This window comes from Motacilla alba, chromosome 5, assembly GCF_015832195.1.
Source record: "Motacilla alba alba isolate MOTALB_02 chromosome 5, Motacilla_alba_V1.0_pri, whole genome shotgun sequence".
NCBI lineage: Eukaryota > Metazoa > Chordata > Aves > Passeriformes > Motacillidae > Motacilla > Motacilla alba.
The window spans coordinates 5,945,479-6,233,836 of NC_052020.1; the positions used below are offsets into that span (position 1 = coordinate 5,945,479).

A 288,358-nucleotide genomic window follows, 5' to 3' on the forward strand; every position below is an offset into this window, starting at 1 on the left:
CTTTGATGGTCTAACAGTTTCTCCTCCTCAGGGATACCTCTTTTACCTTGTAAAAGAATCTTTGAAATGTTTGTATCAACGTATTTTCATATCCCTTGTCAGTTTTAGATGGTTCTTTTCAGTTTAGCTAAATGAATTTCACTTTTGACATATACTCTGAAGTGTAGTTCTACTCTATAAAAATGACACTATTGAGTCCTATATTTACTTTACTTCAGCAACTAAATGTCAAGTGTATTTACAGTTGAAAGTGTTGCTTGATAAATCCCATATCTGAAAACTCAGGCTAGATTGTAGTGCTGCATGGTTTTTGTTCTTTTTTTAGCCACTTTCACTGAGGCTGGAAAAGTTCTGCAAGGGAAATTATGCTGCTGGACTTGCAGAAGTACAGCTGACCAGATCTCATTGGATAACTGTTCTGGTGATGCCCAAGAAGGCAAATAAATCTATTTTCTTGCCCTTATCTGGGAAAACATAACATATAACATATAACATAACACAACATAACATAATGTAACATAACATAACATAACATAACATATATAACATAACAGGTGCTGAAGCTGCCTGGCCATAAATTTGCTGCTGCTGATGCTAGTGTTGCCTGGATTAAAGAATGAAACTAGTTACAATAATTAGTCACCTTTGCAGAAATTATATGTTCAAAGAAACATTTCTGAGCGTGCTGCATCTGCTAATAATTAAACCAAAATATTTTCCTTAGTGGTTATTATAATGTGTTGTAATAAGAGCAGATGCTTTTTAATGAACATACTGTGTTTTAAAGGGTTTGAAAACAAAGCCATGCAAGCATTATTGGTACTTGAGAGTTTTTTAAAAGGCTATGCTCATTGGGATTTTATAGCATACTTCCTACTGACATGGATGATTTTTGTTTGAGTGAGCTGCGCTGTTTGTGGTTTCCCAAATTTCACGTCATTTCTCATCAACAAAGGCTGATTTTTTAAGAATCTGCAACCCAAGCATTCCTGATCATTTATCTTCCTACGTTTTAAAAGTCTGTGTCATTATAGAGCAGCTGTTGTCTTGCTGGTGTCAATCTGAATTTTAGACAGGAACCTTTTTCAGAGGGTATGACATTTTAATGCCTTAGTCTTCATCTCTCGGATTATTTTGGTTCTTCGTACAATGAAATATTCCTTTAAAATCATTCACTTTGTCAGGGACAATCTATCTGTGAATGACTGGCTTTTAAAAAAAATGGCTCTTACCTAAGGAATAGCATATCTGAAACCTGGAAAGGTTTATCTGAAAGGAGGTAAACAAAGTTGCATGATGAAGTTTTAAATTAGTGTCTTAATCTAAGAAGCTGATCTTGCTGCTTTTCTGGCAAAAACTGTGTCCTGAGGCTGCCCCAAAAATGGATTTCATTGCATGGCTGATGAACATGCCAAAGTGGGATTTACCTATTTGATAAACTTTCTGATTTCAGTGCCCCTCAAGTCAGGCTGACTGTAGTGAGAGTGACCCTGGTGTCTCCAAAAATTTGATGTGTGTTTTTTCCACATATCTGGAAGTTGTGCTGAAAGGCTGAGTGTATCAGAAGGTGAATCTTGTAGATAAAAATCAGGCTGTTTAGGTGAAGGTCTGTTTTGACCAAATAACCAGAAATATGGGAATGTGTCTTAGGGTTTGGTGTTTTTTAATTTGCTTTGATTATTCAAGTAAAAAATTATAAATAGGTATTGATCTCAGTGTGATCCCTCGTGCAACTGGTTATTTGATATTTTCTATATTTATCCTTCTTGGGGTGCAAGGAGGAGATGGAAAGCATGTTCAGCAACTTGTGAAGCTCAATATAATTTCTGGTCCCATATCCCCTTACCAAAAATCTTTAGAAAACAATTTGTGGTCTGGCCAGGTAATAGAACAAGCTATTCAAACAGGGCAGCAGCTCTGACTGTGAACAATCCTGCGTGGATTTTAGGATTTAAGTGAAATGTTCACCCACAAATGGTGCTGGCTTGTTGTATATATTTATTTAAAAATATCTAGAGCGATGTAACACTAGATGCTGTGCAGGAAGACACCTACAGTGTTTGGCAGTGTATTCCCTAATTTCTGCTTCTGTATTCGTTGGCTTTTTTTTGTGTTGCATGTGGAAAATGGGCCTTTAAGGGAAGGGGGTTGGGATGGAAAATGTCACTCAGTGACACAGGAAATACCAAGTGGTAGCCAGACAGACATTAAATACTTAATTCTTGTCTTAGAAATTGTTAGATAAGATTTATACAACCTATAAAAAATGAGACTTTTTGTGTTAGGAGTGGATACTGTTTGCCACAGGACTGGAGGGATCACCAAGGTCACTGGTGAGAGGAGAGAGGGCTTTTCAGAACAGAGCATTCCCCTCAGTGGGTGAGGTTTCAGCTGCTTCTTTCCCACACAACTGCTACCCCATTTTAATTTTTTTTTTCCCACCATTCAGTCTTGACTGATTGATTTCAGCCAAACTGAGGAAGATGCTGCTGTTGAAAATATTCAGCAAAACCCTCACAGCAGCCGGTTTCCGTTGGACACTGATTCTCGTACTTGTAGGGGCTGAGTTCTGCCAGCACAGAAATGTGTCCTGAAAAGCCAGAATTTTGTGTAGCTTATGATCCTGGTCTTGACTTTTCTGGGTAGGAGTTGCTCTTCTTGCTTCTGTTGGCAGTTATGAATTAAGAATTAGCATGTTCCTACAGGTATGTAATAAAATATACAAGAAATGCTCTGCAGTGTGTCCAGTCAATGTTTTTGCAGAGGCTAGAGCCTTTGACATTTTGCAGCTTTGCGTGTCAGTTCATTAGAGATTAGAGCTCATTAGCACTTTTTTCACTTACTTAAAGCAGGAAGGGGCATGAAAATGGAAATGCAGAGCAGACTGTGGATTGTTGTCATAATTCTTTTATCTCTGGGAGCTCTTTCTCCCAGATTCAGTGCTGTTCACAGTAAAACAAAAGTGGTTTCTCTCCTGTATGAGCTGCACATTTCCTTCTGAATAAACATTTTGAAGATTTTATTTGACTAGCGTGTCTTTAGCACTTCAGCATCATCAGCTGCTTCTTTATTTACAATGTTTTTTGGCTACACTTCAGGTTTGAACTTGACCCCCATGTTTGGATATTCTGGTGTAAATGGAGACTTTCCACAACAGTAACTTTTTCTCTGTATTTAGCACTTGTAAATCTTAAAGATTTTTCTTTTAGAACAGACTGTGAACGACCACAGGACACCATTCTCCAGATGCTCTGTATTTGTTCCTATGCATTCCTGGTTGGAAGGAACCCTTGGTAAAGCTACTCTACACAATCACTGTGTGATTAATAAGATTTGAGTTTTGGATTCTCTGCTTCCTTTTGGATCGTCCATCCACACAAATCTTTCAGTCTGCTGTATGTGAGCAATCTGGTTTTTCTCTGAATTATTTGGAATATTTTAAAGTGCCTACTGGAAAACTTTGTTCCATTTCCAGGCAGTACTTACAAACCCAAAGGCTTTCCCTATGATTTCTCACTGAGGGAAAACATGGACACGAGGCTTCATTACAAAACGAATGTATTTTTAGTTAATCTAAACAGGATCAGATTTAGAAGCCAGAGAGTGGATGAATGAGGTTGCCCTATAACTGAAGCATGTGAAATTGATAAAATTAACTTTTTTTCTTTCATGCCTTTCTCCCTTTCTGATTTTGTCAGTGTTGCTGAAATACAGAGATTAAACTGTATGTCCTGTGTGAGGAGTTATCTGATTTTTCTGCAGGAATATTTTTAGGTAAATGTTGGTGTAACTTCAATGGGAAAGTTCCTCAGAAATCAGGCAAATAGAAGAAAACTTTTTTCCTCTCATTCTTAAAATTAAATCAGCTTTCAGCAGATACCAACCTTCTTTTTTTTTAAAGTCAATGTGCTCGATGTTGCTTTTTGTAAACTTACAGAACTGCTTATTAAGGTTAAGAAGGCAAATCCTGCTGTAATTTTAATTACTTCATATTGCAGCTCCTTCCCAGGAAACTTTACTGCAGTGAGTTGTGCTACATAGGATGTTAAACTACAGTTGGCACACAGGGAAATTATGCACATTACACCACCCATGGTTTTAATGCCACATAATAAATAACATTATGGGCCTCACAGAGTTTAGAAGGAGAGCAGCCAGTTGTTTTACAGCACCAAATCCTGATCCTGCTAAAACCACTGGGAGCCTCACTCGGGCTTGGTTCATTCCAAAATCTGAATTGTGGAATTTGGTAACTGTTCAACCACAGAACAATAGCAGAAGTATTTTCAGAATTAACAAAATATCAAACAAACCCCAAAACAATAAAATAATAACCCAACGCCAAATAAAACACCATCCCCGCCCGAAAAAAAATCACCCCCAAAAATCCTTCAGTCCTTCAAAGGCTTTTTAACAGATCAATGATCTTGTATTTAAGGCAGAAAAAGAGCTCCCCATCTTCTCCTGCAGGCAAGGTGGAGATAACTTCATATAGCTGAAATACAGGCTCACCTGGGAAGGTGAGGAAGAGGTGGCACAAAAATTCTTTCTGGCCCACACAGGTGAAGAACAAAGGCCCTGCCTTAACAAAAGCTTGAAATAAACACAAATTTCAACAAGTGAGCAGTTCTGCAGGTTAAAAAGAAGGGCAAACATTTCTTATTGGTAGCAAACATGGTTGCATGAATGTTGTAGCAAAATGATTGTTCCCAATGCAAATATTTCTTGCAAAAAAATCATTTAATATCTCATTTTCCCCTCTGATTTTATGCCTTTCTTATTATTTTACTCTTGGCAATTTGCAGTAGATTTAGCTGAGCTCTCCTGCTTCAGAAGCAGAGGTAGATTGGTATCAGTAGGCTGGCATCAGTTTGGAAAAGCTTCAAAAGCAAATGCTCAATTATTCTGAATTTGAATGTTCCCCGTGTGATTTGGAAAACTAATTACATCAAAGTTTGTAAGGGAAAAAAAAAATCTATTAAGAATTTGAAACTTAGCAGAAATTTTCCACCATGATGAACAACTAGAGTTATTTGGTGTTTTTAATGTAGAAATTAATAGTGACTGTGAAATTTTCTTCTAATTCAAGATCAATATGCAAAAGTGCAGCATCACATCTTGTGTTACGAATTTACCCAAACACAAAATATTTTACAAGGGTCCAAATGTTTAATGAAACTTTGTTTTTGTTGTTTTTTTTTTTACAGCTGGGAGAGCTCTGCAGAAATATTTGTACAGTTCCAAGGTTTCTAAGACTCCTCTAGTTTCTTAGGAAATTAAAGTCTTGAAGATTTCTAAACTTAAATTTCCAAGTTTTCTTTAGTCATTTTGGGCACTCTTGCGTAATGTTATATTACGGCATTTCTAGCAATTATAAACAAATGTAAAAATTAGAATTTTTGGAGGGCGGTGTTTTTTTATTTGTTTTCTAAATTTTACCAAACTTATCACACTTACTGCAGTTACGATACTTCTTGTGCTGTTGTGAGGTGAAAAAGAGTTACTGGTGTTGCTGTGGTTTTGCAAATTCTTTCTCTTTTAAGGCTGGAGTTTTCATAAACAGAAAATACTGGTTTCTGTGGAGTAAAAACTAGAAAGAATCTTTCAGTGAGAAGTAAATTGCAGCCCATTGTCAGAGACTGATGGTGAAATTTTTAAGGATGTGGGAAAAAACCAGTGAAGCCTGTATTAATTAATTTGGAGTAATTAATGATAATACAAGTTACGTTTGCTGGAGAATATGTAAACAGATTTTTGCTTTACAGTAATGTTAAATATAACTTGATGATAGTAATTTAATTTTCAGAAAGTCCAATAAAGATTAATTTTTGGTATTAAATTATTTCAGCAATTGTTTATAGTTTTGTTTATGGGCAAAAGCTTTTAAGTCTTTCACACACGGAATACAAGTGTGGAAATATATGATATTTATCCCTTTTAAACAGGGAAGAGGCTTTAGTTCTTCTTAATTACCATTTCCTAATTTTATGGTTCTCCCTTTGTTTTACTTGTCTTTGCTGATTATTCTATTTGTACAAAGATATTCTAAATTGAAGAAAAGTACAAAAATTTGGAGGCATTGTATCCATGGTGGTTATGAAAGTTTGACCAGGCAACATGAGCAAAATATGTCTGTTTTATATGTTTTATGTTTTAACATGAATTTTACTGTAGGTACTATTGCCCTTGTAGGTTGAATTATTCAGAACAGGTATGGAAGGTTCTACTGTTGGCTAAAAATGTGTGTTCACTGTCAATGAAGTTCTGAATATCTTTTCTATTTAGGTGAGTATACAAAGAGCAACACCAGGAAAAATGGGTGTTCATTTTTAAATGAATAATTTTGTCTCATGTAATTTCTGTTCCACATGAATAGCTGAATAACTTGGGTTGTTTGAGCTGAAGTGCTTCAGAAAATGGATGTGAAATGCAACTGTGGTCTGAGAAGATACATAAAAATTCAGAAGGGAAGAGAAGAAGGCAAGAACCAGTTTGGATCTGCAATACTTTTTCTGCATCATCTTATTTACAGCTGGCATCAGCCTCTCCAAAAAGGTAAATCCCCTGAGTGGAGGCTGTGATTAGTGATAAGCAAATGCCAGCAGGTGTTATGAACTCTATTATTAGCTGCTTCAACTCCTGAACCATTTCCCAGCCTTCTGAGGCTTCTATCAAGCTGACAGGTTGCCTGAAAATTAGGAAATTTAGGAGGTGCAGGGCTAAAGAGAAGAAAAGTCTTCCAACAATGGTAACAAGGATGTATATGAGCATTTGTGGAGCAGCCTTGGATAAAAACATTTTGGGAAGGGGCATTGAAATGCAATAAAAAATGGGCAGTTACCTTTCAGAAGCACTTTTTCAGTTTTTAACTACTGGAATAGAAAAATATCTGGAGGCTTCACAACACTTCCAGAAGTGCCAGGTTTTCTGTTCTTTTTAAAAGATCTTATTTCTGCCTCTTCTACATAAGAAAACACTGGAAATTGCATTTTTTTTTCCCTGTGGAAGACCTTTCTTTGAGAAGAATACACTTTAAAGTCATCATTTTTTGGTAGTTATATTTGGCTTTTTAGAAAGGAAAACTATGATTTTTCACTTGTGCTGGGTGTCCTTAGCATACCCTTCTATAATGACCTTTCTTTTGCAATTTCCCTTTCTAGGCTGCCTAACTTTCTGACCCTTTGTGTTTCTAGGCCAGACTGTTGTGTGGAAACTTTCATTACAGATGTTTTGGTCTCGAGTTGATGCTTCCTTCTTAAAGCACGACTGAATAAAGCAAGGGAGGGGCTCCACCATCATTTCTATCATCACATTTCAGTGCAACCTTAAGCTATGCTGGTCAAGTGCAACATTTTTTTAATGACCAAGTGACTTTAATTTGGGTTGGCTTTTATTATCATTGTTAATGTGAGAAGGCTGTGTGAATAAAGCTCTAAATTCCTCTAAAGCTGATTTAAAAAAAAATAATGAAGTCTCGCTTCTGTTTCACAGAAAATGTGTTGCTCAGAGTAAATTATCTGAATGAGCTCGTATTAACAAGATGAGAATCAAATCAGCTCATTTGCTAGGCATCTATAGGGAATAAACTAATTTTTGAGCTTTGAGGCCTTGTAGATTTTTTTTCATTACTTTTTATTTTTTGGTACACACTACTACTTTCAAGTTTCAGTCATAGCTGTCAGGATCAAAACAAAGTGAAAATCTTTAAGATTTTGCTCCGCTTTCAATTGGAAAGACCAAGAAGTCTCTTAGGTCCTGTTCTTTTCACAACCTAAGACCTTTTCTACAAAAAATTAGAAGGATCTGAAGTGGTGTGTATTGTGTTTCCATGACTAGAACATCCAGTCTAAATTCACCAATGAACAAAAAAATCATAAGTATCATGAAAACTGTCTCAGGTACCTTGTATTTCTTCCTGTGTGGCTCGAGGACAGCTGGCCAGTCCTGACATTTCCTGGTAAGACTTGCAGGGTTTTTCACCCCAGGTCATTCCTGTGATCTCTTCTGTCTGCAGATCAGAAATGTGGTAATGGATTAAAAGATCTTAAGAGCATGCTATGATTTTTCAAGGCCATTCATACCTCTTCTTCAGCAGTTAATCTTCTGACAATAGTCAAGCCAAGCAAGTAACATGGGCTTGGGTAGTACATGGATAGACATGGATTTGCAAGAATTCAAAATCCTGTAAATGGATTAAGTAACTGACTGCATCCCACTAAGGATTTAATTGTGGTACATCATTTTAGACATGTTCATATAATTGAACATTTTTACTAATCTTGCTCATACCACCTAAAATTTATCTAAAGTCTAAGTGTCTTTTTGAGGTGGAAGCCAAGAACTTCTTAGCAACAAGAAGAACTCACATAGTCTTGAGTGTGGAAAAGGAAAGGCTGGATTTGGAAGTGGGATGGAATGGGAGCAGGTGGGGAGCTGATGACCTGCATGGGGTTGGGGCACCTGTTCAGGGCCTCTGGTTTTACCAGCTATGCAAAACTGGTTTTACAAGTGATGGGTTTTACCCACTGGTGCTGCAGAGACAGTCTGGTTTGGTTCCGTTTCCTTCAGGAATTTCTCCTTCCTGTCTCTCTGATGGATAAATTAATGAAACTCAGGGACTGGTGCTAAAAAATTCTAAGGGCTACAAACCTTGCCCATCCATGGAGGAGAAACTCATCTCTCTTCACAATTATTGAATTCATTTTACTGTATGCAAAGTCCTTTGAGGTTTGGAAACACCACAGCATCATCAGGTGTTCAAATCTTACATTCCCAAAGGCAGAAAACCAGGATCTGAGTGTGTTTCTTCCCCTCTTATCATTATTCCTGCTTTTAATGAAGGAATGAGACTATTTTTGGGCTAAGAACAATTCATTGCTCAGATAAACATCAGCCTCAGAGGCTGTGAGATTTTAGAGGAGCAAGAACTGGGCCATAGCTCAGAGTAGTCCCAAGTTCTTTGTTACAAGGCAATGCAGAACTTTCTAACCCAGTGGACAGTTGCCACAGGGTTTATTTTGCTTTTCTAACCTATCACCTTTATTTAATTCTGCTTCACTGCAAATACTTTTGCCCAATGGGATTGTGTCTCACATGCACACACGTGCTTCTCTTACAACTTCTAAACTCTTAGCTTACTCTCTACAACCACACCCCTGCACTATAAACCCTTCACCATCTTATCAATGCAGTTTCTCACTTACTTAAGGCACATTCTTTCTTACAACTGTAGAAACATAAGCTCATGATTTTTCTGCTTAACGTCTGTGTCTTTTATTTTTACATCAACCCAAGCTTCTCCCAAGGCTGCGCAGGATTTCTATTTTTTTCTGATTCCTACACCCTCTTATTTTTTTATTTTTTTTTTAATTCCCTAACAAACGGCCTTTGTGAGCGGGTAGGTAGGAGCTGCGCCGCTGCAGGGGGGCAGTCTGTCTGTCTGTCCGTGTGTCTGCCTGTCCGGCAGATCCCGGCTGCTCCCGGCGCCTGGAATGACGCAGCGCTGGGAACGAGCAGCGCCGCCTGCTGGCCAGACCCCGCCACTGCGCTGCCCCCAATCCATGGCCAGCCGCTCCCGGTTTGTCAGCCGAGGGAAAACCAGCGGGAGCGGCCTCGCCTGCTAAACGTGCTCAATTAAGAAACGTTAATTAATGTTCCTTCCTTTTTATTGTCTCTTGGTTTGCTGCGGATTTAAAAGCTGGCCTTGCCCCCTGGCCGCCAATGTTGATGGTGGGCAGTTGCGGAGCTGCTGGGCGGTGTTTTGTGGTGCTGGGGGTGGAGAGAGAGGAAAATGCTGTCGTGTTGGGCGTAAATACATGTGAGGATGGCAGAAATCTGGCCCTCCAGATCCTCAAAGGTATTCCTGCACCTCATTAATGTATTAGAAATAGATAGCTTTGGGAATAGATAACTTTGGCCCTGTTGTGTGTGGACAGCCACAAACTGAATCTTGTTTAAACCCCCCCCCTCCCCCAAAATACCAAAAAAAAAGTTAACAAAGTGTCTCTTTGAAGAGTTTTACAGCTGCGCTATTTGTACAAGAGATTTACCAGAGAACAAAGTACTGTCATGAAAATTTGGGATTTTACACCAATGTTGGTAAAAATTTCCAGATCAAGCGCAGTGATAAGCACAAGGTTGATTTTCAGGGTAAGAATGATAAAAATCTCTTCTAGTATACAGGCAGAAGATGTTTTAATCTAAGAGGTGACTGGGAAAAAATCTGGCAATAATAGTTTTATGCCTTTCTGATGAATTACTTTGCACTTCTGTCATCTGTCATCTGACCTTATTCCTGTGTAAAAGAAGACACAAACCACTGTCTTCTACTTGAAGCAGGTGCTCAATTTATATAGCTCATAAAAAGAATAAATCATTTAAGTTTGATGGATATAAATAATAAAATTTTTGGAGATGTGGAAATTTTGATTAACTCTCCCAAATTAATTGTATTTAGTCATGAATTGTAATTCTGGTTGGTTTTTTTAATCCAGATAGTTTCACCTGCCCCTTAGAAATGTGTCAGAAGAATTAACTGATATTTAAAAACTGTCCAGATCTGGAGGCAAAGGATGAAAATGGCAATCAAACTGTTTGCAAACAAGACAAGGTTTAATATCTTCCAGGTTTAATCTTGGTATGATGAACTTATACAAATATCCCATTTCCAAATAGTGCACCTGAACTGGAATTCAGCTTTCCCTATTTTATGGGCAGATTTGTTGAAATGGTTCCCACTGAGCTGCTTATTATCTGACTTCCTGGGTACAATGTGCTAAGACATTAAAGAGGGGAAAATTCCAAGTGCAAGTGACTGCTTCCTGGTTGCTGCATCACTGAAATATTTTCAAGTGCAGCAGATTCCTTTCATTTTTGTGTAGCAGATAACTGTTTATCTCTGCTAAGCAGAATGCTGGAGCTTCTGGAGGCTCTCAGGTTCTGGCACAGGATTCTTTAGCCAGAAATAAAGACTTGCTTTGGAAGCATCGGAGCAACCTCAAGCATTGGTGGACTTCATTCCTATCTACAGATTTGGGGCTGGTAGAAGTATGCCCTCTTCACACCATAAGTGTTATCTTAAAATTTGAGAATCCTTTTCATGCTTTGTCAGGCCCTAGGTGATAAGAGAGAGATTAGAGAGACTTGGGGAGTCTATAGAGAGGAAATACTTGTTTTTTGTTTGGTTTTTTTTTTGGGGTTTTTTGTTTTTCTTTGTGGTGTTGGTTTTTTTTTTTTTTTTTTTTCTGTGGGGGGCTCATTCTAAATTTTAAAAAAGAAAAATACTAACACTGAAGTCTGAAATCAGGTGAAGGTCAGGTTGAATGAAGTCAGGTCAAATAATGGTAGATAAGACTATGGAGCTAAGGAAAAAAGCAGCAATAGGCTGTTATCCATGACCTGTCTAAATATCTTTGTGCTGCGATTGAAATAGAAATTTGCAAATATTCTGTTGGTTGTGTGTGTCTGTGCATGACTTGCTGGTATTGCCTAAATGTTGTTGTCTCCATGCTTTGATAATATTTTTCAATCCCAGCTCCTCAATTCACAATCACAATTTTCCTAGGTCAGTCTTATGAAGCTTGGCATTAGAATTTAGGACAGAATTTATTCCTGTCCTAAACGTCTGTGTCAGAATTTCTGGATTTTCAGTACTCCCTGGGGGATCTTTAATTATCCCTGAGGAAGCCGTAATGATGGAGATCATCTTCCCACTGTGGGACAAGGGTGTGGAACTCTGTTGGTGCTTCACAAACCTCCTGGAAACTTCAGGCACTTAGACTAATTGTTGTTAAAATACCTTTTCTGACATTCACCTAAAAATGCAGATTTCCTGCTGCATCCCACCCCACAGAATTAGCTAAGACTGCCTTGTGGTAATTGAGGTCTATCTGCTGAAACTTTCGTAGGGTCTGAGTGCTTTTTTTCATTAAAAGTTATTTTGGGGAGTTTGGTTTTGTTCAGTTGGCTTATAAATGCAATTAGAATTAGCATATATCCCTGAAGCTGTAATATTTCTTCAGGGAATTAAATTTTCAAGTCAATAGAAATGCTTTGATTGTGTTCAATATTTGCACATTTAAATCTGAGCTTGGCTTTTCATCTTGGGAATCTAAACAAAGCCCAGCATTTTTATGCTTTAGGAGCATTTGTGCTCTAGAGCTGTACTTGGTCTCTAGAATAAGTTATTTGCAAACCCAAATACTGGAAGTTGAAATCCAAACATTTTCCTTGGTTTTTTCTTTGCTCCTTATGCTTTCCTCTGAAAGTGCTAAATAGATTCAGACGTTTCTCAGGCTGCAGCCTAGTCTTTGTTGAAAGCTTTGGGGGATTTAACACACTTTTCAACAGACCAGCCTCCAGCTTTTGGTATGTAAATGAGCTGCTGCTTAGCTCTTGTGTTTTATAGTTTTGATATAACAATTAAGGAAAAATTACTTAATCAGCTCCTGAACAAATGCCCTTTCTAGGAACTGGGAAAGTCAGAGAAGTTAAATTCTAAGCCAGTAGGCAATTTGTGCTAAATCCTGAATCATAAAACCACTGAAGGAGTGTGGGTCCCTCCTTGTTCCTTGATCAAAGGAAGAATAGTCAAAAGTCAAATGTAATTAGAAGAGTAATTTGGTCCTTGTTATTTCAGGATTACTTTGACGAGCAAAATAGAGGTAATATGGTTGATAACATTAAATACTGAATTCTTTGAGTAATAAATCTCCCAAAATAACTTCCCTAAGAATTTTCTCAAAAAGTGACACAACATTTCAGTAGTCAATCCAGGACTGACCTGGATTTATTAAAATTTGTTTAAATACCTCACACCTATCTCCTTTATAGAGATATTCATGGGAAATGCAGTGGAGTTAGGAAGACTTGAGTGCTTTTTCTTGGATTGAACTAAACCCCTTGTTCTGCCATTTTCTGATTGATGCACTGTAAAACATAAATCCTGGATCACTAGAAGTGATTATCAGGTAGAAGATTTGCTATCCATAAGAAATTACATTATTCATGTGACAAAATTAATCATTGCTAGGTACTATGACAATACAGCAGTGAAGGTCACGGTGAAGATGCTTTTAACAGTTCAATCAGGAAAAATTTGTAGAGGTGCATGAGCTAAAGATATAATCTAACATAAAATTAAAATACATATGTTTTTACCTTTATTCCTTTCCTGACAGTTGGTCACGTGCTGTGGTTCAGTCTGGCAATAGATTTATCTGAAAAAAGAACCTGCAGAATTTAGGTTTTTTCCCAGTGCAGGATGCCACTTCTGCAGCTTGAGCCATGTGGTGCTCGGCTCTGTGAGCTGGGCTCTGCTTTTCTTAGGATCAAAGAATCCCAATCCACCATGTCAAAAACTCTGGGCAAGGGCTGCTCTTGGAGTGGAGTCAGGTTGCATTTATGCCTAAGTATTTCAGGCCAATGCATGACAGCAACAACAAAAAGCAAAGAGGATAAATGATGTATCAAAAAAATATAACTCAGTGGGACAAATTGATGAAACAGAGTCTTTTATAGAGAGAATGGTTCAATTATGTGTATGGCATCGTTGTATATATATATAACATTGTTAACTTTATTTCAAATACACAAGATGCTTCGAGTCTATCGGTTTTTTACTTTAAAAGTGGGGGGGTTTTGTGATGCTTGGTTGATACTTGGAGTCCCTGGTTCCCTGATCTTGGTTTCTATTTAATGTACCTATGCATGAAGCAGGGAGAGTACGTACTATGAGAAAAAACTGGAAATCAATGCAGCCTACTCAACATTACAGCATGGATTAATTTATTGGTCTGGGTTCCACTGGAACCCCAGAGGTTTATTATACCATTATCCAGTTACACTCCTGTGCTTCTGATTTTCAGGAGCAGTTTCTTTAAACACGAATCTTGCTCCTAAAAATTGCTGTGAAATTCTAGATTTGAGGAGCCGACACAGAACAGACAATGCCATTGCTTTCCTTGTCAGGCAAAGCACATAAAAATCTGGAATGAGCTCCGTGGAGCTCTGCACAATTACCAGTGCCACCGACTGTCTCTTGCACTAAGGCGACCTCTGAGTGAGAACATGAAATGAGGGTTTTAAAGAAAAAAGCTCATTATTGCTTCTGGTATAATTTTCATCAGCTCCAGTAGGAGTTAGAGCGGGTTTTGAAGCTGGAGTGAACTTGTCTAAAGACTCATCTGTGTTCTGAAAGTTGGATAACTTTGTTGCCTTCTCCTGGTTGTTCCTGCACTGCCTACCTGCAGCTGAAAGCACAAATGCAGGAATGCTGTGCAAGGAGTTACTGCTGTGGGTGGTGTGGCCCTGAACAGAAACTGGGATTGTTTAAAAGCAAATCTAATGGATTCTTTGGGTTTTGTGGTTTTTTTGGTTTTTTTTTTTGTTAAGGTCAGGATTAAATGTGTGAGACGGTGTTTATGTTTGGATTCAGATGTTTATTAGTTCTTATTTATATTATAGTCTTACAAACTATGAGTTTACAGTTCTTTGACAGACTAAGAATGGAGTTGTATCCCTCTTTTTACAAGGTTTTTTAAGGATAAACTGTCTAATTAAAAATGACACCTAAATTATTTTTATTTTTAACCTAACAACTAACTATTCATGGCCCACAATGTGGACTTTTTTTGTCTAATTACATAATACTACTTTAACTCATGAAGAAGGTAAAGAAGAAGGATTAGCTTCTGCCTTAAAACTTCTATCTTGTTTTATATATATTATCATATTCTAAAACTTTAAATTCTATGTTTTCCACTATGTGATATTACACCCTTCTATTCAATCTCCACACCCACAATCCCAGTTCTGTCATTCCATTTTGGAAGCCTTCTCCACGGCCTCAGGTCAAATGCAGTGTGCTCTTGGGGGTCAGTGCCTGTCAGCACAGAAAGTCCGAAATTCTCAGTAACCAGGGTTCCAGCACAAATCCACACTAATTTTACAGGCTCCAGAGTGAGATGAGCTAGAGAATTCTCTCCCTTGGCATCCCTCCATAATGTTGTGTATCTACTTATTACATTTTATATTCAGAATCTGAACGATCCAAACAATGCTCTTCTCCAGCATCTCCCTCTGAGCGCCGGCACCTGAAACACCAGGCTGCAAACACCACTGCACTGAGCACATTCCCGGGATGGGCAAATCAATGTGCAGGGGGTCCTCGTTCCCCCTTTCGTGAGAAACAGAGTCAGACCAAAGTGAAAACACCATGGTGACAATCTGCAATCTGTCAGCTGAGTCTTGTTTGCCTTTGAGTACAATGCTCACGCATGTGGCTCATGCTCGTGGTTGAAGTGAGTGATTATTGTCAAGGTATTTTTGATGAGTGGGAAAACATAAATTATGTTGTTCTTATAACATCACAAACCTACAAATTCTGACATTGAGAACAAACGTAATTAAAAATAACAATAGAAGTGCAAAAAAAAAAAAAAAGAATTATTACTGTTATAACACCTCATTTATTTGAAATTATGCCCACAGACTTTTGTGGAAATACTGACTTCTGAGGCGAATATATAATAAAATTGTCACAAAGTATTTCTAAACATTGTAAATTGGCTTCTTCCTCGTATCTCATCCTGTTGTTGAAAAAACTGAAACTCAAAGCCCGCCTAAGTGACACGTCATGCTTACACTGATATATTGGGAAAAAACTAATACTGTGTCCTGGGTAGGGGCTCAGGAACTCTAGGGTCTATCTTGGCAAAATTAATAACTTAGGCAATATGGAACACCTTCATCTGGAAAGACCAAAGATTAGATAGAAAGTTTGTTCTGGTTCCTGGAAATTAAAGCACTGCCTCAAACAAATCTTGTGTTTCTCATGCTAAGCACAAACTCCATCAGAGTGAGATAAAATCCCACTTTGCACATGACCTGGCTTGCCCCAGCACTGCTTTGAGCAGCAGAAATAAGTTTGGGGTTGCCCAAAAAGAGATCACAGACTGAAGCCTACTGTATCTTATTAAGAGATTCTCTGGAATGAGGTGAATTCTGGAACTGAAACACAATTTCTGAATGATGTTTTGTGATCCCTGTTTTTTCCTTGGTGTGTGTGTTTGTGTGTGTGACAAATAATCACATTTTATAAAGTGACTATTTGACCCAGTCACTGAAGGTCCAAAGCTCAGTGAAGGCTGGGGGAAGTTAGCATAAAGTTTGATCACTGCTCTAAATATTGTTACTTGCAGCAACTTCCAGCTTTGCCTGGAAATAAAATGATGGAGGATTTCTAGAAAAAAGGGAAAGGGACACAAAGCAAAATGCAGAGATCTGGCAAAAGTGTTTTTGTGGAGCACATCCTAATTCACAAAGGTGAACATATTCTTCCATTTCAAAACCGATTTGTATTACAGGAAAAAAAACCTGCTGGAGACCATTTTTAACCACATTCATGATCTTCTGTAAAACTGATGTGTATTAAAGATTCATAGGAGTTAAAAAAATACCAATACACCCCTCGACCAGCCCCTGTGGAATCCATCGAGTGATGCTGCTTTTAATTCCCCCTCCTCAGACTGGTTTGCTTTAATTATGATATATTCCTGCCCATGCACCACCCAGCTAGGAGGCTGTTGCCATATGCACTTAACAACACTAAACAGAAATATCTTCTGATGAAACTGAGATATTCCTGGTATCTAGTAACTGTGCAAAGCATGTGGCACACATATTCCAAGTGTCTTGGGAGGCAAGTGCCAGCCTTTTTGATTAGGAGCTTTCCTGCATGAATTCCTTCTGGAATTGCCCTGTTTTAAGAATCTGTAGCGATATTAAGGTTGTTTATTATTCTGTGTTGTTTCTCATAACTAGACATCTTTAAGCATCTGGTGGGTGGGTGGCATTGACTGAGGATTTTGAGACTGTCTGTAATTCTGGCACCAAAGTTACCCTGTGGATTTAGCACCGTTTTTGTACAGGAGTCTGAAGTGACAGAACCCATAAATAATGTACAAAGCTGTACATTACAACAGAAGGATACAAAGTTATGCCTCCTGTTAGTATTTTAAAAAGATGAGAAAGAGACTTCTGAAAAAGTGCAATTGTGAAATTAGAGATTGGCTCACAGATGCATGTGCATTTCTGCTTAGCTATGACCTAAGGTGCACCTACCAAAGGGTGTAATTTGATTTTTTTTTTAATTTTTTTTAAATCTGATGGTAGAAGGTAGATTTTTAAAAGAATAGGTAAGATCCCTCTTAATCTAACGGCAATATTCCCCTCTGGACTGGAGATGTTTCAGCTTTCTCTGGTTAATTAGGAACTGCTGATGAACTTGTCAGCCCATTTAAAAATACCTTGACAATTTCCTCTTGCAGGTGCCGTGCTCATCACGACTCTGACTTTGACTTACACTTTCCAAACCCTGCTGCCTCTGGCTGAAGTGGTGGACAGCTCTGGGCTCGAGTGTTTTCCAAGTCTCCTTAGCTAGGCGTGAAGGAGGACTGAGGAAATCCCACTTTTAGCAGAGCTATGCACGACACTTTTATTCTGTAGTTTGGTAGAAATCGTTTGATCGGTTTCTTGCACATACTTTTGGAATGAAAATATCTGATCCTTTCCAAAATTCTGTTGCCTCTCTGTTTCTACAACATTCGGTGTTGTTTTCTGCCTTCACTAAACATGCAGTGTGCACTTCAAGTTCTCTTTGCAACAAGACCAATGTTTTAAGAACTGACTTATATAATGGAGCATTTGCCTGCCATTACAACCCAAAATAGAGCTTTTTTTCATTCGGCAGAACATATGTTCTGGGGGAGGGACAATGGTGAAGACCTACAGAAATCTAAACATCTAAACAAGAAGTGAAACAAAGCAGCACAATTCATTAGTGGAAAACCACTTGAGGCACCAGTTAGTCTAATTCTCTACTGCTGCAGACAATTATAATCCCAGAGGAAGGTTTCCCTGGCAGCATTTCAGGGGAAAGCTTATATTTTCATTATGAGGGCATACTCTTGAAAAATATCTTTAATTGGGTCAGGACTGACTGAGGTTTCTTTAGCACAAGCTACAAGTGTCTTCTTCTTTTTATTTTTACTGTTGTCAATCTGTTTATTGTGATCTGTTACATAAAAATCAGAAGAAAGATGATCATATGCAAAGAGTGATGATTTGGACACTGGTCTGTTGCTCCACCATTTCTACTGAGCCACAGTCATTTTGTGACCTTTAATTTTCACCTTTTCTGAAAAAAATCCTTTTCTTTAGCTTTGGGAACAGTCAGTGAGAGATGTCTTGATAGCTCTTGTAGCTCAAAAATATGCAATTCTGCAACAGCTGAATTGTCAGAACCTCTTAAAAAGTGAAGATGGAATTTTTACTGGGCTTGCCTCACCACCTAAGCCTTATGCCTCCACAAACCCAGGCTCCTAAACACAGTTCCTTAAAATGTCCCCAGGTGTGTTTGGTTTGGTGTGGATTCACTGTCTTTGTGAAATGTTAGCCTGTTTTCAGGGAGGGTTTACCTTCCTTCCATTTCCAAGGAAGCCTTCTGACCGAGCACAGAAACCTATGAAAAAGCCTTGAAATCAGTCTTTCAGTAACAGGAATGGAATGAGATTCCTCATATTCATATGAAGATGGTTTGGCCATAATCTTGGAATCATTTCTTGTTGCTCCACATCCCAGAGTGGGATATACTCCAGCCACAGATCTGGCACTCTTTCTTCCTCGTTTTCAGATTATTGCATATTATTAATCTGTCCTTTCTCTGAAGGGCTCTGAGACCACAATGATCAAAAACATTATCACAAAGTAACTTGGACACAAATGCCTCTTCTTTTCTGAGAATCTTTTGCCTTCACACTTCTAATCACTGAAGCTGGATCATGTAAAAATCATGTCTTCCTTTATTTCATATCTGACTCACCCAAAACACCACCAGAAACACTCAGATACTGCAAATGAGTCCTGCAACTAAATATTCAGGGCTGCTATATTTTTTTATTTGTTTTACTCATATTGCCATTGGTTTCTCCAGTGTATACTCAATTTTGTTTAGCTTTGACAATCATTTTGTAGATTAATTATAAATATGGTTCATCAAGTTCTTGTTCTGTGCTTGCCAGCTGCACATGAGACTTTGAGAAGCACACAGTGATGAGGTGCTGCTTAAAAAACATATTTCCCCAACTTGTAAGGGTTTCTAGTTTTTTTCCAGAGTGATGCTTTTGAATTTTTAAATGGCTAATGTGCACCTCCAGAGGTACCACCCTTTATTATTTAGTGTGTTATTTGTGGTAAAATCAAAGTGTGACATTTATTTCAGTCTTTGAACAAAAATTGAAATGACGAAAGAAAAAAAACATTCAAACTGTTTCTAAATGCTGAATTTATTGATTTTCTTGGTAATTAAATGAATGCTTAGGCATTAATGACCAGCTACTGTAGTGTCCTTCACTTGCTCTAGTAAATGCTTTACGAAGGGAAAGTAAATTATGTTGTATATTTTCACAAAGTAGTTAAGACTTTGTGTGTGTAAGAGTGCATGATTTAGCATCTGTGTCTGGTTGCACAGAGAAAACACTGAAGACATGAGGTTGTAAAAAAATGCAACACAGCTAGGTTCTTAATTCTTTCAGGAGATCCTACTGATGACTTTGCAGCTTTAGGTGCCCAAGTCTTGTCCTGATACCTTTCATGACCATACTACTGGTGCTCTCCAAGTATCATCTGTAAATGGGCTTCAAAAAGCTGTAACTCTTTTAATATGTAATTTTAAAGGTATTTTTGAACCCTAGTTCACTTATGGCCACTAGCTCCAGGTACACAGGTGGGTGTTATTTACTCTTAGCTTACAGTTCCTTATTTTTGATTGTCTATTCCAGAGGAATTTCTAGATTTCTAGAGAAATCATGAAGTACTGGGTTTTCTCTGTTTCTGGAAAATCCTCCTCATATTAATCTTTTCCTCGGTGTGTTTCAACAGTTGTAATTCAAGCCTATTTTGTGTTTCCTATGAGCCCTCACACATTGCATAAATTAAATTGTGAGGACCTGCATGTGACCGTAAATTCTTGCAATCAGTAGAGCAAAGGAATACTCTAAGAATTTGCCACTCCAGGCAGCAGTTCTCAGTCTAATTTTCTCACAGAAAATCATTTATGAGTGACCCATTTTGTCTCCAGCTGTTCCTCATGTTGCAAGGTACTTTTCTCACAAACAGATTTTTCTAAATATTCCACAGTGATTTTTCAAAAATGTCCTGTTTCATCAAGTATAATTTAGATTTTTCCTGTGTGTGAGATAATCCTGCTTCAATAACTTGCTGTTCTTTTAGAGACATCTTCCCTGTTTCAGTGGGAGAGTTTGGAAGATGCAGGAATTTCATTGTACTTTCGATTAGGGTGGAACAGGGCCAGTCCGGGAAATCACAGGTCCTTTTTTTTTAATCTTTTCACTTCCCACCACGTATTAAGATGCCCAAATGAAGGCATTGAATTGCACAGTATGTGTGGCTCTGACCTTTCATCTGAAATTTGAGGGAAGTAGGACTGAGTGTCCAGGGAGAGCTCAGTCAGGCAGCATTTTGAATCCCGAAAAAGCTCTCCCTGCATTTTCAGGGTGTGGGATAGCTTTTGCTTCAGAGGCTGTGAACAGTCTCCCTGTATGTTGATTTGTCCTTTGATGAAATGTCCAGGTCAAGAAGATAGCTTATTTCATTATTTTTCTCTCAATTTCAGTAATCTCAGGCTTTGGCTTTTTAAAAAAGGAAGTGGTTTCCATAGTTACAAGTTTAAATCACCTTTGATGCCACTACCTTTGTGCACATATCTTACAAAAGTACCTCGCTATGTTTTTAGACAGCTTAAATTTTCAAATAATTTCTGAGGACAAGCTAAAATGTATTTCCTTTTCCAAATGTTTTCCAATTTTCAAAAACTCTTATCTAGAACTTGTAGTGAACAGACTGCATGTATTTTTTTCCTCATCAAACAGTGGAAAACAAAAATGTCCTTCTAGGCTGGGCTTTAGTCAGTGACAAACCAAGAGAGGTGCTTCTGTGCATGTTATTTTAAACCTTAACACTGCTAGATAATCTGTTAAAAGTTTTGTAGCCTGAGCAGTAACATGATTTGTGTCACTGACTGAAAGAACATGGAGATTTTCTTTTCACAAAATACTAAAAATTTCACTTTAGGACTTCTGGATTGCTGTCTCAAGTCATTCTTGTCCATCTTAATAATGGATCTAATGAGTGGACAAAAAAGTAGGAGATATTTGTGTATATATATATATATATATATATATGTATGTATATTTATGTACCTCTTAGAGAACTAACCAAACTTTTCTGTGCGAAAATCATTTTTTTTTCACACATTTTACTAACAAAATCATTGAACTGTCAAGGAAGGGAGAAGGATGCACCAACCCAACTGTGAATGTATTTCACCCCTGTGGTAATGTCATCGTTTGTCAACCTTAAAGGCAATTCAGGATTTTCAAGGTCTTCATTCAAATAATTTGGGCAGCTGCCATGTTATGAAGTTTATTTTAGCACAAATTTACTTGACTGGTAATTTTGGACAGGATTTCTGACAATTATAAGGACTTTGGAGGAGCAGTTTCTACAATAACTGTTTCAGGCCCATTTCCCTTAAGTTTGTTCTGACTAAAATAATAAAATGAGCAAATTGAACCTCTGCCATTTTTAGTCTGCAGTAATTTTAACGGCAGTAATTCTTTCTCTTTTTTTGTAATTTTAACTGCACTTGTTAATGTAATTTTGTAATTTTAACTGCAGTTATTAATTATTAATTGTTTAAAATTAACTATTAGTGATTAATTAGTTTAAATTACCTATTAGCAATAATTTTAATTATTTAAAATTATAATTAGCAATAAAGTTAGCAAAAATGTTAATTAATAAAAATTAATAATATTTTACATTATTATATATTATCTATAAAATATTATTATATTACATAATTACCAATTATTTATTATTGACCATTTTACTTGTACACTTATTGAATATGAAATATTTTGAATGCTGTTATTAATGTAATTTTAAAATTTTAACTGCAGTTGTGCTGAAGACATCTAGGTGAATCTGTGAATTGTTTTTTTGGTAGAGGGAAGTCTGTTTTATACTGGAAATTTTAAAAATACTGCAATGCACCAATGTCATACCATTTCTAATGGTTTGTTCTGCAGGTCTCTGTAAAAATGAATGAGGTATAAAATAATGAATAATATCATTACGATTATTGACTGCTAATGCTTTGCAAAGGTTATGCCACAATAGTCTCACACAAAACACCTTCCTTATCATTGTCAAATATATTTGATAAGAAATACATTTGTTCTGGTTTTGATCAAAAATGGCCCAAGAAAATTCATTCGGTTGGAAAACTTCTGCCCAATTTGAGCCCCATTGAAAGTGATAACACTGAGTGGAAGACAAGTTGTAGGTGAGGCTGGGTTTAAAATGGAACAGAATTTGTACTGGCAAAGACTATTTTTTCAGTGTGATATGAATTTTTTGTGAAGACACCTGAGCTTGGCTCAGTTAGAGCGTGGTGCTAGTAACACCATGGTCGAGGTTTTGATCCCTGTATGGACCAATCCCTTCAGATTTGGACTCAGTGATCCTTGTGGTTCCCTCCCAGTTCAAAATATTCTGTGATATATAGGTCCATGTGAATATATGCACACCTTTTTATCTTATTTTCTGTGATTTATAACCAGAATATACCGAATGCAATTACAACTGACTGTGTTTATGTAAATGATATGTACAATATTAGAATATGGTATGATCATTGTTTAAATATTTCTTTTCATGCATAATGAAGTTTCCATACAGCACAAGTTTTTGACAGCCAACAATGAACATTTGTTCATTTTTTAAAAGACATTTCCATTGAATCAGCTAAAAAAAAATATATTTTTGACTGCTGAGCTTGTTCTCAGTTCCACAATGCAATTTCTTCATATCCTTACATTTGAGAGTAAAGAACTGCTTATTTCTCATAGACCCTTTCATCATAACCTTCTTGAAGAGTTGTTTTACTCTAAGAAAACCTTGACTTTAACAAAAAAAAAAAAAAAAAGAAAAAAATTAAAAAGTTGGTTTTACTTGTTCTTAAGGGAGAATACAATGCTTATGAATTATATTAATTGACATTATTTGAGAGATTAGAAGTGAAATGAATCAGAATATTTTGATAGAGAGTTAGAAGGGAAATGAAACAACATTTTGAAGGATAAGAAGCAAATTAAGCATATTTTACTAACAGCAGAAACTCTTAGTTATCAGCATAAAAAGGAAAAGGTATTGGTATAAATCTTGGTTTTTTTGGACACTGGTATTTTACACTTGATTTTCTTATGTGACAGTGCAAAGTAATGGAAAAATCTGAATGACTGAAGGGGATTGATGAAATCTGGTGTTATGTGATACACTTTGGGCAGGGGGAGGCAGGACACTTGGTAGTTTGAGAAATCCATGCCCTGTCATTGCTTCTGAGATTTAATTTTAAAAAGGGGAAAAAAAACCCCAGATATGTTTTGTATATTGGATTGTTGGATTCCTGTTGGATTCCAGGCTTCTTTTGTACAGTGGGGTCAGAGCAGCATAAATAATTCTGTGTCCACAATTCCCCTTGATGATTCTCCTGGTTCATCCAGAACCATTCCAAGTGAATTCCTGTCAGTTTTCAGAACCAAAATCTGGATGGAGCCTGTCAGACTTCATCGTCTGCTCAGGCAAAAACGTGACCTGGGACACAGATGCTGGGAAAAAAAATATGGAAGTGATTTGCTGACAGCTTGCCAGTCCTGGCTGTGCTTGTGGTGGCTGGTGGGTTGTGTGTCAGGGAATGGGACAGGGAATGCACAGGGAATCCTCTCCCAGTGAACCTCCGGGGAGGTCCATCAAGGACACCACTCCCAGCTGCCATTCCCAAGCATTTCCCAGCAAAGTGCATCCCTGTCTCTCCCTGTTCGTATCATTAAGGGAAATTTGGGAAATACTTTCCAAAGTTGAGCTTGCAAACTAAACTGCAGCAGAATTTGGGACACCACGACCCAAGAGCTTGCTGGAGATGTTGTTTTATGGCATTCTCCAGGATTGCTCTCCCACACAAAGTTCCCTTTATTCTGCAGGCTATAAAATATCTCCCTTTCCCAATTCGTCACTGTCCTACTCTCTCCTTGGCACCTCCCTCCTTCATCCCCTTCAGCATCCTCTTTACTTCATAGGTACCAATTCCCTCTCTCCTCAGAGATCTTCTGATGAATGGGTGGCCAGCTGAACTCTGAGAAATGGTTGTGAACGTGCACTTTGCTTTGTAAAAGAACTCATTTTCCGACCCTGCAGAAGGGCTGCTGTGTTTGAAAGCTTGGAGATTTTTTTTTCACCCATACCAGCTGCTCTGGGAAAAGATATTTCCTCCTCCCACAAACCCTGTTCTGCATTACCAGCTTGCAATTTTAGCCTTGTATGCTGATGACAATTAAAACATGTCCACAGAACACACAGTGAAGTGCATTGTTGACATACCTTTGCCTATTTGATCTTCCATCTCTTTACCAAGCAAGAAATTATAACTTTTGAATGTGTAATAAATTTTTCCCCATGTATATGAGTATCCATATTTGAAATGGCTTCATGTATGTATATTTCACCCACTTGCTGTCAGATAGTTTAGATTCCTTTTCAAATTACAGACACAAAACTTCCTTTGATATAAAAACAATGAGGGGCTGCAAATCTTCAGAAGATTTCCCAAAGCTCCTTCAATATTTGAGATGGAAATCTGAGATTTAAGAAACTTTCTTGTAGAATTATTGGGGTTTTTTTTCCAAGATCCCTAACTACAGAATCTCTCTGCAGGGATTCCCTGGGCAGTCACTTTGTCTGAGCTCCTGGTGATCCACAGGAATATCTAGCAATACTTTGAATTTCACATAATTTGAATTTCACAAATAAACGGAAAGAAAACTTTCCAAAAAAACCTTCCATTGTGCAAAAGCTGCTTTGAAACCATGTTCTAATACTTGTAGAGCCTTAAGCATTGCAATCATAATAGATATTGTCTGTTCTAGGTGGTGTTTTTACCTGGAGATGTTCTGCTACCCTGTCTGACAAGGAACCGAGCTGCAGAGAGATGTGGTGACAGAATGAATTCTGGAATTCCAAGTCTCCTCTTAGTCCTGCACTCTCAGCTTGGCCATGCTCTCTCCTTGGTAGGACGTTGTGCCAGATGAACAGTTCCCCCTTCAGAATTCATTGCACTTCCAAATATTTAAATTTCCATCAGGCTGGAGGCAGAAGTAGCTGATTTAGATTCCCAGGGACAATGGGTCTTGTGAGGGAAGTGTCAGCAGTCCATAAACCACAGGAGTGCTGCACTTGGCAGCCTGAGGTTCAAATAAACCTGCCAGCTAATGATGAAAGAAGATGCAATGGTCTAGCATGGTACAGTAAATATTTCCTTTAAAAGGAATGGCTGCTGAATACAGCAGGAGAACACAGGCAAAATAAATTCCTATCACCTAGCAGGAGGTTGTTGTAAGGAGCTTGCTTTGGGAGACAATCCTGTTCTGCAAATATCAGCTTGAAGTACAGCCCCTGTTCCCAAATGTGTCAGCCAGTTCACTGATGGTATCACCTCATATTTAGGATTTATTCTTGTTTTTTTTCTGTCTTGATTTCATGGTCAGCACCAGAAATCCCAAAGAATTTTTCATCCTTCCCTTATCTGCTTGGCTGTGAGTTCATGTTGTTTTTACTTTCTAGGTTGGGTTTTTTTCTGTTTAGTTTTAGTTTTGAGGTTTTTTTGGAGTCTGAAGATGATGTCATTCTTGCTTTTGGATCTGTTGTGTTCGTGGGATGTGTTACTGTACATTTTCCTTCCATATTTGCAGTCTAATTAAGACCTGTTCTAACCAGAGTTGACTGAAGATTTAATTACTTTATCACTATCAAAATGCTTTTTTTAAAAGAGGATAGATTGATTGAATAAATAATGGGCATGTATAAAATTTGGTGAGTGTATTTTTATAAATTATTTGTCTAGATATAAACCATTTATTTTCTTAGACAGTGTAAGTTGATTTTTTTTTATGTTCTTCCTGGCAAAACATCCAGCCCGAAACTTGGTAAAAAAAGGTTTTCTTCTGTGTGCAAAGTTTCATTTATATTCTGACTTTGAGAGCTCAGCTACCGAAAAAAAATAGGAACTTTATCACATACCTCATGTCTTGGAGAAATACAAACAGGGGGTGAACAGGTGAAAGCAGCAGCCAATCTGCAGGTGCTGAGCAATTCAAGGAGGAAAATATGGTGATAAGAAAACACTGAACAGCTGCCTCTGAATGTTGAACATGCCAAAAAGCTGAATTCAGTCTGGTTATTGTTCATTAGTATTTTAGCCAGATACAGTCAAGTTAGAGGCTCTGAGGTCAAGGCAGATACAGAAGAACATGCAGTCATACAAAATCAGTGACAGGTGACTCAGTAAATTACCAAAATGATGAATTTTAGGTTGGTATTGAGGTTTTAAATTAACACAAATGCCTGCAGAATTGTTGTGTGGCTTAGTTGGAAGGAGCAGAGATGAAATTTAGGGGGAGGTTTTATGTTTTTTTTTTTTTCTGCCCTATCCATGGAAACTGGGAAATTCCTAAAGGCAGAGGCTGCTGAGGAAGAAAGCTGGGTGTAACTGGAGGGGATGTGACCTAGAAATGGCTGATGCTCCAGGTTTGCAGCAGTGAATTTTCTTAGGGGTAAGTGAAGCTCATACTGGGCTTGGAGGAACCACTTGTTTATTCTGCTCTTGGGAGTTTTCAGGGATTCCCAAGATAGATCTCGAGTAGCTGTGTGGGATACAGGCAGAGATTTTTTAAGAACATATTTACTTTCTGATATTGAAAGGAACCCTTAGTTAAATGTTCCAAGAAGCCTGGGTCTTTCCTTAGCAAACCTCCTCCCCAGAATAGATTCTGTGTGGAAGATGAGCTTCTGTCAACTTCTCATCTTGAAAAATCCATTCAAGAGCTGCCTTAGTTTAAATCACATTCTGCCTTCGTTATCCAGAGTGCTGGATAGACTTTTCTAGATTGTTTGCAGCCTCTGTGCTATCTCAAAACATGTGTTTTGTCCCACAGGTTTTCCAGTTTCATTGAGGTTTTGCCCCATTTAGGCCCAGGAGGAACCTGCACAGAGCTGCTCTCTCTGCCTCTGTTTCTCTCAGCCCTGCAGTGCCCCTCCAGTGATAAGCATGATGCTATTCTCACCGTGTCAGGGACACAATATTTCTATAAAATGCCCTGGAAATGAAACCTCTCTGCATTGTCAGTGTGAAAATATGCAGAAGGCATGCATGACTGAACAGGCAAATATAACGAGCTGCTGGGAAGTTTAATTTTGGAGATACATGGTATTGACTGACAGTGGTGTAAATGGCAAACAGACCTCTGCAAACATTTACTGTCATTACTTGTCACTGCTTGGATTCTTGAGAGAAAAGAAGTGGAGAACAGTGCTGCAGAGAAGTAAGAAATCATTTTAAGCGTCTCCCAAGCTCTTTACTTTGTCTAATAGGACAGCAGATATCTCTGGATCCCTTTCTAAGCGTGCTTCAGACAGCATGAACTGTGTGAGAAAAGCCTCATTCTTGCTGTAGGTAGAGGGGGGATTTTAATAGCAACAGGGTAATTATTCCATCTAAATCAATAGAGGGAGTTTCTGTCTTGTTTAAGAAAAACTGACTGTGACTGCTGGAGCAGTGGGAAAGGAGAGAGAGATGCAAATTAGACTAATAGCTAAATCTATAGGAAGACACAAAGGTCTGAAAATGAGATAAGCACCTTTGAAAGTGCAGTCCTCAGACGCCTTCTTGCCCTCCCAGTCACGGGAGGTTTTATTGCAGATTGTGTTGCAGTGTTGCTTCCCAGGCATCCAGAGCCTCCTCCTGCCTTCCCAGCCAGCCAGACTCTTCCTTTGCCTGAACAGCAGCATCCTCTGCCCTGGCACCTGTGAGCAAGGGAATATCTTGCTCATGAGGAAAAGTTAAAAGTCACTTTTGATCACTTTCCTCAGCTTACATCTCTTAATTTGGCAGAGGTATTCACAACGCACTTAGTGCAGACTTTTGATGGTAGGTGACCAGCTGAACCCCTGGAGAGCTTTTGATCCCAATACAATTCCCAATACAATTAATGTCTGAGGAGGAGAAGGAAAAGGCACCCTGGATCTGTCTCCAGAAAATCCATTCTAATTGACACAACACCCTCAATCTCCTTTCTTTCGTTTCAGCATCAGTTCAACTTTAGAAGTCCCCAATTTCTATGAGGGACTGAGATTTAAGTTTTCACAATGAGCAGCTTCCTGAGAGATGAGGATCTGAAGACTTGCAAACCAAGCAAGGAGCTGAAACCCATTTGTCTCTGACATTCTACAGGAATATTTTAATCATTAGCTCTCGTGGAAGAGTGGGTAACATTCCAGACATCTTCTGAAAGAGATGTATCCCCCTGCTATTATTAGTACTGTGTTTATTTATTTTAAAATACTAAAGCCCCTGGGGTCAGGGAGGTGAATCCTACAGCCCAGTTAAGTTATCAAGCACCTGATGGTTGTGGGATTTAGGGCACCAGCCACCCTGATGTGTTATTTTGGCTGGTTTTTTTGGCCTCTGCTCTGAGAGCTGGCTCTTTTAAGGGGTCTAATATTCATGTAATCAGTTTATATATTTACCTGAGGCACTGGTTCACTTTGAGGTCTACGGTCTCTAAAACCAGGCATTGTGTAGCCAAGAATTGCATTGCACGTTGTTGCTTTGCAGACAATTCCCAAGACTTCAAACAACTAACTTAAATCATAGAAGCAGAAAAAAAAAAAAAAACTATTAAATGCCCCCTATCATATCCTCCAGTCAATGCAGGGGTATTCTGCAGTAGTTAGAGCAGTCTTCTAAAATGCCACTAGAAAAAATGGGCTCCTTTTCTGGGGAAGCAAAAAGTGAGAAAGACTGCTGACACTGTGGAATAATTTTTGTTTGTTAGGAGAGCCCACTTTGAGGAGGCGAGGGCAGGGGGGAGAGAGAGTTTCCTGCAACCATTACAGCTCCATCAGATGCAATATTACCCCAGTAATGGTTGCTGTGCCTAATAGTCATGGACAGCAACTTTATTCATCCTAGAAAGTGCACAAAGGAAAGCAGTCTCCCAGATGCAAGCCTTCCTCTGTTAAATTTGCCATGGATGGTTGGGCTCATCAGTCTGCATGCATCTCTGACTGATACATCATGCTGGATGCTTTAGGCAAACACACACTAATTAGTAGAACAAATAGAAAACCCCGAGGATGCCCATGCTTAATGACATTGCCCATACTCTCCACTGTCTCTGCAACAAATTACTCATTTCATGGCTGTAGGCAGTGCAGGTTAATTTGTCTATATCAGTTGCTAAGTTGAAGTATTCACTTTTAGCAAGACACTGTGCTATGCCTTTCTAGGAAACTTTACAATGCTGTTGAACAAAAAAAAGCACCAGAAGTAACAGCCCAGGCCATTTCAGGAATTAAAAACTAAGAGACATAAAATCCACTGGCAGCTAAGGGTCAATAGATGCTGATGAATTAGTTACCATATAAGACCCCCAAAAATCTGAAAAGGACTAAAAACACTTTGAGGAGCGTTGAGTTAGAACACAACACTGGCTCAAAACAAAGGTGGATTGTGCAGAAGCCTGTGCAATTCCTGTCAGGAATGCTTTAGTCAGGTAATTGCTTTTCAATCAATCTCAGCAAAAGAAATGAGAAGTCAAATATCAAATGAATCAAATTCACAGGCATCTTTGACTGAGGGACCCGCATAAAGCAAAGCTTGTTCTCATGAATGAATGAGGTGAAGATCCTGGTCGAATGAGACCCAAGAGTTTATGACATTGCTGAACTGTAGTCACTTAATTACCCACATGAACATGGGTCTTTGGAAGCATGAAACTCAATATTCTGCATAACTGTGCCAACTCAAGGCTTCAGTAGCAAAAGCAGGCTGAATATTGTTGCCTTAAAGATGATGGATCGATTTGCCCTGGTGCTGGGAGGCAAGCAGTGGAGGGAGCAGACTGAATGGGACCTGGTGTGTTACACTGGAAAGTCAGGATTGCTCGTTCTCCTTCCTCCAGCAGGATGAGAGGAACAGAAAGAGCATCTTGTGCTGCAAAGACCTCTTCTCCTTCCCTAATCAAACTCTTTCCTCAGCAGTGGAAGTGCCTGCAGTCAGCCCCAGCCACTGTAGCAGGTGTCTAAGCAGGCATGTCCTCACTAATGGGATTTTACCACTCAGTTTGGGACCAGAGCTTGACTGCCACCCTTCACAGACGTGGAGGGACATTGCCAGGAGCTCTGTGTTTGCAGCAAAAGCTAAAACCTCACCCGACCAATCCTGATTTTGTTAACATAATCTTTAGTGAACCCAGAATTTGAGGCTGTGACAGTTTACGTTCCTTATAAGCGTGTAACAGACTGAAATATAAACAAGCTTACACAGCAGCAAAGCTCTTGGCAAGTAATCTCTCAGGAAATAAAGGTCCCGCGTCCCCACAGACACCTAAGCAAACACCTTTACTTGACACACAACGTGAGGTTGTTGCTAATGAACTTCCAAAGGTAAGTTTGGAGCCCAAAAATTTGCAAATCTGATGCTAACAAATGTCTTAGTGGGGTCCAGGAGGACTTCAAACTGCTTGCTGTTTCTCATGCTTCTTGGAAGTTGAGCATAAACGCAGTTGCACTCATCCATCTGCTACACTCCTATCCTGGAGAAAGGGGTTAGGAAGGGATTTGTGCCCTCTTGTGCATCTGTCATCCTGAAAGTACTCAGGTCCTGCTTGGAGACCTTTCCTGCTTTCTCCTCCACTGACAAAGCAGTGCAGGGAGAGAGAGAGAAGAAGTGCATCTTAGGATCAAACCCCTGGAGTTAGGGACCCCAGGGGTCTAGGTGCACTTTCTTTTTTCCCACCGTTGTAACCTTCTTTTGTGGATTTGGATAAGTCATTCAGCGTCGTTGCGCCTCAGTGTGCCTTGTGTAAAGGCAAAATAACGAGCCCCTCTTTCTGCTGCTTGCATCTGCCGGGATTTTCCCGAGTGTTGGAGCAGACCTCCCACGCTCCCCGAGGTGAGCAGCGCCCGCAGCTGCGGGGAGCGCTCCCACCCGCGCAGCCCGCGGCTCTGGGGAGCACAGCGACAGCCCGCCGGGGACACGGACCCCCTGTTTGTGGCACTGCCACCTCCCCGCAGCTCCCCGTGTCCCTCTCTCCCCTCCGAGGAGCTGCAGCCTCGGGTACCAGCAGGCTCCTCCACCAGGATGCTCCTGGCTGCTCAGGCGTGCGGCGGGCGAGGGCTGTCTGTCCGTCCGCGCTGTTGAGTTGGTGATGTTTATCATGTCTGCTGCTCCGCAGGAAGGCGGGAGGAGGGTGGAGGGGTGCGGGGGAATTCTTTGAGCCTTGTTATCCCTACAGCAACTATGGACTTTGGCAGGAACGCGGGTGATTGATTTCAGCTCCGTGGGCTCAGCCCGAGCGGCAGCAGCTCTGCGCTGGGCGCCTGGGAGACAGCAGCGTCCCCTGCCCCTCTTTCACCGAACCCTGCGAATTCCGCTCGCCTAAGCAAACACCGCCGAGCCGCTAATCACACGCTCTGAAACAAAACAGCACTTCACTTCGGCATCTGGGCAAGATCAGACTCCCCTCCCTCCCTCCCTGCTCCCCTCCCCTCTCCGCCGTCCCCTCCCTCTCTGCCCCCTCGCCGCTTTTCCCCTCCCTCTCGCCGGCAGCAGCCCAGCCGGTCCCTCCGAGCCGAGCCGAGCCGAGCCGAGCCGGCAGCCGGTTGGGGCTGCCCGGAGCGCCCATCCCGTGCTGCCGAGCCCTGCCCAGCCCCCCGTGCCCCCCGCGCCGCCGCCCCGACCCCCAAAAGTTGTGCGGAGCGCCGAGGATGGGAGCGCATCTGCAGCCGCTGGCCCTGCGGCTCCTGGCGCTGACTTTCCCCTTGGTGGCCAAGGGTTTTCCCGACGAAACCTTGGAGAAAGCCGCGAAATCCGAGGGATATTGCAGTCGGATCCTGCGAGCCCAAGGCACCAGGAGGGAAGGGTACAATGAATTCAGCCTCAGGGTGGAGGGCGATCCGGAATTTTACAAGCCTGGAAACAGTTACCGGGGTAAGTTGGACATCCTGCGCATCCCTTACTAGCGGTAATGGGGAGGATAAGTGGCGGTGGAGCTGTGGCGTGTCTCTGCCTGTCATCTCCGGATCCCTCTCGGCGTGTGCGTGTGTAACTGCGTGGGCTGAGGCAGGGTGATGCATCCCCACGCGTTACTTTATTGGGGATGCTTCCATGGCAAGCGAGAGGAGTTGGGTTTCAGTGGATCGCTTTACTCCCAAGCGCTCCTCATTAAGAGGAATTTCCTTTCCTTTACGAACCCTCTCTACGGGCTCAGCGCTCGTACGGGATAAGTTGCAGCGATGCAAAGCACGCTATTCCCCCCGTTTACCCGCTTCTCCGGGATTCCTTCCTATCCCTGTAAATATAACCCAGGGCACGGCAGAAGCTGTAACATTCAGCAGGAAGGAGAGGAAGCTCGGAGCTAAACGTCCCTGCCCTGAAATATGAATGTTAACATAATGAGTTAGCATATGGGCAAACATGATGCAGCACACTGCCAACTTCCCACATTTTCCACTTACGTTTATCCCACCCCATTTTTTATTTTTTTTTTTCTGGGCAAATGAACAGATGGTTCAAACAGGAAAGAGGCAGAGACAGTGCTAACGACCACTGTAAATAAGAGATGGAGGCACTCCTTCTTCCCCGAGCATTGTCACATACAGTCCTTGGAATGAACTTCCAAAGCACATTTGGGTGTATTTTTACTAATTAATAGGCAAAGACAGGTTTTGGTGACTTTTTCTGCCCCACTGTGTAATGCCTTCAGAAATAAACCTACTTGGAATGTACTGCTAATCTTGCAATTTAAAAACACTTTAAAGAGAACTTGGACATTTTTAGGTACCATAACTAACACAGTTTTAGGAAAAAAAGATATTGGGAGATTCTTCAAAGTGTTTCTTAGATCCAGGGTAAAGAGCAACGTTTTCCCATTGCATGACCATGGGAATCTCAGTATGTATAGGGATAAAAAGTGTGCATGTAGCATAATCATTCAAAGGCTGAGAAATGCATCTGCAGCAGTGGTTCACCTGTTTTGAGCACCAGGCTGTAACTTTGCATGCTACCGATTTGATTTTTTTTCCCCAAAACTGTTTTATTTTAACACGATGTGAGGAAATGCACATTACCCACAAGCTGGGTAGCTGTTCCAGACGTTAGGATTAGTACCTCGAGTCTAGAAGATTTCATGTGGTACGTCAGCTTGGTACATCTACTAAGCAGGATAAAGATGTGCCAAGTTTTTTGATAGTGACAAGAGCGAACGTTCTTTAAAACTTTTGGAATTCACTTCTGTGACAGCGTTACTGGACATTTTCAGTCACCTACCAAAGAAGTTTCTATTGCATAGAAATGTAGGAAGAAAACTCCCAGATGAATTAGCAGAACTAATTTTCTGAAGATATTAGGTCTTGGCATTAGGAACTCAATTAATAAAATCACATTAGGCTATTATAGCTGCTTGGAAGTGAGAAAATTACAGCTGATAGTAAAAAGTTAAAATGTAGAACAGAATATGTGCCTGCATTTCTGATCCTTAGGACTGAAATATTCAGGTGGCACGTTGGGGTGTGTAGATTGTTCTTTAAGGACACATTCCTGAATGCTTGGAAGAACACAAATAAATGTTGCTGTAACATAGCAGTAGTTAAAACTGACAATATACAGAAAGTTTTGGGAGAAAGCCATTTCCACAGTCCAACTGGAACTTTATTACTCTTTTATGCAAAGGATGGAAAACCCAACTAATGATTAAAAAAAAAAAAAAGAGATATTATGACAGCTCCGTGGGGTCTTGTTTGCTTGTATTTATTTATCTGCAAATTACTCTATATGCAACATGGCAGAAGACTTGCACAACCTCCCTAGCACTGAAGCCAGACATTCCTGTTTCCATGGCCCCTGCCTGAATTGATGCATCTGGATCCCTAGTGGGCTCTTGGAATAAACTGGTGTTTTCAAGGTGGATAACACAGGAATTATCTGTAGGGTATAGGGTATATTCAAAAGCCTCGGTGTAGGGACATCCATTTATCTTCGTGCCATGAGTCGATGTGACACTTCAGACTCTCAAGGAGGAAACATCTCAGCACTCTTGCAGGGTGGGAATCGGGACAGCACCGTTCACAGCCTGTTTGGGGGAGTTTTTATGGCTCCCCTGCAGTTATTCACCTTTAGATCAATCAGAATCTATTTGGCCTGAGGGGGAAACCCTGGGGGGAATCTCTGTGCAAGGAGCTGTGAAGCCTTGGTTTGCCACCCCTGGAGCTGTGATAGAAAACAGCGGCCCTGGGCAGGGAATAACTTCTCTTGGGTGGGTATTCACCTCCTCTGTCTGGCAGCAGTGAATAAAGGCACGTTCTCCTGCCAGACAATTGGAAATGTCTCCCTGTAGGACCAGGTTTGTGGGCACACCATCCTAGGGGTCAGGGTCCTTCCTCCCTGCTGGGTACCTGCGACCTGGATGGAGCTGCTCTGGCTTCCACGGAAGGTCAGAGTTCTCACTGCCTTCAGAGGCACGAAAGAGCCTGAAGTTTGCATGGTGATGCAGGGTAATGATCCTTGAAAATAATCAGCCCTGGCTTTATTGATTGTAGAGTTAGATTAATGATTGCATGAGATTTCCGTGAAAAAATGAGGTAAGTTTCGTGCCATTGAATTGTAAATAAACTCGCTTCTGCGGAAAGACAGTAGTATGCCCTTTTCACATGCTAACATGCAGTAGCCCTACTTTCTGCTATGATATATGAAGTTATTATTCTAAAGAAGGAAAGGAGTACTAGACTAGTTGTAACCCTTACATACACCTTTTGTGTGCATGCTGTTTCTGGTTTTAATGGAATTTCCACTTGTAGGTCAGTTCACCTTCTCAGTTTTTGAGGAAGGGATCATTTAAGATGTTGTGCTCCATTGCATTGCTTTGGGGACTTCTAAACAATGTTAAGTCTCTTTCTTTCCATTTCTTTCTCCCCCCCCTCCATGTGCAAGCACTTTGCAAGCAAGCACTCACTCTGTAACTACATTAGCCATTCCCACCTTTCACAAAACGCGGGTGAAATTTGGAACGTGTGTTCGTTGGTACTTGTGCAATGTACAACACAGGATGTGCAGTTGTGTGGGATGAGAATAATCAGATTTCCTGACTGAAACCGAAGGAGCAACCGCTTTGATCCCCCCACCTTCAGCTTGGGACACTGGGGAAAGAGGAGCATGTTGAAGGCGTGCGCCAAAGCGCAACTTGTCAAGTAATTAGAGATTTGCCAGAGGGATGGAAGCAGACAAAAGTAACTGCTGATTTGAATCTTCCCTTCAAAGCGGAATCCTTAACGCTGAGGCTTGCGCTGGGATTTAACCGGTCCTTGCAGGAAGTTGCTATCGCTCAGTGAGAGTTAATTAGCGTGAAGGCGGTGCGAGCGGGACGCAGCTGTTGTTCAACGCGGCCGAGTTGAGCCCAAGAACTCTCGGCTCTTATGCAACAAAGAGCCGCTCCCTGGTGAAAAACAGATGTGCTCTGACAGCTTCCCAGTGCTGCCCGTGCAGGGCGAGCTTCTGCCGGGCCGGAACACCCAGTGCAGAGGCAGAGACCCCGGGAGCAGCTCTGGATTTGGGACGAGCCCCGGGGCTGCGGTGCCGCCTGAGCGCACGGGCGGTTCCGAGCACCGACAGAGCCTTCCCAGCTCAGCTGCTCCCCGGCGTTCTGGCCTAGCTCTGGGCTACCAAAGCACACATCCCTGACGGTGTAAACCCCAAAGCACAGACCCTAAATGCCCACGAGCCTGCTGTGCTCGGGCGGCTCCCGGTGCCCGCCCGGGGCAGCCGCGCAGGGACGGACCGGGCTGAGCCCCGGCGCTGCGCTTGGTTTGCTCGGCTCTGGGGCTGCATTCGGGCTGCGCTTGGTTTGCTCGGCTCTGGGGCTGCATTCGGGCTGCGCTTGGTTTGTTTGGCTTTAGACTGGATGAGTTCCCGAGCCCAGCTGCCGAGGGAGCAGCGCAGGCTGGGGAGGGCGGCATCCCTCCCGTCGAGGGGAGCGCGGATCCATTCGGGGTCAAAATGACTGCAAACCGCAGCGGGGGCACTGCTAACCCCAGGCATTCAAAAACTGTGAGTCAGGCTTTGGAACTGCCTTCCTTTCCGATGTTTCTGTAGCGTTTCAGGTCCTCTCTGCTTCATAGGTAGGTGTTTGGAATTTTGAAAACTGACTGTGACTCTGTGAGGAAAATGAAAACTTGTTGAGTCAACTCGCAGCTGGATTCTCGGCTTGCTTGCACACATATTGAAGTATTTCTGGTGTAACCTTTAGCTCACGGTGATTCAGAGTCTTTAATTGCACATGATATGGAAAAATTTGTTGCATGTAAAAGGCCTTTATGGCAGTTAATTTCCAAGAATCGCTGCTCAAGCAGGAGTAATGTGTTCATCTCTGGTGAGTTCAGCAGTGTGCTGTTCTCAGTTACTGCGACTGAGAGGCTGCCTGTGGGCTTTCATTTAGCCAAAGCTGCAGAAGTTTGCAAAACTGGACTAATCATGCTAATTATTGGGCAGAAAATGAATTAATTAATTGGAGCAATACTTTGTAAAGTAAGCAGAAATTTTAATGGCATTGCGCTGCTATCCCATTTTGGAATATACTATGTGAAATTTTCTTTCTCCCCCAAAATCATGACATTTAAGCTCATCGTAAGGCTCCATGGAATGAAAAGTGTGTTGAAAATCTTGACAATTGGGAGACTTCCTAATGTGCCCATCGCTACCCCAGATTTGTACAGGTGTTTGCAGGTTTATAGGTCAAAGAAGTGGCACTTACACAAAAGTTTGAAAATTGATTTCAATCTCTCCAATCCTTTCTTTTTTCCACGTATAGTCAGAAAAGTTAGGTATTTGTACAAGCACTGTGAGTTTTAGGCCCAAATACAGCTGAATAGTGCTATATATTTTCAATTAGCCTCTTTTATATTTTCCTGCTACTGAATTTCTAGATCAAAGAGCTCTCCATATGTTCCAAATGAACTCTGGGGCATATTTTGAAATCCATATCTTTTAAGGGCAATCTGTAATTTTTAGCAGTGTGATTCAACCCCTTGCAGCCTATTTGTGTGAGAGGGAGTCTCTTGTGGGTACTCTTCTATGGAGCAGCCTTGGTAGTCTTAATTTGCTCTGAAAACTGTGGGTGGTCCTCAGTTTTTATTGTGCTTGTCAGGCTTGGAGAGTATGACAATAAAGTACTACGAGTGACTCTGCAATTTATGCTTAAAGTAAAAGCTACTTAAAACATTAAGAGTTCAATTCTAGAATAACTTTTTCCCACTAAAATTTCCCCCTGTTTCAGGAAAGGATAGCTATAAGTTGTTGAAGAGAGTTTGGTAATTTCAAAAGCCCTGCCTCAAAATTCTGCCTCGTTGTCTCTTTCTGATGGTGCTCAAAAGAGCCTCAGCTGCTGACCCTGAGATTATCTCAGTTGGTTAGAGCCTGGTGCTAAAAATGTGGCTCCAATCCCTGTAGGGGCCATTCACTTCAGAGCTGGATTTGAAGATCCTTGTGGGTGCCTTCCAACCCAGAATACCCTGTAATTCTGTGAACTCAGGTGTTGCTTGGGTGCTGCTGTTAGTGAACAGACAGGTCACACAAAGCTATCTTGCACTGGCATCAAATCAGGGATTTAATCCTGCTGCTGAGCATGGTGAAATCAGATTAGTCAGCATTACATTAGCTGTGATCTGCTGGTGGATCCTGTGCTGCCTTCCTGGTCAGGACAGGTGTGTGAAGGAGGGTGTTTGCTGCTGTGTGGGATTGGTTTGGCAATCAGAGCTGGCAGCACAACCTTTGGGGGTCAGCTTCAGCCTGGAGTTTAATGTTGTGTCCTGCTTTGCCCTGAGGATGAAGCAGAGGAAGGGTATTTTGGGATTCCCCCATTTCCAGAAGCTGGAGTGCTGTGTTGAGTGTAGCAGAGCTGGAGCAGGCAATGTGGTCAACCTGGCATTACAGAGACACCTTCTGTGCACTAAAGTACTTTGTCTGTGTTCAGAACTGGACAAAAAACAAATTCAAACGTTTAGGGATGCTCCTTTACATCTAACACCCCCTCACCCCTCCAAAACAAGCAAAAAAATACCTTCACAAAGAAAAAACCCAAAGTAGAAAACTGCTTGCGCATGTGTCCCCATCGCCAAAACAACCCTCCTGTAGATCTGAGCAGATTATCAATCTGGTTTAAAAAAAAAAAAAAAAAAGTGGGGGGAAAAGAGAAAAAAAGCTGAGTTATTTCATGCCAGTGTTTCTCAGTTGATGTGGAAACTTGGACTGAACACTTTGAATTCTGGCTGGCTTGGCTCCCTGTTGTCAGTGCTCTAACTTTGGTTATTGCCAGCTCAGAACAGACACCTTTCAAGCTGTGAAACGACATGCAGGTGGCTGATTTCACGGCTAATGGTTTGTTTTTGTTGTTTCCCTGTTCATCACACCCCAGTGACGCTGTCTGCTGCCACTCCCGCCTACTTCCGAGGGTTCACCTTGATCGCCCTCAAGGAAGGGAAAGAAGGAGACAAAGAAGAAGACCATGCAGGATCTTTCCAGGTGAGAGAACTTTCCCCGACCTACACCCCCTGGAGTCTTCTTTGCTGTTTGCCTGGCTCAAAGGGTGATTTTATAGGCACAGCAGAGTGCAGACTGTGTTTTGGTAAGCATAAATGTTTGCGGGTGTTGACGTGAGGACAGCATATCATGTTTTATGTTCCATGTGTGTTCAAGGAGTCAAGGCTTCTGTACCTGGACTGTAGCTTGCCTTCCCTCATTCCTGCAGCTGAAAATGAGCCTCAGTTATTTGAACTGCAGCCTAGGACACCTGAACCTTTTATCCAAAGTGAATACCAAAATTGGTCTATTCATATTTTGCCTTTTGTGTTTCTCTGCCTTGAGTTTTTTGTCCACCGAGATGTAGAACAGGACTCTGAGAAGTGTTTACCATGGCTGTAATGACTGTTTTATCATTCATAAATTAGATTCTGCTGTTTTATTTATGCTCAGTAGTACTTTACTTAATGAACACATTCAGTGGGATGAAATGTTTGTTATTAAAAGGATTAGAATCCAGAAGGATGATTCACAAACTGGTATTTTCAGCTACTCCATGCAGGGAATTCTGGAAACTGAGAGTATATGTAATGTTTATGAAAGAAGGTAGAATTATCTAAGTAGGTTTGATTCTCACATGAGGTATTGTTTGCTGTTTGACTTTCCAGGCTTATAAATATTGTTGAATTGTATTGATTGCAATTTGCAGTATGAGTAATAATATAGTAATAAAGTAATAATAAAGTAACTTTAATAGTGGTTTTTAGGGGAAGACTTCACTTGCCTTGGGTTTCAAGGGAAATACTCAAATTTCAGTTTTGGTGATCTGCAAGGAGCCAGAAATTAACATATTTTCCTATATTTCTTCTATATTTTTGTATGTAGCAAATACGATGTGCAAACTCAAGAAGTAATTGCCCAATTTTCTTGCTGAGTTTGCTTAGAGGCCTCTGTCTGGTTTTTGTACATTTTGTAAGAAAATCTAGAATAAGTGAGAACTTCTTTGAGGTTGGAATAACTCCATCTTCCTTAAAGGGAAACAAATTCCTATTTGGGAGAAATCTTTGTTAAGAAGTAGAAATGTTTCATCTATTTTAAAAGAAGCTTGTCACCATTAATTTCTGCATTTCAGTTGTTAGTATCTCTGTGGCTGTTGCTATTGGGAAAAATTTGGCTTGAGTTTTGTCTTTATTTCTAATTCACAGCGAGAAACTCAGTAAGCCTTGCTGAAGTACCAGAGGCATTTTGAAGTTAGCAGAGTGGGGAGCAAATGGAAATTCTATATAGATGGATTAAAAAAAATATTCCCAATGGATCTCAGTTGAGGGAAGATGATTTAATTAAGTGCATTGTATGGGTTGCAATCTGAACTCAGTGTTCTATGGGCAGGTGGGAGTCTCAAAGGTTATCCATAACTAAATCTGTATGTCTGTGGTTTAAACAGTTCTCACCACGCTCATCCCACGTTAGCACAACGCCCTGAAGTTTATTCAGATGGTGTCTGCCTGTTCTGCCTCTGTGGATACAGATGTAAGATCCTCATTTAAGAATTCGAAGAATGCTTGCACTGGTAAATACAGACGCCCCTTGTACCATGGCTGGGTGGTGGCAACCAGGAGAAAAAAGATGTTTGTTTCAAGTGTTTGCACTGTGTTTTTATTAGAAAGTGAAGATGCCAGGGGTGGCTGAACAGCTGTGCAGGGTAAGAACAAGCTGTGTGTGCACAGCAGCGTGGATGCCACTCGCAGCTCTGTTTTCCCTGTGTTCAGGTGGAGCATGTGTCATTCAACAACTCGCACAGTGCAGCAGAACTCGGGGGAAATTCCTTAACAGTGGCATGAGACTGAATGCTGCATTTGGACTGCACCTCTGCCTCCGTGAGGAGACACATCCACTGCTCAGAGCCTGGTGAAAAGAAAGCACTGCTTGAAGCAAGTGCTTCATTGGTGTGGGATTCACCCTCTCTGAACAGAGAGAGACAATTCTCTCTCTTGGCTTTTTTTTTCCTGGAGAAGCAGAGAAAAGAATGATCAAAACAATTCTCATCTCATTTGCTGCTCCTGTGTTTGTGCACACAGGGAATGCGTTGTGGAAGATTGTTTACCTGAAGGGGCTTGGCAGTTGGATTCTGGTTTGGGTGTTTTGTTTTCTTGACCAATCTCTGCAAGCTGTGTCCTGACGGTCGTTCAGGAGACAGCCACGAGAATTTGTTCAGTTGAGTTCTTGTTCAGTTTCAGTTTTGATGTAGTGTAATCTAGTATAGAATAATACAGCATAACAAAGTAATTAATTAGCCTTCTGATATCATGGAGTCCTGCTCATCATTCTTCCCACCCATTGGGCAAAATTATGCTGATACACTGGCATCAGAAAACTTCCTAGTATAACCAAAGAATGGGATGAAATGGGAGCTGACCAAATAAGACTTTCCTTCCGTGACTTAGAGCCCGTCAAACACTCGATTTACATGCCTCACGCTGTGACTTGCGAGTTACAGCAGGTTTCCTGGAGAACACCTGGCTGCACTCGCTCAGTCCCAAGCCCCTGGTGTCAGACTGACCAGCAGGGCAGTGCCTCGGAGCTCTGTAAAGGAGCATGTGGTGGTAAAGAAGGGCTATCATGGAGTTTTTACATGGATGTGGCACAGCTAGGAGGGGAAAGCACTGTTCTCAGGGTCGCAGTCCAGCTGGAGCAGGGGGCAATGCTGCCGCCCATTTGTGAGCAGCTGCTGTAAGCTCCTCATGGCTCATTTGCTCCCGTGTCACTCTGCAGGTCACCAGGTACAGTCAGTCTTCATTAATCATCAAGCTGCAGGGTTGTGATCCTAAAAATAGCACAGCTGTTAAAATTCTTGGTATTTTTTTCTGTACACTTTCTGGTTACCCCTATACTTGAGACCTTTTACAGAAGTGTGGTGTGGACTCCACCATCCTAAATCTGTTCTCCTCTGAGACAACTGAGACTTTAAAATCTGATTTTACTGTTTGTTTATCAATGCAGTCAAACTTCCTTGTTTTTTTTTTGTCCTTGTAGTGCACACAAGACACAATCCAGCCTTAAAATAAATCACTTGGTCTCCCAGAAACACATGTTAAATAGCTAAATTAAATATGGCTAGGGAATCCAAGATGCCAAATTCAGCCATAGAAATTTCGGGATCTAGAATAGGGCTCTTCCTTTTGCCAGGAGTAATTGTACAGCTCAGTGAGGCCCTCTGAAAGCTTTGGGTATCTGTCCCATCGGCCTCTTTACACAAGCCATTCCCAGCTCTTGTCATGCGGACTGCTGATCCTTCTCTTTTGTAATGTTTAGCAACAGTCGGCAAATCGTTTGGAAGGCAAATTAAACCCCAGGGCAGCAATCACCACTGGCTGACTGCAGAAGAGCGTCTGTATGGGCCATTTGAATCAACATATGCATGCCATGTAATAGATTCGGTCTGATAAATAATGTACAATATTAGAAATGTAGCGCTGAACCTCATCTCATCTATCTTCCTTGTTCTCTGAGGAAGGAGAAATATTCCAAGGAAATCTTTGGTGGATGTTTTGTCAAGCTGTTCTGAAGTGTTCAACAAGAACAAATTCATCTCTCAAAGTTTGAACACTTCATATGTAATAGAAAATTTAAGGAGAACTTTGCAGATCTTTTGCTAACATCCAAACTGAGTCTTCACTAATAGTGGTTAAATTGCTCTCTTATGAAATTGTCTTCCTAAATTAAGTATTTTCTTGATACATCATGAGGAAGGTAGTCTGAAGTTTCCTTTATTCCCCCCTCCAATTCCAAACACACTCTACCTGTTCATTATTCAAATATTCATATTTTCATTGTAGGCCGTCTCCTTCCAGCTTTGCTTTTTGTGCAGTCAAGTTGAGATTCCAGTCTCACGTTCCTCAGAATTGAACACAGGAGTCGATCTGGACTCTCAGAATAAAATCAGAGTATTTGGATACAGTAATCCCTGGAGTGGCACAGCTTTGGAGTCCCTGGTGTTCCGGAAGGATTTTCTCAGTCTGTGGTTTTTTTTTTTTTTTTTTTTTTTTTTAATGTAGAGCTTCATCCAATTTATCAAGGCAGTAATGAACTGCAATCCTGTCCTTCAAGATGCCATTCATTCCTCCAAAAGAGGGTACTAGTTGTGAACATACCTGATAATTAAATTTAATTTAATTTAACACTAAATAAAAAAAAAACATAGGAAATATTTTTAGAATTAAAATATTAATCATAGATATTAATGAAATAGTGTATGCATACAAAATGTATCTATATATAAATATATAATATAATATATAAAAATGGTGTGCAAACATGATCTGTTTCTCTCATCTACAGTGATAAGCTGAATCACAAAGACTCAAAATTAAGCACTTCCTTGTGCTACTTTGGCATAATCACTTGTTAGATTTGTATCCCATACCTGCGTTTTGGTGATAGTTTAGTGTTAAATGCCTTCATCATAGTAGTTCTCCTGGAGGTGCCGTTTTGCCTGCTTTTTGCTCTAGAGTGAACCAGGACAATTCTTGGTTTAGGCGGCTGAATTTAACGACCCAGCTGTGCAAAAGCCACGTGAGAAAGTGAGCAGGCACGGCGGCAGACAGAATGAAGGTTTCATTAAAGGTGTGGCATTTATGGAAGCTTGAGGCTGTCCTGAGGAAGAAAACATTTAGGGGAAATTGGAGTAGACAGCTAAGTAAGGTGAGCAAGTACTCCTTTATCTTTGGTCCCTGCACCAATAGCCCAGACATGTCCTTTGGTTTTGGTCACCCCAGTCTTCTGATGCTGTTTAGCTGACTGATGTGCTCAGCAAGGCATTTAGGTATGAAAAGGTATTTTTACAACCTCGTACAAAAGCAGCTCCTCTAATGCTCTGTTTCCAGCATTTTATAGGAATCTTACATCTTCTTGATACAGTGCATTTTGAAAGAAGCACTCTTAAAAGGCTTTTAGCCATCTCAAATGATTTATTCTTGTATTTATAAGCAAAGGTTGCTTTATGGTTTTTAAAAGAATTAATGACTGCAATTATTTTTTAAGCCTTTAATAGTAAAAAATCAGGTATAGTTGGGTCATCTTGATGTTCTTTTGGGCTTGTAGGTTTGGGTATTTTAAGCTTGTATCCCAATATAAGCTCATCAGGCTAATTTGTTAATAGCTCACTCTGAGGTGCATGAATTGATGTAGTTTTCCTTAACAAGTGCCCAGAACTTCCAAGTATTTTGCTCATGTTTGCATTCTCTACAGTCCCTGTCCCATCATCTCATCACTGAGACAGAGTCTGTCATCTTGCTGCTTAAAAGCATGTGGAGGTAATGATCCAAAGCTATAATTACAGGAGTATTTTGAATAGAATATGCCAGGTATAGGATTTGTAGACTAAGCGGGTAGACGTGACTTCTGAGTCTGTAAAATTCAAATCTCTTGTTCTTTTGCGTTTACAAGAGTATTCCCAAATTTTCTTTCTATAAGAATCACTGAAAATGTTCTTCTAGGCATAAGCCCCCTGCACGTTATGATGGAAAACCAAACTCCAGTTCACCTTTCTAGTAGGGTGGAATTGTTTAACCTTGATGAACACTTTCACACATTTTTTCCAGAACTCCAGATTCCATATCTTGATATTCAGGGATTAAAAATGAGCTTAAAAATAAAAATCCCTAAAAACGTATCTGCCACTGCCAGTTTTAGCACTGACTGGAAAATGTGAACACTTTGAGTGAGATTAAATATAAATATCTCTGGTACACTGGAAAAACATCAACCTGAACCACTTAGAGGCAAGATTTTGGTTAAGAAATTGCCTCAGGAGGTAGTTATGCCTTGCTTTAGAGCAGTAAAAGGTGATGCAAGAGAGTGATGAGCACCAGGAGCTTGCAGAACAGAAGCAGCTTTGAAGGTCATTATTTGCTACTGATGAGGCTGGAGAAAAACCAAACTGGATTCCAACTGTGCAGTTTTTTGCTTCCTTCCTTTACATTTTTATTCAAGTTTTAGCTTGTGCTATGAACGAGACAATAACATCTTTACATGGTAATGTTTTTCAGGTTTTGCATGGCCCAGCTCTGGTTTGTTACACCTTGGGCCTTCCCCCAGTTGATTGTGTCCAGACCTGCTGTGTCTTTCAGAATAAATGATTCAAACCATAAAATTTCACAGCCAAAATCAGAAAACACAAGAAATTTCTGAATACTGTTTTGTTATGTATTTTATTACAGTGGATCTTTGAACTACTAACACAGGTACGAAGAGGAAATAAATATTAAATTGTACTTGCAGTGTAACTTAGTTCACTGCTGAACAAAAATGGGATTCAGTCTCTTAGACTGGGCTCATTCTTCTGATGTCAACTTGCTTAGCTTTGTTAGAGTGTCTTTTCTGAGGGTTTTCTTGCTACATCCCTATCACCACTTTAAAAACCAACTTTTTTAGTTAATTTGGCTTTAGTTTATCTTCTGACTTTTTTTTTTCTTTGCCCTTTCCTTATCTTCCTGCTTGGCTGTGGGAAAAAACATCTAACTTCTGGCCACATAATATTTAGTCCTCTTTAATCTAATCTAATTTTCCCGCTTTTCTTTATTTTTTCAGTTTTTTTTTTTTTTTGTCTGCTGGGGAAATGCTTTTTCTTGAGAATGACTTCAAATGATGATTGTGTCTCAGTAAGAGCTTATGTTTTCTGGAAAGGGTTATGCCTAAACAAATATTTAATTTGTGATGATTCAAGTTATGTTTTGGATAAATACCAGCCAAAACACAAACGAAAGAAACCCTCTAAAAACAGTAAAACCAAAAACAGGAAGCATGCTTTTTGAGATTGGTTAGCTAAAACTCCAGGCTCCTCTTCAGATCCAAAGTTTATCAGAGCTGGATTATCTCAAGTGTAACTTCTGCCCTTTTTTGCACGTTGCCAATGCAGCAGAGCCAGACTACGCCATGGTAAAATATCAGAATTGCCTAATTAAATCCCCTGTTCAAGAAAAATATCTATTAGTTTATTCTGTTTGTTGGATTAGCATTAAACTGCAAGCCTTCCTGGCTCTAAGAGGCTTCTAAAGAGACTCGTTAAAGAATTGTTTCCTAGAATTTGGCACTGACACTTAACAAATCAATCCTCAAGAGAGGAAATTACACTGGAAGCACTGTTCCCTTCTGCCTTGGAGAGTCCAATCTGATCCTCAGACACATCAGTGTTCAGAGTTCCATTCTGGGCCTCTGGGGGTTTGGGATTATTTGGTGCCTGAAGAAGGTTCTCTGTTCAGGTCTTGCTTCCAGTCTAGAGGCCAGTTTCTCATTTACAATTGTCTCACCCTGAGACAAAGTCTGGATCCTTCTAACTCTGTTGTGTCAATCAGTAAGAGCTGTGTGTTCTTCCCCGGGCAGTGTTTAAGTGTACATATCTGTCTCAGTGACTCTAAGGGGATTTACTTCAAATATCCATTTATTTCCAGCCCAGGTAAACTGCCTAACTCATTGTTATTCCCCTCTCAGATAATCTCTCTTCAGATGGTGCCACCTGGGCCATGTGAAATTTTAGTAAAGACATTTAACCCCTCCGGCAACAGTCAGGTGCTTTACAGGTGCCATATGGCAGCTGTCATGAGTTATAACTGCAGATGTATGAAGGCTCCAGGTTCACTGGAACATCTATTCAGCAGCTCTTCCTTCATTTATAATGTTTCCATTATGCTTTCCCTCCTAGATTTCCCTTTTTGTCACCCGTAATTCACCAGCTTCATCTAAGGCAGTCGTCAATTACTCTTTGTTTCTCTGCTGAGAGAGATCAGCACGCTTTTCTCTCAGCTCCTATCCCCTCCTGAAATGCCCCAAGAATTACCTCTGATGTAGTTTGCCTTTCTGCTGAAACCTTCAGCACGTCAGTTCCAATCAATGGGACCTTAGAGCAAGTGTTTGTTCTTGGCGCTTCCATTTTGCATCGGGTTGGAAAGCATTTACCAGGCGTTCCCTGCTGACTGCACTGTCTGGGCTACCACTGCCTGTTACCCTCACCCTGATAACATGGATCTGGACACCCCCAGGATGACACAGGGCTCTAAAAGGAAGGGTTATTCTGGGAAAATGGCTTTATTCCTACACTTGTCTCCAAGTAAGCACTGTCAGCTTCCAGCCTGCAATGACAGGCTATGGGCATATGGAATTATGCATGTGCCTCAGAGTCTTTTCTCATGGTGTGCTTTCTTTTCCCATCAAGTAAATTGGGACAGTGGGGAGAGAGGGGAGGAGGGTGAATGAAAGTGATGATAAAGGCTGAGGCTCAGCTTGACAGTTTCTCCAGGTTAAATGGACTATAAGAAAATCCTGTTGTCAGACATCTGAAGGTACACAGATGCCAGTAGAAAGTCTCCCAATTAAATTTAAATTGTGGTCCTTCTTTTATTCTTTTCTTTTTGTGTGTGTGTCTGTGTGTGGTTTGTTTTGGTTTATTTTCTATTTTTTTTTTCTCCCCTCCACTGTGTTGAGAGGTTTTGGTGACTTTCAAGCAGAATGGCTGTTTTAAATTCAGGAGTTTACCTACCTGACTCATTTAGGAATGGCTGCTGTAGGCATAATCCATCCTCCAGGCTTCATGGTTAGTTCTCACTGCAGCTCACTGCTGAATTAATTGCTGCTAGACTAAAAGTACTGCTCACTATGCCTGTTGTCTTGAGAACAGCTTCCTGAGTTCAGAAGGCACTTTTGCATTATTCAAGTGACAATTTTAGCTTCCATTATTCTAGACTGCGCATGTAGCCTGCTCAGACCTAGCTGTGGACTGCCCTGAGAGTCCACCTTCTCAACTCTTCCCTTTCTAATGATGGTAGTGACCTCTCGGTGTTTGCCAAGGATGTTGTTTCAGCTTCCACTGCTGCCCTGAACAGTTGTAATTGATTCTTGTCTTTGCTGTGATGGCTCTCTCTCATGACCTAACAACCCGGGCTCGTTACTCATCTGATCACTGAGTATTTATTTATCCTGCCTCAGAATGATACAAGACCTGCCAGGAAACGAGCATGTCCTTGGATTCTGGCGCATTTAACATGTTTGCCTTTTGGTGCTTTGTCTTCACATACCTTCGGAGATGGTTTTGGTCGTTTCACTTCGTGCTGTGATGAATGGAAATCTGTAATGGTGTCCTCAGAATGATGTGCCGGGGCTCACACAACTGAGAAATATGCCCTCTCCTCCTCATCTCATCAGATGTTTTGCTTCAGTGCTGGTCTTTACTCAAGAGACTTTGCAGACGTGTTTCTCTTCAGGATGCTTTGTTTTTCTTTGGTTTGTTTTCTCACAAAACTGTGCAGTGAAGCTTGGATGTAGCTTTAAGGTTTTTTTCCCCCTGACGAGGTTGAGGCTATTTGGAGTCCCAGACCAGAAAATCCACATAATGTTGCTCTTTCTTTCACACTTTTGCAGAACTTGTCTCATCTAGCACAATGCTGGACCGCTTCAAGGTGAAGGGACCTTGTCCATCTCTGAAGTCTGGGATTGTAAGGATAACTCCAGCTGAAAGTGCTGACATGAAAGGTTCTCTTTGGACATACAGACCAAATTCAGTCATCAGGATTTCTCCTGGTCTCTTATCTCTCATCCTGATTTCCTTCAATCCACCTCAACCAACCTCTGCTACATTATCACCTGAATGAGGTGCCCTTCCCTTAGAGTAGTTCAGGAAGCATTTGGACAATGCTCTTGGGCACAGGTGGGGCTCTTGGGGATGGTCCTGTGCAGAGCCAGGGGCTGGACTCAGTGATCCTTGTGGATTCCTTCCATGCCAGCACATTCTGTGATTCTGTGACCTTTCCTCTGGTCGCTGGCACTGATCCCTCGCTCTGAGGGAGTTTCCTGGCCATGGCCATTGCTGCTCTAAGAGTAATGCTTTCATGGATGCTTTCTCACCTGGGAAGGGAAGAATTTGGTTCTGACAGCCCTGCTGCCTGTGCAGGACTGACATCTTAATCAGCTGATGAAGCCAGGAGATGTGGCTTTCACCTCAAGCAGGAGATAAAATTGGCTCTACTTCCCCCTTTGCTCCTTTTGCTCTGACATCCCTCAACACAAGGCTTGCCTTCTAAGCTGGTTGGGGCAGGTGCTTTCCTCAATCTCTCATTTTTGTGTCCCTAGCAGGGAATCAGCCATGACCAGAAGTGGCCTCACCACAGACCCTTCTGAGCCAGGCTGTGTCTCAAGCCATGGTCTGGATGTTTCCATTCCAGACACCATCAGGACTGACTTACAGGAGCTTGGCTTACTAATCAGGCTCTAAATATTCAAGGATTCGTTTGGAAATAATGTACCCCTTGCCACTGTAGTTATGTAGTTCTGCTTTCTGAAATGATTCTTGACTCCTTCTCCAAGTAGTTGTGCCTCTGGAAGGACCTGTTACTGGGAGTTGCCCAAAGTGGAAATCTACATTTGAACAATCACTGAAAAGGGACAAGAAAACTCTCTTGTGAGTAATTGTGCTCCTCAGAAGAGGGTTGAATTTTTTTTACTTATTTATCTCCAACCATGCCCCTTCTGCTCTGTTTTGTCTCCTTTTTCACTAGTTGTGAGAAAAACTGAAAGTCATGTATTCAGCTTCACTTTTCCAATGGTTGCATAAGAGGCAGGATGTGAATGTACACAACGTGTTGTGCAAAACCAGAATTTTCTGGATTAAGTACTTTTGGTTTCAATAGCTATAGACAAGTGACTATGTAATGAATACTCATATAGGCAAGATATTTACAAAAGCCGTAATTATTTGGAATCTGTTGAACTTTTGGCACAAAAAATAATTATTTCACCAAACAAATTCTCAAGCAATATTTGCCAGAAGATACTTTGTATTTTTTATGCATGGTTACTTTTGATTCTTAAAACACCATTGAAATTAATTTTCGGATGAGAACAAATCAAGAATAACCAAGAAATTCCCGATCCAGTCGCACAAAAGCTGATGTTTGGCTCTTGAGAATGCCTTTCATAGTAGTCAGTAATTAGAAAGGGAAATTCCCTGCTGGTGTAGAGCTACCATTTTGTTCCCCGTTCCCTGCATTGTTGCTGGGGGTAGGGTTATTATGCAATCCCTCCCAAGCTCATCCTACCAGACTGCTCACTAATTTGTAGGCTGTAGGTGTAAATTGAAAAGCCTTCATCCTGCTTCTGTTTACTTCACAGATTGAACTGGGCTCCAATTATTCTCATCTATGTGAATTGAGGCACTGTTGCTGCTCTTGCCTGTTTTTTTTTTTCCTCCTTGTGGGTGGGCACAGTTCATTTGAACCTGCTTTTCTTTCCCAAAGAAACATTTAAAAGAATGAGTATGTAAGAGGTAGCTTTGGTACTTGGTGTTCTATAACTTTAATGATTACATATCTTGATACAGTCAGTAGTGTAGTAGTGGTTCCTTAGGGCATTGCCAGTGTTTATTTGTCATTTGTCAGGCACATATCAGGGTTTTGTTCTCCTGCAACCCATTTTTCCTTCTTTTTTTTTTTTTCTTTTTTTTTTTTTTTCTTTTATTTATTTTTCTTTTTTCCTCTTAATTTCAGCTGGATGAATAAAGTTGACTCTGCTTGTATGGGAGACTTAATTACACCTGTTATTGCTCTCTGTAGCCTGTTTGTCACAAACTTATTTTAGCTAACAGACTGCTTTTAAATAGGAAGAAGACAGAGGAGAGAGGGGACATAAATAGCAAACAAATAATGAAAATGGAAAAATACTTTTCACTACAATCTCTCTTGAGCAATAGGTGCTTTCCTAGGAAAATGAACTCCCTATTTTATAGCATTACATGAGGAATGCCTTGTGGAAGCTTCAGGGAGGTATTTTAAATGGTTGCTAAGGCAGCAGTTTGCCTCCTATTGCTGTCCTTTGGCTCTGGCCTCTCTTTACATGGTACTGTGGGAATCCCACATGTAGGAGTAAATGAAAAACCTCCAGTCAGTAAATCACCCCCCCTCACTAATCCTTCTTGTTAAGCAAATCTGCCCACACATTGTGATAAATCCCAGATTAAGATAATCATAAATGTTTTCTGTATTAGCTGCAGTGGGGTTTCTGACTGTGCAAAGTTTCTTGGCTTCCTTTAGAATCTTTCAGTAACCCAGTTTTGTTGTCCATAAGGATTCTTCAAAGTCCTTGCATGCATTAGAATTGAGTTATGATATATTTAGACGCTGGCCTTATGTAATGGCCTTAGCTTCAATACCATGTGTCCAAACAATAATTTCCTGGACATTGTGTAAGATTTCCCCAAAAGATGAAAAAGACCCATATGGTAGCTTCTCAAAACTCTCTATTTGTCTATTTTTTTTTCCTTTCAGTCCATCTGATGTTCCTCTGATAGCGTTACTTGCAAAATGAATTAAACCCACGTTCTGAACAGCCAGCTTTGTGTGTGGTGCAGATGTTATTCAAGTGGCAGCTTTCACAGGAAGAACATTGTGTGCATGGCAGTGTGTTCTTAGGCTTCTCAACCCATTTGCCCCCTCTCTGCTGACTATGAGAGAGATTTGGGATTTCCTCTTGGGAGGAGCAAACCTGATAAAACCTGTGGAAAAGCTGCTCCTGGATTTTCACCAGTTTTGGTCATGTTTTTACATCTATACACATCACGTCCTCTAAAAACTTGGGATATGCCTGAGCCTAATAAGCTAAACTTATATAAACATGGAAAGGAGTACTGCGGGATTAAAAAAGGCATGAACAAAAAAGGCAGGATAAAATGCTAAGCTCATTAAGATACTTCAAAAATTCTCTTGAATTTTGGGAAATCCTAGCTAAATGTTTTCCCAGGTAAATTTACTTAGTCTTGTCCTAATGATTCTCCCTTGTCAGTGCTCCACATTTGTACATTTATGGATATAATACAGCTCTCAAATGTTATTTTATATTGTCTTTCTGATTAGGGCTCCAAAGTTTTTTACGTGAACTAACTTCCATGAATATTTTTTTTCCTGGAATGTGAATTTATGATATCTATTTTGCAGAAGATTGACTATTGAAGGAACTTGCTCAAGATTACATATCACACTTGAGCCATGACTAAGTGTCAGGGGTTCTGCTCTTCACACGCAGTGTTCACCAATGTTTCAATAATCATCCATCTCCTTGCATATAAATATTGTCCATGCATTAAATAACAAATGTTTGTTAAATGTGTAACCTTCCAATCATGAATGTGAAATATAATATAGAGATTTTAAAATAGGGGAGCACAGTTAAATTTTATATATTTGGTAGGAACCGTAAAAACAATTCCAGGAATAATAGCTGTTGTCCTGGTATGTATCAAAAAGATAAGCAAATCTTTCCTGCTACAGGGTTAAAATACTCTCTTAGCACTCTCAGCAGGCTTAGTCACTTAAACAAATAAATGTGTTTGGAGTCATACTATGTTTTAGTTCTTCCTGTTGTTTGGCACAGAATCAGAAACAGCAACGTTTACATGTATTTTGGATCACTAACCTGGATGGTGTAGTGCCTACTGTGCTCTGTATAGCACAGAAGTGTTGGGGTTTTTTGGTTTTGGTTTTTTTTTTTGTTTGTTTGTTTGCTTGTTTTTTGTTTTGGTTTTTTGTTGTTTTTTTGTTTAAATGAAAATAAGAAATAATAAGGATCTCATCTATTAAATATGATTCCTCGCCTTTAATACTTCTCTAATTAGTTCATGTTCCAGAGATTGCCTATCAACCCTATCAAGGGTTGATATCTCCTGCAAATTAATTTTTCTTTTAGATGTGGTTGAGTTTCTGACCATCACAGGAGCTGTTTTTCCCTTTTTGAACCAGGTTTTGTTTTTATTCTTTTTGCTCAAGTTGTTTTACAGTTGCATTCCTTATAGAATTATTTTCTCAAGTACCTGTGCAAAATGTCCATGATTAGTCTCCAAAAGGTGGAAAAGCACAGAAAAAGAACAGATCCAGGGTGCTGACTTTGAGCTTTATACAGCTTTTCATAGAAATTTATTGAGAATAATATTGAAACTATCAAATGCCTCTGAACAAACACTGGTGTGATTGATCATCCCCAACATCTGAGACAGATTTCCTGCATCACCAAAATTCAGCTTTAGGAGTGAGAGATGGCTTGAGACTCCTCATGAGTTAGAGCTGACCTGCAGGGCAATATTCAGTTTCTGCAATGAAAACATGAGTTATTTCTTGCTCTTCCATGCTCACGTGCTGCAGATGCTTAATAGATGGGTTAGATTGTTCCTGCCCCTTATGGTGAAATTCACAGATAAAAACTTTCACCGTTACACACTTCACATCCTCACGTGGGAGTCAAGAACAAAAGGACAGCTGTTTATATCCCTACACACCAACACTTCATCTCTTTGAGAAGGTGGTTTTGTCAGGACTCATATTTGGTGCTGCACTGTGTAAGTGTTTTGGAGAAAAGCACAGTGAGAAAATGAAGTCATCTGGCTGAAAGAAGCTTTGTTCCAGGTTGGAGAAACTACTGTAGCTGATCAAGTGCAGGAAAAAAAGGCAAGGAACTGCAAAGATACAATTTGGAATGCATATTAAAAAAAATTATTGTGTCTGCAGGGATCCCCGTGGCAGGGAGGAATGATGAATCTGACTCCATGTTCTCAGAAGGCTAATTTATTATTTTAAGATACTATATTATATTGAAGAATATTATACTAAACTATACTAAAGAATACAAAAAGGATACTTACAGAAGGCTTAAAAGATAATAATGAAAACTTGTGACTCTTTCCAGTCTGAACACAGCCTGGCACTGATTGGCCAGAGAGTCAAAACAATTCAGATGAAACCAATGAAACAATCACCTGTTGGAGAAACAATCTCCAAACACAATCCACACATGAGCACAACACAGGAGAAGCAAATGAGATAAGAATTGTTTTCCTTTCTCTGAGGTTTCTCAGCTTCCCAGGAGAAAAATCCTCTGCTAAGGGATTTTTCTGAAAATGTGAATGACACAAAAAATGAGAGCAGAAATTCATTGAATGCCTACTTCAGAAAATCGTGGAGCAGTGAAGGTTGGAAGGGACCTTGAAAGAGCATCTGATCCAACCATTCATGTGAAAAGGAGTCTGGATTAAGTTATTTTGACCCTTGTCCAGCCACTTCTTGAAAACTTCCAGAGATGGAGATTCTACTTTCTTGTGGAGGCTGTTCAAATGATTGATTATTCTCATTGTGAAATTTTTTCTTTAATAGAATCATAGAACGTGCTGAGTTGCAAGGGACCCCCAAAAGGAAATTTATTTACCACCCTCTCGGTCTGTAATTGCATATATAGAATTTCTACTCATCCTAATGAAATTTCAAATAGAACAACTTTATAATTTGGAAAAACATAATCATCAGAATTAAATCCCTTTGAGATTGAGATAAATTTATGGTTTTTTCTATTTTTTTTTTTTTTTGCCATATGTATGGTAAGATGAGGGTACAATTTTTTAATTGGGAAGTCTATCCACAGCCACAAAACTGACACATATAAAGAAAGCTGTTATTTCAAAACAAAATGTGCCAAAGCAGCTGGAGCTGAAAACTTAGCCTAATGCTTTTATATAAGGTTCCTCTGAAGCTTCAGTAATCAGCTGTCCCTTATGCAGCCTGTCTTGGAAATTCATTTAGAACATGTAAAAAATGTCAGAAGCAGATTTAACAAAATCACTGCCTTTTATTATTTGGTTAAAAAAAAATTGTTTTATGCCAAGGTCTTGACAAAATTCATGGCCCATGTGTAATACAGAAATACCAGTAAGAGAACATTTCATTCAGTGTATGGCCCTGAGATTAGCTCAGTTATTACAGTGTTGACCTGTGTAGAAGTAGAATTTGAGACACTGCCATTTCATTTTACAGCTCTATTTTTAGAATAGTTCAATTTGCAGAGGGATTAAGAATTTTATTAGAAACCTTTACCAAATTTCTTTGTTGTTCTACTTTTTTTCAGAATCCATTTTTGCATGATTATTTCCTCCAGAAATGGGGGAAATAATACATCACGGGGAAATGCATTGCTGTATTCAAGACAATAGAAAATCTCTTTGGAAAAAAACCACAGAAAGCCCCAAAATCAAACAAAACCACTGACACACAACCCCATACACAGACTCATGCAACCACTGAAGATTTTAGTTACTTTTCTATTGCTGGTGTCACTGTTAGGTTCCCATAATGAACTTTTGGTGCAAGACACTGCTCCAAAAAGTGTCTAAACCACGTTTTAATGTCAGCTTTTCTTTTAGTCTCAGCACTTAACTGACTTGGACTTCAGTCAGCATTTGAGGAGGGCTTACCAAACTCTTGAAAAAAAATCTGTTCTACCCACAAGAGTCTCGTTTTTGCCAAGCTGTGGCTTTACTGTTGTCTGAATGCAGTGTGTCTTTCTGCATCAGAATCCTCTCATTCTGGAAGGGAGAACGCAGAACTCTTTGATTTCTTATATACTCTTGGTCTGCAAGTTTAATTTGCTGGAAGGGTGCTCAAGGTAACATGAAATTTGGCTTTTTAAAGCAGCAGGTAGGGGAATTGATGGTGAATTGGGGATATAATCTGTGGTGCCCTCTAAGGAAGGGAGGAATTGGAGAAGCCGTGCATTAAATTTACCAGCATATCAAAAGTAGGAGGAGCCAGAGCCTGGATTATTATCTCTTGGCTCTGTCTGATGTTCAGGCACACATTCACATGCACACAAAAAGCGTGGTGGCTTTACAATTGCTCACAGCTCCTGTCAGTGCTGCTAGAAGCCTCTCCTGACTTCCTGCAGCTCTTCTACACCAGCAGCATTCCTGACCCGGCAGTGGGTGCGAACTGTTCAGCAGAAGATTTGAGAGCTTTTTTAAGGAGGCAAATGCCTTCTTAAGTTTATCTGCACGGAGCCTGTAGTTCCAGATCACCGGAATTTCTGCTGTAAACGTGGTTTTAGCAGTGGATTAAGTCTCTCAGAAGTAGATTATGTTCTGTACGCAGTCATCCAAAGGCTGCGGGAATTTGTGTGGCATGGGCTTGAGCTGGGTTGGGATGTATATTTTGGCACTGAGACACTCAGGAGGAACATGAATAGCACATGTGCCAGAGCTGCTGATGCTTTAAAGCTCCAACACTGAGCAGGACAATAATGCTATTAAAATATGTATTTTCTCTAATCCTTAAATCCCTTCTTAAGCCAGGAGGTCCAAGTGAGGTAGCTATTCTTGGCACTACAGTCATAGTGCTGAGTAGTGTAATATTTTCTAAAATGAAGGTTAGATGAAAAGCCTGAACAAGCTAAGAGACTGAGAAATGCTGATCCAGTAAAATGTGCAGACTCACATTTTACTATGTATTTGAAATGACCTTCATCAATTCTGGCGTTCCTGAGAGCAGAAGAGTCAATTCCTTTGTACTTTGCTGCCTGTTGTTACACTGTGCTGCAGAGAAGTGTCATCTCTACAATAATCCTGTTATTGATTATATTAGTAAAGAAGCCCCCTCTACCCTTAAGCCCATGTTGCACTTTTTACTCCACAAAGTCACAATTAGAAAAAGCTCCTTTGGCTGGTAATTAATGCTCTGACAAATGGTAAAGAGGGAATGGTTGGGGAGGAAAGCAGTTCCTTATCATCCCTCTGCAGGGAAGGGAGCACCTGACACACAGAAAGGTGCCTCCAGTGCTCGAGCTATATTTGTTGTTTGACCAGCCACTCTAAAATTTCTTCCTTATCAGATCTTTTATGTGCCTCCTTAAATTTAATATTCCTTTTTCTTTGATCGACTGGTGTTGCAACTGTGTTCTTATCTGGGATTTTGTTCCTGAAATAAAAATGGCAGTTCCTGAGTTTTAAATTGAATTGACAGCAAGCCTGGATTTCCTTGCCACAGAAATGTAAATGAGAAATGCCAGTGTGAGCAGAAGATAAGGTCCATGTCTTCTTCTGTGTGAGTCCACAGCAAATATTGCTCTGGCACCCACATTACTCATGCATTGCTCATTATGAGGCTAGAGATGTTGGTGACATTACAACCATACAAGATAATCTTATCAAAAGATAAGAGTGTAATTAATTTCAAATGGCAGAGACACCTCATCAGTATCATTTAACACCAACTTTATGAAACTACTGTACTGCAGTAATTAGTCACTAACGACTCTCACCAGCCCATGTGGTTTGTTCTGATAGGAAGGTCACGTTTCCTTGACTGCCCTTAGCCAAGCTTTCAACTTGATAATAAGAATAGTGGATTTAGGATTGGATCATGCCTTCTCTCAAGCATTGTTGCATTATGAACATGAGAGCATCTTTTTTTTTTTTTTAAATATAAATTTCTTAACTGTTTGAGGGCTTGAAGCTTATTTTCAGGGTGAACAGAAGTTCTGGACCACTGAATTTAAAATATGTTATTGACTGGCCTTGAATGGTGACTGGAAGTCCTTATTTTAGTAAGCATGAAATATTAGTATGAATATAATTAGTGAGTATGAAATATTTATTAGTCACAGTGGAGGCACGTTCCTTCAAGCATTCATAAATGGCATTTTTGTGCAAAAAATTCTGTGCATTGACACGTGGGCCCAGGCAGATAACGACAGTCACTGCAGAAATTGAGTGAAATCCTGGTACTGGTATGAAAAGTTTCACATTGTTTTGATGAATTAGGAATGTGCTGACAAGGTTTTAATTTGCATTTAGCAAAAATTAAAATGCTGAGTTTTGCTCACAGCAATTAGGAAGTCCTTCAGCTTTCCACACACTTGTCCATAAACATCATTCTTCTTTATCCTGGATTCAGTTGTGCCAGAGACTGAGCACTCTGCATCACACTTCTTAATGGCCTTAAACTGCATGCTTAGCATAAGACCTGGAAGTTGATTTAGGTCCATACTTATAAATCTTTGGTTTGTGCTGAGATTGAAAGAATCTGAATGAATTTGTCACCATGTGGATTTGGAAAATGTGTTTGAAACATGCTTTATGCATTGCTAGAGTTTGGTTTAAATGCATGTGCCCTGGTTTAAGACAACACAGAAGGCCAGGTCTGGGGAGGAAGCTCAGAGCCCTGTTTTGTCCCTTTTCAAACAAGGGTGATCAGAAATAAATGTAAAAAGGAGCTCTGTAATTTGTTTTTTGATTGAACATTTTAAAAAGTTCTGTGTTAGCACTCCTAGAACTGATGCAATTGCAGTCCTGGACTAGCAAGCCAGTGCTAGAAGGAATTCTTAATATTTTGGGGAAACATTGTGCTCTCTTGTCTCCCCAGAAATAAACACCCAAATATTAACCTTTTTAATGGATTATATCGATTTTCACAATTTTTTGGGGGATGGGAAAACTTTTCATCCAGATATAATTTCCAGGTTGAAGGAGACATCCAGCACGAACTGGAAAAGGATTTATACCTGGATGGGGAGGAGAAGGTTCAGGTGTCTGAGCCATTAGAACACAGATTGCACCAGAGAGGTCTGTATCCTAAAAGATGCTTCTCCACACAGCACCAGTCTCCTTCAGGACAAATTTCACCCAGCCTCTTTTGTTGCATCCCTCTGCTTTGTAAAACCAGTAAAACACTTCACTAGACCAGCAGGGACTTGGCTGGCTCTGTAACTTGGGGGGAAAGTCATCAAAATAAACAGAGCAGAGAGGTAAAGACACATCAGTGCTCTCCATTAGCTGGGTGCCAAGCCAGTGTTTCCCCTTGGTTCAGGACCTGTGTGGGGTAGAACAGCTCAGAAAAGAGGCTGGCTGAAGGCTACTCACTGTGTAAAACCTTTCACTGGCAGTGAACAGCCTAATTCAGAACGGATTTGTGAATCTGCACCTTCCATCTCACAAGCAGAGTCTTCACTGCTGGTCCCAGAGCACACTCCAATAGAATGCCTCAGCTTTTTGCAGGATAAACAAGTGAAATAACTAAATAAGTTTTGTCCTCTGATCCCACTCACTCTGCAGCCAAATGAAGATATAAACAAATTCTTCACAAACTAGGGGTCTTTTTTTTTTTTTACTATTTAAATTTCCTTTTAAATCTATCATGCCACAATCCCTGGAAACGCTGAAAAAGTGCTCTGGTGTAGAAGAAGTAGTCCTCAAACTGCAGCAGCTCTGCCAGATTTGTTTTTGTTCTGCTTCCTGGGTTCTGTGAGCATCAATGCACCGAGCTGGGAGATCTTTGATAGAATTTGGCTGTTCTTTCCACGAAAGCAAGACAAAGGCTTGGTACACAGGGGGCCACTCCAACTTTATGTCTTCCATGGATTTCCCTGGCTTAAATTCTAGTTGACTCTCTAAGCTACTTTTCCATTTAATTTGAGCAATTGGCGCATCGCAGAGGAGGCTGAAGGTCTGGAAGCTCAGATTTAATCTCTTCCCAAAGAGCTCCTGTTTATGAGGCCTGAGAACAACTCGAGGTGTGACAAGCTGTTCAGGATAATAAGTAAGTCATCACAGAGCATTTAATATGTTGGTTTGAAACAGGAGCTCACTGTCTGTATCCCTGCTCCACAGGCTACTCTGGAGTGGTTTGGGAAGGGTTGCTCAGCAATCCAAGTCACGTCTCACTTCCAGTCGAGGGCTTGTGTGCACATCGCCTTGCTTTATATCACTTTCTTTCATGAGGCTGCAAAAGCATTTTGTTCTTTAAACAACTTCCCAAAGCTTTTTTTATCTGTCTAGAAAATCAGATTAGAAGGCTCTCTTTAATGTGAGGTGGCTGATTGAGTTACATATATCTGGATATAGTGGTGGGAAATACATTTAGGAATTAACACCAGTTTTCTCACTTTCCAGAAAAATGTGTGTATTGTGGACTTGAGTGAAACATCCTAACTGTACGGAATGAACAAGAAATATACAAAATCCTTAAACTTTTACTTCTTTCAAGTGATTTTTATCTAAAAATTGTTGATTTCTATAAAGTATCCCCTTCAGCAAGCAATGTTTCTCCCAGGCTAAAGCACTTGAGACATCATCTATCAAAAGCTACTTTTTACCAGATTCAAGTAGTGGCTATATTTTGCCAAATAAATAATGTTCACACTGAAATAGTTTGACAGCGGAACACTGAGCATAAATAATGTCTCTGTAGAAGTGTTCCACACAGAGAAGATCCACACATGGATCTTTGTTGAGGTTTTTGTGGTTATACTCTCATCTGAAATGACTCTGTTAGTTTTGTCGTCTTGGAAGGACTGTTGGCACTCTGATCTCTCCATTACATGGAAGACAGAAATAAGAAATCTGTGAGAGCCCTAAGTGGCTGTGCTCAATTTTTTTTTTTTTAAATTTTTCAATACTGGATTTGATTCTCTATAGCTGCTGACTTGGGTTGGCCAGAGGACTGCTCTGACTAATGCTGACTCTGTTCCCAGGGGGCTGCTGAGGGTCATCACTGCACAGCCTTCACTGGTGTCCCCATCATCCTCAGTGGTTATGAATCTGTTTTAAGGCTGCAGTGGGACAGCTCTGCTTCTAAATCTTGGAACAGAGTTTTGGTAGTAAAATGTCTTAATTTTCGTTTTACAATCATAAAATTTACTGTTTTTTCATCTGCTATTTTATGCTTCCTAATTTAAACTATGCTTAGACCACAAAACCCCCTCTCATTTCATAGAAAAGCAAATCCATTTCTTTAGCTACTGCCTGAATATAATGAAAAAAACCTGTAACCCACAAATGAATGTGTTTGAATTGGTCAGCACAGAGTCTGACCTCAGTAAATTTACTCTAGATTTAGGCTTAACTTGATTAAATTGTTCATCAAAGTGGGCCAAAAGTCCCATTTCTTTGAACTAAAATTTTCAATCTTTCCCAGAATCCATACACATAATTTCAAATACTCTAAACCTGCTGTGCAGAGTGGACACCAGGCAGTGGGAACGAAGTTAAGCCATTTGTCATGCAAGGCTCAGAGTGACTCGTTGCTTTTGTTCCAAACGTCACACGGAGTTCCTTTGCACAATTTCCCGGGGCTGGTGCCCCAGTGCTGTGAGTAATTTGTATGCTCTGATGCTCCTGCCAGGGTACTCTCTTTGGCAAGAGCCAGCTGGGGCACTTTGGGTCTTTGTGTGCCAAGGTGTGAAAAGCAAGTTCAGTGCTCAAAATAATTCCCAGTTTCTGGCGAGCGTTGTTGGAGAGCACTGGATGTGCTGAGAAGCTAGAATATTTGAAGGGATTTCAAAAGATGGTAGAATTTGTAAAGATTTTTGTCCTTCCCCTGCTGGAAATTAGTGTTTGCAAATTGCTTTTTAAATGTGAAATGAAAGAATTTTCCTTAGTCGAAATAATTGCTTAACGAAAATTACTGATAGAACCCGATGTGATTTATAGCTATGAGAACAATGACAGCTTTCTGTGCCTGGTATAGTTTCTCTGTTAGAGATGATAAAAATAATGTTATCTGGGAAAAGCTGGGTTATCTACCAGCCCCTCTCCCCAGTAATGCAGTCTGATAAAATCAATTTACCAAGCTGTTTCCACAGAGATGTTAGTGGTGTAGTCAAGGAGGAAACTCCATGGGAAACAAAGATGAAATTTGGACCTTCACCCCCCTCTTAGTGACTACTTAGATGAAAACTGCCTCAACTCACAACAGTCTGTGCTCATTCATCTCTTGAGTTTTACTGACAGCATCAACTTAATTGGCCATTTTAACTTTACAAGCGTAAGTCTTCAGTGCAAACTTTATAATTCAGCACGTTAGAACTTTAAGTCAACTAAGAGTGGTTCTGAAGCAAGAAAAATATACAGTATGACATTTTACATTTACTAAATCCTGTCAAGCTGCTGTCACCTGTTACTGGCAATACACATAATCTTTTTACTCCTTTCATACATATTAAAGAAAGAAGAAATGGCTATTTTTTTAAGTTTCCCATAGCCAGGCTTGGGCAGAAGAAGCTGTTTGGTGTGAAAGCTGGTGGTGTGTAGTGCTGCATCTTTACTGCCCTTCAGGCTCCTGTCACCCTCAGCTACTTTATTTCTCATTTTGTTTGAGTTACACCTTGAAACAGACCCTGCAGCAGCCCTGCAGACCCTGCCTGCCCTGCTGGAATAAAACACCTCAGGTCTGTTTGGACTGCAGAGCAAAACACAGCAGATTCTTGATAGCAAAAATATTTTTCCTCAGGTAATGATTAGAGAACTAAATTTGATTTCTAATTGCAACTTTGTGCGAGATCTGCGTAAAGTTTGTGCTAGAAGTTATCAAAACGCAGTAATAATCTACAGGTGTATTTTAGCATTGACTTCCTGCAATAAATCTGCACTTTTCTCAGTGCTTCAGAGTAACCCTAACCCTAACCCTTATCAAATCCTAGCCCTAAGCCTTATCAGACAGCCTCAGCCTTGTGATGCATTGCTGAGGGTGGCCAGAGAGCCCAGCAGTGCTCAGTGGTTCCGTACAACCTTGAACCATAGTCTGCACCAAGACTGGCTACTGACACTGCCTCAAACGTCCTAGTTCTGATTCTTCTGATTCTGAGCACAGACTCTGAGACAAGTGCTGTGTCCTTTAGTCAGAGAATGTGGTTATGTGAAGCACATCTTTGAGGTAGGGTTTTTAAACTGACTTTGTACATCATTAATTTTACATTCTGTATAATAAGCTCTGTTCTAGATTAATCCCTAAAGGCCAAATATTATTGCTGTTACATAGACCCAATGTTCTTTTTTGTAATTGGAAAGTTTCCTCAAGGAGAAGACAGTTTTGCAACATTCATATTAGCTCTTCCAAAGAAGAAATCTGCCCACAAAGATGCTTATCTTGTGAACTTTTAGCTGTGTCCTTTTTTTTTTTTCTTCTTTCCTGTAACTCTATTGTTCCAGTGGAATGCAGCTGTTTCAGTGAGTGGAAAGTGATGATGTGTCCACAGAACAAGGAATGGTGCTGAAGGTCCTAGCCAGTGGTTCCAGCTAAGGAAGTGGATACAAGCCAGTAGAGGGTTTATGTAACTTCATCTCTTTTGTACTCAGCACTAATCCCTTCCTTTGTGATGTATGGTATTTAGAAATTTTTAAACTTTTTTTTTTTTTTTTCAACACTGATATAAATTTAAGGATAGAGAGTATAACTGCCTGGTTTATTTGACTAACAGTTTACAGAAACCAGAAACAGCAAGCTTTGTCAGTCAGCATGAAATGTTCCAATTCTGGGAAAACCAACTGTTCCTTTTTCTTTTAACAACTAAGCAGTTATCCACTCCTGCTTTTCAGGAACACCCAAAACTTGTCCTCAACCTCATCAGTTTTTGGGGCAAAAATAATAAGCAAAGAATGCCTGGAGCTGGTAAATTTTCCCTTTAATATCCTTGCTTTCATGTTTGTAGATTTACCCAAGTTCAGCCAAATTCTACCTGTTGTGACACTCATTTGAATCCCAGTTAACTCCAAAGATCTTCTTGGGGATTTATGCTAGTTTTCCTGCAGGAATAAATTGGACCAATAACACCACAATCATAATGGGGGAAAAAAAAACCCCAAACCCCCACCAAAACACACACACAAAAAAACCCCAAAAAACAAAACAAAACAAAACAAAACAAAAAACAAAACCAACCAAAAAACCCAACCAGAAACCAACTCCAAACAAACAAAAAAAAAAAAACCACCACACCAAAACACAACTAGAATATTAAAATCTAATGTCATTGGATTAGTGGATTCAAAAGGATAAGTCACATAAGGATCCCTCCCTCTGAGGGTTCAGATTCTTTGGCCAAGTGTCTATTTTTTTGGGTTTAGGATTTTTGTCCAACATGTGGGTAATTTGCTGGCCCGTTCTTGAAAATGTAAGGCTTCCCATTACAGATAACCTGGGGTTTAGAAGCTATAATTCTGCAAATGCTACATTTTAATCTGCGTTCCTTTTCCCTGCCAAATCTTTCCTTCATGCCTATGTGGTCTGACTTGATTCCAGAAAAAAAATCAGGATTGTATTACATGTCTCTTTTTTCCCCCAAAGTTGGCCAGGATACTATTGCTTTTCTCCTACATGGGAGTGTAATAATATCATCCACCACCCTAAAATATCATGTAATTTGTAATTCTGGAGTATAAATCAGGATTCCCTTCTTATCACTCCTAAGAAACTTTTTATAAGTAATTGAACCTCCATGGATTCAGAAAGAACCCCCTCCCCCCCATCTTTTTAACAAATAGATTTGAGTTGGTTTATCTGAAATCCTAGAATTTGAAGCATTCTTGTGTTTTTATACATGGTAAAATGACTTTCTTGAATCATCTCAAATCAACTGGCATTTGAGCCTTTCCAACTAATTTAGGAGTTCTGTACTGCATTCTGTCAGCATTTAGGAGCCTTTACTGAGAAAGCTTCTGTCCAATTTTTCTTCAAAGGAATGCTTTCTGGAAGACCTTATGATTTTATGCTCAGTGTTTTCCAGTAGACACTCATTGCAAAAGCCTTCTGCTTTGATGGCTAGTGATGCAGGAAATTGTGATGTAGCCTTGGGGCTCAGCCACTTCCTGTTCTTCCAGGATCATGTACTAAAATCCAAAAGAACTTTCAAATTAATTTATAGAAATACTTGAGAAAACTCTTTACTTGCTAATTTGAAGGAATTAGAATGGAGTAGAAGTGCAAAAGCCATTTCTGTGTTCATTTGCTACAGCTGGAACAAGGATGTGCTTCAATGTAATGGCTATCTAAAATCCAAACACATATTTCAGCTTCTGCTTTTGCAGGCAAGTCATAAATTTGGCTTGTAATAACTACTCACAACTCCTTCCTTTGGTTGTTGGATTTGGTTTTGGGGTTCCTTGTGATTCCATTCACTGTTGGGGAAAAAGCAGGATGGATTCAACTGGAATAAGAATTTATTTAACATGCAAATGCACGTGGGTAGGTCTGCAGTGATGACTGCTGGAGGAATGACCTTTAGGTCTTGTTGAGTGAAAATAGTGAGTGAAAATAGTGGTTTTATACTTGGAGAGCACCAGTTCATTTCAGCTGGGCTTCTCAAGAAACATTCATTGGTGGAAGGTGTGCCAGGAAAGAGCTCAACCAGGTTGGGGACGAGTTGCATTGGTCATTGTGGAATAGCTTGTATCTGATCAATCCTATTCATACTTATGTGCAATTACATAATCTTGTCCTGAATTTAACATATTCTTAAAGTTTTTATCCAAGACTTTGCATCTGGCAAGGGACCCAGTGTAATTTGTACAGTAATTTGTAATATTTCCATTTTTTAGAAAAGCTGTCCTTGTAGAGAACATCCTGATGACCTCCTAAGAGCCTTTTCAATGGGAATTACCATGCTTTTGTATAACGTGCAATAGTGTTTCACTGTGTATGAGATGGTATGAAATCACTCATTCTTCTCTCAGAGCTGCCACCAAAATTGGGTTTTGATTGCGAATGGATTGCTGTGAGATAGGGATAAAAGGTCAATTGATATGGTCCTGGAATAATTGAGACAACCTTTCTGAGAGATGAGTAGGCAGTTTTATTTCTTTATTTCACTGATGCAGGAGTAAGGCAGATGGAATAAGTACAGTTGGTGGCCGAAACTGAATTGTTGGTCAGGGAATTCTTGGTGCTCAACTTAGACTCATTAAATTGTATCCAGCAGAAGTAGAAACTCTGCAGTCAGCTTAAGCCTCCACTGGATCCCACACTTCCCACTGCTTCCTGTTAATTAAAACCCAGCAAATGTGCACATTGTGTTTGCTTACACAGATTCTACAAAGCGTTAAAAAACTTGAGCCATATTAATGGCTTCAAATTTAAAACTCATTAGCCACTGCCCTATTGACCAGCTAAAGAGAGTTTCTCAGCACTCCTCTGGGCCAGCACCACTTCATTCTGCCATGGAAATACAGAAATGTTTGTTGGCTTGGCTAAAAATGTTTGGGAATGGTGGCGGTATCCTTGGGTGAGATAACGAGGATGCCTGCTCACTAAAGCAGATCTGGCCCAATTAAAGATATTGCCTCTTTTTTTAGAATGCAAAGGAGGTTTGGTTTTTTGTTTTTGGTCAAAACACTTGTTTAATCTCATGTTTGCTGCCAGAAGATTTGATTCTTTTTTATAGTTTAGTTGGTAAAAGTGTATGTTTGTGTGTGTGTGTGTGTTATTAGAACCAGGATTCTGAAAAAGCCCCTTCAGAGCTGAATCTTGCCATAAATTGATAAATACAGCTTTTTTTTTCTCAAAACGGTAAGGTTTGTAATTCATTGCCTGAATGCTGACCCAGTGTTGTGTGAATTGTGGCTTCATCAAATGAAACAGGACCACTGAGCATTTTGAAGAGAAATTTTGCAATATCAGAGCATTGCCTGTTTCTACATAAAACTTTACAGTTTCCGATGAAATGTCTTTGAGATCTGATGAACAGAAGGCTTAAAGTACAATCCATGAAACACATATGCAGTGAGAAAGCTATTTTGACATGACTCTTTTGAGTAAAATCCTTGGAACACCAGTTCCAAATCTGCCTCTCTGGCTTTTGACTTGTACCATTTAGACTTTCCTGTTAACCATCAATCAAGCAAAAAAGCAAAAAATAGCTGCAGTTTGGACTAAATAATGGAATCCCAATCATCTGAAATGATGAATATTTTATTATTTTCAGTTCATTAATATTTACAGGCACCTCCAGTAATCAAGATCCACAAAAAAAAAAAAAAAAAAAAAGGTTATTTGCAGCTATGCTCTGAAAGGCCTGAATTCTCTTTACCCAGAACTGACTTATTCTTCTGTCTTTATTTTGCGAGCTTTTGGTCTTCAGTTCAGTCTGCATGCTCTACATAAATTCACTGAAGTAGTGCTGAGCTGAGCAGAGAGAATTATAAATATTCCACTCGAAGAAAGCACCAACTGACAAAACACACATGGAAGGTGTTGGCCATGCAGGTCCTTATCTTTTTCCTGTTCCTCTGCTTACATTTCCCTAGATCATAGATGAAGAAGAAACCCAGTTCATGAGCAATTGTCCCGTTGCTGTGACTGAGAGCACACCCAGAAGGAGGACACGCATCCAGGTGTTTTGGACAGCTCCTCCCACTGGGACAGGCTGTGTCATCCTGAAGTAAGTATTTTAAGGCATATTAAAGTAAAATTCAGTTAATAAGTGGAATATTTATTGGAAACAATGGAGTTCTTAATCCTTTTTTTCTCTTTGGACATGTTTTACTAAGTTTAGCTCTACTTGCAGAGTGAAACTTTAGCAATTTAAAGCCTCAGTATTCAAAAGGAAGTCCAAGGCTTCAATAACCATTGAGTCAACAACCTTAATTGAACTTGTTAGCCTTTAGTTTCACATAAAAAAACCTAAAAGTTCTTAATTTTTAAGATCAAAACTGCATTTCTCTGGTGGGTAAAAAACATGCTCTTTGTTGAGATGAATAATAAAAATGTTCTGCAAAGTCATGATTGTCTAAATGGACCTTTATCAGAAAAACAGGTCTATTTGTTTAGAGGTGAATGCTTTCATTTTAGGCCTAGTGATAATTTACTGATATTTTACTGTTATTACGCACTCTCATGTGGAATCATGGTTTTCAAGCAGTAAATAAAGATAACTCTATGTATGTTCACTTTGATTTAGGGTCGCTTGTTAGTCTGCAGAGCTAGAGTGCCAGAGAAATGCTGTCCTGTCTCTTAAGACTTTGTTTGCTGTATTTAATTGGACATATTGGTCAAATATTCATGGGCAATTGGGATTTCTTTGCTTGTTTTGAATCCATGTCTGAGAGAAGCCTTAAAAATTGCTAAGGTGTGTCCTACAGAAGTATTTCAAAGAGGCTTTTCATAGCGACTTTTAGGCTTTTAAGGAAATGCTGTCACAAAGATTGGGCTGAAGACAGTTCAGACCAATTCAGGAAAACGTTTTATTGGAATTACAGTTGATTTCTGGACAGGCTGTGAAACTGCCACCAGCAAAAATGGTCTGGGCCTGCTTTCCTTTCACCCTGTGCTTCACTGCTCCTCCTGCTGATGGGCACGAGACAGACACTGCCCTCTTCCCCATCTCTGAGGGCTGTCTAGTCTCAGCTCTGGCTGTGGAACAGTCTCAGATCTTTGGCAGTGTGCTTTTACTTGCTGCTTCTTGGTTTCAGTATGATAATTTAAAGAATCCCTTGGTTTAGTGTACTAAAGCAGCTCAAGAATACACTTACAGTCTTTTCTTCAGCTTGGTACAGACAAATGTACATTAGGCTGAAACAAAACTGGAAATAAGTTTGGTGTGTTTATAGATGGAATTTTTTGAGTGTTCCTTTGGCAATTCAGAGGATTCCTTGAGTGTTGCTGAGCTTTTTTTCAGTAAAGCTCCTTGGTCTCCCCCCCAGGACTGACCCCCTCTTAGCTGTATAACCAATATTGCTTAGGCCTCTTGCTATTTAAGTGAATTAATAATAAGGTGATGATGCTTTATATGGCTTTTTAAAGAGACAAGAATTTAAAAAAATCTGTATTTTTCTCACTGAAACTTAAGAAAACTGTGGCTGAAGTCAGTTCAGGTCTTGGCAGAGAAGGAATGCAGTAAAGTACCACCAACTGCAGGATCTTGAGAAGTGTTTCTTCTCTCTCCTCGCTGCTAGTCAGGCCATGCTGGATGTTCAACACTGATTTTTTTCTGTGAAGTACTTGAATTCTTGCAGAAAAGTCAAGAGAGGCTACAAAATGTAACAGTCAGAGCTGCAGTTCTGATGTTCTGCACATGAAAGAATGAAATTGCCGCTGCCTCAAAGAGTGTGCAGAGGGAACCAGTGGCTTGCAACTCTCTCAGGCTGCTGGATGTGCAACAGTGAAAACTGAAACTCTCAAGTGCCAATGAAGAGCTGGATTAGCTGACTGGTACCAGCTCCCTTAACCCATTTGGGAAAACAAAAGAGCAGCTTGGAAATGCAGATTCTGGGAAAAGGAAAAATTTTGGTGTTTATGACCACCCATTTACAGTGTGCTGTGGGTGTCTTTGGTGTGTGTGTGTGCTGCTGAAAAGTGGTAGGAAGTTGTTAAGTGCCTTTCAGGAAAAATTAAATGAGAAATAGGAGTTTCCTCCCAATGAATGCTTTGTTGCAGGACTGTTTAAAGAAAGAACGATCATTCTTGAGAGTTGCTGATGCCAGAGATGAACCTCAAAATGTGGCATTTGTTTGTGCTGCAGTGCAGCCCTCCATGGGCCCATGCATAACAATCACTCCTGGCATTAAAAACATTTATATGTTCTCTTTTGCAAGTAAAGATTTGGTGGCATCTGAGTTAGAGTTTGTAGTCAGCCTCCTTCACAAACCTTCTTTATGGTCTGCTCCCGTAGAATAGAATGGAAATTTTGGAAATTATTTGGAAATACCTATTGGAACATCAGCATTTGAAAGAATTATTTCATGATTATTCTAGATGATAAAAGAAAAAATCTAAAAGAAAATATTGTTTTGAAGAGTTAAGTCCAAACCCATAATGGAAAAATTCTGAAACCTTGAACTTTAAGGGAAAAAAACCCTCTGTATTTTTCTTTCTTCTGTATGTGACGGGGGTGAAAATATTTTTTTTAATTGTCAATACATATCTGTTTCAATCCTTGCAGACGACGATATCTTTGTTTTAGAATTTCCAAAATAGAATGGCATTCTGGAACCTGTTCTGGATCATGAGGATTTACTTTTTCCCTCGCCCTGCTCAGCTGACTTCAATATATTGAAAAGTAAACCATAGTCAGAAGTTTAACATAAATGATCCATAAAAAAATTATTACAGTTTAGGTGCCAAATAATGCAATTTTTTTTTTTAAATTTTTTTTTTTAATTTTTTTTTTTTTTTTTTTTTTTTTTTTTTTTGGTAGTGGTATAACTAAGTAGAGTCTCCCAGGAAGCTGTTCCTGAACTAGTAGTGAGGTTTGGGAGCAGCTGTTTTTCTGCAGCTTGTGGAGTCTGGTGGCTTTGGTGGAAAGACTTGATCAGATTTGGGTGGTACCTTCCCCGCCCTTTCTAGGCATGGAGCATGAGATCAGTGTGGCTGTGACAAGCAAAAAATGACACAGAAAAATGGGAACCTGTAGCTGTAGGGTTCAGTAAGGGATCCTAAATCATTTGACATGTGCATGCCTGTGTGTAATGCTAAATTTCTGGGTGACTGCAAAATTCAAAGTTTAGGAGTAAAAAACATATTTGAATTTGACTTATTTTCACTTTGTCACTTGCTCTCTAAAACATCTTTCTCTCTGTGAAGACTTAGAATTGTGAGGAGAAAAAAAGAAGAAAATGGATTAACATTTGATATTGTGCAGTAATTGTTTACTTGGGAATAATTAATGCATTTTCTTCATTCCCAACAAGGGATGACAGTGAAATACCCTAAAGGTTTGAATCCTTCTGGACTCTACTGAAACCGCCAGCACTAAATGTGCTTTTGGGATGCAAAAAATAGCTGAGGCTCCATTTATCCACACACTTAAGGCCTGTGCTTGAGTCTCACTGAAGATAAAAGACTTACTTTACACACTGCTTGGGAGAACCTCAAGCTCTCTTTCCTGTTTTCCTATTTGGACCTTCCAAGCTGTCATGCTGTGCACAGCCTACTTGTTTCCATGTTCACAGTGGAACCTCTTTCTCTCCCTATTTTCTTTCCCTTGTTTCTTGTGATTGAGTGCACACCAACATGTCACACGTCAAAATGGGAGGGCCGGGTCATTCCTTCTTCTTCTGATAAAAGTTGCTGGTTTAAACTTCACTTACTAGGTTTCTGAGCTCTTCAGAATGCATTTGCTTTCTAGGATCTTTGAAAACCTACTGTTAAAACTTTCTTGAGAAAAATTTATGGTTTTTTTTTTTTTTGCAACGTGCAATTATACAGAAAAAAATTACATAAACAATAGAGCAGTGGCAGAGCCTTGTAGTGTTTGTATCATCACATGGAAGTAGAGAAATTTTCAGGGTTTTGAACCCTGTCTTGGTCAGTCTGTTTTAATATGTTGTTGAAGTGAATGAAAACTGTTTTAAGAAACACCTTTTTTTTTCCTTCATATAAACTTTCGTGCTTGGTTTGGCATATTCTAGTTTTCATCAAAAGTAGAACAGTACACCTGCATTTTTTTTTTAATCTGACAGCTAATATTCAGAGGCTGTGCTTAATTCTGTAAAAAAACCTCTAAGTAATGGAAATTTATCTTGTTAAACAAGGAAAGTCTAAAGTATGGATTTCAAATAGTGATTCGTCCCATTGACCAATAAAAGGACAATAAAAGTTCATTGAAAGCTTCTTAGCAGTGATGGAAAATCACCTCTTTTAGGTTGCTTTGAGCCCTAGATTCAGCTGCTTTGTTGTATTCCTCAAGACAGGGTCTCAGCTGAGTGTGGTACTGAGCAGGTAGGTAAAGGTCTGAGCCAGGCAATCCGTGGGAAATACAGAACAAACATTTTTCTGCAAGTCCTTTAGAATTCTGTGCTAGGACACAAGAGTGAGGAAAATTTGGTCAAGTTCTTAGCTTGTCACATATTAAAATTTCATGGTAGGGAGGATGTTGTTAATATCCAAACTGAGTAAATCTGTCAGCTGGTGTAGATCTCATGAGGAGTCAAGTACTGTGAGATGGTAATTACCTTCTCCTCCTTTAGCATTTGCCACTGAGGCTGAGATTAATAGTTAAATGCAGTACATGATGGCCATGTGCAGATAAGTTATATTCAATTTACCATTTAGAGAAGAAACCACAGTTTGCAACTGGCTCTCGAACTAATTGGGTTCTCAGACAGCTCGTGTGACTTGTATGGCAAATGCAGCAAAAGCTCCTGCAGACAAGTTATTTATTTCTGCCATACATATGCTGAAACAACCAACAAATTAAAACCTGCTATCTGTAAATACTGTTTATTACCATTAGCACTTGCAGAAATGCACTGGGTTCACTGTGGGGTCTCTGCTGTTTGTTTCGGGGAATGTGTTCGGAGCCATCTCAAGGGAAATGGTTCACAGTTCTTGAGGAAAAGTGTGGAGCTTCTTGTTTTCCTGAATATGTAATTATCGTCATGATTTTAATTACACTGGCTCTTGTTTACATGTAATGAGAGAGCAGAGGAATTTTAAAGAATTGCAGCCTCCTAAATAAAAAGTATGGCATATTTAGTGTATATCAAGCAAAATCCTGTAGATAGTTGTGCTGCTGGAGCAAAGCTGTCATACCCTGGAGGACAAATTCAGTTCCAATCCCTGGGTCTGGGCCTTGGATATAATATAACACTCAGTTTCCAACCTCCTTGTGGGTTCTGACCATCCTCTTCCTCAAGCTTCAAAGCTCTGAGGGTGAAGGAACTCCAGTTTTTGAGCATTTACCTTTTGATTTCTTGTAACTTCAAGCATTCTGTTCATTCAGGTCACTTGGCCTGTCACTCCGAGTAAACACTGTGCTGAAATGTGTTGTAGGAGAGACTAAAAAAAGAACCAAATGTCATAAAACCTCTGGAGTTCATAACTGCACCTTCATCCTGAAAGTGCCTTGGTGTGCAGCCAAATCTCTTCTCTGCACTCAAAACTCAGGATGAGATCCCTGGGCCAGAGCAGAGCATGAGGCACCTGGATAACAAGGCTCAAAATTCACAAGAACAGCTTTGTGGTGTGTAAATTAATACGTGATCAAATCATTAACCCTGTGTTAAGAGGAGTGTTTATGAGGAAGGCCAAACTGAGGTATTCAGAATAAAAATCTATTTCAGAATTAATCTCTCTTACTGAAAGTGTTGTTACTATGATTCCCACAAACCCAATATTGCATAAATTTGCCTCCAACAGAAAGAAGTTCCAGTTGCCAGACTGCTTTACATGGGTGGAAGCTGCAGTGCTTCTGAAACTGTTGCCAGACATACAAAAACATCTGATAGATGATCACAGAGCTGAATTTGAAAAACAATAAAGAACAAAGAATTATGTGCAGTTACAGCTGAAAAAGTTTTTGCAAATCCTAAATCCCTCATCAGTACCAATGAACTGGCACAGGGAGGAGAAGTTGGGCATGGTTAGAATTTATTCAGGTTACTTGACTAAGGTGATGAAATTCTCTGTTGGAATCCAAAATGCAAGGAACTCTCAGAACTTTGAGCCTGTAAGCCAAAGCTTAGAATTAAACACAGGATTTGATCTGAGACCTTGGAAAAGGCTCCCAAACTGAGGTGCTAGAAGCAAGAATGCAGATTTATAGCTTAAAGCAGAGACAAGCTTTACTTTTCCTTTACTTAAGCTAAGTAAAGAAAAGTTTAGAGTTTTAGAGTTTAAGATACAGAAAAATAAAATTTTAAAGTTTTTTCACCTTTTAAAAAAAGGTAAACAAGGAGTTTAGAATGCAGCACTGTAGGTTTGTGTGTCTTAACATGATTGGCTAAGAAAGCTTACACTGCAGTATGGGTCCATAAGATGAAATATCTAAGGATTGGGTCAAAACCATAAATAATCCTTGTTGGCAGTGTTTTATTGGTTAATAAATCCTTAAAAGGTCTTGTAGCTGAGGGTCTTGTGACCTTCTGAGCCACGCAGTGAAGATGTGAGCTGAGCTCACCCTTCCTCCCTATGCAGAAGAAAATAAACTGCAGCATCAAAAACAACTCAGAGGTCCCATCTCTTAACTCATTCAAAATTCATTCAAAAATCCCCATAGTTCTCTAAGTAGATTCTTTTGTTTTAATCACTAAAACATTTCTTTGTTCCTTTTTGGTAGGGCCTACCCCAATACACTGGATTTTTCTTGATTTGTTGGGATACTTCTTTGAAGCAGATGAGTACAACTGGCACACAGTTGACGAGCTATGAGAAATTCACTATAAAACTGTGCCTCTAAATTTTCCAAATGTAAAAACTAGCAATCCTGAAACCTAGAAACCAAAACTAGCAACGCTGCTTGTTTGAATCGGGTATTAAATTTGTTATTCTGTCTTTTCCATTCATCCTCCCAGATTGTGCAGACACTTTATGTCAACAGTTTTACCTGTTTATTTGAGTGCTAACAGTGGAGCAATTGAGCACAGCTGTAAAGCATTTACTGACAGCTTGCCATTATGAGTAAATATAACAGCCAAGGAAAAAGAGAGACCAAGCTGCCCTCCTTGCCTAGAAAGAGCTCTCTTTATGGAACAACAAAAGTTTTCATGTTATTTATAACTTTATTCTTTTTCCTTGAGTCTTCTGCATGCAGAAAAATTTTTATAATTTCTGTACTACTATTTTTAAAAAAATCCAACTCTTTATCTTCCAGCTAACTACCACATGACAGCATCTTCTGGACTTAATTTTTGATCGAGATAGTAGCAGTATAGCCTCATATTTCATAGCTTAAATAGAACATTTTATATAGACCTTTTAGGTATTTCTGCACAATTAAGATAGCAAACTAAGATATCTCTGTGCATCCTAACAGTCCAGAGAACAAATGCAACCTTTGATAAATAGAAAATGTGCCATTTTCCATATGAGATCCTTTGGGTGTGCCTTCATTTTTCCCCATTCTTCACTTTTAGGACATGTAACAGAAATGTGCCCAGCTTTAAATGACCACGGGTTGGGAATGAAGAGATTTGGGTCCATTGCTGTCCTTCAGCACTGGGTTATTATGCACTGCTCAGTCAATTTTTCATTTTTTTTCTGTTTTCTGAAGAGCAGCTAGTGGCCAGTGATTATTTATAAACTACTGCAGGGTAGAAAAGCTTGTATTGCTATCTTGGTTCCTTTAAAATAAATTAAATATTGTCTTCATCCAGCAGTTTTATTTTTAAACAAATAGGACAAAAGTTTAAACTTTTAAATGAAACTAACTTGGAAACCTATATTTTATTTCATAGATGAAACACCTACAGATAGTTTGTGTTAGGAAGAAAGAGAAGAAAACTGCATTTTTAGATGGCTTCTAATTTATACCAGCTCTACTATTAGGTGTAAAAAGGCATCTTTTATCTCAATATATATGATAGCAGCCCCCTGGATCTACTGACACATCTACATCTAAAACCAAAAGCCATTTCACTTTCATTTTCTCCCAAGTTTAATATTGTCCCTTTAGCTTCACAGTGGGAGCATGTGAATTCGGAAAGTGTTAAAAATGGATTTTCTTATAATTTTGTGTTCTTCAAGATAATCTATTTTATGGTGCAGTAATTAAAGTAATCCTATAAAATCTAGTTAGGTTCATTCCTATGGTGTTTTGTTTGTAGAGATGTGGTGTTGCAAAAAAGCTTAATGGTTATGTTACTCAAGGATGGGTTTATTCCTTGAGGAGAGCAAAACAACTGAAAAACAATGAGAAAAGCAGAGTAAGGAGAAGGGTGGTGGTCTTTCTCTAGCAGCAGAGGGAATGTAGTTATGGCTTTATTATGGAAGATAATGTTTTAAAACTTTTTTACACTCTACCTTGAAAATGCCTACAATAATTTCATATTTAAAAAAAAAAAATCAGTGTTATGGCACAATTTGTGGTGAACTGAAGGCACGTGCAGTTACTTTCATTGTTCCATACAATTTTTGTCTTTTCACGAATGTCTTTTTGTAAAACAAGCTGTTTTGTAAGCAAGAAAAATATTGCATTGATGTGCAGTGGAGTAGGAATTCAGGCACTGGAAAAGTTCAACATGCCTTATCACAAGGCAGTGATATCAGTCTCATCTTTGATCATCACTGTGCTTTCTCCAGACTTCATGGGGAAATACTTCAATTAAAAAAAAAAAATAAGGTTAACAGTGGACACAAACACAGAACCAGTCAGAATTCACCTGTGCCCTAATTTGGCATTTTACAAAACCATGCAGGACATTTAAAATTTCCATTTTTATTTCCTAACCATTATCCACTCCGAGTTCCTTGCTCCTTCCAGGTTCTCAACACTGTTCTAAGGGCACTTGGGTGTTTAAACTGTGCACTTCAAAAAGTCATGTGAAGTGGAAAATGAGGTGCAGTGCTTTTCTAATGTTCCTGCTTTCTGATCCCAAACCTGAAGATAAATAAGGAAGCTATAAAAAGTGATGTCAGAAGGGGCTTTAATGAACTACCCAAGCCTTTTCTGTCTGACTTTACTGGGTGACTGTAGAGTGTACTGTGATCAAGCTTCCCCTGCACCTGTGTATTTACAGATCCAAACAGATACAGGAAAAATCAAGAAAATGTTTCTTCAATACTTTTTCTTATTGACAGAATTTGCATCAGAGAAAGGTAAATCCTCAAGTAATTATTAATTCTATTTACATATCCTGGAGGAAAATGCAAAAAAGGATTTAAGACATGTCAGGAGGGACGTTCTGTGAAGTATCTTACACTGAAATCTGATTTTCTCTAACTTTTTGCTCCCTGCAAGTGGGGAAATAAAACAGTAAGCTGTGATTTCTTTCTGGCTCAGTCTCGAGGAGAGTCTGCATTTTCATAAATTCGAAATAGTGGGATGGAGGAAAAAAATCAGCTCTGTAATTTGCTTGTTGTTTGCTGTTTGTAATGAAAATCATTGTTAATTTAGGAGCCCGACAGCTGTAGGACATTTGCCATTCGGCAGCAGCTGTCAGTAGCACTCTGGTTTATTTTGCAAACAGATGTTTAATTTGACTTCAAGGCCATTGTCATTTTCTGAAGGGAAACAAAGAGAGAAAAGGAATAGAAATAATAATGGTAGTCATAATTTGATTTCCTTTCAAAACATACAGAGTGTCACTATTGATGGCATCAGAAGCATTGTAATTTTTTATTTTTTTTTTTTTACTGAATGTTTGAAATCAGTTTTTTATAACTGCCTGAAGTTGTGCATGATAATTCTTGTTAAGGAATTGATTTGTCTTGTGTCAGGAACTGAAGGCTTTATTTTAATGTAATGTGATACATTTTTAAAATATGCATTTTATTCATGAATCAAAATGTCATACCGTTTCTGCAGGTCACAGATAAAGAGATTTTGGTCTCTCTGTTGAAACCAGCACTCCAGTGGGCTCAAATATGTTTTGCTTACTCTGTAGTATGGTGTTCTCATTGCACATCAGCGAGTGTGAAGGGCAGATTGAGTACAGCAATGATGAAAGGAGGTAATTAAAAAGATAAGCAGTGTAATTTTAAGTTTTGGTAACAAATGATTTTATCCAGTCTGTGCACAGTGATTGAGGCTTTAACTAAACCTGCTGTTATAACATTTTGGCAAGATCCTCCATTATTCAAAATGTCTATTGACCCAGATAAAAGAATGTAGATGAGCAGTGAATGTTCTCAATCCTACAGCACACTGGCAGATCCTAGACATTACAAAGTCTAAGTTGTTCATAAATGTGGCAGCAATGGTCACTTGCTTCTTCATGATACAGTCAGTATTTCAAGATTGTATTCTGTGAGGCTGTGTGGGTGATCCTGCAGTTAAATGTAAGCTGCACTGCATGTATGGGATGAATTTCCATCAGAAAAACTTTTCTAGCAGGCTGATGTAAGAATCTGGTGAGGTGTCTGCATGCCTGCAGGAATCTAGAGCAGCTCTGCAGAGCACATTTTGCAGTTACAATTTCTAGCACAGCTCTGTTCCAGCATGAAAGGCAAATGCATGGTTTAACAAGGTGCTGGATTCTGGCCATCCTTCCTTGGGGTGAACAGTCCTTCAAGTCTCGTGTGAGTTTACAGTTGTTAGCTGGAGAGTCCCTATGAGCTCAGTAAGGGTCTCAGAACCTGAACACTGTATTTATCTTGATTCTTTGCTTCATGTAAAGCACCACAAAATCAATTCTGATTTGTTCCTTTAAAGGAGCAGCTATTTGTATTATTGCAGCTCTTGAGAAATTCTGAAAGGCAGAAAAACCACCCAGAAAAGGAATTTTTCTTTGCATGAACTGGCTGTGGAATTGATTGTTTTTGTCTTTCTCATTACCTGGGTTGACAATTTTAGGGCTGTTGTGAAAGGATTGAAACACTAAATTCAGCCAATAATTGGGTGGGCCATTCCTTTCTTTTCCTTTCAGTAATTAGGTGCCCACTTTTTCCATCTTTCCTACATCATTAGACATGCATTAAGTGTCTTTGCTCTCTGAACAGCAGCAGCCTGAACGCTTTTTCCCTGCTCTCCCCAAGAAATGGATTTGTTGCTCCATCAGTTCACTGCTCCAGCAGAATGTAGTTTGAAGCCTTGCAATGCACCAGAAAGCACATTTGATTTTTTTTTTAATGGTTTCTGGGTTTCATTTGCTGCAGAAAGGTCTGGGTTACAGGCCTGTGTCTGGGGAGGGACTGAGCTCTTCTCGTTAGAGGGATAATGAGCTTGATGCTCCCTCACTGCTGTGTGTGGAGCCCCGTGATAACCTTAATAGGAACCACCTCATTGAAGTTTTACAGATTACCTGTCATACTGTTTCTTGCCATAGATTTCTCTGAAAATGGAATATATACTAGTTTTGTGCACAGAGAAATAAATTTGTGCTCTCTTACGATGCAACTGCCTGGCAAGGGTGGCTGAAGTAGATGTTTGATGACACAAGAAGCTCATACAAAAAATATGTTCCACATGCAAAGGTGTTGAGGCACCACCATCTCATGATTGCTCATAAAGATGTTGTCTTGCTCATCAGGTTTAATTTAGACATCAAAATATTAACGAAAGCCATTTATCTAATTTCTCTGAATTAACCGTGGCCAAAAAGTTGTCTTCAATATGGCAAAGAAACACAAATAGTTATCATTCTTCCTGCTTTTATAATAGTAATCTGTATTTCTGCCACACAATTCTACTCACAAAATGCTAAATATGTTCAGGCAAGTAAGTAAAATGAAGCTAAACTGAAGAGGAGGCAAATTTGTCAGGTTCTTGGATAGGTGTGGTGTGCATTGCCTTTTTCAGTAAGTGCCTTGGCTCAGTGAGAATGAAGTTCTAAGTGCTGTCCTTATAATTTTCTGGTTTTCCAGTGGCCATTCATGCCTCATAAGAAATTCAGGCTGCAATTCCCTTCTGATTAAGTGAAAGTGAAGTTGGTAATTGATTTCAGGAGAAGGTCAGTCAGGTGTCACTGGAGTGTCCCCTAACAGAAGCACAAGACTGTGGGACACATCTGGGTTTTCTAAACATCCTCTACATTAGTATATCTGTAAATTTTATGGTTTTAGTTTTCAAAGCATGCAGGTTTTTTTCTGTCTCATTTTCAGTTTGACTGTTTTGTGGCAACAAATGACTCCCCACTATAATAAACAAAATCACCTTATATTTTTGTCTAGGAGATTAGGAAATTTGTTTTCCTTGTTGTTCAGTTTCAAAGCCTAGACCAACATTTGGAAATGTTTTGATGGCACTGCTTGGTTGTCAGTCTCAAACCCATGATGGATTCACCTGTTTCCCATACAGGTGCCTGAAGGAGCATCCTGGCTTTTCTCCATAAATTCTGAACAAAGAAATCCCTATTTCCTCCTGTATCTCTAATCACACTTGGTGTATCTCAATTATCCACATTAAAACATCTCCCTCTTGGAGTTTCTAATGAAGTTAAGAATCTCATTACCTGCACTTTTGTTCCGTAAAATGTGGTAGGGATGAATTCCAGTACCTTGTCTATGCCTGCTTCTCAATATAGAGGGTGATTTATCATTCTAATCCCTGTCATTACTGCTTGCTACTGTTCACAATGCTCCTTTAATAGTCTTATTCATGTGCTCTCCCTGTCCCTGTGGTTGAGGGAGATACAGACCCTGGATCTTTTGCTTAATCCCTGCTCCTCTAAGCACAGTTGTAATCACTTCCTCTATGAAATGCTGACCTTTATCCGGATCAACGAGACTTCAGGAACCCCACTGAGGCTAAAAGCCCCTTGAGCCTGCAGGGTTTGTTTCCTCCCCCTGCTGCTGCATGTTGTTGTGCAGAAAATGCATAAAATCACCGTGAAAAGGAACCACAATCTTCCGAGGAGTTTCATTACTCCAGAGTGATTTGGGGGGTAATATTTATAATTTCAGTACAATTGCACCCACAGTCTGACAATGCACTGCTGCAGAAAGGAGATATGCCTGGGCTTGGTTCTCACCCTTCCTACGCATGTCTTGGACAATTTTTGATCCATTTCCTAATGTTTCTCTACCCTTCAACACTGCTGTTTCCTCATCCCTGAGAGCATTTTTCTGATTTTCATGTGTTTAGCAATTCCTCTTTCTCCATCATTTGCTTGCTCTGCTGTAGCCAAAGTGCAATCGGTGCCACTGGTGTTGGCAGCTAACGAGACGTGAGAAGGTTGTATGATTTTGGCATTTTTAGGGCTGAAGTGGGAAGATCAAAGACCCTGATGTACAAGTTCCCCGCCACTGCATTCTCCAAAAACCTGTGTACCAGTGTTTGGCAACAATTTTTGCTGCAAATGCCTACTGCAAGGAATTTTGGCAAGGAGAACATTTGTGTGAGCTCGAGGCAGTGCTCTAACACTGTTCTTAGCCACGAGCAGGTGTTAAACAATGGAGAAGCTTGCTGAAAACAACCCCAATAACGTAGAAGAATTTAATGGATTCATTTGATCTGTGTTTCATAATTACGTGTTTCATAAGCAGGGTGGTCTTTCAGCTATTTCTTGAATACAATTTGAACTTGCCTTCTTCCCAATACAGTGCCCCTTCAGAATGAGGGAAGTGGAGGAGTTACCAATAACAACTCTGTTATTGGTCCTTTTTTTTCTTTCATTTCCCTGCACTCCTGTCTTTCAGCACGAACAGCCAGCATCTCCTGGCATTATGTGGCTGAATGTTCAGTGGGCTGAGCAGTCCCAGCTGTCAGAGAGAGCTCCCAGAGCAGCCCAGGTAGAGGAGATTCAGTTGTTTCAGGTATTAATTCCTGACAGATGAGATCTGTGTCTGGGCTGCACTAAAGAACTGACAAGTCTCTTCTGAAGGCTCCAGCTCCACTCAATCTCAAGTACTAAAGACATCGCATCAAAAACTTCCTCAGGGAAATACATTCAGAACAGTAAGGTCTCTCTTAAGAAGCAGTATTAAGTAAGCATTTTAATATTAAATTATCTTTGTTTCAGTGGGTGTTAATTAATTGTGGAGTTCACCTTCAGGCTCCTGTCAATTCAAATGAAGAGAAGATTTTTTTTTTCAGATTTGAAAACATCAAATATTTTATTCCAATCTACATTCCTGCTGCTGACTATCCACTAATCAGTATTTGATGAATGGGTGGGCTTTGTTAGGATATTGCTTTTGACAAATAATTTTTTTTCTGTGCAAGCAAATAATTTACTCATTTAAACATAATTTCAGTATATTGCTAGTTGACAGCTTTAAAAAAATAGTAGGAGAGTGACAGCTGTTATTTTTCGTTTTATCTTCAAATTCTTTTACTTCAAATTAAAAAAAAAATATTTTTTTCTAAAGTTTTAGATTTTTTTTCTGGCTTCATTAACTGGGCACTCATGGTCATGCTTAAATTTTGCTTTTGGGGTTTTTTAAAATATATTAAAGAAGTGGTGTTCTTTTTTACTGCCCCAACCTGGAGTGGGAGAAGGTGATTCAAGTGGGGAGGAGAATGTGAGTGGATTATGATTATAAAGATTGAAAGCAATGTTGCAAAAGAGAAAAGATGCTTTTGCTCTGTCTCAGCTGACCACGTGGGCTGTGCAACCACGGCAAAATTGTTATTATTATTATTGTTATTCTTAAAAGAGGATAAGCAGTGACCTCAAGTCAGGTAGGGAACTTGGGGACAGGTGAAGGAACATATGTGAGGGTTTCAGATGTGACCTTTGCCTCTGTGGTTTGATTTCTTTCCCACCCTGCCATATCAGGTAAAACAGGCTGGCAAAAGGGGCATGGTCTGAACACCCAAAGAAATGAAGTATTTAAGTTCCCTGTGCAAGTGGGTGTTAAACAGGTTCCAGAGGCCTTAGGCAGAAATATATTGCAGCTTGATAAGTGGTTTTTTATTTAGCTTTATTTTTCATTTTGTTTTTAGGGTTTGTTAGTTAGCACACAGCTTTTCATTGGTTAGCTGAGTTTTCAGGTAATAGGACTTTGGGTTTACTAGCTTGAAAAAAACCCTGTAGTCCCACCTTGGTAGGTTGTTTCCATCCACTCTACAAAACCACTACTTGGAATAACAAGCTAAATCCATCCTGCAAACACTCAGTCCTATCCAATCTGCTGTAATTACATCCTACAATGCTTAGCTCTGAAATTCATAGAGATTGCTGCAAAAAGTGGAGACTATCAAAATCCCTGGTGAAGATATAGCCCATGAACAGCAACAGGCTTTAAGTGATGTTGCTTTTTTGATTAAGTTTCTTTTGGTTTTGTTTTGTTTTGTTTTTATTTTTTTTTTCTTTTGCAAGTAACAGGTGTAGCGTTCCTGTCAGAAATTATCGTGTCAGGACGACTTCTTACCCTGAGGATTTTCGTTTGATATTTATGTCCTGTGGCCATCCAAGCAAAGAACAGAGAGATTTTCTGAGGGAAAATACAAGACAGCAGCATGTACAGATGTGGTTTACCCCCAGAGCTTTTTGCTGTGTTATATAATATTGAATATGATGGCCAAATTAGTCCTGAAGTCAGCCAGCTCCCGTGTGGGTGTGGGGCGGCGGCCCTGAGTGTGACATGAAGCCACCAAAAGGATTTGGGAGCAAGAGGACCTTTGTAAGAAAAGCTTTAGAGCCCTTTGCTCTTGCTGTGATGCTTCTCTGAGTTGTATTTTCTGGCAGTACACATGAAATGTTGAAAAAAATAAAACCGAAGAAGGATACTCTGGTGTGTATTTATGTAGGGAAGTTTTTAGAAGTGATCATGTTTGATTGTTTTGCATGGCACTAATCTAGTGGAGAAAAGATCCTCATCCTGTGCAGGGATGTAAATGTGGAGTTATGGAAACACTGGTGAAATTCATGTTAATTTGACTGTGCTTTATCCAGCATCAAATATCAAGTCTTGTTGGTTTGTTTAAACTGTGTTAACGACACACTTAAAAACAAATTAATGAACAAACCCCACAAAAACGACAACAGAAATTGCATCTTTTGTTTTAGCTTCTAAGTTATGCATTAAATAAGAAACATTTTGCTGCAAATTTTTAGAATGCCTTGTCAGTGATGGCAGCTGACAGATTCTGGTGTAGATGGAGCCTGTGTTGGCTAAGCCAGCACACTTTCCTAATTGAAAATTGTTTTGAAGAATAATGTGGTTGTCAAACATACTGCCAGTGTAAAAATTGCTGGACATCTATTAGCTACAGGGTTGTACAGGCTTTAAGAGGAATTTGAATTTTTTTTTAATAAAGGTCTCCTAAATATTAGAAAAAGAACTAAATATTTTTGGCAAACTTCTGGGAGTTGGTGCTTTCCCTGACCTTGTAAGTGCTTGTCAGAAAAGCAAGGCTGGCTTTTTTTTTTAAGACATAGATGGAAATAAAATGAGAACATCCTAAATAATGCATTAGAATGACAAACCCAATAGCATCAACAAAATTACAGTAGATGTAAATTCATGGTTTTCACATCACTTTCTAGTGTTCAAGTAAATGGTATATTTAGAAATTCTTTCTCTCCAAAATTAACCAACAAATCTAAAAAGGAAAACAAACTTAACATCCTCTTAATTGTTCTTAGTAGCTTTCTGGATGAGAAACAACTTATCATGCTCTAATTAAATCAGTGAGGCATGGAATAATTAAAGAAAATAATTTTGATAGCTAGAAGAGTAGGGCAAGGTTAACTCATAGGTAATATAGAGGAGGAAAAGTGTCTTATCTGTAACTCAGTAGATTATTATTATTTCTCAACATCCAAGTAAAACTTGGAGTATCCTCACCAGCTCTGACAAAACCTTTTTATTCAAATGTAACTCTAATATTGTACTTAATGGTTTTGATGTAAGCTTAAAAAATGTCATGGGAACAATTCTTACAAATCCCCTTCCTTACTTCTTTTGTCACATCACTACACCCACAGAGGTAATTTAAAATAAGAGTATTTCTTTTCATGCTAGGAGTTGAAAAAGGGAGTGAGGAAAACAATCTAAAGCTGTTTCTATGGGGAAAAAAAAGAAAAAAGAAAAAAGAAAGAAAAACCCCAAAGTGACTCCTCTGTTTCTGGTATGAACTGGAGCACTCCCAAGGCTGGCCTGAATTTTTATGGTTTATGACATTTCCTGTTTCTTAACATCCCAAATGCAATGTCTGTGTCTTTGGCAGAGCTTTTCCCAGCAGGATGGTAGGAGCTGGGCTGCAGAGGGAATTTCTTATCCCATGGAAGTCTTTCAAGGCAGTTTTTTCCCACTGCCCTCTCATGGGGTCTGACCAAACCAAGCCAGGACAGGGACATTCCTAAGTGGCATTGCCAAAGCAAGCATTACAGAAGTAACCAGATATTCTTTCCTTTTCATGTGAGAACTAAAACGCAGAAATAATGACACTTTTTGGACAGTTCATTTGGTTGGTTTTCTTTAGTGAAGCAGGTGCTGTCAGGTGTGGAAATGCCTGTACCTGACAGTTTTGCTCCTTAGTTTGGTGATGGAAAAGCTTTAGCACAAATTCAGAAGCCTTGCCTTGAAGAAAATGGGAAACAAACAAGGTTTTTTGAGTAAAATTTATTTCCTTTTGCCTTTATCCATCATTTTCTGATATTCAGAGAGAAAAAAGCCAACAAGAAGTTGAAGATCCACTTATATATATTAATATGGGAGGGAAAGCAGTTGGATTGCTCCTTTCCCATGAAGTTCAGACAGCACTGGACATTTGAAGTGATGGGAAGGATTTATGTAAATTGAACAGAGGAATACCTTGTGTAAATTCTTAAAAGCTTTTTTGCCTCTCTAGAGGCAATTCCATTTTTAGCTGTTTTTTTTGTAAACCTCGAAGCCAAACGAAAGAATCCTTAGTCCAAAGATCAGAACATTTATGAAATAATAAAAATTATGTTAAAAAAAAAAGAGGAACAAAAGGAGCTATAAAATCTAGCAAATACACTGAGCAGATGTTTTGGTCTATGTTCAGTCTAGAAGCTGATTATTAAAACAGTTAATATTTTAAAATTATTTATGATTATTTGTAGAGTTCTGTGCCTGCTTTTGAAATTTATACAGCCCTATAATGTGCCCATCCTGGTGCATTTGGAATCAGTGCAAAACCTCCCATTTAAATTGTTGGTTCACCATATAGTTTCGAATACAGCTGAAGAGACAATGGTTTAGAAAGCTATGAAGCTTTTGTTATTAGAAAAGGAACTGTTCCCTTGACATTTTACAGTGACAAGCTAACTGCAGCAAAAAGAATAATACAAGTACACTTCAGGCTTCAAACAACCTTTCTCTATTTTCTTTTCTTTTTTTTTTTTTGTCTGAAATAACTGCTTCTAAAATACCCATAATACCTTTGTTACCTGCAGAATGGAGATCTTTCTCAAACAGCTGATTTTGTATTTGTGGGGAGTAAGATAATAAAATAATTTAGATTGGAAGGGGCTTCTGGGAGTCATTTAGTCCATTCTCCTGCGTGAAGTAGGTGTTGAACATCAGTTTGCTTGTTCCCTCAGGAGGATGCCAAGGCATGGATCTGATCAAGTTTTGAATATTTCCAGAGGTGGATGTTGCACAAACTGTCTAGGCAGCCCATTCCAGGGTTAAATCTCTTTGATTATCCTGATAGTGTGAGAGGTTTCCCTTGTATCTGCACAGCATTTCTTGTGCCCCCACTTTCTGTCTCCTTGCAGGGAGTCTTTAAATTTGGCTTTGGCTTTCAGTTTGAAGGCTGGGAACGTTAAGGAGCATGCCACTGTCACAGGGTGGCCATTGGGCTCTTACTCTTCCTAGCAGTAGCTCTGGTAGCTGTGTTTGTTTCATTTTTTTCTCCCCATTTATTTCTTCTTAGAAACCCTGAAAAAGGCTGCTTCAGAAAGGATTAAAGAGTTTTTTGCACCCTTTTCAGGTTGATGTAGCTTTAAGAGGTTTGCAACACCCGGTTTTTCTCCCGGGTGCTTTGTAAGGTGGAAAGAAGGATTCCTTCCTCTCCTACGCTGGCCTTGCATCTTGGCAAAGAAAGCACAGCAAAAATGCCTCTTATTTTTGATAATTTATGGGTGGGACGTTGTCAAAGGAGGGTTACATGACTGCAGCAACACTTCTAAGCACACACAGTCTCACTTTTCTTCTCACTTTTTCATTCCTCGCCTGTAATGAGTGAGGAGTAGTTCTAGAAAGATTAAGATAATTATTTGACTAATACTGAAGGAAGACAAGAAATTGGCCCTTGCTGTTTAGAGTGTTAAATACAAGTGATGGTACAAAATGTTGCTGGAAGAATGTGTACTTGTGCTGGTAAACAAGGCAGAGTGCCAGCTCCCAAAGCGTGCTGTCCTCAGGAGGCTCTCTGTCCACACATTGGCTTTGAATTTAACCAAAATCTGTTTTTCTTATGGAAAGAAGATAAAGCTTACACGTGAATTAAATTGATGTAGTTAAAAATGGTCAAAGAAGGTCGGTAAAGTTTATTTGGCACTAAATATATCCAGCCCCCTCAACTGAGGAACTGAGGCACCGAGGCTTAGCAATTTACATTTGGTTTGAACTATAAGCCTCAATAAAATACTCCAGATTTAATTAATTTTAAAGCAGCTTGTCTTTTGGAACCTGTGTCTTGCTTTCAAAGACTTCACCTTATGCCAGCTTTTTTCCTAACTTCTGTTTTTCATGATATTTGCACTGAGTTGCTGTCATATATCAGAAGTACTTATCTCTTTAGAATGCCATGTAATTTCCTATGAGCAGCTGCTCACTATAGCTGTGCTATTTTTTGACTGAAATTGAATACAACTTCAGTATTTTAATATAAGATTTGATTGAAATATCGGATGCTCAGTTGTCTGTCATGCATTTCAAGGGCAGAGGTCCTCACTATATGCCTATGGCCACTGCTTTAGAGGTAAATATATTTCAGGTTTCTGTAAAATGTGATGAAATTAAAATGCAAGTTGAAATAAAAATATCTGTAATCCCATGTTGTATTGTCAGTACAGGGAAGTATAACCATGTCTTAGCAGTCATTTATCACTAATTTTCTTTTTTCTTTGAGAAATAAACATATTTCAAACATTTTTTCCCTCCCCTTTGCAGAGCCAGTATTGTGCAGAAGCGCATAATTTATTTTCAAGATGAGGGCTCTCTCACCAAAAGAATTTGTGAGCAAGGTAAGATAAAGTAAAATGTCTCTTTGACCTTCTCATTGTGTTTTGCATTTTTCCTTAACACATTGTCTCAAACTAGAATTTGGACAGATTCATCCAGGTTCAGATTTGGCATCTTCCATTCAGTTATGTTCTTCCCTATCACATACACTCCAACTCATAAAATCTACCTTGCCTCCCCCTGAAGTGCTGCTTGCAATTTTTTACCTGCTCTTTGTGTGGTACCCATTGGTTTCCAGGGCACTCTGTTATTGAATCCTGGGATATTTCATCCTTTCCTAAACCTAAAGGTTGCACTTGTTTATTGCATCCCTCTGGAGAATTCATTTACTTTGTCTGTTCAGAAATTTCAAGCCCATTGCGTTTTGAGATCAGCTGAGGTTTGTCCTTATCAGATAGAAACCAGAAACAAACCCCTTTTGAATCTGAAGATAACTGAAATATTTATAGCCTTATGATTGAAAACTGTGGATTTAAATCATTCCATCCACTTATAAATGTGGTACAGATATTCCAGGCTTGTCCTTTAGTCTAACAATAAAACTAAATTAAAAAAAAACCCAAAAACAAACCCATGTTAAACTCAGATTCATTTCCTGGAGTATTTATTATGGCAGCTTCACTGTCCTCACTGGTTTGGAGTTGTAGCCATTTTCAATGGGTGCTTTGATGCCTTTTCAGACTCAGCCTCGGAAGGTGTGACAGACAAACCAATTTTAGACTGTTGTGCCTGTGGTACTGCCAAGTACAGGCTGACTTTTTATGGAAACTGGTCGGAAAAAACACATCCCAAAGATTTTCCACGTGAGTATCACTCTTTTGCTCGTACCACACAGGGGCCCTGAGGAGGGTTGGAGCAGGTTGTGTGACACAGCATCCCTTATTTACAGCTCAGCAGAGTAAATTGTGGCATCTATGGAATCCAGCTGGCACTCAGCATTGAAAATCAATGGATCTTTCTGCACTGTACATTACCAGCACATTCTATTGATTTGCCTGACATTTTGAGCTAAGATGTGTGTGAGGCTGTATTTGCAAGATGTCTTTGTGGGGAGAAAGGTTCCTTCTTTTTTTTTCTGGTTGAAAGCTTAGAATGGCTTATAATGTAGAGGTAGGAAAGGAGATTTTAAGACAAAGTCCACAAAGGACAGGCAACACACTAATATTTTGATGTTTCAGCCATGCCAATCTACCTAGTTTGTTTTACTTCAAAGTATTTTGAATTATTTCAGTTATTTGTATTTGTATATATATATATAGTATATAGTATATAGTATATAGTATATAGTATATAGTATATAGTATATAGTATATAGTATATAGTATTTGGTGAGTTTCTGAATCTTGCTGCCCAAGGATATTAATTGTATATATAGATCTAAGAATACTCTCTCTTCTTTTTCTTTGTTGGTTGAATAGCCAGATAAAAAACACCTTCTGAACTTGGCCTCTCTGAGTTTTTAAGTGTATGAACTACAGAAACAGTATTTTTGTTGCAAGTTTGCTTTCTGCAGTTACCCAAGTATCTGTAAAAAGCTGAAGTTACAAAATTGTGTATTATACATTTAGTCTTTCATTACTGACTCCACAGTCTGTGGGAAAAAAAGGCCAGGAAAGTATTTAAGAATATGAGTCATATTTACTGGTCTTTAAACTCTGTTATGTTTTCTGTGGCTGATCTTTATTATAGAGGCTTTTTTTTATGTGGACTGAAAAAAAATATTATTATTGCCACAGCATCAGAGTATCCTCATATAACTCAAATATGGTTTGTATCAGCTCAAATTTTAACAGCCTAAGCGATGTTGCTTGTGTTGAGTTTGAAGCACAGCATTGTTCAAATCCTATTGGTCAGCATAATCCGGGGGAGATAAAATAAGCAAAGCCAATAATTGCAGGAATGCTCTTTTAGGCTACTGGATGATTTAAATATCTGCTGAGTGTGAACTTTATGTGCACTATTTGCATGGATTCAGCTGGTGGTTAGAAATAGGCCATGAGAAAAGGACTGAAAGCTAGGAAGTTACTGTGGAATTTTTCTTTTTCTTTTTCTTTTTCTTTTTCTTTTTCTTTTTCTTTTTCTTTTTCTTTTTCTTTTTCTTTTTCTTTTTCTTTTTCTTTTTCTTTTTCTTTTTCTTTTTCTTTTTCTTTTTCTTTTCTTTTTCTTTTTTTTTCTTTTTCTTCTCCTCCTTCTCCTCCTTCTCCTTCTCCTTCTCCTTCTCCTTCTCCTTCTCCTTCTCCTTCTCCTTCTCCTTCTCCTTCTCCTTCTCCTTCTCCTTCTTTCTTCTTCTCCTTCTCCTTTCTTCTCCTTCTCCTTTCTTCTCCTTCTCCTTTTTTTCTTTTTCCTTTTCCTTTTCCTTTTCCTTTTCCTTTTCCTTTTCCTTTTCCTTTTCCTTTTCCTTTTCCTTTTCCTTTCCCTTTCCCTTTTCTTTTTTTTTTTCTTCCAAGTTGGTGAACTCACGAAAGGTATGGCTACACAATGGAAAATAAGCAAGTTGCAATGGCTTGCCTGGTGTCTCTCCCCAGTTACAAAATGGTGAATTAAATCAATATTTTACTTAAACTGGAAAAGCAAAAAAACCCAAAAAACATTTGGTATTTACACGATTAATCACAGCCATAACAGCTAATGAGATTTTGCATTGAAATTTCTGAAAGTTGAGGGAAAGATCCCATCCAAATATAGTGATGTTCAAAAAGTAAACCTGTTCTTAAAAATATTGAGCTTGTGCAGTAATTACATGAAAAATAAAATGGTATTCATTGTGGACTGTGGCAAATCACTAATTGTTTGCAAGCCAGCACATAAAAAATTTTGCTCTATTCTTGTACCACCAGTAAAGTTGGAATAGAAAGCAGATAATAAACTTTGTATTTTGCATCTTTTCTTTATCTTCCAATTCGCTTTAAAAAGCCCTAAAGAGCATGCACTTTGTGCAAAGCATTTATTTTCTCTGGGTATCACCCATTTTTGACAACAGAAATCCATATCCTCATCATCATGATACGGGTATGAGCACATCTATGAGATGTGTCCCAGGGTAAATCCTCATGTTGTGATGGCACCTTGATTTTCCTGCAAAAACATACACATATGAGCGTATTGAGAAATTGAGAAGCTGCTCAAAACTGGGAGAATGAAGTGAAATAACAGCACTGGAAAGCTGTCAGTGTTCTGCTTGCTGTCTTAAGACCTGGAGAGTGTCATGGGATGCAAAACAGCTCTGGCCTCATGCTGCTCAGATTGTCACGCAGAGGAGTTTTTTGATGGTGAGAGGAAAAAGCTTAGGAAATACCAAGTTTTCTCTTTGTTCTCACAAGAAATGGGTGGTTCGAGGTGAGGAGTGAAACATTTGCAGACGTAGCAGAGTTTGGTGAAAAGTTTTGTGTGGGTTTGGTAGGACTTTGAGCAGCTCATTGGGCAGGTGGGTGGGCCAGGAGCTTTCTCTGCAGAGTCAGTGTCTTTGGGAAGGGCTGCTGGGTGGAACAGGCTGTGCCATGATTGCACAAGCATCAGATGTTCCTGTCCTGGCCCTGGGAGGGAGAGAAGCTTTGGAGCACAGGGAACAATCCCTTCTCCTTTTGACTAAAGACTTCCAGGGGCTCAGGCTCCTCTCGGTGGTGACACATTTTTGTTCTGTGGGGACTGTTCTCTTTCAAAAGGCTTCGGTGTCACTGGCTGTGATGCCTTAAGGAGCTGGAACAGAAGCTAGATGGAATTAAGGGGAATAAAGTGGATATTTATTGCAGTGCCTTCAAAGGCCACACCCTGGCAGTCCCGGAGCCACAGCCGTGGCTCTGCCTGGATGCCTCCAAGATGGAAGCAAAAGAGGGCTTGGTCATAAGATCTCAATTTTTTATAAGTTTTAGTCCATTTGCATGTTGGAGCTAATTGTCCAACCACATCTCCAGCCCATGCACTCCCATCCTGCTTGTTTTTCTCTCTCCAGCCCACGCTGTTTGTGCTCTTGGGCTGAGATTTGGATCATTTGTCCTTGGTGCCCAGCTGGAGCAGGAATTGTTTTGTCTCCCTGCTCTGTGCAGAGAGCTCACCATCCCCTCATATGGAGCCCAGACCCACACACTAAAGCAGCACAGAATGTGAAAAATATAAAAAGCTGAAACCTGAGGCATCAGCTGTGTTTCAGGGTGAGCTGCTGGTGCCTTGTGGGACAGCCAGATCAGTGTGCCAGGAGGAGAGGATGGAGTTCCCATCCCTGGGGCTGAGGGACAGAATCTCCCTGGGCTTTGGCAGGTGCCACTGTAGATTCTAGGAACAATTGCTAGATCTCACATCAAGAAACCAGCTCCTGACATTGCAGTGCCTTCAGCAGTGGAGGAGGGAAGGTTTAGTTTTGTTTTTTTCCACACATATTACTGATTCATTTTAGTTGATTCTGAAAACATCAGGACTGCTACATTCAGAGCTCTGTAAGTGTGTTTTGGTCCAAGTTTAGGACTAGGGAAGCTATGAAGGCTGTGTTTGCTGCTCTGCTAGGCCATCTCCCTCATCTATCTATTCTGCTTCCTACATTTTTCTATCTTTTTTCCCCAGCTGTTGGTGTTCATTTTTTATTTCTAATCTATTTTCTACTCTCCCATGATTAGGTTCCTGCATCTGACTTTATACAATTCTCTGCACTGTCCTTTTCAATTTCATTGTTCCACCTCTCACATCTTAAATTTGCATTCCTTTTATTTACTTCATTATTCATTTTTCATTCGTTTATTCAGTTTGCAGCTGTTTTTACTGCTGCTCTCTACCTTTTGCATTGCGAAGAAAAACGATAAATATTGTCTCACTCCATCATTCTGACTCCCTCATCTCCTACAGTCTTTGCCTTGTTACCAGACTGTCTGCTTATGTTAGCAGTTCATATTCTCACCCTTTTCCTTTAAGCCCATATATCTGCAGAAGGTTACTTAACACTTAGGTGAATTCATTTTTATTTCCAGGACTGTGGGACTTCTGTGACTCCTTATTTCTGCTCGATTCTCTTTTCACTTCCATCACACTTCCCTAACATCTTTATACTTTTTTTTCCTTTTCTTTTTTTTTTTTTCTTTTTTTTTTGTTCAAGACAAGAAACAAGAATGGGAATCCTTTTCCTTAGCTCTACAGCTCTTATATTATGAGAAATCTGAGCAAGAAAACTCAGTGAACATAGAAGTGAATACAGAAAAATTCACTTCACTGCCTTCAGTAAGGAAAAAACTTGCTTTTAAAACTGAGGGTGACCACTGAAGTCTTCCCTTGCAAGTTTCCTTCTCAAAAATATTTGACGTAGAAACTTAAAATTAAAGGTTGTTTAAACTTCCTGAAGTGAGATCTTTGGTGAGAAAAAACCATTCTAAGCCTGTTTGTTTTGAGGGGCTGCTTTAAGCTCGATTTCTGCCAGTCCCTGCCCTGTTCTCACTACCCTGAAGATGTGTGTTGGTGTGGTGAGAAGTGGCAGCATGCAAAAGCCTCAGGAGTCGGGGCTTCAAAGCTTTATTAGAAGTCAGGAACTATTGTTTGAGGCTGTCTCGAGGGTGGTTTGATTGATTTTGTTTTGGTTTTGCCCCTGAAAAGGACGCACCAACCACTGGTCTGCCATCATTGGTAGCTCCCACTCCAAGAACTACATCCTGTGGGAGTATGGAGGATATGCCAGCGAAGGGGTCAAGCAAGTTGCAGAGCTGGGGTCCCCAGTGAAGATGGAAGAAGAAATTCGACAGCAGGTAGGTGCATTTTGGTGCCTACTTTGAAAAAAAGGGTCCTCCCTTGGCCTGTGAACAATTTGTCATTGGCAATGCCTGGGGATGTAATTTTGCTGAACGAGTCTCAGTTCAGTGGAGAAGGAGTTCTGTGTGTCTTTCTTGATTCATTCTTACCCTGGCTAGAGTTTTTGTCCAGGAAAGGACAAGTAAGCTGGAGCACTCTGAACTTAGAAAATCTGTGTGCCATGTAAAGCAGAAATCAGAGGTGGCAAAGTGAAAATCACCTTTTTCAGGCTTAATTGTGAAGACACTTTTTTGAAAGAAAACTTTGGAGACAGCAAGCAATACCCCTGCCTTTAAATAGTGAATGATTATTTATCATTTTGATTCACTTTGCAGAGTGCTGCATTTTGCTTCTTGATGAATCACCTCATTTTGTGTTATACAAATATCTAAAGTGCTGTGTTTCCCTGCTCATCATTATTTATGTGGCACAAGCATTCTTTCCTTAATAATCCCTTTAACAAAGAAAATAATCTCTTCCTTAATGTTGAACACGTGCATAAAAGCCGCTGTACTTTTCTTCATTTTTTCCTACATTTGTGTGGACCTTTCCTGTATTTGACACTTCTGAGGATGAAGTCAGCAAAATTAAAAGCAGAGTTCAGGATGATGTTGTGGATTAATCATTCTCCCTGTTGGTAACTGCTGCATGTTAAAAACACAGTATTTGAGACCTCCAGGGTAGGTTGTTTACAGGGTTACACTGAGAGATACAAAAAAAAAAAATCAATTATATTTATATAAACAGCATAAAACAACCTCAAACACTGTTTTGAAAAAAACTTATATAGCAAAAGGCTTTGTGTGCTAAATTTAATTTGCTTTCTTGTGATTCTTAAGCGTATATAATCATGGTACAAGAACATCTGGTACATTTGACAAGAAACTCCTAAAGCCAAGAAAAATAAAATAAAACCAGCTTATAACTTAATATATAAAAGGGATAGAAAAGGAATATGAAGGGGAAAAAACAATCTCAATGTGGGGTGAAATGTGATCATGGATGCATTGCTTTTTTAAACCATAATAAACCTTGGTATACCTGGAAATAGAAAGTAGGGCTTGATCCTATGAAGAAAAGTGGCTGGATTTTATCCCAGCAATATAATATAAACCCAGATGGATTAAATTGTAGCAGAGTGTTATATATACCACATGTAACTTATCATTTTTGCTGCTTACTTGGGAAATCAATATTTTCTTGTAGTAGGCCCACGTGGAATAAAGAAAATCAGCAGTTTTGTATTGAGGAAGATGATTTCTGTTGCAGTCTTGGTGAATATTTTGTAAACAGGGGTTTGGCACATCTGATTTGGGACTGTACAAAGATTGGGTCTTCTCCTGAAGCAGCAGGAGCAAGAGGAGGGTGTTGGGTGAGCAGCAAGCAGAGGAGCACTGGGCAAAGGTCAGGCTGAGGACTGGGAAAATGGCAGAGAATTTGAAGGGAATATGGGAAAAAAAAATGAAAATCATGCCTCTGCTTTCCAAATCTGGCTTCTTTGTCATTATGTGCCATATATTTGCAATGAGGGGATGTGTTTCTACACTGGGTTTAAATCAGAGGAGATTGTGACTTGTAGAGTGCATCAAATAGATCAATGGCTACAACTTCAGGGGCTGCTGAGATTGAACGTGGAATTAGTGAACATCACAGGTAATTCCAGCATGGGGATGTCAGATTAGGCCAGCCCTGGTTCTCCTGGGTCAGTTTATCCAAGTAATCAGCTCTACCTGGATCTTACCTAGAACAGTGCAGCCATGTCATCATGTGCCATAACATTTTTGTTGAGTTTATTTGAGTTTTTTTTGCTTTTTAACATGTGCTTAAGCTGCACTAAAATTTTTGAGAGATTTTGAGGTAAAATTCTGCAACCAAAACAGCAGAGCAATGCTAGGAGCTAATTTGCTGACATTTAAGTCAGGCTGGTATTTTTCTCCTTTTAATTGCACTTTGTCCCTTGCAATATCCCCACCTGCCTTGAATTTGATAGTGTTGTTTCCTTCCCCTCATGCTGCAATCTACCTCAGGATCTCTCTCCTTCTCCATTTCTTATTTCTCCTTTCTTTCCACTCTCTGCTGTCCTAGCAGCCTTGTGTTGATGGGAGGATGCAATTCATTAAAACCACTCTCCAAGCAGCTTTGGTGCTTTTGATAACACAGGAAAGGCAATTTTTGTTTAATTCCTGTGCCTGGACTCAGAGCTCACTCACTGCAGTTGGTGCACTTCTTCCAGGGCCACACTTGGATTTGGGAATTTGCTGTGTGTCTGCTGGGTTTTGTAGGCAGTTTCTTAGGTGAGCACATAGACACTTTGTGAGAATCAGAAAAACAGAAACTTCCACAAACACAAAAATATTTGATCTGCAGCATCAGAAGATGCTTAAATTGATGTAAAAACACAATACACAGACACTAAGCAGAAAAATCATAAATGTTTCTATAGTTGTAAGTAACAAAGTGCCTTAAGTAAGATAAGAATATGCCTTAAGAATATGCCTTAAGAAACTGTTTTAGGTAAGATAGTAAAGAGTTTATAATGTAGGGGTGTGGCTGTATAGAATAAGCTAAGAGTTTAGAAATTATAATAAAAGCATATATATAGATGTGAGACAGAAACCCATAAGATAAAAGTAGCCACAGTACAGCAGAAGTAAAGGTAATAAGTTAGAAAAGCAAAATAAACCCTGTGACAGCTATTAGTTTAAAAAGTTTATATATTGTCTTGTAACAAAGAAAATGTAACTACTCTTAAACTATGACCAATAGCTTACTCCTTTAAAATCTGACAACCTCTAAAAGTAATGTTATCTAAACAAAAAATCATTCTTAACCCAAAAATAGACTCATCCCTTCATTTCTAACAACAGCAATGATAATATTTAGGTAACCTGTCACTGACATTACCCGAGGTTTTGTTAAAGGAAAAAAATCTAATTATTTTTGGGTTTCATTAACAAAAATTTACAGTGTATAAAACAAAGAAACTAAAAAAAGTCTTTCTTTCAAGGAGCTTTGTTAAGAAGTGTCTGTATAATTATGTGTCATTAAATGGAAGATCCTCAAGCACAAACATTTTGCATTCTGTATTTACCAGCTTCAGACAGGAAAATCTAATGACCCCATTCTTTTGTGCAAGAATACAGCACTGCCTTACAAAACAGGTCATAAAATGATAACTATTCAGCTGAAATACTGAAATTACTTTTAAAATAATCCATCAATCAGGATGAATCCAATGACAAATTTACTTTAATTTTTACTCTTCTTTCTTCTTTTAATTAAAAAAATCCAAATCAGGACTATTTTGTAAAGATAAATGTTTGTATGGATTCATAGCAATTACATTTTTTTTTCTAATAGAAATTTGTTGCTGTTTCAGATTTGACCTCCAATTCACACACACAGTTTGAATTATCCTGTGTCTAAAACTTTTCAAGCATCTTCCTGGAAAACAGACCTTGCTGTTGTGGAAGGTCTGGAGGCACACTCAGTTTTCATCTGAGGATGCTGAAGACAATCTAAAAAGTCATCCCAAACGCAGGATGCTGCCTCCTCTGCAGCTTTTCCTCCTGCCTGGCACCTTGGGCTGCTCTGCTTTGTAGAGAGCCCGTGTGGGGTTTTTGCATGGATGGTCCCGGGCGCTGTGAACTTGCTCTGCAGTTTGTCTGTCTGGGAGCACTTCAAGGAACTAATCAGCCTCTTTGGTAAACTGTTCCTGGCAGCCTGGAAGGAAAGCCAGGGCACATCAGAGTTTAATAAAACAATCTGTCGAGTGGTTGATGTGTACAATGGGATAGCTCAAGCGTTGGACTTCAGGGGTTATAAATGAATAAACAAAGGCTGGAGGAGGAGTAATGCGAGGGGGAGAACGTGCACTGACCTCACAGCCCTCTGAGATATAGTCACACTTCCACTGTGCTTTGAGAAATTCTGGTTTCTCCCAAACCCTTTATTTGATAAACCGGCTCGTAGGAAATGGATGCAGAATTTGAAAGGGAAATTCTGCATTCAAATTGGGATTGCTCTGTTTTAAACACATGAACAAACAAACAAACAGGGTGATTACAGCATGAATCAGAAGGAGTAAAGTGTAATTCCAAATCTCATGTCCTAGGCTGATGAAAAAAACCACTAAAATAAAAACATTGTTTTAAACACCTCACCTTAAGGGAAATAATTTGGTTTTGCCTAATTATTTCTGAAAAAAATATTCAGTCATTTTGCCACCAATTCTTTTTTAAACCAAGATAAGTAATATTCTGCAGCTTGCATCTTTCTCTAGAAAATGCAGTGTGCACTCTTTGCTCCCTGAGGAGCCACAGGTGACATTCTTGCAGGTTTGGCTTAATGCCCTCTGAAATGTCAGTCAGTGGGATGACTTTTTAGATTGTCTTCAGCATCCTCAGATGAAAGCTGAGTGTGCCTCCAGACCTTCCACAACAGCAAGGTCTGTTTTCCAGGAAGATGCTTGAAAAGTTTTAGACACAGGATAATTCAAATTGTGTGTGTGAATTGGAGGTGAAACCTGAAACAGCAAAAAATTTGTATAGGAAAAAAAAAAGTAATTGCTATGAATCCATACAAACATTTATCTTTACAAATCAGTCCTGATTTGGATTTTTTTAATTAAAAGAAGAAAGAAGAGTAAAAATTAAAGTAAATTTGTCATTGGATTCATCCTGATTGATTGATTATTTTAAAATTAATTTCAGTATTTCAGCTGAATAGTTATCATTTTATGACGTGTTTTGTAAGGCAGTGCTGTATTCTTGCACAGAAGAATGGGGTCATTAGATTTTCCTGTCTGAAGCTGGTAAATCACCTGAATTACAAAGAGGAACCTGCTGGATATTGATCACTTTTTTATTATAGCACTGGGCAAATTATTGTGTTTACTGAAACAAGCTCAAAAGTTTGCTTTGTGAATCATCTGTTATTGTGTGCTTAGGGAGGTTAAACTCTGCCAGCCTGGGAGGTTCAACTCAGGTGATTTGTGCTTGACAGAAGAGCTGAAAATTCTCTCTGAACTCTTCACCTCAGGGACCCTGACAATCCCTGGGAATTGCACTGGGAAAACTGATTTTTGTTGAGATAGTTCAGTCTGTGTTTTGTTTAAAGGAACTAAAAAATTAGTGACAACATGGGTGGCTTGGCCTTCCTTGGAGGAGGACACTGAGAGAAGTGAAGGGAATTAGATTATTTTTCCATGAGCTAAGGTTGATATTCCTGCTGCTGTTTTTACTCAGGGGAACCAGAAGGAATTGGCCACCTGGGATGCTTCACCTTTGCCTGAGCAAAGCTTCAGTGAATGGCATCAGCATCCCCACAGAGCCCCTTTCTCCTCAGTCCTCAGGGAGGGCGTTTTTGTTCCCATCCAGGTTTCAGAGAGCTCTCCCTGTTGAAAAGACAGGAAAATGATCGTGGCCATAAAGGCTGCTGTGAAAAGCACGGCTGCTGCTCTTCCAGAAGCCCTTCAGGTTTCTGTGTAAAGCCCACAGAACTTGTCAGTGCTTTTGGACTTGGTGTAGCAGTGAAGTAGCAGGACTCTGTCCCAGCATGCTTTCCACTTTAGTTACAGCCTGACAGCATGGTTTTAATGGGGTATTTATTCTAATTCTGGACAGATCAAGCTGCTCGGTCGTAAATTGGCTTCCAGGCTTCTGTTTGCTCAGTCAGACTCCTCTGCACTCTGTGCATACACCTCTGCTGTGAATTATGGTCCTGTTCAATGCCTTTTGAAAAGGCTAGATGGTAGATTTATCATGCTTTCCTTTTGGAAGATGTACCTTATATAATGATTCAAAATCTCTGGCATTTTGGTAATTAGAAATTTTGAAACCCTTGTATGCTGTGCTAAATTTCATAAAGTATTTCTGCCAGAAAGAAATAGTTGTCTACTTATGTCATAAAGAGAAGCTTTATGTGCCAATAAATAACTCATACAGCAGGGCTCAGAACACCTCTTCCAGGGGGGCTTCCATCTTTTAATAAACTTCTGTTGGAAACTGTAATTAGAATGATGCAGTTGGTGTTGTTTCCTTTAAAAAAAAAAGAAAAAAAAACAAACAAAAAACGTTCATCCCAGCTCCATTCTTTTTTAGTATCTCATGATAATAAAGATGCACTTCCCAGATAAGAAATGAGCTGATGCTGCATTCTGTGCCACAAAACACCTTTTGCTAGTCTAAAAACCATTGGAGATAATGACTCTTTCACAAAATTAGGTTCTGACAAACCATTTTTACGTGGTGTATTATTTTCTGGGCCAAAACATGAAAGATTCAACCAGCTCAGCCAATAAAAAGTTAATAGAAAAATTTGACTCCTCTGAATATTGTGCTGTGGATAAACTCTCAGTGATTAGGGCACAGTCCTTGTGCCACAGTTGCTCCATGTGTGGTTCTTCTGTCTGTAGGGTTGTGAGAGCTGGCAGATGTTGAACATATTTTGTACAAACTGTCTTTTTTATTATTGTGGTCCTCTCCCTGGTTTGGAACACCAGGCAGAATATAATTTCGAACTTTTATTTAGCCTTTGGTCAAAACTTTAGCAAAATAGTGGCTTAGTCAATAATGCCTTTTTTTCATCATTTCTTCCTGCCTTCCCTCATCCCTTGTCAGCTGAAGGCTTTCTTTCTGATAATAAACAGGGACAGATAATATTTGGAAAACTAAACCTTTTTTTTTTTTGCTTTAATTTTCTATGCTTTTAACAACCATTGCTATTTGATTAATCAATAAGGCACCTTGATTTTTAAAACCCCACCTTGTGAGCTCTCATCTTGCTTAATGAATTCCAGAGGTTTCACACCTCCAACTTTTATGGGAGTCTTTGAGGTTTTGCCCTCTGAATAATTACCCAGTAATTGACATTGAATGATTTGCATAACCAAACAATGAGTTATGGTGTTAAGTGAGATCAACATTTAATTTCTCCTTCATTTTTACCTCAATTTGCCTTGCTGCTTATTTTCCTCCAATCATCACGGACCCTCCATTTCTGATGAAACAGGGAGAAAAACACCTTTTCAGTAAAATCCACCAGTCAGGTTCTCTTTGAATAAAAGACCTTCAAACATTTTTTTTTCAGAAGACAGACCCTTCAAGAATAACAAAGTAGGCTTTACTCAAAGACCCATCTTCTCAGTGATTTCTGACACTAAATTGTGTAGAAATGGGGCTTATCAAAATTCCTGCCCTGTTTCCAATCTCTGTAGTAGCTTAGAGGCCCACCAAAGCTTGTGAAGATTTTCTCTGGCTCTTTGGTATCTGTCTGGGTTGCAGCAAAGCAATGCCAAGTGAGGAAACACTTGCTCCTGACAGATCCATCCCTTTGGGTGGCATGCAATAATTTCAGTTCTCCAGCACACAGACGTAGAAGTCACAAGAAAATGTCACCTGTTTGGGAAAATATGACTGGATTGCTGGACATCATTTGCTAATTTTAGCATTTGAAAATATCTTGCCTTTTCATTTCTTGCAGTTAGATCTTATCATGCTGTTCTGCTGCCACAAAATTATTACCTGTAGCAGATTCATCCAGCGGAAAGATGCGATGAAATTACTTTCAAATTATTTTCCTCCAGTCTATCACTGTATTATTTTTAAAACATGATAATTTCAGATGATTCTTCATTGCTGCTGATACTGAGGGACAAACTCCACCTGACAGCAGAAGTTCAGCACTCCAAAGCCAGACTTTATTTAGGGAAATTAGCTGTGTTAGCTGCAACTATTCTGGTTTGGAATAGCAGCTCTAAATCCTGACATTTGTGCGACTCTGAGGCACCCAGGGGCTGTCTTGCAGCAGCACAAGCAGAATGTTAAGTAACACAAGCTGGAGAAGAGGCAACACCAATAAAATTGAGTTGTTTGCCAGGCATGCAGAGCAGATGGTTGGGCTCCTCCTTCTGTGGGAGACCCTGCCCAGACTCCTGTGGACTTCAGCAAAGTCTGCTTTTAAAGGGTCAGAGTAGCACTAAAAATTGAATTAGGGACAAGTCGATTTCTGTGTGAGTGCTTTCCTCTGCAGTGGCTGGAGCTGTAATTAAAATGCAGGGGCTGAGGAGCTGGTGGCATTCAGCTGCCTCTTAAGGAGATGCTGCAAAGGCTAAACAAGGGTCTGAACCCTCATTAGCAGCATTTGTCAGGAACCACAGGATCTTCCTTGTTTTCTCTCTTGTTGCATGGTAAATATTGTTCAAAGGAACAGCATGCAATAACAGCTGAGGCTGAAGGGTCCTACAGCTCATTTGCCTTGCAAATGCTTAATTATTCAGACAAATTTTCAGCATAAACAAAAACTAAGGAAATAACCCACAATGCAAAGACTGTCATTCTGGGATTAACTTTTTTGGGGGGGTTCTTTGCTTAGGAACCTCATTTCAGAACTCTCACTCTTTATCAAATGCTTATTTCCACCTAAAATTCAGCAGAACACTTAGAAAAATACCATGTATAAACATCATCCATATGAACATTTCTTAGCCTGTGTCCTTTTCTATGACAGCTCTTCTCAGAGTACTAGATCCCAGAGACTGATTTTAAATTTATTTATTGCATTTCGTGTTCAGAGAGCAGAAATGTTTAGGTATTATGTTACAGCTGTATTAATATGTAATGGATCAACTGGATCAAGACACAGAAGAGGAAGGATATTCATAAGTATTTAAATGAAGTTTAAACTTTGTTTTCCTCGATTGCTTTTCTAGCCTGAATCCAAAAGGACTCTAATGTGTTGTAGTTTCTGTCAGTCAAAACCAGAAGCAAGAGTATTTATTTTTAGTAGAGGGGGAGGTTAATGTTGTTGACTAGTCTTTAGCTCAGGAAAGAATGACCTGCTTGCAGATAGAGTGTTTCTTTGAAGTTCACCAGTCAAATATGGGTGGAAAATAACATATGCATGAATTTAGGGACTGGAATACCTACTGCAACCTGAAACAGCTTCAAGAGTTAACACAGGGCTGGGATGAAAACGTCTGATTTTGTAATTAACTGCTGGTTCCAAATTCTCTAGATTCCTTTTAAGATGATGTTTCTGAATTCTCCCTCGGCTCTCTCCTTGAAACTCATCTCAGCTTATTATATTCTTGCTTCAGCCAGTGATAACTTCCAATAAATGCCCTCACTTATGGCATGGGGTGTATCCTGCTGCTCCAGGAACATTCTGTGGAAAAAAATAAAAATGTGGAAGTTTAAGGGCGATATTAGGCTGTAGCACAACAAGGAAGTTGATTCTCTGCCTGGACAAACACCTGAAATGTTTATTTTCTTTCTGAGTGAGAAGAGGCCACCACTTTATCTGGAGTTGTCCCAGGGGTGTTTAAACACCTTAGACCTCACCAATACAGGAAGTCATCAAGATTAGACAAATCAGTTTATACCTCTTGACACGGTTTCTTCTATAAAATACTCCTCAGTCTTAGGAAAGGACAAAAAATTTAGCTAAGAGACTGCATCAATTAGTCTATATACAGAAATGGAATGCATCTTAAAATTGCTGTCTGTGCTATATTCCCCTGTGAGCTGGCAATAGTAATTTAGATGTTGAGGATGATTCTCTCCTTTTATAACTGAATCTTTTAATACTTTCATTACTTTTAGTGCATTCAATGCTTTAAAAATATCTTTTTTTAAGAACAAGTATCAACAGAGAGAACAGATTTTTTTTTTAAATTCCATTTTTGAATTTTGTTGAAATATGGAAAGAAGAAAGAGTTCATGAAGCATTTTTAAATTTTAGGCTTAAAGAACATTTGGGCTCCACAATTAATGATGTTATTTTAATTCACAAGCCTGATCAATTATTGGTGTTATTTGCAGGTTTGGGGGTTGTTTATTGAGTATCTGACAGATGCACCTGTAAAGCAAGCAAGAGTTCAGAAAGAGGGAGTGCATTTGTGCTTTAGGATGGTTTAAATTGATCGATGGGAGATGGGATTTCAGTGCTCTTGTTTGGGTATATATTCCTCCATTAGCTGAAAGTGGAGGAATAGGGGAAGAGAATGGATGATTTCTTGAAGATTTAGATTTCAGCATACCTTAATCAGAACTGCCAATTTTCTGTGAGGGTGAGAGGAATGAAGACAGGAAGAATGGGCAGTCATGGGTTTGGAGAAGGTGGAGGACAAACTCTTGTACTCCTAATCCAATTTGAGTCACATCCACAGACTCTTTGCAGTGGAATGTTTCTTGTTCCTTACATCTATGCTTCAGAACATGAAAACACAACATTTTAGTATTCTTCCAAAACAATTAATTCAGTTTAAATACTCAGCTGTATCATTGCTGTTATTCCACACTCACAGCTTTAGTTTCTCACAGCACTTTTCAGAACATGTGGATTTTTTTGCTCTTGTTCCTTTTGTGTGCTGTGCTTTCTGCTGAAAACTTCACAATGTGATTTGTGCTTTTTAAACAAAAACCAAGGAAGAAATAGGTCTTTGTCATCATCAGCTAACAGCAATATACACAAAGGGGAATGTGTGTGCACACAAATGTGTATAATTTACAAAGACCTACATGGCCATTTAATACACATAGTTTAATGTTTAGGCATGAGGAAACTGTTTATAATAATTTTTTTATCCATGTATACAACACCAAAAGTCTGTAGCTAGATGTAAAAAATGTAACCAGATCCACTATCTAAAATCTGCTTGAGCACCACTAGCTTCTCCACTTTTATCAATCTCTTGTCATTCATCAATATACAGCCATGAAGAGTTTGCTTTCTCAAACCCAAGATGCACACATCTCCCCAGTCTTTAGATTAAGAAAGGCATCCAGGAATTAAAAAAAATATTTGCCATTGAGGTTTATTGCTTTATCTCCATTTTTCTTTGGCTTATAAAAATCCAAAATGCTGCAATGAAATAAAAGCTCTGGTTTATTTAAGCTATATGACAAGACTTTGTGCTGAAATACTCAGGAAACAGCTTGTGTTGATGGAAAAGTGAAAAGTGATTTTTTTTTTTTAATGTATGGGAATTTGAATCCCCCACACAGATCTTCTTAGATCTGTAGTATGGCGGCTTTTTCATTTTGCAAATGGAAATGCAATTTTTCTACATCCCATATAAATTCGCTTTAATAATCACTCCCTAAAATTAAGGTTTGCTATGTTATTAGTCAAATAAAAAGGTTTCAATTGAGTTCTATAGGCGAATAACTATACCCATGGTAGACAACTATTCATAAGATTAAAAAACTTGTCAGTAAATTATCTGTCAGCTGCCACTTTTGATACTTCCTGTTTCTTTTTCTCTCTCCATAAAATGTTGGGCAGAATTAGTGCACATCACATCCATGTCAATGATATTCCTGTTTCTTAATTCAGCTGGGAGCCTCACGGGTGATTTATTGAGATCACTGGGGCTTCTGTAGACAAATTGTGAGTAGGAGAAAGATGGGGAGAGACTCTTTACAAGGACATTTAGTGACAGGACAAGGGGGAATGATGTCAAACTGAAAGTGAGTAGGTTTGGATTTGATCTTAGGAAAAAATTTCTGTTGTGAGGGTGGTGAGGCCCTGGCACAGGTTGCCCAGAGAAGCTGTGGCTGCTCCGTGTCCATCCCTGGAAGTGTCCAAGACCAGTGGTGTCCAAGGTTGGATGAGGCTCTGAGCTTGCCTGGTCTAGTAGAGGGTGTCCCTGCCTGCTGGAACCCTGGTTTCTGAGAATTTCAGACTTTCTGTGCTGACAGGAACTGACCCCCACGAGCACACTGCATTTGACCTGAGGCCGTGGAGAAGGCTTCCAAAATGGAGTGACAGAGCTGGGATTGTGGGTGTGGAGATTGAATAGAAGGGTGTAATATCACAGGGTGGAAAACTTAGAGTTTAAGAGTTTAGAATATAGTATTATATATAAAGCAACACGGAGGTTTTAGGGTGGAGGCTGGTCCTTCTGCTTCACCTTCTTCTCCATGGGTTTGGGTGGTTTTGTGTAATTGGATAAAAAGTCCACACTACGGGCACAGGTGGTTGGTTATTGGGTTAAAACTAAAAATAATTTAGGTGTCATTTCTTAATTGGACAGTTCATCCTTAAAAGGCCTTGTAGAGAGAGAGATGGGGCTCCATTTTTAATTTTTTAGAAGAACTAACAAACATCTGAGTCCGAACAAGAAATTCCATCTCACACATTTAATCCTGACCCTGGAGAAAAAAAGAAGATAAAACTTGACACCTGCCCATGGGAATGAGATGATTTTTACCATTCCTTCTGAGTGACATCATTCTATGGAGATTACAATCCAGAGTTCTCTGTCCTGAGAGCTCCTGGAGAGGCATCTTTCCCTGCTAGTGTCAGTGCTCTCTAGATTCAGTTGAGAGGCTCCTCATCACTTTAATCACTTGAATCAGTTCTTCACATTTTCACAGCAGGCTCTGGGATTTTACTTGGAAAGTTCTGTAATTTTTTTTCCTTGGAGCTGGTGTGTGGGTTTGGGATGTACAGATCTTTCGGGTTGGGTCAAATCATGTCCCCTGACAGGACAGAGGTCTAAACCAAAATTACTGAAGAAGCTAAAACCTTCTTATGTAAAATTCATGTCATCATTTCAGGGTGAAATTCCAGGGGAGACAAGTACCCACCTCTGTATGGGATGGTGTGTTTTCAGTTAAGCAGGATCAGAGTTTATTTATCTTTTTTTACCTGGGTTTTTTTTTTTTTTTTTTTTTTTTTTTTTTTTTGACCAAAAGTCAGTGTCTGATTGTTTTGTGGAATAGTGTTTATACTTTTGCAGTACCTTCAGGAGAAATGCCACTCTGTCTCAGCCCTTTTGCAACAGTGCTAAGGAAAGTAGATGGAAAAGTTCATTTTCAGTGAGCAAAATAAGGAGAAAGCCTGCAGTGTTCCATAGATACAAGCTGTTTTAAGTGCTTCTCTTTTCAAAAGTTAATTATGTGATTGCTGCATTACTTAAGAGCTGAGAAGAACATATCTGTAATGAGCAGAATCTGAGTAGATTTTTAATGCATCTCTTTCAGCTCTCCCTGTGGCTAGGAGTGCTTATTGAGATGTTCATTTACAATAGATTACTGGTACTTTTTTAAAGTACTTTCCCACTCTCCATAATTGATGTATTAGTACATCCCCTAAGCATATTTTCCTGCTCATCTTTACTCCATTAAGATTAAACAGAATGGTCATTAGATCATAAAGCAATAAAATATTCACTTTGCTACTCACTGCAAAAAAGCTGTCAAATATAAAGATTGACTTTGCCTTCAGGTACATTTTTAATGGTCCCTTAAATGTAGCCCTGAACCACTGTAACACACAGTAACAGATGAAGAAGAACTTTCTTCATCAGGGGAATGTTTATCTTAATTAGGTGTCAGGCCCAGAATTTTTTGCTCAGCCCATGCTCTTCTCTGTGAGAGATTTTTATCCATGGTTATGTGAATTCATGACACACTTGCAATGCAGGTTAAAATTAAGGAGACAATTTTGCCTTTATTGCTTGCTATAGACTTCTTAATAGGTTTTAATTAAAATGTCAAAGATCATATATATATATATATCTTATTCAAATAGCAGTGGAGAATATGAGTATGCAAAAATATGAAATAACCTAATTTTCAGTGTGCAAGCATAATTTGCATTTGCAAAAGAGGTGTTCAATCATGAAACAAACCCCAAATTTTATGTTTAGAAATTTATGCTTGCAGAATGGTGTGTGTTTCCCTTACTCACTGTAGTTCCTCATTACTTTTCTCCAACACTCTCTTCTTATAAAGGAGAAAAAGAGAATGTTATAAATGGTAAAAGCAATTTTCAAAGGGCATCTAGGAAGGCATAGGATACTTCTATTTTTGTAATTGAGTGCTAACAGGTGAAAAATACATGAAGTACATGCAGCAGCATAACTGCAAAGCTGTTCTTGTCAGTAAGGGTCATATTTACTGCTCACCAAGCTAGATACAATTTATAAAAGAAGTATGGTATTAGTGACTGAGTAATTGTTATCAGGAGAAATTGCAGCCAGATTTACTTTATTGATTAACTCTTTATTAATATTGTTGTGGCTCCAAAGTCACAGGGTTCCCATACATTCTGAAAAGTATCAATATCCAGTGGTTTTGATTGTTACTGAGTGTGAGATCTCTCAGTCAGTGCTGGTTCTGGGCCACTTTTTTGCCTGCCCTGAGATTACTGAAGTAATTAACAATTTGATAGCACTCAGCATTATAATGAAAAGCTTTGGGATATTTTAGCTGGTGTTTATTGGTTTTTTTTTTAAATGATGGTGCTAATGTCTGTAATACTTGAGGTCTTCCAAGGGAAAAGCCCTTTTCCCCAGAGGTCTGGTGTGCTGTAAAGGCATTCTGTGATTTTATTTTGTTGGAGATTGTCTTGGGAGTGGGATCATGAAATTTGATGTTTGATCCTTGAAGTAAGGAGGGCTGCCAGCAGGATGGCTGCCTTGGACTTGTGAAGGACAGACCTTGGCTTGTTTAGGAGACTGCTTAAAAGAGTCCTTTTGGAGGAATTCCTGAAGGGCAAAGGAGCCCAGGAAGGCTAGATATTCTTCAAGGAGGAAATCTCAAAAGGCACAAGAGCAGGCCATCCCCTGTGCTGAAAGATGAGCTGGTGGGGAGCACCAGCCCGGCTGAGCAGAGAACTTTGGCTGCAACTCAGGAAAAAGAGGAGAGCTTGAGCCTTTTGGAAGAAAGGGCAGGCAGTTTGGGAGGATTACAAGGACGCTGTGAGGCACTGCAGGGCTAATTAACCTTTAAGATAACGATTCTTTGCCATCAAATCAACCACTTCCTTCTATCGATGCTGCGGTTTTATAACTGCAGATCCCTTTTTGAGTGTTCCCAGATCTCCAGGGCTGGAGATCCAGCCACCCACAGTGGCAGCTCAGTGTTCTGAGCCCTGATCTCAGCCCTGCTGCCTCTCCCAGCCCGGGGTGACAGTGCTCTTCTCTCCCTGACTCGCTGTTTTGACACATCTCTCTGAAGCTTGCCCTGCCTTGTGACTGGAAGCACAGCCCCTCTGCTGCTTGTGGCAAATGTTATTTCTCCCTTTCAGCAGTTTTCCTTGGGTGAAAGCACATCCCTGGCTCATTATGTAAAGCAGATAATTAACTGATTACCTGTGCTGCACTTAGCAGTGTGATTGGATGTGTGTCACTCTTGTCAGTGGTGTGCAATGATCTTCAGAGGAGGGCAGCTTGCCTGAAGATGCTCTCCCAGTGTCACCATCAGTATCCTAGAGGCCCTGCTTGCTGTCTGCTGCATTCCTTGTGTTGGTCCCGCTGTCTTTTTATGGCATTGGACAACTTTTTATGGCATTTTATGGCTTCTTTTTATGGCTCTGGGCAACTGCAGCTGCCTGATCTAAGCCCATCTCTGGGCTGCAGTCCCCTCCTGCCAAAGGCTCTGACAGAATTGCAGTAAGTGCCTTGATCACCTCACTGGAACTCCCCTGGAGGCAAGGGCTGGAGTTATATTCACAATAAATAATCAAGATATTTTGATCCTTTGACACTTATTGCCATTTTCAGCAATGGCACTGCAGTTTCTTATGTTTTTGCTGTGCAAACTAGAGGAAATGAGTTCTTTACCTGCTCAGTCCTACCTTTACTTTCCATCTCCTCTCTCTTTCTAATCCTCCTCTATTTGCACTCAAAGCATTTTAGTAAACATACACGAACTTCTTCTGAAATTGTATTCCAGGGTTCCCTCAAAGAGCACCTCCGATTCAACCTCTCCCTAGGGGTGGCCCATTATTTGGCCAATTAATTTTTACTTAACTGCAGAACTTCCCAGAGTTTGAAAGGTATATATCCTTTTCTTTAAATAAATGTTCAAAGCAGTGAAAGAATTCAGTCGCAAGCCGTTCATTCATCCATAACATTACATGAGCAAAATTTTCACCCTGTTTGTTTTTTTCTCAGTGGAAGGTGTAATAAACTAGCTTGCAAGTCCCTCATCAGTTTTTATTTTTGGCTTTTTGTCTTTACAACATCTGTTCCAGAAACAGCAGGCTTTGTTTCTGTTCCAGTTTGTTTTGGCAAGTGTATACTGAAAAAAAAAGATACTGTTAAATTTACAAGTAAATTGTATGAACTCCTATATACTTCTAATAGGTTTTGACCGTCCAGATGGCAACTAAAACCTTTAACTTTTCCCATGTGCAACTAAAACCTCTAAATTTTCCCATGTGCAACTAAAACCTCTAACTTTTCCCAAAAGAAGCAAAAATAACAACACAAACACCAGCCCCCTCCAACAAATAAAGCAGCAAAAATATCTTGTCATTTAAAGGAAATAATAGATTTTTTTGATCCTGTAACATTTAATTTTTAGTAGCAGAAGAGGTTGGGTCTTGTCCACCTAACAGAGCCCTGCCTTTGTGCCTGAAGCATCTGCAGCCAAACTTCCACCTAAGAACAAAATCTCTGGTGTATGGGGGACTGAGAGGAGCAATAAACTCCCAAAAGCTCGATGGTTACAGCTGAAGACCTTTTTGTTTATCTAACCTGCTGCTGGCATGGAATAAGCTGAATTCTGGTGGATATTTTGAGCTGGACAGCAGTCCTGATGGCTACCTGCTTAGATTGGCTCACTGCTTTTCCATTGGACCTCATGTAGACCCAAGTTATTTCAAGGGATTAAGAACAAAGATCTTAAAATATAGAAGAATAAAGGGATCTCCAGTTTGGAGCTAGGCAATAGTCTCAGACTTTACTGAGTCACCACTATGCTTGACATTGTTTTTTTTCCTTGGGATAGTCACTTTTCTCCTCTGAATTTTATCTATTATTTGGAAAGAAAAAAGATTTTTTTCTTCCCCTTCTTATTGTGTTGGGAGAATAAATTAAAATATATTCATTTAGTGCATGTTGGTGAAGCATATCAAAATGCAGGTGGAGGGGCTGGTTTATAATTTTTTATACATTTTGTTTAACTGATGACATAATTCCTGGATGGCATCTTTAAAACAAGAATTCTTTTCCCACAGAGATATCCAGTAATATTTTCTATTCACACAGGGTTCATCTAATGGTTTCAGAGCATGTTAAGACATTTAAGAAAATAAATTTCCTAATACTCAGGCAACTTGTTTTTTATTGGTGTAGAGTGGTTAAGTGCCGTGCATATGTTATAATTCAGAGAGTAAAATGGAAATTGAACTTTGGGCCAATTTAGGGACAAATAAATTGGTAAAGATTTTCCTGGTTGCTGTGCAGAAATAGTTCATTACCTCCATCAATAAGTATTTTTCACGTTGATATCTCTCCACAGTGTGTTATCTCTAAGACTGAATTGTGAAAGGGGAGCTTTGTGTGCCAGTTTTAAGTAAAAACTAAGTCAAAGGGTCTTTTCTTTGTCCACTGCCTTTGAATTGTGATTTTGACTGGTCGTGACTTTTGGGGTTGCTTGAGGCTAAACTCCAATTATGAGGTGAAAGAGCAAGTTTGATTTGCATGGGGGGCTGCTGCTCAGGAGTCAGTGAGAATACTGACTAGTTAACCAGGATGGGCAATGTAGAATATATTTCCTTTTTTTTTTTTTTTTTTTTTTTTTTTGTCTGAGGACACAGGAAGTTGTGCTGACTTTTGTCTGAGGCAGAAAGCAGTCGGGATTCCTTGGCTCTGGCCATGCCACTGCTCCCCTCCACGCTGGGCTCCGCAGTTTGTCCTCTGTGACTTCCCCGCGGGGGAGGCAGGACAGGGATCTCCTGTGGCAGCCAGTGGTGTCTGTGCTTCTGCAAAGTCTTGCAGGGCATTGCAAAGTGATTTTCATCCTCAGGAAAGGAAATGTGGGCAGCTCCTCTTGATACCCCACGCAGGTGTGAAAGAGAGATGGATCACTCCAGTATTTTTAACACCAAAGGAAAACCGCTCCATTGCCATTTGAGGAGGAAAAGGAGATTTAGTTCTGATAATTAAAATCCTACTAAAAAGTTTGCTCATCTGCAAATGTGAATGAAAAGATTTTCACCTGTCCTTTCCCTGATAGCTCGCACTTGATGATGCTGCCTTCGTTTCTCCCAGTTTGTGAGGCATGAGGAAATAAGGTGGGTTCCAAGAAGAAGGATAATTCTATTTTCTTCACAGTGTGTGAGGAGAGAAAGGCTGCCATGTGTTGATGAGATCATCACTTTAATAGCAGCCATTTATCTCTGAATGATCTCTGGAGGTAAACACAACGATCACTTTTAAAGTTAAAAGCATAATTCAGCCTGGTTATTTTCCTAATCCTGTTTTTATTGAGGTGGGTTGGTTCACCTGATCTATCTCAATGGTGATGAATGCAGAATATTTTTTTGAAGAATACCTTTTATATTTGTTTCACCTTGATTTCGGATTCAAGAGCAAATTTTAAAAAAGCAAAAAAACCCAAAAATCAAACCAACAAAACCATACAACTCCCCGTCTTTTGAAGTAAAAAGCTGATTGGGCCAAGTGGAAATACACAGGAAAAGGAAAAGCATTCTTCTTTATGCTGCACTTGGGAGGTGCCAAACTGGCAAAAAGTTGTTTTGCAAATGACAAAAAAAAAAAAAATCCTAAATTCTCCTCAGGAACAACTGAAGTCAGTTTGGATTCTAGAAATAATGCTGCTTTATACTCAGAGTAAACTGGTTGCTAAGGAATAGGTAGATTGAGCCTTTTCACATTAAAGCAAGGACTCGTACCTGGGGGGGATTTTCATCAGAAGCTGGCTGCAGATGAAGTTAGTTTAGAGAGGAAATTATTTGAAAAACACTTATCCTCAAAACAAGAATACAGTGGTCTTGCAAGAACTTAATCCAGTCTGATGTAAGCCCTGATAATAAACTTTCCTGCAGCTGTTTTGGTTGCTGGTAGAGGGGAACCACCAGGTTTGCATGCATACCTTCCATTTTGTATTTGTGTTTAATACTCCAGCTTTTTTATCCCATTCCAATGAGATTTTGTACTTTCCTGTAGAGCAAGAAGCCCACCTTGCTTCTTTCTTTTCCAAGTAAGGAATCAAGCTGTTGTTCCCTTTCTTTTCCTTTTTTTCTGAATCTCTGTTTACACAGAGCAAGATCATAAAATGAGAATTGTGGTGTGTTGCTGTGAGTTTTGTGGATCTTGGTCTTTGGGTGTTGATTCACACTCACAATTTCATCCACAGAATTAAACCAGGATCTTCTCAGTATTAAATCAAAGAGTTTCTCTCTTCAGATGTATTTATAAATAAATAACTTTTTTAAAGGGAATTTGTCCCATAAAGAAGACACTTTCACAGTCATGTAGGACAATTTCTTGTCCTAAATTCAGGTAAAATTTCCAGAATGTCCATCAAAACATTCACCTGGTGAAAATTTGGGTTTTCTTATACACATTTTTGGCAAAATTTCACCTGTAAATTTTTCAAATAAGATGAAGTGTTTATCATTAAACTTTTAGTGAATTGATCATATTATTTCCATAATTTTTTATTCCCTGAAATACTCCTTCTTAAAAAACAGCTCTAGAGTTTGAGCTGTTAAAGTTTTCTCCTCCAAAATAAAAATACTGTTTAAAAATCAAGAAATCCCCCAACCTGGTACATAATTGTCTACTTATCATAGGCTTTTCCTTTAAGTTTTCACATTTACTTGACTTGAATTACGGACTTTAATAATGGTCAAGATGCAAGTATAGACATTAAAAAAAAAAGGGATACTTTAAATTGAGGAGAAATGTATTGATTTAATTAAATTCCTGTCATATGCCCTCGGAAGAAATGTCAAATTAAAGCCAGCTATATTGGTTAGATATTTCAGATGTGACACAAATGAAGGCTTTATTAATTCCTAGGTTCCTAATTGTTTTGTTTGCATCACAGCACACCATGGCTCTTGGATATGGTTCTGCTCTTGCCCCCCCTGTAATTACTTAGGACTTGGGAGAGAGAAACCCAAGCCTGTCTCATTAATTGCTTGGTTTCTTTTAATAGTCATACATTACCTGCAGGATTTATTGGTTGGCCACTGCTTCTGCTGTTTCCTGCAGCCTCAGTTCAAAATGTCTTTTTTTTCTTATGGTAAATCTTGAGGGTCAGGAAATGCTCTTATCTTAGGTAGATATGAAGAATTGGGCACAGATAAAGGGGTTCATTGAAAGGGTGTATGTGAAATCTTTGGTTCTTTTACTCACTCATCCTAAGATATTTACAAGACTTCATACTGGTAAAATAGACTGCTTTTTTCTGGTTTTCTGGTGTGGTTTTTTTTTTCCTTTCCCTGTTTTAAATTATTTCTTTATTTTTTATTTCCCTAGTTTTGCTGTTGTATTGTACTTTATATGTATGGTTCTGAAAGGAGCATCTGAAAATGCACCATCACTCGTGCCATCACAGAATTAGTGACTTCAAACAAACCCACACACTTCAAATTAATATTTTATTATTAAATATTTTATTTTAATGATTAATGCTTCTAACAGATTCCGTTTTTTTTCCCTAAATCTATTTTTTTTTGTTTTTGCTAAACTGTTTTTTTTCCTTGTTGTGATGGGAGTAGAAAATCTATTTCATGCATTGAAATGACCAACACAAAGAATATGAATGAAAAATGTCACACCCACCCTATACAAAGAACACTGAGAATCCAAAGATTTTATGTGGGGTTGAAGAGGAGCCAAAACAAAACAATTTGGCTTCTGGAACAAAATTTATGTTGAGGAAGATGAGGTCCCTGTGAGAGATGATGGAAGGCAGTTAAGGGCAAGTCTGGTCCTGCTAAAGCAGTAAACTGCTAGATTTGTGTCACATTAATTAGAATTATACTGGAAAACAACAGATTTCCCAACTTTGTAGAGGGAATTCAATTGGAGTCTTGATAGGCAGGATCCCCCCCAAACAAATATCCTGAATCACACTCACACATCTGCCCTTGCCAACAGTGCTGCTGCTCCAAAATCAGCATTTCTCTCTTACCTTGAAAACCATTCTTTATGCAAAGCACACATTCTTTCCAAACAGCAGTGGGAAGCCTGGGGGAAAACAGAATGAAAAGAGTCTTGGTTAGTCAAGCAATTTTGGTTTTGTCTTGGGTTTTTTTTTTCTTTTTGTTTTTTTTTGTTTTTTTTTTTTTTTGTTTGTTTGTTTGTTTGGGTTTTTTTGGGGTTTTTTTGACACAATTTTAGATTGATATCTCTGCAAATGTCAATATATTTTCATTTGAATCTCCCATGAGAGCATTTCAGCCCTGACAATTTTAAGACAATAAAATTTAAAAAGAGCTGCATATATTGGAAGAAATTTATTTTTTAAATTTCTTGGCTTGTGAGAATTTTATTGTGCTTAGCTGCAACTGTGGCGCAGGAAAGTTTTCTCTATCTTTTCCTCATCATCATCGAGTTTTTTTAGCTTCTGTGTTGACCTTGCACTTGTGCCACTCTTGCCACCCTCAATCAAACTAATAGGCGAGGCCAGCGCAGAGCCCTGTTTTTTCTTGGCATGAAAGGAAAATGAGGGGAGCAGTTCTGTAGATCCCCCCTTGGTTTTGTGCTGCTCACACAGCTCTGACCACTGCAGGATCTCAGCGTGTGGAGCTGCAAGCACAGCGCATCAGCCTGCTCCTGCACCTGTATCCTCTCCCGTCACAGACAGAAAAGGGTTTTACTTTTCCGTGGCAAAGTTGTCACTGCATATATGCCTCCCTGCTAGCACTGATTCTGACCCTCAGAACCTTTGGCTTCCTGTGAAATTAGGCTTTTGTTAAAATGTTAATAACTTTTGAGTGGCTTGGTGCCGCTGGTCGCGGCTTTCAAATGCAAAATTGTGTCAATAAGGTGGAAATAAATTTAATAGGCCTAATGGTGCCTGTAGAATAAAGCAGGTTGTCTGTGACCTCCTCATTAAGGTGTTTGCTGACAATGCAGACTAACAGCAGTAGGACATTAATACTACTGTGTGAGGAATTACTTTATTTTAAAAGACTTCAGCAAATTTTCATGCCTTTATCCGTCCCCATTCTGTCTGGCTGCTAGAACCTGTCAGTACTTCAAATACCTTATCTTCCTCCTTGACAGGGCATTTCTAAACATACATAAATCTGTGGACCTAATTGCTGTTGAATATTTTTTTCAGACATGTTTCCCAGGAAACAGTCTGAACCATAAAAACGCTGAACCATAAAAGTGCCACCACTGTGAAGTTAAGGTATTTCTGCCATCTATACCTTCACTCTTTCCTTTAGATTTTGCTATACCCATCTTCTTTTTGAAACAATTAGCATTTTGAATGTAAAACTAGTGAGCAGTTAGACTGAAGTTTAATCACCTGTTTCTTCTGAGTCAGCTCTGGCTTTATCTCAAATCAGAGCGTGCCTTGATGCAGCAATGGAACTTCATTGTTTGTGCAGAAATGTTGTGTTTTGCATTATTCATGTGCAACACAACTTTTTTTTCCACCCCTAAAATAGTTAAATAAATGTAATTGGAAGGTCCTGTAGTGCTTTGGGTGTGCCAGGACTGTGTGTGGCTGAGTTTGAAAGGTGTGAGCCTGGTTTAAAGCACAAAAGGGGCCACAGTGGTTTTCCAGATGGGACCTCTTGGTGCACATTAGCTTTTGCACTGGTCTTGTGTTGGAGTGGTGGGAAATGCACTTAATGCAACCATTTGCCAGAGAGAACTGCAGAATTGACTGAGAATGAGCAACTTCCAGGGAGTGATACTCTCGTCATGTCACACAAGCTGTATCAACAGATGATGGTAACTGAAGCAAGACTGAAAGAGTCTAAGGTGAACCTTAATATTTATGAATTTTGTCAAAAGTGAAAAAAGCCTCAATTACAAGAAAAACCTAGAAGAGGATAATAAACCTTTGAGTTATACATAGCTCCTCCTGATTTAACAAAATCCACTAAGTGAGTTTAAAAAAAAAAGAGCTCTAACAATGTGCTACATGATAGTACTTGAAATTCATATATTATAGACTGAGCAGGAGTGTGGTCAGTGTTATTCAGGGAACTCCCTGTTGCCTTTTATTTTCCTCAAGAGCTGCTTCTTTTATTCCAAAAGGAGTTCTCAGGTGCTTTACAAAATCAGTTTTTTCTGCTGTTACAGCCAGAATTAGTGTTATTGTCTGGTTTTGTATCACTGATTCTTCATTTCGGCAAATCACTGCACAACTGTTAACATTGACTGTAAGGTGAAATGTGAGGGTTCATTTAAAAACATAAATATTAAAATAAAATTTTTAAAAAGTATACAAATATATATTTTTATGTATAACGAAGTTGCTTTTTCTTCAGAAATCTTTACACTTTTAAAATTCTTAAAATATTTCTTCAGAGTAATTCACAGGGAAACAATGAGAAGTCCTTGGTCATGGAACTTCATTGTGCCATGTAATTTAGGGGTACAACACCTTTATCCCTTTATTATCTTCAGCCATTGTAGGTTTTTCTGGTTTTATCTGATCATAAAGAATGGAAAATTGTTAATGGTTTGGAATAGAACTGCTTGGAATAAATAGAATTTTCTTTATGGTTATCGAATGCCTTAACTCTATTTTCATAATTTTACTATCTTCCAAACCTATGTATTGCTTTGTATATTTGTATTGTTGTTCTTAATACAGTCCTAATATAATACACAATTTTAACCAGAAAAAAAAGAAAAAGGAAGAAACAAATCATTCCATGTCATGAAAATAATTTTAAAATCAATTTGTAAGAACAGGGGAAAATGAGGTTTAGAAGAACTAGAAACTTCCTCTTTCTGTGAGTGGTCATTTTTAGATTACACATTCATATTTCCAGTTATTGGGCTACAAATAAAAGAAGTGGATTTTTCTTTTAAATAAAGAAAATTTTAAAAGTCACCCAACTCCTTGAGATTTTGAGTAAGACCTTGAAGGCTGTAATAGCTTCCATATAACTGCAAGATTTTCAGCTGCCTATTACCTCCCATCTGTCCATATTTTACACCCTTCTTTACTCTTTAAACAAGTCTCTAAACCCAAGACTAATCCCTGCATTCTTCACAGGGTATTTTAGGGTAAAATATGACTAGGAAACAGCTTGCCTCCTGCTGGCTCCAATATTTTATATATATATATATATATATATATATATATATATATATATATATATATATTTCAGTGCACTGTGGCCCCTTCCTTAAGCTGTTGAATTTTAAATTCCCCACAGCATGTACTGTGTTCTGCACCTATCAATTACAGAGGCCAGGCCGGGGCAGCACAAATGAGACCTCAGCTTCTCAAAGGACTCGAATGCTTGTTTTTCTTTGTCACACTTCTTTAGCATGGATCTTGAACTGTAACACTGTGGTTAAAATATCTGAAAACCCTCGATGTTCATTTTTAGATTGGTTTCCTAAGAAACTGCAGTTTTTGTGATGGTGCTGTTCATCTGTCAGCTGCAAATCTGAAAACTACTGAGCAAACCTGAACAAAGGGTAGAAAGTGAAAACAAATTTGTGTTAGATGGAGATAGTTAGGGAAGATTGTCAGGAGTTTAGAGGAGGAAGATGCTGATGAATTGCCTTCCTCTGAGAGAAGGGCACGACCCAGGGAGATGCTCCCTTTCAGGCTCTCTACTTCGTGAAGCCAGCTTGGAGCTTGCCTTCTTGCTGTAGTCACGTTCAGCCGCTTGTTATGTTAATATTTCCTATCAGAACAATACAGAACACTTCCCTGAAGTGTCAGTGAGGGATTCCTGCTTTGTCCCCCTCATACTTCTAAGTGGAGCTCGAGCCATTAGAACATCTTCCACCGCTCTCAATTTTCTGAATAAATAAAGGCAGAATCTCATTTTGAACTTTGCTGGAAGGCAGAAGCAGCTGCTGCCCTTGCAGTCAGAGATCTGTCAGCTCAGGATGAATCCCCATCACTGAATTGGTTTGGAAAGAGGGACTGAGATAAAATAAACCCATCTCCCAGCCAAACCAAAGGGCTCTCTATTCAGGTAGTAAAACTCAAATCTTTGAAAGAGAAAATGCTTTTGTTGGTTTCTGTCCTTGTGCTGAAGGTTGGACCTGGCTCAGATGATCTCAGCCATGTCATGAAATGGGTATTGTCAGGTTTATGCCAGAGAGCCTGCTAATATGACATGTGGATTCCTCAACTGCCTCAAAACCAATAAAGCAGATTAGTGACTCTCTGGCTTCATTAATCCTCCACGCATCACCAACAAAAGTTTTCCCATTTTCCTTGCATATTCTGAAGAATTATGGAACGTGGCTGTTTATCTCCAAAAATGCAGAATGGCAAAATTCTAGACCCCAAATCTTAATGTCATAGCTCAGCTTTTATTATGTGTCTTGTGCTTCAGATAACAACTTTAAATTTCTTTAGTCAGCATGTTTGGGTCATCTTATAATTCACAGATATTCCAGTAATATTTCTCAAGATTTAAGTCTCCCCAGTGACTGGATTGTGGCTGTCCTCTAAATGGTTGAGTTTAGGGATCAAGGTTTCAGGGAGTGCAAAAATATAACTGTAGTGAGCTCCTGATTTAAACCAGTCCATGATTTGCTTTGGTGTTAAATCTAAAATGTTGCTGCTCATTAGAATAAGCCTGTTCATTTCTTCATTAAAATCTCATTTTCTCAGCTCTTTAAATTTGCCTCTTTTGGTCATTAATGTAGAATCTCAGGTTTGCAGCTGTTTTCTATTCTATATGCTGAGTATACCTAAAATTATGTCACTTTTGGTGTTGAGTCTTTTCCTCTTCACTTATGATTAAACGAACAAACAAATAGCTTGCCCTGCCATCCTTATTGCCAACATTCAAATCAGAGATTCTTGGAAAATGTATGAGAAATATTTACTTTCCTAGCATCTTCACGTTGGACAAGCTTTAAAATTTTGGTTTTAAGTGGTCATTTCATAACCTAATCATGCCCTAGAGAGCCCCTGACACTTTCAAACACCAGGTTTCCCTGTGCAGCATTTAATATTCATGAGGTCTCTACCAATCCTATTTATTTTCCCATTCTCTCTTTTAATAAATATTATTTTCTCCTTCATTATTTTACCCACTCCAGTATTCATAGGATTAGTAACTATCCCGTTACTGGTTTTATCTATTGTATTTTATATTAATTGCCCCATTTTGTTCTATATCACACTGAAACTTTATTTCTTTATGAAATAATTGACAAGAGTTCTATTGCTCTCTTCATAATTCTTCTTTTGGAGTGCATCCCATGGTGTACACATATGTGTGTGTATATACATATATATATATATATATGACAATAATATGATGTTTAATTTTATCTAAGACCATAAATACAGGCTGTCCTATCTACCAGAACAAAGTTGGTTTTTCTCTGGGTGCTTTACTGAAGGAGGGAGTCATTCTTTTCCCTAGAAGAGACAGCAGAGACTTGGTCTAGTAGGATTATTGACTACCTGTAAATGCAGCTTTTATGCACATTTATGCCTTTCCAAAACACTTATTTAGCACTGGCACTTTTTATATTCTAGATAGAACTTTTTTGTTGTTGTTTGGACGCCTGATAGGATTAACCCAAGTGCCAAAAATTACTTGTTTTTCTGTAAGGGTGCTGTGGACTGCCAGGCTGATGCTCAGTGCATTGAGCATTCACAGTTTTACTCAGGGTTCCTGCAAAACCCACTTATGGCAATAAATATTCACAGCCTGCCTTGCTTTCTGAGTCACTTCCAAGCAGGTCTGAGCAGGAAATCTAAAAACACAAAGATAATCTGGCACCCTGGAGGAGGGAAAGAGAACATGGGGCAGCAGTGCTTAGAAACCCAAGTTTGCCTTCTCTACTTTATTTTGTGGCCAAAAAATTAAGTACCCTGGTTTGGTTTCCCTTCTCTAAGGTGGTGACTGTAGAAATCATGCAGATTAATTAATTGAAGACCTTAATGCAGTCATAAATGACATTATTGCAGCCACACGTGGCAAGAAATAATCAAAAAGCTGCAATGTGATAAGTTTGAAATAGTGGGAATCCTTGTAGCATTTCTTTTTTTTTTGTTTTGCCTTTTTAAAAAAATATAGCCTGATTTTTTTTTCATATAGATCTTGTTTTCTTACTTTATCTAGAATCATTTAGGTTGGAAAAAGCTGTAATGTTGAATCCAACCTTTTGGTCCCTTATTTCTTCATTTGTCATGAATCAACCTGGTCAACCAAATAATTGTGAAAAAGGCAGTGAAAACTGTTTTAGGCTTAAATTATATTTTTTAAGAGTATCAGTACATAGAAATCACCAAATCAATAAAATGTAAAGATTTAATTGCAATAAACTGGAAGAAAAAAGCTGCTAATAATTCTGGTATTGGGATGCTTGTTACATGCTGAGGAATCCACTGATCAGTAAAAAAACTGTGGAAAATATCCTTAATTAAATATTAGAAAACAGTAAAGTTGGATGCTACTGGTAGATGAGGCTTTCTGGTAAAAGAATTAATATATTACAATATAATTAGGAAAAACTTGAATATGCCAAATATTTGGTGTGGTAATTCATAAGAACTTAAACCCATTGGATTAATTAGTATTAGTTACATTTTTACAATGCAGGGAATTAACTGTGCTTTTACTACCAAATAATAAACATGGAATCAATGAAATTTTACAATATCTGTCAGGGCATGCTCTAGGGAAACAAGAAATTGTTTTCTTTTTGGAATAAAAGGGAGGGAATTCTGATAAAATTTTACAAGCCTAAGACAAACCCTGCATCTAATCTACTGAAAAACTGAATTTCTAATAGCAAAGCTGCTCAGTTCAGTAGGCTAGATAAGCTGTAAGGATGGTGTTTTATTATTTTAGCCCTAGTGATGCTTTATTTTAGCTCTGAAACAAAAGTAAAAGGAACACATTCTCATTATTCTCCAACTTGTCTGCAATATTTTTACATATCATGAGGAAAAGGGAAAAGGAAAATCTGTTGAAAATAAAAGAGGAAAATCTGGCAGGAGCAGATCTGACAGTTTAGACCATTTCATCTTGTCATGCAATTACAATGTTTAAATTATTAAAAGCACATTAAAACAAATTTACACATTTACTATAATGCATCAGGGACAATGATCCCAAGAACAAAACATTTAGTGTTATGGTTTTATTCAAAGACTTACTAATCTTTTAATTTTAATAAAGGTACAGTTTCTTGTTTTTAATATTGAAAACCAGCCCAGTGACCGAAGGGTCTGTTGGTAACCAGGTGAAAAGTCCATTTTCAGATCACAGCAAGGAGAGTCCTATGCGTTGCCAACAGCTTCCTTTCAGTGAATGATAGCCCTGATCTGTGGATTTTTTGGGGTTTTTTTATTGTTAGGGTTGGGATTAAATGTGTGAGGAAGCATTTTTTGTTTGGATTTAGATATTTATAAGTTGTTATTTATATTATAGTTGTATAAGTTGTGAGTTTTCTAGTATTTGATTAATAAATTATGAAACAGTTTTGTAATTTTTATTAGGTTTTTTAAAGATAAATTGATTAAGAAATTATTTAAAAATTATTTTTATTTAAAACTTAACAACTAATTGTTTTTGTTTTGTTATGTGGATTTTAAAAATTAATTATATCATATTATTTAAATTTATGAAGAACGTGAAGAAAGATCAGTTATTGTTTTAAAATTTTTATTTTGTTTTTTAAATATGTTATTATATTTTTAAAATTTTAAACTTTACAGTTTTTATTATGTGACATATTTTTATATATTTTTATATATTTTAATATATTACAATAGAAATATTATAATATATTATACATAAATATATTATATATAATATTTTAATTTAAATTATATATTTATAATTTTAGTTTTCTTATTTAATTTTGGAAGTTTTTTTAAATGGTTTTAGGTTAAATGCAGTGTTCTCTTGGGGGTCAGTGCCTGTCAGCACAGAAAGTCTGAAATTCTCAGCAACCAGGGTTCCAACACTACTCCTTGGGGTAAAGTGGATTTCTCTTTAGCCTGAGTGCAGGAAGCTTATTTGGAGAGCTTTATCCCATCAGAGGTATCTCAGCTGAGCTGTTTTTCTCCTGTATCCTATTGTTGTGTACGAGCACCAAGGAAGCCTCTCCAAATTTTTGTGAAGGAAATGGCAGCAGTGGCATAAAGCAGCTCCAATGTTCCTGAGGCATCCTGACAGAACAAAGAAATGTTAACCCTGCATGCTAATGGATATCTGGCAGCCCTAGAGGCCACCTGGGGGACCCCCTGACCAATTCAGGGAGATTCCCGCACCTCTCCCTTGGTCTGTTCTCATCTCAGTCAGCCCTGCCTGCCAAAATCTTAGCAATTAATTTTAGTTCTTATTCATTTAATCCTCCTATCTGCTCCTGAGCAGATCACCTCTCTTCCTGCAGCAGCTCAGCCAGGATATTGTGCTAATCCTCACTCTGGGGAGCAGATCCAGCATGATCATCCTGAGGAGGATTACTTCAGAAGGAACAAAAGGAAAGAGGACAAATGGGACCAAAATGGCACAGAGCAGCAACTGCTTGGGTGCACATAACCCCCTGGCTCCCACTGTGCCCCTACCAGGGTGGGGTAGCTCAGCAGAGTTAATTTTTAAGCAGAGGAGGCTGATTCCCAAGGGCTCTGGGCAGAGCTGTGAGTGCTGGCTCATCCTGCCCTGCAGCACCACACAGCCCACAGCTGCTGTCCCTCCCCACCATTTCCTCACTTATTAGCCATGAAGAGAGACAGGGAGACTGTGAGGTGGGCAAAAGGATCCAAATTTATTGTATTTGTGGGATGCCCCGATGAAGGAAGGAATGATGAATCTGACTCCATGTTCCCAGAAGGCTAATTTGTTATTTTATCATACCATATTATATTATAGAATACTAAACTAAACTATACTAAAGAGTATAAAAAGGATACTTACACAATGCTAAAAAGATAATAATGAAAACAGCTGGGCACTGATTGCCCAAAGAGTGAAAACACTCACCCCAGAAACCAATGAAACAATCTCCAAACACATTCCACACGAGCAAAACACAGGAGAAGCAAATGAGATAATTATTGTTTCCCTTTTCTCTGAGGCTCCTCAGCTTCCCAGGAGAAAAATCTTGGGCGAAAGGATTTTTCAGAGAATGTGAATGCCACACACATTTATTGTGGAATACCTATACTTTTTTAGGAAGACTAGTAATGTTTTACTACAGTGATTGGGTTAATCATCACATCAGCAAACTTATGCATTATACAGCATTTCTTGCTTGCAGAAGTTGATGTCATTTTCTCTTCTCTGATTGAATCTTCTCGCCATCTTAATTTAATCCTCAAAGTTCTGTTTGCTTTTGCCAAGGCATCCTGTTATCAAATCTCTTATGCTAACCAGCTCCAAAGTCCATCATCTCTCTTGTGTCCCAATATCTCCCCCCTTCTTTTTTCAACCAAAAAAACCCTCCTTTAATGGCCTTATTAATTAATCTCTGCACACATTGAAGCAAGCAAGGTATCATGATTAATACAATTATTATCAAAAATCATCACATACATACCCATCTTAAAAAGAATCTTTTGGCGAAAAACTCCAACCACTAAAGGCTCAGGCTCGATCTTTATAATCTGAAAACATTCCTGACTGCAGCTGCAGGGGGAGCATTACTGGATTTAGAGAGATTGCCAGAAGTGTAATTGCACCAAAAGGTTTGATTCTTATATACAGGGTGACAGGGAGAAACATCCCAAGCTTTAGACTGATTTCTTCCCGTGTATTTAAAATTAACACAAAAATCCAATTTCACAGAACCCAGGACTCTAATTTTTGGGGTTCCAAGGGTGTTTCAGGAAGGTAAGGGGTCAAACTTGATTTGATTTGATTTGCTTTCAAAATTTCTAGTGTAAATATTAGTGTAAAGTTCTGGAGGAGCTGTACTCAACAAGCAATTTTTCCTGGTGGTTGGTCTCTAAAACCAGCTCTGATAGGGACTCTCCAAATTTCCTGCTTCCTGCCCAACATAAAAAAAAATTACTTGTGACTTTTTTTTTTTTTTTGAGGCTATTTTAGGAGAACTCTGCATGTGGCATGCAGCAGCTCTCATCAGGAATGGAGGAGTATGAGGATGAGTAGGTGGGGTTTCATCTGCACCTAGAGGAGTTAAAAACCATATACAGTAAAACATGCCACCTTAAGATCCTGTGTAGAGTGGCCATAGAGGACATTGCCTATTGCTGCCTGTGTCCCTAAATAAAAATATAAAGCAAAATCTTGTTTCATCCTCGTGTGAGGAAACAATCTTGCAGTTTTATTCCGTCACGATGAATTTCTGCTCAAGCCCACATCTTGATGTTTTACAAGGCAGCATGATAAAGCACGAAAATCTGATGTTTCTGTGTGGCAGGTTCTTTGAGGTCTGCTTGTTTCAGAAGACAGGGCTACAACCTGTGCCAGGTTGTAGATGGCACTAAGAGACTTCATTGAGCCAGACTGCAAAGTTCTACCAGAGACCCACTGGAGTTTTCTGTGAGTGTGGTTTTGTGAGTGGATCTGCCCACCTGAGACCCTTGCTCGGTAGCTGCAGCTGGGGATAACCAAAAAAAGTTTCACTTTCACGTGAGCTATGAAAATACCTTCTTTCTCATTCTTTTCAAACAGTTCAATCTACACAGAGCAGCCCTGCGCAGCTGTTATGTGAGCAAACCATGCAAAACATTAAAATCAAACAGCACATCTTCATAAAGAGACAAAGTCTGCTGATGACATCTAATCCACCAGACATGATTAGTGAGCACAAACACCCAGATCTGAAACTCTTCAAAAGGGCTGCATGCTGCTGCAGCTCTGTCCAAATCCATCCTGTTTGCACTGCTGTGTGGGTTTTAGCTCGAGCTGCAGAGGCAGAGTGTTTTACAGTCACAGAGGTTAATGCAGATTTTCTTGATGACTCTTCATGTTTTGTCACATTTTCTCATGCTGCTCCCAAGAAGACAATGCATCTTCATTCCTGTGACAGGGCAGGTGCCAGCTGAATGGGAATAGAGCTTGTGCTTATCTGTTGATAGCTCGGTGGGAATAGAGCATTTGTGAAATTCTTCTTGGCTGTCAGAGGAGCGGAGGCATTTTCCTCCTCTCCTCTCAATTCACTTTTTAATCTCAATAGCTTATTGGAATGACAGGGTATCAAAACGTCTGGAAAGCTAAAACCATACATCAAGCACCTGTGTATTGCAGAGGTCTGACAGTGCCAACAGAATAGATGGATCTTATATAATCTCTGTCTCCTGGAAAGAATAAAAGGAAAATTTTATAGGCTTGACCTGTGATCTCACAGAAATAGTCTGAGTTTTGTCTGGGTGGCTTGGCAGAATTGGGTGCACTGAATACTGTTCCACTTGGTATTTAATAAGCAGAAATGCCCCATGTAGAGGAGTAGTTGTGAAGATTCAGTTAAACACAAAGGAAATCTTCAGACCCATGGTCCCATTTCTTAGAGCTGCGTTCCATTCCAGTTGCTGATCTTGTTTCAGGAATTTGAGTTTCATTACCACACTGCCTCTGACATGTCGATAAGCTGGGCATCTGAAAGAATCAAGATAACTTCCCTCACCTCTTTGTTTTCACTGAGACTCAGGAGAGCTCCCCTTGTCTCCTATTTTCTCTTTTCAACTGAAGTGAATTATTTGCTGCTTCTTTAACTCCATCCACCAGCTCCAAACCTCCAGTCGACACAACAGAGTGTAATATATGTGCAGCCCACTGAATTCCTGGGATGCTGCCCAGAAGTCCCCTCAGAGAAGGAAAACAGTTGGGAAAATGGATCCCAGCATCCATAGACTCAAAGGAACTTATTGTCTCTGCTGCCTGCCTCTTCTCTACCACTTTCTGGAGTGAATGCAATGACAGAAGGAATCCTGAGCTTGCACTCCGGGGATGAGAGATGGGGTGGGATTTTAGGAGGACCGAGTTGTTCAAGCAGGTCTTTATCTCACACAGCACAGCTTCTCCTAGTGGGGAGCCACCAGCTCAGGGTGAAAATCCTTTCAGTCTTGATTCAGTGTCAGGGTAGCTGGGAATCCAGAGCTGCAGGTGGTAAGAACAGATCACCCAAGTAAAAGCATCCTAGGAGAAGTGAGTGCTGAAAATGTGTATCAGATCTGTGTGTGTGTGTGGAAATTTGCAGGAGTAACACGCCTGTCTATCAAAGATCCTCGTGGTGTGGAACTGAAGCAGAAGCATATGTAATGTGCCTGTGAACAAGGAGGTTTGGGGAACTGCTGAATTATGCATTCTCTGGTTAAATTGCTACTTAGTGCTGGAGCTTGGCTTATGGAAGATGCAAATATGCAGCATCTATGTAAACTTTGCCATGGAGGAAGAATGATGTAATGTGCAGGGCGTGTTGGAAATCATTATTTCCTCGCGCGGTGTAAAAATTAAACTGAGTCAGTTTATCAAAATAGATTTTTCTACTTACTGCTGAGAGTGCTTGTTGCTAACTTTGTTGTAGTGCCATATTTAGGAAATAAGATCATGAGTGGGTTGAGCAAAATTATGCTATAAGGAGTCTACTGTGTAGAGTACCAGCCTCTAATAGATGGGAAAAGCTATTAGTAAAAAATGTTTCTTAATTACTTCACCACAGAGCATAAAAGCATTATTTTTGAAAGAATAAGCCTGGGAGAATTTTTCTGTCTGATCTTTTGCCCTGGGGATGTTTTGTGCAGCCTGGCTCTGTTTCTTATCTGACTGCTGTTCACCACCTACTCTGGGGGTACAGCACCAGTTCTGGTAAGCTGCCCTCAGTAGCTATGATTTTCTCAAGTTATGTTTTTCTCTACCAGCATTGCTGCTGAAATAATATTTGGAAAGTCAGGAACAAATTAAGGGCGTGTAATGAAATCAAAAGTAACAATTTCTCCTCACAGACAATTAAAATATCGTAAATAAAATCATGTGAGGATTTACTTAGGCTGGAAAACACTGGCACCTCATCATAATCTGTTTGTTTGCTCCAGTTGCCACAAGCGTTCAAAGACTGGTATTAATTAAAGTACTTTTAAATGAGATATTACTACTGAGTTTAGTAGTAATAGGCTTATTTTTCTGCATTGCTGTTCCATTCATCTTATATTTGCCTTGCCTTTTACAAGCTAATTTGACGTATATTACTCCTTTATTATATTTAACTCCTTCAATGATTTGCAGAGCAGTGTAAACAATTTATGCTCATTGTGTGTGTGCTGCCTTAAAGTATGGTACACAAACCTATTAGGAAGATGGAAGCAGAGTATCCTTTATAGGAATATATCAAGTCATAATGGGGTTCCTTGAGATCTCAGAATTCACTTTGCAGCATTGTTTATTGAAGAAAAAAAAAAAAAAAAAAAGAAGAAGTTTTCTTCAGAAGGTGCCATATTGAGAAATACAGGCTTATCTTTTGTCCCACCAAATTCATAAATGATCTGTCCTGGGCTTGAGGAGTCCCTGAGCTCCCAGTTCAGCTGAGCTCTTTCCTAATGCTAAAAAAATGCTGTTCTTGACTACTCCATGCCTCTGAAAGAACAATGAGAAATGAGGAAGAGAACGGGAGAGGCTTTAAATGTCCTCTTCTGCAGAGCCACATGCTGATTTACTAATATTTTAAATAGCTGTTCTCCTAACCAGCTATTGTTTTCAAGTACTTCTCATTCTTGTTGTGCACTCTCAGTTATTTGGTCTTTGTTTTCACTGTGCAGAGGGGAGGTTGGAGGGAGGTTCTGCTTGTGGAGCCTGGAGCTATCTCAATAAATGAATTTAACAGTGCCAGTATGAATTGAGCTTGTTGTAAGCAGGCAGTGGTCTCAGAGCCAGGGATGAATTTCTGTGGTTTCTAAACAAGCAAAGGCAGTTCCAACAAACAGAGCACCGTGGCTCCCCCAGGGAGGCAGGCTGCAGTGGCTGCAGGATTTTCTTACAGCACAGGAGAAACTTCTCTGACCATATGAGCACACCGCACAGACGAGAAGCAAAAAAGCCTCTCCTTTGCTTGGAATTTATGGCTTCCTAATTACAGACGAGGAGACACTGTGATTTACTGCTTTCTTACTTCATGGCACACTAACTTGTGATTGTATAATGGTTGGATGGTGAACTCCAAGCTCTCGGCAACAATTGTGGTGGAACAGCTGAACTAACCTGTACTGTGAAGTATCAAAACCATAGTGTCTTACTGATATTTTTTTCCCATTAATGGAAAGATTTAAAGAAGCAGGAGAAGATTTGTAATAATATTTTACATCTTTTCAATTCAGAGGTACCCTCCTTTGTAACAGGCATTTCCTACAACTGTGTATTTTTAGAGTTAGAGAAAATAGCCTTTGATGGTATAAAAGAAAGCATTTTTTACACTTAATTAATGTTATTCAGGGACAAATTTCTGTCCCTACCATCTTAAAGGGAATAATACAGAATTTCCTGGGAAGTTATGTTCGTGGTTTGAAAAAGATCTACTTGTATTTAAGGATCAGGATCTCATGTGTCTGGCAGACTTTCTGATTCACATCTTCAGTGTCACATTTGGAGTTAAGGGAGGAAACATCTATCTCTAATGAGCAAACCAAAGGTGTTTTAGGAAGGTTTTGAAAGGATTTTGAAATTAAAAAAGAATTGTGGTAGACAAGAGACTGAGTTAAAGCAGTACTACATCCTCAAGTCCTTTACAACAAATTTTAAAGGAAAAAAATGTATGTTGGTTTGTTTTTTTTTCCAGTGGTTTATGATTATGACTGTCATTTTGGAGGATTTTTTTTTTCCCCAGAGACTTATGAAACACAATCTATAGAGACACTATGTCAAAATAGGAGTCTAAAATTTTGGCTTTACCTGTGAAAAATTAAATACCTGGTAACAAAACTGGATGAAAAGCTGAGTAGGTCATATAGCAGACACACATCTTTTATTAGCAAATAAATGTTTAAAGGTTTATCTAGAAAGATGCATTCTCATGGTGTTCTAGACCTCCAGTTTTGAAAAATGGTACCAAGACCAAAATATTACTTGAGGCTTATTCAGACTATTGGTATCATCACTTCATGTCATCATGTGCCAAAAATGGCAGCAATAGTAGAGTTTACTAAGAATTGTGTTAGTATGTGAGATAAAGTAAAGTATTTCTCATTTTCTGGAGTAGCACTGCAGTGCTGACAGCAAGGAGAAGTAATAAAAAGTAATTCATTGCACAAATGACACTCTAAACACAGCCAGTAGAACTTCAGATGAAAAACTGAACTTGTTTTTAAATATATTTTAAAAAATCTTATCATAACTGCCCATAGAAAAGTTATATTGGCTCACCTGGCCCTTACTGTTTTCTAGTAAAACCTTAACTTTCTGGTCACTCTTGACTCAATAGTTCCTCTCTCAAGTGCTCTTTTTTTTCTTGACATAAAATCTTCAAAAGAAAAAATCAACTTCACCAATCTCCTTTTCTTCCCCTTCTTAATTTTGTTCAGTATTCCTTGAGCCTTACCTTATGGATTCAATGTTAGTGACAAATTAAAGAATGAAGAGAAAAACTGTGGAATAGCCAGTGTCTTCACAGAGTCAGGGTTGTTTCCTTTAACATTTATTAAGATTTGCATAATCCTGCATTGTCTAGAATCTGTATTACACATAATTTTCTTAAAATAAGCAATGGGATGATTGCTCCATACACAGATAGACCTAAATGAAATACCTACATTTATTTTGATTCCGGAACCTGAGAATACACTTGTGTTGTTCAGTTAAAAATTCTGGTTTTAGCTTTCAATTTGCATAGAAGTGTTTCCAGAGCTGGCAGAGCCTGCCTGTGCTACGTATCTTTCTTGTACTCTCTGTTTTATGTGCCTACTGAGATCCTGCACTGCAATTACTGCCATATGGGAAAGAAAGTTTAATTTTACAGTGGAAATCCAGCACTGGGTAATCACATCGCCTGTCTAGGAGCAGATATGCACTACGAGTAAAATCATCCTATTAGATCTATCAAGCAAATCTCAGATAAGTAGCAGAGGCTGTGATTTTCCTGAGATTATCTCCAGAAACACTGATGTTATCCCTGAAATTCTCTCATGTGGATATGTTGTTTGGAATTCACAATCCTTTACTGGCTTGCCACCAAGGAATTGGAAGAGAAAGGGGGAGGGGAGTATGGTGGGCATTTGAGACCTTCTTGTCTATCCAATCTATTAACTTTCAACTCTTCTATTCCGAAACTGGGTGAAACAGGGGTCAGGTCTGGTGCCAAATGGGAGGTGGCCAGTTTCAGGCTTGGTTCTTGGTTTGGAGAAGGAACCTGGTTCTGGTTTGGTTCTTGGTTTGGAGAAGGAACCTCCAAACCTTGGTTTGGAGAAGGAACCAGCCCTGCCCTGGCTGCCAGGGCCTGGGAGAACACAAGCCACTGTGTCCCTGAGTCCTGCTGGCTCCCAGGGCATGGTTCTCAGGTGACAGGATGTGATACACACACTCAGGTAACAGGATGTGCAGGACATGCAGGAAATGCTCCGTGCAGGGTTCGGCATTGCAGCCGGTGACAGGTACAGCCCAACAGCCATGTGCTTCTTGCCTTATCACAGGAAAAGGTGCCCACGTGCCTGAGGTTACTCACAGGGGTGCCCAGCAGCACAGGAGGGAGATGTTGGTGGAACAGTGCTGTAACTGGTGCTGCGTGGATTGCAGGAGTGCCTGTCAGCCAGGAAGGGCTACAGAGCCCCTCTTCTGCAGAGCTGAGGAGCTGCATGAGGCTGACCCAGAGCAGAGGCTGGACAGAGCTAAAGAATAAAGCAGGGAATTATTTAATTTATTCAAAGGATCTCCTCCATGCATCCACCTTGGGCAGCACAAGAGCCCAGCCAGGGCTGCACCCAAGATGAACCCAAATGGCCCCAAAATGCACGAGCACTCACGGGGTCTCTCCCTTGGATCAGTTCTGCTCCATTTGCACCTTGCAGTTCATTGTCCAGTTCCAGCTTTAGCCCAGGCACTCCCATCCTGCTTGTTTTTCTCTCTCCAGCCCACGCTGTTTGTGCTCTTGGGCCTGAAGCTTGTAACAGTTGTCCTTGGTCTCAAGCTGGAAAAGAATTGTTTTGTCTGCCTACCCTGTGCAGAGAACTTACTGGCACGTGATATGAAGCTCAGAGCTGCACACCTAGGCAGCAGAGAATCTGAAAAATATGAAAGCTAACATTTAGGGCATCACTTGTCCATGGGAGTTTCCTCTCTGACATTCCTTCACACCCACTGTCTGCTCTCCCCACGGGGCTGAGGGGAAGCCAGCTCCCACAGCTGAAAGCAGAGGGAGCATCTCCAGAGCCACCCCAGCCCTTGAGGCTCGTGGGAAAACGTGTGCCAGTGATACAAGGAGACCAGCTATTGAACAGATACCAGCATCTTAAAGCAATCCCTCTTAGCCAAGCTCCTGCCCAGGGGAGGCAGTCATTCACAGAGCTTTAAAACAGTCCTTTTTCTTATATAATTGTATATCTAGCCTTAAACTTTCTGATATAATTGCAAGAAGCATTGTGTGTCTTTCCTTTTGCTGAGGTTTTATACTCATGGGCAAGGAGCAGGTCTTACACATGTAATGACTTAAAATTATTTCTTTTTCTTTTAGAAGTGTTTAATTATTTGCCTGACATTATGACCATTGATGTTGCCAGATAGAGGACACCAAAAGAGGCTTGAGGTCCTCTGCAGCCATCAGCTTTGCTTTACCACAGGCAAAACGGGAGAGCAAATCTCTGCACTGGAGAGCAGCTCCGAGCAGGAGTTCTTTGGGCAGTGAAGAATTTCACTGAACTTTTCACTCCAAAGCCACGAGCCCCAAACTTCTGTCGAGCCAGGAGTGATCTTATCCTGGAGGAGTTTTCCAAACAGCTGCCTTTTGGCCAAATTGGCAGCCTCTCTGCAGGGCTGGGGCTGCAGACAGCACTGTGGGGGGATGTCTTGCAGGGCAGCTCAGCATCAGCCTATGGTTTTAAGGACATTCATGGTGGCTGTGATGTGGAAGACATTTCATGTAGCTTGAAAAACAAGCTTTAAATGTTCTTAGTGCAACTCGGAAAAGTAGTTTTGTGTCCGTTTCATGTATTTATTCAAACCTGCAGAGGGGTAAAGGTAAGGGTGAGAGAGGTCTATTTAAGACTCTCAGACACCTAAAGGACATAATCAAGGCTGGATAATGTTGGGGTTTTTGCATTATTGGAGAAAATAAATGATTTTTTTTCCTAGTTTTGAAAAGATGTATGGTACCACCATAATACAGGCTCCTGCACAGGATTCATTCATATTTGAAAGGGGCAAGGACATACTGAGGAAATACACAGTTAGAATGTTTTTCTCTCATTGTGAGAAAGTACAAGACAGATTATGGAAAACAGAGGGGAATAGCTTTTCTGTGAGGAAAGCTCTTAAGGTTTTAAATGATCTTGTGTCATCTGAGAAGAAAATAAAATATTGCAGCTTGGTTCTTAGAGCTTCTCATCTTCCTTTTCTTTAATTTTCTGCTTCATGTAGGTATATAGGCACTCAACACACACAAAGACAGCTATATAAACATTGAATACTGCAATTTGAATGAATCTTATTACTTAACAGGACAGATGCCAAAAAAGCTCACCAACTTTCCTCAGTTAAAGTTGTGCAATTTCCAATAGACAAAGATGGCACAGAAAAGGTTTTTATCACCAGAAAATAATAGAAAAATCTAGAATGTGCTACTATTGTGCAAATATTCGGGTTTTTTAAAATAAAATATCTAACTTGCCAACCCTAAGCTACCTACCAGCAGCTAATTTCCACACAAATGAAAATCAGTTCTCTTCATTCCTATCCTCAGAGTATGTTTCCCCTGCTTATGATTGAATCTTCTGGATCAGTGTTTACATATTGCAGCCCAGTTCTTTTGGAAATCATTAAAAACTGTTAAAACCTGTAAATATGTTGAATTGCAGACATAGAAAGTTGAGTGGGAGAGCTGCAAAGTACTTGCTGAATAAAGACAGTATTTCAGTGATATTTTCATGGAAAATCAGACAGTTTTATGCCATTTCTGATTATGACACCTCCTGTTTCTAAATTATTTTGAGCTTAGTTTTTTCCCATTTAAAATTTGATTTTGTGAATGGCACTGGGGCTATGAGCATCTTGGGACAAAGTGCTGCAGGCTGGAGCTGCTTCTACATTGAGATGAAGAGGTCTTTCCTGTCCTTTTGTGGAGGAGGATCCTGGGATCCGCTGCAGGATTGCCCAGGTTTATTCTGCTGGGTGCATGGGCTGGACTGGGAGGAAGCACTGACATCAAAATTGTCAGATTGAGAGTCGAGCTGGGTGACACCTGCTATGCTGAGGGGCCATTCCTCTACAGACCCAAGGGTATCCAAGCCTCCTACATTTAGAATTGTAACATACAGGAAATTAAAAACTTTGGTGCCAAAGGTACAACGCTGCCAGGGATCATACATTTCAAAAATACTTGTGTTCGTGCTGTACTCAAGTTTTCCCTGTTGCTTGTTTCGAAAGTATCTGGGTTTTTTTGGTTTTGGTTTTGTTTTTCTGGGGTATTTTTGTTTGGGTTTTTTTTTTTCCATACTGCATTGGGTAATGCTCTGTGTAAATAACAATGGTAAAGTGTGGTCTTTAAAGTTTTAGGACTCATTTTCCTGCACTGTTTTTGCTCTTTATTACAGTTCAGCTCTAGAGATTTATGCTATAGACTAAAAAGCCCTACAGGAGGCTGAATCATGCATGAACTTTATACAACTTTCTGTTTGAACCTGATAGTTTTTTTCATCTTTCTCATCAGAATGATCAGTGTTTTACTGAAGTGCTGGCAGGCAGGGAGCAGAAATTGTGCCGACTGATGCTAACATTTCAACAACAGCGGGAGGGGAAAAAAAAAAGACAATAAAAGAAAGAATAGCTGGAGAGTACACTGTTTTTTCTAGAATTATGTCTTTTCTCAGAGTGCTCAGTTCTTGAGCTGAGGCTGCTTGCAGTCATTTCTTAATGTGTGAACACAGCCAGGCTTGAGACTGTTTTAGGCTTCAGCTTCCAACTGCTCCATTTATCTCCAGCCTGACAAGGTAGCATGGTAACCATTGTATTGAGCCACAAGAGGAGAAGTCATGAGATAAATTGTGGCTTTTCCCTCAGTTCTTTATTCTTGTTTTTCTGTAACCATGTAGAGCAGGCACTGTAACGTGTTTGATGGAGTTTGTTGTTCCCAGAGCATGGGGATGATGAAGCGATGTTGGTTACAGTTCGTTGTGACAAATATTTATATTAGTGCAGCTCTATCATTTGTCCCTGCACCTCATAAAAAGCAGTAATACAAATATTAATATGAAGTTCATGACTTGCAGACCAATGGTTTAGCCCAAGGAGGGCTATGCAGAGGCTGAGGATTTGACTGGTGATGCCGATTCCCTCACCAAACTAAGAATATAATCCCTGTGTGCCTTTCCCCTTGATAAAAACCTCTCTGCTTTTGTTTCCTTTATTTGCCATGCAGTCTGTTACGTCCTGAGCATGTTCAAAGTTACATATTTTGAAAAAAGATCTCTCAAAAAAAGCCCAACCTGCTTAAAAAAAAAAGAAAGTGTTAGCTGGTGGTATTTGACAAAGATAATTCCTGCCTTGTCTGTTACAACAATATATCTTCATAAGTGGTCCTGAGTCATAGTGCAGCATTTCTCAGGCATTGAATTTCTGGTCTCCAGATAGATGAAGTTATTATTTTTGGTTTGCTCTTGCCCTGATGTATAATTCTGTGCTACTCCAAGTAAATCTGACCCATTCATATTTAACTGGTGCAGACTAGAGCCTGAATTTGTTATGGATAATGGACTGACTTCTATAATCAACTTTTTTTTTTTATATATACATTGAGTGGTGTGTAATGATATGTGAATGTGGGCATAAACCTTACAGTTAGGAAATCAGGATATAAACAATGCTTGCTTTACCTGCCTGATCCTAAATAAAGTTAAACAAACTTTTTTTCCTGCTATGTGCAAATTTGTTCAAATGTCCTGTTCGCTGTGGCTCCAGCGGGGATATTTTTATTTGTTCTTGCCATTAGTTATTCCTTTCAAAATTTAAAATATTAAAATCCATCAAAATTTTGCATTCTAAATTGAGATTTCCATCAACTTTGTAATTAGAAGCTAACCAAGTACTTACGTAATAAGCAAATAGCACCTGTCAAATCAGTGTGTACTTTACAAAAAAAAAAAAAAAAGGAGTATTCTTTATTCCTCATTGACTTATGCCAAGGGAGGTATCTTTAAATATTTGATCATTTATAGGAACATTCAGGAAATCTCTGTCTTCTGGAGCAGCTGCCTGATACCAAGAACAACATCAGAGCCAGATTTACAGTGTCAGATTTTATCTAAAGCTATTTAGAATTCACCACTTATTCCCACTGATGTTTCAACAGGTTTAGTTTGAAAAGATTGGGTTGTTAACATCTAAAATTTTTTCATGCTCTACCTGAAAGGTTTTTCTTACAAAATCATTTTGAGAAGACATGTTTGGGCTCTAACGTTTTCTTTCAACAAGAACTAAATAAACCACTGGCAGAATGGAAGTGAAAAGCCAGGATGACACATTTGGATAAATAATGAAATGCAGTTCTCAGAGAGCTAAAGTGAACCAGAATGAAATCTGAATGAAAGACAAAAGAATGGCTGCCCATGGAAGCATTAACTGAGGTGAATGAAAGGTACAGCATACTAAGGGGACTCATTAGGAGTTTTACAAACAAGGAAAGTGCATGGGGAAAAAAAAAGGTAAATTAATGTTTTTGTAAGAGACATCTGAATATTACTAGACAGTTGAGCTGAAATGGATCCAAGTTTCTTCACTGGTTTTCACTGCAGGCAGGATAAAGACAGTGTATTCTTGGCAAGCATTTTATGTGGAACTTTATTATGGTAGGTATTCTGTCCTGGAGGTTAGACTGACTGATATGTCTAAATGACAATAAGTCATTGTCTCTGAATTATAACTGAGAAAGGTTATGAATGGAGTCACAGGGATGCTAAAAATGGGTATGAGGTGTCATTGTCAGTGGTCTTTCTGGAAGAAAAACACTGAAAGGGTCAGATTTATACACAATGTAAGACTTTGTTTATTTGTTAGTTTTCTTTTTGTTAATTTGATAAATTAATCAGCTAATTCATAATATACCAGAAAGCCCACAAGCAATGTTAGAAATAAGTCACTGGGTTTAGCAAACATTGCATCCCTCTGGTGGAAATGTTGAATTCATTGCCATGATCCTTTCTAGATCCTGTTTGTCTTGGTTTGAAAAGACAAGTGTCTGCTAAGGAAGGCAGGAGCCTTCCCTGAAATGGAAAATGTAAACCCCCTCCCTCTGAATTCTAATAATTTTGAAATTAGGGCTCTCAGGCAAAGATCTGGGAATAGGAATAACAGTTCTTTACTGGGAAAATTAAAAATACAAATGCAATAGTACAAAAATAGAAAACAAACCACTGACAGAGTCAGCAGAGGAGCTGACCCGCTGTGGGTCAGGGTGGTGGCAGCAGTGCCATTCCATGGTGGCTCAGCCCTCCTGCAGTGCCAGCTGTGGTTCTGCTGGAGCAGGGATCCTGGACAAGGGGGGAGTTTTCCTCTGAAGCTCCAGGGCTGCTGGAGATGGGCCTGTTCTTCCTCTGGGAATGCAGTGGGGAAGAAAGCTGCTCCTCTGGGAATGCAGTGGGGAAGAAAGCTGCTCCTCTGGGAATGCAGGGCAGAAGAAAGCTGCTCCTCTGGGAATGCAGTGGGAAAAGGCTGCTGTGGTGTTGCCAGGCTCAGATTGTATCCAGGTAGGAATGCTTGGCTCCTCCCCTGGGGAGAGCACCTCCCATGGGATGATGGAATTTTCTCAGCCATGCAGGGACACTCACTGTCCATGGACAGCAGAGATCTCCTGGAGGGAGGATTGGCTGTGGGAGAGATAAAGAAAAAACTGCCCCATGAACAGCAGAGAGCAGCCCCAGCTCTGACAGATGGGGACAGAACACACACCCCCATTTCCAACCTAAGACACTGCTCTAAAAATTGTTCCCAAACCTGTGATGAATGTTAATTTTATATACAAATTTGGCCCAAGTAACCAGTTTAGAGAAAAGAAGCATACTGAGATTTGAACCCTAGCTGCCTGGGCTTATGAAGAAAAATTGTGTGATAGAGGCTGCATAATTATCCTCCCTGGGTTTGTTATATGTTTTTGTGAAGGACCTGGCTCTCATCACACAGGGCTGGATATATTGGAGTGTCTGTTTCAGTGATCTTGGCAGTAATTACTCAGAGACACTGCAAGACCTCCTTGCCATTAGCTCTGGTGGTAATTGGTGACAAGTCAAATGACTGAAATTTCCCTGCTTTTTTGGGATCAGCAGGAAGCTGCTGGAACATAGGCAGTCTCTCCATTTTTTTTTTCTTCTGAAGCCATATCTAACACAAAAGAGCTGCTTATCTGTGCACACTTACTGTCTTTTTTTCTCTTGCTACTTTTCAGCTTTATGGCTTATGTCCATCTTTTCCATGAGACTCTGACAATTTTCAACTTCATTTTGAATATCTTTATTCAAATGCAGATTTTGTCTTTGTAGCCAGGACCAAGTGGAAGGCATCTTTGAAGAAATGCTAATAAGAGTGCTGTGGTAATGCACTGCTTCTTAGGCATACCTTCCTTCTTAAGAACATTTCTTTGAAATCTAAACTAAAAAAAAAAAAATTAATAAACCATTTTGCTCTTATCAACTCTGCTTTAATGTGCTCAGAATAAGATGCCTGCATAAACCAGCAAATTGATAGGTGATAGTGAGCTACTCCTTTACTGTGCTGAATGTGGGTGGGTCTGCTTTAGTGCAGTCCAGAAGGGGATTTTGAAGGAAACAACTTTATGTTCCTTTTCTTCTTCTTTATAATTTAGCTGATTAGCATCCTGCACTTCCTGAAGTGGCACACCAGCCCTGAGCACAGGATAAACAGTGCTAAAACCTGGTTTATCATCTGCTTAGTAGAGGTGCAGGATACTGCACCAAAGGAATTACTTGGCTGGGAATGCTATCAGGGTGGCTTGAAATCCAATACATGGAAATTTCTTTTTTTCAGGAAAAGGAAAAGAGAATGCAAAACCTATAAATGACACTATTGGGTGGAATTGGAGAGAACCTAAAAAATTGCAGATCCTGAAAGATTCTGTCTCTTACAAGATGGAGAGGAAACTTTCTTCAGTGAGAAAAGATCAGCTGAAAAGAAAAATGTCCCACACAAGTCTGCTCATGAGTTTCTGTGATTTGCTGCATTTGCCAAGTTGCACGAGCATACTCAATTGCAAGACAGCTTTAAGGTTACAGAAAATCCCTAATAACTTTATTATTCTCTCTTAAAAGCAGGTAAAGTCCTTTTAACTGCATTTGGTATCATTTTTCATGAGGATCCACTAGAGTTAAATTAATGTATAGCTCAGTCATCCTAAATCATTTCTGTCTGATGTTCAAGCCTTTGATAGCATACTTGGAGTTTGAATTGAATTCTGGAGAGACACTGAGAATGTTAATTAGATTCTCTTTGTGCTCTAAGAGGGAGGAAAAGCAGCAGTGATAATTTTTAACGTTTCAGTTGAGCAGTGTTTGCAGTGCACATCCCTCTTTCTTACAATATTACGTGGAATTAGAGGTAGAAATTTCTAGAATTGGCATGTTCACTGTGCTAGCTGAATTTGCTAAAGGTGTATGTGGCCTTTGGATAATATGCATCGAGTACAGAGTAGCTTTTTTGAACTAAATTTTAAAAATATATTAGCCTGAGTAGTGTCTTACTTAATATATCTGTGTGCTACACCACTGTTTTATACCTCTGAAACTGCACAGGAATTTGACTGAGACAAAAGCACTGAACACATCAGCTAAACAGGGGGAAAATATTTATGTTAGCTGATCCCTGTTTGCACAGCCACGACACTTTCTCCCAAACCAGTTTATACAAATGGGGCAACAGCAGCATCAGCAAGGATGAGGAGGGGAGGAAGAGGGATTCATCCATCTTTCCCATGGGCACTGGAGCCTGAGGGCAGGGCTGAGTGCCAGGAGGGGTCCCCAAAGTGCCCTGGGATTGGCACTGCTGGGATTGGCACTGCTGGGATTGGCATTCTTGGAATTGGTGCTCCTGGGATTGGCACTGCTGGGATTGGCATTCTTGGAATTGGTGCTCCTGGGATTGGCATTCCTGGGATTGGCACTGCTGGGATTGGCACTGCTGAGACTGGCATTCTTGGAATTGGTGCTCCTGGGATTGGCATTCCTGGGATTGGCACTGCTGGGATTGGCACTGCTGAGACTGGCATTCTTGGAATTGGTGCTCCTGGGATTGGCATTCCTGGGATTGGCATTCCTGGGATTGGCACTGCTGGGATTGGCACTGCTGAGACTGGCATTCTTGGAATTGGTGCTCCTGGGATTGGCATTCCTGGGATTGGCACTGCTGGGATTGGCACTGCTGAGATTGGCATTCTTGGAATTGGTGCTCCTGGGATTGGCACTGCTGGGATTGGCACTGCTGGGATTGGTAGCAGCACTGGGTGCATCAGCAGATGTCCTTGGGGAGATGAGGACAAATTCTTCCTTCTGCAAAGATGGCTGTGGCTGAGATGAAAGCCAGAGAGTTAAGACCCTCCTGTATCTTCCTGCTTATGCTCCCAGTTCTGGAAATTCAACAGATCAAATTAAAACAAACCATAGATCATAGTTGGATGGCTTGTTTGATAAATAGAGTTTTACACCTTAGCTAAAAGAGGTTACAAAATAGGTTTATATACATTAGTTGTCATTGTAATAGTGTTGGTAATAGTACCTTGTGTACTTCACTGTACACAACAAAAAATGAACAAAGCCATCAAACAAGGTTTTTCTGTCCAAGAGAGAGGGGCAAATGTGAGAAATGGATTTATAGAGAGTTTTCATGGCCTGACAGAAGGTTCACACAGTGTGTGCATCTGTATGCAAACTTTGAGGTAAGAAATGCTGACTTAAAAATGCCATGGAATAGGACAGATATTGTTGAGAGAGAAGTGGAGCTAGAAACAAGTTTCAAAGGATGGCCTTGCAAATAAGACTAGATATTTTGGAGAAACAGAACTTTGAAAGATGCATTTTAGATGATTGGCTTTAAGGCATCTACAGCATGGCGTGGCAAAATGCTGATAGGCCAACACTTACAGTGTATTGTAATTAGGAAATAATTTGCTTCTGATTGTGATGGTGTGAATTAACATTTGTATTGTCTCACCCTTCTCAAGAGACTGAAAATGGAATAAAAGTTTTTAAAATGTCTCTCAGTTGCCCCATCTCTGGGTCAGAAAAAGGTATAGTGTGACATCTTCCTTCTGCAAACGCTGCTGTGGCTGAGATAAAAGTCAGAGAGTAAAGACCTTCCTGCATCTTCCTGCTCATGCTCCCAGTTCTGCTGCCAAGAGGAGAAATGAGGTAGAACAAAACAAATTCCCTCATTACTGATACAAAGAAAAATGAAATACAGCCTGTGAAAGGAGCAGGAGTGGCATTTATTGCCATGCATGCGAACAAGCTCAATTGGCAGTGGTTGGCAACACGCTGAGGTATCAGAAAAGCACAAAAGAAGTGCAGGGAGAAAGCAGAGAGCAAGTTGTAACCTCTGGAACCTGCCCACACTGGCAGTGCTGGGAGCTGGGGGCAGGAGGTGAGCCTGGGCTCTCTGCAGAGCTGCCTTCCCCTTGCACCCCAAGAGAAGGAGTCCAGGCACTCGCCACCAACAGAGACATTATGGATCTGCAAGAAAAAAGGGATCTGACAGCTGTGAGAAGAACTGGCAGCAGGAATACTTGGAAAAAAAATTAAGCCCTAGATGAAAAAGAATTGAGGTCAAAATAGGAACAGATGTGCACTAAAAATAGAAGGACAAGAAAAAGAGAGATGCAAAGGTCCTTGCACATAGACAGATATTTACCAGGAGGGAGAGACATCTTATTAAAGGAGAGATGGAAAAGCAGTGGTAATACAAAGGGGAAAAAATGCAGCACAAATTAAGACGCCTCTTCTTTTAATTTAAGTTGTTCTTATTTAGCTCTAACTAAGTCACCCCTTGAATCCTCAGCCTGCATTATTACTCAGAAAAGCAATGAACCTTATGTAAGGGGCACCAGTCTAGATGCTGCTGCTCACCTCTGCAAACTTGAGATAATGACATGAAGGGAATTAATAGAGTTAAAGTACAGCCTACATTTAGTTCTAATTAGACAAAAGATAGCAGCCAAATTGCCACTAAAATGTAGATGGAGAATTCAAACAAGTCTTGAAAACTGTGGCAATATATAACTTCTGGGTTTAGTACAATTCCCTGAAATCTTCCTACCTCTCCGTTTTGCTGTTTGTTCCCAATAATTTCATATAGTCTGGGGAACCAGACCTCAGGCACAGCTGCATTTGAGCCCCCAGCAGGATGACAGTTTTCATGTGGCACTTCTGGGAGTAGGAAGTTGTTTCTGGAAAAGGGACAGGGAATGGAAGTGAAGTTTCCTTCCAAGAGCAGCAGAAAGAAAGAACCATAACCAACCCTGTCAAACTCCCTCAGCCTTTCCCTCCCACAAACACAAAAACGTGTAGCAGGGAAAGGATCTATTCCAGACATTTCCCTTTGGCTTCCCAAGTGGAGTAAGTGCGCTCACCAGTCTGGTTGTGGAACTGCCCAGTATTCCTGTGCAGTAACCAGTCACTATCAAGCAATATTTATCTTGGCATTTGCAATGAATTCCTCAAAAACTGCCCTGTGATTCCTAGATATCTAATGTTCTTTTTTCACTCAAGTTGTTTTTTAAAAGAGACCAAATCTGAGTTACAGCCCCAGGAGCATTCCTGCAGTGGGACACGAGGGCAGCCCACTGACCTTGGGAATATTGTTGTTGCTTACTGAGGAAGAGCAGTTTGAAATGATGCTTTGCATATAAGCTTTTCATAGATAAATATTCTCTAATAGCAGGAAGAACAAGTCTTTTTTTCCTCCGTCTTAATGATCATTAATGAACAAAGATTTCATTTTCTTGTTCTTGTCAGTATCATTATTTTTTTATGCCATGCTCGATTTTCTAAGAGCCAGGTGACAGTAGTCTTACATGATTTTTTTATACTTTCTTTCCATTAAATTCTCATGTTTACAGCAGACTTTCTCCTGTTCTTCCCTCTAGCAGTTTTGTTATTATTCTGCCTTTAAATTCCTTCAAGTGATTTTCAGTAAGCTGGTTGTATGGTCTTTCATCAGGTACAAAGAGAACCCTTGGCAGATTCTCTGCAAGTAAAAATAACATTTTGCTTTTTATGGCAGTGCTCTAAAAACAATACAGTACATTTGTCCCATTTAAAAAAATTATTTTAGTAATTATCTCACCCAAATTGCTGGTCTAGATATACACTCTTCACTTTACATGGGAAGGTTTTCCTTATTAATTTCTCTTTATTTGTGGCAATTTATTAGCAGCCAATCCACAAGCAGTCTTATCCATTTCATGGACCTCATTTCAAGGAGTGGGGGTAGACCACAGAAAAGGCTATTTATGACTGATCTCTGTCCTCCTGCCTGAATTTCTAATCCCTTTTTTACTTGTCTCTGAGCTCACATGTCGTTTTCCCTGTATTAATGATTCCACAGCATCTTTTGGCTGCTGTTGAGTTGTTTATATGGAAAAATATGTGTGGGTGTAATTATAGGCACTCCTGAAAAGCAGCTAGGGTAAGAATTTGGGTTCTTGGGGGTTTTTTATTTCCTGTAAGAGGCCAAACCTGTCCATGAACAATTCATTGATCACAGAGAGGAAAGGCAGGAGATAACTTATAAATTTGAGGCTGTGATAGAGGGAAGGTAAAGACAATTAGCTTCCAGAAAAAGGCAAGATGTAAGAAGTACAGCCTTGGTGCTTCCCACTTCTGCTTTGCAAGGCAGTGTGAAAGAGGACAAACAAATATAAGGTGAGGTTTTGGGCAGAGGAGGGTGTGATGAAGCTGGTAAGGAGAGGCAGAAAGCAGAGCCTGGCTTCCCTTCTGCAGGTTTTGACATAGAAAAAAGGTAAAAATAGTGCCAAGGAGGAAAGAGAAAACTTGGATAAGGTTTTAGTAATAGCTGAACAGATGCCTTTGCTAAGGAGTTGTCCAAAAGGATGTTAAACATAGGTAAGAAAAACTCAAAAGTAAATAACCCTGGTAGAGCACTCGTGTGCAGGGGAGGGATGGAGGGGACCAAGAAATGATTCCTAGGTGTCAAAAGGATGCTGAGGGCCATTGCAGAGCATGGAAATAAGGATGTAACTATTTGTACATGCACTAAAAATCCTGTATTTGCCCTTTGATCAAATATCCAAAGGTAACGAGATAAAGCACACAGCCGCAGATTGTCCCTGAGTTGAAGGCTACATTATGGTCACATTACTAATTCACAGAAGTGACTGTTTGCCAATATTTCACTGACAAAACTTTCCATGATCATATTTGTGGCTTATTAGTCCAGGATTTTTTAATTTAGTTAGAGGGAAGTCATTGACTTGAGACTCTCTCTGCCTCTGTTCCCTCACCAATTCTATCCTAAATAAACAAACTTTTGAAAGAGTTGCTGGGTGAGAGAACAGTTTTAAAAACTGAGTAAAGATGTCAAAAGTTCTTCTTTAAGCTTGTAACTTCACAGTTAGGTATGTTAAGTGAAACATAAAGCCTGTGATGGAGTCGAGTTTTTGATATTTAATTTGCCCCCAGTGCAGCCCAAGTTTCTCAGCCCCTTCTGGGAGCCACCTTTGGATGGGGGCATTTTTGAGCTGGGGGAATTTTCTGCTTGGTGCCTACTCCCAATTGCAGGGGGAACAGCAACCTTTATTTAATTTATTGCACATTTTCAGTGTAGCTCTGGGGTGGACTGAAGAGGAAGTGTGATCCTACTTCCAGAAAAGTAGAGCACTGGATTGCATTTTGCAGCAAACACCACATGCCTCAGGGCTGGGTAAACAGCCTGGCACTCAGGTGACCTCCTCCTCAAGGCAGAAACAAAAGCTATTGATTGGGGACAAACATCTGCTGAGTTGGCTTAACTCTCTTCTGCTGCCTGAGTTTTGGGTCCTAAATTCTGTGATGGAAATGACCCAATGCTGGGCCAGCCTCTGTGCACAGCCCAAACTGCCTCAGGGAGGGATTGCGTCTAGAATTATTTACAGTCATGTTTTTGTTCACTTGGGCTAAAATTAATATTTTCAGTATACCTAGCCAGTGTAGTTCTTCACATGAAGAGTGTGTGTGCTGACCTGTTCCTTAAAAAAAACCCCATTTCAGCCTTTGGAGAAAAGTCACTGCTGAAGATTCCTTGTGCAAGTCTTAATCATATATTTTGGAAGTGGATTCATCCTGCATGCGCTCTGAAAGCAGCCTCTGCAGAGCTCTCCGTGCTTCATTTGCAGGGAGTGTCAGGAGAACATTTCAATGGATTTCAGTGGAAATTTTCAATGGATTTCAGGAACATCTGAAATGTGAGGAAAGGGAGTTTAAAACTGGCATGCCATACGTATGACCCAAAGCTTCTATGACAGCTGTGAGCAGAGAATGTCTAGGTGAGAAAACTCATCTTAAAAGGGAGTTTATTTATAGAGAAGCATCAGAGATTCATAATTCACACAATATATATATTGCTATAACAGTTTTCACAGACATGTTTGTAGTTTTCAGTCTTTTGATTTTGCCATCCACCCACTGTGCAAGTTTTCATTAAAAAATTATTTTAAAATTTAATTGTGTTCTGAAATATGGTTGGAGTTCTGGACTCATCCTCAATTCTTGATTTCTGTGTTAATATGAGTTAACTGTAGAAAAAAAGCCTTTCCTTTCCATTTCCCTACCTGCAATTTGCATGCAGTCTCACATGTCTTTAATGTCTGTACTTCCCTGCACTAAATAAAACTGTCCTTGACACTGAGCAATCTGATTTTTTCCTAGATTATGGCCCTGATTTCCCTGAGCTATAGTCCTTGTTAGTTTGGCTAACTTGATATCTGAGAAGAAATTTGTGAATGTTTCTGTTAATAAGAAGCAGACAGGCACAAGTTTGCTCAGATCTTTAACTGAGGGAAGAGGAATTATGAGAAAGATGCATTCTTAATTCTTCAATCAGAAGATTGGACTCTGGTCTCCCCAGGGAAGCAGACTCACTGAGTGAAGCTGTCGGATGTTTACAGCTCAGCTTTTGAGAGCAGAGGCATATACAATTGAAATTATGTTCCAGGGGGATCTGTCAAAGTGTTTTTGGCATATGGAATAACATTCACTTAGTGAACAGTTTGGAACCACTGTATCTTTCATCCCATTAAACATCCAGATGTTCCACACGTTTATGTTCTTATTGGCAAGGCAGAGAAACACCATTGCCACTGCAGAATAAGGCATGGAAATGGCAATGAGGCAGATATTTGCTGCCTGTGTGCTGGTTATTTGCTGCCTGTTTGGGGTGAGATGGCAATGCAAATGTTTGCAAGGGAGGTACACTTTTTGTAAAATTTTTTAAATTTTCTATATTAAATTCTCATAATGATCTGGCTTGCCATAAAATTTTATTTCCATATAGGAAATATAATGGTGTGTGTAAAGCAGACAGAAATGATACAAAGTGCTACATGTGACTCCTAATTAAATGACAACTCTGTTATTAGGGTGATGGATATCACCCTGAAATAAGCCAGCAAATGCCACTGATAGGCCTGGATCCAAATGGAATTCAGCCAAGGCAGCAGTGCTGGGAAATGGTGCATCATCAGCTGGGAGATGATGGCTATTTGAGAAACGAGCTTTGCATCCTCAAATTCCTAACTCATCTCCACAGCTTTACAACTAATGCTCGGGGCAGCCTTCCAGAGGAGATGCCAATGTTTAAAAATTCTGGTGTACACTATTCTCTGCCTTGTGAAAGTCATCCTGCTTCTGGAAAGTGAAGACAGAAAAACTGAATTGCATAAGGAAAGCATAAAATCCCCAGCTCAGCTGGCCATCCTCTGAGAATGGTGTTAGTGGGCAGAGGAACAGTGAGAATCAAACTTTAGGACTGGAAGGTCTCCATCTGTCACCTGCAAAAGAATTATAATTAATAATGATGCAATATGATATAATACATAATAACATTATAATGCAGTATAGTATGAGGTAATAGCTGCTGAATGTATTTTATATTTAGGTCTAGAAATGTCAGTAACTTGGATCTGTAGAGTGAACAGTTTCTGGAGTCAGAATTCTGTCTCTGGTTTTTCCAAAGCTCAGTGGAGCACAAGGCTTAGAGGGTTTTGGCACACAGATGGCAACAGAAGGTTTGATGCAAGGGAGTTTTAAATACAGGGAATAAATACAGCTGAAGTCATCTAACAGTGAAGGAGTTAGGAGGCCCTAATTCCATATCTGTTGTTCTTATCTCACCTGAAGAATCCCTTCACTGCACAGTTCCTACCATAACAAATGACTTGATATTCGATATCCTAACAGAGTTTGCAACCTGAAAGTAGCAAAGCTGTTTTCCTGTTTAATATCTGCTATCACAGCCCATAAAATCTTCCAAACCCTCAATTTTGAACAAAAATAATCATGCCCTAAATGCTTCAAGCCCTAATAAAACTGCCTCATCAGAGATATTCTCAATTTAATAGCCTTCCTGGTAGAAATTTGCACCTAAATTCAGAGCTGAATTTCTCCCCCAACAGCTTTCAAACCCTGGACATTCTTAGGGCTTTTATTTTTATTTTTTTTTTCCCCAGATTGGATAATCCATGTTTTTGGACTTTCTTTCATGTCCCACTATCTGCACCATGCAGAAATGTTAAACCAACTGCTCCCAGCTCCAAGGAGACTGTTCCATTTGCCAGGATGTACAAAGCACTGGGATTCCCATCAGCCTCCTGCTCCTCCCATGGAATTGTGTGGGAGCCTGAGGGTGCCTCCAGAGGCTTTGTCCTCGGGCACCTGCTTGGAACAGGCATGCCGGTGCTTTTATAGAGACAAGAATAGCTCTGCCAGGAAGATTTCCAGGGGGTTGTGTCCTGGCACTGCCCCAAATGTGCCCAAACACACTCCTTGTATGAAGGAGGATGCTGCTGCCATCCTGTCTCTGTTGGTGGTAAGAACCTGCAATTTCCAGTTTCTCCTCCAGTCCAGTTTTCAGGATCTTTCTTGGCCCAGAGGGAACATCTCTCTGGGGCCAGGGCTGGCCAGGCCAAGAGCAGGCAGGTGGAGGAGTCTGTTCCTGCAGGGCAGGGACTCGTTCAGGGCTTGGCACAAATCCCTGCCAGACAGGAAAGCAGCTCTGTGCTGCTGCTGCTGCTGCTGGATCCCAGCCACTCCTGGGATGCTGCAGGAAGGTCGAGGAAGGAGCCAGGATGTTGCTGGGACAGCAGCTGGCCACGGTCATTCTGGATGCTTGACAGCTGGAAATAGCCCAGAGTAGCTCCTCCTCCTCCTTTAATTTTCTGGTCAAAGCTATTTAGCACACTTGTATTTGATTGGACTTTCTTAGAGGATTAGGACAATCAGACCAGTATATCCGATATTACCAATTTAAGAAGATGATTGTTAGTTGAAGAAATAAATTAGTTTTCTAAGGGAAGTTCTTTCTCAAAGGAAAATGTCAATGTCAATCCCTGTAGTCCTCATGCATTTAGAAATAACAATACTATTGGGAAAACAGTGTTTTCCCCTTGTTGCTGCTGAGCAGATGTAGTATAGAAATCTGACTAATATTTTAGTTTGTATTAGTTGGATAAAACCGAGCACTAAGAAAAAGAGCAAACTTTCTAGTCCTTACTAATTAAACTTCATCACCAAGAAGTGATGAAAATTCACCCAGTGAACTTTTTCTGCCTGAAAAATAAGGGCAATGCATCCTGTCAGAACTGAGCTCCAAAATGATCTCAGCTTAAAACAGTCTGGCAAGGAAAAGTATTTCAGGTGCTGCTTTTCTGTCATGCCAGTGATTACATGGGGCAGCAGTCTTGTTTTAAACTTTGAATCACCTAAGTGAAAGTGCAAGACTTCTAAAAATTTATGTATGCAGGACTTGTGTGTAACTAGAAAACAGAAAATAATATAAGAAATAGTTTTTACATTTTTCAGATACAATGTTGGGCACTGATGGATTAGAAGTAGCACAAAATGAAAGCTACTCATTTTGCTCTATGCTAGAATATTTTTTACCAAATTTCTGCAGAAGGGTTTTAGTGTAGCCAGTAATGCCAGGAATTCAGAAATTCTAACTTAATGTAACTCAGATATTTTGTGCTCCAGTGGCTCCTGGAACAGCAGGGAGATTTTTATAAATACGTGGTGGGGCAGATATTGTACTGATATCTGCCCAGTGAAAACGGATTCCCCATTTGGCTCCTCACCTCTGCCTGAGATAATCACAGGAAAAGTGAGTGGTAGTGAAATGCCATCAAGTCTGGTGCTGCCACACTCTGGGGATCTTCATCTCCTGCTGCATTTTTTAACTCTGTAAACTCAGAACAAAATCAGGAGTGCGCTGTCTACGACAGTTTGGAAATAGTCTGTATTTCCCTGTTGCTCTCGTGCTCAATAAGGAAATATGGCAGTGGTCTGTGGCAAATGCTGTTGTCAGAATGGTGATGTGATACAGCCTGTTTGGTTGTGCTTAAGTGCTGATAAATAAACATATCCTCTCTATTCCCTCTGCTTTCCCACCCCTGCTATGAGTTCAGGATTCAGGGCACTCACGTGTCCAGCTTTATATATTATTTGTCTAAAAAGTTTGGCATAAAGCTACACAAAACTGAGTGCAGAAAACCAACTCACAAAAGTGAGTGCAAAAACTAAGACTCCTCTGAGTCTTAATCTTATTTTTCTTGTCTTTTCTGGACACCTACAAAACATGAACACCTCTGAGATGGTCTTGCTGCAGGTCAGCTTTTCATTCCTCCTCTCCTTCCATTCCTTCCATTCACCTCCTCTTTTTTCCCCTCTCTTTTGAAAAGATGGGAGAAGTAAAAGCCCCTTTGGAGAGTTTAAAATACTTGGGGTGATAAAACTGAAAAGAATTGAATCTTTCTTAGTCCTTGAGTAAGTGGAGAAAAAAGCAAAAGCAACTCCTGTTCCACAATTTTGCCTTGTCACTGGCAGGGCATCTCTCCAAACCTCTAACAGAGGACTTCATGTCAGAGAAAACTTTGGGGATTGGAAAGATGGGCACTGCAGACTGGGACATGTGGATTTTGGGCTGATTGTCATCTCTTCATTGCTTCCAAGTTGCTTTCAAAAGGATTCTTGTTTAGAAGTTGTCTTAAAGCAAATTTATGAAGGTAGTAAAAAGCCATACTTATGAAGATTTATTACTTGAACATGTTTCAAATAAATTTGGGTCGAATGCCAGTCTCATTGATAGCTCTTTACAACATATAAATAAAATTTGGGATTTTTTTGGCTTAAGAGCTGACATGCTGTAGTGGTTTTGGTTTGTTAATTTGAGATTTTTTGGTTAATGTATTAATGAGTGTGGTGGTTTTAGTGTTGGCTGATTACTAGTGTACTTCTTAGAATGTATTAATTTGTTTTTTGTGAGGTAGGATTAGAAGAATGGTAAAGTAGGTTTAAAACTTCAAAAGGGTATAAAGAAAAATGTATTAATATTAATTAAAAGAAAGAGTAATAAGAATTAGGATAAAATTTTTGGATACTTTTAAATAACTTGTTTTATTGATAATGTAAAGAAATAAAACTTAAAATTTTAGGTAGTTTACTATTTTAAGATAGGGCTTTTTTAGTTTATTTAGGGAGAGAAGTTTTTTTGTTAATTTTACAGAGACTTTTTATAAGAAAATAGTTTTTTGCAGCTTTTAAAATTTTATGCACAATAGTTGTTTGAGGAAATTTGGGGAAATTGGGGAAATTTTGAGTTAATATCTTGCCAGGGGCCTGCAGATGGTTACTTGATTTTGGCTGGGCTTAATAGTTCGTGGCAGGAACTGTGGCTGGGGGTGGGTTGATGGCCTCTCCCCTGTCTTGCCTGTTGGTTGTGGGTGAATTTTAATGGTGGTAGAATTTTGGCTGTGGTTGTGTTCGGGGGTCCCAGGCCACGAGCAGAGAGATGAGAATCTTGACTCCATGTTCCAGAAGGCTGATTTATTAGATTATGATCTGATATTATATTATATTAAAAATGCTATACTAAAACTATACTAAAAGCAAAGAATTCATCAGAAGGCCAGAAAGGAATAGAATGGAATGATAACAAAAGCTGGTGACTGCTCAGAGCCTCGACACAGCTGGACCAATGATGGGTCATCAAGTAGAAGCACCTCCCATGGACCGATCACAGATGCACCTGCTGCATTCCACAGCAGCAGATAGTCACTGTTTTTCTTTTCCTCTGAGGCTCCTCAGCTTCTCAGGAGAAAAACTCCTGGCAAAGGGATTTTCATAAAATATCAGGGTGACATTTTGGCTGAGTTGGTCTGGTTTTGCTTTGGCTTTGTGGCCAACCCATCTCTTTTTGTCCAGTAGCCAAGGGCGGGGGTGGCCCAGCGGGTGCCTTAGGAAGGAGGGCTTGGGCTTGTGGCAGGGGCCACCTGGCTGGGCTTTTGGTACTTTTTTGTTGGTTGGAAAAGAAAGAGGGAGTTTTTGGGTTTTTTTGGTCTTTAACGTGTGTTTTTCACAGAGGTGTGTATAGCTTTTTAGGGGTTGGAAGTTGGAAGTTTTGCATTATTTCTGTGAATGCCTCCTGTGCAAAACTACCACACGTGCTTTGATTAGTAAGTAGTGAGGGGGTTATGTTGGGGCTTGACAGCTTGGCCTGCAAGCAAAGCTGAGTTAATAGAAGAAATAACAATTGATGATTTTCAAGTGTATCCATAGCAAGGAAGAAGACAAGGCTGTCAGCATGGAAACAGATTAGAAAAGATACATGAAAATCTTTGTAAGCTAGGCTACGTGCATAAATAGATGTGTGTACATGCCTTATTAAATTTCTGTAAAACTTTTGCCAATTATATTGACGCTGTTTGCTTTGCACCAATGAATATAATAAGTTATTGTGATGTAGTTAGTGACTTAAGATCACGCTTTGTTAAGAGTATATAAGCTAAAGAACATGCAGAATAAAAAACATTTTTCTTCTTAAACCCTGATCACATGTGTGTATGTCACGTCCGACCTAGCAGTGACAGTGGGTCACCTCCTTACCTCCACCTTAACTCCATAAATAGTTATGACTCAAACCTGACTACCTTGACACATACACCTTCCCCTTCTTATTGCTTTTGTGTGCCAATGTGAGCACCAAGTCTTGCAGTTCCATCTTTCTGCCCTGATATTGCCACCGTCAATATTCTGCTTGATCCCCTGATCCTCACATTCTTAATGAGCCAATAATATTCTTGCTTAAATGAAATAGTTGCTTAAAATGCTCGTAAAAATGAGTTTGTGATAAGATCTCAAACAAAGAATCTGGGCTTTGAGGAGAAGGGATGTATTGCAACCTGCTCCCAGGGCCACACTCTCGAAAAACTGAATAAAACTTTCAGGACTAGGTCACAAGTTGAAAAGTTCAGCAGTGCTGGCAAAAAAAGTAAATCCTATTTTTGTTTCTGTCAGTGACAACCAGGGAATGTGTTTGGCCTTTTAAATAGATTTAAGGTTCTTGTGTCACAGAAATAGCATTTGATGAGACAAGGACAGAAATAAAGAAGATAAGGTCAAGAAGGATTGTACTTTATTCTTTCAAAGTGAAGTAATTTAATTGTTTTAATTTACAAAAAGATGCAAGCAATAGTTTGTTCATTTAGATAATGAAATTAAAACTCCTAATGAAAATCTTGAATGTATTTGCTGAGCATGTTTAATATTTTCCTAGCAGAAATGACAGGAATTTCCAAATGTCTCTTTAAATGTATTTTTGATAGGTCTATTTTCCCTAGTTCATGTAGTATTTTACTGTTAACTCTTTCCTTTTTATTTTTCCCTTTTGTGTAACTCTTTAGATGGTGGGTGCAGAGATATGCTGAAAAAGCTACTATACCCCACCACACGGGATCTTAATTAAAGGAAAAAAATCTTGTTCTCTTTGCAAACTTTTAGGATATCTTCCTAAAAGAAGGAAGAGTTTTTAATGCTCTTTGCTATGAACTTAAAACCGTCAGAAAAGCTCTTTTTCCTTTCAAATGCATTGGAAAAAGGCAAAGCATAACCCCCACCCCACCTTTAAAAAGCTTTTATCAAGCTTTTTATTTTCAACTCTTCTCCATTTTGTAAGCTATTAGGTGGTGCATTTAGCTCTGAATTGTGACTAGCCTTGGCCTAAACCTTTGAATTTCCTCTTGTAAATCACACTGCCATTAAATAACAAAACCTAATAAAACTGTGTCTTCACTCTTAGAACAATAAAAAAATACTTGACAATATTGAGGGCCCCCAAAAGCTGACAGCAATCAAGATTTCTCTTCATTAACAACATTTGTCTGCATTAATGACTGATGCTATAAAAATCGTTCCTTGGAAAACAGGAAAGAAGTAGCCCAAATGAGCAATTAGAAGGCCAATAAAAAAGTATGTTTCCTTCATATCTTTATGGGCTCATTTTCAGGCCATTAGGCTGCAGATACACTTATTTGGCTGGTGAACATTTCATGTTAAAATTCTGAACTTGACGAGCTATTTATTAAACTCATTCTTTCTAACTGGCAGTATAATTATGCAAGGGATTATTGTATTTTAATTTATTTTTCTGGAATGATTAGCTTGTGATGCTATAAAACTCATTTATGAGAATGACTGATATTTATAATGTTTTAATTAAATTTGGATTGGGAAGCAAATGGGAAAATTTACATTCAACGTATACGGTTGTGTCAGACATGTTTGACAGCACTTGTATTTTTATTAGCTTAGAATAATTAGTTGGGGTATTTATGTACTAATATTACCTAATTAACTCAGCAGCAAGGTAATTAATTTAGTTTGTAGCTGTCCAAGAAAAAAAACAGTGTTGTGGTATAGCAAGATGCTTTAATTTCACTATATTCCTCTTGGTTAAAAGATTCTTCAAATAGGTATTGTTTCTTAGAAGGATTCAGATAATATATCTGTTTTATTGGAGAGGGCAATTTTTTGCATTTTACTCGTGATAAAACAAGGTCCAATGTAAATCATGCAGAGAGAGAGCAGAGGAATTGGATGCTCTTCCTTTTCAAAGGAGCTGCTAGGTAAGGTGTGCTCCATCCATCAGCATCAATTGCAGTTATTCCATTGCTTTTAAATTCCAAATGCTTTTTTTTGTTTGTTTTTAATCCCTTATTGCAACATCGCAACATCAGGCAATAACATATTGGGTAAGAATGTTGGGCACTGAGCAGATATTTAACAAAACAACAACAAAAACAATCAACACAATGACTCCCCAAACTATGTCTGGATTTTCCCATTAATTCCTTTTCTATAGACTTGGCCTGTCTCCCCCTGAATGGTTTAATGTGTTTTGTGGAGTCCTGTGACAGTAACCACATGTTTAAAAGTCAGTCAGGTGTCAAACCTGGTCTTTCTGTCAGTTTAGAACCTGAGCACCAAAGCTTTATGTCCTTTAATTCTTGGAAGAGGTGATTTCCATCCAGTGGCTGAAGTTAAGGGCTGGTCTGTGGATGCCATGAGCCTTGCAGGATGGTGGTTTGGAGTGGGGGTTCTCCCGCTTCATTTGTTTCTGTTTAAAGAGTATTAGTTTATTTTCCTCTGCTAAAAAAAAAAAGTGAATAAATGTGAATATTCATGTTAGATCACTTCCTAAGAGTTCTGTGCACTAAGATTAGTCGAGTAGTAGCAGTGCGTAAGAGATTTTTGCATCAAATAGGATGCAAAAAAAGGAAAGGTTGGGAAAAGCAGCACACCCAAACGCCTAAAGGACTTAAATCAATAGCTGCCACTGAACTCTGAGAAGTGGTTCTGTGAAAAGGATATGGGCATCTCTGGCTCCCAAGGACATCTGGTCACTTTGGGGGAGGGAAGAAATACCCACTCAAATGGTTTAGTGACTTTACAGGCCAAAAGGTCAGGCCAGAAAGCTGCAGACTGCCCAATTACACCTAAGCTGCTCCTTACAGACCTCTACAAAGCTTTAAAAGACTATTTCTTCTGTCTTTTGTAGCGCCAGCTTTGGTAGCCGTGTCATTGGGAAAGTTGTTGTCCTACAGGAGCTCTCAGCTCCACACTTCTAATCACTCACATAACCTCTCTTTACCTTTCCTCACAGATGTTTTATTTTTATTTACCCCGGTGAATGATCCACAGCAGAGGCAGTCTGGCTCTCTGCAGCTGCTTTAAACACCATCCTGTGAGCAAATGGCGCGCTAATGCTGATCTCTGGTAGTTTATCATTATCAGAAAACGTTGTCGTGCCTTTTTATTTGTAGCCAGCCAGTTCCAAATGATACATACATCACACTAACTCATGCACCACCACGGCTCAGTGCCTAATTAAAAAACTGATGACTTCAATTCATCAGTGTTTCTGCCAGTCCCTGAAATACCCTCTTGCTTCGGTCATTACTTCACCTAGGACCTCCTCCGTTGATTCATAAGCCTGCTGCTAATCTAGAGACCTGCAAGTGAGAAAGTTACATTTCTGATTTATTTAGAGGTGGAGAGGTTGTTTCAGAATGGCAGGGTCAATAATTAGGCTTTTCTTACTTGAGCTGTTGGCGTCTTGTTTGTTTTTGTGGGGTTTTGGTGGGGTTTTTTTACATACCAGATTTGAGAATTAGCTGCAATCTGAAGTATTTTCACTGTTAAGGTGTAAAAAACTGAAACCAATTAATTCCACAACATTTCTGCAAAGGAGTTTGATAAATCTAATCTCCTTAATCTTTCATTTAGAGTGTCTTTTTTATCTTATCTGAATATTTTTGCATTTTTAAAAAATTTCTCTCCCTCACACTTCCTTTCACTTTTTAATTTTTTTTTATGCTAGTACTAGCATATGTCCACATAACAAATACTGTAATTTCCCTTTTCCTGCTTCTTATTTACCAGGTTTTACACAAAAGTCTGAATTAGTAGTCTTCATGGGTCATCTTAGTTAATAAGTTGCAGTTTCCTAAGCAATTTCCAGAATTATTTTTCTGGGGTCCTATTCTTTGGATTGTATATTCTACATGCTTTGTTCCTAAAATCCAGGTATTATATTTCAAAATATATATAAAATATACAGTTATTATTATATATAACATATAACATATATTATATATAACATATACCGTTATTAACTATTATATATAGTTATAGATATTTAGACAGAAATATATATATTATAAAATATATATTATATTATATATATAAATATATAAAATATATTTATAAACCTCTGCAGAGAATGAATCAAACTAAACAAGTGATCCTTGCAGTACAGCTGATCTGCCCCTGAGTTTCTGCAGCACACTGCCAAATTTTGCATCATACGAAAATTTTAATCAAAATTTCCATATATTTTTTCCAAAATTGCCTCTGTGGTTATACACAGCTGTGTGCTGAGGCTTCATTCTTAGCTGGGAACTGGGAAAGGAGGGAATCTGCAGATCAGAGCATGTTATCTGTGTCAGCAAATTATAATCTTCCCTAGTATTGAGTTTGAGAACACAAATTTTTTATGTATTAATTTTAATAATATCCTGATCAAAGACACCATGTATTATTTATAATCTTCTAAAATGCAAGTGTCTCTTGGACCAATTTTTAAGGGATTTCCATATTCTCTTGTTACTAGGGAAATACCATTACCCCTACTTTATTACATAAAAATATTATGTTTATTACATATTAATATAGGGGTAATAAATATTTCAGTAATGTAGTGCATGTTTTGCACTGCCACTGAATTAGAGATTGTAGGATCCTCAATAAGTGGCAGATCCAGGCATGGGCTGAGTCTCAAAACCTTTCTATTTTTCCATGCACACATTTCAGGAAGTCTTCCTCAGTGAGGTCACTGATTGTTCAGGAAGAACAATGCACCTTAGAAATAAATTCTCCAGCACCAGAAAGGCTAGAAATAAGAATGATGGGGAGTAATAACAGAAATTGTACGGAAGTAAAATGTAGAATTCCAAATATTTTATTGACCTCTGGTAAATCCAACACCAGTTTCATTTCAATCAGTTTTCTGGCCCATTGGAGCTGTAGTTCATTAAGTGTCATTAATACTCTCCCACTGATATTTTTTATACAAGATCAAGCATACATTAAATTGAATTCATAATTAACGAAGACAATATTTAGATATCCACGTTCTAAACAGTCCTTCTATCTCCTTGTAGCCTTTAAAAATGCTTTCCTTCAGTGTCCCATCCCCAGTGTGCACCTGGCTGTGCCGCGGAGCGCCGTTCCAAATACCAGAAGCAGAGCAGCGTCCTTCCCAGGGCTGCAGCAGAGCCCGGGACCCCGGGCTGGAGCAGCCTGATGGGTTTTTCCTCCCTCTTGTTGTGGTGGCAATGGGCTGGGGGCAGCAGCAGCGGGGGCTGCAGTTTTACATAGCAGTGGTTGACACCTCTTTTAAATGCTTCCAGTAGCACCAGCACACCAACACAGTGACTAAGAGTGCCTGACAATTTCAGTTTTGCTGCACTTACGGCTTTGACAGGCCTTGACTTTCTGCCAGTTCAGTTGGAAACAGGTTTTATATCCCTTTTGCCCCACTGGCTTTCCAGATTCTCTCTTTTTTTTCCCCTAAGCGCACGTTTCTTTCTCTCACAACTCTTGATTTCTCTGGAGTAGTGGCCACGATCCCCCCTTCCCCACAACTTGTGGCCACCTGTGCTGTCTCTGCAGTTAAATCATTAGGATATAGTCTAAGAAACCAGGAGAGAGAGACATAATTACAACATTAAATGATCTTTTGCCTCGGTATTTTTTTTCAATAAAAACATCTGACTTGAACTTTACATGCAATTGTTTGGTACTTGTAAATATTAAGAGTGAAGTCAGCCCGTCCATTGACAGCCTCCAGCGTGACCCTGTCCCCCTCTGTGGTGCCATGAATGTGGTATTTCTGTGTTCCTTCAGCCTCTTTGGATGACAGAGGAACTCCCAGAGATGAACAGTCGGGATTTATCCTTTTCCTGATTCCAGGCAAGGCGTAGGTATAAAACAGGCAAAACTCTCTGAAGTTATTTGCTGAGGAAAACCACATTTTATCAAGAAAATAAAGGGCAAGGTGAGGACCAAGGCTGAATTTCTCACTAATTCATCATATCTCCTTTTCAAGTTTAAGCCCATGGGTGTCTGTAAATATTTCTAATTGTTACTGGGAGGAAATAAGTTTACTGAAGTAGGTCAGAGCACTTGAGCTCCTGGGTCCCAGCTCAAATGGGCAGCTAGCAGGAATTGTAGCCCTTCACAAGCTGCACTAAAAGGACTTGCTGATGTCACTTATTTTTAAATAGTCGAGTATGCACAATTCAAATCTCATTATCTCTTCTGTTCTGCTTTCTGGGACTACAAAAGCTCCCCTGGCACTGGGGGTTGAGTTATTGCTCTGCTCTGAATGGTGCTGCCAGGTCTGGGCTGGTGATGGACTGGGTGTTAGAGAAATGATGCCACCTTTTCATGTTCTCCAGCTTGTTGATGGCTTTTTTATCTCTTTATTGTTGTCTTACAGTCACCCACTGGCAGAATTTTTGTGAGAAATATAGATGTGTTATTTCCCCGGGTAAATTGATAGCTCATGGTTATTTGGGGTTTTTTTTTGTGAGTTGTTTTTTGTGTGGTTTTTTTTTTTGTATATGTAGGGGGTTTTGTTTGGTTGGTTTTTTAGGTTGTTGATTTTTTTTTTTTTGTCCACATGCATCAATTCTTCATTGTTAAGGAGCAATTAAATATTCAAGATAGGATAGTAGGAAAAATACCAAAGGAACTAACATAAGCACCCCCTCCCCACAGATTGCACCAATTTCTGAGGTTTCATGGCTTCTTTCAAATCAACAGAATGATCTTGACTTGTGTCAGAGGCACAGTTCTCAATATGGATATTTTCTAGAGGAAGGTTTTGAAGGGAGAGCAGAATCCACAAAGGCTGATCACAGCATGGGGGGTCAGTAGCTAAAACTCATTTTCCTTTGACAAACAAATACCTTCTCAGGTCTTCTGCAATGAAGGAGTGAGAGAACAGAGAATACCTGAGGGAGCACTGTGGAATCTATAGAAAGAATGGCTGCTTATTGGGGGAAAAACTGTTTTAGAGCAAAAATGTCTGAACTATTGGTACTCCATAATCATTATGTTGTGCAATAGCCTACAAACTGCCATCTGGCACAGAAAATGATGAATACAAATGAGATGTTCATAGTGAGGAAATTTATTAGCATCACTCTGGTGAAATGGCTGGATTTGGCTCCCCATTTGCTATGGTTTTTTAAAATTATCTGCTTTCTAGCAGCAGTGATAGAAGGACATGTAAACAAACTAATAGGAGTTTTAGGGGGATTTTTGTAATATTTGTAATTTGTAATTTCTCAGAAGAAATCTGCTGGGAGTGCCAAGATAATTTGGGCAACACACTCAAAGCAGCTGTCTAGATTCTCTTTTAGGATTTCCCGTCCCTGAGGGACACCCACACCAATTCTGTGCTCAGTCCCTCGCTACTGTCATCAGATTTTCCTCCCCACAGGACATTCTCCAAAGGATGGATGCAGGATGAGAATTTCTTTGGATAGGCACAAGAGAGACTCAAACAACATCTCACTACATGGAGATTTGCAATCTAAGTCAGCCTTTAATCATATATTGACTTGAACATCTCCACTCTATTAATAAACATTTAAACCTCCAGGACAGTCTGGCCTTCAAACACATCAAAACTGAGCATGAATTTCACATATTTATATACATTTTTCCTCTGGCGTTGCAGTTATGCCCCAGTTTGGAAGGTGCTTTTTCATGTTGCCCTGGATCAGTACAGAATTGTGCTTTACAGCTCTTTGATTTTGAAATCTCAGGCTTTTCTGAGAGATATACATTGGATAGTAGTTCACATTAAAGTTCAACCAGAGTTTTATGGGGAGCAATAACAGAAATTGTATTGAAGTAGAATGAAGAATTCCAAATATTTTATTGACCTGAGCTCTGGTAAATTCAATGCCAGTTTCATTTCAATGAGTTTTCTGGCCTATGGGAGCTGTAGTTCATTAAGCATGATTAATAGTCTTCTACTGATAATTTTTATACAAGACCAAACATATATTAAATTGAAATAAAAATTAATAATTAACTGCACTAAAATGTCAGCCCAAAAACCTCTGACTAAAAACCAAAGCCTGTATCTTTTGTTGTTGAATTTATATGAACAGAAACAGCTGTACTGGGGTACCTACAATATATGTCTTAGTCTCAAAATTACAAATTTTTATATAATTTAGTTTAGTTTGCTAGAAATATTTGATCTTTTGGGGTTTTTTTCAGTGTAAATAAATTCAGGTAAAAGCAAGCTGACACTGGCCATTCTTGGATCTTCTGGAACTCATTCCAGTAAGAACCACTGCAGTTTTGAAGCTGTTGAAAAACCACAAATTTTTCTGTGCAAACCTCTGCCTGTGTCTGGAGCAATAGTTAATTCTGAGTAAAGATAAATAAAGAAAGAGTTACACTTGAGTGATTTTTCCAGCTGCTTTTTGTATTTGGGTAGTCTGAGGACCAGAGGAACAAAGCTCCTTCACAGCTCTTCAACATGTTGAAAATATTCTCAAACTGCACACCAAATTCAACCAGATTGTTGCTGAAGGTTCCTCCATGCATTGTTCCTGAGATCAAATGAAGGTCTCTTTGTAATGGCAGAGAAGAACAAAGATGCCTAGTTGTAACTGTACTGTAAATAATAATAATAATAATAGTAATAATAATAATAGTAATAATAATAATAATAATAATAATAATAATAATAGTAGTAGTAGTAGTCCTTCTGGTAGTAGTAATAGTAATAATAATAATAATAATAAACACTTGTGCATCCATTCTGCCTATCCATGTGGTGTGGCAGTAAGGCATTCAGAAACACTCGAGTTAAAAAAAAAAATACCAGAAGAATTATTTTCAGTCACATACAAGGCAAAATGTTGTCTTCAATAGAATGGAAATAGATTTTTTGATGGAAATGTTTTGCATGCTAAGTGGAATCTTAGAGGAGGCTGACAGAAACATATTCTAGTTAACATTTGATAATAACTGTAAATGAAATATTTAATTATGAGCATAAGACAACAGCTATGTCTGTAACCTTTTTGCAGCTGGGTTGATATCACTTTTCCTGTCCTTGACAAGAAAATTAATTGTGTGAATTTAAAGCTGTTGAGTGTCCTTTGTTTTTTTCAGCAGCACTAGTTTAAATTCAACAGTTGAATACAACTGGATGAGATTTGCTGCAATTCCAAGCAATGCTTTCCATTATTCCTTCCTGTGTCACAAAATTAAGGTTTTAGTTTAAGGTTTTAGAATATAGTTATATATATAAAGCAAGATGGAGATTTTAGGGTGGAGACTGGTCCTTCTTCTTCACCTTCTTCTCCATGGGTTTGGGTGGTTTTGTGTAATTGGATAAAAAAGTCCACACTGCAGGACACGAGGCATAGGTTATTGGGTTAAAAGTGAAAATAATTTAGGTGTCATTTCTTAATTGGACAGTTTAGCCTTAAAAGGCCTTATAGATATGGGGCCATTTTGTAGCTTGCTCATGAAATGCTGCAGAACTCAGGGTTTGGAAGTCTGTGATATAGATAAGAATTAATAAACATCTGAGCCTGAACACGAAATCTTGTCTTGAGCACTTTCCATCCTGACCTTGGCAGATGCAGAAAAGAAGCCAAGAGCTGGCGCATGGGGTTGTTTCTCCCAGGGTACAGGACATTGTAATTCCATTTTTTGCACTTTACAAAGCCCATTTCTCCAGCCTGTGCTTCCCGCCCACGTTCTGTCCCTACCCTATCCTCCCCAGCAGGGATGGGCCAGCCACTCCAGTGCCTCTCAGGATTGTATTCTCCAAGCACCTAATATTCTTTTTCCAAGCATGTAATATTCTTAGAGTACAAAAGATTTCTAAAGGATGGAAAAGAATTACTCTTACCCTTTAGAATTTGGTTGTGGTGGGAGAAAAGCATCTAAAGGCCTTTATGAATGCTGCTGCAGTTTGAACAAGGTAATGTCCTGATGGCAGCCCTGTAGCTCAGTTTCAGAATTAACTGTCAGCTACATCTTCCTTCACTAAAATGTCATTGTTTTGGTCTTGACTGCCTTACATTTCATAAGTGTTCGTACCTCAAAACCCAAAAGCTGTTAAAAATATGATTATTTCCACAGAGGTGAAAGACTTTGATTTCCTTGTTGAAGATTTTTTTTTAAATTACGTTTTTTAATTGTTCCCCTTTCACCTCACACTCTCCAGAGCATCAGCAAGAGGCTATTCTGGTTTTATTGCTCATTCCACAAAGAAAGACATTTAAAGCAAACATGGTTGCAGTTTATAAAGGTCATCTTTATTTCCCAGGAAGAGAGGGGCTGTTCACACATGAGAACAGGTTACATTTATGGGAGAACTACCTGAAAAAGACTTGTGTCCTCCTCTGGTACAAGAAACCAAGATAGTTTTGGGGTTTTTGGATGTGCATTACAGGTGTATTCAGTGGCTGATTTGAGGATGTGTCCTCACATTAAAAGTTTTTCACCCGTGCTGCGTGGTGAAGCTTTGTGCTCTCCTTGTGTGTCATTTATGTGAGGTAAGAAATGATCCAGCTGCTCCCTGCAGCTGGAATTTACTCAATTGATCAGTACAATTGGAAAAAAAATAAAAAAAAAATAAAGAGGACCATCAAAATCCCCAAGGCCCAATTACTCCATCTATCCAGTGTCTCTGAGGTGAACTAATGGAAGCTGTTAGTGACAAAGAGCTGAGAAATCAGCAATAACTCCAGGCAAAAACTATCAAACCTGGTCACTCCTTGAGGTTCCTAACGGAGCTCTGGCATCCTCAGAGTGGAAAGATCCTTGTGGGGGCTTAGGAGAGTGTAGCAGCCCCCAGATTTCAGCAAATAACATAATTTCACCTGCAGAACGGAACAAAGGGAAAACCTCTCACACCAGCCAGCCTTTCTGCAACAGCTGGAAAATTTTTGCCATTACTTTGATTGATAAATATTTTTCAGAGTGCTGTCTGTGAGTGGTGGCTCGGTCCATATGGATGCACAGCATCTTCCTGCAGCTTTTTTATTGCTGGAAAGCAGCCTTAGTTCATTGGGGTGCTCCTGGAATGCTGTAACAAACAGTAAGGGATTGTAAGAGAGCAGTCTAATATAATGTAACAACAAAATAAACACTATAAAAATCAACATTACAGTTAAGTGACTGCTGAATTTAAACCCAGCAATAACTGAAATCTAGGGTCATGGCAATTCTGAGGAAAAATGCTCTTAAATAAGCAATGACTAAAAATGACCTTTAAAAATCCCTATAAAACCTAATTTGGGTTGAATACAATTCAAATCAACCTCAAAACCTTCCTACTCTTTCAGTGTTTGGTTACAGTTTTGAGTGTGCAGGCAAACAACATTCCACACAGAAAGAAGAGTAAATGGGGTAATAAAAGGACTTTGGGGATGTTTGCAGTCTTTCAGTCTTAGACCTACCAGGGCTCAGTGTCCCTGAGCTGTGTTATGGTCAGAGGAATCATGTAAAGTCACAGGAGCTGCCAACAAGTCAGATATTTTCTAACTCAGCATATGGCTGATGGTTTATTTTTTCCACTCCTTTGGTTTTTTTATTATGTTTGTTTTTCTACTGGTTTTTTTTTTAATTGGGAGGTTTATTTCGTTTTTATGCATGGCTCATCACTAATGCATTTTAATCTTTGCTGCATCAACTGGGAAAAATAGAATATGAAAAGCTATGTAAATCTGTTTATAAACATGTTCCTGAGCACAGCTCTTTGCCAAGGGGGAAGCATCCAACATGTTTGAATTGACAGCCCAGTTTTGTGGGAACCCAGGACTCCCCTCTGGGTGCCTTGGATGGCCAGAGCCACTGGCAGGGAGCTCTGAGACCCTGGCATGCAGCCAAAGACACACGTGGGGTTTTGATCTTAGCCCATGGAGCAAATTACCAACTCTGTATGAAGAATTACAAGCCACACAAGTTTAGATAGCATAGTAGAAGTAATCATGAAGTGAAAGGAAGGATTTCTGAGTGCTGTACAGGGGGGTTTTGAGCCTTGTACGCAGGGGTCCAAGTTTTGTACATGGGGGTCAGGGATTCTAAGATGGAGGGATTTGGGTGTGCCCTGTCCTCCTTCTTTCTCCTTCCTAGCCTCCATGTCTTTGGTGATGTTGGCACTCACAGATTGGTCTAGAGTAGAAAGTCACCATTCAATATAGATAGTAGGCATTGGGGAAAAGGTATAAACATGTAATATGTAATGTGTGATATAAAAGATGGCACCAGCCCCCTGGGAGGGCGGTGTGCCTTTGTCTGACCTGCTGAACGGGCCACAGCAGCTCAGGAGAAGAATCTTTAAGATAAACAACAATAAACAACCTTGAGAGCGGACAACAGAAGACTACTGAGTCTTTCTTTGAAGGCATGGGTTGGAGCAGAGACTTTTCCATCTTTTGGGGTCACCCCAATCCGGGGGTGAAACCCCACATCTGGCGTCCCTGGGTGGGCAGGAGACCCGACACAGTTTGAGCACACACATCTCACTTGTGGAGATCTCTGTGTGTGAACAGCACTTTTGCCATTCATCCTCAGTCTCCACTGCATCGATTTTCATCATTATAGATTGGGATACACATGCGTGGTGGGTGCAGTGAGCTGAGCAGGGAAGGTGTGCTCAGAAGCACAGCAATAATCAATGTTCATTTTCACGAGCCAGGTACAACCTAATCAGTCAGAGAGCACAACAAAGAGGAGGTTGTGTTCTGTTACTCAGGGAATGACCACCTAGAAAAAAAAAAAAAAAGAATCTTCAGTGGATTTTAAAAAGGTTGGAATAAAGAAGAATCAAGTTGAAGAGTTCAGCTTTTTTTTTTTCTCAGACTAAAAGAGTTGAAAGCTTTCTACCTCTCTTCAGAGAGCAGAATTATTTGGAGTCAAATGAGGGAACTGAATATTTAAAAATTGTCAACAAAACACATCGTTGAACATGCACACATTTGTTAGGATCTATGAATGTAACTCATTTCCTATTCAACATTCAACCTGTTTTTTTTTTCTTTTGAGGCAATTTTGCATTTAAATGTGATAAATCAGGATGTCTGGGCCGACAGGGTAAAGCAGTTTTATTTGTTCGCAGCAGAGGGATGCAGTACAAAATTTTCCAGTGTGAAAGTTGTGAGATACTGTTGTTGGTAAGATTTTTACTCATAGGAAATCTGTGCTCCCAACTGCACAGTTCACACATCTTTTTTATTTAGCTAGCTCATCCTCTAAGGGACAGATTTTCAGGTAGATTTCCATATGCTTACATATAACCTGACCATACAAATAACATTATTTACACGTGTATAAACTCCCCATTACTGCAAAAATATCAAGAAAATTGCCTCTGTGGGGTTAAGTACTGAAAGTATTATTTCTCATCAGCAGAAGTCAAGAGCAATTTTTTATTTTTACAAGTAGGGGTTATTCAAAAACCCCAGTCAGAAATGAGCTTGGCACCACTTGGATATGGATATATGAAATTTGGCTTAGGACATATGAAATTTGGCTTGGTTGTCAGAGTGCACTCTTCATGCAAGGCAGAGCCACATGCTTCTCAAAAACCCCACAGAGCTTCCAAAGCAAGGCCACTCTCACACCTTCTCCTTGGGCACCATTCTAATTGTGTGTCTCCACACTGTTTAGAGGCACAAACAGACAGAAATGGAGCTTGCTTTTCAGTCATGCATAATACAGACAATCATCCTGCCTCCCACAGCTCTTTTGCATGCTATTTAAATGAGACTATTGCCTACTTTTTAGTCAATTTTAAGCCAAAATATCTAGTGGCCTAATAACAGCTGTTTCTCTTTAAAATGCACTTAGAAATCCTGTTTAGGGTGCTAATTTGCTTAAGGATGGAGCCAAACTACATTTTCTGTTTAATAAGAGCTCTTTTTGCATTTTAATCTCCTCATCAACAGTAATAAGCTATGGATATATAGAGGCAGGGTAGTGTTTTTAAAGAGGGGGCATTCCTAAGTACTTTTTTTTTTGCATGATTTTGTGAAATGTGTGAAGCATTTTAAGATGCTCCTCCAGCATCTCAAGCATTTTAGCTCACCCAGTCAAAAAAAGCCTGACTCACTGCGACATCCATGGGCCATTGGAACAGTGACTGAACTCAGAGTGGCCTAAAGTAAACAGGCAGCCCAAGACAGCCACATCAATGTCCAGCAGCACAATATTTGTATTTCCAATGAACTGGAATATTCATTCCACTTCTGTGGGGCTGTTCTGTGGTGGGGCTTTTTTGTTTGCGTGTTTGTTTTCCAAAAATGTGAGACAGTAATGGCTGTCTTCAACTCCTGGAAAATTGGCCAGGGAAATGGAAGAGCCCCAAATTCAGGTGAGGCTCCCAGTGTTGCAAGAAGCCCAGGATTCCCCAGGCTGCTCATCTGGGCAGCTGCCTGTGGTGGTTTTATATGGGAGGTATTTATAGAAATGATGTAAAGGTTTTCATTATTAGAAAGTTGTGTATGTTTTTGTGAAAAAATATATGATAAAGATGAAAAATTCTGAAAAGTTCTTTTAAATCTAAAAATTAAATTTTTAAATCTAGAAAATTTTATTCTAGTTCTTATTACTCTTACTTAGTATAATAAATTTTTCTCTATACCCTTTTAAAATTTTAAACCTACCTGACCTTTCTCCTAATCCTATATCACAACAAAAAATATATAAATATATTGTAATAAGTACACCAACAATTTTCCAGCACTAAACCCACCACGCTCATTGATACATCAACCAAAAATCTCAAATTAACAAACCAAAACCACTACAGTGCCACAGCCAGCAGGCAGCTTGGAGAGCCAGAGGATCGACCTCATTTCAACTCCATGGCAGGGAGCCAAACAATCCTAAAAGTCATGGTTGCAGTGAGGAGCTGAGTCCCTGCTAGGACCATATGCAGTGTGCTTCTGGGCTCGTCGGGACTTTAAGCAGCAGCCCTGAGCAAATTAAATGAGATCCCAGATTCCCAAGCAGCTTTCTGGATGGGAAACAGAGTGAATTTCCAGCAGAAATCTGCCCGAGTTTGGAAGGAATTCATCAAAACAAATATGTATTTCTACAGTCTCTTTTGATTTCAGCAAATTAGCATTGTTTCACTGGAACATTGTAATTCTATTAACCCTTGATTTACCCAGTGTCTTGGACATTTTTCCAAATTTCCTGTTCTGCCCTGACCCCCACTTCACAAGGAATAACAGGCTGCGCTACGAAAGGATAATTTAACACATTGCCTGAACATGGCTTGATGTACTGCCCTAATCCAAATGGGCTCTTCTTCTCTCTCCTCTCTTTCTGCTCCTGTCTCCCTCAGAGTTCATGGTTCTGGGACAGGAACTCGTCACTCCTGACAGCAGCACATGGTTGTGGCTTAGATGACGCGGCAAAAAACTCACCCTTTCTGCCAGTCCCAGCCTCTGGTGTTAAACAGCACAAGGTCTGCTTTGATGGGCTAGCCTGGCTGCAAATCCCTCTGTCCACACAGGGAACTGCTGACCAGTGGCTGAGGAATGTGGTGGGGGAATAAGGCACGTAGAGAAGCTTCCTCTGCAGGAGCAGTGGTTTGGGCACACCGTGGGCTGCCTGCAGTGACCTGAGATGACTCCAAACCCACAGGAGTTTAACCAGGGACTTAGTCAGGGACTGAAGATGACCAAAGCCAGGTTCTGTGCAATGAAACACATGCTGTTAGTGTCTCTCCTGCTGTTTGGTGGTCGCAGCCTCATGCACGAATCCCCAAACTGGCTTTAAAGCTGGTTGCCTCTGGCAGCAGAGATGTGCACAAACTAATTTATCCTGCAGAAAGAAACCATCACCTGCCCCTCAGCTTAATTCCTGTTGGACAATCGACAGGGACAAAGCAAGAGAATTAGGAAGGAACTGTGTTGCCATACCTACAAGGCCATTAATTCCTAAATGGTTTCACATATAGAAACCTTTCATTTCCGCTATACCAAGCATTATTGATTTTTGCTGTTGCAGCAGTGCCTTAAAGACATGACCAGGGTCTCTAGGTATAGATGTGTTATATTTTTATAGGCATGCAAGACAGAGATAATCCATGCCCTAGGCAGCTATCAAGTGAAAAAGCAACAGGATGTTAAAAATAAATGGGGAGACAAGGGGAGTAATGAAACAGGTAAACCTGCACATGAAACCAGCAGACAAGAATAATACTGAAGCAGGAAGATGAAGTTGCTATTTCTCTCATACCACATGTGAAATTAATTAATGTTAGTCACTGCATTATTATGGGATAAAGCAGTGATTTTAGTGCTTAGGGTGTGAATACTTCAGTAACAAAAGACCCATTTGTTCTTACATCAGGTGTACAACAGGTCGCTGTAGACCAAATACCATCTTGTTAATGTACCCATGCTGGAGTGTTTTCATCATGTTTTGGGATGTTAATTAGCTCAGGCAAGGTAGCAGGGATAGCATTTTTAATGCTATTGGAAGTATCTAAAACAAAAAAGAAGGAAGTCACATTTTATTCTGCACTGCAGCACACTCAAAACTGAAAAGCCTGCTAATAGGAATGAGGCTCCACAGATAAAGGCAGTGGAATTTATCAGGGTTAATGCCAGCTGACAATATTGTTTTGATAACCACTCCATGTGGCATGTTTATACAAGCCTCCCAGGTCAGATCCACTCCTCCTGGAAATCCCTGTTCCAGTTGCTTTTGTTCAGCAGCAGAGAGAGATCTGCACCCTTTAAACTTCTGTTCTCACTCTGCCTTAGAGCACTGGCACATTGATTTTCATTTTTGGATCTCGTTTATTCAATTAGTGTAGTTGCATATGAATATTTCTTCTTTGTCTTCTTTGTCTTGTAAGAATATTTCTTCTTTTTCCTGGAATTTTGTCACAACTCAGTCACTTGGGAGCCCTGGGGGTGTCTGAGCCTGAGCTCCCTCACAGCACAACCTGAGAAGGGTCAAGGCAATCAGAGAGCTGGATCAGTGCTGGCATCCTCCTGCCTTGGAGTGCCATCCCATAAAAATGCTACCAAGAGTGATAAGAACCCATTTCTAAGGCTCAGTTATCAGTCTTGTGCCTTTTGTGAGTATATCTTTGCACCTCTGTTCCATGCACAGACTATCTGGATTTAGGATATGCAGAAACTAGACCAGGACTTGCAGATCTGAACTGTGGATACACAAGCTGTATCTTTATATTTTAGAGTAGAAAATCTTGATGTTCCCTGATTCAATGTGTTCATTGAATAGATATCTCTTTTTTTATTATTTCTTTAAAAATCATACCTACACCTTCTTCTGTCTCACTTGATATAAAGAGTTGTATTCCAGTTTTCATGCCTGCTGTTTTCCATGCTCCCATAGCAAAAGAAGGAATTTCTTATAAATGTTCAGTTTGCAAAAAAAAATCAACAAAACAAAACAAAACCTTGCTATAATAAATAAAGAATGGCAAATACTTGAATGAAGACATGTATACAGTTCTTATGTGAAGTATAGTAGAAAGGAAGCCAACCATTTTCTATTCATTATTGTTTGAAATACCATCATGTCTGTGTAAACAGAGCCCCATTTATACAAACAATTCAATAAAAGCACTCACATATGCTGTAATTCCTGATAAAATTACGTGTTTATGCTACACAGCAGATTGGCTGAATGCATGTTGGAAATTACAGCACTTTAACTGCAGGTTAAAATGTGTTATTGAAAAGTTTATTTTATGTTTTATAGATGAAATAGCCGAATTATATCAGTAGTACTAACTTTTAAATACTATTAATGGCTAGTGCTCTGTTATTTCATTAAACAGAGATCTGGTTCTTCTAAAATCATCTCTCAAGCTGTTAGGATGGTTATTTTCTTCTCAAGGCAATGTGTTAGAAGTACTATATTGCACATTATTCTGCACAAGAGCAGCTGTAACTCAAGAGTCACTTCTCCATTCCCCAGACAAAGAGAACTTTATGACAAGAACTTTGCCTCACAGATATGTGAGTATAATGAATAAATGACAAGTTCTTACCAGATAACAATATTATATTCTTTATTGTGCTTGGGCCCTCACTTACAAAAGAGCCAAGAAATGTCAAGCACTTAGATAAATAAGCTCTTACTGAATTTTAGTTCTCTGGAATCCTGCACACATTGATGAGAGCAAGTCCTTTACCTCCACGAGATAAAATACAGCTCACCCCTGAGGCAGAGGTTTCAGAAGCAATGTGTGGATGAGAAGATAAGCTTGCAGAAGGTGTTAACCAGTTCCATTCTAATTGATCAGCTGCCATTGCTGGGAGGAGATTGTCCTACAGACCCCCAGCCATCAGCTGCCTGCTGAGCCAGATGGAAACCGGTGGGGTGAATTCAGTAGGGGGTTATTTCAGGTGTTTTGTTTAACAAAATGACTCCTGAAGTTATAATGTATTCCAGAAGAAATTGTGCTCCAAAGATGAAAAAGCAATCGATTATTTTCACTGAAGTTATTTTAAGAAAAGCTATCTCCCACTAAAATGGAAAATCCCACCTTCCAGCATTGCAAGCTAATAACGATCTTGGACTTCCTTCAATCTCACCATATTAATGGCAGCAATAGCTTGTGGTGATTTTAAAAACTGGGTTTTCCAAGGCCAAATTACTTGTAGGGCATTTCAGTTTCACAGCCTGGAAAAACACAAATACTGCAGCAGGTTCTACAAAGTTTTTGGAAAAACACAATAAAAACTGGAGGCTCACCAAAGATGGGCCTCTTGCTTCCCAAGAGAACAGAGGTGCATCCATAGGCCTTATGTTAAAATATAAGCAAATGTAAATTTTTAAGTGAATATAGCAGTGATTCCTGTTAGATGTGTCTTCTGTGACTTTGTTTGTCTTCTGTGAGGTCTGGAAGTTAGACTAATAGTTGACAGCACATCCCACTGCAACTGGCTCTCCAGTTGGGAGGCTGGAGACTACTGTGCCTTTTTCCCAATCTCTTTCTTGAATGGTCCTTTTTTGACTCACAGAAATCCATAGCAATATATTTCCCAGGCATCACTTTGAACTAAATGGATCCACTATTTCTCTCCCTTTTAAAATTTTCTGAGACAGATGTCAGCAATAACCTCAGTACTTCTCTGAATTTTTCCTTTTTCTTCTCTTCCTCTCTAAATGAATCAAGGTGAAATAATTTTTGCAGCTGTTCAGAACATCCAGATGTGGGCTAATAAAATAGGATGTGATCTTCAAGAATCTGCCATAGCTCTTAACCTTCTGGTTACAAATCTCTTTCCATTTCATACACCTACCTAGATGGTTCTTTGATCTTGAAATACCATGGGTGACCATGATGTGGAACATGACCATCAAAAAGCACAAAAGTTGCAAACACTTGTGAGCTGCTTAACACATCCAGTTTATTTTGTTGGGCTTGGAGCCCAAAATGCTCCAGGAACTTTTCAAACACAGAGATGGATCCTGCCTTTGACTTTGTGACATTACTAGCAAAAAAAATCCATGGTGTTTTGTTGATGTGTTTGTCTCACTTAATACAATCCCTCATTATGGTATTCATCATAAATCCACGTGACTGAAATTCGGTATTCACTGCAATACACACAAAGCTCCTTTTTCACCTTCAATGTGTAGTTCTGGCATAAAAATCTGTGAACATGCCCATGAAAACTTGCTGAATGTCCTTTTATTTCCCCCCCCTTGCATGTTAATGGATTGGAATGAGAAATCATGATGTTTGAATTTATTTTTTTAATGATTATGCTTCTGATAATTAATTCATAAGTCATTTCTAGGCCCTAGAGGCTCCTGTGACACATCAGAGCTAATGTTGTTGTTAAGATAATGGAATTAAGTGGAATGTAGGTGGTAGAGATTCTGAAATGCTGGCACTGTGCTTTCATGAAGCCTTCTGTGGGCTGCAGAGTGATGGAGGCCCTAAATATCTCTTCCCTTGTTTGCCTAAGTAAGCAAACAGATGCAAACCCAAAACATGCAGAGTTGGAATTCTGTAAGATTGAATTCTTTACAAACTCCCTGCTCAAGACTAGGGATCACAGCAAGAACAAATGCTTGACTTCTTGTCCTTAATAACGAAAGTTAGATTCTGTCCTCAGAAATGCAGATAAATATTTAAGTCTGAAAGGAAGGGTTTGACCCAAAACAGAGCGGAGTGGATAGTTAGCATTTATCTGAGGCTTGCTTCTCACTGTCAGTCCATGGCTGGAGAATGGAAGTGGTCAGGAAACTCTGCTAGCCAGATCCTTGCTGCTCTGAGCATGGCTACGGGGGAGCATCTCCACAAGAGTGAGGAGATGTCCCAGCTCCAGCTGCAGTCACACCTGGCTGATGGGTACATGCAGACACTGGTGGGAAATGGTTTTTTTGGGTGGCCTCTCAGGGGTCACCACTGTCTTGGTTTGAAAAGACAGGTGTCTGCTAAGGAAGGCAGGAGCCTCCCTTGAAGTGGAGAATGTAAACCCCCTCCCTCTGAATTTTTATGATTTTGAAATTAAAATGCTTTCAGGCAAAGATATGGGAATAGGAATAACAGTTCTTTCATAGGAAAACTAAAAAAATATACAAATGCAATAGTACAAACAAAAACAAACTACTGACAGAGTCAGAACAGGCCCTGTCACCCTGTGGGTCAGGGTGGTGGCAGCAGTGCCATTCCATGGTGGCTCAGCCCTCCTGCAGTGCCAGCTGTGGCTCTGCTGCAGCAGGGATCCTGGACAAGGCTGGAGTTTTCCTCTGAAGCTCCAGGGCTGCTGGAGATGGGCCTGCTTTTCCTCTGGGAATGCAGTGGGGAAGAAAGCTGCTCCTCTAGGAATGCAGTGGGGAAGAAAGCTGCTCCTCTGGGAATGCAGTGGGCAAAGGCTGCTGTGGTGTTGCCAGGGTCAGATTGTATCCAGGTAGGAATGCTTGGCTCCTCCCCTGGGCAGAGCATCTCCTCATGGGATGATGGAATTTTCTCAGCCATGCAGGGACACTCAGTGGCCATGGACAGCAGAGATCTCCTGGAGGGAGGATTGGCTGTGGGAGAGATAAAGCAAACTGCCCAATGAACAGCAGAGAACTGCCCCAGCTCTGACAGATGGGGACAGAACACACACCCCCATTTCCAACCTAAGACAACCACTTTGGGTTCTTCCTGGCCTTTCCTTCAGAGTCCAGCAGTGTAGGATCACAAAGGTTGAAAACTGCTCCTTGGAAAATGGTTTTGACAGATCCTAGCACATTTTTCCACAGTCAAACACATTTCTAGTGCTGAATCAACAAGGCTCAGATTCAAAGTCATGTCAAGTCCCTCATGGCAGCTATTTTTTTGTTGTTTGCTCATTAGCCTAAAATTCCCTTCCCTTTGTCACCTCCTCTCCATTCTTTTGAAGATGAATGCTGGGAGGAACAGAAAAAGACTTTCAGAGTGACACACTTTAGTTGGAAAAAAATAGAAAAAAATTTCAGCCCACTATGAAGTTGCCCTTGCACTGCACTGGGTTTTTTTGGCAGACACACAGAATCAGAAGAAACAGTGGCCACAAATTTTATTTGGCTACTTTTCAATTCTGCACGTTCAATTAAAAAAGAAAAACGTACAAAAAATGTACAATGCCTTGTTGTCTGTTCAGCCAGGTTAACAGTGGCCAGTAGCACAGAAACTGAAAGCAATTACCTAACCTGGAACTGGTGGACAGTTTTATCATTTGTGGTCATAAAGTTTCTATGTTATGAAAGTGCATCAAATGTTTCATAGAATTGCATAAATATTTTTAATATCTGATGCTTTATGTATGTGTGAAAGAAACAATATACAGTGCATTCCCATGATATTTTTTCATGAAGTATTTCCTAAAATCACTTCAACAGAACATGGATAAACCTGAACTTTCCACATTCCATATTCTTGCTTTCCCCTTCCATTGCCTAGAGTGCATTTTTGCAGTGGATTGTGATGTTTTTGTTTTTACTGATTATAACCTCTCCCTGGAGAAATACCAGTTTACCTGTATGCTCAATATTTCCCCAGATGCAGCATAAATGTTCTCCTGCAGACAAATTGCATACATGTATCAGAGGCCAAAAAAGGACCTTCTCCTAAGATCCAATCCCTAGTCTTTAATTTAGGTGAGCATTTGATTCAGGACTTGTCTTTGCAGCTGAAATAAAAAACCCAGTAAAGCAGTCTCTCAGGCTTTTGGAAAAGAGACAGAAATAATCTTATCTTTGCACAGTCCCTGCTGGTCTTTTTAGCAAGAATCTCCCAAGAATGCTCAGCTAGGACCCACTTCAAGGAAAAGATGCCCTTTATCATCACACTGAAATGCAAAACATTTGGGAAGTGTGCTGATATTTTCATCAAGAATGTTATTGTAGGAAATTCTTTCGTTAAGGAATTGTGAATTAGCTTGTTTTCCCTGCTCAGATGCTGAAGTTTCATTTATTTGAGCACTGCCTTTAAAGCAGCTATTAGGAAAACAATAGGACCACTCATCTAAAATAAAATAATTTAAAAGTAAATCACTGCTGACACCAAAGTGTATTTAAAAGCAGCTGCAGTCAATAAGATGGTTGGATTTTAGTTCACAAAAATGAAAGGCATGCACCCACATGGGAACAATAATGCTGGGTGATTTATTGTAGAAGGCTTGTGCGGAACAAAGCAGCACAAATGTGGACCTGAAAGTAGAGAAAGAAACTGTAAATGTTTAAGGTTTTTTGTAATTTCTTGTGGAGCCATAGGAAGCAGTGCTTAAGAGAAGTCTTTGAGAAGGATTGATACAATTGGGACTGGTCAGGAAGAGAGAGGCATTCAGAGCAATTTAGAGATCCCTGCCCCTAGAAAATGTACAAAGAACTACACATGAAACAGGTGGAAAGTAAAAAATCCTAATTACTTCAGAAGTCTGATGATATCTTATAAAGTGTTAAATTCAGATTCACCTGGTCATGCTTATAGCATGTAGCTCCTTCTTCAAAAGGAGTCAGAACTTTTGTATAATCCAATTATTTCAGAACGAAACTAACATTATTCATGAACAATATCTGGCTTTTCAAATGTTCTTGCCTGTTGTACAGAGCAATTCTGACTCAGAAAATGAATAATTGATAAGGTGTAAGCCTGGGAGCAATTGGTATCTTTTCAGATCTTTGAGAAGGAGATTTGCTTTCATTTCTAAAATGAGCAGAACATTTTGGAGAAATTGAAGCTGGGTGGTTCAGAGCATTAAACCTTGGCTCAGTAGAAGTGGGTTTTGTTCCCAGAGTTTTCACAAAATGTTTGTCTGATGGGAGGAAAGTCTACAGGAAGAGATAGTGCTTAAAATTTCAGGTAGTTCTAAAGTTTGAACAATGACTGTGTTTAATTAATTAATCAGCTGCTGGTGAGGGAGAAAGACCATGTGAGACAGCAGGAACTGTTCAAAACAGAGAGTACTGGATCTAAGGGCCCAGACTTTGAAGATATTTTGTAGATTTTCCTGGCCATCAGAGTAGGTCTTACTGGAGATTGGATTTTTTTTCCCCTTGGCTGTAGGATTTCTTTATAGATCATATTCTGTCTTCTCTTTTATTTCATTTACTGAGTTCATGTGAAATGTTGTGTCCTCTGTTTGGATTTTATAGCAGCAAACAGCACTGGAGGAAGTCTACTGGAGTGCAGAAAACTTTGTTTTGACGTTAGGACTGTCAAGACAGAATGGAGTGGCAAAAGGTCACTTGTTTTCTGACTGGGGTGCAGATGGGTGAGGGTGAATTAATAGTTGGAAAGAATTTTTTTTTGAAGGCTAATCTATTTTTTTTTCAAGCATAGATTATAATGCAATGAAGCAAGAACAGGATGAGAGATAGCAGGTGTCCAACTCTTTGGATGGTATTGGGGGAAAGGAATTGTTTAAAATTTTTGTGTCCCTTCCTTAGGCAAGTGTCCTGGTTTATAAGCCAGTTCTAGCCAGGTGCATATCAAAGGAAATCCATTTCTTCTTCAAAGCTGTGCCTGCTCAGGGTCTGCTTCACAGTGTGCCTTTTAGCTTGATTTTGCATGGATTTTGGCTTTGTGAAAAGTGTGGTTTGAGCCATAATTTACCCATAGTTGTTTGTTAGTTTAAACAAAATTAATGTAATTAATGGGTTTCTCAGACAGCTCAATTGTGCTCGCTGGATTAATCAATGTTTTAACCACAAATTCAGATTGATTGTGGGTGGTGCCATGTTTGCATGTAGCTGCTTTGGTTTTCAGAAAGTGGAGCAACAAGCCATTTAGTGTAGGAGAGAAAGTTTGGTGTCCCTGCCTTTACCTGTGGGTTGATTACCTGTGTCACTTCTTTTTACATCAGAACAGGGACAGTGTCATGGTCGGGCTTGTTCTGGCAAGGCCTGTGGTGTCATCATGGTGCTGAGGTCAGGGCTGTGGCTTTGGCAGTCAGACAGACAAACATTTGTCAGGGTGCATGGAAAAAACACCTCCTGAGCTGCAGTTGGTGTATTTGTTCTGCCAACTTTTCTGTAGTTTGTGTTCACGATGGTGCAAACAGGAGAGCTCCAGAACTCTGTCATTTAAAAGCATTTTAATATTTTTTGAGGCAAGGTGCCATGAAAATACAAAGTGCTATTAATTGGCTCATAAGACTTGAGAGAATGAGGCAGTAATTACATATTTAATACACTCCCAATTACTGTGGTGCAGCCACTCAGCAATTCTCTTCTGAGAGAACATTTCCATCACTTCGTTTCAGTGTGCAACTGCAGTGTCAGGAGAAGGCAGGAAGGGACAGCCCTGTGAATTTTGGGTGCTTTTGCATTGGAAACATGAATGCAGAAAACATTCATCCTGATTAGCCACAGGGTGAGGTGTTCTTAAAGCCACTCCAGTGGAGAGAGTCCAAGCACTGCCTTGGTAATAAGATGTGGCATTTACCAGGCTTTGCTGCTGCAATTATTAACCCCTTTGGAAGCTTGCCCTTCAATAAGGCGGCTGTTCTAATCTCTTTAGAGATTAATTAAAAGAAAACAACCTGATCTTATTTCAAGGGATAGCAAAAGATTTTAATAAAGTGGCCAAACACCTGGAATTAGGACTTCAGTGGAGAGAAGTTTGGCCTGGTGCTTTTTTTGGTACAAATAAAACAGTGAATGATGGTGGTGTTCAGTGTTCTTCTGGAAATCCTTCACACGAGCCTGGTATGAGAGAGGATGTGAGGGAGAGAAAGTAAAAGATGAAGGAAAATAAATGTCTGTACATGGTATCCCTGATTTAAGAGAACTGAGCTCAGTTCTAGCACTGGACAATCCTGATCACAGAGTTACTAGAAAAGACCTAAAGGAACAAAAATGAGATGATCACAACAGGACTATAGACCTATGTACTTTACTGTGGGAATGAGAACTACCAAGGTTTATTAAACAGGTAATTACTGTGGCTTTTTTGGGACTGAATGAGCCATGCAATATTTCAAATGCCTGTTTCGTGGCATAAAAATGCATTGTGTCATTTCATGATAACATGGTTAACAGCTAAACTCCGAAAATTTAAACCTAATTTCAGAGCATCATCTTTAGAAATAAGCAAATGAACAGGTCAGTGTACAGCAGATTTCAAAACAACCACGTGAAAGAACAAAGGGTGCTCCTCACAATAAGCATTTTTAGCTGAGGTAACAGCCTTGGGACGTGTCCCTACCAGTCTTTGGTATCTTACAGCTAAAACTGAAACACTTATGTTTATCCTGGCCTCACAGCAGTGACTGTTTCTCATTAATTTCTCAGAGTTAACATTGTGAGTACAGTGCAACATGGCAAATACCTGCTTTTAGAGTGCAAGCCCCTGTTTGTCTTTAACCAAGAACTATTCTAATAATAAAATAACCACATGAATGCTGTACTCAGCACAGGCTTTTCCAGAGCACTTCAGAGATGTACCTTAAGACAAAAACCTTTCTTCATGTCTGGCTTACAACAGAGACATCATTCATTTCTATCTGGTTACTACAGGGTGACATGCAGCATTGTGGCTCCAGGGTTTAACTCCTAGTTTTCTCTTCTGTTTTGGCATTTCTAAATAAGCAAATAGGAACCCAAACTGTACTTTCTACAGTGGAATTAATAGTTCTTCCCTAGTATGTTAATTATATTGAGTGCAGATGTCACTCTAGTAGCATCTCCTACAGTATTTAATGCTAAATTACGTAACTCCTCTTTTAATATTAATTCTATTCAGTGGCAAATGGAAAGTGTGGTCATATTAACTGATGTAAAGATACTTGGAGCTCTTTAAGCAACAGGTAGTGAGATATCCTTCATCTCACTTCCTACACTGCTCTGGAGGAACAGTTAGTGCTAAATAGCTTTCAAAAACAAGCAAACAAACCAACTAACACCCCAAACCCAAACAAATCCACAACAAAATGCCATTTCCCTGCTGTTTAACTGCTGGAAAGCAAGGGTGAACCCCCCCCAGATGGATGACAACATTACCCATGCTCAGACCACTGAAATTTCTAAGTAGGAAGGAAATTTTCAGGGCCAGTCTTAGTTTCTGGATTTGCCCCTGTTGTTGTGGATGGGGAGATGCACTTCTTGCAAGAGGGCAGCAACAATATTAACAAGGTTCAATGATAAATTGCTCCAGTGGTTTAACAAAGTCCACCTGAGTATTTACTGCACCAGGATGGGGTCAGACAAAACTGTCAGGGAGAGGCTCCCACTGAGCCACAGGCTCCAGGAAAGACCCCCTTGCAAATCCTTGCTGGAAAACAGGACAGGAGAGTTCCTTGTCAGAGAAAAACAAAAGCCCTAAAAGCCAGTGCAGGTTGGGCAGTGCAGTCTCCTCCGTCTGTCTGTCCTCACTTGCAGGGGTGCAGAAGCAAAGCTGAGGCAGAATTAAAGTTCCCCAGCAGAATCAGGGCTGTCAGACTGAAGCTGCTCTCTGTGGAGGAATGCAGAGACAGTCCTTGGAGCCACACAGGGCAGACAGAGCTGCTTTGCAAGGGCAAAGGAGCTGCAAGAGAAGGAGGTGGTAAAGGCAGCCCCTGACAGGAAAAATGGCAACGTCTCCACTCCTTGGAGATGTCCCTGGCATTCCCCTTAAAACCCTGCTCTCCTGAGTCCTGGCAGAAATGTAGATGACTTTGTCCCAAATCCCAGCCCCAGGTGTTTTGGTCATTAAACCCTGAAGCAGGTAAATGTCAAAGCCTGAACCGTGAGGCTGTGCTGTGCCAGAGGAAGGGCTCACGGGCAGTGCCCTGTCACAGCACTGCTGGACATCTTGGGGGCTGGCAAGGGATGGAAAGGTGATTTCCCTAAAGGAATATTCCTTTCCAGACAACAGAAAATATGGATCTTTGATTCCTTAACTTGCTAAAAACCTGTATTTATTCTGGGCTTTCTGGTTTGGTTTGGTTTTTTTGTTTTTTGTTTTTTTTTTTTTTTTTTAAGGAATGGTAAAGGGTAGCTTAGGCACGTTATCTGTACTGCAGGGAAATTAAGCTGTTGCGATTGCCTCTGTACAACAGCTAAAGCACATTTAGAAAATTTTATTGTACATCCTGAATGGAATAAAACCCCTACATTGATTTGTCGAAGTGCTATCAAGGTTCAGGAAAGCTCACCTCCTGAGCTAATTTGCTGGTCTTATTTAAAACCCCTTGCTATTAGCCAAATAATTATTTCTCCTCTGCTCAAGCTCCTACATTTGGCTAATGTGTGAGCAAAGCATCAGGAAGAATAATTGTGACACCTGGAGTCTCAGTGCCAGCATTTAGCAGATGACAGAATTGTTCTGTGCCCCCGTTCCCTGGGCTGCTTCTCGGAGCAGACCCAGCCTTCTCCTGAGCTCTCCTGCTGATATTTAACCAGTTGAATTTCACTTATTCCTAGCATGCCCAAGAGCCGGTCTCAAGGCTTTCATCCCTGACTGTTTTGAAACTGTTTCAAGGAGCCTGAGCAAAATAAAATGCTGCAGTTACCTGGATATGAATCTGATGAGTGAACCTAGTGATTTAAACCAGTTCTATCTCTATCTCCAGTGAATGCAGGTTTTGTCTTGCCACTCAGTTGCATACAGCTGCTTTATTGCACGCAGAACCTGTTGGATTGGTGTCAAGGGCCTTTCCCCCCCCCATTTCTCTTCTGATGTCCAATCTTTTGAGAGTTTAAAATAGCAGTAGCTTTACAGCACTTAGGTTTAAAGGCTAGGTTAGCCTAAAGGATTGATGGAATCGGGAAAGTTAAGACAGGAGGAGGTCAAAAGGGTGTGTGTTGGATAAACCTATTAAGCAGAGGGTGGGAGTTGTACCACTTAAGGTCAGCTCCAAAATCTAGTTTGATCCTCTTTAAAAAGTAGGCATTTTGAACTGTAGTAAAAAGATTTTCCCTTGGGTGTGGCAAAGTAATTTAGGGTCCCAGAATGTTTCTGTAGTGTCAGAGACAGCAAAGCATTCGATGTAGAACGAAGCAAAGTGTGCAGTAGAAAATCAACATGCAATCAAGAGCTGGATTCCTGAGGGAGACTCTTTTCTAAGGAATCTGCTCAGGCAGAGAAAATGAGAGCTGAGATCCTCAGAGCATACCTAGGGCTCATTAACACACACTGCTAAGCTTTATACTGTGCAAAACATGAATTATTGCTTTATTGGGAGCACCCCAGATTATGTAACTGCACCTTCATGGAAATAAACCAGCACATCTGATTTTCAATGTTGCCACTAGCAACAGCTCTCTTATCAATTTCAGCCCACATTCACCTCCTGAAACCTCCACCCCAGTGAAAGCAAACCCTGTGGGACAGTAATGCAGGAGTTGTTAATGCAAAGTGAGCCCGTGCTTTTGAGATACAAACCCAGATCCACAATGAACATACTTCTTTTTGCATCCCATCCTGGTAATTTTTTTTAAAAGTCAGGAGTTATAATTCCTGCAACACCCTCAGAAAGCTTATTTAAAACCCTCAATGTCAGCTGGCAGCTGTGCAAGCACCACCCTGAAATGGTGAAGCTTTGACACATATTTCCATATTTTCTGCAAAATATGGACAATACCCACAACTGGGGGAAATTCTCAGCCTGATTATCTGACAGAGAGGTTTTTCTTTGTTAAAGTGAATACAAAATCGCCGAGTTCAGGAAAGCTTTCCTGTACAGCACAGCAGTTCAGCTGGGACTGTCAGAGGTGCTGGGTTATTTGCTGTCCTGAAGCAGGGATGTTTTCAGGCAGTAACAGTTCAGAAATGGAATTAAATGCTCAGCTTTCCTTCTGTTTTCATTAAGTTTCACCCCAGCAGTATTTCTTTATCTATCTCAAGCCCAAAATTGTGTTTTTAGTAATTGACTCTTTATAATTAAAAGCCTGCAAATTCCCCCAGACTTTTATAATTGGTGAGCTGAAAAGCTCAGATTTTGTATTCCCTGAAATGGCATTACCTATTTCTCAAAGCAAATAAACAAGGCTTTTAAATTAAAGAAACAGCTGTTTGTACAGGGAAATACTGAATTTGTAGGTACTGTCATCAAAAAATTAATTCCATTCAGGCATGTTTATATATCTTATAATATGTGTGGTGTTCTCAACTGCCACAAAGTTGCTGTCACAAACATAGAGAAGTCAAAGTAAAATGGGCAAACACAATCCTGGTATAATTCCACTGGCTGAAATGCATTTTTGCTCTTGCTTATGACAATTCCAAACTTGTGTTACTGGCTTTAAGTATAATCTACCTGAATCTAAGTCAGTCATAGATTTAAACAGAATTTAGTCGCTATCAGATGATAAAAAAAAGTCTTTGTCTTTAATTATGGGTATTTTTCCCTCTCAAATGATGCAATTTGTGACTAAGAGCTTAACCTTTTCAAAAATGCTCTTTTTAAGAACTGGAAAAAACTACTAGTTGTACATACTTTCCTAGAAACGTCTCTTCATGTTGAACTGCATCTCAGCTCTGCTTTTTATCACAGAAATATTTTGTTATCACACAAAAGACACCCACTTCCTTTTTCTTTTGAAGTTTTTACAAATTTCAGAAATGAGCCTACACCAGTGTCCCTTTTCATTAAAATACATCTGCAAAACTGAGGTAGGAAAGTTTTCTACTGATTTTATCAACAGGAGAAAACATGCCATACTTTGAGTATTTTGCCATGGAAGTCCTTAATTTGTTAGGCATTAATTAAGCAGGTATTTTGCATTAGATAATACTTTAAAAGCAAGATTGGGTTTTTAATCTTTTCTATGATTTCTCTGTGTTTGCACACAGTGGAGGTGGAATAGGGACAATTTATACCAATCATAGAAGACTGATCAGATTTTTAAGAGCACCCAACAATCCCTCCAAAGCACTACATCATTCTAATTTTTATAGCTTTTGGCTCCCCATAGAATTGTGCAATTCACTTTTTCGTGCTCCCTTTATCTCTTTCTCCTTTAATAACAAATTATTTTTGAGGGGAAGGATGATCCTGCAGGGGAAGATGCTATCTTAGAACTCAGATATGTAGGTTTGTTTCCAGAAGACATTCAATTCATCATCTGGGGACTGAAGATAATGTTGCTTTTTCTGCTTTTTGAGAGTCTTGTGAAAATGAATCCACTGTGGATAGAAAGGCATTCAGATAGTGTGAGGAGTGTTGTGGAAGGAATTAAATGTTCTCTGTTCTAAAACAATGGAATGAATGCCAAGCAGCAGCAGTATGAAATGAGTGAAATTGAGCTCTGGCCCCAACCAGGTGTTTTCCATTCCCACAGTTCATTGGCTCTGACTCTGATTCTGATGTCAGATAACACATTAATTTGTTTAGCTGAACCAAATCATATCACTATTGCAAAGTGCTAAGTGATCTGCACACTGATAGCTTCTAACATTATTTGGCAGACCTAGAATAAAAATAGTAATAAAACTTACAAAAATAGCATGGAATAGATGCTATTCCATCTTGGTTACCAAAAAGTAGCAGGAGCACATGGAATAACTTACAGGGCTTTTTAGATCCTACCAGTCTCTCTTTCACTCCAAAGGTATTCAGATCATACTTAAAACTTTTGCTGAAAGCTTTCTTTATTTTTTAAATGGATTTTACCCTTCAAAAGTGTTGTTTTAAGTCCCCTTGGCTGGGAAAGACTTCAAACCAAGTTCTATCTTTAATGCTGCCTTTTTGAGCAATGTCCCAATTTCTGTTCTTGAAGTGAGGAAATGTTTTTAATCTTTTGTAGGTGCACAGTAAAACGTTTTAACTTAGCAGTAGTTTTATACCACAGGGTCTTCTGTGTTGCCATTTAATTACTTTTTTCTGCATAAGCATTCATTCATACATTGCAGGAACAAATGGATGGAAAGCAAAGGATTAATTTCTTACCAACTTCAGAGTAACAGTAAGGCTGTCAGTATCAGAATGACATTATCAACCTTTTAAAATCATGCCATTAGGACTTTTTGGAGAGCAGTGCTTTCATAGGGGACAGCTGTTGAGTCAAACACTCAGCCCCAGCTTGAACACCAGTGTAGAAAGTGGATGGAGGAAAGGAGAGTTGCTTGCAATTTTTTGCGTGTTTTAATTTAGGCCACAATCCAAATTAAATTGAAGTCAACCTCGAAACCACTTTGGCTCCACTGGACTTCTTGACCAAGTTTGAAGCCTGGAGAGAAGGAGCCATTCTACTTCAAATGGAAGCTGGAGTCCTATAATTGTGCTTATAACTGAAATTGCAGAAGCAGCTTTGGGAGAAATACCAAGTTTTGTCAGGGATTGTGTCCAAGCACACTTGAGGGATTTTCATCAGCTCCAAGCAGGAGCATTGGTGCCCTGCCCTTTAACTTCTGACAGGGAAACATTTTGACACTCCATCATTTTGCAAACAATCTCATTTTCTCTGCCAAAATGTAAGAGTTTCATTACTTTGAATAATTTCTTCCAAGATAAATACAAAATTGATGACAACTTGCAACATACCGTGGTGAAAAAAATCCCAGTTCTCTTTTCCATATTTTGGTGGACATTTGAGACTTTGTTTACTTAAATTATTTTAATTAAAGCAAAACTTTGGGATATGAAGAGTAAAATGGGTACAGATGTAGGACAGCAAGCATTTAGAAATTTTCATAAAATTATATTTTTATTATATTAAAAAATATGGTGTTTTTTGCCTCTGCTGTAAAGTCTGTGCAGTTGGTATTTCAAGGCAGTTGGGTTGCATCAGCTGGTTATTTGTTACTAATTTGTGGGTTTCTCTTCAGGCATTTTATATCCTCTCAGCTTCTACCATCTGCCAATAATTATAGCTGAAGAGACTGGCCAGCAAATTCAAGCGCAGCATCTTGTCCATAGATTGCTCTCCATCCATGGATCGTTCACAGGGCTGTGAATTCCTGGATAACATCAGTTTCCCTGGACTGCTTAAATCTATCATGTTTGTCCTCAAAAATGTGGGGGTCAGTGGAGGGTCTGGAGCAGAGGAAGGTCTCTGCTTTTGGAGGAGCTCCCCAGCCTGGGGGATCCCTGCAGGAGTTTGGGGAGGTGCAGGACAGTGGCCACACGTGGGGCAGGTGGGGCTGGCATCCCCAGGCCTGGCAGCCAGACCTCACCAGAAACGTTGGGAATGCGCATGACAGAGACACCTGCACAATTAGAATATCAGTCTGGAATTGTGTCAAGTTATATCTTAATCCCGTGTAATTTTCAAGGAGCTCTAGGTATGAAAAATGTGTATTTTCATTCCAGGCTCAACAGAATACCAGGCTATTTTTAAATTTTTTTTAAAATTTATTTTTATTTTTATTTGTTTTTATTCAGGTGTCTCTGAACTCAGTGTTTGCATCTGAATTTTCACCTCCCTTAAAATTTCAGGCTTGTCTGAATGCACCATGCACTGCCCCTTATTTCCTTCCCTCTGCACTCACTACTGAGCTGTTAGTCATTGCTCGTCTGCTCTTGGTGTTAATTTTTAATTCGAGCAGCACGTGTTGAAATGCTTTCAGACCGTGATTTTGATACCAGTGACATAATTACTGCCTGCTATTAGATAAGCAGTGCATGACTTTAATAGATGTAACCATCTATGCTCATGACAGGCTTTTGTTGGCATGTAAAATGCAGAGATAATAATTTTGAATGCAAATATCATTGCAAAGGCAAGGAAAGGAAGATGTGCCTGGCTGGAAAGTTTTAGGATATTGAAACAAGGAAAATTAAAAATTAAGGAAGATTTTGTTGTCAGAGACAGACAATGTCTTTTAACTTCAAACCTTTCACTTAATTCATTTCATCAGTTACTTTTCAAACCACTTTGAGTGCAAAACTGTCTCTCTACTTCTGAAAGTGTGGAGGTGAGAAGAAGGCTGCCCTAGATGAACCTGGATGTGCTGAATCTCTCCTGCATGGAGGGTGTTGGGCTTGTGCTGCTCACCCAGGCTGTGCCTGCCCCAGAGGATCTGCCTGCTGTTTGATTGCTCCCTGCCAGAACAAAATTCTCTTTTTTTCTACCTGTACCAGCAGTGTGGGAGCTTGGTAAAATATCTTTATACTTACTTGCCTCTGTAGAGTTGGATTTTCAGCTGCCATAGCTCGGGACGCTTCATGTAGGATTTTTCCAGGAATCTGCATTTATAAAAGTGATTTCCAAAAATTGGCTTTTCAGGCTTAAGGGAGAGGTCATGTCACATTTATATTCCTGAGGCTGAAAGCCTCCTGTGCCACAGAGAGGGCCCATCATCTCTGCAATGCCCTTGCTTTGGTGAAGAGAGGGACTCAGGAAATATTGGGAGTGGTAGAGACAACCAGTGGAACCTGTTTTTCTTTGAGCTGGGGTGTGGATGGACTAGGGCTAGTCTGGGGTGTCAGAACTGTTGTTATCAAGCAAGAAATGGCACTGTTATCACTAAACTGAAGGGTCAGCTCTGCTGGAAGTGCCAATTACTGGTAATACTTGAAGTGGGTTTCTTGGTCTAATTGGGAAATATTTTTAAAAGACAGTAGAAATCATGGGAGTGAACTGTGAACTTTGTGTCCCTCCAGGTGAATTACTGGTGTGGATTCCTAAGGGAGATGGGGAAAATGCTTCTGAAGAAGTGTGATAGATGTCTTTGGGGCATCTGAGCCTTGTTAATGCTCTCCTGCCTTTGTCCTGAGTTTATTGTAGCAATACAAAGTTAAAAAGTGCTGATGCAAGGATTACAGCAGACCTCAGGAAATAATCTTTGTACAGTGCTTAGTGGGCTTCCACAGATGGCTGCTACATTTCACCCTGTGATTTTCACATGCATGAATGGGGAGCAAAGAGAATGTGCTACCAGTGCAGTGCATCCACCATGGAGCCTTTCCATCCTTCCATACATCCCTCCACACATCAGGATAATAAATAACACATCACACATGCTCACAGTGTGTTGAGGTTGCCCAGGGCAGAAGCCTCCAGTTTTTATCTGTAGATCTGTCTTGTGATCAGAGCAATTTTTCTGTCCTTGCTTTGTATCAAGCTTGGGAATTCCTGGTGGAAGCTTTCCCTCAGCTCATGGTGCCAAACCACTGCTGCTGGTGTTTAAAGCTCATAGTCACAGTTTGATCTCGTGCCCTGCACTTTTTTTTTTCTGCTGTAAAACATATTGCTCTCCTTTAAAAGTGTCCTTTGTCTCTTTTCACAGAGTGATGAGGTTCTAACAGTCATCAAGGCCAAGGCACAGTGGCCAGCCTGGCAACCTCTGAATGTGTAAGTAAGTAGGGAATTGTCTGTCTCAAGAGCTTTGTGTTGACTAAAGAAATAACCTAAAATTTGTTGATAGATGAGTTTTTCGACTTTTTTTTTTTTTCTTGTGGTGGTATGTGTTTGATTGGTTTGTTGTTTTGTTGGGTTTTCCCCCCCCCCCCCCACATCTGCTTATCTCTTTTCTTCCTCTTTAGCAGCTCTCCCTTTTTTACATGCTTTGTCTGGCTAGCTGTGGCAGCAGGACTGTCCCATGGAGTTTGTGTCTCCCACACATAAACAGTGATGTTTATTCAACGCTTTCTCAAATATGTTACACTGTTCTGCCTGTAGTATTAGCATTTTTTGGCATCCTGTCTCACACTCTGTGCAAGGCACTGTTACAGCAAACCCTGATGCACCAACAGAGAACTCTCAAAGGACTAATTTTTCAAAATTCCAATCTGAAACACTCCATGATGGCAGTGCATCCACCACGGAGCCTTTCCATCCTTCCCTGCATCCTTGCATGCATCAGGATAATAAATAACACATCATACATGCTCTCAGGGTGTGCTAGGTTGCCCAGAGCAGCAGCCTTCAGTTTTTATCTGTACATCTGTCATGTATTAAGAGGAAATTTTCTGTCCTTGCTTTGTATCAAGCACCAACAAAAAACCTCTCAAAGGACTAATTTTTCAAAATGCCAGTCTGAAACACCCTGTACTGGCCTCCTGATCCTGGTAGTGCTGTAACATAACCATGGCTGTTTCACCAAATGAGGCAGGAATTTCCTTCCCAGGATCCTGGCTCTGGGCTCTCCAGCACTCAGCAGAAAAGAGGAGAAAACTCCTCTTTCAGGATGCTCTTGAGTTTCCTGGTGGCCTTTCAGGGGAGGTGTCAGAGCAGGGCTGGTGGTTCTTGGATAATTTATCTACACTTGGTCCAAAGTTCATGCTCATTATCCAAGCCCAAATGAGTGAGACCTACAAGAAGTGACTAAAGGTGTGGACACAGTAAAAGGGATCTGAGCTGACAGTCAATTAAATCCTTGGAGGAGCAGGGCAATTACTGCAAGACTGTAGAGAAAAATAGTCTTGTTTTCTGTTTCCTGGGAGCAGTAAGTGAAGCACTGTGTCTGATTTTGTCACCTGTATTTCAGAAAGCATGGGAAAACTTGAAGGTTAATTAAAAAAAAAAGCAAAAAGCGACAAAAACAAACCTGCAAAAGAGTTCAGTTTTCAGAAGACATCCCCTACCCTAAAGGGGCTTAGAAACTCTTAAGCAGCTTAGGACTTAAGCCATTCACTTTATCCTTTTCCCCTCTGCAAAAAAAGGAAAAAAAAAAAAAAAAAAAGAAAAGAAAAAGAGGTTAGGAGGTGAGCTCAGCTTAAATAGTGAAAAGATTTCTGATAGCTGATCCCTCTTTAATCTAGAAAGAACCACAACCCAACAAACAAATGAAAAAAGAAAGCCAACACCAAAGTATCAAAGTATGAAATCCCTCCTAGCATGAAACCCAAGGAAATTCATGACAAGGAAATGGTGTGGGAAAAGATTTTACCACTGTGGCCAGCCTTGAGAGCAGCTTACCTGAGCATAAGATGGATTTTCCATCACTGGAATATATTTGAACCCTGAGGCAGGGTTGTAGGCTCTGCACAGGAGCTGCAGGTTAGGCTTTTTTGGCCTGTGTAATGCAAGAGGTCCCAGTAATGGCATTCCTGATTTATGGTCTTATCCTGGAAGTCCAGGATTTGGATTTGGCAGTGTTGGCCATGGAGCAGCTGTGAATAGCACTTTTTTCCTTGCTGCCTCCTTTCCATTCCCTCCAAATTGAGACTTTAAAATGGAAACTTTTCCATTGTTCTGCTCTGGTGAGTTCTCGATCTCAAAAAAAGCCATTTATTTTTTTCCCTCCAACTTCAGTCCTAAAGCAACACCTCTGTCTGATGTTTCTGTTGCCAAAGTGAACAATTCCACCTGGAGCTGGCTGCTGTGGCTGCCTGGCAGGCTTTGGCATAGAGCAGGTTTGTATTTTGTTCACAGAAAGATGGAGAGAGGACCTCCAAAGTCTCAGTACACCAACTTGAATATATAACATCACAAAAAATAATGCCAATTAAAGTGTGTTGCTCCAATCATTATTCCTAATTTTGTACAGCCCCAAGAAAATTCACCAAAATCTGAGTGTGAACAACTTCAGGAGCTTTCTTAGGCAGATTCTTTCACAGAGATGCCTGTGAATTTTTTTGCAACACCCTCAACATGTTTTTCCAGCCAATTCTTACCTTTTCTCTTTGGCAGTTCTCACCTTTCAGTAACATCAAAAAGAATAAATCTTGGTATTTTTGCTTTCAAATGCTCTGCAGGGGTTCCCCTAACCCTTCACTTTACAGGTTTGATTTTTGGATTTTTAAACAATATTTTTTATCGTATTTTGACACGGTGTTCTGCTTTTTGATTCCGCTTACAAATATGACCTAAGCTTCACAAAGAGACAACATTCTCAATATCCTTTAACTGTGTTTAATTTCACATTTTCTATAATGGCTTGTCCTTCTTGGAATTTAGAGCTAGAGGGTAATGACTCTTCAGGATAAACATTTTTTCTGTTATTATAGCTGCACAACCATCTTACTAATCAAGAATCGACTAAAAGTCATGAATATTTTGGTTTTTTTGTGTAGTCCTTGGTTATGTATGTAATGGGTAATAGGGTGTGATAGTAGTGCCAAAGTGGCATTACAATGTGCCACGATAAGCACAGCATAAAACTCCTCCTGAATGTGCTGCACAGCAATTATAAAATGCACAATAGTATTTTTTTATGGAGGTCTGTAGTGTCAAAAGTTGCAAAATTCAGCCTGCTCTCACTTCAAAGTTTCCCTCATGATCCCATGTCATCTCCCAGAGTGATACAATCTGGAAAAAACATCCTGCTAAACTTCACTGTCTGTTTTTTGTGGATCCTCTCCTGAATGTGCCTGCTCTTTGTCACTGTTTTCCATTTTTAGTTTTCTTCCTATCACCCCTCTTCATTATCCTTAATTCAGTTTCCTGATTCAGGGCACCAGCGTGCAGAAATCTCTCCTGAGTTTTCCCATATAGGAGACAGCTTTGGGTGATATCTGTGAACCAGTTTTATGGTTCCCTGAGTGAAAGAGCATCCCTGGTAGCATGAGGAGGATGAGTGCCAGACCGAGTAATAAAACATTTTTGCTGTTGCTTACATTTGAATCACCAAGTCATGTGTCTGGAATTCTGACTTTAAAGTACTTCCTTGAGCACACTGGTATCAGTCTCCAGCATGCTGTCAAATCAAAGTAATTTTTCTTATCTTTCTTGTATAAACAAGTGCACAGCCCATTGCTCCCCTTCCCCACGGCCGTGTTTCAGGCAGAGTCAAAATGTTATTTTCATACCCAGCTGCAAATCGTTGGCCTTTGGCAGTATGGAGGATAAAATACATCAAAACCAGATAGTGCCACTGGTATCCAAATCTACATATCTGGCACCTGTGAAATAAACAAGCCATGTCAGAAAAATGTGGGATAAAGAAGGCAAGACTTCTTGAATTAACTTGCAAAGTTAATATGCATCAAATTCACCAGGAGTGAGTATCTTTTAAAATTTTGCCTTGAATTCCCTTTCCCAAAATATATGCCATCCTATTTTTTGTTTTCTTTTTTTTTCTTTTTTTTGGCTGTACTTGTTATTCCTTTATTCCTTTTATTTTAAATCTGGACATCACCATTGAGACACAAAAGGAGAAGTATTTGAATTGTAATTCTTGGCTCTAACCACTCTTTTTGTATTCCCTGTAAACCAGGGGAGCACGTAGCCCTGTGCAACACTGTGGAATCTGAAATTCCATGTACAGCCTACCACTGATAAATACAAACACGGATGCCATACAGGATGGAAATTATTCTCCAGTGTGTAAATTTAAAGTTTAGTAGGTCAACCTATAGAGAACATATTTCAATGCAAAAATTCAAGGTATTTTATCTTGGTAAACTCCATGGTGAGAGTACCTGACATATAAAGGGTTTAGCTGTTATGAAGTGTACTCAAGAATTTTCTTACTTCTCTCCCACTTTATTTTATTTTCTTTGATGCAAAACCTCTTTTTCTTTCCAACCTTTTATTGCCTCAGTCCATTCTCAGTTTCAACCAATGTACCTTGAAGTGAAAGGCGTTTTTCCTTACTTTCATTCTGAACTATCTGAAGTTTAGAAAACTCTCCTTGCCCTCCTTATTGTCCCTCCTGTTTCCATTTCCCCTCTCCCTGCTGTTTGTGTGAGCAGTCATGGTCCTGTGGTTTTCCAGTGCCTCGGGGCTGTGCCCAGATCTCTTTTCCTCACCCATTTAAGGAGCTCTTTTCCATTTATTTCAAAATCACCTGAGAACTCTCCAGAAAGCACTTGTGAAACCTAGCAGAAAAGGAGGCCTAGTCCTATATAATTCCAGTGGATAGAAGTATTTATATATTATTTATAGATTTATGTGTTTATATATTTATGTATCATATATATACATCTATTTCTATATTTTTATATTTAAGTATTTATATATTTATAAGTTGGTACAGTAACCTCATCACCTCCTAAAATGATCCCATCCACCTCTTCCCATTTCACGTTTTGCATACCTCTGATGTCTTTTCTCTGGCTAAAAGATGTTGTTTTTCCTGGCTGGCATGGAGGATATCAGGAAATGGGACAGCATATTCCAAAGTATGGGCTTTCAGCATTGTTGTAGGTAATGTGACTTGAACTGTTCCAGAAATCAAAGAGTAATCTATAGAAAGTTGATGGGAAAAAGAAAAACTGCTCTGAACCAAAATAAGTTTGAGTTGACAGATCATGCAAGGTAGAGGGAAAAATGCTGACATACTCAGCTGCATTTTCCTTCCTTTATTCTTGAATAAAAGGTCTTTCAATCTTCCAGAGTTCTTCTGTCACCATTTGACAAAAAATGCTCGGTGTAGGCTTTGATCCTGCACTGGATTTTCTCTGATCAATAAATTTCCATTACAGCATTTGGCAATTGGAAGCCAAGCCACAGATGTGTATGTCTGGGCTTTCTGCATTGGTTTGCTTCTTACTTTACTTTTATTTTAAAACAAATAAATAAATAAATAAATAATTTTTTTAAAAAAAATTTATTTTAAAACTTTTTTAATTGAAATCTTTAGGTTTTGCTGGGGTTTTTCCTTACTTGACTATAATTTGCTGCTGGTCCTGTGCCCATAATTTTTTTTGTCCCTAAAGCAGCCTCCACATTGAGATCACTGAATGATGAGATGTTGTTAGATGTTGTTAGACAGAGAATGTCCCAGGTCAGAGTTGGAGCTTTCCTCTGAAATGAAATAAAATTACTCCTTCTCCTCATCTTATTCTTCCTTGTTAAAAAGCTCCATTTATTTTCCTATAAACTAGTAATTCAATTCCTGATGTGTTCACATAGTAAAACAGCTATTAGCAACATTACCATATGCATAAAAAATACAACCAAAATCCCCATTCAGTTCCTGGAGAACAGAAATGTCTTGCTCCATTTCCACCTTCTTTTTTCTTCTAAACTCCTTTGCAGTACTTAAAACAGAGTGCATGAAATAGGTAAATTTGAAAAGAAAACACTGAGATTTGTCTCCTTTTTTTGACTGTTATTTACTGAATTCAACTTAATAACCATGAAGTTGCTGTTCAACCAAAGATGCACTTTTAAAGTAAATTATAATTTACTTACATCTAGTTGAAATTGATTTTCTTAGTACTTGCTTCATTTTTCTCCACTGAAAACAGGAGAAAATTACATCATTTACATTAAATTCAAAATAATGGTGTAGTTCTTTGAATCAAAGTTTCAAGTAGACGTTTCTTTTTGTGCTGTCCTGAAAAGTATGTGATTTGAGGAATCTTTTTAAGATTTTCAGAAAATCTGATGGAATTAATCTTATTTTTCAGGATTTAGGTAGTTGATCTGTTTATCTGTCTGTCTGCAGAATTAGAGAAATCAATTTCCAATTCATCCATGTGAATTATTTATTTCTCTCAAAGTTGCATATGTGGATAAAATATAAATGACAACAAAAACTGGCATTTTTCTTTTAATAAGACCTATATTAAAAAATATTTGTAGGCTGAAATCAAAATCAGTATCTTGTTTTTCTACCTACATTGGGAGTGATTTGTTTTGGAGAGATTAATGTGGACACTCTTGGAGGAAAAAGAAACAGATGTACAGAGTGGATTTGTGACCTTGATCAGTGATTTTACTGGAGGAAAAAAGATTTCTCTATCTCCCTGTTTAATTGTTGCCTCAGATTTTGGTAAAAGCAAGCTGCTTATTCCCTTGTATCATGTTTTAATTTTGAGACAGTCCACTGCAGTTATTTATTACAAATGCCCAGGTTCAAATAATTAAGCAGTTTATGCCAGTTACATTTTTTAAGGCATGTCAGATAGTGCTGATATGTGCTGAAATGTACCTTAAATGCCCTTCCCACACGGCTGCCTTCACTTTCTGCAGGGAATGCTGCACTTTTTGTAGGGCCAGAAGGTGTTTGTTCAGAGCTTTTACCATAAACAAAGATCACACAACTGCCAAATTACTCCCAGCACATCATACAACAATTAATATCTGTAAACATTCCTCCACTTTCTCAACTGCATCCACTCCACCCCCCAACTCCCAAACTAATTCCCCAAAACCTCCCTCACCTTCTGCCATAACCCAAAATCAGTTGGCTTCTGATTGTGATGAATTATACCATCTGCAATTGAGTGAATTATAACATCTGTATTGTCTCACCCTTCGCATGAGACTGAAAATGGAATAAAAGTTTTTTAAAAGCCTCTCAGTCAGCCCATCTCTGGCTCAGAAAAGGGCATAATCCCACAGTGGTGATTTTTTTGGGGTTTTTAGGGAATCCACACATTCCAGAGAGGGCCCATTTGGTGGTGTCTGCAGGACATGGACCCACCCAGGGATGCTCCTGTCCCATTCCCTGCCTCGGTGTGGACACCCCAAACCCAAACAGAAATCCTCCCTCAGTTTTCCCCTGCAGCCAGAGGTTTGCTGTGCTTCCCTCAGAATCCCAGGGGCAGGGCTGAGTGCTGGTCTCTGTGAAATTTTAATCAGCATTGAGAGGGGAAGATTCAAATCAAGGCACCTTTCAGCTTGGATAACAGAGAGGCTTTAGATGAAAAATAATGAAATATCCTGACTGGAGACATGGCAATTCCTATTAGTTAATTCTGGGAATTTGTCTTCCTAGAACATCTTATTGAGGGTTGAGAGACCTATTCACAAGCACCACACCAAATTCCTCAGGGCTTGCAAACTAAAATTCATTGGAAAATTTCTACCAGTTCCTACCCATCCACTTAAAATATTTGGAATTTGGCCTTTATTTATTTTAAAATACTGTGAAGTCACAAAAGTTTAGTTTTGCACTAGGGGAGTAAATTCTGAGGTTGGTTGCTCGTTTTCAGTTGATGTAACCCTTGTGCTGTCCCACTAAGAGTGATGAAATTCCTTCCTGGCTTGACATGCAAAAAATAAAGCTGCACATAAATAAAGGTGATATTGGTATCAGAATGTAATTTATAAAAAATGTACAATAGTAATGAGTAAATTATTCAGTTCCTCAATTAATCAGGTCCTCAGACTACCCAACTGAGATTTAAAAAGCAACAAAACCCCACATTTGAACATGCACTCTTGTGTTCGGGTTTAAATGGCATTCAGAAAGGCAAAATACAGGTGAACTGCAATTAACCAGCTGTAATGAGCATTGTCTAAATTGTCTAAATAATTATATTTGTTGTTGTCTCCAAAGGGATGAGAAAAGCTCATATCAAAGTCCTTTAATCATCTCTGTGCTGGATGTCATTAATATTTGGTTATACAAATTGATTGTAAACATTGTTCCACCTAATGAGTCGAAAAATAAATCACGTGTGGATAAATTTTTCTTGTGTGACTAAGAGTCAACAGAGGCTTATGTAAAAATAGGAAGATTATTCTTTATTGCTGCTTCTTATATTCCTTATAATGATTTTTTTTCCATGCTACTTGTTAGACATTTTCTCCTAGGTGAATACTGCTCTAATCTGGTTTCCACTTCCTCTGTAATTTTAAAATAGTAAAGCTGGTGCATTTTCCTGCCTTCCAAGTTTTTATATCCTTCCATCGCTGCATTTAAGCCATGGAACACCTTATGTGTGCCTGTGGTTGAATTTTCTTTAAGTTTTTTAATGGAAAAACATGAGTGTTAACTCTTGTTATAAAGTTAGCAGCATCACTCCCTAAAGTGGACAGCATGAACAGCTCAAAATAATAATTGATTTAAAACTAAAATATAGTAGAGTGCCAAGGTAGAATCCAACTATTGCCTGAAGTGAACTTTGATGAACTTTTAGGGATTCTTGGGGGCAAAAATATCTTATGTTCTTAATTGCAGTTAATAGCTTGCAGCAGCAAAAGGTCTCTGACCACCCTTGGAAAGTCAGCTAAAAACCCCAGACCAATGATTGGCATTAGAGCAGCATCATCACTGTGTCTGGGCTGCTCTGAATTCACAAGAGCATCCTTGCTATCAACAGCAGCTGCATCCAGGGAAGCAAAACTTCCAGCAGAGGAATAATGACATTTGCACAAGCCCATCTCGTTGATAACAAGCCATCACGAACAACGAAAAATAAAAGGAAATAAAACTGCTGGCAGCCAAGGCATGAAGAATTGAAACCAGGAATAGGCTGATGAATTGTCTGAGCTGCAAATTCAGTCTCTGAGGCTCGCCATTGTAATGAGTGAAATGTGGTTATATTTGACACCTCATTGGATTTATGTTATCCTAAAAGAAAATACTTTTTTTTTTTCTCCTGAAGAGTTATGATGTGCTTTTGTCTTGACAGATGAGTTGATTTAGATTTTGAGATGCTTGAAAGTATTTTTTAAATTCCCTAAGTGGCTCTCCCCAGCTCCAGCTATGCTGTTATAAGAATAATATGCATGGGCCCTATTTTCCCTTCAACAGGCACCCTGGGAATATTATAAAAACATTTTGTGTAAGGTATGTCTTGTCTAAACTGAAACCCCTGCATGGTAACTATGCAGATTGAAATCTTCATGCCAAGCTGGAGGAAAACACAATGTTTTACTTGTGTTTAGAATGTTCCAATAGCTGTTCATTGATTGAGGCTTTGTGTTGCTGTCCTTCTGAAAAATGACTTGACAATCAATGAGTTGGAAAACTCCTCCAAATCTGACCAAGTTTAATGAATGCACAGAAATCTCAGTGCTCCCGTGATTGCTTGCTAACATCTGGTAGCTCATTATTCCTTCAGAAATTGACCTTATCCGAGATGCCATAAATGGATGGACACAAATTCTGCAGAGGCCGCGGTGAAATCCAAAGAATTGCAGAGAGAACTAAATCAGAAGGCAGAGCTCAGGCTGGCGTGGGAGACATTTCTGGATTGAAGCTTTCAGGAATGAAAAACAATTTCTAATAGTTTAAAGTGAGCTACTTTGGTGAAACTGCAGGAAGAAGTGGAGGAAAGCAGCGCATGTGAATTGGCCTTTGAACCCTGTACCACAGCTGGCAGAATTACTCTTGCCAGGCATAATCAGGAGCTGAATTTATGTAATACACAAACAGATGTAAATGTGAAAGTCTCATTCTTCATCATAATAATGATCCTTATATCAATTACAAGTAAAAAAAATAAATCTTGAAGGCCTAAAATTAAAATAGTAAGGTAAATTCAAGCTGATTTCCCTAGAAATCCCTAACTTCTTTAAAGTAAAACCATTTTCAGGAAATATAACAAAGGCATAAAGAAGCTATTTATCAGAGGAAAAAAAACATTCTGTATAAAAGAAAAAGAAAGCACTTCAGCTAAAGTATAAGTCTTGTTCAGATTTATCTACTCAATTTTTGGATGAGAACTTTTGCCATAGCTGTGTGGCAAAAATGCTTCCTCACCAGGTGTTATGCAGGGATGATGAAAATGCTTTGTCTTTTAAAAACTCAGGTTTCATCGTCAACTCTTCAGAAAGCAACAGCAGTGCAATCTTTAAAAAATAATATTTCTAGCTTTGGATTTTCAATAGAGCTAGTTAGACATAAGCTTTGGAAGCAACAATTAACACTCCCAGAACTTTGGAGTAATTCTATGGTACCCACTCCCACAAAAAGATACGTCAAGAAAAAAAAGAAAATATGATGTTCTGGCAGCTCTGACCTTTCTACAGTAATCTTTTATGAATGTGGATGTACAATTGGAGCATTAAAAGTCATATTAACTGTATTTTTTTCATGACATGAACCCCAGGAATTTAATACAATGAGGGCCTGCAGAGATTTCTGTTGCTTTCCCCCAATATGTTGTCCTATGCAGCAGCTATTTTTATTCTTGCAAGGCAACATTTTGTTTCAGTGGTGCCACTAGAGCTTGTGTCTTTACTTTTTATTTCTGTAAATCTCTGGAGGGTCTTTTTTTGACCCCAGGAACCCTTGTCCCTCTTGTCACCCCCCACTGTCACATTGTGCTGCCTACCCTAAAATGGGGTAAGAGCCAATATTTGTCAACCCTGCTGGGAATAAAGTTTCCTTCCTCAAAATAACAGTGTGGTACCAGGAAACATTTTCAAAGTTTGGAGGTTTTGTGTACAAAATGACAGGAGGCCAGGCAGAGTCTCTTGTTTCTATGGCAACACAATGATGTGTCTGGCTCAGCTATTTTCTCCTTTTATGATTTTATAGATAACTGGGATTCATCCAGTGAAGTTTAATATTGTCAAAAATAGAATCCTAACCCCCAATCTAATCAGAAACAGCAATGCAGAAAGGACAATCCAATATAAAAAAAACCCCAAAATACAGGGGAAAAGTCAGCTGTGACTTTTGATAACACGAAGAAAAATACATAAATTTCTCTGGAGCTGTAAAATAGTTTGAGTGCTCCAGCTCTGCATTTGGCTAATGGTTAAACTGTATTTTATGTCAGAAAATGTCCTGTGCTGCATCCTTCCTTCCTGCTGCATCTTATTCCTTCACACTGTTGGTGTCCTGTCCTACAGACCCCAAACCCTCAGGTGATCCCCACCTGTCTGATTTTGGAAGCTTTGATTGAGGCCCTGAACTCCTGACAGCTGGATGCAGGAGAGGTTTTTGTTGAATGAACAGATTATCCATCAGCAAACCTAATCAAAGTAATTTTGTTAAAAGGCTTTGGCTTCAAAATGCAAGCTTTCATGTAAGAATTGGACCTAAATGGAAATTCTCTTTTCTTTCATCTTGAAAAAATAAATTCTATTTAGGGTTTCTTTAAATATAAATTCTATTTTTGTCCCACAAAGTAGATATACTTGTCACACCAAAAATCTCAGAAGATGTATCTCAGCCATAATACACATTTTAAAAATCCATATAGAATAACAGGCATTTTTATTTGAGACTGCGTGAGATTGGGCTCAAAGTGCATGCATTTATTTGGATAATTAATGGAAGATAAAATCTTTAATCATATGAATTTCCATTTTATTGTTACTTCAGGAACTTAACAGGAATGAGTGAACCCAACATGTGCTGCCCTCAAAACCTGCTTGCTTTATTTTATTGCTCTCTGCAGAGTTCCATTTAAATGAGAAAATAACTAAGTCTCTTACTTTTTCCCAGACATCAGGACAAAACTCTGCTGAGTTGTGTTTTAGCAGCTCAAGGCAACAAATTTCTGCCTCTCTTGGCATCCATTCCCATGCTGTTGTGAAGTACCCTGTTACCTGAATCCATGTCAGCCGAGTGCCATTTAGGGTTATATACATTTATATAATTTTATATGCATTTGTTGACTAAAAAATCCAAAAACTACATCACACTTGTAAAAAAGAATTATCTTAAGTGTCATTACTTAAGGGTATTACTGAGGCCTAGGGAAACTTCATTGTCTGACAGATGGTCTGACACCCACGTTCAGAAATTCATAATCCAATCTCATGGAAAAAAGAGTTCTAGGTAAAAACATATGTGTTTGTTGGAAAAGAAAAAAAAATTGTATCGATATTTTTTTTTTTTTTTGTCAGAGCAAGCACATATGGCAGCTCCATTTTCTGTCACCATTTCCTTTCTACTTAAAATTCAAATGTCACTAGGCAAGGAAAAAAAGTTGAGTATTAAAACATAGGAAAGAATTAACTAAGAACAATCCCTGCAAGAACGTTATACTCATTGTTCATGGAAATTAGAGGCCATCCAGTTTAATCAAACTTCCTCATCCCATTCTGCAAACATCTCATCCCTTGCATTTTTTCTTTCTCTACATGTTCCTCCCATTGGTAGTTACAGTTTTATGATTATTTCCCAACCATCTGCTGTCTTTCCTTGAGCCAAATAATTTCCCTTTATAACATGGTGAGTGATCACGTCAGCATCATTTCCATGCAATTACACGTGTACTCACTGATCCTGCCTCCTCATTCCTGTGTAAACACTCACTGAGTAACTGGGATGATTTGCCACTTCAATTTCTAGCGAGCACGACTCTGTTTGCAAAATTCCAACCTGCTAATTGTTACCCCTTTGCATTTTGTTATTAATGAGATGGCAATTAAACGTTTACTCCAGTTCCCATCTCCAGATGCCAAAAGGGATGTGCACGTTGGATGGAGAGGGATGCTGGATGAACTGGAATGTGCATTTATTAATTAAGGTGCTGGGCATCTTCAGAGGTTGCACTGGGACTTGGGAAGTGCAAAATGCAATTCTCCTCTTAGGATATTTGCAAATTAAATGGTTTTGGGAAGTAGGACAGTATTACTTTAAAATTCTTTAAAGGATTTTGAAGGAGTATCCACATTTTTTTAGGTATTCCAGTCAATAGTATTGATGATGTCATTTGTTAAAGACACCATCAATACTATTGATTGGAATGGTATCTTTTGTTAAAAGGAGGTCTTTGCTGTAATCTAACACTCAGATTGGGTTAAGCTGGTAGCAGATCAGAGTTCATTGCTAACCAGATCATAAATAGGTCTGTGCTGTTCATCTGATACTGCTGAGGGGGGTGGAGAGGAGCAGATCTCAGGCTGGGATGATTTCAGGCCAGGCTGAGGAGCTGCTCTGCCTCTGCTGCTTCTCAGGCCAAGCAGGGTCTGCAGAGCAGCCAGGTGGGAAAGGAGACAGAGACACAGCAACAGCGCTCTTGCAACAGCCCTGGGATTTCCTGTGTAAACACAGCTGTAATTACTCCAGGCAGACAATTTGTGGCCCCAAAGCTCCTGGGAAAAACGAAGAGAAATTTCCTGAATCCGTCCAGTGACTCCTGAAACGTGGTTTGATTGTAAATGCACAGTAAATCATCTAAGAAGGGGCACAAAGCTCTTCTAAGCAGGAGTAAATATTGCCAGCACCATAACCACACCTTGTTTGTGACAAACTGCAAAGAACCCACCAAAAAATCCTCAATTTCAGAAGCTGCAGTCCTAACTTGAGGTACCTGAGGTTTTCTTGCAGTATAGAAAACCTGCTCACATTTGTTAATCACATCATCAAGGTATGCCCATCGATGAATGAAAGTATTATATCAAATAGCTGATGTGTTAAAGAGTAAATATATCATCATTATCTACAGTAGCAATCCAGGCATGCTTATAGGACAATATGAAAATGCCTGAAATGCATGTTTGCACAAAGTCCCTTCCTTTTGTAATGCTTTCTAACAACACTCAGATAATTGATATTTTAGGGCAGTATTTGTTCTGATGCATGGTTTAAATGCCAGTGGCAATGATAAAATTCCCAAGTTCAATATGCAATGCCATATCCACCCCTTTTCACTGGCTACAGCAACATTCTCAGTTTAAAAGCTGACATACAACAAGGCTTGATGTTGTTATGTAGGGGTTTTTTATGCTGATATATTAGAAGTTTTCTGTCTTTCTTCATTCTCTCCCTAAGAAATAGAATAGCCAAACTCCTCCTCTCACCTCCTCTGTTTTGGTGCTCAGAGAAGCCAACAGCTTGACATTAATGTGCTTTGCAACTTTTTATGTGGATGTCAGTCAAATTTCATTGATGCAGTGCTCATGTTATTGTAGCTCTCCTTTCCCTAGCCCTTTTGGAACATACACATGTTTAAATTACTCATTAGCTAAAGTGCTTACCTGCCCTGCATTTAATCAGAACTAGAGATTCTCCTCATCCTCCTTGTGTGCAACCTTGTCCTGGGGTGACAGGACAAACCTGAAACTCTGGGTTTATGGTCAGGTGTTGATCCCTGTGCATAGAACTTTGTTGTCCGTGCAGGAATAGTAATTTCCATCACTTCATAAATGGTTTTCCCAGTAATACAATGTCTAAATATCTCATCTCATTTGCTCTGTTAGTTGCAGACTTCTAAGGGTATTTTCAGTTCAGTTTGGGATTTTAATTCTCTTCCTTTCTTTTAAGCTACTTCACTTTTCAGGGTGTTCTGACTTTAAAGTGTATTCAATAAAAGAGGTGTTATGTAAGTGCTGCTGGTAGGAAGTTCAAGGGTGGGAAGTTTGTTTCCACGCTCACAGTGTTATTTGTATCAATAGCAAAAGGTTCTAAAGATGAATAAATAGGAATGTTCATCCTGGAAATTGTAGCTGTGATGCAGTGCAAGACTCTAAGAAAAGAAGGATGCTACTTTTGCTTACTAGGGCTAGAATGGAAAGTTCATTTGGTATTTCTGAAAATACTCAGTTTTCATGGTCCTGTAATCAGCTAAACTCTTAATTAAAAAAACCAAAAACGAAAACAAAACAACACCTGTTTTCTGATCATCAGGACCACTGAGATGAAAACAATGGCAATGTGGTCCACAGTGCTTTCAACCCACTGCCTCAGATCAGACTTAGAGGACCTTCTGTGTTTCCACTTTTTTCTTGCTATTTGAAAAGGCTACTGCACCATCCTGGGCACAAGTGAAATCAGATCCTGGTACACTCCAATAAATTTAAGAATGGTTTTATAAACTCCTAAGAGTGGGATTAGGGTGATTATACCTTTAACACAGCTCTGTGAAAAAATCTGGAGAGGTCTAAGCTATTTCCAACAACCTTACTCTCAATGGAGTTATTCAGTCCATGGTAGATATCAGATTTTTTCCCCCTGCATAAAATCTATAATCCTGCCTGATTTAGAATTTAATTTCAAAAGGGGGTAAAATCTCAACCCTATAAATGGTCTTATTACCTCAAAAAAAAAAAAAAAAAGACTATATGCTTAGGCTGCCTTTTGCTTTTTCTTTTACTTGCTTCTTTTATTTTGCTAATCAAATATCAAACCAGAAGTAACCACAAAGTTTTATTCTGCCAAATACTATTTCTGCTATTTTTATTCAGCAACTCTACGCAACCACCTTCCTCATGCGTGCTCTCTTCCCTTTCTCATGGACCTCAGTAGAACACAACAACACTGATTCAACACTCAGAAACGTGTCTTGCAGCAAGCTGAGTTTTCTGATGGTTTGTCAAAGACTTCCTTAACCCCCACCCCCAGCAGTGATAGCAACTAGTTTGTCACTTAGGGAGAAAACTTGTGAAGCAAAATCATGTTTGTGCTCTTTCAGCCTTGAAAGGAAAAAAAAATATATACATATATATATATATAAATAAGTAAAAACCCACAGTCCAAAACACAAACACAAAAATGGGGAGGAAAAAAAAAAAGACCATTTCCCTACAGTGCTCAGTGTATGGCATCCCTGTAGCTGGAGATCCTAATCCTGCTAACAGAAATGAAATTGGATAGAAATAAAGGAAATGGAAAGCATTAGGATGCAGGATGCTGCCTGGGACTTGCCTCACTCTGTGCTGTGTGACAGGAATTGCCAGCAGGCTGCTCAGGCTCACAGTGGAAAATCACTGTCTGCTTCAGCCAGGGCAAGCAGGGCTCCCCTGCCCCGTGGGGCTCTCAGGGCTCTCACCTGGCACTTTCCTAATGGTCAGCATTTGCTCTGCAACTCTCATTTACCACTGGTTTCAGGCATTTATTTGTGCAGGGGAAGGAAAAGGGACACATTTGTCTCTTCCAGAAAATTGACAAGTTATTTTCACTTCAGGCTTTCCTGTGGGCTTTACCAGACATGCTCAACCTGTTGCAGAAAAACACCTTCTAAAATTTTGAAAGAGAAAAAAGATGATCCGAATTCCTATTTTTTCCAAGGTGTTGATGATACAAGAAATGAAAAAAGTTGGGCTTGGGGTGTACTGAATAAATTTTTGCACTGGTTTCCTTCATGGAGATCCACAGTGCAGTCTTAGGGCATTTGAGCCAGATGTGTTGCTGAGGGATGCAGGAAGAATTTAGGTTCCTGCCAGCTGCATAAATCTGTCATTCGTGTGGATACTGGAAAGAGCTGAAATTTGTCAGATTATTAAAAAGCTACCAAAAGCCCTCAGAGTTTTCTCTTGTATAAGCCCAGTCTGTGCCTATCCCTATACCTGGGTAGAAGTTACGGGTGGTGCCTTGAATCAGTCCATTTCCCTTAAATTACAGCAGCTCAGGAAGGACTCTGGAGTTTGGATGTTAGGAAACATTCAACAACTTGTTGTTCAAGTTAGTATCCATACTCCTTACCAGAATTTGTCAAATTTGCTTGCATTTGGAAAATGTCTGCACAGGAGTGGAGGCAGAGGAATAAAAAAGAGGAGGAGAGGAGAGGAGAGGAGAGGAGAGGAGAGGAGAGGAGAGGAGAGGAGAGGAGAGGAGAGGAGAGGAGAGGAGAGGAGAGGAGAGGAGAGGAGAGGAGAGGAGAGGAGAGAAGAGAAGAGAAGAGAAGAGAAGAGAAGAGAAGAGAAGAGAAGAGAAGAGAAGAGAAGAGAAGAGAAGAGAAGAGAAGAGAAGAGAAGAGAAGAGAAGAGAAGAGAAGAGAAGAGAAGAGAAGAGAAGAGAAGAGAAGAGAAGAGAAGAGAGAGAAGAGAAGAGAAGAGAAGAGAAGAGAAGAGAAGAGAAGAGAAGAGAAGAGAAGAGAAGAGAAGAGAAGAGAAGAGAAGGCCTCCATCTGTCCTCTATGAATTTTTTATTTTCTTTCTTAACTTGTTACAGGATAAAATACAGTAAAATGGCCGTAACATTATCTACATGCCCTAACAAAGGAGCAGAAGACAGGTGATTTTTGGCAAAATGCTCTGAATTGGAAAATTATGGCAGGCTCAAGTTTACTGATATTTAATACATCCAAAGTCTTGGAGGCAGAGTGAATCTCACCCTGAAGTGTTCCTTAACAGGATTTCAACACTGATATAGTTATAATTTTAAAATTACTATTGTTTAAATGTAATATATATTATAAAATAAATATAAATAATACTAAATAATAATATTATAATAAATATTAGATATAATTTAAATACAAACATATTTTAATTTAAATTAATATCATGATGAATATGATGTTCTGCCATGTCCATGTTGGACATATTCTCCATCTAAACATCTGCTACACAAACACACATTTCTCTGATAATTTTACAGTGTATTGCTTACCCTGTTTGAAATACAGAATTCCTATAGGGAATTCTTAGAAACCCTTGTAATGCAGTAAATCCTTTAGCTACTTGAAGTCAGTTAATAGGCTTTTTAAGACTAATCACAGCTCTGTGCTTGACAAATATATCAGGATACTGCATTCACTGAGGGAAGTTGATACTGTCATTCATTATTTTATGACTTTGCATTAGACAAACTGAAATCAGACTTCTATCTCTAATGAAAAAAGAAAAAGAAGTAATTTGCATTTCTTTCTGGGAAAGGCAGGATTAATGACATCAAATACTTCGCAACTCTTCTGCTCAGAGTCTTTAATTCAACATAAGATAATTTACACAGTAAGACAGTGACAACTTCTAAAGACTCTGGAACAGAAGTGGCCAGAACATTTTACATATTAGCAAATTCTTCTTAACTTGCCTATTCAAGGGGAACTAAACATGCTAACTTTTTGAAACTTCATGATAGCTACTGAAAAATCATTGTCTTTGAGCTGTTCTGGTTTTCTTAATGTACTGAGAGTGCTTTGAGCCAGAAAAAAAAAACCACAAATAAATATCACATTTTTATAAGCATTTATAGGAAGAATAAACTCTTTATGACTACAGTAGAGCAGTGTCTGTGCACTGTTAAATGTGCGTGGGTATTATTATTGGTTACCTAACTAAAAAAATGAAGGAAAAATAAGACTGTAAAAACGTCTCACATTTAAAATAAATGTGGTCTGTAGATACTCTGAACCAGTGTATTTTGGCCTAAAACTGAAAAGAAAAGAAACCAACAAAACCTCGACTTGATTCTATTAACCCAAGTCCTGTAGCTGGGGAAAATTTGCTTTGACATCAGACCAGAATTTAGAACAGAATTAGCAAAATGGTATTTTAAATAATTCTGCATTCGTTGTTGCTCAGGAGAAAAACGCCATGAAGGGTTCCAGCTCCTCCTCTGCGAGCAGGAGCCTCCAGCCAGGGCTGGTTTCACTGCCACTTTCCCTGGAATGTGGGAGCTGCTGTCAGCAGGGCAGAGCCCGGGGTGGTGCGGCAGATTCCCTCCCCAGGGAGAGCCCGACAAAGGCGGGATGAGCAGAGGAGCTCTCACACCCACCCGCAGGATCTGCCAAGTCTTGGCTGAGCCCTCCAGGGCAGGCAGTGACCGCTCATCCCTCACTCACAGGAGCACTGAAACTCTATTAATGAGTTCTTTTCTGCACACTCAGTAGCCCTTCCAAGAACTTTAGGTGTTGAAGCTCGTATTGGCTTTGAGGGTAGGGGCAAAAAGTAACCCAACAATCAAGGTATTTCTCTGCCATTTTAGCCCTAATTTTTGCAAGTGTTTTGACAGATAATTTTATTATTTTCATTTTTATCCCACTATTGCATAAGCACACTGCTGCAGCTCTGTATTTCTATATTGTCGAATTACAATACTGTCGAATTTCTATATCGTCGAATTAAGATCTTTTCTGACCCAGAGATGGGGCAACTGTGAGGCGTTTTAAAAACTTTTATTCTATTTTTAGTCTCATGTGAAGGGTAAGACAATATAAATATTATAATTCACACCATCACAATCAAAACCTATTTCCTAATTGCATTATAAACATTTCAAAACCTATCAACTTTTACCATACCATTCTATAAATACCTTGAAACTAATAATCTAAAATTACCCCTCATAAATCCCACTACAATATATCTTTCATAATTCTGTTTCTCTAAAGTATCTAATCTTGTTTACAAGACCATCTTTTAAAACTTGTTTCTAGTTCCATTTCTCTCTCAACAATGTCCATCCTATTCCATGACATTTCTAAATCAACGTTTCTTGTCTCAAGGTTTGCATACAAATGCATACTACGTAAACCTTCTACCAGACTTTAAAAATTCTCTACAAATCCATTCCACGCTGTATCTCTTTTACCTGCTGAAGTGCAAGCCTCCTTGTGTGATGCTGCAGCTTTCTGGGTTCGTTTCCCAGCATTTCATTCTCTCTGGCTCTGTTATTCACGCTCTCCCTCCGCGTTTGCAGGAGAGCTGCTCCCTCTGCTGAGTTTTCCGTGGATCGCCACCGGCACCTGATGTCCTTCCTGACCATGCTGGGCCCCAGCCCCGACTGGAACGTGGGGCTCTCTGCCGAGGACCTCTGCACCAAGGACTGCGGCTGGGTCCAGAAAGTCGTGCAGGATTTGATCCCCTGGGATGCCGGCACCGACAGCGGCGTCACCTACGAGGTACAGGCACTCTCTGTAATTTATCCAAATTATCCCCTCACAGCAGTGGAGCAGGAAAGCAGCTTGATCCATGGTGATGCCCTTATACTTTTTACTCAGATTTTTCTTAAAATGAAAGACTATTCGTTTAAAGAGATGTTAGCTACACTTCACAGTCGGTGGTTTTGCCTGAGCTCCTTCAGTATTGGCACTCGTGGGATAAGGTGACATCCACCTGTGGTGTTTTTACCACAGAAGGACAGGATGGGTAAGCTTGGGAAGAAGCAGAATGAGTCCAATCTGGTCCAACCTCCCTGTTTAACCAGGGTCATCTTAGAGCAGGTTATAGGATTCTGCACAGCTCTTGAATACCCCCAGTAAGGGAGGCTCTGCACCCACTCTGGGCACTCTTTCCCAGGGCTTGGTCACAGCACAGTAAAGAATTTCTCACTGATGTTCACCTGTTAAATTCACCTGTTGGATAAACAGAGGGCTTTGGTCACAACCACGCCTTTGGGTGCCCTTTTGTACAGACCAAAGCAGTGCCATCACTAACTCCAGTTTGGGGCTGTTTCGACCCAATGCCAACTCTTCTGTTTGGCACAGGAAACTTCACCTATTTCTTTCAGCAAAGTAGAGGAAAACCAAAAACAACAAAACCCTCCAAACAAACGAAAAACCACACCAAAAAGCCCCCCAAAAAACCAAACCGAAACAAAAAAATCCCCATACCAGTAAGCATGAGTGTACCAAGTTCGCCTCACACTGGAATTTTGCAGTTTAGCATTTCAGAGAAGTTTTAATTTCTGCAGATTAACAATTAGTTTCTAACGCTTTTTTTTTTCTTTTTGGTTGCAGTCTCCTAACAAACCTACAGTGCCTCAGGAGAAGATCAGACCTCTTACAAGCTTAGATCATCCTCAAAGCCCATTTTATGATCCAGAAGGAGGGTCTATCAAGCTGGTGGCCAGAGTTGTCATTGAGAGAATTGCACGAAAGGTAGAATACATATAAGCAAAATTCTCAAGCAAGGAAAAATCCACTTTGTAAACAAAAAAAAAATCCATTTTTTCTCTACCTTCCCTCCAAATCTACACTCCTTAACCTACCCACAGCAAAGATAATGGCAGAAAAAAAACTGTCTTAAGGTGTTAGTTCTTCCAATTCTGGCAATCATTGCATCTGCTTAATTGGGAATTTTCTTTGTGTACATCTAGGAATTTGAAGAGAAAAAGGTGCTGCAGAGACAGCAGTGTCTCACAATGTATTGGTTTAACCCCTCATGGATAAGTTTCCTCTCTTCAGTGTTCACAATCCTTTTTTTTTGCAGGGGGAGCAGTGCAATATCGTTCCTGATAACATAGATGATATTGTGGCAGATCTAGCACCCGAGGAAAAAGAAGAAGGTATGTTTGAAATTAGTTTGTGCACTACTAACAATTTATATTTTGTTCCATTCTCTGCTGTCACTTGTAGATAAAGTACAAAATTGACTTAGGAACAAAAATTCCACTCACTGTCAAACAGTCCTTTAGGTTTTCATCTCTTCTGGTCTCTTCTATTAGCTTTCCCTTGTACAGAAAAGAAATTGCATGTATATATAGGAGATGACAATAACGATACATGCAATAAAAGAGAGAAGACTTTTGGGGTTCAAATTTTTTTTTTAAGGAAGTTGGCAGTTTGAATTTTTTTTTCTTCTGGGCTAAAACAGAGAGGATGGAATGCAGAAGGAAATAATGTATTCTATTGGAATCTAAAGTAATCATCAGCCAAGAAAAAGGAAGAAAATGGAAGACCATTTTTAACATTCAATTCCCTTCCTCACTTTTCAGATGACACCCCTGAGACTTGCATATACTCAAACTGGTCCCCATGGTCAGCCTGCAGCTCCTCTACCTGTGAAAAGGGTAAGAGGATGAGGCAGAGAATGCTCAAAGCTCAGCTGGACCTCAGCGTGCCCTGCCCAGACACCCAAGACTTCCAGCCCTGCATGGGCCCAGGCTGCAGTGATGAAGGTAACCAGGAATGGGAGGTGGAGAAGAATGCCTTGTGGAGTTTCTCCTCTAAAGAATGCCTTTTTTGCTTCTCCTCTAAAGTTCTCAAGTTGCTGTAGTATGGCTTGAGTTGTGGCCAAGAGGAAATTGCTGAAGAACACGAATGGCAGCTGTGTGTGGTGAATTCTGCAGCTCAGCTGTGCCAGGGCATGAAGTGCACAGAAGTACGAAGGAGAGGAGTGAGGGATGCTGTGGAGGTTTCGTGGGGCTTGGGTCTTCAAAGAGACAGGAGCAGTTTTTGGGTGTGGTAAAATTGTTTATTGTATGAATACATCAGTCTCGAAGGTGAGGAGTTCAGAGTTTTAAAGTCTGTGCTGAAAGTTTTCTGGCATAAAGTCCAGAGCAGAAACAGCTGCAGCAGCTCCCACTTCTTTCTTCTTCTTCCTTCTTTTCATCTTCCCTCTTTGCACCCCAGTACAGGGGTTTTATTCATAAATTATCCAATCAGCTAAAAACACGACTCTAAAACATTCTTTTTACACCATTGTAATGTGTGAAAGTAGTGTCAGTTCTTACCCAAAATCTACGTACATAATTTTATCTATTTAGGTGGATAGTTCCATCTATTCTACCTAGAAAGTCAAGCAATGTTCTGCTATGTTTTTGTAATGTCTGGGGCTAAGTTACTGAACTCTGAACTAGGCTTTAGGGCCTTTTACTAGCTAGCACTAAGGCACTTAAGATATAAATATATCTTAAGGCACTTAAGATATATTTCTATTTACTTAAAACTAAAACTTGTACTTTTATTTCATGTCTGTGTGGCTTAATATATTTCAGCTTCTCTGGAGGTTCTGATTAAAACCCCACATTTCTTTTTCTCTCTGAGGGACTCAGAGAGCCTTCTATTTCATGCATTCCAACAGGATACAGTGGAGGAGAGGACAGTGGGAAAGGCAGCACCGAAGGGATGCTGCACACAACTGGGCAGCAGCTCTGTCAATCCCTGTGGCCACAGCTCTCTTCACAGAGAGCAGCAGGCACAACTCTCTCCCAGGATTTTTCCTGGGGAAGGCAGTGAGAAGCTCAGAGAAGAAAACAATTCTTATCTCTATTTGCTGCTCCTGTTGTTTGGCACACGTGGAATGTGTTATGGAGGTTGTTCACCCAAAGTGATTTGGTTATTGGATTCTGCTGAGGGTTTTTTGGACTGATTAGCCAATTGGGTCAAAGCTGTCCTGGCTGTCTCCAGACAGTCACAGGGTTTTTTTCTTTAATATTCTTCAGTATAGTATCTCTTTAGTAATTAATTTAGTGTAGTATTAGTGTGATGCAGTATAACTTATGTTCAGCTTCCTGAACCATGGAGTCAGAGCACGTTATTCCCTGGCTGGGGTGCCCTGCATTGATAAACCCCCATACCTGAGCACTCTCTGTGTTTCAGATGGCTCCACCTGCATGATGTCTGACTGGATTACGTGGTCCCCCTGCAGCGTCTCCTGCGGGATGGGGACGAGATCCAGGGAGAGATACGTAAAGCAGTTCCCTGAGGATGGCTCCATGTGCAAAGTGCCCACTGAGGAGACTGAGAAGTGTATTGTAAATGAGGAATGCTGTAAGTATTTCATTCAGCTTCATTAAATCCAGCCAACAGCAGGAGCACTGCCCAAATAGTTTTTTTAAATGAGTCTTACTGGGGTCCCACAGAGCTCCATCTTAGGTCCTGTGTTCTTCAATACTGTGCTCCTCTTCTTAATAAATGACTTGGAGGCAACATTGGAAGGCATACAAAGCAAATTCCCACATGATCCAAAACTGGGAGGAGCTGCTGACTCCCTCAAAAGCAGGGAGGTCCTGCAGAGAGACCTCAACAAATTAAAGAACTCTGCAATCATCAACACCTGAAGTGCAACAAGGACAAGTGCTGGATTCTGCACCTGGGATGGGCAACCCTGGATGTACAGACTGGGCAATGAGACACTGGAAGGCAGCACCAGAGAGGGACCTGGGGGTCCTTGGCAAGCTAAATGTGAGCCAGCAGTGCCCTGGAGCCAGAAGGGACATCCCTGTGCTGGGGACATCCCTGTCCTGGCACAGCATCACCAGCTGGGCAAGGGAGGGGATTGTCCTGCTCTGCTCTGAGCTGGGGCAGCCTCACCTTGAGTGCTGGGGCAGTTTTGGGTGCCACAATACAAAAAAAAAAAAGTTATTGAGCCATTTGAGAGTGTCCAAAGGAGGCCACTAGGATGGTAAAGGTCCCAGAGGAGAAGCCATGTGAAGAGCTGCTGAGGGCACTGCATGGGTTCAGCCTGGAGGAGAGGAGACAGAGGGGAGCCCTCAGTGCAGTTACAAATTCCTTGTGAGGGGAGAGGCAGGCACTGATCTCTGCTCTGTGTGACAGTAGCAGGAGCCAAGGGAATGGCCTGAAGTTGTGTCAGGGGAGGTTTAGTTTGGATATCAGAAAAAATTTGGGCACTGAAATAGGGTCCTCAGGGAAGTGGTCACAGCACCAACCTCACTTCAGGAAGGGTTTGGACAACACTACCAGGGACATGGTGTGACTCTTGGGGATGACCCTGTGCAGGGCCAGCAGCTGGGCTCCATTATCCTTGGGGGTCCCTTGCACCTCAGGTGATGCTGTGACACTGATGAACAATGTTCTCTGCCCACTTTGAACAGCTCCCAGCAGCTGCCTTGTCACGGAGTGGGGTGAGTGGGACGAGTGCAGCGCCAGCTGTGGCACGGGGATGAAGAGAAGGCACAGGATGATCAAGATGACTCCTGCTGATGGATCCATGTGCAAGGCAGAAACCACCGAGGCAGAGAAATGCATGATGCCCGAATGCCGTGAGTGGCCAGGAGCTCCTCAAACCTGCTCTGAAAAGAAACATCATTTCTGACACATTGCCCCAGCTACACCAGGAGCAATGCTGCTTTTCCTTGTCCTCCTTACAATTGGGAGAAAAATCTTAGGGATTGTGCATTAAGTAGCACATTCACTACTAGGGTGAGAAGTTCAATAAAAAATGTTCAGTGGTGTCCTGTTGCTGTATGACCCACACAGTGGTGTGTGTATCAGCAAGCCACACCTAAACAACTCTAAGTTATGCAATATGAGGTATATTTGACCATAAGGCTAGAATAAAACACATGAAACAGTGCTCTCCCCTTTTAGCCCCTGAAAATTTCAGAAATTTAGGTGTTTCTTTTGTGCAATCAGCCAGCCAAAACCTTACTGTCACTATTAATTTCTTATGAAATGTTACATTTTCATCAGAGAGAATTTAAAAAATATTTTTGGTAGATTAAATATGGAAATTTCACTTGTTAGACTAAATTAAGTTGACTTCCAGTTCTATTCACTGCAACAATCCCCCCCCTTTTTTTTTTTTACAGGAGTTGTGATTGAAACATAGCTCCTTAAACTATTTATTCCCCAGATGCACTGAGACCCAGCAGATATGACATAGATACAGGGAAAGATAGCAAAGATATTTAAATCAAGCAAACCTTTCAATTTAATATAAAGTTCTCTCAGCTTCTTCAGCAGCACCATTCAGCTTGTGACAAGAAAGTATAATTGGCTGATGACAGATAAAACATAGCACATTTTCCACCCATATTATTTTCAAAATGTATACCTTCATACTTTATTTATAGGAAGAAATCGTTAATAATAAGAATTCATTACCTTTTCATTTCCTACCAGATACCATTCCCTGCCTGCTGTCTCCCTGGTCTGAGTGGAGTGACTGCAGTGTAACCTGTGGGAAGGGAATGAGAACCAGGCAGAGGATGCTGAAATCTGCTGCTGAGCTGGGAGACTGCAACGAGGAGCTGGAGCAGGCAGAGAAATGCATGCTGCCAGAATGCCGTAAGTTTAGAGAATTCCCTGGGAAGAGGAGGCTAATTATGTGCCAAAATCTATGGATCAAAGCTCCATCACCACTTCTTAGCATCACTTCTTAGATAGGTGGGGTATCAAGCATGCATTGTTAAAAAAAAATATTTATTGTTATTATTATCATCATAATTATCATACACTTTCAGCAAATGAAAGCTGAAATATGACTGTGTCCTAAATTCAGCTTGCCCTACATCACCCCATGCTTGTTTCCAATATCTCCATGGGAATACAGCTCTGCATGTTTAACACACTGCAGCTCCAGGCAACTCCCCAGTAGGAAATAAGTCAGAATTATAAAACCTGGTTTATCATTCAAATGCAGACAGTGTGCCAGGAAAGAAAGAGGGAAGCGTTGAAATCACCTGTGTGATTCCTTCAGCTCAGAAAGAGCACAGAAGAGGCTTTCTCCTCTTTGACACACCTCTGAATGGTATCACTTTGCAACCTGCTACTGGATGGTGTGGAGGCAGCTGCAGAGACTTTTTTACCTTACTCCATTAAAATCCCCCACTTCTTGGGTAGAGCAAATTTCTGGTTGCTTTTAAGTCTTTGTGAAGTGTGATAGCCTAAGGCACTGCTGAATGAATGAGATATGATTGCCTTCAGCATCCTCTTTCCAGCTGGTTCGTGAAGTTTTATCACAAATTACATTATTTTTCACAGAAATTTTTGTTAAAAAGGCTTTTACACTGTAATTGCTCATTCAGATTTTCTTAAATAATGTGAAATATCATTTTGATTTTCATTCACTGGGGCTGTAAGTGTTAAGCAGAGCTGAAAGATGAAGACTTTTAAGATATAATGGTATTAGTGAATATGGCTTATTGCATAACACTGCCAGCAAAGCACGGCTCAGATCTCAGAGGTAGCAAATTATTTTTAAATATAACTCAATTTTCAGCAGCTTTTCGTTACAAAACAGACAGATGGGTGGGAAAATTGAAGAAGGCACAGGAGAATTATTTATATGTTCTTTGTAATTTTAGTGAACTGCCAGCACCACTCTTGAAGAAGAAATCTCAGAGTGTGTCAAATAACACTTCTGCTAGAAATGGACTCGGAAAATTCTGACAAGCAGCCTCCAAACAATTGCTGAGAAGATTGGAGGCTTAAGCAGAGTGCGTGTAGTTGGGGTGCAAAGATTCATCAGGCGCATCTGTGTGTTTCTGTGTTTGGACCTCATGGATTTGGTGTCACTGTTTTTTGTGTTTCCTGTTCCCTGCAGCCATCCACTGTGAGCTGACGGAGTGGTCCCAGTGGTCGGAGTGCAACACCTCCTGTGGCAAGGGCCACATGATCAGGACGAGGATGATCAAAATCGAGCCCCAGTTTGGGGGAGCAGCCTGCCCTGAGACCGTGCAGCGCACCAAATGCAGAGTGAGGAAGTGCCTGCGGGGAGCAGGGATGGAAAAAAGGCGCTGGAAGGAGGCCCGGGAGAAGAGGAGAAGCGAACAAGCCAAGAAGAATTTAGATAGTGAGCAATATCCAGGTGAGTGTGAAACCACCTTCAGTGGTTTTCTGCATGACAGTGATGCCTTGTGAAGACTGACATAGAACAGAGACTAGACAGAGCTAAAGAATAAAGCAGGGATTTATTCAAAGGATCTCCTCCATGGATCCACCTTGGGCAGCACAAGAGCCCAGCCAGGGCTGCCCCCAAGATGAACCCAAATGGTCCCAAAATGCACGAGCGCTCCCGGGGTCTCTCCCTTGGATCAGTTCTGCTCCATTTGCACCTTGCAGTTCATTGTCCCATTCCAGCTTTAGCCCATGCACTCCCATCCTGCTTGTTTTTCTCTCTCCAGCCCACGCTGTTTGTGCTCTTGGGCTGAGATTTGGATCATTTGTCCTTGGTGCCCAGCTGGAGCAGGAATTGTTTTGTCTCCCTGCTCTGTGCAGATACCTCACCATCCCCTCATATGAAGCCCAGACCCACACACTAAAGCAGCACAGAATGTGAAAAATATGAAAGCTGAAACCTGAGGCATCAACAGGAGCTTGTGAGCAGCTCCACCACATTCTGTGAGAGCATCTTCAGTACTTCAGCCACTAAAACACAGCCACTTGCAATGCTTGCCCATCACCAAAATCACCCAGCCTAAGCTCAGGGCACCATGGAGAAAGGCCCACATCTGCCCATCTCCCAGCACTAAAAATATTTTAGCTACTCCACACAAAAGTGTGAAAAAGTTTAAACTTTACACCTGGCAAAGGACTGATTGCAGTTTCTGCAAATATGCAATCTTTACATCCTGTTAGTTTCAAACATGTAAAATATTTGTTCCTGGATCCGAGGCTGATTTCCAAAACTGAACTCATTTCCACCTCAGCAGTCTGATTCAGACTCAGGCTGCTCCAGGAGATCTGCTCAAACTGCTTTTCCAATGGGGGACAGTATCATCAAGTGCTGATTCCTCAAATCAACAAAACATATCTTGTGGTATAATTAACATTATCTGGGTAGGAATTACTGCTAAGCTGTGGCTCATGCTTGTCTGGCACTTAATGATTTCATAATTTTATCTTTTTTAATGTAAATATTAAATTTCTTTTTACTTTTTCCAGTGTTTGACAAATGCAACTTGGTTATTTATACTTAGCAGGGGTTTTCACTACTAAAAACTTAACCAAATCACTTATTTTTATTTTTTTTTTCAGTTTGTAGGATGAAACCATGGACTGCTTGGACAGAATGTTCTACACTCTGTGGAGGTGGAATTCAGGAGCGCTACATGATGGTAAAGAAGAGGTCCAAAAGCACTCAGTTCACCAGCTGCAAAGACAAAAAGGAGCTAAGAGCTTGTAATGTCCATCCTTGTTAACAAAACACAAGGTTCCAAGTGATGCACTCTGAGCTAAATGGAAAGTCAACCTTGGTTTGTTTTTTTAGAACAACAACAACAACAAAATATAAAGTGTATATTAGTTTTCATTTTTGCAGTGTGGTTTGCTTTTTAGTCTTGCTGGTGCAAGAAAAATATTTTATAAATATTTCCTCACGGATTTATGCTGAGAGTAAGTCTTTGTTACTCCAGCCAGCCCTTAATGCATAAAAATAGTAAAGTCATGGTGAGTTATTTAACTAAAATACAGACACATCTGTGGACATGGAATAGCCATATAGAAATACCACTTGTAAAGACGTGGGATGCATGCATATTAACAAAACTGAGTTAAAGTGACAGGAAGTTTCATCTGTGGGAAGATTTCTCTCTAGATTTGATTTTGAAAATCCAAAGCAGTGCCTCTGTGATTACACAACTATGCCAAGGAGTAATGTCAGTAATGCTGGTTCAATAACATTAAAGGTGCATGTTTATCTTTTTACACTATTGGGTTAAGCTGATAGTTATTATTATAATAATCTAAACACTTTTCTTCACATGGATGCTGTGGTCCATGAAAGAAGGTCTTTTTTTTCTGCAAAACTTAAAAAGGAAATAATTTTTGTGGCTCAACAGTGATGTCTGACCACCACACAATCACAGTCAAGACAGCACATAAAGAAAACATGCAAATATCATAATATGTGTACAGTCCATTGCCTCTCAAAATGGACACAGAACTAGGAGAAATTGGTCCAGAAGGTTGCAACAGCTGTGCCACAGGATGTCTTCCACATGAGGGACACAAAAAAATTAGATTCAGTTTCACAAGGATTTTATTCACAGGAGAAGAGGGAGACAGGTTTATAAAAAAAACAAGAATAGTAGAGAAAAGGTGAGCCAGGCTCTCATGCGTCCCTTAAAACTGAAATGAGCCTCTGAAAGGAAGCAATGACAGTCTTAAAAAAAACCTGATTATAGATTGGCACAGGAGTACATTTACAGCAGTGTCTTTTATGTCTTTTTTTACTCAGAGCATAGGGTAATCTAAAAATTAGTGAATTTGTGAGAATTACCCATTTGTGTATATCCTAGCCAGGTTAAATGCCCTCCCTGACTACGTAAGTGATTAAAAAACTGCCTGAGATTATAAAATCCCTCCTCACTCTTCTATTTGCTATTTTACCCCATCTCCTGCAGAGTTTAGCTCTCATTCCTACACAGAGTCAGGTGTCATCAGGGAGACCCTTGGGCCCCACTTGCTATTGGAATACAATCTTTTCCTGCAATTATATTTTCCTGTAATAATCTAACATTAAGAGGGGAAGGGGATGGGTTACCTCTTGGTCCAGGCAAGGCAGCATCCCCCTATGTCTCTTTTGAAATCAGAGCAGTGCACTGAAAATAAAGATTGTTGATGCCGACACTTAAGCTTGGGAGAAATGAATGGAGAGAATTTTTTTTAATGGTCTCTAAACCAGCCTTAAGTAATTTACTCACTTCCTTAACACTTGGTCACTACCCTGAGGACCTGACAGCTGGGTTTTAAATATTGCTGTGCACCACAGCCCTCTGAGCTGTTCATCTTCCCCACACCACCACCCTGGGGATCCTCTGTACCTGAACAGGCCCGTTGGGCTGGTGGCATTAATTGTGGCGTGTTCATCAGCATTTCTCCACTGAACACTGCAAGGGCTGCTCAGGATTTCCACAGCCATCACATCCTACCTGCCCTCAAGATATTTCACTGCTTTCTGGGGATTTGGAGTTAGGGAAAGGCCAGGGAAATAATGGAACCAAGGGCAGTGCGACCCCCTCCTGCTGCTGCCAAATGAAATGGGTGCACACCCGTGGCCAACCAAACCAGGAGAAAAAAGAATACAGCAAGGTTTAATGCTGAAACCAAACATTTGACTTTTTGCACAGCTTGGCTCACTTAATCATAATAATTCAGATAATTTGCCTCCTTGTGCCTGTTCAAAAATCGTGCAGTTTATGTCTCTATAGCACTGCCATGACAGCACAGCAGAAAGACTGTCCCTCAGTAGTGCATTTAGGACCTTACATTTCACTTTTATGAGCAAAAATAAAGAAAACCCAATGAAAAAAAAGCCAGTGGAGTGAAACAGGTGCTGGAGGAGTGTCCAGCTGAGCATATTTTGGGTAAAGAAACTGCCGAGAAAAGCCACAATGATCAATGCCAGGGGCTCGGCCAGGCCAGAGCCACGTCTCTGGCTGAGCTGACAGAGGGTGTCCCAGCTGAGGCCATTCACTCAGAAAAGTAATCTTTGGCCATAAAATGTGTGGCAGAGTGCTTTTAAAGGCTTTGAAGGATCTGTGAGCCTGGGGCAGAGGGAACAGAAGAAGTTTCTCCTAAATGGAAAAAAATTGCTGAGTTCAGGAACCAGATTTATCTCATCAACCACTTGTCCAAGCTTATCTTGCAAAACAATGCCTGTTTCAGCAAATAATCAACGAAACACTGTGTTGTATTTTCATTTTCACATTTGTTCCAGTTCATCAAGCTGTTTTGTCTACTAAATACTCCCTTTGCCAAAGGCCGCAAAGTTCAAATACACTTATAGAAAACGTACAACACCTTTCTGAACTTGCCCACAAAATTGTCCATCGAAACAATCTGGCATTCCTTTCTCTGTGCTTCTTACTAGCTTGATTCTCCTTTTTTTTTTTTTTTATTTTTCCTCTCTCTCTCGGAAGGCTGTTCAGTGTGATTTCCAGTCATTTCTCTCAGGCTCATTAAAGTTCTGAATGTTGCAAATCGCTTTTTCCCCCACCTTGTTAACAGATGAAGTGACAAGGTAATTGCACCGGGTCAGAAATGTGTGACCACTCCCGCTTCAGTTCAGCTCTTCACACTTGTTTTTCTGTTGAAACGTTTTACAGATCTCTTGTCTTTCTTCTAACTTGATACATGAGAAACATTTAGGCTTGTTACATTTTGTATAAAAAAATAAACACAAACAAAAACAAACGAAGGAAATAAAAAAAAAGAGGTTGATTTTCTATTCAGAACAAAAGAGAAAAAGCTCTGATATACAACATGTAAGAATCTTGTATTGTTACTGTAAACTTTCTAGTAGTGTAATAGGCACTGGTTATCAGTCAATAAAAATAAGAACTGTTACTGTTCTGATGTCCTGAATAATCCTGCTGAACTCAAAGCACAGATGTCACACCAGTTTTGTAGACCTCAACTACCAGATCTTAGCATTGTGAGTACCTTTTTTTTCTAATATACAAAGGATAGAATCTTTACACATAACAAAAAAAAAAAAGTTAGGGGCTTATCAAATGTACAGTAGGACTCTGTTTGTGCGACGTATGAGTTAAACAAAATTTTGTTTGATTGCATTTTTAGATTTCCTTTGTTGTTTTTGTTTGCTGTGGAATTATGAAAAAGCTACCATGAACATTTCTTACCAAAGTCTTGTGTAGATGTTTTGTAGCTGTCTGCCTAACACATTATTATTATTATTATTATTGTTATTATTATAATTATTATTATTATTATTTTGGAATAAAGACATCTTTACTATGAATTTTACACTTGTATGAGATTCTGTTCAACTAATATGATTATGTACACCAAAAAAAATTATGAATATGAGTCAAATCATGTTCTTATTTACATTTTACTCCTGTTCAAGGTCACAGGATATCAGGAGTGAGTGGATTTTATTAGTTGTTTTTTCTACTTGGAAGTTGTTTGCATCAAGGTCTTTGTCAAATAGTTTGTTGTTGTTTTGAAATCACAGGGTATCTTAGGAACATCACATAATGTATTTGTGTATTACTCTCATGTGGGTTTTGTTGCTGTTGTCAGTTTTTAATAAAAGAGAAACTATTTAAAAGAACACATTTTAAAGCCTGGTGGTACATGAAAGGAAAAATCGTTTAAAATAAGCTCTTAAAAAGCCTGAGATTTTGTGAAACTTTCGACTGATCTTTTGTGCTACTGGAAAGCTGTTTTGGGACACTGTGGGTCTGAGTGTGCCACTGATAATTACCCAGAAATTTTGGAGGTAAGGGGGGGCCACACAGCAATGCTCCTGCTCTAGAAATCCAATTGTCTGTAGCATTTGCGGACAGCTAAAAGCAAGCAGCGTGTTCACAAAAAAAACCCTCTAGCCTAAAACTGAAGAGTAAACAGGCTGAGGGGAGGCTGGAGGCAGTAACTGAAATATGCTAAAATTCCTAACCTCCTCACTACCACATTTCAGACACTTTAGTGCTTTTTGCTCCACGTGCAAATTCATTTAATATTTTTATTGCAACACTTTCACCCCTGGGACTCATCCTCCTCACATAGTGCTGTGCAAAACAAAGCAGTTCTGTTGAGCTGAGTGATACTGGGTTCTGTCTCTCCTACTTTCCAAAAGACAGAACAATTTGTGCCGTAACTTGTGGGTTCTCTGCTTCCTATTTCTACCTCTGTTGGGTCAGGACTGAAGGCACTTGAGCCGACAGTTCACCTTCAGACTCAGGTGTTTATTGTTTCCTATCAATGTCACAGCCTCAAAGCTGTGAGTTCTGCAGACTTTCATTAGCAAGGCACAGAATAGCTAACTGTCTCTTGTTACAAGGTCTTTTAAGACTAAACTCTCCAATTAAGAACTGACATCTAGATTATTTTCCCTTTTAACCCAACAACTGATCACTGGAAGCCTTCAATGCAGACTTTTCTGCCCAATTACAAAACATCACCCAAAGCCATGAAGAAGAAGGAAGAAGGCAAAGAAGAACAACCTGCCTCCTCCCTAAAACCTCCATCTTGCTTCATATTTATTACTGCATTCTAAAACCCCAAACTCTTAAGTTTTCCACCATGTGATATTACACACTTCTAACCAACTACACACCCGTAATCCCAGTGCTGTCAATCAATTTTGGAAGCCTTCTCCACAGCCTCAGGTCAAATGCAGTGCTCTCTTGTGGCTCTGTGCCTTTCAGCACAGAAAGTTTAAAATTCTCAGCATCCAGGGTTCCAGCAATAACTGATGGGCACATCAACTGCTCGGCAGGCAGTGACAGTTCTCACACGTGGTCCAGGTGTCTCAATGCACCTAAAATGTTAATGCTGGGAGCTCTGCATTGCCATCTTCCTCACTGAAGCCCTCAGGAGCCCCAGTTGCTCTGCCATCAGTAATAAACTCGCTGAGACAAGAGCCCTCCCTCCCTGTGTAAGAGCCACGTTGGCACAGGGAGCAGAAATTAAGCCTCTCACAACTCACAGTTTGCTTCCTTTCCACGGCAGGGTATTTTGAGATAGGTCTTTTAAATTATATGTTTAATACACACTTCAAAGAAAGACCAAGAGCCTTACACCCTCACCCGCCAAGGCCCAAGTGCAAAAAGCACCCCAAAGCTGCTTGGTGTGCACCAAACCAGCTGTACCTAAAGTGACTTTTTATCTGAAAAAGAGAGAGCACGTGCATACACAGGAAAAGAGCAAAGATGGCTCAATCACAGAACCTTTTCAGGCAATACTCTCCTTTCCACTGATACTGCCAAAAATATTGTGATATTGGCAGGAGAATGCAAAGGAGTAGCCAGTGGCACTTCAACAAAGCCTCCTTAAGCAACATTTCCAGATACAACTAATGAGGCTGGGGTTAGTATTTATTATTCTTCATAAGCCTTGAGCCAAGGGAGCTGGGCTAACAGCTGATAAAAACATAAATAACAGATCCCATATTTTATATGGTATCACATATTACTTTATCCACATAAGTCAGAAGTTAAAAGGGGGGGAAAAAAGAAGTTTTTTACTTTGGGTATCCTTAAGACCACTTGGGCAGTGAGGGAACCAAAGCAGTGTCTAGAAAACACACAGTTAGATTATAAGTAAAATATTTGAAAATGGTCTACGCCATGATTTCAAAGTGCATAAAAGGCTATGAATTTTAAATATGATTTTATAGCTCTTACATAAAAAGATATGCAGAAAACAAAGTGCACAAGTATAGAAACAGTACTGCCAGAGCAAACAAGCAGCTGTACTATTTAAAAAATCAAAATATTTGTACTCATTCTCAAAAGTCTTCACTGAAGGAAAAGAAACTTTTGTCAATCTACCTGCAAATGTACAATACTATACCTTTTTGCTATGCATATATATGTATACACTATACATATATGTTTCTATTTTGCTATGCCTCAACTTCCAGTTTATACACACCTTAAACGTTAGAAATGAGGATAAATATCTGTAAATGGTTCATTTGTGAGGGACACAGTGTGCAGAGAGGATCAAGGCATTCACACACGAGAAGGCCTGAAATGTCTTTTCTGGAGAAATAAAATGACATCCCACTAGATGGCACTGGAACCCAACACAGACAGCCGTGGGTGGGTTTAAAAAATAAAAAAATCAAAAAAATCAAAAAAGAACCCCCAAAACCTAACAAACTATAAACCCCAAGTAAGCAGAGTATCACTGTGGGAAGGGACTCTCAGGCCCTAAATCAGCATTTTTCTCTCTGTAGCTGCCCACTCCCTCCATCACCAAGGGCATCACTGCTGCTGGAATTCTGTCCCAGCCTTCCTTAATTTGCTCAGGAATGCTCAGGGTGCAAATCAGCTGGGAAGGGATAACAGGGGGCAGGCAAAGGAGCCACAGTAACACTTTGGTATTCTCTGCTACACCTGTCCTCTGCTCTTCCAGCCAGGCATCCTCACCTTTCCCTTCAGGAAAATAGTGGTTTTATTGATCTTTAGAAGCAGAAATCTTCCAGCCCAGGCAGAGGGAGAGAAGAGGCCCAGGATTTCAAACACTCCTGCAAGGGAGGTCAGGGAGAGGAGGTTTGAAGCCAGGCATCCCTCAGTTTTTCTACCAGGGTGAAGGTGATGCCTCAGGTTTTAGCTTTTATATTTTTCACATTCTGGGCTGCTTTAGTGTGTGGGTCTGGGCTTCATATCAGGGGATGGTGAGCTCTCTGCACAGAGCAGGGAGACAAAACAATTCCTGCTCCAGCTGGGCACCAAGGACAAATGATCCAAATCTCAGCCCAAGAGCACAAACAGCGTGGGCTGGAGAGAGAAAAACAAGCAGGATGGGAGTGCCTGGGCTAAAGCTGGAATGGGACAATGAACTGCAAGGTGCAAATGGAGCAGAACTGATCCAAGGGAGAGACCCCGGGAGCGCTCGTGCATTTTGGGGCCATTTGGGTTCATCTTGGGGGCAGCCCTGGCTGGGCTCTGGTGGTGCCCAAGGTGTACCTATTGAAGCCTTCTAATGAATACCTACTTTGTTCTTTAACTCTGTCTAGTCTCTGTTTTAGGTCAGCCTTCACAAGGCATCAAAGGCACTGATGACTGTCTTAAGTCACAAATGGGGGTGTGTGTTCTGTCCCCATCTGTCAGAGCTGGGGCAGTTCTCTGCTGTTCATTGGCAGTTTTTTCTTTATCTCTCCCACAGTCAATCCTCCCTCCAGGAGATCTCTGCTGTCCACGGACAGTGAGTTTCCCTGCATGGCTGAGAAAATTCCATCATCCCATGGGGAGATGCTGCGCCCAGGGGAGGAGCCAAGCATTCCTACCTGGATACAATCTGAGCCTGGCAACAGCACAGCAGCCTTTGCCCCCTGCATTCCCAGAGGAGCAGCTTTCTTCTGCCCTGCATTCCCAGAGGAAGAGGAGGCCCATCTCCAGCAGCCCTGGAGCTTCAGAGGAAAACTCCAGCCTTGTCCAGGATCCCTGCTCCAGCAGAACCACAGCTGGCCCTGCAGGAGGGCTGAGCCACCATGGAATGGCACTGCTGCCACCACCCTGACCCATAGCAGGTCAGCTCCTCTGCTGACTCTGGGAGTGGTTTATTTTCTATTTTTGTTCTATTGCATTTGTATTTTTATTTTTCCTAGTAAAGAACTGTTATTCCTATTCCCATATCTTTGCCTGAGAGCCCCTTAATTTCAAAATCGTAAGAATTCAGAGGGAGGGGGTTTACATTTTCCATTTCAAGGAAGGCTCCTGCCTTCCTTAGCAGACACCTGTCTTTTCAAACCAAGACAATGACCCAGGAGAGCTGGGGCTGGAGTCAGGATTCCTGAGGGCTGGAAAGGAGGAAAACACCGTGGCTGAGACCAGGGTTAGAATTCCAGATTGGATTTTGAGGCCACTGTTGCTCAGAAGTCACTTTGGTGCCTGGTTTCTTCTCAGGCAAGGTTTCCAGTACTGAGATAGTAATGCACCTTTTATAGTTGTGGTGATTATTTTACTCCCTGGTATTGTATAAAGATAAGCATTTTTGCAGTGGAAACAGCTTAGAACTGCCAAAAAAGCTGAATAACTTGCTGGAGCCTGTGCAAGATATGCAGCCCCAGCCTTCTCCTGCTTATTTTGAGTGCAATGGGCAGCTCCATCACACAGTTCTCCTACTTGCACAAAACCTCCTCTGTGCTCAAATAAAACAGAGTTTATGAGTCTGGAAAGTTTGTTTGGTTTTGGGGTTTTTTTGGTTTTTTTGGGTTTTCTTTTTTTGGTTGTTTTTTGTTTGTTTTTTGGGTTTTTTTGGGTTTTTTTGGGTTTTTTTTTGTTTTTTGTTTTTTGTTTTGTTGTTGTTGTTTTTATTTTGTGGTTTTGTTTTTGTTTTGTTTTTTTTTTTTTTTTGTCCTTAGGAAGCCTGTGGGAAGCTCTAGCTTTGTGGAGAGGCACCCAAGAAGAATTACTGTGTCACATGTAATGACCCCCACAACACTGAAAAACGGCAAAGCACCATTTGGCATTTATCATCAATAATGCAAAAATAAGAAGATCTGCAATACTTGTTTCATCCAGCTCATGTCCAGAACCATTTTCCCAAGTGATGCAGGCAGCATCAATTCCCTGCCCTCCTGTGAGCAGGACTCACAGCACATGCTAGGATGCATTCCATCAAAAACATCCCAGCTGGAACCAAACCAGCAAGGACCAAAGGCTGGGCTCTGTCCCAGCAGGGATTCCAGGCTTAGGACAGTACTTGTTCAGTGTTCCCTGAAAGTTTTGTAGCTCTGAATCAGAGAAGGGAAAATGAACCTTAAAAAATCAATCTTTTTGGAGGGTAAACAAAACTTTAGAAAAATTTCATATGGGAGTACCAATTTAGAAACATTTTTGCTGCAGCTGAAATTAAAAAGTTTAAATGTGTGATTTAATATCAAATGAGCTAACTGTTTCAAAACAGCTTTTTCTCTTTATTCACACTAAAGTACATTTTAAAATTAGAATCATCTTACAAGTCAAGAAGACAAGGCCCTTGTCTATTTTGATGTAATTTGAAAAAGGTTTCAGCATGAGTCACCTAACAAAGCAGAACATTTCAAGCTCTTTATCAAAAAAGATCAACTATTAAATATTATTTTTTCTATTTTGGCAATCAGGAAAAAAATCACAATTTCAATTTTCAATAAGAGCAACAGGTACTCATATTATTCCAATTACCTGTTGACAAACTAATTCTAATTTGTAAAAGACACTGCTCTGCTAATTAAGATACAAATTTTCACAGGTGATTACAACACACAGTACTCAAGAGAATACTCCTATCATTTTTATTTTAAGTACTTTTAAAAAGCTGATTTTTCTTATTTTAGAGTTTAAAATTTAAAATACAACTTCCAGCCAACTCAATATTCTTTTAAAATAATAGATTTCTCACCAAGATTTCTTTTCTCAGTTTATATTTAGACCATTAGCAGAAATTTTATGGAATGCACTGGCTTACAGGCAGCACCCTGCCTGCCACAATTCAAGAAGTGCAAAGTTGTTGAAGCAGTAATTTGTGAGCAGAGCTGTACTTCCATAAATTGTTTTGTGGCTGTCGGGATAACAGGACCTGGGAAATCGGTTTGAATCACAGAATTTTCTTCCTTTTCTATTGGTATGAAACAAAGTGTTGCATTTATTCTAAGGAACTAATAAAAACTAACAAACACACAAACAAACAAACAAAAAACCCCCACCAACCAAAACCGGTCTGGAGCTTGGCATTTCTATTTTCTATAATTTTAAATACATTCATAATTAATAGTTAGCCTTCCTGAAGAAGTTTGCTCTCAGATGAATTTTTTAGAGCTTTGAATTTCTGGGGTGACCAAACCCAGAGCACCTTCTCTAGGTGGGGACAACTCAGTTATACCTGTCCAGATGAACCATTTTTGTGCTTAATTCACTCCAGGAAAAAAACAATTGCAATTAATACCTGGAATTCCTTCAAGTACCAGCTTGAAGGTGTTTGCAGGAGAGACGTGCAGACAAATCCCATCCCCTGAGCATCCAGCCCAGGCTGGAGCCCTCGGAGCTGCTGCAGCGCGGCTGCAGGCGGCAGCATCAGAGCAGCTTTCCAGCACAGGATGCTCCGCTCTTCCCCAGCCTCCCACGCTCCACCAGAGCTCAGGCAGTGCTGGGAGATGAACAGCAGCAGGCAGAGCTCCCCGTGAAACAGCAGAGCCCTTTTGGCATCGAGGTTTTTGGGCTCAGCCACGCAAAGCCCGGCACACCGGGCACAGCGAGCGGATGGGACGGTGCCGAAGCTGATGGGGCCCTTCAGCCTCCTGCTGATCAGAGCTCTGGCCTGGAACTGACTCCTTACACATTCCAAAGTGTCACCATCCCTCTAGAGTGAGGTTTCTCTTTCAATTAAGACAGAGCTCTGCAGCAAAGTCGCTTTGGTGTAGATGCAAAAAAGAACCTGAACTGTTAAAAGCATCAGTAGTGTCACCCTTAAGCTGTAGGTGTGTGGCCCACAGACCATCCCTGCGACAACAGTTCAGGCATCTGAAACCTCTTGCTGAGCATTTTGGAGGAGCCAGACCTCTCAAAAGGAATCCCATAAATAACAGCAGGAAGTTGATTGCTCAGCCCTCAGTTTTCAAACTGCTCCTTTAGGTCTTTTGTCTTTCCTGAGCTACTCCTGCTGGCATGAAGGGATTACGGTGGAGCAATTGGGAACTGGGTGACAGAAGTACAGAAAAGCCAGAGCAAAGCACAGTGTCAGCAGAGCAAACTTTGCTTGTGATACAACAAACGCTGTTCCCCCTTCCCTCCCCTCAAATCCAGTAAGACCAGAATGCTACAAAAGCAAGAACTAGGTTGCCATGACTACCATAAATTAACATCAACACTTTCTCCTTAACACTTTCCCTCTTCAAAATCTAGTTTCTGATCATGGGAGCATTAATCTAAATTTTTATGTCATGGTACCAATTTAAAACATATGTAGGATTGTTCAGGCATTTCAATAATTCATTAAAAATATAGAAACGCAGAATTGTTTATGTTGGAAAAGGCCTCTCAGGTCATCAGGTGTTGCTCTGGTCACAATTAATTTTTACACCCCACCATGCATTGTAGCAGGGTCTTAGGATTTAGCAGGGAGAATATATTTGTAAATGATTGTCAGCAATTTCTTTTCCCACTTTTTTTTTGCCTGTCAGGGAGTGGGTTGGATCAGGAATTGTTCTCTGATATGTAGATTATGCAATAGGTTGTTACACCTTTCTTGTTCACCAGGTATTTCTTCAGTGTAATAATGATAATAATAACAATATCCGAAAACCTCTGCAGAAAAGGATCCTTCCCTGTAGAAAACAGGGCTGAGAAAGTGAACTGGTCACACTCTCTTCCCAAAACAGGGTTAAGGTCATGCATGTTTGGAATCCTGTTAGTAAATTGCATTACGTTATCTCTGTTTGGTACAGTGAAATTGCAAATTAACCCCCTTTAAAAGTGGGTCAGCTCCCATCACCTAAAAGATCAGCACCGTGTGATCAATCTTGATATGGTTATCAAGCAATCTGCAGAAAAGTGCTTGGCCGGCACTGCACTCTGACTGCCTGCCCAGGGCTCCTGCTCTGTGAGTAATGGTTCTGCTGTTCCCCATTTGAGCCCTGAGAAGTCCACCTGTCCACCACTTAGGCTGGCTTTGTCTGGAATTCATGGAAGCACTAAAACTCACCAAAAGCCAAGAGGAAAAAAAAAAAAAAAGAGGAAAAATGTTCTCAGTACTTACAGGAAAATTTGCTGGATGGTCACATTTCAGACTTACTCTCTGACATTCATGTCCCTCCAGTGCAACACTTTCCAGATATGCACAATATTTTTTACATGTACAGCTCTGCATTTATTTTACTCTTTATCATTAAAGGTGAACTTTTTCTATTATATTATTATCCGATTTGCCAAAACAACAAAAATTCATTGTCTAAAGATCAGACTAAGTTAGACTGCAGTCATCCAAGTACTGGCTGGTAAATCTGTTTAATGTATGAACAGTGGATATTTGTGTGATACTATTTATTTAAACCATGGATTTTTGGCCCCTAATATTTTCTGGAGAGGTTTCTGGCTGAATCCTTGTTGGTTTACTGCCATCTGTGAGCCATCTCTTTTGACTGCTGCCAGCGCTGCAGCTCCTCTTGACACAGAAGGCCAGCAGCAGGCTCTCAGCTGCTCAACATCTCAGTCTGCCCTTTCAGTGGGGTTTGGACATGACAGTGGCTTCATTTTGGATTAAATGCAGCTGTGAATATTGTTACTGATCAACATAATTGTGAAATAGTTCCTTCAGCTTGTTGTTTCACATCATGAAATGCTGGCTGGATGAAAAGGCTTAATGGCCTTGACGCCTCCTGGTTTTTTGACTGACTACCAGTCCACCCCACCTGGTACAGCATTTCTGGAGGTTGAACTGGGTTCTGGGCACCACCCTGGCTTAAAATGGAAGCAAAAATTGAGGGGCTGCATGTTACAGCCCTGGAACAGAGACCAACTGGGGCAGTACCAATAGTCCTGAGCTGATATTGCCACAGAACACCTTGCTGCGGCTTCAACAACACCTGCTGGACAGCACCCATCATGCAGAGGAGGAATCATAAAAATGCAAAACATAATTTCCATATGGAATATAAAAGATAGAAATATATAAAACTTCCGTATAAAATAGAACTTCCATAATAACAAAAACCCAGAGCTTGGCAGTGAAGAGTGCAAGGACAGGAACAGGGAGGAGTTTTACCTCATAATTAAATTCTGAGGCATTCTATTGTTATGTACAGCTGCAATTTGTTTTATTTTCCTGACAGAGATTATTTCCTGCTAGTTGCTAGTTTTTTTCCAAACAGCTCACTGGCTGGTGGTGCCATAAGCTGACATTTTACAGCTGTAGCCACACAGAGGGCAGAAGGGCCTACACATTCCCTGTCCTCCAAAAAAGCCCTTTTAGAATAAAGAATGGGATGGTTCAGCGCTGGAAAAATATTTCCACCAAAATCTTACCAAGAAAAATAATGGACGGGTTCTCTCAAGGTAATTTTGGTGTTTTGTCAGGCCCCACTTGGGTGAATTCTCATCTCCATGAGTCTATAGAAGCCAAACTGCTTGGTGTCTTCAGCAAGATTTCACTTAGGGGAAATAAAGACCATTTCTTGTGCTTTTTTTGCTCTTTCAGAAACTCTTCAGGGTGCTCTCTTATTGTTTTTGGCTTTAAGATTTAAAGAAATGTTAATCAATCTCCCTGGAAGCCCTATAAAACTGAGTGTATGTCTGGCTGCAAAATAAAGCCAGCAGAAAATGTCTAAAAACATAACATTCACATGGCTGATACTTAACTTTTCAACAATTTTATAATTCCTTATCTCTCCAAGTTACACATTTCCAGCAGCCAAGAGATGACTAAAATGATTTAACTGAATTTCACAACTTTGCAGATAATAACTGAGGACAGCAGGCAAAATTGCAGCACAAAAAAAAAAAACCCAAAATTTTTCCTCCCCTCCTCAACAGGACTTTATCTCAGCAGCTTGCCACACAAAATAAACAAACCTTCCCAGTACAAAAAAACAGCATGAATCTCATGATTTTTAAATTAAAGCATGTGAGGAGTTTGTTTTGCTTATCTAAATCCACTTCCATCGTTTTTGTGAAATACAAGTGCCCCGAGAGAAGTTCTCCCTGGAACACTGGAGGGACTTTGCCTTGGAAAAGGAGGGTTCTGAGTGCAGACAGCTGGTCCTGCAGGATTGATTCACAGGAATTTGGAGGTAAAACATGTGGGAGAGGTTTTACAGTGACTTCTGAGAGCCAGAGAGAAGTGTGATAAGAGGATCCATGTTTAACCCTGAAAGAATTTCCTACTAAGGTCATTGACACAGAAACCAAGAAAGAAAGAAGGATAAAGAGGAGAAACCTGCAGCTGCCTATTCCAATAAGCACTTTGTTTGTCTTTCCTGACCAGTGAGTAAAGTGTAAACTTAGGGGTTTTTGCGAGAATGCAGAAAAAGCATGCATGCTAAAATAAAAACTGTTTGAAGCCTTCTGAAAATGGAGTGTTGCTTTGTATTGTGTCATCTCAACCAGGACAGCAACATGCAGAGGTACAGCCCCCAGCCTTCCCCTGACTTCAGGTGGTGGCTCCCATCAGGACCAAGCAAGGGCTTTGGCAGGAGGCAGGGGAAGCACTGCAGCTTGTGCTGGCAGAAGGGAGGAGGCAGGAAATCCAAGGAGGAAGCACATGGAGGAGGTGCAGCTTCCCAAGCTGCTCTACCAGGACTGAAGAAAAGGGCTGGGATTGCAGATTCCAGATGGAGGAGGGAGAAGCTTCCATGGAGTGGCTCAGCAGACACCAAGGCTCCCTCTTCCCAGCCTTCTCCCCAGCCCTCTGCTGAGCCCAGGATTTGAACCATCTGTGCTGGATCCCCACAGCAATAATCTAATATTTTAGCTGGCCATAAAGTTGGAAGCAAACACCAAAAAAAGGATAAAGTGTAACAAAAGCCAAAGATATGAGAAAATAAATTTAAATGGCTGGGGAAAACAGCAAGTGCATAATAAATATCATTTTAATATCTCTTTGCACCAGTGATTTGACAGGCAAAACCAAGGATGACTCAGATATTTTTCAAACATTTTTAAAAACTGGGATGTTACTCACAAATCACTTGATTTTATTTTTCTAGAGATCCTTTGGTTTTCTGTTATGTTGTGCACACACTTCATACGGGGATGGCTTTATTTTACACAGAAGCACAACAAAATGCAGAGCCTTCCCATGATCTCCTTCTATACCATGACCAGTTTTGGTGGCTACAAAAAGAGTTTTCATAATTTGTATGTAATTTGTAATTTCATTTGTAGCCACTAAATTTTTTTGGCAGGGAGAAGAGTTATTTCTATAACATTTTTCCAAGAGAAGGTAGGCCAGGAGATCTTACTGCTCTTCTATATTCCCATCCTCCTCCCACCCCAGGACATTTCATTGTCATTGCTGGATGCTTGTTTTTTTTTTTTTTTGTTGTCCTTGGAGGTTTTTGGTTTGGGGTTTTTTTTGTTGGTTTTTTTTTTTTTTTTTGTGGTTTTTTTGGGGGGTTTTGTTTTGTTTTTGTGGTTTTTTTGTTTTGTTTTTGTTTTTGCTTTTGTTTGACAGTTTAAAGGCTCTTTAACATCACAATGAGGTAAAATAAAGTTTTGGCCTCGTGGCATAACTTCACTGACTCCAGTGGAAGACCAGCAAAGGTCAACCTGTTCCACACCATTCTTAAAAATAAAAACAAAATATCACATAACTTTTGTATGAGTTGTAAATCCCAGGTATTGGATCCCACAAAAACCAAGGTGAATTTTAAGATCCCTTCTAATCCAGGTCATTCTATGATCCTACTAAGAGTTAGAGAATTGATTTGTTACATCCATTTCTGTCTTTCACCAGCTTTGCTCAGTCTACATTTTGACTCAGTATATTCTGTAAACATGTTAAATTGTGAGCAAATATGAAGGTTTTAATGGTCCAATACTACAAAATCAGCCATTCCAAGGAAAATGGGAAATGGAAAGAAGAAGGAAGGACTGGAGAGGTGAGAGCCTGCGGAAGGAGGTGGTGGAAATGTTCTGCTTTAACAAAAAGTCAACATTTCAGGCCACCCACTCCCTGACTCTGACCTCTCCTGTCTGACATCAACCTACATCTGTGACAGGATATATTTTTAAGCTGTCCTAGAATGATATCATGCTATAACCAAATCCCTGTAAATATGGTTCTTGTCTGCACCAATGAAACAAAATTAGATTTTAAACCAGACAAGAGCTTTTAACCCAGCCAGTGATGTGATCAGAGAGGAAAGGAGAGGATAAATCTGGGGCTCTTCAATTGCAACACAGGTTTAAGTAGAAATCTTGAGTGCCTTAAAAGCAGAACCACAACTTACACTTTACTAGGAAAAAAGTGGAGAGAAGGGAGAATTCTTTTCACAAAACAATATCAGCATGGAGACAATATAATCCTGGAAAAGGTAATGGAGAAGCACTGAAGGAATAGCTCATAGTTCTACAAAAAAAGGCAAGCAAGTTACTCTTCTGGTGTCTTAAATCCTAGATAAAAATTGATTCCATCCATTTTTCTCCTGGTGTAGTCAAGCAGTGGTGGGTTCCTCTACTTCAGTTTCAATCACCTATAGCAAAATTTTCTCCTCTTGCAAAGAATTCAGGCACTGCAAGGGCAGGGGGAGAGAAGGGAAGGATTATGCTAAAGGGAATATACAAAGTTGTAAAGATTTTATTTTCATATCCATGTAAAAGCATAAAACAAGCACTGGAAAACAACAGAATCTGAACCACAGCTGCTCTATATACATCTTGGTGTTGTTTCTCCTGTGAGAGTGGTGCTGATGTCTTCCTCATCTGCTCCACAGATCATTTTAATTAAAGCATTAATAGATTTCAGAGTGTCAAAGCCAGAATATCTACATCCAGCCTCTGTCGAAGTCTGTATCTCCACACACACACGCTCCCATATGTTTTGTTCAGCCTCTTACTGGATTGATCAAACACTACTCCTAATGGCTTGTGTTAATCAGCTGCATCCTTCAGGGTGCTCACCAGCCCTGCCACAGCCCCACGTGCTGAGCCCAGCTGGGCCGTGTCCCCCTGTCCCCACGTGCAGCTCACATCCATCCCCTGCTGCCACGAGCCACTGACTCCTCCTTGTCACCAGCAGGAGAAACAGCTGCAAGGCTAAGGCACTGAGCTGCCAGCTTTGGTGTAATAGTGGCAGAAATGTCACCTTTGCCAAATCCAGAAAAGTGGATTTTGTAGCTGTCAAAAAGCACCCAACTACTCTGTTGTGTGTCCCCAGCTGATGTCCCAAGGAAGTTGTGTTTTCTCTCTAAACCTAAAATGTCTCTTGCAGGGCTGCAGAAAAGCATGCTCAGATGATTAATTTCATATTTTTAAGTACATATACATATCCTCACATTCTACAAACTTCCCCCATTTCCAACACAATTGGATTTTGGTGGGTGATTCATACAACAGTGGCTCCAGCTTAACCCCTTTGAGTGAATCCATCATTTTGGGCAGGATCATAAGCAATGGTGCCTCTGAAAACCTAAATAACATACTTGAGTGAAACACTCATCTGCTGTGTACATGTTTTCCATCCAAATAACTTCACCTAATAACTCATGAAAGCCTTTAGCAGAGGAAAATGATGAGATTAAACATGATGCTTTTTGATACACTTGCTCCCTTCCATCTCAGAAGAACAGTATTAGCTAAAGCCATTCATTTTGTCTAAAGGGATCTCTATAATGCTTCATCTGCTAAACAATTTCATTAAATTCTCCATCCCTGGGAGAAATGAGGTGTAATTTAAAGCAGCCAGGGATTTTAGCTGCCCTTATCACTGCAGGGGAGCAGCAAATCCATATTTATTCAGTCTAACATCCGTGAGACGATCTGTATGTTACAGGACCTCCCAGGATGTGACTCATGAGGCTGAACTCGTGAAGAACAAGGTGCTGTCCCCTCACCACTGCCTTTGCCACAGCATTGGCAAAATGCTGGTACAGACAAGTGCTGGCCAACAATAATCACAGCTGCATAAACGAAAAACCACTGCAAACCAAGAGGCCCGTGGCACCACCGAATCTCAAGCCCCTTAACATGGTTTGCTCTTTTACAGACACTGGTTTCAGAAGGCTGGAGAAGAGATGAGGCAGCTTTCATCACACCAGGCAAATTAGGGAATACTTTTCCTGCCAAAGTGAGAACGCGGAGGTGGGAATCTCTGCTGTGGTACGAACATCCAGAATTCTGGCATTACCAACATTTTCAGAGGTTGATTTGCTTTGAAAAAGCCGATTATAATGTTGTGTAAGGAAGGCTCAGGAGGTACTTGCTGATGGTTTTGAAGACAGTGTTAAATATTGTGACTTCCATAGAAAATACAGGAGTAGACAAGTGAAAAAAAAATCTCCAAAAATGATGGTGTGCTGTGCATACATCAGAAGTTCAATCATACTTGACTGTGAAGATACTGCATCCTTCAGCTCATAAGGCAGCAGGAAACAATGTGTTCTAGAAAAAAAAAATATTTGTTGGAAACCCAGCTGTCTGCCTTGCATAGAGTGGGTTCAACACACACAGGTGTTGGCTTATGAGTGCCAAGGGCAGGCCTGCACAAACCAGAGGCATTTTTGGAGTCAAGGCTGTTCACACTCCCCTCGTAGCACCCAGTCACTCATCCAGCCCTTTTACCCAGCAGAGGGATCAGCTCCCCATGAGGACGCTGCTGGATAGGAAAACCTCTGCTGCAGCAGAGCAGCTGTGGATCAGAGGAGGGAAAAAAGAACTCTGCTCCCAAGTTACAATCCCCAACAGGGTGTTCAAATATTCTCATACCACTGCTGCAGGGCCTGTTTGTTTTGTTTTGTTTTTTTCCTTTTTCCTTCTCTGTAAATCAAAAGCATGGTTTCATCTCTGCTGCCAGTTTGAAGTGCACAGAAAGTTTTCATGATGCCCACACAAACGTTTCCATACTGAATATTTAAATACAGGAGTGTTATCCACATCAGTCATTACAGCAAATCATGCCCTCATGAGGATGCACAGCACTTTAGAACCCAGCAAACAAAGTTTCAGCCAAGTTTTATAGAGGATGGAAATGCCACACCGGAACAAATTGTAGTTTTATTGTAATGAGTGCTCTTGGCAGGAGGACTTAACCAAATCCTGTATCAGTCAGAGCTGCCCCAAGGAGAGCTCCCACATCTTCAGCAGCACCCTGACTGAAACAACCCTCTCCCATCCACCCATAGACAAAGGGCTCTTGGATTTGAAATGCAACGTGGCTGCACAACTGAGCATTAACCACCCCAGAAAGCTTTTGAAGGTGCTAAAGAGAAATAATTCCAAGCAGGGATTAGCAATGGAAGCTTCTGTGTGTTTCTCAGTAGCTGAATACAGCTGGCACAAAGTGGGTTTGGGGGAGGGGGGGCTATCCCTGAAATAACAGAATATGGAAGTCTTTGGAAAAGCTGAAGACACGATGACTGAGAAAGATTCTGAAAATACTGAAAATAACAGAGTTCAAGGAAAGGGGAACAACAAGAGAGGTGCTGTGCATTTGCACACACATTTTCTTTTCTGAAACCCTCAATCTGGGGAGAAAAAGCTATTCTCAAGAAATAGTGCTCAGCACTCCCCTGCCCTGATTTTTGGGATGCTGGCTGGAGGTCAGCATTAAGCAGGGCACCGTGACACCCAGAGCTCCAGCCAGAGGACATTCCCACTGCAACTCAGTGGAATCCATTTTTAGGTTTCATGCAACATGTGTAATATATTATGATACAGTTTTCTATCTGCAACACTTCTGAAACATGATTTGACATAGTTCTCCTGTATTTATTCTCTGACTAGGATCACTCTCTCTTTCCTCATACTCATCGTCTTGCAGAATGAGTTTCAGAATCAAATTCTGCTCTCAGTATGGGTGTATTATTACTCTGTACAGAGCAGAGATGCTGTCTGAGGATACAAGAGAAGCTCATACTGTTGTTGTACAAACTCCTTCATGTCCACGCCCTTCGATCAGAAAAATAAAAGAGCTTTTCTTATCCAGGTGCTCTTCAGCTGCTGACACTCTGACAAACATTGAACAGAACACCTACTTCCCAGATCCCATATGCCATGTGGAACCCCAGATCCCATATCCTGAACCTGTACCTGAGGTCTGACACTGCTAACACACACCTCTGTCACAAGGATGAGCCCCCAAAACACAGGGGATCTCAAAGGTTCCACACAAATAAAGGCCACACAAAGCTCCTTCTCTCAGCAGCACTTTCTCTCTGGTCTCTGAAAGCTTTCAGACCCAAGTTCATCCTCCCCACAGCAGGCACCACAATTCACCTACCTTGGAAGACAGAGCTGTGTGAGCAGTGAGCCGGGGAGCACAGGACTGTCCAGGCATGAAACAGATCCCGTCTGGAAATCAGCCCGTTCCCATTCTGAAATCCCCAGCCGTGGCTGAAGCAGCCCCTGGAATGAGAAATGTTCTGCCAAAGGTCACAGAGCCACCAGAGATGCTCTTTTGCACCAGCCTCTGTGCCTGCATCCCTGTGCCCAGCTCCTCACTGGATCTCATTTCTGCTCTCCTTATTTTTAACCTCTTCTTGCCTTTGACCATTTTCTACTTTATTCCATGTCCCATTCCCCATGGTTTCTGCCTCCAGCTGAAGTGTAGAAGCACCCCTAAAACATCAGGATCTTACACTGTAAATCAGGACAACCTGTTCTTCTGACTTCCAAGTTGTGTGGTGTATTTTCCTGTGGCAGATTTAGTTAATACATGAAATTGTTACACATGTCTAGTGTTAATACAATAATGAAACTCCTGTCTCCTTTAGCAATGTCCCCTCCATTCAGTCTTCCTGCTTTGCTTCCCTCTCTGTGTTCCCTCTAGGTGGAGGAAGGAAACAGTTTTGGGGATTGTTGTTCCTTGTAGAGAAATCCAGGTTCACCTGCATGTTTCTGTCATTTTTTGACAGATACTTAAGATAACAGAATTTAAATCAGTCAAAGTTTAACAAAAATTCAAAATTTCTTATGTGAAAGAATCCCATATAAATGGAAACATATCATGTAAATCTTCAGTGCAGTAGGATTCCCACATTTAAAACACTGAATATTTTCTGAATGGGAAAAAGCTTTCCTCTCCTTGATCAGAACTCACAGAAATTGTTGAATCTACAGAAACGAAGCACAGGGCCACTAAAACACTTCATTATTCCTTCTGAGCACTGTTCAAATACCAGTATTTACCTCTGAGGCTGTAACAAAATTGCATGTTTCTGCCCTGGCAGGAGGAGCCTTCCAGAGTCAATATTCATATTGCTGTGGGGAAACACATTTAATCTCCACATAAGCTCTCTGTAATTTTATTATTATTATTTATAAGACAATAAGTTGGGTAAATAGCAGCAGCTCCATCTATGTGCAGGAAGCTGCTTTCAGAGAGCAGCAATTTTCAAATCAGCCTTTTGGAAATGAAAGGTGAGAACAGAGGAGCATCCCATTGTATTTGTGTTGTCCCCAGATGAAGGGAGGAATGATGAATCTGACTCCATGTTCTCAGAAGGCTAATTTATTACTTTATGATGCTATATTATATTAAAAAATACTAAACTAAACTACACTAAAGAATACAGAAAGGATACTTACAGAATGCTAAAAAGATAATAATGAAAACTCGTGACTCTTTCCAGAGTCCTGACACAGCTTGGCACTGATTGGCCAAAGAGTGAAAATAACTCACAGCAGACTCCAATGAAACAATCACCTGTGGGTAAACAACCCCCAAACACATTCCACATGAGCAAAACACAGGAGAAGCAAATGAGATAAGAATTGTTTTCCTTTTTCTCTGAGGCGTCTCAGTTTCCCAGGAGAAAAATCCTGGGCAAAAGGATTTTTTCAGAGAGTGTGAATGCCACAGAGCATCATCCCACTGCACTGAGCAGATCTGCAGAGCCCCTGGGAATCACCCCCTGAACCTCTGCCCTCAGTTCCACACCAGCCTGTGGGCTTGGCACCAAATTGTGCCTTCTCTCCAGTTCATAGACAGCATTTTTACAGAATTAAAATATTATCTCCAAGCAAGGATGGGAGAGGTTTTAATTTGGGCACTGCACAAGCACAGAGCTGGAAGGAAAGGCACTTTCCAGAGGAGTACAATTACCTAGACCAACAAACCTGGGAAAGAACTGGAGGGAAGAGTGGTGCCACCCAATTCATTCCCACAAATGTACCGAGGTGAAGTGTGCTAATGGTTTTACAGACTTCTTGAGAGAAAACACTGATTTATTGGCTATTCCTGATGGTGGTATCATATTAATCATATCCTTTTCCTCCAATTAAAGGTTTTATATTGCAATAAAACTGTAATCACAAGTAAAAAGGGAAAAAAAAGGATAGAAAATTAAGGCCAGCCTGCTTGGAATGTACAAGAAGATAAGCACTCATTATATCAATTTTATATAGTGGGAGCTATTAATTTGCTAATTCAATTGCTCAGGGGCTGTGTCATTAATAATCAGGTGATTATAATGAAACAAATACTCTCACTTGAGGAGTTAGACAATGAAACAGCCCCAAAGTGGAAAAACAGAATTATAATGTTTATATTTTCCTCAAATTTCTGTGTTAAAGTCAGTGCATGGACTAAATTTTGGTAGCAATTTCTTCTTTTATAACTGTATCACATGTGCCTGTCTTCCCTTTTTATTATTACTGTTAAAACCACATTATAAAAAGGACAGAGGACAAATAAAGCTGGAAAATTTGATGAAGTACAAATTATATATTTTTGCTTTCAACGTCTTATCCTCTTTAAAATTAAGCTCTCCCATTAAACTAGCAGTGCCCTGTCACTGCACTGCCTTAGAATAATAAAAATATGCAAAGGAGCCATATCTGCTTAATTATCCCACTCTCCAAAACACGACCATGCTGAATTTAAAGAGCAGTAATACTTCAGCAGGCTTGGTCCCCCTGCTTAGATGGATAAGGGATTTTTTTCCTCTGTGCTGTCTCAGCCCCACTGTTTTGGAGACTCTTCTTTCTTTTCAGATGTGACAAAAATTTAAAGTTAGAAAGCCCCACCGTTTCAGTGTACTTTCTAAATCTGCCAGGTGGTGTAATAAAATAAAGAACCTGTCCTAAAATCACTTAGGTTGGAAAAGACCCTCAAATCTTCAAGTCAAACCATAAATCTGACCCATCCCTACAGCCTTCCTTGCTCCTGGATCCTTTGACAACAGAAAAATGCCCAAGTCCTGATACCCCACAGTTTTATTCTCTAGTGATATAGTGAAGGAACAGGAAATACTCTTTTAAATTCCAGGTTAAAATGAAAGAAATCTTAAACAAAGAGTTGGTTTTTCTCACATACACAAGGGATTAAAAAAAACAAACAAACAAAACTAATGAAAAAGCTGGAAGAGCAGTGCCCTGGGAAAAAGGCAACAACTGGATGTGAAAGTTTGAAAAAAAAAGATCTCAGTACAGGTATAGTTTCATGGCTCTCTCCTTAAAATGTTACAGGAACTCTGAGAAGTTATCTGCTGGACAGAACAATTTATTCTTCTAGCAGCAGACCATTACTTAAATTCACGTTGTTATTCAATTACCATATGGCAGGCAACTGAGGACACAGTGTAATAAAAATTAAAATAAAAAGGGGAGTTTCCCATGAAAATTTGAAAGAGAGTATCAGAACCAATGTCAAAAAACATTATATTTTAAATTATCAATACCTTTTATAATATTGTAACCTTAATCTAGCTAAGATTTGAACAAAACTAATATAAAAAACAAATACATTTATGAGCCTTTTTTTTTTTAAATAGAGACATATTCATCCAGTTCCCAAAAGCAAAATTTCAAGGAAAACCACTTTAAGAGTAAAGAGTAAAACTCTCGGATTCTTGACTTCATTCAGCCCATGCCTACTGGGAAAAGGGCAAAAAGAGGGTGTCCCTCTAGGAAAATAACACCACCACTATAAAGTAGCAGCCATCTGTTTTGGGTTGTTACCTCTCTTTATGAATTAATCTAGCAAAACCTGAAGAGCTCAGCAGAAATTCCAATTTTTTTTGTGAACAATAAGGACTTGGATTGTACCTCCAGACTTTTGCCAAAGGACAAATGAACCGGTCTCTGAAGGCTGGAAGAGCAGAGGGAAACCCACGTGCTGAGCAATCCCTGAGACAAAGGAAGCTAAATTCAGATCACTTCAATTTTCTGAAAGGTTTCAGCAAAGGTTACACAGGATTTCAAATACAGAAAGTAAATAGGCCAAGAACTGGCATTATTGCTGGCATTTCTAGCATTTACTAATTTGTGTGTGTAAACACTGGGAAATCTCTGCATAGTTTCACCATTTAAATCCATCGGTGGAAGGTGAGTTGACATTTTTGGTCAGTCAATTTGCTTTTGGTTCAGAAATAAGATTTATTCAAATTCTGCTAAGAGCTGCAAGGGAAAAAAAATGGATGAAGAACAGATGATTTGTGATTCTGCGTTCTGTTGAAGATGGGTGATATTTTTTCTTACTCTGTCAAAGAAAAGAGAAGAAGATAATGCTTAGAGCACACAGCAGTGACACAGTGCTGAGGTTCTTTTTCTAGTTCTTTTTTGTTTGTTTTTTGGGATGTTTGTTTCTGGCTTTTTAGGATTTTTTTTTTTTTTTTTGTTGGGTTGATCTTTTTGGTTTTTTGTTTGGTTTTTTTTTGATTTTTTTGGCATTTTCTTTCTTTGTTTGTCTGTTTTTGGGGTTTTTTTTGTTTGGGGCCTTGAAGAGGTCACCATTGTGATATAGTTCAGATATTCTTCATTCCCTTCGTTTGGGAGGTCTTAAGTAGGACACCTAAATACAAGAGAACTCTTCAAATAAAAGCTCCAAAACCCCAAAATATATTTGTTTGTTACAATATTTGTAAAGGCAATAGTTCACAATACATGAAAACAAAGTGGAACTAAAATTCCCTTGATGCTAGAGAAAAACAGGCAACGTTCTACTCATTTATTTAAAAAAAAAAAAAAAAACAAACAAAAAAACCCCAACAAAACCAAAATTCTGCCAAAACCTATTACTTATACAGAATGAGGGCAAACTTTGTGAGGTTTGGAGATCAGCTGTGTCAGTAATGCAGAGTTCATTGTCTTTCCAGCTCACAGTTTAAGAGGTCATTTTTTATGATTTTCTCTGTAGATTGTCCCTCTTTCTGTCAGAGCATACTGGAAGTTTCACTAATGAGATAATTGTAGAATTAATAAATTCAACATGAAACTTGATTAAAAACTGCCCACTGGGTTTCAAGAGCAGAAACACAAGAAATACTCAATTGTCTTGCTGGAATTCATCTAATTTGAGGGGGAATACTTTAGACTGTATCAGCCGGACTCAGGAAATTCTGTTAGGTTCATGTAAGGAAATTTCCTTTTAAGGAACCCATGAGAGTCTGGGCTGGAGGAGAAGCCCAAAAGAGACAAGGAATCTGGAAAAAATATAATTTTTAGGCTTTTTGTTACCACCCAGATCACCATATTTGCTTTTTATATCAGTTTTTTTCAAATCTTAGCTAAATTAAGGTTATAAAATGCATCGATAATTTAAAATATAATGTTTGTTTTTTTTACATTGGTTATATGATCTGATAGTTTCTTTCAAATTCTCATGTGCATTTTCAGGGCATGGAAGAGATGGTGCATTTTTGTTTCTGGAAAGGAAAAAAAAAAAAAATCTAAAAATCGAACTGATCCCAAACACTTCCAGTTCTAATTTGCCAGATTATCTTGGCACAAAGTGGATAATAAATCACGACCCAGAAGTTCTTTTTCACTCAAGATGCCTCTTCTGAAGGGTTCTTTCCTTCTGATTAACGATCTGAATCTTTAAATTGCCCTGATTATGAGCTGCCAAACAACTCAGGGCACCAAGCACGCTGAAGAAGTTCATCAGCACGGCCCCAAACCCTGCAGGGGGCTGAAGGATGTGACAAAGGCACGGGGCAGGGGTGGCTGCCAGCCAAACCCAGGCCAGGCACTGCCCATTTTCCCTCCCTTCAGCTAAAAGAGCATTTGAGTTCGTTCACCTTCAGCTTTAAATCACACAACCTCTTCTTTTCCGAGGGAAACTCATCCTGTGTGCTCCGTGCAAGCTGCATTTTGGGAGGCAGGTTTGACAACAAAGATAAGAAATCCATCTTTCTTCAAAGAGCATTTTTGGAAAAATTAAAGAGAGGCTGTTTCTGCTGGCTGAAGGCTCCTGTCCATGAGCCTGAGCTCTCCCCTTCTGCTGGCTCTTTAGCAGCAGGAATGCAAGCAAGGATCATATTGGGAACAGTCTGACTGCTGCAAGCCTGCTCTGTGTGTTTATATAAAAAATACAAATTAGCATGTGATTCTTCCATATAAAAAGGGAGCAAATTGCCTGGAAGAAATCCTGCAGCTACCCACTTTACAATTTGCTCAAGACAAACATTAATTTCCAGTCAGGAACAACACAGTGATTTTTTGACAAAGGTAACTGTGGAACTGCTGGAGTCTGTGCAAGGAAAAGCTGGCACCAAGGAAAACAAACACACATTTACAGAAGGAACCCTTATTTTACAGCTATATAAATGATGGAGTCTCAGTGTCTGGGGTGAACTGTTGTAATGCTTTTGACATCACTGTAACAATTGAAGAAGCTCTCTTTTATTAAGGAAAGAAGCAAAATCATTATGGTCCCTGAAACAAAATTAAATTCCTTTTCCAAGCGAAGTTTCATTTGGACAAAAAGGAGAACAAAGATTCTGTTTCTGCCAGCCTAGCTTACAGGAAAGGCCTTCAGACACATCAGCCAGGCACAGACAGCACAGGGGAAGCAAAGCAAGGATTAAGAATGTCCTGGTGATTTTGCTTCCAGATCCCAGCAGGAAAAGCACAGCACAGTCAGGGCATTGTGTGTGCACAGCCACAAAACCTTGTACAGCTAGTTTTTGATCAAGTAAGTTCACTCTGTGTTTAGACCATTTGAGCCACACATATAAGACTGAGAAGAAAATAAACAAAATATATATATTTTAAAAAACAGCAAAAAAAACCAAAACAAAACAAACAAAAAAAAAAACAATGTAACAAACCCCAAAACCCTAAAAAACCCCAGTCAAGCTCATTTCATATTTTCACATATGACTCATATTTTTCAAGGGACAGTTAGAGTAAATATTACCAACTTTCAGCTCTCTGTGTGCTGAATCATATACTCCTTTTTTTTTACATTTCATTGTAGTGCAGTTCTATAAGGGGAAATTGGTAAACACAATTTATTATGCAGAAACAAAGAGGAAAAGGGACTGCAGTTTGCTGTCACATTAGCAACCATCGGAGCACAAGCACACTAGAAGAACTCAATTCCATTAGATCCTAAACCCATCTTCTCCTGTCTCCTGCCCCCAAGAATGGGAAAAATGTTCAGGCTGTGCTGCTTTCTCCAGCACACTCCGCCAGCCTTGCCCGAGCAACAAGGAAAAGAATAATGACACAACTGTGCTTTCTCTGCACTGACAAGTGACATCTTCTGTTTAAAATGCTGCAGAATATTATCCCCAGCCTTTAACAGTCCCTGATTTTTACATTTCACACACCTAACTTCCCACTTAGAGCAGGACCCCAAAGAGCTGTGAGTTGTTAAAACAGGACCTAATTTTTGGATGAAGGTCAGTATCTCCTTACAGGCTGTGTTTCAGCTGGAGATACAAAGGTGTTTAAAACAAAGAGCTGATCAGCATGTCAGGTCAGGCTTCTGTCAGTCTCAGCCTCATTTACTAAATTTAAAGTTTAATTTTACTACATTTAAAGCTTGAATTTACTAAATGTAAAGTTTAGTATGTTAACAGGGGCCAATGATAGCACAGTAAAGATGAAATCCCCCCTGCCCAAAAAAAGCAACATCAGTTTCACTAAACCAGCAGAAAACTGTGCCTTTTCCATTTGCCTGATTCTCTTTTTAGTTTTAAGACACTGTCAATAAAGTTTATACATCTTGTCACATCACCTCAGGGAAGCTGAGAGGAAGAGTGAACATTAGGAAGTTTATGCATTTACTCTGCATGTGTAAAGCACTGAAAAGCTACACAATTATTTAGATGCACACAGGCAGAGGAGTTAATTTTTACCTTTTTTCTCCTGTGCACTAATCCCATGGAAATCTCCAGCAAGTTACAGGCATGGGCATGGACACACACCAGCAGGCAAAAGGCTGAAACCTCAGAAATCAGTGCAAACCAGCAGGTTCTGAACAGAACTGTCAGCACCAAGAGCCAGAGGTGCGGGCCAGCTGCAGACTGTGGCTTTGGAGGGAGCAGACAGTTTTGCACAGGCTGAAAGGGTTTCCACCAACAGCCTGGCCAGGGCTGCTGCTGACAATTCTCAGCAGTAAAAGTAGCTGTTAAATCCTGAATTAGTTTGAAGTCAGGCTCATTAAATTTGGAAATGAGCTACAAAGATATTTTCAAAGAGGATGAACAAGTCAATTTTTAATAACTTATCAAGGAGGGGTTTTCAGTACAGGTTGTCTTTGTAACTATGCAAAGCAATAAATGTAACAGATTTATAGCTGGTTTTGTTTTCATGACAAACATCCAGGATTTGATGGGAGTACAGAGATCAGAAATGGCTTGCCTTGACCAAGATTTATGTAATATTCTGTCTTCCAGCACACAGACAGAAAAAACATGAACATAACATTCTCTTCTTCTTAAAAGAAATAATCCATGTATTTACATTCAAACAAAAACAATGAGACCTTCTGTTCAAGTCATCTTAAAACTTCCCTACACTCCAATCATACAGAGACAGGATTTGATCAAATTCTGGCACTGGTACAGCGAGTTCAGCTGCTGGAAGATTCTGCAGGTCATTCCTTGTAGCTCTGCTCGTTCATTCTCACATTTAATCTGCCTGCATCGACCCAACCAGCACCAATCAATAGTGACAAAGTGACGGACTGAAATTATCATTCAGTGTTTTGTGGCACTCAGTTCTCTAGGTTCTGGCTTGCCCTGGCCCTGGAGTTTCCCCTGGGTGCCTTGGACCTGGAGTTTGCCCTGCTGTGATCTCCAAGCAGAAGTCATCACTGCCTGGCAGGAGCAGAGGTGCTGGACGGGGCAGAAGCCCACACCTCCTGCAGTGAATTTTGGGATATGATTTCATTCCCCCACCACCAGGCAATTCCTCATTTAATGCCATGGGTAATCCAGAAATGCTTTACCCAGAGCCTGCCACCTGTTGTCTCTGTGATCAGGAAACTTCAATGCACCCTGAAATGCAAATAACACACATCACACAAACACCTTCTCCTAAAATCTTGGGTCTGGCTTTACCAAGGGCCTCCACGACACCACAAATAGCTTGTAATGGATTTTAGTGTGGCCAGAGGACATCCTTGCAGCCACTAAGCCCTTCACACAGTCACTGTCACAGGACCAGATGGCTCTTGACCTCCACCACAGCACCGGCACCAAACCTGGACTGCACAACCTGCCAGCACCAGAGTGCTCTGACAAGGCAGCAGAATAAATCAGACCCACCATAGAGCAGCACTGGGTGGTTGCTTTCAGCAGCTGACAGGGTACTTTTATTTCCAGAACAGCAAATGGAGATTTTGAGGCTAAGAGAAAGCATGTCAAAACCAGAACCTTTTTCTTCTGAATAACTCTTTTTGCTAAAGCTAGATCAGCTTCAATAACAAACAACTGGGGAAAGGAGACTTCCAGCAAACCCAGGAAAGATGTGACATGACACGCCAGCAGAGAAGAAGCAGTGATCTGTGAGAGAAAGGAGAAGGGAGCACTTTCCATCGCTCCACGTTATTATATTACACATATTACACACAATTCTTATTCTATTACACAGCTGAGCTCCCTGATTATGCCAAAGTGGAGCTGAACCCCGATTTCAATCCTCCCCTCTTGTGAGCTTGCAAAGGATTGGTATCCTTACTCCAGGGCATGAAATCTGGGCATAGGAGCTCATACTCAGCAGAGAGGTTGCAGAACATGTCAGCACCAACAACGTTGTCTGCCACCTTGGTGAAACATCCCCTCGTATTTTGAAATGCACTCCCTTGACAGACTGGCTTTGCAAGGCCAAAACCAGTTTAGTTGATTATTTTCAGTACATATTCCCCCTGCACTCAAAAGATTTCAAGACCTGACAACCTATTACTGAGAAGAATATCCTTTCTGATGAGAAGATCTGAGACTCTGAATTTGGATTTTTTTCTGTGTTACCAAACTTAAAAGCATTGAGAATGAAAAGTTTCAATTAAGTCAATCCTCAGTTTAATATTTCACATTGTCAATTTTTATAATCTGAACCAAAAAAATGTGACAAAATCAGGGTAAAAAAAAAAGAAATAGCTAACAACTAGCAGAACTTAACTGTAAATACCACCACAGTATGCAATGCTCCTGTGGTTTGGCAAATATAATCTGTTGATAAAATTCTCCCTTATGAAGTAGTCTGCCTGAAAAAAAAAATCATGGGGTGATTAATTATAAAATGTATCAATAAATACCTTAAAAGATATTCTAACTTGAAAACTAAGTATTGATCATATTGCCTCTCACTGCTAGAAAATTTGAAGAAGCTTCCAGAAATCACTTTTACCCTTTTGAGGGTGAGCTCTGCCATAAAGAAAAGCCATCAGGAGGAATAGTTACTTGTCAGTATCATATTTTCTGAAAAATCCTCTTTGCCCAGGATTCTTCTCCTGGGAAGCTGAGAAGCCTCAGAGAAAAAGGAAAACAATATTATCTCATTTGCTTTTCCTGTGTTTTGCTGCTTTGGAATGTGGTTGGAGATTGTTTATTCAACATGTGAACTGGTTTGACTTAATGACCAATCATGGTCAGGCTGTGTCAGACTCTGGACAGAGAGTCACGAGATTCAGTAGTCTCTTGTGAAGCCTTCTGTAAGAATCCTTCCTCTATTCTTTTGTATAGTTTTAGTATAGTATTCTTTAAAATAATATCATAAAATAATAAATTAGCCTTCTAAGAACATGGAGTCAGACTCCTTCCTTCCTTCCATTGTCCGGGGCACCTCACAAACACCACAGTTTCTAATTTCATCTAAGTATTTTTAATATAAAGCCTCAAACTTGGAGTATTTAACATTTCTTTCCAAATGCTTACCGGGACTCTGAGACTTTTGAGTTCAACTTCAAAGACCAGCACCAGCTTTTAAAGCTTTTTTAAAGTGTCATGAAGCAGGAAGCTGCAGGATTTAGGTGGGTGAGTGAAGGCCCCAGTAAAAAACCATCAGCTTTCGAGTAACGCCAGGAGGAATCAACTCCCAGTTTGAATTTCAAATTCTCCAGGTATCTCCCAACATCCCCAGCATTGCTTTTTGCTTTTTTGGGAAACCAACTTGACTGTTTCTTGGGAAGCACACAAACAGGGAGCTGGAGACTGCTGAGGCACAGGAGCTGCTCGGTCCCAAGGGATGCCTTGAGCAAAACTCTCTCTCTATAGGATACCTTTTCCCACCTGAGGTGTTCTGATCCTGTCTTGCCATGAGGACACAGCCCCAAGAGCTGCAACACCAAGTGCCTTCCCCAGCCCCTCCATCCCCCTCTGCTCACACTCCTGCAGGTGGTGGAGGGAGGGTGAATTCTCTCCAGAGGCTCCTGCTGCTGTTTCTCTGCCTGAACTGAGGCTCAAACCGCCGAGCTGCCGCATCAAAGACCATTCCACTGCCTTCACTTCCAGTCAATTTAGGAGGAGTGCACTCTGTGCACTTTTCTAACGCAGACCAAAGGTACCAAGCTTCAGCAGATGGCACAGGAATATGTGCACAGAGCCAGGCTCCTGGGGCTCTGATTCCATGGCAATGAGCTCATTTTCATTCCTGCTCTCTCTCAACTCATTCAAAGTAGGTGCTCACAGACTGCTCTGCACTCCTGCTGCCTTGAAATGCTCTTCAGATGAGCCCAACCTTATCGTGATGTGCCTTGCCTTATTCTGCAGCACCTCTTCCACCACAATTTCAGCTCATGCAGAAACCATCTCATTGTCTATGTTCTGGGTTCTGGATTCTGTGCTTCTACAATCAATGCCGAAAAGTGTTGCAACCCTTTAATTCAAAATAACCTGGATTTTTATTTTTCCTCATTTTGCAGTCTATTAATCCATACATATATTTGTCCATATCCATTTATTATTATTATTACATGTATATATATGGATATTCATATCCATATATTACTATTATTAATGTTTCAATATACAATTCTTAATTCAAAGTACAAAACAAGCAGCTCAGTTAAAAAGAAAATAGCTTCCCTCTGTTTATTATGTAATTAATAAATAAATAATAAATAACTAATGTATGTTGACTAAACAAACAGTTGATGTTGATGTATTTTTTCCAAACATATCCACGAATCCAGGAATTCAATTTCTAATCCCAAATCTTCCAGGATATTTAAAGCACTTCACTCCAGTGTTACAGAGCATTTTGGATACAGGAGCATTTGTGCAGACTATTTATTAAGTTCTGGCTTGGAAGACTTACTACGGAGGAAAGCAAAGTCATGCCAGGAGGTGGTTGGTTTGATAAATAATGGAAGGAGATTTCATATTATAGAGCTCTGTAATTCCTTCAGCATAAAGTGCAAGAGAGGAGGAAAGCTGAAAACACACAGAGGCATAAGTTTGTCCTGATGGAGAGACAGGCAGGATGGCTCCTCAAAGGGGGCAGGGCTGGGGTTATACCAGGGCTGGGGTTATACCAGGGCTCACAGTGCCCTGGGCAGCCCTGCACTGCCAATGAGCGATGACACAGAGTTGGATAATATTTTAAAGTAACTAAAAAACATTTAAAAAACTTTTATTCTCTTTTTGATCTTACTAAAAGTATTAAATAACACATATATATTTTAATTCACTCTATCATAATAAGAAGCTATTTCTTAATTACAATACAGTATAAACATTTCTTAACCTATCAACTTTTTATCACACTATACTATATAGTTGGAAACTAATCATCTATCATATCATAAAAATACAAACTGCCCCTCATAAATCTCACTACAATACATCTTTCATAAATCTATTTCTCCAAAATATCTAGTCTTATTTACAAAACCATCCTTTAAAACTTTTTTTCTAACTCTATTTCTCTCTCAACAATATCTATCCTATTCCACAACATTTCTGAATCAACATTTCTTCTCTCAAAATTTACATACAAATACATACTGTATAAACCTTCTATCACACCCTAAAAACTGTCTGCAAATCCATTTCCCACAATACAGCATGCAACTTGCCATGATTTCATCTGAGAAACAAACCAGTGAATGAAACTGCATTGCTCCTCTGGAGGGTTGAGAAGCCCTCCAAGGTTCAGCTGCTTTCAGAGCAGACAGGCAAGGAGCTGGAAAAAATACGGGAATTTTTGATGAAAATGAAGCGCATTTAAGACCTTTATAAGCTTTCCTTCATTCGTTCAGTCGGCAGTTCTGTTTCTGTAACCCCCAGGGTTCAGCCACCTTGTGTTTCGGCAGTTCTGTCTCTCCAGCCATCCACCACTGTCACCTGCTCCATCTCTGAGGGGGAACGTGGGGGTGTGCTGGAATCATGAGGAAGAGCTGTGTTGTCTGGGTATCCTTTTGCCATCTTCATCTAGAAATTTATGCTGCTTTTCAGATCAATCAAAGGAATTAAAGCTCTTCAGGACACAATTCCCTGCAATTGCTTTTCCTGGCAAAGGGAAAAAAAAAAAGAAATTCAATCTGTTTTCGCTGAAAGTCCAAAGAAGTATTACACTACATGCTCATGCTCAGACAGCTGGACATAAAGGTGTCTGGCTCTATATATCTTAATTTTCCTCTCCTGGAATCTAGAGCAATCATTGTATGGATAAGGTGTAAAAGCATGTTCAAAGCCAGCCGGGGCAGAGATCATTTCCTTTTGATGCAGCACAATGCAATCAACATCTGCAGGAAACAAAAGCCCTGTAAGGGCTTACGGAGCACAAACAAAAGAGGGGCCCGAGGGGCAGATAATCAGTTTACACAGAACTCACTGTACCCGTGTTATCGGGATGGAAAACAGCAGCAGGAATCAGGCTGAAGAGAAATTCTCCTTTAGGATGGCTGAGTGTGTGATCCAAGAGGGCACAGAGCAATGAGGGCTGAGCAGGCACTGCCAGGGCCCTCTCCTGTCACCTCGGCAGGCAGAGCCCTTGAACTGTCACAGAATCCCCCAGGAGAATCCGGCAGCAGCTAAAAGCACCTGGAGTGAGGATGAAGCACTTTGGAAACCGCCTGCAAACTGTAATTTGAAACACTCCCCACTCCCATCCCCTGCCACCAGCAGCACCTGTCACCAACAGAAAGCTCTGCTCCATCTGAAATGGAGAATTTGTTTCTGGAAATCTCATTTCGTTTAATCAATGCCTCTTTTCACCTTTAAAGATTAATTTTGGGAGTTCTAAAAATGAAGCACAACTCAAAAGGGGAAAAATATTTGCATCTTTGACCCCCATTTATGAATAATTTTGGTTTAATAACAATGGCTTTTTGGTGATGGCCTAAGCATACCTTGTTTAAATAACTATTTATCCAAAATAAATAGGAATTTGTATATATTATATAGATCTAGCCATTGTTGCAGGGCACTTCTGTGTTATGTAAAGCTCTAAAGTACCATCCTCTGCCCATCCCAGTAGAATCACATCATAAAAATACAAAACTTTCTACTATATTTTCAGTACTTGGCCATTTTTTTTAAACCATCCTGTGCCATAACATGAAGCATCTATTATTGCACCAGTCATAAAAGACCTCAGAGATCTGTGATAGATCGAATGTTACTAACCCAGTCTGACATCAGAGGACTGAGGTCTAATGTTTCCTCAGAGGAACAAACGTCTGTAAATAACTCTATTGTGTTAAAAGGTCTGAGAGCAGCCACTTTATGACCTGCACAGTGCCTGTTTTGAATGTGCTTCCCTGTAGAGACTACAACAGCAGTTTATATATTTAACAGTTACTACGGAAAGAGATTTTGATCCCACAGTATCTATGTCTGGAGGCATTTGCTTGGAATATACCAAATTAAAAAAATAAATACAAAAAAAAAGAAAAAGCCTTAGGAGAAATAGCCCCGTTATAGTTCAAAACCAATTATTTCTGTCATAATTCTGCTGATGCTTTGCCACAAGTTGCCATTTCACCATGACAGAACCCTCACTCTCCACACTCCGTATTCTCTATTGCTATCACCAAAGTAATGAAGCATCTGGGATGAAAAACAGTGAAAAAATCAGTATCACCACTATGAATTCTTCTGTTCCAGCTGCTTTGCTTCTCACTTCAAATTACAATCCCCTGCATAGCCACAATATCCTAAGCAATTGCATCAGAAGTGATTAAGATATTACACAAAAATGAAGGATTATCAAACTGAGGGAATCCTGGCTGGAGTACAGAGATGAACAGATGAGTAACTCTGATCCTGCATGGAAAATAAAGAAGTAAAATACATGTTCAACGAAATAAACTACCAGCTGTGACACAAATTTGTATTCCTCTCTTGACTTTCCTGGAGCTATGCTGATTTACATCAGGCCAAGATCTGTTCCACGGTTTAGCCTTGTCGTGTACCATCAGTAACTCCTCTGCAAATTATTAACGGCGTGCTGGAGGCCAATGGTCTCCTGGAGTGCTTCAGGGAGAGCATTGCCAGCAGGTCAGGGAGTGACCCTGCCCCTCTGCTCAGCCCTGGGAGGCACATTTTGGGCGCTGTGTCCAGCTCGGGGCTCCTTGGCACCAGAGGGATGAGGAGGAGTGGGTCCAGGGGAAGGTAACAAAGAGGATGAAGGGACAGGAATCTTTTATCAGGAAAGGCTGAGGGAGCTGGGCCTGTTCAGCCTGCAAAAGAGACAACAGAGAGGGGACACCATCCCTGCCTGTCAGCGTCTGCAGGGAGGGGTCAGAGGGTGGAGCAGGCTCTGCTGGGTGGGACCCGCCAATGGGACACGAGGCAATGAACAAAAACTGATGCACAGGAGGTTCCACCTGAACCTGGGGAAGAACTTTTCACTGCGCAGTGATCACACACTGAACAGATTGCCCAGAGAGGCTGTGGAGTCTCCCTCACTGAGATATTCCAGACCCACGTGGCCACAATCCTGTGCCATGTGCTCTGGGATGGCGCTGCTTGGGCACAGAGGCTGGACCAGGTGTCCACTGAGGGCCCTTCCAGCCTGACCCACCCTGTGACCATTTTCTGTGTTATTTCAGTTGTCTCCTCAATGCATCATCAGAAACACTTTTGACACATACACACAGCCTCCTCCCCGACATCCTCAATTTCAGCCTTATTCCAGTGACTGTCACATTGGACAGTCCTCCTTGAAAAATGAAACACTTCTAAAACAGAAGTTATTTAGAGCTATACCAGCTATGCACTGAGGATCTGACACATTTGCTTTAAATAACTGTTCTCCCTCTTCTAAACCAATTCAGGGTTTATCATATTTAGTAAGCAATACTTTTGCAAAATTCTTAGACTCCAGTTCCAGCCCTTTTACCTTCCTGTGTCTACCAGTTCATGCTTTTATATAATGAGGCTGTGTTCCCACTGAAGATGCTCTGAACAGCAAATGACAGCCTTTCATCTCTCTCCTGTGGCTATCAGGCTTCAGTTTGCTAGCCAAAAAAGCAACTGCACATCTCATTTACCACACACATTGAACCTATGCCTTTGTATTTTTCTCTCCAGGTTGACTGGAGAAAACCACGAGGCAAAGACAGAGGACAGCTGTAAGGTAATAAACTGAAAGGATTGACTTCAATCTTTGAGACCAATGTCACCCTTTTAAATTCACATGTTCAATATTCTAATCTCCTAATTAGCTGCCTGTATACACGACCTTCTCAGGAGATCATGCTGCTAAAAGTCAGCTTGCACATGCTAGGGGGACAAAGGGCTACCTTGAAATTTTACACATATTTACCGTGAATGGCACCAAATCATTTTGGTCATCTACCAGCTGGAATTACTCAATGCAGACTTATGAAAACATGCTTCCTATGCTGCACATTTTAGACTAAATTGTTGCCAGAATAAAGAAAATAAATTAAATAAATAAAAGTGAAAGAAACTCCCCTGCTCCCTCGTATGATTCTTTGTATGGAAGGTGTGAGAGGATGAGAGGGAATAACAAAGAGCATCACTTGTGTGCAGTCAGGCTGGACTCGTTTTCTGTAGATTCAAAAAGTATGAGATGAGGCTTGGATTCCTTTTTTCAAGCATGCTGACATATGCTGAGCTTTATTGCTTCTGAAAGCACCCTTGCAGCCATTCCATGAGATTATACAGCCTCCCAGTGACTCAGTACTCACTGCACATTAGCTGCTCTTGGAATCTCTCACGGGTACTTTGGCCTGGCTTGAGCAATGTTAAATGTGACTAAAAAAAGTGTTGCTGTGCTGATGGGGACATTCTTCACATCACTGCTGTAGCCAGAGACCCTGCCAGGCTGAGCTGGACACTCCTGCCTGGCCCTCAGAGCAAACCATGCCAATGGAGAGAGAGGAAGAAAGAGAAGAAAAAAACCAAACAAACAGAAGTTTCAAAGTCTTGCTTCAAACTCAAAACACTTTTTTTAACTCATGAGCCAATACCTTTTACCAAACCTGGTCCTGCGTGTGCACTGAGCAATGAGATCCAGCACAGAGTAAAGTTGCTTTAAATCACATCTAAAGATTTCTCCAGTGCTTGAGGGCCCTCAAAGCCACTTAGTGCTGCATCCACCACTTTTAACTCTCACCAGTGACAGGCTCTGCAGGTGGGAAAAACCTGAGGTGCAACTCATCTCAGAGTCCCTCTGTGAGCAGAAGTATGGAGCCTGCCAAATCCTCCCTGCTTGATGCCTCAGGTTTCAGCTTTTATATTTTTCACATTCTGTGCTGCTTTAGTGTGCACTTCTGAGCTTCATATGAGGGGATGGTGAGCTCTCTGCACAGAGCAGGGAGACAAAACAATTCCTGCTCCAGCTGGGCACCAAGGACAAATGATCCAAATCTCAGCCCAAGAGCACAAACAGCGTGGGCTGGAGAGAGAAAAACAAGCAGGATGGGAGTGCCTGGGCTAAAGCTGGAATGGGACAATGAACTGCAAGGTGCAAATGGAGCAGAACTGATCCAAGGGAGAGACCCCGGGAGCGCTCGTGCATTTTGGGGCCATTTGGGTTCATCTTGGGTGCAGCCCTGGCTGGGCTCTGGTGGTGCCCAAGGTGGATCCATGGAGGAGATCCTTTGAATAAATCCCTGCTTTATTCTTTAGCTCTGTCCAGCCTCTGCTCTAGGGCAGCCTTCACCAGGCATCATGTTTTCACTTGTTTCAGACCCAAAGTGAGAAGTTGGGGAAACTGAAAGTCCATGCTTGTTTTCTTTTTTCATTCCTCAGGACCTGAGGAAGTTAAACCACTTCCACTGGGGTAAAACCACTCACTCAATTGTATTGTGGGACATTTCATCCACATTTCTGTTTTTAAGGGCAGCAAAATCCCATGATGGAAAAAAATGAACGAGTTTATCCCACTGGACACAGAGGCTGACTGAAATAAATGCAACGTAAATTGCCTATATATTATCAGACAAAGCTGAGCCCCACAACAAACAAGCATTAAATCTGCTTCCTTGATGCCTAAACCCCACAACCTCTGAGAAAGAAATAACAAAAAAATGTAAAGGCATGCTGAATTACAGCCTATTTAGAGGACTGCTGTGCAAGAGGCTACCACACAAATAAATATGATGAAACCTACACAGAAAATAGGGGTTTTTTTCTCTCTTTACAAAATAGGCTGAGGTAAATGAGACTGTTTTATCTCATTCTGAGCTGAAATGACCTGTGCCAACAGTTCCTTCAGAAATGTCTTGCTTTTGTCTACTACCTTCACCTGCAGCAGAGCTGCTCTTCTACTCATGTTTGCAAGGGGAATTAGGCATGTTACTGTGGTTAAAAAATGACACAACTCTGCAACAACATCACCACCCCTGATTCAAGCTTTGAGGGATTTCTGCTTTCCCCACCGCTGAGCACGCTGCTCACACGGTGTGCTGTGTGTGCACGTCAGTGCTGCCATCTCAAACTCTGAATATTTACTGTGCTTTCATATCCCACTTTGGCTGTGTCTCCAGCTCCCCACTCATTCACTTCTCAGCATCTGAGCAGGCAAACACATCACAGCTCTTCTGGATCATCACTTAAGTCTCCAATTCACTGACTAGCTCCTCCTGCTGATTTACAGGCTTAAACCTCAGCAACTACCACTGGGTTTGCAATTTCTGAAGAAATCTAATATCAAAGGGAGTCATTACATGAAAAAAAAACTGTTCTTCCTACAAATAAAACACAAGGTTATTTAAAAGTACATAAATACAAACTTGCTCCTGGAAGAGGCAGAAAATTAATTTCTGATACAGTTTACCTAAGCTGCAGGATGACAATTTACACTCGTACAAGACTGGACATTCACCCATTATTGCTGTTGCTTCCAGTATCTGATAATTTCCTCCTCAGCTCGTGCTGCTGGTATCCATGGCAGCTGTGCATCCCACTGGGGGCCTGCTGAAAAAAACCTCCCAGAAGGGACACACACAAAGTACAGACAGAGGGCAGAGGAAAGAAAATAACACAGGGTTTGGAAGACAAAAGGGCTGCACTTTGATATTTAATCAAAAAAAGCATTTTAATTAGAGATTTCCAAAAGGGAAATAAGTCAGAATACATAGACATAAGTGATAATTAATGTATCACTAAAATAAATGCTAGAAGGCAAAACCAAAGCAACCCCCAAACAATAATTCCATCAATAATGAGTAAATAGTGAATTCTGCATACTTTTTATGCCCTTTTCCCTGCAATCTCCTTACTTACAAGCAATTGCATCTGATGCCTGGTGAAGGCTGCCCTAGAGCAGAGGCTGGACAGAGCTGAAGAATAAAGCAGGGATTTATTCAAAGGATCTCCTCCATGGATCCACCTTGGGCAGCACAAGAGCCCAGCCAGGGCTGCACCCAGGATGAACCCAAATGGCCCCAAAATGCACGAGCGCTCCCGGGGTCTCTCCCTTGGATCAGCTCTGCTCCATTTGCACCTTGCAGTTCATTGTCCCATTCCAGCTTTAGCCCAGGCACTCCCATCCTGCTTGTTTTTCTCTCTCCAGCCCACGCTGTTTGTGCTCTTGGGCTGAGATTTGGATCATTTGTCCTTGGTGCCCAGCTGGAGCAGGAATTGTTTTGTCTCCTTGCTCTGTGCAGAGAGCTCACCATGCCCTCATATGAAGCCCAGACCCAAACACTAAAGCAGCACAGAATGTGAAAAATATAAAAACTGAAACCTGAGGCATCATATCATGAAGAGCCAGTTTTGCCACTGGTACCCAGAGGGTAGTGGAGAAGCAAGAAAATCCCAGGTCTTTTTTCCAGGGAGTCCTTCCTTTAATCTAGCCACTACCAGCTTTCCCTGAGCATAATTGAGTCACACAGAGGAAACACAAAATTTTGCATAAATGTCACATCAAGATTCTGCCAGTGAAGACAATCATTTAAAAGTCAATATCTCATGTAGCAGGACTGAAGTAGCACCAGGGTCAGGTCTGGCTGGGAGCACAGGGGCAAAGCCAGACTTCAAGCATCACAAATTTGAGGATTTGTCAAGCCTAGGAAAATGCTGTGATGTCCAAGCAAAACATTGACCAACAGCATGCAAACCTCCCAGAGGCATTTCTAGCACAAATCAAAGCAAGGCATTCCTTAGTGCTGCACCACCTGAACACCTGTGCTATTTATGTTAAAGGATAAAAATCTTTCCCCAAAACTTTATCATGAAACCCAAAGACTGTTCTCCTGAACCTCCTCTTGCCGTGAAATCGAGTGCAAGATGTGGAAATAAATATCTAACAAAACAGCCATTTAAAAGAGGCCATTTAAAACCCAGCCTCATTCATAGAAAGAGACGAATTGATTAGAGTATGTGATTGATCAAGGCTCAAACCAAAGCCTTGTAGGGTTATTTCTGCCAGACATTTCTTTTTAAATCTTCCACTAGAATTAACTGCAACAGGAAAATTCAAGTTCTGTATTTCAGATATGAGGTGATTGAGGAGCTCCAATCAACAAAATCCTTGAAAAACACTGCAAGCTTGTCACTAACTGTGAACTTTTGAGAAAATAAAACTGGGTACAGCAATTACTGGTGCCACTACTGAGACATAAAGCAGGAATTTCATGGAGAGGATTAATAAAAAAACAAAGCAAACATGTTACCACAGTGTCTGAGGGAGTGAATTTCTCTCCACTGTATTATTTCTGTTAATAAACAGGACTAAAGAGAAAATATACTGTTTGAGAAATTATCCTAATCATCCAGCTACTTTTAGACTCTGAAGAAAAATGCCCCTGCAGTACTTCTCATGAATGCTAATTAATTCTCTGTAGCAAATCTCAATAGATCCACTGGATCTTGAACCTTTTGAGCTGGGGCAGACTGTAAACCTCTGTTAAATTCTTGTTCTGGAAACCCCCACACCTATCCAGGGATGGGATCTGGTGCAGTCCCAAGGTCCAGGAGTCCTTGAGTCATGATCTTCCTTCCAAGGTGCTCATTAGAAAATGCTAATCCTTTTTATGGGGAGGCAGCAAAGTAAAAGGAGAACCATTACTTTGCTGCTTCCAACAGCTTTACTACTAATTTTTGCATTCCCCTTTCTCCTATTTTATTTTTATCTGTTTTGAATTGCCCATAATTAAAGCAGTGAGATTAAAAGAAAACCCAAAAACTTACTTGAGTTACAGAAAACAAACAAAAAAAAATTCACAGCTCAAGCAAACAAATTAAAAAAACCCAGCAAAAATTACAAAACCCTTGCCTGAGAGGAAAATGTAGAACTTTTTACTTCTGCTTGGTAACTCATGGAGTACAGTAGATGATTAGCCATTAACTACCCATCAAAACAGAACTTTTTTATCATCCTAAATGGCATTGGTGCTTAAACTTGGGAAAAGCCTTTTGGGAACAGTACCTTATCAACAGAAAGTTTGGGTTTGCAATTTATAATCTATTAAACTAAGGTTGGCGTTTTCTGCCCTCAAAAATAAGAGAAAATAGATTTTTTTCCCCCTGTTATTTCAGATTCTGAGATTGTACAGGATCTCTTTTATCTAAAGCTCTCCCTTCAATATTTGAATGTGCAGGGCTTTGACCTGGTTGGAGTATAAACCAATCAATGGCAATGTTTCTGCACCTTAGCTGGAAAAGGAGAAATTCCACAGTGAAGTCCCCAGGGCAAATACCAGTATAAAGCAAATTTAAAAGCCACCCCCATCAGGTCTGAATGTACAAGCCAAAAACTTTCTTTTCTATGAGCTTTTCTGACACTGAAATGTTCAATAAGTGCCAACATATAAGAACATGTTGAAACAAACTTATTTCCAATTCAACTAGCTTAACAAAACACTGCACCTTATGTGGGTTTTTGCTACTTGCTTTTGTGGCACAAGAAGTTCAAGCCTCCTAGGCTATTGTTATGTTATGTATTAATTACAGTACAATTGGTATGTTGTGTATTAAATCCACAGAAAAATGTGGCTTACACTCAACTCTCTCATTCAAATGGAAAAAACCTTATATTTCAAATCTTCTAGCCTTCCCCTTGAAGCTGAGGGACAGCTGAGATCACCTCCTAAGGGTTCACAGAAGGGAAACCACTTCAGGCTGAGAGCCTTTGGGCAGCTGTTCCTGGCTCCTCCAGAGCTGCTCCCCAGCTCCTTAGCACCACCTGCATCTGCTGCTTGAGCTCTCTGCTACCCTCCCTCATAAAAATAAAAGATTTCTCCCAACAGCCTATCGTTTTTGGGAGCCCCCAGTGCTGGGAATTTTGTGCTCTGACTCCATGGTTCAGAAAGGTTGAACAATTGCTTTATTAAGGTATAGTATATTACATTAATACTATACTACATTAAAGAGATGATACTATACTAAAAACCCATGACTGCCTGAGACAGCCAGGACACAGCTTTGAGTGATTGATTGGCTAATCACTCCAAACAACTTTCACCCGTGTCCAATTAACAAACCACTTTGGTAAACAATCTCCATAACGCATTCCACAGGTGCGGGACAACAGGAGCAGTGAATAGAGACAAGAATACTGTTTTGCCTTCTTCTCTCTGTGCTTCTCACTGCCTTCCCCAGGAAAAATCCTTGGGAATTTGTGCCCGCTGCTCTCTGTGAAGAGAGCTGTGGCCACAACAGCCTCCTTCCTCTCCTTACAGCAAAACACCAGGTCCTTCTGATGTTCTCAACATGGAAAACTCATGAGCTGTGGCTGTGACAAAACCTGAATGCCAGAGGCTGTGGTTGAATTTGAGAATCTATCTTGCACCATTTCTTAAGCCTGGGCTTCCATTGCTTCTTTTTTCTGCTTGCAGAAACAGCAAAGTAGTTCCCAGATCTTTGGGAAGCTAAGTCAATTAAGCTTGAGTAGTTAATGGCTTTAAAACATCTTGAGATTGGTGTACAACAAGCTGAGCTGCACTGCTAGGTTAAGTTACTTGGATTATATTTTAGGGGAAGATGTGTGAAAGCATTAAGTAAACCACACCATAATTTAATACCAAAAAGCAGCACAGCTAGAGTTATTGCAGCCTGAGGTAACAGATAAACAATCAGTATTTCACCTAAACAGATATACTCTGGTAGAATTACTGAAATTACAATACCCAATGCTGTTCTTTGGAGAGAACTTTAATGCTAGGAAAAGCTCATTTTTACACAAGCACTGCCTTGTCTGTAAAGTTAGCACAAGCGCCCCGCTCAAATACATCACCAATTATTTTAATCAGATTCTCCAGCAAACCACCCCCTCAGCCACGTACATTATACCCAGAGACAGCACTGATAAGTGCTCATCACAAAATGCTAATCGCATTCCATTAAAAATACTCTAACAGCCTATATGATTTCAAATATTGCATGCCATTTCTGTCTAATTGGTCTAAAAGGAATATTTTCCTTTACCTTTGGTTTCCATGTGAACTTCAAAATTCTTCTGGAACTTGACAAAGACAAACACTTTGATGTTTCTTTGCGTTAGGAAAATCTTTACCCAATAAATTACAATTATGTAAATACTAGCCCCCCTGGGGTATAAGTTCCTCTTTGAGGCATAAGATGATTAGAGCAGAAAAATTATTAGATTTGTCCATGGCCACGCTATACTTTCCTTCCTCAGGAAATTCTGTTATCAAAGACTTTAATCCTATTCCCACTAAAGAAAGTAAATTTGGCCACGGCGTTAAATGGAAAAAGAATTCATTTCACCCATTCAGGCAGTCCCCTAAAAGCCTGGATGATAGTAACATTCCCAGCATGAATATTCAGTTCCAGTTTTTTAACACTGTGCTTTCACAGCCGCGAGTGATTTTACTCATTCCATTCTCGGCTGACGGGAAATCTCAAAAACTGCGCACCGCTGCTACACCCAGCTGGCAGCTGGGCAGGCAGCACAGAACAATCCCATCTCCGGGGAGCTGCAGGGGAGCACACAGCACTGCTGTGGACATCAGTGCTGGCCGGGGGGTGGCCTGTGGCCTCAGCTCTCTTCACAGAGAGCATCAGGCACAAGTTTCCCAAGGACTTTTCCAGGGGAAGGCAGTGAGAAGCTCAGAGAAGAAGAGAAAACGGTTCTTATCTCTAGTCACTACTCCTGTTGTTGCACATGTGGAATGTGTTATAGAAATTGTTTACTGAAAGTGATTTGGTTAGTTAGACGCCAGTGAAAGTTGCTTTTGAGTGACTAGCCAGCCACTCAAAGCTGTGTCCTGGCTATCTCAGACAGTCACGAGTTTTCCTTTAATATTCTTTAGTATTTCTATAGTATAGTATCTCTTTAGTATGTGATTTAATATAGTATTAGTGTAATTTAGTATAGTTTTAATAAAACAACTGTTCAGCATTCTGTATCATGGAGTCAGAGCACATTGTTGCTACGTCAGGGATGTCTACATCAATAATGGCCTCACCTGATGCTTGCAGGAAAATGTTGGTTCCTGCAGCCCTGCTTCCATCACCCACTCCTTTGTGTCCCCTCTGCACAGGGCACAGTTTGGACCCTGCCCCTGGAGCCTTTATGGTGAGCTTAGGAATCTGTTTAGGTAGCAGGCAGTTTTCCCTGGTCCATCCTGGCTTGTGTGATTAGGAAAGGCTCCAACAGAGCTTAACCTCCTTTCCCTTGGAGCAGCCAGCTGGTTTGGGATTCGGTGTAGCTGTTTCCCTATGGGTTTCCTCCTTGCTGAAGGCCATAAGACAGTCAAATCCCAGAAATGCAAAGGAGGACAGAGCCTCTCACCAGCAAGCACAGTGGATTTGAGTTGGTTTGTAGACAAACCAGGCTCCAGTGAGGGAAGGAGGAAGCATTAACTGAAATTTAAGGATTTATCTTCAAAATTCAGGGCCGGAGAATATAGCCTCCTGAATAATTTACACAGGAATGTCCTGAAACACATTTAGGAGAATGAATTAGGCTAGAGATCCGGGTGGAATTTTTAAGAAAGCTTTTTCTTCTCTGCATAGAATAAAAGGGAAAGTGGATGGTGTTACATGTTCGCATTATACCACAGGGCATATACCCACTTTGCCAAAGGGTTGTGGTAACTGAAGTGTCTAGCACAGAAATAGGCCAAGATTCCAAACATGTTGAGAAGCTTTTGAACTATATTCCAGAAGGGATATTACTATTCCATAAGTTTGAGGGCTTGTCACCTGCTTTAAGCCCATAACACCTGCTTAAAATACTTTTATACTTACATGCCTGCATGAAAATAATGTATTTCTTTAGAAGCACACAAATAATTATCTAGAACTTTGGGCAGTGCTGATGAGCCTAGAGAAATCACAAAGTGTTCTGGGAGGATTTGATGTTCACACCCTCAGGTGGGGGCTCTTGCCAGCCTAGATGCAGAACACAAGTGTCACTTTTGTTTCTATTCCATCTGAATTATGTTACACATACACAAATATGCCTATATTTGTGTTTATTATGCTACACAAGGATTAATCTTGCTTCCCTCCCCCCCCAACACTATATTATTTTTGTACACAAAATTGGTTTTTACGAAGGTAATTAGAGTTCACCTGCATTCACATGAGGAGATTGAGCCAGTGGTGTCTGCTGACTTTAAATGCAACTCCTGGTCATTTGAACCTGGAACTCAGCACTCCTGGAAGCATTACCTGAATATCTGAACAGAAAGTTACAAGTTTCACCCTGGTTTTCTGGGGACATATTCCCTTGCAGCAGAGAGGGATAGCTGAACTCCCACGGGCTGCAGAAGAACTCTGGGAATGAGGATATTCTCCTGGTGCCAGTGATGGGCAGGTCTGGCTCTGCCCCAGCCCACAAGCCTACTGAAGTGCCCATTGTAACTGATCCATGCACTTCAGTACAAAGGAGATTAAATTTTCTTTCTGGTCTACTGAATATGACTCAGTCACTCAGCTTCCTTTTTTTTTTTTTTTTTTTTCTTTTCTAAAGGTTTTTGAAGAGAAATAGTACAAAAGCTCTGCCAATCTTGTTTGCTTTATCTTATCCCATACCCTCCTTCATACAAGACAAGCTGCAAAATATTCTTTTCAGCTTGTTTACCTGAAGTTTCACAAAATCCATACCATTTTGAAAGCCTAAAAGCATTTAAGGAGAATTTCTTTGTAAAGCATTGCTAAAGAATGCAAATAAACTTTCACAGTGGCCTGTAAGTACCCTCCCTTACCAGGTGATATTAGCATGACAAATACATTACAAAATTTTGCCTTGACAGCTTTGTCTTTGGTTTTTCACCTTTCCAGTGCTGCAAAGAGAAAGCACTGTCCAAGAGAACCCTTCTAACCTTGAGAAACATGTCTGGGCATTGCCCAGAAAGGATTTATTCTCTTCTAGAAAAGGGACTGTAGGTACGTTCAGATATTTGTACACAATTCAAACAGAGAATTTGTTCCCTCTTATTGCTGAGTGACAAAGTTGTCTGAGATTGCAGCTCCAGACTTTGGCCCAGCCAGTCCAGCACAGGAGATATTTCAGAGAAAACCATTATTAAAATAAACTCCACGCTGCTGTTACTGCTGCTAATGAAGCTGCAGCTTAACTCCATTCTCACTGAGGGCAAGATATTATTCTGTAACTGATTTCAGCCCATTTCAATGTGGCCATTGGATGTTAAGGCACGATTCAACAGGGTCAGGGAAAGGAAAATCAGGATCTGCTACTTATTTTGTGCCCTTCATTAGCATCTGAAAGAGAAGCAAAAGAAAATGAGCAACTTTAACAAAATAAAATACTTGAAGGCATGTTTTGGTTTTTTTTCCCCATTTCTTCAGCTCAATGGGGATCTGCCAGAGCATTGCACTATGACTACTTGAACGTGGCCTCCATTAACAAACTGCTATTAATTTTAACTTTCTCAGCAACAGTATCACATGTCTAAATTGCTTTGGAGGCTCTCCAACTGATTTGAATGGTATCTGGTCTTAATCAACTTTTCTTATCCTTACTCAAAGAGTTGGTGTTGCAGCAATGCACAAATTTACAAATATTGTGGCAGCTATTTGGACTTTCACAAAGAAGAAAAGGATACATTTAACCAGCACATGTTTCTAATTCATGGTCTTCAACAAATCAGCATCAAAAAATGCTAATATAAAAACTAAAATAAATAAAAAGCAAAGATGTCCTTAATGGCTATTCATCATTCTTAAGAAGTTACATCCTCACTTATCACTTAAAAGGCTTGGGACCTACTTTCTAAATGTCAAGGCCATTTCTCCATATTTTTCCTCTCAGCACTGCAGCTTTTCCTCTGGCAGTGATTTTCAGGCAAAGCAAAATTTCAGAACTACAAAACTAACAACAGCTGGTTTGGACCCTATTCTCTCTTTTCCCCTTTACAGACAACAGAAGAAGTTTGACTTAGAGACAATTTTCTCTATCCTTATATATCCTTTATTACTATAATTATCTCAAGACAACAGACTAATGTAGGGCAATGAAAGAAATAATTTAAGATCCTGTTGTGAGCAGACAAAACTCAATTCCCCAGGTTTTAGTAGAGGCAGGTAGCTAAAAACCTGATAAATTACTGCTGTATCATGTATCTTTCTTAAAATTAGAAGAGAATGGACCAAAAGCAGCACACTAAGAGGGCCGTTGTGATGCATGAGTTGGAAGGAAAAATAACTGCATTAGAAATGTTCCAGATCCTATTCAGCAGTGGAAATTAATGGAACATTGTCAATTAGCCTGAAACACTTAGCTTAATGTATTTGGAATTTGCATGATGGATGGTTTATGTAACTCCATAACAAAGCTCAGCACGAGAAAATTGGTTTCTTCAACTTCTGAAACTATGTTCATCACGAAGTGAAACAAAGAAAAAATCCGTATACACACATCCACATAACATTTTCCAAAGGTAAAGTTGGGCATTTCCCCCTCTACTTAGGCTTTCAAATATTATCCAGAAGTAAAGGCCTTGCTAAAAAGCCCAAAGGAATAATCTGAGTAGCAGTTTCACAGCAGACACCGCCCAAGCCTAACTCACATGTGGTAGTAGGACTCTGAGGACTGGATTCTAGATTTCAGACCTCTGAGACTGCCCCCTGCTATGAACTGCAGGTGCCTTCTGGCCATCACCATCCTGTTCTCTACAGGCAGAGCCACCAGATCACAAAGAGATGAGTGGTAAGGCAGGGCCACAAGCGGCACTGGGACTGTGCCCGCTGGGCAAAGGGTCAGCCTCCCACTCAGGAGCTGGTTCTTGAAAAGTAAATGAGAAAACGTCCCTTGCTTGTAACGCTCTTCTTCCTGTAAAACTATCATTAGAGCCCACCTGGTGGTGGTGCTTCTCCTGGGCTAAAGATTGGTTTGTGCAGTGCAAACGACTTGTGAGTTTATGAAGAACATCTTGTGACCCAGATGCAAACGTCTCAACAGAAGGTTGTTTTGTTTTGGTTGGCTTTTTTTTTTTTAAATTTGGGATACAGGGTACTTTAAAGAAATCCCAAGTCATTGTAGCATCTCTAGACTAATTTAACATCAGTGTATTCCCCTGATGCAAGTTCAGCCATCTGTAAAACTCCCTATGGAGCAAGAAGTCAAGTGCTTAACACATTTTAAAAGTATAAACAATTCATCAACAGCAAAACCTCCCTCAGGTTGCTCGTTTAGAAGCCACATACCAGTGCAGTTATAGAGTAGTAACTGCATGTCTTGTCTCCACTTTTTCAGGGTTTACTTTAGGAAAAGATTAATTGGAATTAAATCAAATTTACATTCTTACACTTACTCCTGTTTTCTGTTGAAAAAAGAAATAACCTGCTTCTTCTGAACTTCATGTGAGCCCCTGACAAAACCTTTGTCGAATAAAACTTTTTATTGAGCATTTGGCATTTGTCACTGGTATAGCTCCTCCCTTTTTCATTAATCCTGTGTTAAGGGTGAGATGAATTCTGTGCAGTTTCTTCAGCTTAGACCTCCCCCACCAAAACTGATCAGTGACCTGGAAACTATTAGAAAACCTAGAGAGAGCTACAGATGGCATTTCTGTGGCAGTCCAAAATGTTTAAAATCACTCTCCTCCCAGAGCCAAACAAAAACAAATGTAGCATAGATGCCATCACATATATTGGAGCTGCACACTCAGTTTTTCACTTTTATTCATAAAACTGAACCACAATCAGGTTATGTGCAGCAAGACACCTTCACCCCGTTAGGTTCCATCTGTTCCCTCAGAGAAGAACTTGGAGCTAGGGGAGTATGGAGTTTCCAGGGGATTTGTTGGCACTACTTCCACCCTGCTTTCCCCACAAACAGGATATTCCTGCAGCGGGTGCAGAACCTTCCCGGGAACTTCTTCAGAGAGCAGAGGGAGGGCAGATGAGCAGGGACTGAGAGTGTGTGGGATGAGCTGCCGAGTGAAGGGAGGAGGGCAGGAGAGTTTCAGGTGGAGAGAAGACAGAGTGGTCCAAGGAGAAGGCAGATGGGCACACCTTGGCAAGGGCTCTGCAGGGGTGTGGAAGGAGTAGCTGGCGAAAAAGAGGCAAACACCGACACTGAAATCTAGCCAGCTTCAAATTCAAACAGATTAAATACCCTGTTGTCTTTTTATTTTGTTATCGGTATACAATTAAAACATCAGTTGTCTCACTTCCAAGCAGGGAACCTCAGAATGATGATTTACTCTGGACAAGAGCTCTGCCTCCAGAGATATTTACACCTACATAAATTTGGTATGGTTGCTGAAAAATTTATTTTTCAAAACTCCACTCCATAACCAACATTCATAATGTACTCCTTCCAAATGGGCCCGAAGATGATGATGGCACCATTTTCTTAGCTGTGGTTTAGAATTCCATATTTAATAGTGACATTTATTAAATATTCATTGGAAAAATGCATAATTTATCCCAGTGGCTGGCATAGGTGAAGAGTTCCGTCACTCATGACCTCTGCTTGAGCACTTATCACTATTCATACTCACTCAGGTGAAGGTTTAATTTTATAACTCTTCATTGTGCCCAAGTTTCCCAATCGATTTAGCACCCACTCATGCTGGCAATCAATAGGTGCCCCTCTGACCTCATCTGGAAGCCACCAAGAGCCCAGGGCAGAAGGAAAGCAGCCTCTCTCCCATTTTCATCTTTGGAGACTGAGTAGAGCAATTCTGAGTAGAGCAAACCCTGCAGAAATTCATGGCTGAGGAGCAGTAAGAACAGTTTTTATGACTGCATTAACCAGAACTGGTTTAACAAATGCCCCAGGTGCATTCCTGTGCTGAGCCAGGCCAGGCTGAACCACCACTGGCAATAATTTATATTAATCTCTTTGATGCTGCTTTGAAAGCACCGACAGTGGTCACTCAGATGTAACTAACAAAGGAGTTGAAAAAGTAGTTTTACTCGAGCCAATCATTTCTTCTCACTTTGCAGTTACTGAGGTGTAGAAGACAATATGGGACATGGATTTTAGAAAGGAATTACCAGGAGGTGAATATGGAAGAACTGACTGGTGCAAAGGCAGTCATTGAGCCGCAGATGTGCATCAGTAACTCCACAGTATTAACCTGAACAAAGCAAGAGAGAGACCTGTGAGCTCCCTGGTCAACAGGATCAGAACAGTGCAGAAAATTCCATGGCCTGCACAGATCCCTAAATAACTGAGAGCTTTTGCCTTAGGTCCTCCTGCACTGTTGGTGACACAGAGAATATTATTTCCTTACATTAGCAGGTGATGCACAACATTCATATTGGATTAAGCACTGAAGTCAATGTGAATTAAGAATTTCCAGCATTTTATTAGGGTGAGATCCCCTGAACATGTTAAATAGGAATAAAATTTCATCTTTAGTCTCAGTGTATATATATATATATATATATATGTGTGTGTGTGTATGTATGTATATATATGTGTATATATATATATATATATATATATATATATATATATAAAAGTATACAAATCAAAAATATTCAAAAATATTTCCATTAATTTGCTTGTAACTGCAGTTCAAATACCAGATAACTGTCTGGTAACTGTCAAATGAACAGATTAAAATTGTACATTTTCCTCATTTAGTCCCTTTCCTACAACAGTCAAGGAAAACACCAGGAAAAAAGCCCAGCAGCAGAATTTCATTTACAATTCCCAGCCTTGAAACTTTGGTACTACAGACACATAACAAATCTCAAAAACAGCCAGCTTAATAACAAATTGTTTAAGTTCTAACATTTCAAATGCTGCTATCTCCCAGCTGTAAGGCAATTACAAAAGGCAACTGAGACTATCTTTGCAGACGTGTTTTTGGACTTGTAGGCAGTTACGCTGACATAAACCCAATGCAGTGCCACTTAAATCAATTAAATTTGATGGGCACAAAGTTGGAGAAGAATCACAATATTGACATCCAAAAGTTAGCAGAAGGTACATCTTATTCAGCAAATATCAAGCATTACCTTAAGCCTTTTTTATTTCCATTTACAAAATTTTAAAAACACTCTATGGTGCGTGGCAAATGATCAGCTACAAATGCCTCATTCCCAAGAAGCAAAACAGTTCAATTTCATGAACTCCTTTCTTCAGAATTAACAATCAGTGGAAATGAATCGTGTGCTCCTAACTTAAAATGTCATAGAATAATTCCTGTAATATCCACATCAAATGAATGGTCTGGGGTTGGAAGGACTTGCTGGTGACTTCAGAATCACCTTCTGCAAGATGAAATTGGAAAACCACCAATAGCAACAATTTTCTTCTTTTACTTTCTGTCTATAAAAGATTTCCATCAATACTGGATCAAGAAAATAATTTAAGTAAATCTACAATAAACCATAGACTAGCTGAAATATGAAAATGAGCACACAAGATAAAAAAAAAATTCTTTCAAAAAGCATCTGAATATATTCATTTAGTTCCTATTCATCCCTTTGTGAAACATCACAAATCTGAACTTCTGGCCTGTAGATTTTGGCCTGGATGTTCTACATCACTTCTCCGAGAACTGAGAGCAGAAGGTGATAGCAAGAGTTCAACATCCTCTTCCACTTCTGTACTCTGCATTACTAAGATATAAATAGGAAAATTAATTATTTTTCTGAACAGCATGTAGTGAGCAGCAAGGGGTTAACCACCTCTGACATAATCTGGTCCCTGACTTCCACACATCTTCTCATCTAAGACACAAAATATGTAATAGGCAAATGTGGTGAGTGATGAAGATCAAGGGAATAGGTATCAGATTTTAGTGGAGATTATCTGCATGTAAAATTCCCAAGCAGAATGATCCTAGTGCTGAGTAGTACACAAGGTTTATTTGGAAACACGGTCATGAGGAAGAGCTGCTTGCTCAGTCTTTGCAATGTCTTCCACAGCAGCCCAAAATGATCAGCACATAGATAAATGTCAGACAATTCCCTTTTCTGGCCCAGAGATGGGGCAACGGAGAGGCATTTTAAAAACTTTTATTCCACTTTCAGTCTCATGTGAGGGGTGAGACAATACAGATGTTATAATTCACACCATCACAATCAGAAGCCAATTATTTCTTAATTACCATACACTATAAGCATTTCTTGGCCTATCAGCTTTTGCCACACCATGCTGTAGATACCTTAAAGCCAATCATCTAAAACTACCCCTCGTGGGTCCCACTACAATGCATCTTTCATAGTTCTGTTTGTCCAAAGTATCCAGTCTTATTTGCAAGGCCACCCTTTGAAACTTGTTTCTATTTCCATTTCTCTCTCAACAATATCTGTCCTATTCCTGAGTCAGCATTTCCTGTCTCAAAGTTTGCATACAGATGCACACTCTGGGAGCTTTCTGTCAGGCCCTCAGAACTCTCTACAAATCCATTTCCCACAGGTAAATTCTAGGAAAAGTCCTATAGTCCATCTGTAATCTGTCCTGAAATAAGACACGTGTGAATTTCTCTGCAGTCTAATAGACTAGTGTTAGAATAAATACCAAATACTGCTCAGAAAAGCCAAATCTCGAGTTCTACACCAGAATTTTCTACTTATTTATCACTAAGTGAAACTAATGTCACTTTTTCCAGCTCCATCAGGCCACACCCCACACTGCCATCATCCAGTTTGCAGCAGAGGTGGTGGCAGAGCTCCTCCATATGTCAGTGTGTGACCCAGCCCTGGGCAGGCAGCAGCTCCTCCCTCCCTCTGCTGATGAGCAGGAGCTGTACCTGGCACAGGTAAATGCTGCTACCAACAAGCACAGCACAGAATCATGTACCCAACCCAGTCTGTACCTGGGTCATGAGTTCATCCTCACACAAAACACCATTTAATGGTGAATTTTGTTTTGGTTTTTTTTTTTTTTTTTAGTTAGGGTTGGGATGAAATGTGTATGAAAGTATTTTTGTTTGGATTTAGATGTTTATTAATTTTATTTATATTTTATTTATATAATAATATTTATATTTTATTTATAAAATACTTCATTTGTAGTTATTTATATACTATATATTTATATATGTTATTTATTATATATATTATTTATTTATATTTATATAAATTGTGAGTTTTATAATATTTTATTTTAATAAGTTAAAAATAGAGTTGTATTTTTAATAAGGTATTTTAAGTATAAATTGTTTAATTAGGAAATGATACTTAAATTATTTCTACTTTTTGCTTAATAACTAATCACTTGTGGTTTATAATGTGGATTTTTTTATTTAATTATATAATACTAAAATTTATGAAGAAGAAGGTGAAGAAGAAGGATTAGTCACTACTTAAAAACTTTTATTTTATTATACATATATTTTTATAGAATCATATGTTATTGTAGAATCACCATCTCTGGATGTGTTCAGAAAAAGCCTGGAGATGGCACTTGGTGCTGTAGTCTAGTTGAAGTGTTAGGGCATAGCTTGGACTCAATGATCTTAGAGGTCTCTTCCTACCTCATTATTCTGTGATTCTAAAACCTTTAAACTCCAATTTTTTTAATCATATAATATTATAGACTTCCATTTAAAATACATACTCATAATCTTAATTCTATCCTTTCATTCTAAAATTCGTTTTTACGACCTCAAATCAAATACAATATTTTCTTAAAAATCAATATCCATCAATACAAAAAAATCTAAAACTCTCAATAACCAAAATTCCAACACCTGGGGTTTTTCAGGGTTTTTTTTTTTTTTTTTTGGCTGAGAACTGAACACTTCTTTGGGGCTGCAAGACAGCCCAAAAGCATCCCCCTTTCCCAAAATACCTCCTTCCCAGTGTGGCTGCTGCCCTCCCATGCCATCCCTCTGCAACCAGAGCACCACGGCAGCTCTGGAAAACTCACCTGGGAGAAGAGCACACAGCAAACTGCCTGGGGCTGAACGCCTCTGGTAGAGTAGAAACAGGTGATTCCCCCAGCCAGGGAATTGTGTGCTCTGACTCCACGATTCAGGAATGCTGAACCATTGCTTTATTAAGCTATACTATATTGTATTAAAGAGATGCTATGCTATGCTGTTGGATATCAACATGGCATCTCCCAGGGCGGGGAGAAATGGCAAGGAGGACTCCATTGATATCAGAGGGCTAATTAATTACTTTATTATATTATTCTATATTACCCTACATCTAGACTGAATCTCCACAAACACTCTACTGCACAGAATCTCGTGACTGTCGCCCAACAGTCCCAACACACACACATGGATTCAACAGCTCAATGAATCAAAATGCTCACACCAGAATCCAATTACCAAACCCCTTCAGGTAAACAATCTTCCATGATGCATTCCCTTTGTGCACAAACGCAGGCACAGCAAATGAGATAAGAATTGCTTTTTCTTTCTCTGAGGCTCCTCGCTGTGATTCCCAGAAAACATCCTTGGGAAGTTGTGCCTTGCTTTTCTCTTTGAAGAGATGTGGCCACACTATTCTAAATAAATACTATGCTAAAGAATACTAAAGAAAAACCCCGAGACTGTCTGAGACAGCCAGGACACAGCTTTGACCCAACTGGCCAAGGAAACAAAACAACCCTCGCTGGTGTCCAATAACCAAATCACTTTGGCTAAACAATCTCCATAACACATTCCACATGTGCCAAACAACAGGAGCAGCAAATAGAGACAAGAATTGTTTTCTCATCTTCCCTGAGCTTCTCACTGCCTTCCCCAGGAAAACTCCTTGGGAGAGAGGATTATGTCTCTCTCTGTTCAGAGAAAGTGAGTACCACATTCTGACACTTCAGGTCTGCCACTGCTCCAGTGTCCTGAGATCCTGATGCTGAATCCCTCAGCAAAGCTTTCCAGGCAAGGGAGAGCAGAAAAGGCAGTAAGAGGGGGCTCAAGGAAATTTTCAGGAAATGAAAATGAGATTACTGTGATGCGTTCTCCCAGCATCCTGTGATGCGGAGCTCAGGCAAACTTCGAGGCAGAGAACATCTTTGTATTTATCAGCCCTAAGAGAGTTCCTCACCCATTCATTTCTTTGAACTGCTCTTGAAAGCTGTGTAAGCTTTCAGAATTTATGCCATCTTATTGGAAAGGTTTCCACCGCCTGACAACATTGGGTGAAGAGCACAGAAGTAAAAATGAAGATTAGGTTACTACTGAGGGCTTATTTTCTCTGTGTTCTTTCTACACCTTGACAATATATCAGCCTTACTCTCTAGCTTCTTAATTGTGATGTGTTTATTTTCCTCCTTTTTCCCCCCTTCCCTCTCTTGTTCTTTTATGTTTAATCTGCTGGAGTCACCAGCCATTGTATCTTCCTCTTTGAGAACAAGTTCACCTCTTGGCAGGGTATTTTCCCTGCTTCTTGCAGCCTCCTTGTTCTGCTCTTTAAAAACGACACTTTATTTCTGGGGTTTGCTTTTCAAAACATTTTGATAAGTAGGTTAACACTGTTTTTCTGGTTCAGCATCCTTGGATAGTCCCCATTCTGCCTGCAAGATATTTACTTTGGTTTAAAAACAATTCCACATCATTTTAAGTGTTAGGTATCATCATTTTAATCACTTTTTTGAATTCAGGGAAGTCTGTCCCTCCTGTGTACATTTCCACTCCTCCAGAGAGTTCTTTAACCTTGATGAAATTGTTCCACTCACCTTCGTGGGCTCTCTCCCACATTCCCAGCTGCACATGGAATCTTTCCTGCTCCATCTCTTTACCTGTGTGCACCTCCAAAGGGAGCCACAGGCTGAACGCTGCAGAAAAAAGCCAAGTACAGCATCAAAATCTCATTTCAACCCTCAAGTGGCCTGTGATTATACAGGATAATCCCAGATTAACTCCCTCAGTGCAGAATTAGCATAATTTGGGTGAGTTTGTTCAAGCCACGACACCAAGTATTGTGACCTCTTAGTGCCAGTTTTTGCCTGCCTTTCAAAGCAAATCTTAATCCTTTTTTTTTTTTTTTCCAGCCACCAAGCCACAACAGCTTCTGGAGATTTACCTGAAAGGACTGATAATGAGTTGTAGTCCACCAAATATGACACTGCCAACATCTCAACCTACCAGTTTTATGGGAAAAAAAATAAGAGAAAACAGAGTAAAGAGCAGTTTGATGCCTATTAGAAACAAATCACACTCTGAACTACAGTTCATGCAAGAGTTTAATCAGCAGGGAACATGATGGCAAATAATAAATAATAAAATTAAGCCCCATTTTGAGAAATATTAAGCAATCTTCCATTTGTTTCAAAACAGTGGCTTTACCATCACTTTTGCAGAAGCAGATCCTCATTAAAAATATTGCTCTGAATTTCTTTAAAACTCTAAAAATACACAGTGCATACTTATATAATATAATAGTAAACTATAATATTGTACTAATATATGATATTATTACCATACTATAATAATAATATATAGTGTATATTAGCATATATTATAATATAGTATAAAATGGAATATATTATTAATATACTATAATATAGTATATTATAATGTTATAGTGCAATAAATAATATGCTATAATATTATTAATATATTATAATATAATAATACACTTATATAATATATTTATGTAATAGACATTGTGCTGATTCAACTGTTCCCCATCCCAAACTCATCCTGCTGCTTTGAACAGAGCTATTTTCACATTCATTTCTAATGTGCTTTCCTGAAGCAACCATTACAACATCAAATGAAGAAAAAGATGGAAGAAAAGTCCGGGCTCTCATTGATTTTGATTTAATGTGCTAGAAAGTCTCTCATGATACATCCAATGCCTGAGCAGTGATTGGATTAGAATTGGAGAAAATTCTCGCAGCCAAATGCAACATTTCTAGATACTGAAATGGCATTTGTGAGGTAGCACTATCAGAAAAAAAAACCACACAAAAAGGAAAAAATCAGGGAAAATACATCAGGGTCTCTGCAGACAAAGTAATTCAATATGTTGTCCTCTCCATCTGCTTTATTACAGCAACAAGTAGCTGAGTAGGCAGAACTGTACTTTGCTGCTCTTATCCTATTGTATTTTATATTTTATTTATTTTGCTGCGATTTAAAGGTCTGAGTTAGTGGACACAAGTAGCTGCAATGCCAGTAACACTTCCTGCCTAAGTTTTATTCTTCTCAAACTTGAGCAGTGGGTGCAGTGGGTGCTCCAGATTTCCAAACCATTAAATTATGCTGAATCTGTGCACAGCAGTGCCTTTCCCTCTGTCCTCTCATCACTTTCACAACATTGGTGCATATTTCTTACCACCAAGAGATTTACCTTATTTTTTCAAGCACAAAGGCTGCCAACCACCCTTCCTCCCACCTGCAGATGTCCTGGAAGACATGGCTGGAAATCTGTGGGGTCCTCCCAGGGCAAAGCTGGGAGCCGGACACCTGGGCAGTCATCAAAGCCTCCCTACTTGCAGTCAGATTCATTTCTCCCATTTCTGACTTGGTTTCAGGGAATCATGCCTTTAATACGGAAGGAATTTAAAATATTCTAAATTCAAAAGGACTTCTACAGTGCTCAAAGAATTTCTACTTCCTAAAATATTCTTAGGCAGCTCTCAAAAAATATTACAAGAACATAAAGGAAGCACAAGCCGATGCTGCGCTAGAGCTCCTGCAGAGCTTGTGCTGTAATGGCTTTCCAGGATCCTGCAATAAACACAAGCTGAAACACCAAGAAGCAAAGAGCAGATCATGTACAGCAAAATGCACTACAGAAATAAGGAATCTGGTATTTCACCCTAAGTTGGAACAAAAGAGTAATCTTTGATCTATTCACCCACCTGCCTTGATGATAAGCCTACTTTCTTTTTTTGAATTTTTTCCTGAACAAAAGTCCTGTTCCCCCAGTAAATCAAATACTTTTGAGTCTGTTATAATTCAGAACATTTTTTGCCTATTTTTTTTGATTCACACCTCAAGTAAACAGGCTTGTTTTCATCATGAGTGCTAATAACAGTCCCCATTAACACAGCCTTTTAGAGACTAAATACAACTCTCTGCTGCCATTCAATATTATTTGTTCATTTTAAATAATTAATATAGCTTACCTAATATGTAACAACTTTAAAATGCTTTATTACTCTAAAGAGCTTTACAATGCACCTAGGAAAAAAAATCAGAGTTAAAAAAAAATATATATATAAAAATGTGATGCTCCTTTCAGTATGTATTTCTATTTAACCATTCCAATACTTCCAGCAAGACATTATTGATAATTACTCAGAAATAATAATATTAATATTATTATTAATAATAATAATAACAATAATAACAATAACAATAATAATAGCAAAAACAACTCAGGAAGCCAAATCATTTTTATATGATGATATGTGCCTATGCTGTGCTGAAAAGGTGGTTAAGAAATGATGTGTCTTGCTCACCATAACTGTTTCCATTAGATATTCAGTCACATCTGCAGGTATTTTATTTATTTACAGAAAATATCAGCACGTAGTGGCATTGCAGACAAAATGCAGGTACAGGAGAGTGAAATTAGATGGTTTTTGCAAAAGAGTCCTAAGGATGAAGAAAGGAAGGGTTATGCCAGCTTAAGAGAGCACCATTTGTTCAGTGCAGGGCTTCTTGACAATCTGTTTTTCATTTATTGATGGGTCTGCAGGGAAAAGTTCCCAAAAAACCTTTATGAGGCCTCAACTCAAGTTAGCAAGGATTGGCAAACAAAGTAGCTGCCACATTCATCCTTAATTTCAGCAGCTCATCCTTACACACAGACTGGTTTTGGCCACCTGAGCTCTCCCCAGGCTTGGGACTGTTGTGTGAGGTGGTGCCTCGTTCCAGGAGGTGATGGGCAATCACAGGGGTCAAACATCCCCAGCCTGGAACACCTCTGAAAGCACCAGTCCTTCAGAGAACCTTGAATTCCTGATAGAATGCCCAGTTCTAATAGAAAAGCCTGTTCATGTTGCACCAACAATCAAATATTCTTGCAATTCATTTTTTTCCCCCCACATTCAGAGTGGCTCTGCTGGAGTCCAGCTACTTCTGCCAGAGGGCACCAAAGAGGCTCCTCTTTTCTTTCTACCTTACAGAAATAAATTTTAAAAAATTCCTCCTGGACCTTTACCTTCTCCCTGTTTAGCTCTCCAACTCCATGTGACTTTAACATCAGGTTATTTTCACAGCTCATACCAGAAACAAGGTTTAAATGCTTTTTACCCAACATTAAGGAAGCTTAACAGTTTGTGAACAAAAGGTTGAGCCATTTTTATGAGCCATAATTAATATTCTTGAAGACTGCAAGTATTTGAGGCATAGGTATGCTGTAATATATCTGCTCCTGTCTGCTTCAAGTTAATAAAACTGAGGGAACCAGATGTCTTTGAGATTATTGCAGATTTTCACTGCCAGTAACAATTAAGCCACAGCAGGGAACTCATGGGGTAGGAGAAAACTGTAAAATTAAATTTCAAGTGCCTACAAACTAATCATACATTTAAAGCATACTCCACCAATATAGGTTTGAAATCATCTTTCTGGCAGATTATTATTTTTTCAAAGAAAATACAGATATCTGATGAAGAGAGCTTTAATTAAAGTCTTGGCAAGGCACCGAGGCTTAGTCCTTCAAAAGAGTATTCTTTAAAAGCTCGGTCTCAGGCCAAAAATGTCACCACAGAAGGAAAAGAGACAAGCATACAAAGCTCTTAACATTTTAGGGAGAATCTGAGAGCATATGGGCAAAACTGGGGGGATTTTTCAAAAGCCCAAATTAAAAAGGTGCTGTTTATGAGAGAGAAGCAGTCAGCAGTTCTCATGTTCAGAGACCACTCAAAAACTCTACCTTTAGAGTAGTCCTTGCTTTGAAAAATTTAATGCAAACAAAGATTCAGCAATCTAATAACAGAGCGTTCTTGTCTTCCAGGAAAAAAACAGCAGGCACTTTCCACCCGGCCGGGCTCTGCTCTGCTCACAGCCCCAGGGTGGAGCTAAAAGCAGCGCTGTCTGTGGTGCTGAACTGATTTTCCCAAAAGCTCTGGGTCCCTGTCTCCAGTGGTGAAACTTAACTTACCTTCTTCACGTGTCCCAACAGAAAAATGTCGTCCTCAGACAATGTTGTCTCTCATGTCAGATGCTGGGAATTTGTTAAGAGAGAGATTTCTTCTGTAGTATGGCCTTTCATCAACAGAATTATGCTGCCTGTTAGCATTACAGAAAAAAAAAAAAGTCATATGGAGAATCACAACAGCCTTCTACAGATCCAACATTTTAAGGATCACAAAGCCATACAGCACTTCCATCAGAAATCTCTGGGAATTCTTTTTAGAAAAGAGACAATTAAGTTAATTTTGTCATAGTCTATGGGTACAGGAATTGGAATAACAGTATTTTACTTTAATGTTCCATTTTAGATGACATTCTTAAAGGGAAAATTGTCTTTGGAACAAATCTGAAATTAATTTAAAATAAAAGTTTACCAAATAAGCTTTGTTGGTATTCCTGAAAGAATTGCTAAACTGCCCAAAAGAAATCTCCCAATGACCACTATCACCAAATATATATAGGACAAATATTACTTGAATTAAAAGCCAGTACCTCAATACAGACCAGCACAGTCCTTCCCAAATGTTCTTCGGCCCATTCCCCTGTTCCTGCCTTCATAACACATTGATTAACATAGTGGCTACATTAACATTTCTGATTAAAGCAAAAACTTTTGGACAGCTTCAAACAAACAAGGCTTTACCTGAGCAACAGGATTTGTTGCAGTGACAATAATTGCTGCTGCCATTTAAATTAATCAGGCTCAGCTGGTGCTTTCTATTAAACTGTTACAAACTAAAGTATTTTTCCCATTTAACTTTTTGCTCTTAAGGCACAGTCCAATTTCTTTCTTAGGGAGATCTTTTAAGGAAATGGGATTCATGCATTGAAACTGCATGACTTATAAATCCATCTGCAATTTTTCCTTGAATGCAATGAAGATGTAAAAATCCCCAGGTATTGGAAGTGTTTATAAACTCCATAACATGTTCAGGGAAGAGATGCCTTTGCAGTCCCCAGTGATGGCAGGGAAGGCTACAGAATGAACTTGCTCTCCAAGAACAAAAACATGAGTTTAGTTTTCAGACATAAATTCTACCTATTAAGAAGTAAATTGTGTTTTTAAACTTCCTGACCCTAAAATATTTCATCACCAGATGAGGGCTTAGGGAACATCACATGTTTTACCACTCAGAGAGCAACTGAAATACAGCCTTCATTAATAATTCCAGGTATTTCCTGGAAGCAGCTATCCAAAAGCATTCTGGCTGACTACCTGAGCAGCACTCATGACTTCAGTTCAGCTCTCAGATTGCAGATTTTTGTCCTCAATTAAATGGGAAACATCAACAATTTCCTTTCAAAGCTGCAGGGTGCAAAGGTGACCCAAATAAACTCTCAGTTTTGTCGTGCTCTCCAGATCAAAATTGTATATGGACCACCAAGAACTGCATCCACCATGTGCTTTCTGGACAACCAGAGGACTTTTGCCTCCTGACCTCCTTATCCACCCCAATCCATGAGCACTTTCAGCTCATGTTTCAGTGCTATTTCATAGGAAGGTTCACCCCTGCACCTTTGCAAATAGCCCAAGCCAAAACTTCAACAGGAGAGCAGCACTGACATTTGATGCAATTTCATCACAAGGAAGAAAATAGATGTTTAGTTGAATCAGGCATCCAGGGACCTACCCAGGTCCAAATCATCACTGGAATGAAAATGACAGTGCAGCTCATAAACACCCTGATGCACTCTTCACCAAAGAGTTTCTTTATTATTTTTTTTAAAGAATGTAACTGAAATGTGAAGCTTTAACTTCTTTTTTGCCAGAGTCAGGATTAAATGTGTGAGAGGGTATTTCTTGTTGGGACTCAGATGTTTATTAGTTCTTATCTATGTTACAGTCTGATGAATCATGAGTTCTACAGCACTTCACTCTAATAAACTAAAAATGGAGCCCCATCTCTCTCTCTCTACAAGGCCTTTTAATGATAAATTGTCCAATTAAAAAATGACACCTAAATTATTTTTACTTTTAACCCAATAACCAACCACCTTTGCCCACAATGAGGACTTTTTATCCAATCATACAACACCACCCAAACCCATGGAGAAGAAGGTGAAGCAGAAGGACCAGCCCCTGCCCTAAAACCTCCATCTTGCTCTCTATATATTACTATGTTCTAAACCCTTAAACTCTAAGTTTTCCACCCTGTGATATTACACCCTTCTATTCAAACTCCACACCCACAATCCCAGTTCTGTCATTCCATTTTGGAAGCCTTCTCCACAGCCTCAGGTCAAATGCAGTGTTCTCTTGGGGGTCAGTGCCTGTCAGCACAGAAAGTCTAAAATTCTCAGTAACCAGGGTTCCAACACTGAAAGAGTAATTTTTCTTCAAATTTATCTTTGAGTAGGGTTAACAAATTCTGTCACAGACTGTACAAATAAAAATCCCTCCAGTTTGCCCTCAAAAGCCAGAGGAAGAAATATGTGTTCTCATATGTGCACACAATATCAACACAAACATAAAATGGGAAAATGAAGACAAAAACCATCAGAACTGATAAAGCAGCTCTTTAAATTTGCTTCAATTGCAGCACGTGCTAATTCATGGATGCTTACTAGAGGAGAAGCCCAGTTCACATTGGCCTCTCAGGATTCAGATCTCTGAGCCCAAACATGAAGCTGCTGGTTGTAACCCTTACTATCAAATCTCCTCTGCTGCATGCTGCAGCCATACCTCAAAGAAGGCAGCAAAGTGACATCCAGCATGGTCATTTTTCCCCCAGAAAGTGCTGTCCCAAGCCAAAATGCCTTTGGAAATGGAATTTAACATCCGTATTGGGATTTTCAAAGTGTTTTTTTCATTACAAGCAGTAAGGAACAGACTTCAGAGTAAACAGCTCTAGCTGTGAGCATAATGGGGCCTTAAGAATCTTTTTATAACATTCCCATATAGTGTCTTATAGTGTAATAGAGACTAAAATTGTATGAACCCTTAGCTTCAGGAACCTCTACCCTAATGCAAATCTGCCTCCTAGAGCTATCAGTATCAATATTCAAGTTATTAATAATGTTCACAAACTTCTGCTGACTTCTGATTGCCCAGGAACACTCAGGATGGCAGCTCTGCATCCACAGGTTTGGGATAAGGCATATTCAGCCTCAAATAATCAAATATTCCTGTACCACAAACTTCACCCCAGGGTAAAGCTGCCCACAAAAACTTAGATTTTGTTCTTAAGTAGCCTAGCACAGAAATAGAGGAAGTCTGAGGCATTAACTTCAAACACTTAAGAGCTTTGCCCATGCGCGCAGCAGTTCTAGATGGTAACCAATATTTAGTTAATAAATAAAACTTGGGGGTCATCTATAAAAAGACTAAAAATGACAGAGTGCAAATAAATATATTTAAATGGTTAAAGTTTCTTATGAATTGATTACACTCAAAGAAATAAAATTTGTTTTTTTTTATTTAATTAAAAACATATTTGTGCAGCAGCGGCAAAGAGTCAATGGCTTAATACAGAAAAAAAAATGAAAGTCCAATATATCTGAAGCCAGGAACATTCACTGCAGGGTTGTTCAGAATACAAATAAAAAAATGTATTCCTAGCAGCATTCCTTTAAGCCTAGACACTGTATTTCACTCACTCTCTCTCTCAGAATTAACCTGAGAAAACATTAGTGGTTTTGTAATCCTCCATGGTTTCTTTATGTACCAATCTATTTCTTGCTATTGGCAGTGTGTGAGGCCAATAATGCATGTTCAAAGGAACAAAAGCTATATTTAGAAGCCAAAAGGAACAAACTGACAAGGGGAAAAGCTGCAGCTACAACAGAACTCACAAGAACATATGCAATGTGGAACAACAGAGGTCATCCTTGCTGGAGTGAATGGCAGACAGGGGAGCATGAAGCAGAGCTTACAAGGAATGAGACTGATGCCTTCAGTTTTAACTTTCGTATTTTCCAGATTTTGTACTGCTTTGTATGTAACTCTGAACTTCATACAAAGTTCAGAGTTAACAATTTCTCTTCACAGTCTAGTTAGACAGAACAATCCTTTTCCAGCCCCAGAACCAAGGACACCATTGCAGCTTCAGGCCCAAAAAGTATAAAGAATAACGAGTTGAGGAGAGCAAATTGAGAGGATAGGATTTCATCACCTGGAGATGTAATTGGACAATTAACCCTAATATGGAAATGGACCAAAACTCACAAAAGTGTGAAAACTCATCCCCTGTCATCCATCTTGGGTCCATCTTGGGTGTAGCCCCAGCCAGGCTCTTGAGCTGCCCCAGGTGCACCCTTTGAAGGCCTTTTAATAAATCCCTACTTTATTCTTTAACTCTGTCTGGTCTCTGTTCTCAAGTCATCAAGACCACTAGCTCCAGAGAATATGCAGACAGAGCTGCAAGATAGCCATTTTTCAAAGTTTTATGCACATCACAGGATTTTTTAAAAATTAATTCCCTTATTTTAAGCTAGTCCCTACAGCTCATTTTGATGCCTAACAGTACCACCTTTCTTTAGCTTTCTTTTCCCAGTTTTCAGGTGATTTCTTTAAACATCCTTCATTTGATTTAATTTGATTTCTGCTTTATATTCTCTTCATTTTCATACTAATAACACATCTCTGAATTTACTCTTCCCCCAGATGCCTACATTATCTCTTTTATCATGGAATTTATCTTTTCATCCTTGAATCTACTGATTTTCTCTCTAGTCTAATTCCTTTTTGCTTTCTGTGATGCAGCCTGACCCTTTTATCAGCTATTCCATCACTTTTCTATCATTCTCCTCTCTCTAAAATGACTCCTGAGAGATTGCAGACCTGAAACAGAGATCCCCCTGAAGATCATCAGTGTCTGAAGAAGAGAGATTACAGTTTTTGACATCAAAAAACACCCTGTTTCAAGGCTCTTCCCTCCTACAGAGATTACAAAAATTTCACAGCACCATGAGAGCACTCTGCCATTGCACCTGATATTCTTTTGGGGGATGTGAGGACTTGAAAACTCCTCTGTGGGTTGAAAACCCAAGTAGCTAAATGCTGAGAGGTGACTCATTAGCTTCTCCCAGGACACAGGAGAATCACGGGAGGCTGGAAGAATAAGGAAGGACTAAAAGAAGGAATGTTTGTCTGCCATGCTCAAAAGCCAGGCTGCAGGGACACGGGGAAGGCTGCCAGTCAAATGGGCATGAAGAATGTTGTAAATAACCTGAGAATGGAATTGCAGTGTGCAGCCATGTGAAATGTGTTTCCAGCTGCAACAGAGCCAAAATTCAATAACAAGCCTCAGAAGTGTCTTTAAAGCAAGCATATTTTTGAGATTACAGTGAGTTATGGCTTTAACCAAAGTACAAAGAGAAGCTTTTTTGATGACTTAAGGTACATATTAAATTATAAATTTTTGGATGTCAATGAATATTTTCAGAAAATACCTTCAATATCAATCAAAGCAGTGCTGCCATTCTGAAGAGATGTTATTTCTCAGCACTTGGAACAAAATCACTCTTAATCCTTGCCATAACTTCCACAACTCGGCTGTTAATCACTGTGTTGTGACATATATCTCTCTATATGAAAGGCTGAAGTGTTGAAAGAAAACAAAATAAAAATCACAGTTAAATGCATAGCTGAGCAGGGATTTGCTTTGAAATATCCCCCCTTGAGGTCTAAACACAACTGCACTTGTCAATTAGATTTTTTTCTCTTATTTCATGGCATATAATGGCTAAGAATCCAATCCTTTCAGTTTCTCATCTGGCTGTTCACTGTAAAATCTTTTAAAATGTCCTCCATAGTAAACTAGGGGTACTAAGATACCACTTGCTACAGGACCCAAAATACCATTTGGCTATTTTCAACTTCAAACAGAGCAAAGCAGATCCACCTCGGGCACTGCAAACTCTTTCCAAAGACTTAGGAACCATTGTTAGGTTTTATAAAACCAGGAAAGCTAAAAACAAAGTGAAATGTTCATCCTGCCACTACACCCAAATGTTCTGGGGAGAAGGAGGCACTCCCAGTGTGCCCCAAGGCCAGAGCTTGCCAAGGAGCCTGCTCACCTCCCGCCAAACAAAAGAAGGCCTTACAAATATAATCTTGGCCTTGTTTTACACCATGGAGTCTGGCACATCAGACAGAAAAAAGAGAATTCCTCAGAGAGGTTCACTGCCACTTAGAACTCCACAGTCTGAAACATCACTCACTCCACCCCACAAGCCACTGAAGGAGCGTAGATTTTAATGATGCTCTCACACACAGATCTACTTCTTCACAAAATTAAACAGTCTTACAATAAAGGCCCCATTAAAACTGCTTTCTCTGATCCACTTTTGAAGATAAACAGTTGCTATTAATTCCTTTATTCTATAAACATCATCCTAAATTTCTTCATAATTCGAAGACTGACCCAGACCTTTCAGGCTACACCACAATGGAATTAGGGAAACAATCCACAGCACATTATGTGTGTGTGTGTGTGTCAACATCAAAGTTGTCACTGTTAAATACTCCTGACATTACACTGCTGGTAATAAAAATATTAATTATTAAACGAGAAAATGCATGGATTTAATACCATATGGTAAATATTTACTTTAAATAAATGTTTTAGTATCGAGAGTTTCAGAAAAGGAAAGCATGTAATGCCAATCTGACATAATGAGGAGTATTTTAGCATATGGAATTAACATCTTACTGGGAAAAAAAGCATTATTGCAGGACTTTTTCCAGTAATTTCTGTCCCCAGGATCCATGCTATGATTCTGGTTTTGTCTCTCAGGCTGCAGTGTGCTTTTAAATATCCTGTGAATTGAAAGAAAAGCTTTTACTGAATATTCTTTGAAATAGATTAAAGCAATTCATGTTAGAAGACAATTTTTGATCCATGGATAATTACCCACAGTACTCCCAAGGGGTTGAGTCTCATATACAAACAAAAAAATGACATTTGTTTACTAATAATGGTTAAGAGCATACATTGATTTTTGGGTTGATTAACTGACTGGCAAACTGTTGGTTTAGACAACAGAGTCCCATCATGTGGAGAAAAACATTCTACATACTGCAGTTATTTTCCCACAACAATTCCTTCCAGGTGAGCAATTACAACCCTTTAAGTTCCATCCATAAGTTTATTAGGATTAAGAAAAATTACCTTGTAATGTCTTGACAGAATTTCCCCACTGTGCAAACAATCTTGGCACACTTGCAGCTGAACATCATTTCTAACGTGGACTTCTGCATTTCCACCTGTTTTGCAGCTAAACCAAGGAAAGTGGTTATTTATCTAAAAAGCTTCCTTGAAGTTTCATGAACAAGTGGAAAATCGTGTTACATTTTTTTCTCTTCGCACTCAAACTCCTTAAGGCATTGTGTTTTGAAGAGGCTTTTAACCTTCAGTTGGGGTTCATTGTTACTGCTGCTCACTGGATTTTTCAATTCTCTCAAAATATTCTATTTACTGCGTGCATTATTGCACCCTCTAAACACACAGGGCACGGTCCTGACCCAGTGATCAGATACAGCAGAGCTGAAAGGGCTGCAAAATCTCCCTGTAAAGCTGCCTAATCACTGCACCACCAACTGAGATTGTGATAAAGATCCCCTGCGAGCTGTAGGAAGAGGATCTGTGGCTACTGCAAAGGCTGAAGCTTCTCCAGACAGCAACCAAGTGACAAGAGGAAGAAGTTACACCAGGTGCTGCAAGGTCAACAGCACCAGATGAAAGAGAGGAGGAGAAAATATAACCTCAAAGTTAAATCATTGCATTATCTCCTACAATGCCACCTTAATGTCCATGCACACGGTTTGAGAAGCAGTTTCTGGTTATGGATCCCCCCAGGTGTTCATTGTTCCACTGCCAGGTGCTTCCTGCCAGGTGAGTGCAAACTCCAGCACTGGGAGGAGGCTTCCCAGCTGTGCAAGCAACACAGCTCAAGGCAGAGCTCCCTCCTGGAGGAATGTCTCCAAATGTACCATTGGGGTGGGCATAACTGGTGGCTTATAGCAGAAGTCATTTCAGCTGCAGCACTTAAAAATTGCACACAAAAAGAAAAATCAAAAATCTGCCACCATCTATCTTCTGGAGCAAATATGAAACTGGAAGAATTAAGGGTAGGGATACAGAAATCAACTTTGTCTGGGATTTAAGGCAGACAGGGCACCCAGGGAAGGATCTGGCTGAGGTGGAGGAGGAGGAGCCATTTAACTAAGAACAGGGCAAGTAGTTGTAGCGCGGAGAAATATGAGCTGTGGCACAAACACAGGGCTCCCCCAGGCCCAGCTCCATGAAGCAAGCACACTTATGGTCCTTTTCACCTCTAAACCACCTCCTAAAGCAACAGTTCTGCTGAGGAAGAGGCACATTCAGCTGTTGTTTATAGTGCAATGCATAGGGATTTCACATCCAGCAAAAAGTCATTATACAACAATAAACTTAATGCACAAATGCTTTCTGTCTTTTTCTACAATGGCTGCACATACATTCTATTTCCATCAGGCATCTGAACAACCTTTACAAAAAGCTGCACACCCCACATGTCACTCAGGGGGAATCTATGCAATCAGCATTTCACCAGGACCAATTTCTTTCTTCTTTTTGGAACAATGTCATATAACAATTAGACCTCTCATTCTTGGAGAGACAGAGAGCTGTTCCCAAAGACAGAAGCTGCTTCCCAAAGTTAATACCTGAATGGTTTTCCTTGGCAGAAGTGACACGAAACAACTAACCATTAAAACCTAAGTTATTTTACCTGTATTCTTTCTTGCCTACAGCGCTAAACTACTTATCCAGTACAAAACCATGGTGCAGCTTAGAATATTTTTTCCTACTTTTGAATACCAACCTCCCAAAGAGAGAAGCATAACTTAACAACAGCCTAAAAGCATGGTCTTTTTAAGATCATAAATACAGAAAGGAGCGTTTGCTACCCTTGGGGGTGTCAAGAGATTTCAAATGTAGGGTATTTTTTTTTCCACTTCATCTGAAGTATTTTATAGCATTACCTGTTTTCACAGCGTCTCTTGAAGATATTCAAGTTTCAGCATGCTTTGCAACGGCCAAGTCTCAGCTTAGCAGAGGATTACCTGTTCTCCTCTCTGTTGGTTATTTCTCCTCCTCCCACCAAGGACTGTTATTTGCCGCGCTGTGCAAACATTATTGAAAACTTTGCTGCACTGCAGCCCCAACTCTGGAAACCATGACCAGACATTCCTCCTGGAGGATTCCCCAAGGACTGGGCATGGCAGCCTCACTGCCAGAGCCAGCAGGATGAGGCACTGGGTGAAGGCAGAGGCTCTGCTGCCCAGCACGGGGAGGAGCGAGCGGCACAGCTCATTCCCAAGCAGTGCCCTGGCACCCCAGAGCAGCTCAGTGAGGGACTGGCTGGCACAGCACAGCTGCTCATGACAGCCCTCCCAGACTCATCTGACACAGAAATTAAAACTGTGCTGTGCAGACTAATGCAGAAAGCCATATGCCTCTTTCTATCCCCAAACAAAGGACATGATCATTTTGAAAAAGCCCTTTTCCAAGCCTGCCTGGCTGCTGGATGAACAATCATTCATGAGTAACTTCTGGAGGCTCACAGGTAGTGCAAAAGCATTAGAGAGAGCTGCAGAGTTCTGCATGAAGCCCATAATTAAGCAAGCTAATGATCTGAGATGATGATCCATGGCAGAACTGGTTTGAGTTTATTTTGAACTCACTTTAGAATTCTCAAAGAAATGTTTTGCATTAGTGGATAAAAGGCCCTGGTAAGTCATTTGTGCTTGCTGATAGATGGTAAATGCCTCTCAGAAAGCATATAAGAAGTCCCTGAAATGCTACAGATTATTACAGCCAGCATTTCCTCCAGTTAACATATCCAACCAACAGCAGAAATCAAAGAATAATTTTAAGGTTGAAAGGCACCATTTGGGCTTTATCTGATCAAATCCCTTATTTTTAAGCAAACAAAAGTCTGCAAATCAGGACCCTGGAGCAGTATTTTCAGTCCAACCATATCTTTTGCAGGACTGGAAGCAATGATGTGCACAAATCTCAAACGTGGGTTTAAAGGCATAAAATTTTCAAGCCCAAAACCGGGTTCATTTCACGTGGCATTAGTCACAGCAGCCCTGGCTCTTACAAAAACAGGATATGGAGAACAACTGACATTTTGCTCACTCCGACTGCATCACCCAGCACTTCTTTAAGTCTTGAATGCCCTGATTTGAGATGCCCCAGCTGCACCTCATGGCAGCAAGGGCTCAGCTTTCCCCTGGGCTTCCCTTTGGCTCGGCCACCTCGGGGGTGACATTTCCAGCAGCTCATCCTCCCTGGATGAGCGAGCGCCGCATGCCACGGGCACCGCGCATCGGCGCGCGGGCTCTGACCCAGAAAGGCAGGGATGAGAAGGGGCTGATGAGATAAACTGTGCCTGTCCCGAGCTCAACACCAACACAGCCACGCTGCACTCGCAGCATACCCAGCAAAAATATCTGTTCTTCCCGAGGATTTATTTTTGTACAGCGTTTCCACAGTAAACAAACACTCCTGATGGAAACTGTGTCAACAGTGCTGTTGGAAAATGTTAGACCAGACACCCTGATCACATTTTCAAACTCCTTTTTGTTCTTTTTTCACAAAAAAAAGAAGCTGTTGGGATTTATTTGCCATCTGATTAATACCTCTGTATTAATTTTTACTTATTATTTGGCTTGGTTTTAAATTTTTATTGGAACCTATTCTAGGTGGAAACATTGTTCTTTGAATAGTTATAGTGGTGAGACAGAGTATAAAATAATGGTTTCTCTAACATCTCCCTTTCCCACCCAGATGCTCATAAGCAGGCTTTACTTCCATTAGAATATTCATGGGATATAAATAATAAAAAAAGCATGAGAGCTGCTAGAGTGTAGGTAGAAAATTTACTCTCCTTGCTAGTTCTTCATTTTCACCTAACTTCCCTGCAACTGGTCCAATAAGTTGAAGCAAAACCTGTCCTTTGAGAGAAACTTCTAAGCAGTTAACAATGTACTCCATCTTCTAAATCCACATACTGCCAGAGGATATTAATGTAACAGGCCCATCCCTGATAATGTACACTGCTGCCTATGAAGACCAGGGGCTGGGGAAGCTAAAGAAATGTTTTTCAAAATTAAGCAGAGGAAATTTCTTTCTGTGCTTAAGCAGATGGTATGCACAGAAAATTTTAAAACAATCTTATTTCCAGTCTCTCCCAGGACAGTTCTCCACCCACCAAACATAGCCTGTTTTCCAAAACATTGTTTTCATTTACCTTTCACTAACTGAGCAATTTTCCACAGGCTCTTGAATTTTCTTTGAGCCTCTACAGATATCATGCATGTAGTGGACAAAGTCTTGTGTTCAAAAGCAAGAAATGAATATTTATGTTGTAAAAGTTATGGCTCATTATTAGACAGTATTTCCCCCCAAACTGTTGAGGTTTATTTTAGTAACTAATCAGCAGACATATGTTGCCTTATAAAGCATTACTACTCCATCTGCATAATTAATAGTATTTAAAGCATTCTTGTAAAAGTACAACTCAAGGTGCATTTACTAACACTTTGTGAATCATTTAAGTTTGAACTCTTTCAGTTGCACTGTAGGTTTGCTATTTATAGAAACAGGAATTGAAATAACACAGTTTTGTTTGGAGTTTAATGGCTATGTCTCCTTTAATAGCCACAGAATTTTCAAAGCAGCTACCAAATACGTGAATGAAGATTTGAAAGGATTGGAATATTTCAAAATTCTTCTTTATAAACTTATTTTGCTTCATGACACTTTGATTGATGTACCCTGTTCAAAGTACCAAACTGCTAACAGCCACATCTTTCAAAAGTAGCTGTTAGCAACTTAGTGAGTTTATTTATGTTGTGGATATTCTTTCTGGGAGATATCAGAAGTTGCCTGTACATCTAATTCTCTAAACTTCTTTTGCAAGACTGCTGGTGACTGTTTTTGCCATGTTTGACTCTTCCCTGGCAGATCCAGCACAACAGGATGTGCTATTTAGTAAGTTAGTCATCTTGAACATCTTTGCCTTTCAGAGCACAGAACATTAAGCTAAACTAAGCTTGCACTGAAAAGGACGCCAGGGTTTCACCAAAAGAGTTTTACAAGATGCAGTCAACACTTTACATTATTTGTCCTTTCTTCAACTCGTGTTTTGACATTATATTGCTACAAGAGAATCAGTCACCCACACCTATTTTTAAGCTATCCAGGTTTAGAAATGATTCTTCCATTTCTATAAATCAGATTCCTTTAAACACAGCAACAAGCAAGAGTATTATTAATTCATTCTAATGAAACAAATCTGCTTTCAAAGCAGTGGCCCCAGTTAATCAGGTAAATGGATGAGAATGGTAAAAAAACAAACAAAAAACCAACATCACAAGAATGATTTGCAACGGGTTTGTCATTTCTTCCAAATGTTTTGGGCCAGCCACGAGGCCTTGTCTGACTCAACTCAGCTGACTGAAGTCCCCAGGGCATTGAGTTTAACATACTAAAGTGCACACTTAGCATGATTCTGACAGTTCTCCTATGCCCCAAAGCACTCCAAGATGCCCCAAGTTCAGGGTTATATTCAGCTGGAAAGTACTATCAGCTATCCTTCTCCATGCCATCCAGAAGAGAAAGGCAATAAACCCCAACTATCCTTGTTAGCAGGGTTTTGGGTTGTGTTTCCATTTTAGAGCTAAAATATTTCAGACCAGTTTGTAGAATGAGAGAGTCCCAAACCCATTACTTATTGTGGAGTGGTTCTCTTCAGGAATGTCTTCAGCTAGACCAGGTTGCTCAGAGCCCCATCTCCTTGCTCCTGTGTTTCACCACCCTCATATTGCACAAAACTCCTTCTCTATACCTCATCTGAATTGACCTCTTTCAGTCTGAAACCATCACCCCTTGTCCCATCACAACATGCAATCCTAAAATGTCTGTGCCCACTTTTCAGCCGCCCCTCAGGTACTGAAAGGCCACAATCAGGTACCCCCAGAGCTTGCTCTTCTCTGGGCTGAAGGCTCAGCCTTGGCACAGGGACTGACTTCTACACTCCCCTGGCTCAATCCCACTCCTCAGCCCCAAACTGGAAACTGTACTCCACGCCTTGCAAGTCCTGAACAGAGGGCCAGGGTGGGAAGGGTGCCAGCTTCCCTCTGGTTAACACAGCCCAGATCACAGCTGAACAGCAGGAAGAAACTAGAACATACATTAGGAACCTACATTTGTACTACGCTACAAACACACATTATTGCTAAACCTTCAAAAACACATTATTTGAAATAAAGCTACGGTTTGTAATTAATAGGAGCGGTTACATTAACAGAAACACATAGAAGGCAATGAAAAAATCTGACAGACAAAAGACTGAGCAGCTTTTTCCTCTTGGGCATAGTCTTTAATAAGAGAATCAGTCAATCATTCTTTGAAATTCTGCTATCAGGACAAACAGAACATGTCTCCAGGAAATTTAGGATGATGGTGTCTGGAAAACAACAACAAAAAAAAGGCATTTCCAGAGCATTCATATCTCCATCCAGCATTTAACAGATGCCTTTATAAGCCTTGAGCTGCAAGGACTGGAACAAGAGGCTCTGTG

At 39.8% G+C, this 288,358-nt stretch overlaps 1 protein-coding gene across 2 annotated transcripts; it reads left to right on the forward strand.

The window, feature by feature from the left end:
- The first annotated feature begins 31,877 nt into the window (after positions 1 to 31,877).
- SPON1 (spondin 1) lies at positions 31,878 to 217,715 on the forward strand. Of its 2 annotated transcripts, none has more exons than XM_038137250.1 (16): positions 31,878 to 32,185; positions 38,658 to 38,764; positions 66,624 to 66,757; positions 86,722 to 86,795; positions 87,474 to 87,596; positions 92,365 to 92,513; positions 185,332 to 185,396; positions 204,931 to 205,132; positions 205,970 to 206,110; positions 206,442 to 206,517; positions 206,947 to 207,129; positions 208,553 to 208,723; positions 209,788 to 209,955; positions 210,818 to 210,982; positions 212,241 to 212,504; positions 213,674 to 213,922. In XM_038137250.1, exons 1-16 carry the CDS (start codon positions 31,963 to 31,965, stop codon positions 213,835 to 213,837), a joined length of 2,409 nt encoding a protein of 802 aa, XP_037993178.1. In that variant the 5' UTR covers positions 31,878 to 31,962; the 3' UTR covers positions 213,838 to 213,922. The 2 variants fall into 2 exon arrangements, with proteins under 2 accessions (XP_037993178.1, XP_037993179.1); XM_038137251.1 differs by lacking the exon at positions 31,878 to 32,185 and adding an exon at positions 42,598 to 42,782 and having other exon boundaries at positions 38,720 to 38,764; positions 213,674 to 217,715.
- Positions 217,716 to 288,358: the final 70,643 nt, after the last annotated feature.

Bases quoted from the DNA above. Each gene is read 5' to 3' on its own strand.
- SPON1 (XM_038137250.1), top strand. From the start codon at position 31,963: ATGGGAGCGCATCTGCAGCCGCTGGCCCTGCGGCTCCTGGCGCTGACT. The intron at 92,514-185,331 runs GTAGGTGCATTT...CTCTTTTCACAG, and splicing joins AAGAAGAAATTCGACAGCAG to AGTGATGAGGTTCTAACAGT. The intron at 212,505-213,673 runs GTGAGTGTGAAA...TTTTTTTTTCAG, and splicing joins AGATAGTGAGCAATATCCAG to TTTGTAGGATGAAACCATGG.